Genomic DNA, 288,358 nt, shown 5'->3' on the forward strand with positions numbered 1-288,358 from the left:
ATCCGATACTTCCCATCGGGTTTACTCTATGCCTTGGACCTTCTTAATGACGATGAAACACAGAAATTGCTTCGGAATTAAATACAAAAGGCACGATGCCGACTTAAGTACAAGAAGACAGACTCTTCTTACTATCTATGTTTTGAACCCTTCCTGTGAGACCAGTTTTAGATTCCGATGTTACACATCAGGTTTACTGTATTCCTTGGACCTCCTTATTCACGGTAAAATACAGAAATTTCATCGGAATTAAATACAAAAGGCACAATGCCGACTTATGTACAAGAAGACTGACTCTTCTTACTGTCTATGTTTTGAACCTTTCCTGTAAGACCAGTTTTAGATTCCGATGCTGCACTTCAGGTTTACCGTATCCCTTGGACCTTCTTATGGACGATGAAATACAGTAATTGCATCGGAATTAAATAGAAAAGGTACAAAGCTGACTGAAGTACAAGAAGACTGACTCTACTTACTGTCTATGCATTGAAACTTTTCTCTGAGACCAGTTTAGATCCGATGCTTGACTTCAGGATTACTGTATCCCTTGGATCTTCTTATTCACGATGAAACACAGAAAATGAATCGGCATTAAATACAAAATTCGCAATGCCGACTTAAGTACAAGAAGACTGACTTTTCTTACTGGTTATGATTTGAAACTTTCCTGTGAGACAAGTTTTACATTCCGATGCTTCACCTCGGGTTTACTGTATCCCTTGGACCTCCTCATTGACGATGAAACACAAAAAATTGCTTCGGGATTAAATAAAAAAGGCACAATGAGGACTTCAGTACAAGAATACTGGCTCTTCGTACAGTCTATGCTTTGAACCTTTCCTGTGAGACCAGTTTTAGATTCCGATGCTTCACTTCAGGTCTACTGTAACCCTTGGACCATTTTATTGACGATGAAACACAGAAATTGCATCGAACTTAAATACAGTAGGCAAAATGCCGACTTAAGTACAAGAAGACTGACTCCTCATACTGTCTATGGCTTGAACCTTTAGTGTGAGTCCAGTTTTAGATTCCGATGCTTCACTTCGGTTTTACTGTATTCCTTGTACCTTCTTGTTGACGAAGAAACACAGAAATTGCATCGGAATTAAATACAAAAGCCACAATGCCGACTTTAGTACAAGAGGACTGATACTTCTTACATTCTATGATTTGAACCTTTCCTGTGAGACAAGTTTTAGATTCCGATGCTTCACTTCAGGTTTACTATATCCCTTGGACCTTCTTATTGACGATGAAACACAGAAATTGCCTCGGGATTAAATACAAAAGGCACAATACCGACTTAAGTACAAGAAGACTGACTCTTCTTACTGTCTATGCATTGAACCTTTCCTGTGAGATCAGTTTTAGATTCCGAAGCTTCACTTCAGGTTTACTGTATCCCTTGGACCTTCTTATTGACGAGGAAACATAGAAATTGCATCGGTATGAAATAGAAAATGCACAATGCCGGCTTAAGTACAAGAAGACTGACTCTCCTTACTGTCTAAGTTTTGATCCTTTCCTGTGAGACAAGTCTTCGATTCCGATGATTCATTTCTGGTTTACTGTATCCCTTGAGCCATGTAATTGACGATGAAACACAGAAATTGCATCGGTATTAACTAAAAAAGGCACAATGCCGACTTAAGTACAAGAGGACTGACTCTTCTTACATTTTATGATTTGAACCTTTCCTGTGACACCTGTTTTAGATTGCAATGCTTCACTTCATGTGTACTGTATCCCTTGGACCTTCTTATAAACGATGAAACACAGAAATTACATCGGAATTAAATACAAAAGGCACAACGCCGACTTAAGTACAAGAAGACCGACTCTTCTTACTGTCTATGTTTTGGACCTGTCCTGTGAGACAAGTTTAATAATCCGATACTTCCCATCGGGTTTACTCTATGCCTTGGACCTTCTTAATGACGATGAAACACAGAAATTGCTTCGGAATTAAATACAAAAGGCACGATGCCGACTTAAGTACAAGAAGACAGACTCTTCTTACTATCTATGTTTTGAACCCTTCCTGTGAGACCAGTTTTAGATTCCGATGTTACACATCAGGTTTACTGTATTCCTTGGACCTCCTTATTCACGGTAAAATACAGAAATTGCATCGGAATTAAATGCAAAAGGTACAAAGCTGACTGAAGTACATGATGACTGACTCTACATACTGTCTATGCTTTGAACCTTTCCTGTAAGACCAGTTTAGATTCCGATGCTACACTTCAGGATTACTGTACCCCTTGGATATTCTTATTCACGATGAAACACAGAAAATGCATAGGCATTATATACAAAAGCCACAATGCCGACAAAAATACAAGAAGACTGACTCTTTTTACTGGTTATGATTTGAAACTTTCATGTTAGACAAGTTTTACATTCCGATGCTTCACTTCAGGGTTACTGTATCCCTTGGACTCTTTTATTGACGATTAAATACAGAAATTGCATTGGGATTAAATAAATAAGGCACAATGCCGACTTCGGTACAAGCAAATTGACTCTTCTTACTGTCTATGCTTTGAACCTTTCCTGTGAGACCAGTTTTAGATTCCGATGCTTCACTTCAGTTTTACTGTATCCCTTGGACCATCTTATTGGCGATGAAACACAGAAATTGCATCGATATTAAATACAATAGGCACATTGCCGACTTAAGTACAAGAAGACTGACTCATCATACTGCCTATGTTTTGATCCTTTCCTGTGAGACCAGTTTCAGAATCATATGCTTCACTTCAGGTTTACTGTATGCCTTAAACGTTCTTATTGACGATCAAACACAGAAATTGCATCGGAATTAAATACAATATGCACAATGCCGACTTAAGTACAAGAAGACTGACTCCTCATACTGTCTATGTTTTGAACCTTTCCTGTGAGACCAGTTTAAATTCCGATCCTTCACTTCAGGTTTACTGTATTCCATGGACCTTCTTGTTGACGATGAAACACAGAAATTGCATCGGAATTAAATACAAAGGGCACAATGCCGAATTTAGTACAAGAGGACTGACTCTTCTTATATTCTATGATTTGAACCTTTCCTGTGAGACCAGTTTTAGATTCCGATGCTTCACTTCAGGTTTACTGTATCCCTTGGACCTTCTTATTGACGAGGAAACACAGAAATTGCATCGGAATTAAATAGAAAAGGCACAATGCCGAATTAAGTATAGGAAGACTGACTCTTCTTACTGTCTAAGTTTCGATCCTATCCTGTGAGACATGTTTTAGATTCCGATGATTCACTTCTGGTTTACTGTATCCCTTGGACCATCTTATAGACGATGAAACACAGAAATTGCATCGATATTAAATACAATAGGCACAATGCCGACTTAAGTACAAGAAGACTGACTCCTCATACTGTGTATGTTTTGAACCTTTCCTGTGAGACCAGTTTTAGATTCCGATGCTTCACTTCAGGATTACTGTATTCCTTGTACCTTCTTGTTGACGAAGAAACACAGAAATTGCATCGGAATTAAATACAAAATCCACATAGCCGACTTTAGTACAAGAGGACTGACTCTTCTTACATTCTATGATTTGAACCTTTCCAGTGAGACAAGTTTTAGATTCCGATGCTTCACTTCAGGTTTACTGTATCCCTTGGACTTTCTTATTGACGATGAAACGCAGAAATTGCCTCGGGATTAAATACAAAAGTCACAATGCGGACTTAAGTACGAGAAGACTGACTCTTCTTACTGTCTATGCATTGAACCTTTCCTGTGATATCAGTTTTAGATTCCGAAGCTTCACTTCAGTTTTACTGTATCCCTTGGACCTTCTTATTGACGAGGAAACATAGAAATTGCATCGGTATGAAATAGATAAGGCACAATGACGAATTAAGTATAGGAAGACTGACTCTTCTTACTGTCTAAGTTTCGATCCTATCCTGTGAGACATGTTTTAGATTCCGATGATTCACTTCTGGTTTACTGTATCCCTTGGACCATCTTATAGACGATGAAACACAGAAATTGCATCGATATTAAATACAATAGGCACAATGCCGACTTAAGTACAAGAAGACTGACTCCTCATACTGTCTATGTTTTGAACCTTTCCTGTGAGACCAGTTTTAGATTCCGATGCTTCACTTCAGGATTACTGTATTCCTTGTACCTTCTTGTTGACGAAGAAACACAGAAATTGCATCGGAATTAAATACAAAATCCACAATGCCGACTTTAGTACAAGAGGACTGACTCTTCTTACATTCTATGATTTGAACCTTTCCTGTGAGACAAGTTTTAGATTCCGATGCTTCACTTCAGGTTTACTGTATCCCTTGGACTTTCTTATTGACGATGAAACGCAGAAATTGCCTCGGGATTAAATACAAAAGTCACAATGCGGACTTAAGTACGAGAAGACTGACTCTTCTTACTGTCTATGCATTGAACCTTTCCTGTGATATCAGTTTTAGATTCCGAAGCTTCACTTCCGTTTTACTGTATCCCTTGGACCTTCTTATTGACGAGGAAACATAGAAATTGCATCGGTATGAAATAGATAAGGCACAATGACGACTTAAATACAAGAAGACTGACTCTCCTTACTGTCAAAGTTTCGATCCTTTCCTGTGAGACAAGTCTTCGATTCCGATGATTCACTTCTGGTTTACTGTATCCCTTGAGCCATGTAATTGACGACGAAACACAGAAATTGCATCGGTATTAAATATAAAAGGCACAATGCCGACTTAGGTACAAGGAGACTGACTCTTCTTACTATGTTTTTAACCTTTCCTGTGAGACCAGTTTTAGATTTCGATGCTTCACTTCAGGTTTACTCTATCCCTCGGACCTACTTGTTGCCGATAAAACACAGAAATTGCATCGGAATTAACTAAAAAAGGCACGATGACGACTTTAGAACAAGAAGACTGACTCTTCGTACTGTCTATGATTTGAACCTTTCCTGTGAGACAAGTTATATATTCCGATGACTCACTTCAGGATCACTGTATCCCTTAGATCGTCTTATTCACGATGAAACACAGAAAATGAATCGGAATGAAATGCAAAGGGCACAATGCCGACATAAGTACAAGAAGACTGACTCTTCTTACTGGTTATGATTTGAAACTTTCCTGTGAGACAAGTTTTACATTCCGATGCTTCACTTCAGGTCTACTGTATCCCTTGGACTTTCTTATTGACGATGAAACGCAGAAATTGCCTCGGGATTAAATACAAAAGTCACAATGCGGACTTAAGTACGAGAAGACTGACTCTTCTTACTGTCTATGCTTTGAACCTTTCCTGTGAGACCAGTTTTAGATGCCGATGCTTCACTTCAGGTTTACTGTATCCCTTGGACCATCTTATTGGCGATGAAACACAGAAAATGCATCGATATTAAATAGAATAGGCACAATGCCGACTTACGTACAAGAAGACTGACTTATCATACAGTCTATGTTTTGAACCTTTCCTGTGAGACCAGTTTCAGATTCAGAAGCTTCACTTCAGGTTTACTGTATGTCTTGGACGTTCTTAATGACGATGAAACACAGAAATTGCATCGGAATTAAATACAAACGGCACATTGCCGACTTAAGTACAATAGGACCGACTCTTCTTACATCCTATGATTTGAACCATTCCTGTGCGACCAGTTTCATATTCCGATGCTTCACTTAAGGTTTACTGTATTCATTGGGCCTTCTTATTGACGATGAATCAATGAAATTGCTTCGGAATTAAATACAAAAGTTACAATGCTGACAGAATTACAAGAAGACTGACTCTACTTACTGACAATGTTTTGAACCTTTCCTGTGAGACCAGTTTTAGAGTCCAATGCTTCACATCAGGTTTACTATATCCCTTGGACCTGCTCATTGCCGATGAAACACAGAAATTGCACCGGAATTAACTATAGAAGGCACAATGTCGACTTACGTACAAGGAGACTGACTCTTCTTACTGTCTATGTATTGAACCTTTCCTGTGAGACCACTTTTAGATTCCGATGTTTCACGTCTGGTTTACTGTAACCCTTGGACCTTCTTATTGACGATGAAACACAGAAATTGCTTCGGAATTAAATACAAAAGGCACAATGCCGACTTAAGTACAAGAAGACCGACTCTTCTTACTGTCTATGTATTGAACCTTTCCTGTGAGACCAGTTTTACATTCCGATGCTTCACTTCAGGTTTACTGTATCCCTTGGACCTTCTTATTGACGAAGAAACACAGAATTTGCATCGGAATTAAATACAATAGGCTAATGCCGAATTACATACAAGAAGAGTGACTCTTCTTACTGTCTATGTTTGAACCTTTCCTGTGAGACCAATTTTAGATTCAGATGCTTCACTTCAGGTTTACTGTAACCCTTGGGCCGTCTTATTGACGATGAAACACAGAAATTGCATCGGAATTAAATACAAACGGCACATTGCCGACTTAAGTACAATAGGACCGACTCTTCTTACATCCTATGATTTGAACCTTTCCTGTGAGACCAGTTTTACATTCCGATGCTTCACTTCAGGTTTACTGTATCCCTTGGACATTCTTCTTGACGATGAAACACAGCAATTACAGCGGAATTAAATACAAAAGGCACAAAGCCGACTTATGTACAAGAGGACTGACTCTTCTTACATTATATGATTTGAACCTTTCCTGTGAGACAAGTTTTACATTCCGATGCTTCACTTCAGGTTTACTGTATCCCTTGGACATTCTTCTTGACGATGAAACACAGAAATTGCATCGGAATTAAATGGAAAAGGCACAATGCCGACTTAAGTACAAGAAGACTGACTCTTCTTCCTGGCTAAGATTTGATCCTTTCCTGTGAGACAAGTTTTAGATTCCGACGATTCACTTCTGGTTCACTGTATCCCTTGGGCCATCTATTTGACGATGCAACACAGAAATTGCATCGGAATTAACTAAAAAAGCACAATGCCGACTTAAGTACAGGAAGACTGACTCTTCTTACTGTCTATGTTTTGAACCTTTCCTGCGAGACTAGTTTCAGATTTAGATGCTTCACTTCAGGTTTACTATATCCCTTGGAACTTCTTATTGACGATGAAACACAGAAGTTGCATTGGAATTAAATACAAAAGTACAATGCCGACTTTAGTACAAGAGGACTGATTCATCTTACTGTCTATGATTTGATCCTTTCCTGTGAGACCATTTTTGGATTCCGATGTTTGCCTTCAGGTTTACTGTATGCCTTGGACCTTTCCTGTGAGACCAGATTTAGATTCCGATGCATCACTTCAGGTTTACTGTATCTCTTGGACCTTCTTATTCACTATGAAATACAGAAATTGCATCGGAATTAAATACAAAAGGTACATAGCTGACTGAAGTACAAGACGACTGACTCTACTTACTGTCTATGCTTTGAACCTTTCCTGTGAGACCAGTTTTAGATTCCGATGCTTCACTTCAGGATCACTGTATCCCTTGGATCTTCTTATTCACGATGAAACACAGAAAATGAATCGGAATTAAATACAAAAGGCACAATGCCGACTTAAGTACAAGAAGACTGACTCTTCTTACTGGTTATGATTTGAAACTTTCCTGTGAGACAAGTTTTACATTGCGATGCTTCACTTCAGGTTTACTGTAAACCTTGGATCTTCTTATTGACGATGAAACACAAAAATTGCATCGGGATTAAATAAAAAAAGCACAATGCCGACTTCAGTACAAGAAGACTGACTCTTCTTACTGTCTATGCTTTGAACCTTTCCTGTGAGACCAGTTTTAGATGCCGATGCTTCACTTCAGGTTTACTGTATCCCTTGGACCATCTTACTGACGATGAAACAATGAAATTGCTACGGAATTAAATACAAAAGGCACAATGCCGACTTAAGTACAAGAAGACTGACTCTTCTTACTGTCTATGTTTTGAACCTTTCCTGTGAGACCAGTTTCAGATTCAGATGTTTCACGTCTGGTTTACTGTATCCCTTGGACATTCTTATTGACGATGAAACACAGAAATTGCATCGGAATTAAATACAAAAGGCACAATGCCGACTTAAGTACAAGAAGACTGACTCTTCTTACTGTCTATGATTTGAACCATTCCTGTGAGACCAGTTTCAGATTTAGATGCTTCACTTCAGGTTTACTATATCCCTTGGACCTTCTTATTGACGATGAAACACAGAAGTTGCATTGGAATTAAATACAATAGGCACAATGGCGACTTAAGTACAAGAAGACTGACTCCTCATACTGTCTATGTTTTGAACCTTTCCTGTGAGACCAGTTTTAGATTCCGATGCTTCACTTCAGGTTTACTGTATCCCTTGGACCTTCTTATTGACGAGGATACACAGAAATTGCATAGGAATTAAATAGAAAATGCACAATGCCGACTTAAGTACAAGAAGATTGACTCTTCTTACTGTCTAAGTTTCGATCCTTTCCTGTGAGACAAGTTTTAGGTTACGATGATTCACTTTAGGTTTACTGTATCCCTTGGACCTTCATATTGACGATGAAACACATAAATTGCATCGTAATTAAATACAATAGGCACAATGCCGACTTAAGTACAAGAAGACTGACTCCTCATACTGACTATGTTTTGAACCTATCATGTGAGACCAGTTTTAGATTCCAATGGTTCACGTCAAGTTTACTATAGGCCTTGGACCTGCTTATTGCCGACGAAACACAGAAATTGCATCGGAATTAACATAAAAAGGCAAAATGCCGACTTACGTACAAGAAGACTGACTCTCCTTACTGTCTATTTATTGAACCTTTCCTGTGAGACCACTTTTAGATTCCGATGTTTCACGACTGATTTGCTGTATCCCTTGGACCTTCTTATTGACGATGAAACACAAAAATTGCATCGGGATTAAATAAAAAAGGCACAATGCCGACTTCACTACAAGAGGACTGACTCTTCTTACTGTCTATGCTTTGAAACTTTCCTGTGAGACCAGTTTTAGATGCCGATGCTTCACTTCAGGTTTACTGTATCCCTTGGACCATCTTATTGACGATGAAACACAGAAAATGCATCGATATTAAATACAATAGGCACAATGCCGACTTAAGTACAAGAAGACTGACTTATCATACAGTCTATGTTTTGAACCTATCCTGTGAGACCAATTTCAGATTCCGATGCTTCACTTCAGGTTTACGGTATCCATTGGGCCTTCTTATTGACGATGAAACAATGAAATTGCTTCGGAACTAAATACAAAAGGTACAATGCTGACTGAAGTACAAGAAGACTGACTCTTCTTACTGTCTATGTATTGAACCTTTCCTGTGAGACCACTTTTAGATTCCGATGTTTCACGTCTGGTTTACTGTATCCCTTTGACCTTCTTATTGACGAAGAAACACAGTAATTGCATCGGAATTAAATACAATAGGCTAATGCCGACTTACATACTAGAAGAGAGACTCTTCTTACTGTCTATGTTTGAACCTTTCCGGTGATATCAATTTTAGATTCAGATGCTTCACTTCAGGTTTACTGTAACCCTTGGGCCGTCTTATTGACGATGAAACACAGAAATTGCATCGGAATTAAATACAAACGGCACATTGCCGAATTAAGTACAATAGAACCGACTCTTCTTACATCCTATGATTTGAACCTTTCCTGTGAGACCAGTTTTACATTCCGATTCTTCACTTCAGGTTTACTGTATTCCTTGGACATTCTTCTTGACGATGAAACACAGAAATTACATCGGAATTAAATACAAAAGGCACAAAGCCGACTTATGTACAAGAGGACTGACTCTTCTTACATTATATGATTTGAACCTTTCCTTTGAGACAAGTTTTAGATTCCGATGCTTGACTTCAGGTTTACTGTATCCCTTGGACCTTCTTATAGACGATGAAACACAGAAATTGCATCGGAATTAAATAGAAAAGGCACAATGCCCACTTAAGTACAAGAAGACTGACTCTTCTTCCTGGCTAAGATTTGATCATTTCCTGTGAGACAAGTTTTAGATTCCGACGATTCACGTCTGGTTTACTGTATCCCTTGGGCCATCTATTTGACGATGCAACACAGAAATGGCATCGGAATTAACTAAAAAAGCACAATGCCGACTTACGTACAAGAAGACTGACTCTTCTTACTGTCTATGTAGTGAACCTTTCCTGTGAGACCAGTTTTAGATTCCGATGTTTCACGTCTGGTTTACTGTATCCCTTGGACATTCTTATTGACGATGAAACACAGAAGTTGCATTGGAATTAAATCCAAAAGGCACAATGCAGGCTTTAGTACAAGAGGACTGATTCTTCTTACTGTCTATGTTTTGATCCTTTCCTGTGAGACCATTTTTGGATTCCGATGCTTGACTTCAGGTTTACTGTATGCCTTGGACCTTTCCTGTGAGACCAGATTTGGATTCCGATGCATCACTTCAGGTTTACTGTATCCCTTGGACCTTCTTATTCACTATGAAATACAGAAATTGCATCGGAATTAAATACAAAAGGTACATAGCTGACTGAAGTACAAGACGACTGACTCTACTTACTCTCTATGCTTTGAACCTTTCCTGTGAGACCAGTTTTAGATTCCGATGCTTCACTTCAGGATCACTGTATCCCTTGGATCTTCTTATTCACGATGAAACACAGAAAATGAATCGGAATTAAATACAACAGGCACAATGCCGACTTAAGTACAAGAAGACTGACTCTTCTTACTGGTTATGATTTGAAACTTTCCTGTGAGAAAAGTTTTACATTCCGATGCTTCACTTCAGGTTTACTGTATGCCTTGGATCTTCTTATTGACGATGAAACACAGAAATTGCATCGGAATTAAATACAAACGGCACATTGCCGACTTAAGTACAATAGGACCGACTCTTCTTACATCCTATGATTTGAACCATTCCTGTGAGACCAGTTTCAGATTCCGATGCTTCACTTCAGGTTTACTGTATCCATTGGGCCTTCTTATTGACGATGAAACAATGAAATTGCTTCGGATTTAAATACAAAAGGTACAATGCTGACTGAAGTACAAGAAGACTGACTCTACTTACTGTCTATGTTTTGAACCTTTCCTGTGAGACCAGTTTTAGAGTCCGATGCTTCACATCAGGTTTACTATATCCCTTCGACCTGCTTATTGCCGATGAAACAAAGAAATTGCATCGGAATTAAATACAAAAGGCACAATGCCGACTTAAGTACAAGAAGACTGACTCTTCTTACTGTCTATGTATTGAACCTTTCCTGTGAGACCAGTTTTACATTCCGATGCTTCACTTCAGGTTTACTGTATCCCTTGGACCTTCTTATTGACGAAGAAACACAGAAATTGCATCGGAATTAAATACAATAGGCACAATGCCGAGTTACATACAAGAAGAGTGACTCTTCTTACTTTCAATGTTTGAACCTTTCCTGTGAGACCAATTTTAGATTCAGATGCTGTACTTCAGGTTTACTGTAACACTTGGGCCGTCTTATTGACGATGAAACACAGAAATTGCATCGGAATTAAATACAAACGGCACATTGCCGACTTAAGTACAATAGGACCGACTCTTCTTACTTCCTATGATTTGAACCTTTCCTGTGAGACCAGTTTTACATTCCGATGCTTCATTTCAGGTTTACTGTATCCCTTGGACATTCTTCTTGACGATGAAACACAGAAATTACATCGGAATTAAATACAAAAGGCACAAAGCCGACTTATGTACAAGAGGACTGACTCTTCTTACATTATATGATTTGAACCTTTCCTGTGAGACAAGTTTTAGATTCCGATGCTTGACTTCAGGTTTACTGTATTCCTTGGACCTTCTTATAGACGATGAATCACAGAAATTGCATCTTAATTAAATAGAAAAGGCACAATGCCGACTTAAGTACAAGAAGACTGACTCTTCTTCCTGGCTAAGATTTGATCCTTTCCTGTGAGAAAAGTTTTAGATTCCGACGATTCACTTCAGGTTTACTGTATCCCATGGGCCATCTATTTGACTATGAAACACAGAAATTGCATCGGAATTAACTAAAAAAGCACAATGCCGACTTACGTACAAGACTGACTCTTCTTACTGTCTATGTATTGAACCTTTCCTGTGAGACCAGTTTTAGATTCCGATGTTTCACGTCTGGTTTACTGTATCCCTTGGACATTCTTATTGACGATGAAACACAGAAATTGCATCGGAATTAAATACAAAAGGCACAATGCCGACTTAAGTACATGAAGACTGACTCTTCTTCCTGGCTAAGATTTGATCCTTTCCTGTGAGACCAGTTTCAGATTTAGATGCTTCACTTCAGGTTTACTATATCCCTTGGACCTTCTTGTTGACGATGAAACACAGAAGTTGCATTGGAATTAAATACAATAGGGACAATGGCGACTTAAGTACAAGAAGACTAACTCCTCATACCGTCTATGTTTTGAACCTTTCCTGTGAGACCAGTTTTAGATTCCGATGCTTCACTTCAGGTTTACTGTATCGCTTGTACCTCCTTATTGACGAGGAAACACATAAATTGCATAGGAATTAAATAGAAAATGCACAATACCGACTTAAGTACAAGAAGACTGACTCTTCTTACTGTCAAAGTTTCGATCCTTTCCTGTGAGACAAGTTTTAGGTTACGATGATTCTCTTTAGGTTTACTGTATCCCTTCGACCTTCATATTGAAGATGAAACACATAAATTGCATCGTAATTAAAAACAATAGGCACAATGCCGACTTATGTACAAGAAGACTGACTCCTCATACTGACTATGTTTTGAACCTATCATGTGAATCCAGTTTTAGATTCCAATGCTTCACGTCAAGTTTACTATAGCCCTTGGACCTGCTTATTGCCGACGAAACACAGAAATTGCATCGGAATTAACTTAAAAAGGCAAAATGCCGACTTACGTACAAGAAGACTGACTCTTCTTACTGTCTATCTATTGAACCTTTCCTGTGAGACCACTTTTAGATACCGATGTTTGACGTCTGATTTACTGTATCCCTTGGACCTTCTTATTGACGATGAAACACAGAAATTGCATTGGAATTAAATACAAAAGGCACAATGCCGACTTTAGTACAAGAGGACTGATTCTTCTTACTGTCTATGTTTGATCCTTTCCTGTGAGACCATTTTTGGATTCCGGTGCTTGACTTCAGGTTTACTGTATGCCTTGGACCTTTCCTGTGAGACCAGATTTAGATTCCGATGCATCACTTCAGGTTTACTGTATCCCTTGGACCTTCTTATTCACTATGAAATACAGAAATTGCATCGGAATTAAATACAAAAGGTACATAGCTGACTGAAGTACAAGAAGACTGACTCTTCTTACTGGTTATGATTTGAAACTTTCCTGTGAGACAAATTTTACATCCCGATGCTTCACTTCAGGTTTACTGTATCCCTTGAATCTTCTTATTGACGATGAAACACAAAAATTGCATCGGGATTAAATAAAAAAGGCACAATGCCGACTTCAGTACAAGAAGACTGACTCTTCTTACCGTCTATGCTTTGAACCTTTCCTGTGAGACCAGTTTTAGATGCTGATGCTTCACTTCAGGTTTACTGTATCCCTTGGACCATCTTATTGACGATGAAACACAGAAATTGTATCGATATTAAATACAATAAGCACAATGCCGACTTAAGTACAAGAAGACTGACTCATCATTCAGTCTATGTTTTGAACCTTTCCTGTGAGACCAGTTTCAGATTCAGATGCTTCACTTCAGGTTTACTGTATGCCTTGGACTTTCTTAATGACGATGAAACACAGAAATTGCATCGGAATTAAATACAAACGGCACATTGCCGACTTAAGTACAATAGGACCGACTCTTCTTTCATCCTATGATTTGAACCTTTCCTGTGAGACCAGTTTTACATTCCGATGCTGCATTTCCGGTTTACTGTATCCCTTGGACATTCTTCTTGACGATGAAGCACAGAAATTACATCGGAATTAAATACAAAAGGCACAAAGCCGACATATGTACAAGAGGACTGACTCTTCTAACATTATATGATTTGAACCTTTCCAGTGAGACAAGTTTTAGATTCCGATGCTTGACTTCAGGTTTACTGTAACCCTTGGACCTTCTTATAGACGATAAAACACAGAAATTGCATCGGAATTAAATAGAAAAGGCACAATGCCGACTTAAGTACAAGAAGACAGACTCTTCTTACTGTCTATGATTTGAACCTTTCCTGTGAGACCAGTTTCAGATTTAGATGCTTCACATCAGGTTTACTATATCCCTTGGACCCTCTTATTGACGATGAAACACAGAAGTTGCATTGGAATTAAATACAATAGGCACAATGCCGACTTACATACAAGAAGAGTGACTCTTCTTACTCTCTATGTTTGAACCTTTCCTGTGAGACCAATTTTAGATTCAGATGCTTCACTTCAGGTTTACTGTAACGCTTGAACCGTTTTATTGACGATGAAACACAATAATTGCATCGGAATTAAATACAAACGGCACATTGCCGACTTAAGTACAATTGGACCGACTCTTCTTTCATCCTATGATTTGAACCTTTCCTGTGAGACCAGTTTTACATTCCGATGCTTCATTTCAGGTTTACTGTATCCCTTGGACATTCTTCTTGACGATGAAACACAGAAATTACATCGGAATTAAATACAAAAGGCACAAAGCAGACATATGTACAAGAGGACTGACTCTTCTAACATTATATGATTTGAACCTTTCCTGTGAGACAAGTTTTAGATTCCGATGCTTGACTTCAGGTTTACTGTATCCCTTGGACCTTCTTATAGACGATAAAACACAGAAATTGCATCGGAATCAAATAGAAAAGGCACAATGCCGACTTAAGTACAAGAAGACTGACTCTTCTTCCTGGCTAAGATATGATCCTTTCCTGTGAGACAAGTTTTAGATTCCGACGATTCACTTCAGGTTTACTGTATCCCTTGGGTCATGTATTTGACTATGAAACACAGAAATTGCATCGGAATTAACTAAAAAAGCACAATGCCGACTTACGTACAAGAAGACTGACTCTTCTTACTGTCTATGTATTGAACCTTTCCTGTGAGACCACTTTTAGATTCCGATGTTTCACGTCTGGTTTACTGTATCCCTTGGACCTTCTTATTGACGATGAAAAACAGAAATTGCATTGGAATTAAATACAAAAGGCACAATGCCGACTTTAGTACAAGAGGACTGATTCTTCTTACTGTCTATGTTTTGATCCTTTCCTGTGAGACGATTTTTGGATTCCGATGCTTGACTTCAGGTTTACTGTATGCCTTGGACCTTTCCTGTGAGACCAGATTTGGATTCCGATGCTTCACTTCAGGTTTACTGTATCCCTTGGACCTTCTTATTCACTATGAAATACAGAAATTGCATCGGAATTAAATACAAGAGGTACATAGCTGACTGAAGTATTTGACGACTGACTCTACTTACTGTCTATGCTTTGAACCTTTCCTGTCAGACCAGTTTTAGATTCCGATGCTTCTCTTCAGGATCACTGTATCCCTTGGATCTTCTTATTCACGATGAAACACAGAAATTGAATCGGAATGAAATACAAAAGGCACAATGCCGACTTAAGTACAAGGAGACTGACTCTTCTTACTGGTTATGATTTGAAACTTTCATGTGAGACCTGTTTCAGATTTAGATGCTTCACTTCAGGTTTACTGTATCCCTTGGACCATCTTATTGACGATGAAACACAGAAATTGCATCGATATTAAATACAATAGGCGCAATGCCGACTTAAGTACAAGAAGACTGACTCTTCTTACTGTCTAAGTTCTGAACCTTAACTGTGAGACCAGTTTCAGATTTAAATGCTTCACTTCAGATTTACTATATCCCTTGGAACTTCTTATTGACGATGAAACATGGAAGTTGCATTGGAATTAAATACAATAGGCACAATGGCGACTTAAGTACAAGAAGACTGACTCCTCATACTGACTATGATTTGAACCTATCATGTGAGACCAGTTTTAGATTACAATGCTTCACGTCAAGTTTACTATAGCCCTTGGACCTTCTTATTGCCGACGAAACACAGAAATTGCATCGGAATTAACTTAAAAAGGCAAAATGCCGTCTTACGTACAAGAAGACTGACTCTTCTTACTGTCAATTTATTGAACCTTTCCTGTGAGACCACTTTTAGATTCCGATGTTTCACGTCTGATTTACTGTATCCCTTGGACCTTCTTATTGACGATGAAACACAGAAGTTGCATTGGAATTAAATACAAAAAGCAGAATGCCGACTTTAGTACAAGAGGACTGATTCTTCTTACTGTCTATGTTTTGATCCTTTCCTGTAAGAGCATTTTTGGATTCCGATGCTTGACTTCAGGTTTACTGTATGCCTTGAACCTTTCCTGTGAGACCAGATTTGGATTCCGATGCATCACTTCAGGTTTACTGTATCCCTTGGACCTTCATATTCACTATGAAATACAGAAATTGCATCGGAATTAAATACAAAAGGTACATAGCTGACTGAAGTACAAGATGTTTGACTCTACTTACTGTCTATGCTTTGAACCTTTCCTGTGAGACCAGTTTTAGATTCCGATGCTTCACTTCAGGATCACTGTATCCCTTGGATCTTCTTATTCACGATGAAACACAGAAAATGAATCGGAATGAAATACAAAAGGCACAATGCCGACTTAAGTACAAGGAGACTGACTCTTCTTACTGGTTATGATTTGAAACTTTCATGTGAGACCAGTTTCAGATTTAGATGCTTCACTTCAGGTTTACTGTATCCCTTGGACCATCTTATTGACGATGAAACACAGAAATTGCATCGATATTAAATACAATAGGCGCAATGCCGACTTAAGTACAAGAAGACTGACTCTTCTTACTGTCTAAGTTTTGAACCTTAACTGTGAGACCAGTTTCAGATTTAAATGCTTCACTTCAGATTTACTATATCCCTTGGAACTTCTTATTGACGATGAAACATGGAAGTTGCATTGGAATTAAATACAATAGGCACAATGGCGACTTAAGTACAAGAAGACTGACTCCTCATACTGACTATGATTTGAACCTATCATGTGAGACCAGTTTTAGATTACAATGCTTCACGTCAAGTTTACTATAGCCCTTGGACCTGCTTATTGCCGACGAAACACAGAAATTGCATCGGAATTAACTTAAAAAGGCAAAATGCCGTCTTACGTACAAGAAGACTGACTCTTCTTACTGTCTATTTATTGAACCTTTCCTGTGAGACCACTTTTAGATTCCGATGTTTCACGTCTGATTTACTGTATCCCTTGGACCTTCTTATTGACGATGAAACACAGAAGTTGCATTGGAATTAAATACAAAAGGCAGAATGCCGACTTTAGTACAAGAGGACTGATTCTTCTTACTGTCTATGTTTTGATCCTTTCCTGTAGAGCATTTTTGGATTCCGATGCTTGACTTCAGGTTTACTGTATGCCTTGAACCTTTCCTGTGAGACCAGATTTGGATTCCGATGCATCACTTCAGGTTTACTGTATCCCTTGGACCTTCATATTCACTATGAAATACAGAAATTGCATCGGAATTAAATACAAAAGGTACATAGCTGACTGAAGTACAAGATGACTGACTCTACTTACTGTCTATGCTTTGAACCCTTCCTGTGAGACCAGTTTTAGATTCCGATGCTTCACTTCAGGATCACTGTATCCCTTGGATCTTCTTATTCACGATGAAACACAGAAAATGAATCGGAATTAAATACAAAAGGCACAATGCCGACTTAAGTACAAGAAGACTGACTCTTCTTACTGGTTATGATTTGAAACTTTCCTGTGAGACAAGTTTTACATTCCGATGCTTCACTTCAGGTTTACTGTATCCCTTGGATCTTCTTATTGACGATGAAACACAAAAATTGCATCGGGATTAAATAAAAAAGGCACAATGCCGACTTCAGTACAAGAAGACTGACTCTTCTTACTGTCTATGCTTTGAACCTTTCCTGTGAGACCAGTTTTAGATGCCGATGCTTCACTTCAGGTTTACTGTATCCCTTGGACCATCTTATTGACGATGAAACACAGAAATTGCATCGATATTAAATACAATAGGCACAATGCCGACTTACATATAAGAAGAGTGACTCTTCTTACTTTCTATGTTTGAACTTTTCCTATGAGACCAATTTTAGATTCAGATGATTCACTTCAGGTTTACTGTAACCCTTGGGCCGTCTTATTGACGATGAAACACAGAAATTGCTTCGGAATTAAATACAAACGGCACATTGCCGACTTAAGTTCAATAGGACCGACTCTGCCTACATCCTATGATTTGAACCTTTCCTGTGAGACCAGTTTTACATTCCGATGCTTCATTTCAGGTTTACTGTATACCTTGGACATTCTTCTCGACGATGAAACACAGAAATTACATCGGAATTAAATACAAAAGGCACAAAGCCGACTTATGTACAAGAGGACTGACTCTTCTTACATTATATGATTTTAACATTTCCTGAGAGACAAGTTTTAGATTCCGATGCTTGACTTCAGGTTTACTGTATCACTAGGACCTTCTTATGGACGATGAAACACAGAAATTGCATCGGAATTAAATAGAAAAGGCACAATGCCGACTTAAGTACAAGAAGACTGACTCTTCTTCCTGGATAAGATTTGATCCTTTCCTGTGAGACAAGTTTTAGATTCCGACGATTCACTTCAGGTTTACTGTATCCCTTGGGCCATCTATTTGACTATGAAACACAGAAATTGCATCGGAATTAACTAAAAAAGCACAATGCCTACTTACGTACAAGAAGACTGACTCTTCTTACTGTCTATGTATTGAACCTTTCCTGTGAGACCAGTTTTAGATTCCGATGTTTCACGTCTGGTTTACTGTATCCCTTTGACATTCTTATTGACGATGAAACACAGAAATTGCATCGGAATTAAATACAAACGTCACAATGCCGACTTAAGTACAAGAAGACTGACTCTTCTTACTGTCTATGTTTTGAGCCTTTCCTGTGAGACCAGTTTCAGATTTAGATGCTTCACTTCAGGTTTACTATATCCCTTGGACCTTCTTGTTGACGATGAAACACAGAAGTTGCATTGGAATTAAATACAATAGGCACAATGGCGACTTAAGTACAAGAAGACTGACTCCTCATACTGTCTATGTTTTGAACCTTTCCTGTGATACCAGTTTTAGATTCCGATGCTTCACTTCAGGTTTACTGTATCCCTTGGACCTTCTTATTGACGAGGAAACACAGAAATTGCATAGGAATTAAATAGAAAATGCACAATACCGACTTAAGTACAAGAAGACTGACTCTTCTAACTAAGTTTCGATCCTTCCCTGTGAGACAAGTTTTAGGTTACGATGATTCACTTTAGGTTTACTGTATCCCTTGGACCTTCATATTGACGATGAAACACATAAATTGCATCGTAATTAAATACAAGAGGCACAATGCCGACTTAAGTACAAGAAGACTGACTCCTCATACTGACTATGTTTTGAACCTATCATGTGAGACCAGTTATAGATTCCAATACTTCACGGGAAGTTTACTATAGCCCTTGGACCTGCTTATTGCCGACGAAACACAGAAATTGCATCGGAATTAACTTAAGAAGGCAAAATGCCGACTTACGTACAAGAAGACTGACTCTTCTTACTGTCTATTTATTGAACCTTTCGTGTGAGACCACTTTTAGATTCCGATGTTTCACGTCTGATTTACTGTATCCCTTGGACCTTCTTATTGACGATGAAACACAGAAATTGCATTGGAATTAAATACAAAAGGCACAATGCCGACTTTAGTACAAGAGGACTGATTCATCTTACTGTCTATGTTTTGATCCTTTCCTGTGAGACCGTTTTTGGATTCGGATGCTTGACTTCAGGTTTACTGAATGCCTTGGACCTTTCCTGTGAGACCAGATTTAGATTCCAATGCATCACTTCAGGTTTACTGTATCCCTTGGACCTTCTTATTCACTATGAAATACAGAAATTGCATCGGAATTAAATACAAAAGGTACATAGCTGACTGAAGTACAAGACGACTGACTCTACTTACTGTCTATGCTTTGAACCTTTCCTAGGAGACCAGTTTTAGATTCCGATGCTTCACTTCAGGATCACTGTATCCCTTGTATCTTCTTATTCACGATGAAACACAGAAAATGAATCGGAATTAAATACAAAAGGCACAATGCCGACTTAAGTACAAGAAGACTGACTCTTCTTACTGGTTATGATTTGAAACTTTCCTGTGAGACAAGTTTTACATTCCGATGCTTCACTTCAAGTTTACTGTATCCCTTGAATCATCTTATTGACGATGAAACACAAAAATTGCATCGGGATTAAATAAAAAAGGCACAATGCCGACTTCAGTACAAGAAGACTGACTCTTCTTGCTGTCTATGCTTTGAACCTTTCCTGTGAAACCAGTTTTAGATGCCGATGCTTCACTTCAGTTTTACTGTATCCCTTGGACCATCTTATTGACGATGAAACACAGAAATTGCATCGATATTAAATACAATAAGCACAATGCCGACTTAAGTACAAGAAGACTGACTCTTCATACAGTCTATGTTTTGAACCTTTCCTGTGAGACCAGTTTCAGATTCAGATGCTTCACTTCAGGTTTACTGTATGCCTTGGACGTTCTTAATGACGATGAAACACAGAAATTGCATCGGAATTAAATACAAACGGCACATTGCCGACTTAAGTACAATAGGACCGACTCTCCTTACATCCTATGATTTGAACCATTCCTGTGAGACCAGTTTCAGATTCCGATGCTTCACTTCAGATTTACTGTATCCATTGGGCCTTCTTATTGACGATGAAACAATGAAATTGCTTCGGAATTAAATACAAAAGGTAGAATGCTGACTGAAGTACAAGAAGACTGACTCTACTTACTGTCTATGTTTTGAACCTTTCCAGTGAGACCCGTTTTAGAGTCCGATGCTTCACATCAGGTTTACTATATCCCTTGGACCTGCTTATTGCCGATGAAACAAGGAAATTGCATCGGAATTAAATACAAAAGGCACAATGCCGACTTAAGTACAAGAAGACTGACTTTTCTTACTGTCTATGTATTGAAACTTTCCTGTGAGACCAGTTTTACATTCCGATGCTTCACTTCAGGTTTACTGTATCCCTTGGACCTTCTTATTGACGATAAAACACAGAAATTGCATCGGAATCAAATAGAAAAGGCACAATGCCGACTTAAGTACAAGAAGACTGACTCTTCTTCCTGGCTAAGATATGATCCTTTCCTGTGAGACAAGTTTTAGATTCCGACGATTCACTTCAGGTTTACTGTATCCCTTGGGTCATGTATTTGACTATGAAACACAGAAATTGCATCGGAATTAACTAAAAAAGCACAATGCCGACTTACGTACAAGAAGACTGACTCTTCTTACTGTCTATGTATTGAACCTTTCCTGTGAGACCACTTTTAGATTCCGATGTTTCACGTCTGGTTTACTGTATCCCTTGGACCTTCTTATTGACGATGAAACACAGAAATTGCATTGGAATTAAATACAAAAGGCACAATGCCGACTTTAGTAAAAGAGGACTGATTCTTCTTACTGTCTATGTTTTGATCCTTTCCTGTGAGACGATTTTTGGATTCCGATGCTTGACTTCAGGTTTACTGTATGCCTTGGACCTTTCCTGTGAGACCAGATTTGGATTCCGATGCTTCACTTCAGGTTTACTGTATCCCTTGGACCTTCTTATTCACTATGAAATACAGAAATTGCATCGGAATTAAATACAAAAGGTACATAGCTGACTGAAGTACATGACGACTGACTCTACTTACTGTCTATGCTTTGAACCTTTCCTGTGAGACCAGTTTCAGATTCCGATGCTTCTCTTCAGGATCACTGTATCCCTTGGATCTTCTTATTCACGATGAAACACAGAAAATGAATCGGAATGAAATACAAAAGGCACAATGCCGACTTAAGTACAAGAAGACTGACTCTTCTTACTGGTTATGATTTGAAACTTTCATGTGAGACCAGTTTCAGATTTAGATGCTTCACTTCAGGTTTACTGTATCCCTTGGACCATCTTATTGACGATGAAACACAGAAATTGCATCGATATTAAATACAATAGGCGCAATGCCGACTTAAGTACAAGAAGACTGACTCTTCTTACTGTCTAAGTTTTGAACCTTAACTGTGAGACCAGTTTCAGATTTAAATGCTTCACTTCAGATTTACTATATCCCTTGGAACTTCTTATTGACGATGAAACATGGAAGTTGCAATGGAATTAAATACAATAGGCACAATGGCGACTTAAGTACAAGAAGACTGACTCCTCATACTGACTATGATTTGAACCTATCATGTGAGACCAGTTTTAGATTACAATGCTTCACGTCAAGTTTACTATAGCCCTTGGACCTGCCTATTGGCGACGAAACACAGAAATTGCATCGGAATTAACTTAAAATGGCACAATGCCGACTTACGTACAAGAAGACTGACTCTTCTTACTGTCAATTTATTGAACCTTTCCTGTGAGACCATTTTTAGATTCCGATGTTTCACGTCTGGTTTACTGTATCCCTTGGACCTTCTTATTGACGATGAAACACAGAAATTGCATTGGAATTAAATACAAAAGGCACAATGCCGACTTTAGTACAAGAGGACTGATTCTTCTTACTGTCTATGTTTTGATCCTTTCCTGTGAGACCATTTTTGGATTCCGATGCTTGACTTCAGGTTTACTGTATGCCTTGGACCTTTCCTGTGAGCCCAGATTTAGATTCCGATGCTTCACTTCAGGTTTACTGAATCCCTTGGATCTTCTTATTCACGATGAAACACAGAAAATGAATCGGAATTAAATACAAAAGGCACAATGCCGACTTAAGTACAAGAAGACTGATTCTTCTTACTGTCTATATTTTGAACCTTTCCTGTGAGACCAGTTTCAGATTTAGATGCTTCACTTCAGATTTACTATATCCCCTGGAACTTCTTATTGACGATGAAACATAGAAGTTGCATTGGAATTAAATACAATAGGCACAATGGCGACTTAAGTACAAGAAGACTGACTCCTCATACTGTCTATGTTTTGAACCTTTCCTGTGAGACCAGTTATAGATTCCGACGCTTCACTTCAAGTATACTGTATCCCTTGGACCCTCTTATTGATGAGGAAACACAGAAATTGCATAGGAATTAAATAGAAAATGCACAATGCCGACTTAAGTACAAGAACACTGACTCTTCTTCCTGGCTAAGATATGATCCTTTCCTGTGAGACAAGTTTTAGATTCCGACGATTCACTTCAGGTTTACTGTATCCCTTGGGTCATGTATTTGACTATGAAACACAGAAATTGCATCGGAATTAACTAAAAAAGCACAATGCCGACTTACGTACAAGAAGACTGACTCTTCTTACTGTCTAAGTTTTGAACCTTAACTGTGAGACCAGTTTCAGATTTAAATGCTTCACTTCAGATTTACTATATCCCTTGGAACTTCTTATTGACGATGAAACATGGAAGTTGCATTGGAATTAAATACAATAGGCACAATGGCGACTTAAGTACAAGAAGACTGACTCCTCATACTGACTATGATTTGAACCTATCATGTGAGACCAGTTTTAGATTACAATGCTTCACGTCAAGTTTACTATAGCCCTTGGACCTGCCTATTGCCGACGAAACACAGAAATTGCATCGGAATTAACTTAAAATGGCACAATGCCGACTTACGTACAAGAAGACTGACTCTTCTTACTGTCAATTTATTGAACCTTTCCTGTGAGACCATTTTTAGATTCCGATGTTTCACGTCTGGTTTACTGTATCCCTTGGACCTTTCCTGTGAGCCCAGATTTAGATTCCGATGCTTCACTTCAGGTTTACTGAATCCCTTGGATCTTCTTATTCACGATGACACACAGAAAATGAATCGGAATTAAATACAAAAGGCACAATGCCGACTTAAGTACAAGAAGACTGATTCTTCTTACTGTCTATGTTTTGAACCTTTCCTGTGAGACCAGTTTCAGATTTAGATGCTTCACTTCAGATTTACTATATCCCCTGGAACTTCTTATTGACGATGAAACATAGAAGTTGCATTGGAATTAAATACAATAGGCACAATGGCGACTTAAGTACAAGAAGACTGACTCCTCATACTGTCTATGTTTTGAACCTTTCCTGTGAGACCAGTTATAGATTCCGACGCTTCACTTCAAGTATACTGTATCCCTTGGACCCTCTTATTGACGAGGAAACACAGAAATTCCATAGGAATTAAATAGAAAATGCACAATGCCGACTTAAGTACAAGAACACTGACTCTTCTTACTGTCTAAGTTTCGATCCTTTCCTGTGAGACAAGTTTTAGGTTACGATGATTCACTTTAGGTTTACTGTATCCCTTGGACCTTCATATTGACGATGAAACACATAATTTGCATCGTAATTAAATACAATAGGCACAATGCCGACTTAAGTACAAGAAGACTGACTCCTCATACTGACTATGTTTTGAACCAATCATGTGAGACCAGTTTTAGATTCCAATGCTTCACGTCAAGTTTACTATAGCCCTTGGACCTGCTTATTGCCGACGAAACACAGAAATTGCATCGGAATTAACTTAAAAAGGCAAAATGCCTACTTACGTACAAGAAGACTGACTCTTCTTACTGTCCATTTATTGAACCTTTCCTGTGAGACCACTTTTAGATTCCGTTGTTTCTTGTCTGATTTACTGTACCCCTTGGACCTTCTTATTGACGATGAAACACAGAAATTGCATTGGAATTAAATACAAAAGGCACAATGCCGACTTTAGTACAAGAGGACTGATTCTTCTTACTGTCTATGTTATGATCCTTTCCTGTGAGACCATTTTTGGATTCCGATGCTTGACTTCAGGTTTAGTGTATGCCTTGGACCTTTCCTGTGAGACCAGATTTAGATTCCGATGCATCACTTCAGGTTTACTGTATCCCTCGGACCTTCTTATTCACTATGAAATACGGAAATTGCATCGGAATTAAATACAAAAGGTACATAGCTGACTGAAGTACAAGACGACTGACTCTACTTACTGTCTATGCTTTGAACCTTTCCTGTGAGACCAGTTTTAGATTCCGATGCTTCACTTCAGGATCACTCTATCCCTTGGATCTTCTTATTCACGATGAAACACAGAAAATGAATCGGAATTAAATACAAAAGGCACAATGCCGACTTAAGTACAAGAAGACTGACTCTTCTTACTGGTTATGATTTGAAACTTTCCTGTGAGACAAGTTTTACATTCCGATGCTTCACTTCAGGTTTACTGTATCCCTTGGATCTTCTTATTGACGATGAAACACAAAAATTGCATCGGGATTAAATAAAAAAGGCACAATGCCGACTTCAGTACATGAAGACTGACTCTTCTTACTGTCTATGCTTTGAACCTTTCCTGTGAGAACAGTTTTAGATGCCGATGCTTCACTTCAGGTTTACTGTATCCCTACGACCATCTTATTGACGATGAAACACAGAAATTGCATCGATATTAAATACAATAAGCACAATGCCGACTTAAGAACAAGAAGACTGACTCATCATACAGTCTATGTTTTGAACCTTTCCTGTGAGACCAGTTTCAGATTCAGATGCTTCACTTCAGATTTACTGTATCCATTGGGCCTTCTTATTGACGATGAAACATTGAAATTGCTTCGGAATTAAATACAAAAGGCACAAAGCGGACTTATATACAAGAGGACTGACTCTTCTAACATTACATGATTTGAACCTTTCCTGTGAGACAAGTTTCAGATTCCGATGCATGACTTCAGGTTTACTGTATCCCTTGGACCTTCTTATAGACGATAAAACACAGAAATTGCATCGGAATTAAATAGAAAAGGCACAATGCCGACTTAAGTACAAGAAGACTGACCCTTCTTCCTGGCTAAGATTTGATCCTTTCCTGTGAGACAAGTTTTAGATTCCGACGATTCACTTCAGGTTTACTGTATCCTTTGGGCCATCTATTTGACTATGTAACACAGAAATTGCATCAGAATTAACTAAAAAAGCACAATGCCGACTTACGTACAAGAAGACTGACTCATCTTACTGTCTATGTGTTGAACCTTTCCTGTGAGACCAGTTTTAGATTCCGATGTTTCACGTCTGGTTTACTGTATCCCTTGGACATTCTTATTGACGATGAAACACAGAAATTGCATCGGAATTAAATACAAAAGGCACAATGCCGACTTAAGTACAAGAATACTGACTCTTCTTACTGTCTATGTTTTGAACCTTTCCTGTGAGACCAGTTTCAGATTTAGATGCTTCACTTCAGGTTTACTATATCCCTTGGACCCTCTTATTGACGATGAAACACAGAAGTTACATTGGAATTAAATACAATATGCACAATGGTGACTTAAGTACAAGAAGACTGACTCCTCATACTGTCTATGCATTGAACCTTTCCTGTGTGACCAGTTTCAGATTCCGAAGCTTCACTTCCGGTTTTCTGTATCCCTTGGACCTTCTTATTGACGAGGAAACACAGAAATTGCATCGGTATTACATATATAAGGCTCAATGCCGACCTAAGTACAAGAAAACTGACTCTTCTTACTGTCTATGATTTGATCCATCATGTGACAGTAGTTATAGATTCCGATGCTTCATTTCAGGTTTACTGTATCCCTTGGACCTTCTTATTGACGATGAAACATAGAAATTGCATCGGAATTAAAAACAATAGGCACAATGCCGAATGAAGTAAACGAAGACTGACTCCTCATACTGTCTATGTTTTGATCCGTTCCTGTGAGACCAGTTTTAGTTTCCAATGCTTTACTTCAGCATTACTGTACCCCTTGGACCTTCTTGTTGACGATGGAACACAGATATATCACCGGCACTAAATAAAAAGGCACAATGCCGACTTTAGTACTAGAGGACTGACTCTTCTTACTGTCTATGTTTTGATCCTTTCCTGTGTGACCATTTTTGGATTCCGATGCTTCACTTCAGGTTTACTGCATCTCTTCGACCTATCCTGTGAGACCAGATTTAGATTCCTATGCTTCACTTCAGGGTTACTGTATCCCTTGGACCTTCTTGTTAACGATGAATCACAGAATTTGCCTAGGGATTAAATACAAAAGGCACAACGCCGACTCAAGTACTACAAGGCTAAATCTTCTTACTGTCTATGCTTGAACCTTTCCTGCGGGACCAGTTGTAGATTCCGATGCTTCACTACAGGTTTACTGTATCCCTTGGACCTTCTTGTTGACGATGAAACACAGATATTGCATCGGAATTAAATAAAAAAAGCACAATGCCGACTTAAGTAGAAGAGGACTTACTCTACTTACTGTCTATGTTTGAATCTTTCCTGTGAGACCACTTTTGGATTCCGATGCTTCACGTCATGTTCACTCTATCCCTTTGACCTTCGTATTGACGATGAAACACAGAAATTGCATGGGAATTAAATACAAAAGGCACAATGCCGACTTTAGTAAAAGAAGTCTGACTCTTCTTAATATCTATGATTTGAACCATTCCTGTGACACTAGTTATAGATTCCGATGCTTCACTCCAGGTTTACACTATCCCTTGGACATTCTTATTGACGATGAAACACAGAAATTGCATCAGAATTAAATAGAAAATGCACAGTGATGACTTAAGTACAAGAAGACTGACTCTTCTTACTGACTATGTTTTGAACCATTCCTGTGACACTAGTTATAGATTCCGATGCATAACGTCAGGTTTACTGTATCCCTTGGACCTTCTTATTGACGATGAAACACAGAAATTGCATCGGAATTAAATACATAAGGCACAATGCCGAATTAAGTACAAGAAGTCTGACTCTTCTTACTGTCTATGTTTTGAACCATTCCTGTGACACTAGATATACTCCGATGCTTCATTTCAGGTCTACTATATCATTTGGACCTTCTTATTGACAATGAAACACAGAAATTGCATCGGAATTAAATACAAAAGGCACAATTCCGACTTAAGTTCAAGAAGACTGACTCTTCTTACTGTCTATGTTTTGAACCATTCCTGTGACACTAGTTATTGATTCCGATGCTTCACTCCAGGTTTACTGTATCCCTTGGTCCTTCTTATTGACGATGAAACACAGAAATTGCATCGGAATTAAATACAAAAAAGCACAATGCCGACTTAAGTACAAGAAGACTGACTCCTCTGACTGACTATGTTTTGAACCATTCCTGTGACACTAGTTAGAGATTCCGATTCTCCTCTTCATGATTACTGTATCCCTCTGACCTTCATATTGACGATGAAACACAGGAATTGCATCGGAATTAAATACAAAAGGCACAATGCCGAATTAAGTACAAGAAAACTGACCCTTCTTACTATCTATTTTCGAACCATTGCTGTGACATTAGTTATAGACTCCGATGCTTCACTCCAGGTTTACTGTATTCCTTGGACCTTCTTATTGACGATGAAACACAGAAATTGCTTCGGAATTAAATACAAAAGGCACATTGCCGACTTAAATAAAAGAAGTCTGACTCTTCTTAATATCTATGATTTGAACCATTCCTGTGACACTAGTTATAGATTCCGATGCTTCACTCCAGGTTTACTGTATCCCTTGGACTTCTTATTGACGATGAAACACAGAAATTTTTATCAGAATTAAATACAAAATGCACAGTGATGACTTAAGTACAAGAAGACTGACTCTTCTTACTGACTATGTTTTGAACCATTCCTGTGACACTAGTTATAGATTCCGATGCTTCACTCCAGGTTTACTGTATCCCTTTGACCTTCTTATTGACGATGAAACACAGAAAATGCATCGGAATTAAATAGAAAAGGCACAATGCCGACTTAAGTACAAGAATACTGACTCATCTTACTGTCTATGTTTTGAACCGTCCCTGTGACACTAATTATAGATTCCGATGCTCCACTCCAGGTTTACTGTATCCCATGGACCTTCTCATTGACGATGAAACACAGAAATTGCATCGGAATTACATAGAAAATGCACAATGCCGACTTAAGTACAAGAAGACTGACTCTTCTTACAGACTATATTTTGAACCATTCCTGTGACACTAGTTATAGATTCCAATGCTTCACTTCAGGTTTACTGTATCCCTCTGACCTTCTTATTGACGATGAAGCACAGAAATTGCATTGGAATTAAATACAAAAGGCACAATGCCGAATTAAGTACAAGAAGACTGACTCTTCTAACTGTCTATGTTTTGAACCATTCCTGTGACACTAGTTATAGACTCCGATGCTTCACTTCAGGTTTACTGCATCATTTGGACCTTCTTATTGACGATGAAACACAGAAATTGCATCGGTATTAAATACAAAAATCAGAATTCCGACTTAAGTACAAGCAGACTGACTCTTCTTACTGTCTATGTTTGAACCATCCCTGTGACACTAGTTATAGATTCCGATGCTTCACTCCAGGTTTACTGTGTCCCTTGGACCTCCTTATTGACGATGAAACACAGAAATTGCATCGGAATTAAATACAATAGGCACAATACTGACTTAAGTACAAGAAGACTGACTCTTCCTACTGCCTATGTTTTGAACCATTCCTGTGACAGTAGTTATAGATTCCGATGCTTCACTTCAGGTTTACTGTATCCCTTGGACTTTCATATTGACGATGAAACACAGAAATTGCATCGGAATTGAATACAGAAGGCACAATACCGACATAAGTACAAGAAGACTGACTCTTCTTATTGACTATGTTTTGAACCATTCCTGTGACACTAGTCATAGATTCCGATGCTTAAGTTCAGGATTACCGTATCCCTCTGACCTTCTTATTGACGATGAAACACAGAAATTGCATCGGAATTAAATAGATAAGGCACAATGCCGACTTAAGTAGAGGAATACTGAAACATCTTACAGTCTATGTTTTGAACCGTCCCTGTGACACTAGTTATAGATTCCGATGCTTCACTCCAGGTTTACTGTATCCCTTGCACGTTCGTATTGACGATGAAACACAGAAATTGCATCGGAATTAAATACAAAATGCACAATGCCGACTTAAGTACAAGAAGACTGAGTCTTCTAACTGACTATCTTTTGAACCATTCCTGTGAAACTAGTAATAGATTCCGATGCTTCACTTCAGGTTTTCTGTATCCCTCTGACCTTCTTATTGACGACGAAACACAGAAATTGCATCGGAATGAAATACATAAGGCACAATGCCGAATTAAGTACAAGAAGACAGACTATTCTTACTGTCTATGTTTTGAACCATTCCTGTGACACTATATATACTCCGATGCTTCATTTCAGGTCTACTATATCATTTGGACCTTCTTATTGACGATGAAACACAGAAATTGCATCGGAATTAAATACAAAAGGCACAATTCCGACTTAAGTTCAAGAAGACTGACTCTTCTTACTGTCTATGTTTTGAACCATTCCTGTGACACTAGTTATAGATTCCGATGCTTCACTCCAGGTTTACTGTATCCCTTGGACCTTCTTATTGACGATGAAACACAGAAATTGCATCGGAATTAAATACAAAAGGCACAATGCCGACTTAAGTACAAGAAGACTGACTTTTCTTACTGTCATTGTTTTGAACCATTCCTGTGACACTAGTTATAGATTCCGGTGCTTCACGCCAGGTTTACTGTATCCCTTGGTCCTTCTTATTGACGATGAAACACAGAAAATGCATCGGAATTAAATACAAAAGGCACAATGCCGGCTTAAGTACAAGAAGACTGACTCTTCTTACTGACTATGTTTGAACCATTCCTCTGACACTAGTTATAAATTCCGATGCTTCACTTCAGGTTTACTGTATCCCTTGGTCCTTCTTATTGACGATGAAACACAGAAATTGCATCGGAATTAAATACAAAAGGCACAATGCAGAATTAAGTACAAGAAGACTGACTCTTCGTACTGTCTATGATTTGAACCATTCCTGTGACATTAGTTATAGATTCCGATGCTTCACTCCAGGTTTACTGTATCCCTTGGACCCTCTTATTGACGATGAAACACAAAAATTGTATCGGAATTAAATACATACGGCACAATGCCGACTTAAGTACAAGAAGACTGACTCTTCTTACTGTCTATGTCCTGAACCATTCCTGTGACACTAGTTATAGATTCCGGTGCTTCACTCCAGGTTTACTGTATTCCTTGGACCTTCTTATAGACGATGAAACACAGAAATTGCATCGGAATTAAATACAAAAAAGCACAATGCCGACTTAAGTACAAGAAGACTGACTCCTCTGACTGACTATGTTTTGAACCATTCCTGTGACACTAGTTATAGATTCCGATTCTCCACTTCATGATTACTGTATCCCTCTGACCTTCTTATTGACGATGAAACACAGGAATTGCATCGGAATTAAATACAAAAGGCACAATGCCGAATTAAGTACAAGAAAACTGACCCTTCTTACTATCTATTTTCGAACCATTGCTGTGACATTAGTTATAGACTCCGATTCTTCACTCCAGGTTTACTGTATTCCTTGGACCTTCTTATTGACGATGAAACACAGAAATTGCTTCGGAATTAAATACAAAAGGCACATTGCCGACTTAAATAAAAGAAGTCTGACTCTTCTTAATATCTATGATTTGAACCATTCCTGTGACACTAGTTATAGATTCCGATGCTTCACTCCAGGTTTACTGTATCCCTTGGACCTTCTTATTGACGATGAAACACAGAAATTTTTATCAGAATTAAATACAAAATGCACAGTGATGACTTAAGTACAAGAAGACTGACTCTTCTTACTGACTATGTTTTGAACCATTCCTGTGACACTACTTATAGATTCCGATGCTTCACTTCAGGTTTACTGTATCCCTTCGACCTTCTTATTGACGATGAAACACAGAAAATGCATCGGAATTAAATAGAAAAGGCACAATGCCGACTTAAGTACAAGAATACTGACTCATCTTACTGTCTATGTTTTGAACCGTCCCTGTGACACTAATTATAGATTCTGATGCTTCACTCCAGGTTTACTGTATCCCATGGACCTTCTCATTGACGATGACACACAGAAATTGCATCGGAATTACATAGAAAATGCACAATGCCGACTTAAGTACAAGAAGACTGACTCTTCCTACAGACTATATTTTGAACCATTCCTGTGACACTAGTAATAGATTCCAATGCTTCACTTCAGGTTTACTGTATCCCTCTGACCTTCTTATTGACGATGAAGCACAGAAATTGCATCGGGATTAAATACAAAAGGCACATTGCCGACTTAAATAAAAGAAGTCTGACTCTTCTTAATATCTATGTTTTGAACCATTCCTGTGACACTAGTTATAGACTCCGATGCTTCACTTCAGGTTTACTGCATCATTTGGACCTTCTTATTGACGATGAAACACAGAAATTGCATCGGTATTAAATACAAAAATCAGAATGCCGACTTAAGTACAAGCAGACTGACTCTTCTTATTGACTATGTTTTGAACCATTCCTGTGACACTAGTCATAGATTCCGATGCTTAACTTCAGGATTACTGTATCCCTCTGACCTTCTTATTGACGATGAAACACAGAAATTCCATCGGAATTAAAAACAAAAGACACAATGCCGTCTTGAGTACAAGAAGACTGACTCTTCTTACTGTCTATGTTATGAACCATCCCTGTGACACTAGTTGTAGATTCCGATGTTTTACTCCAGGTTTACTGTATCCCTTGGACCTTCTCATTGACGATGAAACACAGATATTGCATCGGAATGGAATAAAATACAAAAGGCACAATGCCGACTTAAGTACAAGAAGACCGACTCGTCTTACTGACTATGTATTGAACTATTCTTGTGACACTAGTTATAGATTCCGATGCTTCACTCCAGGTTTACTGTATCCCTTGGACCGTCTTGTTGACGATGAAACTCAGAAATTAAATCGGAATTAAATACAAAAGGCACCATGGCGACTTAAGTTCAAGAAAACTGACTCTTCTTACTGTCTATGTTTTGGAATATTCCTGTGACTCTAGTTAAAGATTCCGATGCTTCACTTCATGTATACTGTATCCCTCTGACCTTCTTATTGACGGTGAAACACAGAAATTGCATCGGAATTAAATACAAAAGGCACAATGCCGACTTAAGAACAAGAAGACTGACACTTCTTACTGTCTAAGTTTTCAACTATTCCTGTACACTAGTTACAGATTCCGATGCTTCAATTAAGGTCTACTGTATCCTTGGACCTTCTTATTGACGATGAAACACAGAAATTGCATCGGTATTAAAAACAAAAGGCACAATGCCGACATAAGTACAAGAAGACTGACTCTTCTTACTGTCTATGTTTAAAACCATTCCTGTGACACTAGTTATAGATTCCGATGCTTCACTCCAGGTTTACTGTATCCCTTGGACCATCTTATTGACGATGACACACAGAAATTGCATCGGAATTAAATACAAAATGCACAATGCCGACTTAAGTACAAGAAGACTGACTCTTCTTACTGACTATGTTTTGAACCATTCCTGTGACACAACTTATAGATTCCGATGCTTCACTTCAGCTTTACTGTATCCCTTGTACCTTCTTATTGACGATGAAACACAGAAATTGCATCGGGATTAAATAGAAAAGGCACAATGCCGACTTAAGTAGAAGAAGACTGACTCTTCTTAATATCTATGATTTGAACCATTCCTGTGACACTAGTTGTAGATTCCGATGCTTCACTCCAGGTTTACTGTATCCCTTGGACCTTCTTATTGACGATGAAACACAGAAATTGCATCGGAATTAAATAGATAAGGCACAATGCCGACTTAAGTACAAGAATACTGACTCTTCATACTGTCTATGTTTTGAACAGTCCCTGTGACACTAGTTATAAATTCGGATGCTTCACTTCAGGTTTACTGTATCCCTTGCACGTTCTTATTGACGATGAAACACAGAAATTGCATCGGAATTAAATACATAAGGCACAATGCCGAATTAAGTACAAGAAGACTGACTCTTCTTACTGTCTATGTTTTGAACCATTCCTGTGACACTAGTTATAGACTCCGATGCTTCATTTCAGGTTTACTGTATCATTTGGACCTTCTTATTGACGATGAAACACAGAAATTGCATCGTAATTAAATACAAAAGGCACAATGCCGACTTAAGTACAAAAAGACTGACTTTTCTTACTGTCAATGTTTTGAATCATTTCTGTGACACTAGTTATAGATTCCGGTGCTCACTCCTGGTTTACTGTATCCCTTGGTCCTTCTTATTGACGATGAAACACAGAAATTGCATCGGAATTAAATACAAAAGCACAATGCCCACTTTGGTACAAGAAGACTGACTCTTCTTACTGACTATGTTTGAACTATTCCTCTGACACTAGTTATAAATTCCGATGCTTCACTTCAGGTTTACTGTATCCCTTGGACCTTCTTATTGACGATGAGACACAGAAATTGCATCGGAATTAAATACAAAAGGCCCAATGCAGAATTAAGTACAAGAAGACTGACTCTTCTTACTGTCTATGATTTGAACCATTCCTGTGACACTAGTTATAGATTCCGATGCTTCACTCCAGGTGTTCTGTATCCCTTGGACCCTCTTATTGACGATGAAACTCAGAAATTGAATCGGAATTAAATACATAAGGCACAATGCCGAATTAAGTACAAGAAGACTGACTCTTCTTACTCTCTATGTTTTGAACCATTCCTGTGACACTAGTTACAGATTCCGATGCTTCACTTCAGGTTTACTGTAACCCTTGGACCTTCTTATTGACGATGAAACACAGAAATTGCATCGGAATTAAATAGATAAGGCACAATGCCGACTTAAGTACAAGAATACTGACAATTCTTACTGTCTATGCTTTGAACCGTCCCTGTGACACTAGTTATAGATTCGGATGCTTCACTTCAGGTTTACTGTATCCCTTGCACGTTCTTATTGACGATAAAACACAGAAATTGCATCGGAATTAAATACAAAATGCACAATGCCGACTTAAGTACAAGAAGACTGACTCTTTTTACTGACTGTGTTTTGAACCATTCCTGTGACACTAGTTATTGATTCCGATGCTACACTTCAGGTTTACTGTATCCCTCTGACCTTCTTATTGACGATGAAACACAGAAATTGCATCGGAATTAAATCCATAAGGCACAATGCCGAATTAAGTACAAGAAGACTGACTCTTCTTACTGTCTATGTTTTGAACCATTCCTGTGACACTAGTTATAGATTCCGATGCTTCATTTCAGGTTTACTGTATCATTTGGACCTTCTTATTGACGATGAAACACAGAAATTGCATCGGAATTAAATACAAAAGGCACAATGCCGACTTAAGTACAAGAAGACTGATTTTTCTTACTGTCTATGTTTTGAACCATTCCTGTGACACTACTTATAGATTCCGATGCTTCACTTCAGCTTTACTGTATCCCTTCGACCTTCTTATTGACGAAACACAGAAATTGCATCGGGATTAAATAGAAAAGGCACAATGCCGACTTAAGTACAAGAAGACTGACTCATCTTAATATGTATGATTTGAACCATTCCAGTGACACTAGTTACAGATTCCGATGCTTCACTTCAGGTTTACTGTATCCCTTGGACCTTCTTATTGACGATGAAACACAGAAATTGCATCGGAATTAAATAGATTAGGCACGATGCCGACTTAAGTACAAGAATACTGACTCTTCTTACTGTCTATGTTTTGAACAGTCCCTGTGACACTAGTTATAAATTCGGATGCTTCACTTCAGGTTTACTGTATCCCTTGCACGTTCTTATTGACGATGAAACACAGAAATTGCATCGGAATTAAATACATAAGGCACAATGCCGAATTAAGTACAAGAAGACTGACTCTTCTTACTGTCTATGTTTTGAACCATTCCTGTGACACTAGTTATAGACTCCGATGCTTCATTTCAGGTATACTGTATCATTTGGACCTTCTTATTGACGATGAAACACAGAAATTGCATCGTAATTAAATACAAAAGGCACAATGCCGACTTAAGTACAAAAAGACTGACTTTTCTTACTGTCTATGTCTTGAATCATTTCTGTGACACTAGTTATAGATTCCGGTGCTCACTCCAGGTTTACTGTATCCCTTGGTCCTTCTTATTGACGATGAAACACAGAAATTGCATCGGAATTAAATACAAAAGCACAATTCCCCCTTAGGTACAAGAAGACTGACTCTTCTTACTGACTATGTTTGAACCATTCCTCTGACACTAGTTATAAATTCCGATGCTTCACTTCAGGTTTACTGTATCCCTTGGACATTCTTATTGACGATGAGACACAGAAATTGCATCGGAATTATATACAAAAGGCCCAATGCAGAATTAAGTACAAGAAGACTGACTCTTCTTACTGTCTATGATTTGAACCATTCCTGTGACACTAGTTATAGATTCCGATGCTTCACTCCAGGTTTTCTGTATCCCTTGGACCCTCTTATTGACGATGAAACTCAGAAATTGCATCGGAATTAAATACATAAGGCACAATGCCGACTTAAGTACAAGAAGACTGACACTTCATAATGTCTATGTTTTGAACCATTCCTGTGACACTAGTTACAGATTCCGATGCTTCATTTCAGGTTTACTGTATCATTTGGACCTTCTTATTGACGATGAAACACAGAAATTGCATCGGAATTAAATACAAAAGGCACAATGCCGACTTAAGTACAAGAAGACTGACTTTTCTTACTGTCTATGTTTAAAACCATTCCTGTGACACTAGTTATAGATTCCGATGCTTCACTCCAGGTTTACTGCGTCCCTTGGTCCTTCTTATTGACGATGAAACACAGAAATTGCATCGGAATTAAATACAAAAGGCACAATGCCGACTTAAGTACAAGAAGACTGACTCGTCTTACTGACTATATATTGAACCATTCTTGTGACACTAGTTATAGATTCCGATGCTTCACTCCAGGTTTACTGTATCCCTTGGACCTTCTTGTTGACGATGAAACTCAGAAATTGAATCGGAATTAAATACAAAAGGCACAATGGCGACTTAAGTTCAAGAAAACTGACTCTTCTTACTGTCTACGTTTTGGAACATTCCTGTGACTCTAGTTAAAGATTCCGATGCTTCACTTCATGTATACTGTATCCCTCTGACCTTCTTATTGACGGTGAAACACAGAAATTGCATCGGAATTAAATACAAAAGGCACAATGCCGACTTAAGTACAAGAAGACTGACACTTCTTACTGTCTATGTTTCAACTATTCCTGTGACACTAGTTATAGATTCCGATGCTTCACTCCAGGTTTACTGTATCCCTTGGACCATCTTATTGACGATGACACACAGAAATTGCATCGGAATTAAATACAAAATGCACAATGCCGACTTAAGTACAAGAAGACTGACTCTTCTTACTGACTATGTTTTGAACCATTCCTGTGACACAACTTATAGATTCCGATGCTTCACTTCAGCTTTACTGTATCCCTTGGACCTTCTTATTGACGATGAAACACAAAAATTGCATCGGGATTAAATAGAAAAGGCACAATGCCGACTTAAGTACAAGAAGACTGACTCTTCTTAATATCTATCATTTGAACCATTCCTGTGACACTAGTTATAGATTCCGATGCTTCACTCCAGGTTTACTGTATCCCTTGGACCTTCTTATTGACGATGAAACACAGAAATTGCATCAGAATTAAATACAAAATGCACAGTGATGACTTAAGTACAAGAAGACTGACTCTTTTAACTGACTATGTTTTGAACCATTCCTGTGACACTATTTATTGATTCCGATGCTACACTTCAGGTTTACTGTATCCCTCTGACCTTCTTATTGACGATGAAACACAGAAATTGCATCGGAATTAAATACATAAGGCACAATTCCGAATTAAGTACAAGAAGACTGACTCTTCTTACTGTCTATGTTTTGAACCATTCCTGTGACACTAGTTACAGATTCCGATGCTTCACTTCAGGTTTACTGTATCCCTTGGACCTTCTTATTGACGATGAAACACAGAAATTGCATCGGAATTAAATAGATAAGGCACAATGCCGACTTAAGTACAAGAATACTGACACATCTTACTGTCTATGCTTTGAACCGTCCCTGTGACACTAGTTATAGATTCGGATGCTTCACTTCAGGTTTACTGTATCCCTTGCACGTTCTTATTGACGATGAAACACAGAAATTGCATCGGAATTAAATACAAAATGCACAATGCCGACTTAAGTACAAGAAGACTGACTCTTTTTACTGACTATGTTTTGAACCATTCCTGTGACACTAGTTATTGATTCCGATGCTACACTTCAGGTTTACTGTATCCCTCTGACCTTCTAATTGACGATGAAACACAGAAATTGCATCGGAATTAAGTAGATAAGGCACAATGCCGAATTAAGTACAAGAAGACTGACTCTTCTTACTGTCTATGTTTTGAACCATGCCTGTGACACTAGTTATAGTTTCCGATGCTTCATTTCAGGTTTACTGTATCATCTGGACCTTCTTATTGACGATGAAACACAGAAATTGCATCGGAATTAAATACAAAAGGCACAAGGCCGACTTAAGTACAAGAAGACTGACTTTTCTTACTGTCTATGTTTTGAACCATTCCTGTGACACTACTTATAGATTCCGATGCTTCACTTCAGGTTTACTGTATCCCTTGGACCTTCTTATTGACGATGAAGCACAGAAATTGCATCAGAATTAAATACAAAATGCACAGTGATGACTTAAGTACAAGAAGACTGACTCTTCTTACTGACTATGATTTGAACCATTCCAGTGACGCTAGTTACAGATTCCGATGCTTCACTTCAGGTTTACTGTATCCCTTGGACCTTCTTATTGACGATGAAACACAGAAATTGCATCGGAATTAAATAGATAAGGCACAATGCCGACTTAAGTACAAGAATACTGACACATCTTATTGTCTATGTTTTGAACAGTCCCTGTGACACTAGTTATAGATTCGCATGCTTCACTTCAGGTTTACTGATCCCTTGGTCCTTCTTATTGACGATGAAACACAGAAAATGCATCGGAATTAAATACAAAAGCACAATGCCCACTTAGGTACAAGAAGATTGACTCTTCTTACTGACTATGTTTGAACCATTCCTCTGACACTAGTTATAAATTCCGATGCTTCACTTCAGGTTTACTGTATCCCTTGGACCTTCTTATTGACGATGAAACACAGATATTGCATCGGAATTAAATACAAAAGGCACAATGCCTACTTAAGTACAAGAAGACTGACTCGTCTTACTGACTATATATTGAACCATTCTTGTGACACTAGTTATAGATTCCGATGCTTCACTCCAAGTTTACTGTATCCCTTGGACCTTCTTGTTGACGATGAAACTCAGAAATTGAATCGCAATTAAATACAAAAGGCACAATGGCGACTTAAGTTCAAGCAAACTGTCTCTTCTTACTGTCTATATTTTGGAACATTCCTGTGACTCTAGTTAGAGATTCCGATGCATCACTTCATGTATACTGTATCCCTCTGACCTTCTTATTGACGATGAAACACAGAAATTGCATCGGAATTAAATACAAAAGGCACAATGCCGACTTAAGTACAAGAAGACTGGCACTTCTTACTGTCTATGTTTTCAACCATTCCTGTGACACTAGTTATAGATTCCGATGCTTCAATTAAGGTCTACTGTAACCGTGGACCTTCTTATTGACGATGAAACACAGAAATTGCATCGGAATTAAGTAGATAAGGCACAATGCCGACATAAGTACAAGAATACTGACACATCTTACTGTCTATGTTTTGAACCGTCCCTGTGACACTAGTTATAGATTCGGATGCTTCACTTCAGGTTTACTGTATCCCTTGCACGTTCTTATTGACGATGAAACACAGAAATTGCATCGGAATAAATACAAAATGCACAATGCCGACTTAAGTACAAGAAGACTGACTCTCTTTACTGACTATGTTTTGAACCATTACTGTGACACTAGTTATTGATTCAAATGCTACACTTCAGGTTTACTGTATCCCTCTGACCTTCTTATTGACGATGAAACACAGAAATTGCATCGGAATTAAATACATAAGGCACAATGCCGAATTAAGTACAAGAAGACTGACTCTTCTTACTGTCTATGTTTTGAACCATTCCTGTGACACTAGTTATAGACTCCGATGCTTCATTTCAGGTTTACTGTATCATTTGGACCTTCTTATTGACGATGAAACACAGAAATTGCATCGGAATTAAATACAAAAGGCACAATGCCGACTTAAGTACAAGAAGACTGACTTTTCTTACTGTCTATGTTTTGAACCATTTCTGTGACACTAGTTATAGATTCCGGTGCTCACTCCAGGTTTACTGTATCCCTTGGTCCTTCTTATTGACGATGAAACACAGAAATTGCATCGGAATTAAATACAAAAGCACAATGCCGACTTAGGTACAAGAAGACTGACTCTTCTTACTGTCTATGTTTTGAACCATTCCTGTGGCACTAGTTATAGATTCCGGTGCTTCACTCCAGGTTTACTGTATCCCTTGGACCTTCTTATAGACGATGAAACACAGAAATTGCATCGGAATTAAATACAAAAGGCACAATGCCGACTTAAGTACAAAAATACTGACTCATCTTACTGTCTATGTTTTGAACCGTCCCTGTGACACTAGTTATAGATTCCGATGATTCACTCCAGGTTTACTGTTTCCCTTGGACCTTCTTATTGACGATGAAACACAGAAATTGCATCGGAATTAAATACAAAATGCACAATGCCGACTTAAGTACAAGAAGACTGACTCCTCTGCCTGACTATGTTTTGAATCATTCCTGTGACACTAGTTATAGATTCCGATGCTCCACTTCAGGTTTACTGTATCCCTCTGACCTTCTTATTGACGACGAAACACAGAAATTGCATCGGAACTAATACAAAATGTACAACGCTGAATTAAGTACAAGAAATCTGACCCTTCTTACCTACTATATTCGAACCATTCCTGTGACACTAGTTATAGTCTCCGATGCTTCACTCCAGGTTTACTGTATTCCTTGGACCTTCTTATTGACGATGAAACACAGAAATTGCTTCGGAATTAAATACAAAAGGCACATTGCCGACTTAAGTAAAAGAAGTCTGGCTCTTCTTAATAACTACGATTTGAACCATTCCTGTGACACTACTTATAGATTCCGATGCTTCACTTCAGCTTTACTGTATCCCTTCGACCTTCTTATTGACGATGAAACCCAGAAATTGCATCGGGATTAAATAGAAAAGGCACAATGCCGACTTAAGTACAAGAAGACTGACTCATCTTAATATCTATGATTTGAACCATTCCTGTGACACTAGTTATAGATTCCGATGCTTCACTCCAGGTTTACTGTATGCCTTGGACCTTCTTATTGACGATGAAGCACAGAAATTGCATCAGAATTAAATACAAAATGCACAGTGATGACTTAAGTACAAGAAGACTGACTCTTCTTACTGACTATGATTTGAACCATTCCAGTGACGCAAGTTACAGATTCCGATGCTTCACTTCAGGTTTACTGTATCCCTTGGACCTTCTTATTGACGATGAAACACAGAAATTGCATCGGAATTAAATAGATAAGGCACAATGCCGACTTAAGTACAAGAATACTGACACATCTTACTGTCTATGTTTTGAACAGTCCCTGTGACACTAGTTTTAGATTCGGATGCTTCACTTCAGGTTTACTGTATCCCTTGCACGTTCTTATTGACGATGAAACACAGAAATTGCATCGGAATTAAATACATAAGGCACAATGCCGAATTAAGTACAAGAAGACTGACTCTTCTTACTGTCTATGTTTTGAACCATTCCTGTGACACTAGTTATTGACTCCGATGCTTCATTTCAGGTTTACTGTATCATTTGGACCTTCTTATTGACGATGAAACACAGAAATTGCATCGTAATTAAATACAAAAGGCACCATGCCGACTTAAGTACAAAAAGACTGACTTTTCTTACTGTCTATGTTTTGAACCATTTCTGTGACACTAGTTATAGATTCCGGTGCTCACTCCAGGTTTACTGTATCCCTTGGACCTTCTTATTGACGATGAAACACAGATATTGCATCGGAATTAAATACAAAAGGCACAATGCCTACTTAAGTACAAGAAGACTGACTCGTCTTACTGACTATATATTGAACCATTCTTGTGACACTAGTTATAGATTCCGATGCTTCACTCCAAGTTTACTGTATCCCTTGGACCTTCTTGTTGACGATGAAACTCAGAAATTGAATCGCAATTAAATACAAAAGGCACAATGGCGACTTAAGTTCAAGCAAACTGTCTCTTCTTACTGTCTATATTTTGGAACATTCCTGTGACTCTAGTTAGAGATTCCGATGCATCACTTCATGTATACTGTATCCCTCTGACCTTCTTATTGACGATGAAACACAGAAATTGCATCGGAATTAAATACAAATGGCACAATGCCGACTTAAGTACAAGAAGACTGGCACTTCTTACTGTCTATGTTTTCAACCATTCCTGTGACACTAGTTATAGATTCCGATGCTTCAATTAAGGTCTACTGTAACCGTGGACCTTCTTATTGACGATGAAACACAGAAATTGCATCGGAATTAAGTAGATAAGGCACAATGCCGACATAAGTACAAGAATACTGACACATCTTACTGTCTATGTTTTGAACCGTCCCTGTGACACTAGTTATAGATTCGGATGCTTCACTTCAGGTTTACTGTATCCCTTGCACGTTCTTATTGACGATGAAACACAGAAATTGCATCGGAATAAATACAAAATGCACAATGCCGACTTAAGTACAAGAAGACTGACTCTCTTTACTGACTATGCTTTGAACCATTACTGTGACACTAGTTATTGATTCAAATGCTACACTTCAGGTTTACTGTATCCCTCTGACCTTCTTATTGACGATGAAACACAGAAATTGCATCGGAATTAAATACATAAGGCACAATGCCGAATTAAGTACAAGAAGACTGACTCTTCTTACTGTCTATGTTTTGAACCATTCCTGTGACACTAGTTATAGACTCCGATGCTTCATTTCAGGTTTACTGTATCATTTGGACCTTCTTATTGACGATGAAACACAGAAATTGCATCGGAATTAAATACAAAAGGCACAATGCCGACTTAAGTACAAGAAGACTGACTTTTCTTACTGTCTATGTTTTGAACCATTTCTGTGACACTAGTTATAGATTCCGGTGCTCACTCCAGGTTTACTGTATCCCTTGGTCCTTCTTATTGACGATGAAACACAGAAATTGCATCGGAATTAAATACAAAAGCACAATGCCGACTTAGGTACAAGAAGACTGACTCTTCTTACTGTCTATGTTTTGAACCATTCCTGTGGCACTAGTTATAGATTCCGGTGCTTCACTCCAGGTTTACTGTATCCCTTGGACCTTCTTATAGACGATGAAACACAGAAATTGCATCGGAATTAAATACAAAAGGCACAATGCCGACTTAAGTACAAAAATACTGACTCATCTTACTGTCTATGTTTTGAACCGTCCCTGTGACACTAGTTATAGATTCCGATGATTCACTCCAGGTTTACTGTTTCCCTTGGACCTTCTTATTGACGATGAAACACAGAAATTGCATCGGAATTAAATACAAAATGCACAATGCCGACTTAAGTACAAGAAGACTGACTCCTCTGCCTGACTATGTTTTGAATCATTCCTGTGACACTAGTTATAGATTCCGATGCTCCACTTCAGGTTTACTGTATCCCTCTGACCTTCTTATTGACGACGAAACACAGAAATTGCATCGGAACTAATACAAAATGTACAACGCTGAATTAAGTACAAGAAATCTGACCCTTCTTACCTACTATATTCGAACCATTCCTGTGACACTAGTTATAGTCTCCGATGCTTCACTCCAGGTTTACTGTATTCCTTGGACCTTCTTATTGACGATGAAACACAGAAATTGCTTCGGAATTAAATACAAAAGGCACATTGCCGACTTAAGTAAAAGAAGTCTGGCTCTTCTTAATAACTATGATTTGAACCATTCCTGTGACACTACTTATAGATTCCGATGCTTCACTTCAGCTTTACTGTATCCCTTCGACCTTCTTATTGACGATGAAACCCAGAAATTGCATCGGGATTAAATAGAAAAGGCACAATGCCGACTTAAGTACAAGAAGACTGACTCATCTTAATATCTATGATTTGAACCATTCCTGTGACACTAGTTATAGATTCCGATGCTTCACTCCAGGTTTACTGTATGCCTTGGACCTTCTTATTGACGATGAAGCACAGAAATTGCATCAGAATTAAATACAAAATGCACAGTGATGACTTAAGTACAAGAAGACTGACTCTTCTTACTGACTATGATTTGAACCATTCCAGTGACGCAAGTTACAGATTCCGATGCTTCACTTCAGGTTTACTGTATCCCTTGGACCTTCTTATTGACGATGAAACACAGAAATTGCATCGGAATTAAATAGATAAGGCACAATGCCGACTTAAGTACAAGAATACTGACACATCTTACTGTCTATGTTTTGAACAGTCCCTGTGACACTAGTTTTAGATTCGGATGCTTCACTTCAGGTTTACTGTATCCCTTGCACGTTCTTATTGACGATGAAACACAGAAATTGCATCGGAATGAAATACATAAGGCACAATGGCGAATTAAGTACAAGAAGACTGACTCTTCTTACTGTCTATGTTTTGAACCATTCCTGTGACACTAGTTATAGACTCCGATGCTTCATTTCAGGTTTACTGTATCATTTGGACCTTCTTATTGACGATGAAACACAGAAATTGAATCGGAATAAAATACAAAAGCACAATGCCCACTTAGGTACAAGAAGACTGACTCTTCTTACTGACTATGTTTGAACCATTCCTCTGACACTAGTTATAAATTCCGATGCTTCACTTCAGGTTTATTGTATCCCTTGGACCTTCTTATTGACGATGAAACACAGATATTGCATCGGAATTAAATACAAAAGGCACAATGCCTACTTAAGTACAAGAAGACTGACTCGTCTTACTGACTATGTATTGAACCATTCTTGTGACACTAGTTATAGATTCCGATGCTTCACTCCAAGTTTACTGTATCCCTTGGACCTTCTTGTTGATGATGAAACTCAGAAATTGAATCGCAATTAAATACAAAAGGCACAATGGCGACTTAAGTTCAAGCAAACTGTCTCTTCTTACTGTCTATATTTTGGAACATTCCTGTGACTCTAGTTAAAGATTCCGATGCATCACTTCATGTATACTGTATCCCTCTGACCTTCTTATTGACGATGAAACACAGAAATTGCATCGGAATTAAATACAAAAGGCACAATGCCGACTTAAGTACAAGAAGACTGGCACTTCTTACTGTCTATGTTTTCAACCATTCCTGTGACACTAGTTATAGATTCCGATGCTTCAATTAAGGTCTACTGTAACCTTGGACCTTCTTATTGACGATGAAACACAGAAATTGCATCGGTATTATAAACAAAAGGCACAATGCCGACATAAGTACTAGAAGACTGACTCTTCTTACTGTCTATGTTTAAAACCATTCCTGTGACACTAGCTATAGATTCCGATGCTTCACTCCAGGTTTACTGTATCCCTTGGACCATCTTATTGACGATGACACACAGAAATTGCATCGGAATTAAATACAAAATGCACAATGCCGACTTAAGTACAAGAAGACTGACTCTTCTTCCTGAGTATGTTTTGAACCATTCCTGTGACACTACTTATAGATAACAATGCTTCACTTCAGCTTTACTGTATCCCTTGGACTTTCTTATTGACGATGAAACACAGAAATTGCATCGGGATTAAATAGAAAAGGCACAATGCCGAATTAAGTACAAGAAGACTGACTCTTCTTACTGTCTATGTTTTGAACCATTCCTGTGACACTAGTTACAGATTCCGATGCTTCACTCCAGGTTTACTGTATCCCTTGGACCTTCTTATTGACGATGAAACACAGAAATTGCATCAGAATTAAATACAAAATGCACAGTGATGACTTAAGTACAAGAAGACTGACTCTTCTTACTGACTATGTTTTGAACCATTCCTGTGACACTAGTTACAGATTCCGATGCTTCACTTCAGGTTTACTGTATCCCTTGGACCTTCTTATTGACGATGAAACACAGAAATTGCATCGGAATTAAGTAGATAAGGCACAATGCCGACTTAAGTACAAGAATACTGACACATCTTACTGTCTATGTTTTGAACCGTCCCTGTGACACTAGTTATAGATTCGGATGCTTCACTTCAGGTTTACTGTATCCCTTGCACGTTCTTATTGACGATGAAACACAGAAATTGCATCGGAATTAAATACAAAATGCACAATGCCGACTTAAGTACAAGAAGACTGACTCTTCTTCCTGAGTATGTTTTGAACCATTCCTGTGACACTACTTATAGATAACAATGCTTCACTTCAGCTTTACTGTATCCCTTGGACTTTCTTATTGACGATGAAACACAGAAATTGCATCGGGATTAAATAGAAAAGGCACAATGCCGAATTAAGTACAAGAAGACTGACTCTTCTTACTGTCTATGTTTTGAACCATTCCTGTGACACTAGTTATAGACTCCGATGCTTCATTTCAGGTTTACTGTATCATTTGGACCTTCTTATTGACGATGAAACACAGAAATTGCATCTGAATTAAATACAAAAGGCACAATGCCGACTTAAGTACAAGAAGACTGACTTTTCTTACTGTCTATGTTTTGAACCATTTCTGTGACACTACTTATAGATTCCGGTGCTCACTCCAGGTTTACTGTATCCCTTGGTCCTTCTTATTGACGATGAAACACAGAAATTGAATCGGAATTAAATACAAAAGCACAATGCCGACTTAGGTACAAGAAGACTGACTCTTCTTACTGACTATGTTTGAACCATTCCTCTGACACTAGTTATAAATTCCGATGCTTCACTTCAGGTTTACTGTTTCCCTTGGACCTTCTTATTGACGATGAGACACAGAAATTGCATCGGAATTAAATACAAAAGGCCCAATGCAGAATTAAGTACAAGAAGACTGACTCTTCTTACTGTCTATGATTTGAACCATTCCTGTGACACTAGTTATAGATTCCGATGCTTCACTCCAGGTGTTCAGTATCCCTTGGACCCTCTTATTGACGATGAAACACAGAAATTGCATCGGAATTAAATACATAAGGCACAATGCCGACTTAAGTACAAGAAGACTGACTCTTCTTACTGTCTATGTTTTGAACCATTCCTGTGGCACTAGTTATAGATTCCGGTGCTTCACTCCAGGTTTACTGTATCCCTTGAAACACAGAAATTGCATCGGAATTAAATACAAAAGGCACAATGCCGACTTAAGTACAAAAATACTGACTCATCTTACTGTCTATGTTTTGAACCGTCCCTGTGACACTAGTTATAGATTCCGATGATTCACTCCAGGTTTACTGTTTCCCTTGGACCTTCTTATTGACGATGAAACACAGAAATTGCATCGGAATTAAATACAAAATGCACAATGCCGACTTAAGTGCAAGAAGACTGACTCCTCTGCCTGACTATGTTTTGAATCATTCCTGTGACACTAGTTATAGATTCCGATGCTGCACTTCAGGTTTACTGTATCCCTCTGACCTTCTTATTGACGATGAAACACAGAAATTGCATCGGAACTAATACAAAATGCACAACGCTGAATTAAGTACAAGAATTGCTTTTGAATACATTATGGGAACAGCAGTGATCAATGTCTTGTAAATAATTACTATTAAAAACAGTCTTGATCACGATTTATTTTATAAGGTGACCGGTTTCGACCACTACTGTGGTCATATTCAGACCATTGGGTGGAAACCCCTTTCCGTTGGAGAATCACAGTAGTGGTCGAAACCGGTCACCTTATAAAATAAATCGTGATCAAGACTGTTTTTAATAGTAATTAAGTACAAGAAATCTGACCCTTCTTACCTACTATATTCGAACCATTCCTGTGACACTAGTTATAGTCTCCGATGCTTCACTCCAGGTTTACTGTATTCCTTGGACCTTCTTATTGACGATGAAACACAGAAATTGCTTCGGAATTAAATACAAAAGGCACATTGCCGACTTAAGTAAAAGAAGTCTGGCTCTTCTTAATATCTATGATTTGAACCATTCCTGTGACACTACTTATAGATTCCGATGCTTCACTTCAGCTTTACTGTATCCCTTCGACCTTCTTATTGACGATGAAACACAGAAATTGCATCGGGATTAAATAGAAAAGGCACAATGCCGACTTAAGTACAAGTACTCATCTTAATATCTATGATTTGAACCATTCCTGTGACACTAGTTATAGATTCCGATGCTTCACTCCAGGTTTACTGTATCCCTTGGACCTTCTTATTGACGATGAAGCACAGAAATTGCATCAGAATTAAATACAAAATGCACAGTGATGACTTAAGTACAAGAAGACTGACTCTTCTTACTGACTATGATTTGAACCATTCCAGTGACGCAAGTTACAGATTCCGATGCTTCACTTCAGGTTTACTGTATCCCTTGGACCTTCTTATTGAGGATGAAACACAGAAATTGCATCGGAATTAAATAGATAAGGCACAATGCCGACTTAAGTACAAGAATACTGACACATCTTACTGTCTATGTTTTGAACAGTCCCTGTGACACTAGTTTTAGATTCGGATGCTTCACTTCAGGTTTACTGTATACCTTGGACCTTCTTATAGACGATGAAACACAGAAATTGCATCGGAGTAAAATACAAAAGGCACAATGCCGACTTAAGTACAAAAATACTGACTCATCTTACTGTCTATGTTTTGAACCATTCCTGTGACACTAGTTATAGACTCCGATGCTTCATTTCAGGTTTACTGTATCATTTGGACCTTCTTATTGACGATGAAACACAGAAATTGCATCGTAATTAAATACAAAAGGCTCCATGCCGACTTAAGTACAAAAAGACTGACTTTTCTTACTGTCTATGTTTTGAACCATTTCTGTGACACTAGTTATAGATTCCGGTGCTCACTCCAGGTTTACTGTATCCCTTGGTCCTTCTTATTGACGATGAAACACAGAAATTGCATCGGAATTAAATACAAAAGCACAATGCCCACTTAGGTACACGAAGACTGACTCTTCTTACTGACTATGTTTGAACCATTCCTCTGACACTAGTTATAAATTCCGATGCTTCACTTCAGGTTTTCTGTATCCCTTGGACCTTCTTATTGACGATGAAACACAGATATTGCATCGGAATTAAATACTAAAGGCACAATGCCTACTTAAGTACAAGAAGACTGACTCGTCTTACTGACTATGTATTGAACCATTCTTGTGACACTAGTTATAGATTCCGATGCTTCACTCCAAGTTTACTGTATCCCTTGGACCTTCTTGTTGACGATGAAACTCAGAAATTGAATCGCAATTAAATACAAAAGGCACAATGGCGACTTAAGTTCAAGCAAACTGTCTCTTCTTACTGTCTATATTTTGGAACATTCCTGTGACTCTAGTTAAAGATTCCGATGCATCACTTCATGTATACTGTATCCCTCTGACCTTCTTATTGACGATGAAACACAGAAATTGCATCGGAATTAATTACAAAAGGCACAATGCCGACTTAAGTACAAGAAGACTGGCACTTCATACTGTCTATGTTTTCAACCATTCCTGTGACACTACTTATAGATTCCGATGCTTCAATTAAGGTCTACTGTAACCTTGGACCTTCTTATTGACGATGAAACACAGAAATTGCATCGGTATTAAAAACAAAAGGCACAATGCCGACTTAAGTACAAGAAGACTGACTCTTCTTACTGTCTATGTTTACAACCATTCCTGTGACACTAGCTATAGATTCCGATGTTTCACTCCAGGTTTACTGTATCCCTTGGACCATCTTATTGACGATGACACACAGAAATTGCATCGGAATTAAATACAAAATGCACAATGCCGACTTAAGTACAAGAAGACTGACTCTTCTTACTGAGTATGTTTTGAACCATTCCTGTGACACTACTTATAGATTCCAATGCTTCACTTCAGCTTTACTGTATCCCTTGGACTTTCTTATTGACGATGAAACACAGAAATTGCATCGGGATTAAACAGAAAAGGCACAATGCCGACTTAAGTACAAGAAGACTGACTCTTCTTAATATCTAAGATTTGAACCATTCCTGTGACACTAGTTCTAGATTCCGATGCTTCACTCCAGGTTTACTGTATCCCTTGGACCTTCTTATTGACGATGAAACACAGAAACTGCATCAGAATTAAGTAGATAAGGCACAATGCCGACTTAAGTACAAGAATACTGACACATCTTACTGTCTATGTTTTGAACCGTCCCTGTGACACTAGTTATAGATTCGGATGCTTCACTTCAGGTTTACTGTATCCCTTGCACGTTCTTATTGACGATGAAACACAGAAATTGCATCGGAATTAAGTAGATAAGGCACAATGCCGACTTAAGTACAAGAATACTGACACATCTTACTGTCTATGTTTTGAACCGTCCCTGTGACACTAGTTATAGATACGGATGCTTCACTTCAGGTTTACTGTATCCCTTGCACGTTCTTATTGACGATGAAACACAGAAATTGCATCGGAATTAAATACAAAATGCACAATGCCGACTTAAGTACTAGAAGACTGACTCTTTTTACTGACTATGTTTTGAACCATTACTGTGACACTAGTTATTGATTCAAATGCTACACTTCAGGTTTACTGTATCCCTCTGACCTTCTTATTGACGATGAAACACAGAAATTGCATCGGGATTAAATAGAAAAGGCACAATGCCGACTTAAGTACAAGAAGACTGACTCTTCTTAATATCTATGATTTGAACCATTCCTGTGGCACTAGTTATAGATTCCGGTGCTTCACTCCAGGTTTACTGTATCCCTTGGACCTTCTTATAGACGATGAAACACAGAAATTGCATCGGAATTAAATACAAAAGGCACAATGCCGACTTAAGTACAAAAATACTGACTCATCTTACTGTCTATGTTTTGAACCGTCCCTGTGACACTAGTTATAGATTCCGATGATTCACTCCAGGTTTACTGTTTCCCTTGGACCTTCTTATTGACGATGAAACACAGAAATTGCATCGGAATTAAATACAAAATGCACAATGCCGACTTAAGTACAAGAAGACTGACTCCTCTGCCTGACTATGTTTTGAATCATTCCTGTGACACTAGTTATAGATTCCGATGCTCCACTTCAGGTTTACTGTATCCCTCTGACCTTCTTATTGACGATGAAACACAGAAATTGCATCGGAACTAATACAAAATGCACTACGCTGAATTAAGTACAAGAAATCTGACCCTTCTTACCTACTATATTCGAACCATTCCTGTGACACTAGTTATAGTCTCCGATGCTTCACTCCAGGTTTACTGTATTCCTTGGACCTTCTTATTGACGATGAAACACAGAAATAGCTTCGGAATTAAATACAAAAGGCACATTGCCGACTTAAGTAAAAGAAGTCTGGCTCTTCTTAATATCTATGATTTGAACCATTCCTGTGACACTAGTTATAGATTCCGATGCTTCATTCCAGGTTTAGTGTATCACCTGGACATTCTAATTGACGATGAAACACAGAAATTGCATCAGAATTAAATAGAAAATGCACAGTGATGACTTGAGTACAAGAAGACTGACTCTTCTTACTGACTATGTTTGACCCATTCCTGTGACACTAGTTATAGATTCCGATGCTTCACATCAGGTTTACTGTATCCCTTGGACCTTCTTATTGACGATGAAACACAGAAATTGCATCGGAATTAAATAGAAAAGGCACAATGCCGACTTAAGTACAAGAATACCGACTCATCTTACTGTCTATGTTTTGAACCGTCCCTGTGACACTAGTTATAGATTCCGATACTTCACTCCAGGTTTACTGTATCCCTTGGACCTTCTTATTGACGATGAAACACAGAAATTGCATTAAAATTACATAGAAAATGCACAATGCCGACTTAAGTACAAGAAGACTGACTCTTCTTACTGAACCATTCCTGTGACACTAGTTATAGATTCCGATGCTACACTTCGTCTTTACTGTATCCCTATGACCTTCTTATTGACGATGAAACACAGAAATTGCATCGGTATTAAATACAAAAGGCACAATGCCGAATTAAGTAAAAGAAGACTGGCTCTTCTTACTGTCTATGTTTGAACCTCTCCTGTGACACTAGTTATAGACTCCGATGTTTCACTTCAGATTTACTGCATCTTTTGGACCTACTTGTTGACGATGAAACACAGAAATAGCATCGAAATTAAATATAAAAGGCACAATGCCGACTTAAGTACAAGCAGACTGACTCTTCTTACTGTCTATGTTTTGAACCATCCCTGTGACACTAGTTATAGATTCCGATGCTTCACTCCAGGTTTACTGCGTCCCTTGGTCCTTCTTATTGACGATGAAACACAGAAATTGCATCGGAATTAAATGCAATAGGCCCAATGCCGACTTAAGTACAAGAAGACTGACTCTTCCTACTGGCTATGTTTTGAACCATTCCTGTGAGAGTAGTTATAGATTCCGATGCTACACTTCAGGTTTACTGTATCCCTTGGACCTTCTTATTGACGATGAAACACAGAAATTGCATTGGAATTGAATACAAAAGGCACAATACCGGCTTAAGTACAAGAAGACTGACTCTTTTTACTGACTATGCTTTGAACCATTCCTGTGACACTAGTCATAGATTCCGATGCTTAACTTCAGGATTACTGTATCGCTCTGACCTTCTTATTGACGATGAAACACAGAAATTGCATCGGAATTAAATACAAAAGGCACAATGCCGTCTTAAGTACAAGAAGACTGACTTTTCTTACTGTCTATGTTTTGAAACATCCCTGTGACACTAGTTGTAGAATCCGATGTTTTACTCCAGGTTTACTTTATCCCTTGGTCCTTCTTATTGACGATGAAACACAGAAATTGCATCGGAATTAAATACAAAAGGCACAATGCCGAATTAAGTAAAAGAAGGATGACTCTTCTTACTGTCTATGTTGTTGAACCATTCCTGTGACACTAGTTATAGTTTCCGATGCTTCACACCATTTTTACTGTATCCCTTGGACTTTCTTATTGACGATGAAACACAGAAATTGCATCGGAATTAAATACAAAAGGCACAATGCCGACTTAAGTACAAGAAGACTGACTCTTCTTACTGTCTATGTTTTGAACCATTCCTTTGACACTAGTTATTGATTCCGGTGCTTCACTCCAGGTTTACTGTATCCCTTGGTCCTTCTTATTGACGATGAAACGCAGAAATTGCATCAGAATTAAATAGAAAACGCACAATGCCGACTTAAGTACATGAAGACTGACGCTTCTTACTGACTATGTTTTGAACGATTCCTATGAAACTAGTTATAGATTCCGATGCATCACTTCAGGTTTACTGTATCCCTTGGACCTTCTTATTGACGATGAAACACAGATATTGCATCGGAATTAAATACAAAAGGCACAATGCCGACTTAATTAATAGAAGACTGACTCTTCCTACTGTCTATGTTTTGACCGTTCCTGTGACACTAGTTATAGATTCCGATGCGTCACTTCAGGTTTACTGTATCCCTCTGACCTTCTTATTGACGATAAAACACAGATATTGCATCGGAATTAAATACAAAATTCACAATGCCGACTTAAGTACAAGACGACTGACTCTTCTTACTGACTATGTTTTGAAGCATTCTTGTGACACTAGTTAAAGATTGCGATGCTTCACTCCAGGTTTACTGTATCCCTTGGACCATCTTAATGACGATGAAACACAGAAATTGCATCGGAATTAAATACAAAAGGCACAATGCCGACTTAAGTTCAAGAGGACTGACACTTCTTACTGTCTATGATTTGAAACATTCCTGTGACTCTAGTTATAGATTCCGATGCTTCACTTCATGTTTACTGTATCCCTCTGACCTTCTTATTGACGATGAAACACAGAAATTGCATCGGAACTAATACAAAATGCACAACGCTGAATTAAGTACAAGAAATCTGACCCTTCTTACCTACTATTTTCGAACCATTCCTGTGACACTAGTTATAGTCTCTGATGCTTCACTCCAGGTTTACTGTATTCCTTGGACCTTCTTATTGACGATGAAACACAGAAATTGCTTCGGAATTAAATACAAAAGGCCCATTGCCGACTTAAGTAAAAGAAGTCTGGCTCTTCTTAATATCTATGATTTGAACCATTCCTGTGACACTAGTTATAGATTCCGATGCTTCACTCCAGGTTTAGTGTATCACCTGGACCTTCTAATTGACGATGAAACACAGAAATTGCATCAGAATTAAATAGAAAATGCACAGTGATGACTTGAGTACAAGAAGACTGACTCTTCTTACTGACTATGTTTGAACCATTCCTGTGACACAAGTTATAGATTCCGATGCTTCACATCAGGTTTACTGTATCCCTTGGACCTTCTTATTGTCGATGAAACACAGAAATTGCATCGGAATTAAATAGAAAAGGCACAATGCCGACTTAAGTACAAGAATACCGACTCATCTTACTGTCTATGTTTTGAACCGTACCTGTGACACTAGTTATAGATTCCGATACTTCACTCCAGGTTTACTGTATCCCTTGGACCTTCTTATTGACTATGAAACACAGAAATTGCATCGGAATTACATAGAAAATGCACAATGCCGACTTAAGTACAAGAAGACTGACTCTTCTCACTGAACCATTCCTGTGACACTAGTTATAGATTCCGATGCTACACTTCAGCTTTACTGTATCCCTATGACCTTCTTATTGACGATGAAACACAGAAATTGCATCGGTATTAAATACAAAAGGCACAATGCCGAATTAAGTAAAAGAAGACTGGCTCTTCTTACTGTCTATGTTTGAACCTCTCCTGTGACACTAGTTATGGACTCCGATGTTTCACTTCAGATTTACTGCATCTTTTGGACCTACTTGTTGACGATGAAACACAGAAATTGCATCGAAATTAAATACAAAAGGCACAATGCCGACTTAAGTACAAGCAGACTGACTCTTCTTACTGTCTATGTTTTGAACCATCCCTGTGACACTAGTTATAGATTCCGATGCTTCACTCCCGGTTTACTGCGTCCCTTGGTCCTTCTTATTGACGATGAAACACAGAAATTGCATCGGAATTAAATGCAATAGGCCCAATGCCGACTTAAGTACAAGAAGACTGACTCTTCCTACTGGCTATATTTTGAACCATTCCTGTGAGAGTAGTTATAGATTCCGATGCTACACTTCAGGTTTACTGTATCCCTTGGACCTTCTTATTGACGATGAAACACAGAAATTGCATTGGAATTGAATACAAGAGGCACAATACCGACTTAAGTACAAGAAGACTGACTCTTCTTACTGACTATGTTTTGAACCATTCCTGTGACACTAGTCATAGATTCCGATGCTTAACTTCAGGATTACTGTATCGCTCTGACCTTCTTACTGACGATGAAACACAGAAATTGCATCGGAATTAAATACAAAAGGCACAATGCCGTCTTAAGTACAAAAAGAATGACTTTTCTTACTGTCTATGTTTTGAACCATCCCTGTGACACTAGTTGTAGAATCCGATGTTTTACTCCCGGTTTACTTTATCCCTTGGTCCTTCTTATTGACGATGAAACACAGAAATTGCATCGGAATTAAATACAAAAGGCACAATGCCGAATTAAGTACAATAAGGATGACTCTTCTTACTGTCTATGTTTTTGAACCATTCCTGTGACACTAGTTGTAGTTTCCGATGCTTCACACCATTTTTACTGTATCCCTTGGACCTTCTTATTGACGATGAAACACAGAAATTGCATCGGAATTAAATACAAAAGGCACAATGCCGACTTAAGTACAAGAAGACTGACTCTTCTTACTGTCTATGTTTTGAACCATTCCTTTGACACTAGTTATTGATTCCGGTGCTTCACTCCAGGTTTACTGTATCCCTTGGTCCTTCTTATAGACGATGAAACGCAGAAATTGCATCAGAATTAAATAGAAAAGGCACAATGCCGACTTAAGTACAAGAAGACTAACGCTTCTTACTGACTATGATTTGAACGATTCCTATGAAACTAGTTATAGATTCCGATGCATCACTTCAGGTTTACTGTATCCCTTGGACCTTCTTATTGACGATGAAACACAAATATTGCATCGGAATTAAATACAAAAGGCACAATGACGACTTAATTAATAGAAGACTGACTCTTCCTACTGTCTATGTTTTGACCGTTCCTGTGACACTAGTTATAGATTCCGATGCGTCACTTCAGGTTTACTGTATTTCTCTGACCTTCTTATTGACGATAAAACACAGATATTGCATCGGAATTAAATACAAAATTCACAATGCCGACTTAAGTACAAGACGACTGATTCTTCTTACTGACTATGTTTTGAAGCATTCTTGTGACACTAGTTAAAGATTGCGATGCTTCACTCCAGGTTTACTGTATCCCTTGGACCATCTTAATGACGATGAAACACAGAAATTGCATCGGAATTAAATACAAAAGGCACAATGCCGACTTAAGTTCAAGAAGACTGACACTTCTTACTGTCTATGTTTTGAAACATTCCTGTGACTCTAGTTATAGATTCCGATTCTTCACTTCATGTTTACTGTATCCCTCTGACCTTCTTATTGACGATGAAACACAGAAATTGCATCGGAATTAAATACAAAAGGCACAATGCCGTCTTAAGTACAAGAAGACTGACTTTTCTTACTGTCTATGTTTTGAAACATCCCTGTGACACTAGTTGTAGAATCCGATGTTTTACTCCAGGTTTACTTTATCCCTTGGTCCTTCTTATTGACGATGAAACACAGAAATTGCATCGGAATTAAATACAAAAGGCACAATGCCGAATTAAGTAAAAGAAGGATGACTCTTCTTACTGTCTATGTTGTTGAACCATTCCTGTGACACTAGTTATAGTTTCCGATGCTTCACACCATTTTTACTGTATCCCTTGGACTTTCTTATTGACGATGAAACACAGAAATTGCATCGGAATTAAATACAAAAGGCACAATGCCGACTTAAGTACAAGAAGACTGACTCTTCTTACTGTCTATGTTTTGAACCATTCCTTTGACACTAGTTATTGATTCCGGTGCTTCACTCCAGGTTTACTGTATCCCTTGGTCCTTCTTATTGACGATGAAACGCAGAAATTGCATCAGAATTAAATAGAAAACGCACAATGCCGACTTAAGTACATGAAGACTGACGCTTCTTACTGACTATGTTTTGAACGATTCCTATGAAACTAGTTATAGATTCCGATGCATCACTTCAGGTTTACTGTATCCCTTGGACCTTCTTATTGACGATGAAACACAGATATTGCATCGGAATTAAATACAAAAGGCACAATGCCGACTTAATTAATAGAAGACTGACTCTTCCTACTGTCTATGTTTTGACCGTTCCTGTGACACTAGTTATAGATTCCGATGCGTCACTTCAGGTTTACTGTATCCCTCTGACCTTCTTATTGACGATAAAACACAGATATTGCATCGGAATTAAATACAAAATTCACAATGCCGACTTAAGTACAAGACGACTGACTCTTCTTACTGACTATGTTTTGAAGCATTCTTGTGACACTAGTTAAAGATTGCGATGCTTCACTCCAGGTTTACTGTATCCCTTGGACCATCTTAATGACGATGAAACACAGAAATTGCATCGGAATTAAATACAAAAGGCACAATGCCGACTTAAGTTCAAGAGGACTGACACTTCTTACTGTCTATGATTTGAAACATTCCTGTGACTCTAGTTATAGATTCCGATGCTTCACTTCATGTTTACTGTATCCCTCTGACCTTCTTATTGACGATGAAACACAGAAATTGCATCGGAACTAATACAAAATGCACAACGCTGAATTAAGTACAAGAAATCTGACCCTTCTTACCTACTATTTTCGAACCATTCCTGTGACACTAGTTATAGTCTCTGATGCTTCACTCCAGGTTTACTGTATTCCTTGGACCTTCTTATTGACGATGAAACACAGAAATTGCTTCGGAATTAAATACAAAAGGCCCATTGCCGACTTAAGTAAAAGAAGTCTGGCTCTTCTTAATATCTATGATTTGAACCATTCCTGTGACACTAGTTATAGATTCCGATGCTTCACTCCAGGTTTAGTGTATCACCTGGACCTTCTAATTGACGATGAAACACAGAAATTGCATCAGAATTAAATAGAAAATGCACAGTGATGACTTGAGTACAAGAAGACTGACTCTTCTTACTGACTATGTTTGAACCATTCCTGTGACACAAGTTATAGATTCCGATGCTTCACATCAGGTTTACTGTATCCCTTGGACCTTCTTATTGTCGATGAAACACAGAAATTGCATCGGAATTAAATAGAAAAGGCACAATGCCGACTTAAGTACAAGAATACCGACTCATCTTACTGTCTATGTTTTGAACCGTACCTGTGACACTAGTTATAGATTCCGATACTTCACTCCAGGTTTACTGTATCCCTTGGACCTTCTTATTGACTATGAAACACAGAAATTGCATCGGAATTACATAGAAAATGCACAATGCCGACTTAAGTACAAGAAGACTGACTCTTCTCCCTGAACCATTCCTGTGACACTAGTTATAGATTCCGATGCTACACTTCAGCTTTACTGTATCCCTATGACCTTCTTATTGACGATGAAACACAGAAATTGCATCGGTATTAAATACAAAAGGCACAATGCCGAATTAAGTAAAAGAAGACTGGCTCTTCTTACTGTCTATGTTTGAACCTCTCCTGTGACACTAGTTATGGACTCCGATGTTTCACTTCAGATTTACTGCATCTTTTGGACCTACTTGTTGACGATGAAACACAGAAATTGCATCGAAATTAAATACAAAAGGCACAATGCCGACTTAAGTACAAGCAGACTGACTCTTCTTACTGTCTATGTTTTGAACCATCCCTGTGACACTAGTTATAGATTCCGATGATTCACTCCAGGTTTACTGTTTCCCTTGGACCTTCTTATTGACGATGAAACACAGAAATTGCATCGGAATTAAATACAAAATGCACAATGCCGACTTAAGTACAAGAAGACTGACTCCTCTGCCTGACTATGTTTTGAATCATTCCTGTGACACTAGTTATAGATTCCGATGCTGCACTTCAGGTTTACTGTATCCCTCTGACCTTCTTATTGACGATGAAACACAGAAATTGCATCGGAACTAATACAAAATGCACAACGCTGAATTAAGTACAAGAATTGCTTTTGAATACATTATGGGAACAGCAGTGATCAATGTCTTGTAAATAATTACTATTAAAAACAGTCTTGATCACGATTTATTTTATAAGGTGACCGGTTTCGACCACTACTGTGGTCATATTCAGACCATTGTGTGGAAACCCCTTTCCGTTGGAGAATCACAGTAGTGGTCGAAACCGGTCACCTTATAAAATAAATCGTGATCAAGACTGTTTTTAATAGTAATTAAGTACAAGAAATCTGACCCTTCTTACCTACTATATTCGAACCATTCCTGTGACACTAGTTATAGTCTCCGATGCTTCACTCCAGGTTTACTGTATTCCTTGGACCTTCTTATTGACGATGAAACACAGAAATTGCTTCGGAATTAAATACAAAAGGCACATTGCCGACTTAAGTAAAAGAAGTCTGGCTCTTCTTAATATCTATGATTTGAACCATTCCTGTGACACTACTTATAGATTCCGATGCTTCACTACAGCTTTACTGTATCCCTTCGACCTTCTTATTGACGATGAAACACAGAAATTGCATCGGGATTAAATAGAAAAGGCACAATGCCGACTTAAGTACAAGTACTCATCTTAATATCTATGATTTGAACCATTCCTGTGACACTAGTTATAGATTCCGATGCTTCACTCCAGGTTTACTGTATCCCTTGGACCTTCTTATTGACGATGAAGCACAGAAATTGCATCAGAATTAAATACAAAATGCACAGTGATGACTTAAGTACAAGAAGACTGACTCTTCTTACTGACTATGATTTGAACCATTCCAGTGACGCAAGTTACAGATTCCGATGCTTCACTTCAGGTTTACTGTATCCCTTGGACCTTCTTATTGAGGATGAAACACAGAAATTGCATCGGAATTAAATAGATAAGGCACAATGCCGACTTAAGTACAAGAATACTGACACATCTTACTGTCTATGTTTTGAACAGTCCCTGTGACACTAGTTTTAGATTCGGATGCTTCACTTCAGGTTTACTGTATACCTTGGACCTTCTTATAGACGATGAAACACAGAAATTGCATCGGAGTAAAATACAAAAGGCACAATGCCGACTTAAGTACAAAAATACTGACTCATCTTACTGTCTATGTTTTGAACCATTCCTGTGACACTAGTTATAGACTCCGATGCTTCATTTCAGGTTTACTGTATCATTTGGACCTTCTTATTGACGATGAAACACAGAAATTGCATCGTAATTAAATACAAAAGGCTCCATGCCGACTTAAGTACAAAAAGACTGACTTTTCTTACTGTCTATGTTTTGAACCATTTCTGTGACACTAGTTATAGATTCCGGTGCTCACTCCAGGTTTACTGTATCCCTTGGTCCTTCTTATTGACGATGAAACACAGAAATTGCATCGGAATTAAATACAAAAGCACAATGCCCACTTAGGTACACGAAGACTGACTCTTCTTACTGACTATGTTTGAACCATTCCTCTGACACTAGTTATAAATTCCGATGCTTCACTTCAGGTTTACTGTATCCCTTGGACCTTCTTATTGACGATGAAACACAGATATTGCATCGGAATTAAATACTAAAGGCACAATGCCTACTTAAGTACAAGAAGACTGACTCGTCTTACTGACTATGTATTGAACCATTCTTGTGACACTAGTTATAGATTCCGATGCTTCACTCCAAGTTTACTGTATCCCTTGGACCTTCTTGTTGACGATGAAACTCAGAAATTGAATCGCAATTAAATACAAAAGGCACAATGGCGACTTAAGTTCAAGCAAACTGTCTCTTCTTACTGTCTATATTTTGGAACATTCCTGTGACTCTAGTTAAAGATTCCGATGCATCACTTCATGTATACTGTATCCCTCTGACCTTCTTATTGACGATGAAACACAGAAATTGCATCGGAATTAATTACAAAAGGCACAATGCCGACTTAAGTACAAGAAGACTGGCACTTCATACTGTCTATGTTTTCAACCATTCCTGTGACACTACTTATAGATTCCGATGCTTCAATTAAGGTCTACTGTAACCTTGGACCTTCTTATTGACGATGAAACACAGAAATTGCATCGGTATTAAAAACAAAAGGCACAATGCCGACTTAAGTACAAGAAGACTGACTCTTCTTACTGTCTATGTTTACAACCATTCCTGTGACACTAGCTATAGATTCCGATGTTTCACTCCAGGTTTACTGTATCCCTTGGACCATCTTATTGACGATGACACACAGAAATTGCATCGGAATTAAATACAAAATGCACAATGCCGACTTAAGTACAAGAAGACTGACTCTTCTTACTGAGTATGTTTTGAACCATTCCTGTGACACTACTTATAGATTCCAATGCTTCACTTCAGCTTTACTGTATCCCTTGGACTTTCTTATTGACGATGAAACACAGAAATTGCATCGGGATTAAACAGAAAAGGCACAATGCCGACTTAAGTACAAGAAGACTGACTCTTCTTAATATCTAAGATTTGAACCATTCCTGTGACACTAGTTCTAGATTCCGATGCTTCACTCCAGGTTTACTGTATCCCTTGGACCTTCTTATTGACGATGAAACACAGAAACTGCATCAGAATTAAGTAGATAAGGCACAATGCCGACTTAAGTACAAGAATACTGACACATCTTACTGTCTATGTTTTGAACCGTCCCTGTGACACTAGTTATAGATTCGGATGCTTCACTTCAGGTTTACTGTATCCCTTGCACGTTCTTATTGACGATGAAACACAGAAATTGCATCGGAATTAAGTAGATAAGGCACAATGCCGACTTAAGTACAAGAATACTGACACATCTTACTGTCTATGTTTTGAACCGTCCCTGTGACACTAGTTATAGATACGGATGCTTCACTTCAGGTTTACTGTATCCCTTGCACGTTCTTATTGACGATGAAACACAGAAATTGCATCGGAATTAAATACAAAATGCACAATGCCGACTTAAGTACTAGAAGACTGACTCTTTTTACTGACTATGTTTTGAACCATTACTGTGACACTAGTTATTGATTCAAATGCTACACTTCAGGTTTACTGTATCCCTCTGACCTTCTTATTGACGATGAAACACAGAAATTGCATCGGGATTAAATAGAAAAGGCACAATGCCGACTTAAGTACAAGAAGACTGACTCTTCTTAATATCTATGATTTGAACCATTCCTGTGGCACTAGTTATAGATTCCGGTGCTTCACTCCAGGTTTACTGTATCCCTTGGACCTTCTTATAGACGATGAAACACAGAAATTGCATCGGAATTAAATACAAAAGGCACAATGCCGACTTAAGTACAAAAATACTGACTCATCTTACTGTCTATGTTTTGAACCGTCCCTGTGACACTAGTTATAGATTCCGATGATTCACTCCAGGTTTACTGTTTCCCTTGGACCTTCTTATTGACGATGAAACACAGAAATTGCATCGGAATTAAATACAAAATGCACAATGCCGACTTAAGTACAAGAAGACTGACTCCTCTGCCTGACTATGTTTTGAATCATTCCTGTGACACTAGTTATAGATTCCGATGCTCCACTTCAGGATTACTGTATCCCTCTGACCTTCTTATTGACGATGAAACACAGAAATTGCATCGGAACTAATACAAAATGCACTACGCTGAATTAAGTACAAGAAATCTGACCCTTCTTACCTACTATATTCGAACCATTCCTGTGACACTAGTTATAGTCTCCGATGCTTCACTCCAGGTTTACTGTATTCCTTGGACCTTCTTATTGACGATGAAACACAGAAATAGCTTCGGAATTAAATACAAAAGGCACATTGCCGACTTAAGTAAAAGAAGTCTGGCTCTTCTTAATATCTATGATTTGAACCATTCCTGTGACACTAGTTATAGATTCCGATGCTTCACTCCAGGTTTAGTGTATCACCTGGACATTCTAATTGACGATGAAACACAGAAATTGCATCAGAATTAAATAGAAAATGCACAGTGATGACTTGAGTACAAGAAGACTGACTCTTCTTACTGACTATGTTTGACCCATTCCTGTGACACTAGTTATAGATTCCGATGCTTCACATCAGGTTTACTGTATCCCTTGGACCTTCTTATTGACGATGAAACACAGAAATTGCATCGGAATTAAATAGAAAAGGCACAATGCCGACTTAAGTACAAGAATACCGACTCATCTTACTGTCTATGTTTTGAACCGTCCCTGTGACACTAGTTATAGATTCCGATACTTCACTCCAGGTTTACTGTATCCCTTGGACCTTCTTATTGACGATGAAACACAGAAATTGCATTAAAATTACATAGAAAATGCACAATGCCGACTTAAGTACAAGAAGACTGACTCTTCTTACTGAACCATTCCTGTGACACTAGTTATAGATTCCGATGCTACACTTCAGCTTTACTGTATCCCTATGACCTTCTTATTGACGATGAAACACAGAAATTGCATCGGTATTAAATACAAAAGGCACAATGCCGAATTAAGTAAAAGAAGACTGGCTCTTCTTACTGTCTATGTTTGAACCTCTCCTGTGACACTAGTTATAGACTCCGATGTTTCACTTCAGATTTACTGCATCTTTTGGACCTACTTGTTGACGATGAAACACAGAAATAGCATCGAAATTAAATACAAAAGGCACAATGCCGACTTAAGTACAAGCAGACTGACTCTTCTTACTGTCTATGTTTTGAACCATCCCTGTGACACTAGTTATAGATTCCGATGCTTCACTCCAGGTTTACTGCGTCCCTTGGTCCTTCTTATTGACGATGAAACACAGAAATTGCATCGGAATTAAATGCAATAGGCCCAATGCCGACTTAAGTACAAGAAGACTGACTCTTCCTACTGGCTATGTTTTGAACCATTCCTGTGAGAGTAGTTATAGATTCCGATGCTACACTTCAGGTTTACTGTATCCCTTGGACCTTCTTATTGACGATGAAACACAGAAATTGCATTGGAATTGAATACAAAAGGCACAATACCGACTTAAGTACAAGAAGACTGACTCTTTTTACTGACTATGCTTTGAACCATTCCTGTGACACTAGTCATAGATTCCGATGCTTAACTTCAGGATTACTGTATCGCTCTGACCTTCTTATTGACGATGAAACACAGAAATTGCATCGGAATTAAATACAAAAGGCACAATGCCGTCTTAAGTACAAGAAGACTGACTTTTCTTACTGCCTATGTTTTGAAACATCCCTGTGACACTAGTTGTAGAATCCGATGTTTTACTCCAGGTTTACTTTATCCCTTGGTCCTTCTTATTGACGATGAAACACAGAAATTGCATCGGAATTAAATACAAAAGGCACAATGCCGAATTAAGTAAAAGAAGGATGACTCTTCTTACTGTCTATGTTGTTGAACCATTCCTGTGACACTAGTTATAGTTTCCGATGCTTCACACCATTTTTACTGTATCCCTTGGACTTTCTTATTGACGATGAAACACAGAAATTGCATCGGAATTAAATACAAAAGGCACAATGCCGACTTAAGTACAAGAAGACTGACTCTTCTTACTGTCTATGTTTTGAACCATTCCTTTGACACTAGTTATTGATTCCGGTGCTTCACTCCAGGTTTACTGTATCCCTTGGTCCTTCTTATTGACGATGAAACGCAGAAATTGCATCAGAATTAAATAGAAAACGCACAATGCCGACTTAAGTACATGAAGACTGACGCTTCTTACTGACTATGTTTTGAACGATTCCTATGAAACTAGTTATAGATTCCGATGCATCACTTCAGGTTTACTGTATCCCTTGGACCTTCTTATTGACGATGAAACACAGATATTGCATCGGAATTAAATACAAAAGGCACAATGCCGACTTAATTAATAGAAGACTGACTCTTCCTACTGTCTATGTTTTGACCGTTCCTGTGACACTAGTTATAGATTCCGATGCGTCACTTCAGGTTTACTGTATCCCTCTGACCTTCTTATTGACGATAAAACACAGATATTGCATCGGAATTAAATACAAAATTCACAATGCCGACTTAAGTACAAGACGACTGACTCTTCTTACTGACTATGTTTTGAAGCATTCTTGTGACACTAGTTAAAGATTGCGATGCTTCACTCCAGGTTTACTGTATCCCTTGGACCATCTTAATGACGATGAAACACAGAAATTGCATCGGAATTAAATACAAAAGGCACAATGCCGACTTAAGTTCAAGAGGACTGACACTTCTTACTGTCTATGATTTGAAACATTCCTGTGACTCTAGTTATAGATTCCGATGCTTCACTTCATGTTTACTGTATCCCTCTGACCTTCTTATTGACGATGAAACACAGAAATTGCATCGGAACTAATACAAAATGCACAACGCTGAATTAAGTACAAGAAATCTGACCCTTCTTACCTACTATTTTCGAACCATTCCTGTGACACTAGTTATAGTCTCTGATGCTTCACTCCAGGTTTACTGTATTCCTTGGACCTTCTTATTGACGATGAAACACAGAAATTGCTTCGGAATTAAATACAAAAGGCCCATTGCCGACTTAAGTAAAAGAAGTCTGGCTCTTCTTAATATCTATGATTTGAACCATTCCTGTGACACTAGTTATAGATTCCGATGCTTCACTCCAGGTTTAGTGTATCACCTGGACCTTCTAATTGACGATGAAACACAGAAATTGCATCAGAATTAAATAGAAAATGCACAGTGATGACTTGAGTACAAGAAGACTGACTCTTCTTACTGACTATGTTTGAACCATTCCTGTGACACAAGTTATAGATTCCGATGCTTCACATCAGGTTTACTGTATCCCTTGGACCTTCTTATTGTCGATGAAACACAGAAATTGCATCGGAATTAAATAGAAAAGGCACAATGCCGACTTAAGTACAAGAATACCGACTCATCTTACTGTCTATGTTTTGAACCGTACCTGTGACACTAGTTATAGATTCCGATACTTCACTCCAGGTTTACTGTATCCCTTGGACCTTCTTATTGACTATGAAACACAGAAATTGCATCGGAATTACATAGAAAATGCACAATGCCGACTTAAGTACAAGAAGACTGACTCTTCTCACTGAACCATTCCTGTGACACTAGTTATAGATTCCGATGCTACACTTCAGCTTTACTGTATCCCTATGACCTTCTTATTGACGATGAAACACAGAAATTGCATCGGTATTAAATACAAAAGGCACAATGCCGAATTAAGTAAAAGAAGACTGGCTCTTCTTACTGTCTATGTTTGAACCTCTCCTGTGACACTAGTTATGGACTCCGATGTTTCACTTCAGATTTACTGCATCTTTTGGACCTACTTGTTGACGATGAAACACAGAAATTGCATCGAAATTAAATACAAAAGGCACAATGCCGACTTAAGTACAAGCAGACTGACTCTTCTTACTGTCTATGTTTTGAACCATCCCTGTGACACTAGTTATAGATTCCGATGCTTCACTCCCGGTTTACTGCGTCCCTTGGTCCTTCTTATTGACGATGAAACACAGAAATTGCATCGGAATTAAATGCAATAGGCCCAATGCCGACTTAAGTACAAGAAGACTGACTCTTCCTACTGGCTATATTTTGAACCATTCCTGTGAGAGTAGTTATAGATTCCGATGCTACACTTCAGGTTTACTGTATCCCTTGGACCTTCTTATTGACGATGAAACACAGAAATTGCATTGGAATTGAATACAAGAGGCACAATACCGACTTAAGTACAAGAAGACTGACTCTTCTTACTGACTATGTTTTGAACCATTCCTGTGACACTAGTCATAGATTCCGATGCTTAACTTCAGGATTACTGTATCGCTCTGACCTTCTTACTGACGATGAAACACAGAAATTGCATCGGAATTAAATACAAAAGGCACAATGCCGTCTTAAGTACAAAAAGAATGACTTTTCTTACTGTCTATGTTTTGAACCATCCCTGTGACACTAGTTGTAGAATCCGATGTTTTACTCCCGGTTTACTTTATCCCTTGGTCCTTCTTATTGACGATGAAACACAGAAATTGCATCGGAATTAAATACAAAAGGCACAATGCCGAATTAAGTACAATAAGGATGACTCTTCTTACTGTCTATGTTTTTGAACCATTCCTGTGACACTAGTTGTAGTTTCCGATGCTTCACACCATTTTTACTGTATCCCTTGGACCTTCTTATTGACGATGAAACACAGAAATTGCATCGGAATTAAATACAAAAGGCACAATGCCGACTTAAGTACAAGAAGACTGACTCTTCTTACTGTCTATGTTTTGAACCATTCCTTTGACACTAGTTATTGATTCCGGTGCTTCACTCCAGGTTTACTGTATCCCTTGGTCCTTCTTATAGACGATGAAACGCAGAAATTGCATCAGAATTAAATAGAAAAGGCACAATGCCGACTTAAGTACAAGAAGACTAACGCTTCTTACTGACTATGATTTGAACGATTCCTATGAAACTAGTTATAGATTCCGATGCATCACTTCAGGTTTACTGTATCCCTTGGACCTTCTTATTGACGATGAAACACAAATATTGCATCGGAATTAAATACAAAAGGCACAATGACGACTTAATTAATAGAAGACTGACTCTTCCTACTGTCTATGTTTTGACCGTTCCTGTGACACTAGTTATAGATTCCGATGCGTCACTTCAGGTTTACTGTATTTCTCTGACCTTCTTATTGACGATAAAACACAGATATTGCATCGGAATTAAATACAAAATTCACAATGCCGACTTAAGTACAAGACGACTGATTCTTCTTACTGACTATGTTTTGAAGCATTCTTGTGACACTAGTTAAAGATTGCGATGCTTCACTCCAGGTTTACTGTATCCCTTGGACCATCTTAATGACGATGAAACACAGAAATTGCATCGGAATTAAATACAAAAGGCACAATGCCGACTTAAGTTCAAGAAGACTGACACTTCTTACTGTCTATGTTTTGAAACATTCCTGTGACTCTAGTTATAGATTCCGATTCTTCACTTCATGTTTACTGTATCCCTCTGACCTTCTTATTGACGATGAAACACAGAAATTGCATCGGAATTAAATACAAAAGGCACAATGCCGTCTTAAGTACAAGAAGACTGACTTTTCTTACTGTCTATGTTTTGAAACATCCCTGTGACACTAGTTGTAGAATCCGATGTTTTACTCCAGGTTTACTTTATCCCTTGGTCCTTCTTATTGACGATGAAACACAGAAATTGCATCGGAATTAAATACAAAAGGCACAATGCCGAATTAAGTAAAAGAAGGATGACTCTTCTTACTGTCTATGTTGTTGAACCATTCCTGTGACACTAGTTATAGTTTCCGATGCTTCACACCATTTTTACTGTATCCCTTGGACTTTCTTATTGACGATGAAACACAGAAATTGCATCGGAATTAAATACAAAAGGCACAATGCCGACTTAAGTACAAGAAGACTGACTCTTCTTACTGTCTATGTTTTGAACCATTCCTTTGACACTAGTTATTGATTCCGGTGCTTCACTCCAGGTTTACTGTATCCCTTGGTCCTTCTTATTGACGATGAAACGCAGAAATTGCATCAGAATTAAATAGAAAACGCACAATGCCGACTTAAGTACATGAAGACTGACGCTTCTTACTGACTATGTTTTGAACGATTCCTATGAAACTAGTTATAGATTCCGATGCATCACTTCAGGTTTACTGTATCCCTTGGACCTTCTTATTGACGATGAAACACAGATATTGCATCGGAATTAAATACAATAGGCACAATGCCGACTTAATTAATAGAAGACTGACTCTTCCTACTGTCTATGTTTTGACCGTTCCTGTGACACTAGTTATAGATTCCGATGCGTCACTTCAGGTTTACTGTATCCCTCTGACCTTCTTATTGACGATAAAACACAGATATTGCATCGGAATTAAATACAAAATTCACAATGCCGACTTAAGTACAAGACGACTGACTCTTCTTACTGACTATGTTTTGAAGCATTCTTGTGACACTAGTTAAAGATTGCGATGCTTCACTCCAGGTTTACTGTATCCCTTGGACCATCTTAATGACGATGAAACACAGAAATTGCATCGGAATTAAATACAAAAGGCACAATGCCGACTTAAGTTCAAGAGGACTGACACTTCTTACTGTCTATGATTTGAAACATTCCTGTGACTCTAGTTATAGATTCCGATGCTTCACTTCATGTTTACTGTATTCCTCTGACCTTCTTATTGACGATGAAACACAGAAATTGCATCGGAACTAATACAAAATGCACAACGCTGAATTAAGTACAAGAAATCTGACCCTTCTTACCTACTATTTTCGAACCATTCCTGTGACACTAGTTATAGTCTCTGATGCTTCACTCCAGGTTTACTGTATTCCTTGGACCTTCTTATTGACGATGAAACACAGAAATTGCTTCGGAATTAAATACAAAAGGCCCATTGCCGACTTAAGTAAAAGAAGTCTGGCTCTTCTTAATATCTATGATTTGAACCATTCCTGTGACACTAGTTATAGATTCCGATGCTTCACTCCAGGTTTAGTGTATCACCTGGACCTTCTAATTGACGATGAAACACAGAAATTGCATCAGAATTAAATAGAAAATGCACAGTGATGACTTGAGTACAAGAAGACTGACTCTTCTTACTGACTATGTTTGAACCATTCCTGTGACACAAGTTATAGATTCCGATGCTTCACATCAGGTTTACTGTATCCCTTGGACCTTCTTATTGTCGATGAAACACAGAAATTGCATCGGAATTAAATAGAAAAGGCACAATGCCGACTTAAGTACAAGAATACCGACTCATCTTACTGTCTATGTTTTGAACCGTACCTGTGACACTAGTTATAGATTCCGATACTTCACTCCAGGTTTACTGTATCCCTTGGACCTTCTTATTGACTATGAAACACAGAAATTGCATCGGAATTACATAGAAAATGCACAATGCCGACTTAAGTACAAGAAGACTGACTCTTCTCCCTGAACCATTCCTGTGACACTAGTTATAGATTCCGATGCTACACTTCAGCTTTACTGTATCCCTATGACCTTCTTATTGACGATGAAACACAGAAATTGCATCGGTATTAAATACAAAAGGCACAATGCCGAATTAAGTAAAAGAAGACTGGCTCTTCTTACTGTCTATGTTTGAACCTCTCCTGTGACACTAGTTATGGACTCCGATGTTTCACTTCAGATTTACTGCATCTTTTGGACCTACTTGTTGACGATGAAACACAGAAATTGCATCGAAATTAAATACAAAAGGCACAATGCCGACTTAAGTACAAGCAGACTGACTCTTCTTACTGTCTATGTTTTGAACCATCCCTGTGACACTAGTTATAGATTCCGATGCTTCACTCCAGGTTTACTGCGTCCCTTGGTCCTTCTTATTGACGATGAAACACAGAAATTGCATCGGAATTAAATGCAATAGGCCCAATGCCGACTTAAGTACAAGAAGACTGACTCTTCCTACTGGCTATATTTTGAACCATTCCTGTGAGAGTAGTTATAGATTCCGATGCTACACTTCAGGTTTACTGTATCCCGTGGACCTTCTTATTGACGATGAAACACAGAAATTGCATTGGAATTGAATACAAGAGGCACAATACCGACTTAAGTACAAGAAGACTGACTCTTCTTACTGACTATGTTTGAACCATTCCTGTGACACTAGTCATAGATTCCGATGCTTAACTTCAGGATTACTGTATCGCTCTGACCTTCTTATTGACGATGAAACACAGAAATTGCATCGGAATTAAATACAAAAGGCACAATGCCGTCTTAAGTACAAAAAGAATGACTTTTCTTACTGTCTATGTTTTGAACCATCCCTGTGACACTAGTTGTAGAATCCGATGTTTTACTCCCGGTTTACTTTATCCCTTGGTCCTTCTTATTGACGATGAAACACAGAAATTGCATCGGAATTAAATACAAAAGGCACAATGCCGAATTAAGTACAAGAAGGATGACTCTTCTTACTGTCTATGTTTTTGAACCATTCCTGTGACACTAGTTATAGTTTCCGATGCTTCACACCATTTTTACTGTATCCCTTGGACCTTCTTATTGACGATGAAACACAGAAATTGCATCGGAATTAAATACAAAAGGCACAATGCCGACTTAAGTACAAGAAGACTGACTCTTCTTACTGTCTATGTTTTGAACCATTCCTTTGACACTAGTTATTGATTCCGGTGCTTCACTCCAGGTTTACTGTATCCCTTGGTCCTTCTTATAGACGATGAAACGCAGAAATTGCATCAGAATTAAATAGAAAAGGCACAATGCCGACTTAAGTACAAGAAGACTAACGCTTCTTACTGACTATGATTTGAACGATTCCTATGAAACTAGTTATAGATTCCGATGCATCACTTCAGGTTTACTGTATCCCTTGGACCTTCTTATTGACGATGAAACACAAATATTGCATCGGAATTAAATACAAAAGGCACAATGACGACTTAATTAATAGAAGACTGACTCTTCCTACTGTCTATGTTTTGACCGTTCCTGTGACACTAGTTATAGATTCCGATGCGTCACTTCAGGTTTACTGTATTTCTCTGACCTTCTTATTGACGATAAAACACAGATATTGCATCGGAATTAAATACAAAATTCACAATGCCGACTTAAGTACAAGACGACTGATTCTTCTTACTGACTATGTTTTGAAGCATTCTTGTGACACTAGTTAAAGATTGCGATGCTTCACTCCAGGTTTACTGTATCCCTTGGACCATCTTAATGACGATGAAACACAGAAATTGCATCGGAATTAAATACAAAAGGCACAATGCCGACTTAAGTTCAAGAAGACTGACACTTCTTACTGTCTATGTTTTGAAACATTCCTGTGACTCTAGTTATAGATTCCGATTCTTCACTTCATGTTTACTGTATCCCTCTGACCTTCTTATTGACGATGAAACACAGAAATTGCATCGGAATTAAATACAAAAGGCACAATGCCGACTTAAGTACAAGAAGACTGACTCTTCTTACTGTCTATGTTTTGAATCATTCCTGTGACACTAGTTATAGATTCCGATGCTTCAATTCAGGTCTACTGTATCCCTTGGACCTTCTTATTGACGATGAAACACAGAAATTGCATCGGAATTAAATACAAAAGGCATAATGCCGTCATAAGTACAAGAAGACTGACTCTTCTTACTGTCTATGTTTAAAACCATTCCTGTGACACTAGTTATAGATTCCGATGCTTCACTCCAGGTTTACAGTATCCCTTGGACCATCTTATTGACGATAACACACAGAAATTGCATCGGAATTAAATACAAAATGCACAATGCCGACTTAAGTACAATAAGACTGACTCTTCTTACTGACTATGTTTTGAACCATTCCTGTGACACTACTTATAGATTCTGATGCTTCACTTCGGGTTTACTGTATCCCTTGGACCTTCTTATTGACGATGAAACACAGAAATTGCATCGGAATTAAATAGAAAAGGCACAATGCCGACTTAAGTACAAGAAGACTGACTCTTCTTACTGTCTATGTTTTGAACCATTCCTGTGACACTAGTTATAGATTCCGATGCTTCACTTCAGGATTACTGTATCCCTTGGACCTTCTTATTGACGATGAAACACAGAAATTGCGTCGGAATTAAATACAACAGGCACAATGCCGACTTAAGTACAAGAAGACTGACTCTTCTTACTGTCTATGATTTGAACCATTCCTGTGACGCTAGTTATAGATTCCGGTGCTTCACTCCAGGTTTACTGTTTCCCTTGGTCCTTCTTATTGACGATGAAACACAGAAATTGCATCGGAATTAAATACAAAAGGCACAATGCCGACTTAAGTACAAGAAGACTGACGCTTCATACTGACTAAGTTTGAACCATTCCTGTGACACTAGTTATAAATTCAATTGCTTCACTTCAGGTTTACTGTATCCCTTGGACCTTCTTATTGACGATGAAACACAGAAATTGCATCGGAATTAAATACAAAAGGCACAATCCAGAATTAAGTACCTGAAGACTGACTCTTCTTACTGTCTATAATTTGAACCATTCCTATAACACTAGTTATAGATTCCGATGGTTCACTCCAGGTTTACTGTATCCCTTGGACCTTCTTATTGACGATGAAACACAGAAATAGCATCGAAATTAAATACAAAAGGCACAATGCCGACTTAAGTACAAGAAGACTGACTCTTCTTACTGTCTATGCTTTGTCCCATTCCTGTGACACTAGTTATAGATTCCGGTTCTTCACTCCAGGTTTACTGTATCCCTTGGACCTTCTTATTGACGATGAAACACAGAAATTGCATCGGAATTAAATACAAATAGCACAATGCCGACTTAAGTGCAAGAATACTGACTCATCTTACTGTCTATGTTTTGAACCGTCAATGTGACACTAGTTATAGATACCGATGTTTCACTCCAGGTTTACTGTATCCCTTGGACCTTCTTATTGTCGATGAAACACAGAAATTGCATCGGAATTAAATACAAAAGGCGCAATGCCGACTTAAGTAAAAGAACTCTGACTCTTCTTAATATCTATGATTTGAACCACTCCTGTGACACTAGTTATAGATTCCGATGCTTTACTCCAGGTTTACTGTATTCCTTGGACCTTCTTATTGACGATAAAACACAGAAATTGCATCAGAATTAAATAGAAAATGCACAGTGATGACTTAAGTACAAGAAGACTGACTCTTCTTACTGACTATGTTTTGAACCATTCCTGTGAAACTAGTTATAGATTCCGATGCTTCACTTCAGGTTTACTGTATCCCTTGGACTTTCTTATTGACGATGAAACACAGATATTGTATCAGAATTAAATAGAAAACGCACAATGCCGACTTAAGTACAAGAAGACTTACTCTACTTACTGTCTATGTTTTGAACCATTCCTGTGACACTAGTTATAGATTCCGATGCTTCACTCCAGGTGTTCTGTATCCCTTGGACCCTCTTATTGACGATGAAACTCAGAAATTGCATCGGAATTAAATACATAAGGCACAATGCCGACTTAAGTACAAGAAGACTGACTCTTCTTGCTGTCTATGTTTTGAACCATTCCTGTGGCACTAGTTATAGATTCCGGTGCTTCACTCCAGGTTTACTGTATCCCTTGGACCTTCTTATAGACGATGAAACACAGAAATTGCATCGGAATTAAATACAAAATGCACAATGCCGACTTAAGTACAAGAAGACTGACTCCTCTGCCTGACTATGTTTTGAATCATTCCTGTGACACTAGTTATAGATTCCGATGCTCCACTTCAGGTTTACTGTATCCCTTTGACCTTCTCATTGACGATGAAACACAGAAATTGCATCGGAACTAATACAAAATGCACAACGCTGAATTAAGTACAAGAAATCTGACCCTTCTTACCTACTATTTTCGAACCATTCCTGTGACACTAGTTATAGTCTCTGATGCTTCACTCCATGTTTACTGTATTCCTTGGACCTTCTTATTGACGATGAAACACAGAAATTGCTTCGGAATTAAATACAAAAGGCACATTGCCGACTTAAGTAAAAGAAGTCTGGCTCTTCTTAATATCTATGATTTGAACCATTCCTGTGACACTAGTTATAGATTCCGATGCTTCACTCCAGGTTTAGTGTATCACCTGGACCTTCTAATTGACGATGAAACACAGAAATTGCATCAGAATTAAATAGAAAATGCACAGTGATGACTTGAGTACAAGAAGACTGACTCTTCTTACTGACTATGTTTGAACCATTCCTGCGACACAAGTTATAGATTCCGATGCTTCACATCAGGTTTACTGTATCCCTTGGACCTTCTTATTGACGATGAAACACAGAAATTGCATCGGAATTAAATAGAAAAGGCACAATGCCGACTTAAGTACAAGAATACCGACTCATCTTACTGTCTATGTTTTGAACCGTACCTGTGACACTAGTTATAGATTCCGATACTTCACTCCAGGTTTACTGTATCCCTTGGACCTTCTTATTGACGATGAAACACAGAAATTGCATCGGAATTACATAGAAAATGCACAATGCCGACTTAAGTACAAGAAGACTGACTCTTCTCACTGAACCATTCCTGTGACACTAGTTATAGATTCCGATGCTACACTTCAGCTTTACTGTATCCCTATGACTTTCTTATTGACGATGAAACACAGAAATTGCATCGGTATTAAATACAAAAGGCACAATGCCGAATTAAGTAAAAGAAGACTGGCTCTTCTTACTGTCTATGTTTGAACCTCTCCTGTGACACTAGTTATGAACTCCGATGTTTCACTTCAGATTTACTGCATCTTTTGGACCTACTTGTTGACGATGAAACACAGAAATTGCATCGAAATTAAATACAAAAGGCACAATGCCGACTTAAGTACAAGCAGACTGACTCTTCTTACTGTCTATGTTTTGAACCATCCCTGTGACACTAGTTATAGATTCCGATGCTTCACTCCAGGTTTACTGCGTCCCTTGGTCCTTCTTATTGACGATGAAACACAGAAATTGCATCGGAATTAAATGCAATAGGCCCAATGCCGACTTAAGTACAAGAAGACTGACTCTTCCTACTGGCTATATTTTGAACCATTCCTGTGAGAGTAGTTATAGATTCCGATGCTACACTCAGGTTTACTGTATCCCTTGGACCTTCTTATTGACGATGAAACACAGAAATTGCATCGGAATTAAATACAAAAGGCACAATGCCGACTTAAGTACAAAAATACTGACTCATCTTACTGTCTATGTTTTGAACCGTCCCTGTGACACTAGTTATAGATTCCGATGATTCACTCCAGGTTTACTGTTTCCCTTGGACCTTCTTATTGACGATGAAACACAGAAATTGCATCGGAATTAAATACAAAATGCACAATGCCGACTTAAGTACAAGAAGACTGACTCCTCTGCCTGACTATGTTTTGAATCATTCCTGTGACACTAGTTATAGATTCCGATGCTCCACTTCAGGTTTACTGTATCCCCCTGACCTTCTTATTGACGATAAAACACAGATATTGCATCGGAATTAAATACAAAATTTACAATGCCGACTTAAGTACAAGACGACTGACTCTTCTTACTGACTATGTTTTGAAGCATTCTTGTGACACTAGTTAAAGATTGCGATGCTTCACTCCAGGTTTACTGTATCCCTTGGACCATCTTAATGACGATGAAACACAGAAATTGCATCGGAATTAAATACAAAAGGCACAATGCCGACTTAAGTTCAAGAAGACTGACACTTCTTACTGTCTATGTTTTGAAACATTCCTGTGACACTAGTTATAGATTCCGATGCTTCACTTCATGTTTACTGTATCCCTCTGACCTTCTTATTGACGATGAAACACAGAAATTGCATCGGAATTAAATACAAAAGGCACAATGCCGACTTAAGTACAAGAAGACTGACTCTTCTTACTGTCGATGTTTTGAATCATTCCTGTGACACTAGTTATAGATTCCGATGCTTCAATTCAGGTCTACTGTATCCCTTGGACCTTCTTATTGACGATGAAACACAGAAATTGCATCGGAATTAAATACAAAAGGCACAATGCCGTCATAAGTACAAGAAGACTGACTCTTCTTACTGTCTATGTTTAAAACCATTCCTGTGACACTAGTTATAGATTCCGATGCTTCACTCCATGTTTACTGTATCCCTTGGACCATCTTATTGACGATAACACACAGAAATTGCATCGGAATTAAATACAAAATACACAATGCCGACTTAAGTACAAGAAGACTGACTCTTCTTACCGACTATGTTTTGAACCATTCCTGTGACACTACTTATAGATTCTGATGCTTCACTTCGGGTTTACTGTATCCCTTGGACCTTCTTATTGACGATGAAACACAGAAATTGCATCGGAATTAAATAGAAAAGGCACAATGCCGACTTAAGTACAAGAAGACTGACTCTTCTTACTGTCTATGTTTTGAACCATTCCTGTGACACTAGTTATAGATTCCGATGCTTCACTTCAGGTTTACTGTATCCCTTGGACCTTCTTATTGACGATGAAACACAGAAATTGCGTCGGAATTAAATACAACAGGCACAATGCCGACTTAAGTACAAGAAGACTGACTCTTCTTACTGTCTATGTTTTGAACCATTCCTGTGACGCTAGTTATAGATTCCGGTGCTTCACTCCAGGTTTACTGTTTCCCTTGGTCCTTCTTATTGACGATGAAACACAGAAATTGCATCGGAATTAAATACAAAAGGCACAATGCCGACTTAAGTACAAGAAGACTGACGCTTCATACTGACTAAGTTTGAACCATTCCTGTGACACTAGTTATAAATTCAATTGCTTCACTTCAGGTTTACTGTATCCCTTGGACCTTCTTATTGACGATGAAACACAGAAATTGCATCGGAATTAAATACAAAAGGCACAATCCAGAATTAAGGACCTGAAGACTGACTCTTCTTACTGTCTATAATTTGAACCATTCCTATAACACTAGTTATAGATTCCGATGCTTCACTCCAGGTTTACTGTATCCCTTGGACCTTCTTATTGACGATGAAACACAGAAATTGCATCGAAATTAAATACAAAAGTCACAATGCCGACTAAAGTAAAAGAAGTCTGGCTCTTCTTAATATCTATGATTTGAACCATTCCTGTGCCACTAGTTATAGATTCCGATGCTTCACTCCAGGTTTAGTGTATCACCTGGACCTTCTAATTGACGATGAATCACAGAAATTGCATCAGAATTAAATAGAAAATGCACAGTGATGACTTGAGTACAAGAAGACTGACTCTTCTTACTGACTATGTTTGAACCATTCCTGTGACACAAGTTATAGATTCCGATGCTTCACATCAGGTTTACTGTATCCCTTGGACCTTCTTATTGACGATGAAACACAGAAATTGCATCGGAATTAAATAGTAAAGGCACAATGCCGACTTAAGTACAAGAATACCGACTCATCTTACTGTCTATGTTTTGAACCGTACCTGTGACACTAGTTATAGATTCCGATGCTTCACTCCAGGTTTACTGCGTCCCTTGGTCCTTCTTATTGACGATGAAACACAGAAATTGCATCGGAATTAAATGCAATAGGCCCAATGCCGACTTAAGTACAAGAAGACTGACTCTTCCTACTGGCTATATTTTGAACCATTCCTGTGAGAGTAGTTATAGATTCCGATGCTACACTTCAGGTTTACTGTATCCCTTGGACCTTCTTATTGACGATGAAACACCGAAATTGCATCGGAATTAAATACAAAAGGCACAATGCCGACTTAAGTACAAAAATACTGACTCATCTTACTGTCTATGTTTTGAACCGTCCCTGTGACACTAGTTATATATTCCGATGATTAACTCCAGGTTTACTGTTTCCCTTGGACCTTCTTATTGACGATGAAACACAGAAATTGCATCGGAATTAAATACAAAATGCACAATGCCGACTTAAGTACAAGAAGACTGACTCCTCTGCCTGACTATGTTTTGAATCATTCCTGTGACACTAGTTATAGATTCCGATGCTCCACTTCAGGTTTACTGTATCCCTCTGACCTTCTTATTGACGATGAAACACAGAAATTGCATCGGAACTAATACAAAATGCACAACGCTGAATTAAGTACAAGAAATCTGACCCTTCTTACCTACTATTTTCGAACCATTCCTGTGACACTAGTTATAGTCTCTGATGCTTCACTCCATGTTTACTGTATTCCTTGGACCTTCTTATTGACGATGAAACACAGAAATTGCTTCGGAATTAAATACAAAAGGCACATTGCCGACTTAAGTAAAAGAAGTCTGGCTCTTCTTAATATCTATGATTTGAACCATTCCTGTGACACTAGTTACAGATTCCGATGCTTCACTCCAGGTTTAGTGTATCACCTGGACCTTCTAATTGACGATGAAACACAGAAATTGCATCAGAATTAAATAGAAAATGCACAGTGATGACTTGAGTACAAGAAGAATGACTCTTCTTACTGACTATGTTTGAACCATTCCTGTGACACAAGTTATAGATTCCGATGCTTCACATCAGGTTTACTGTATCCCTTGGACCTTCTTATTGACGATGAAACACAGAAATTGCATCGGAATTAAATAGAAAAGGCACAATGCCGACTTAAGTATAAGAATACCGACTCATCTTACTGTCTATGTTTTGAACCGTACTTGTGACACTAGTTATAGATTCCGATACTTCACTCCAGGTTTACTGTATCCCTTGGACCTTCTTATTGACGATGAAACACAGAAATTGCATCGGAATTACATACAAAATGCACAATGCCGACTTAAGTACAAGAAGACTGACTCTTCTCACTGAACCATTCCTGTGACACTAGTTATAGATTCCGATGCTACACTTCAGCTTTACTGTATCCCTATGACCTTCTTATTGACGATGAAACACAGAAATTGCATCGGTATTAAATACAAAAGGCACAATGCCGAATTAAGTAAAAGAAGACTGGCTCTTCTTACTGTCTATGTTTGAACCTCTCCTGTGACACTAGTTATGGACTCCGATGTTTCACTTCAGATTTACTGCATCTTTTGGACCTACTTGTTGACGATGAAACACAGAAATTGCATCGAAATTAAATACAAAAGGCACAATGCCGACTTAAGTACAAGCAGACTGACTCTTCTTACTGTCTATGTTTTGAACCATCCCTGTGACACTAGTTATAGATTCCGATGCTTCACTCCAGGTTTACTGCGTCCCTTGGACCTTCTTATTGACGATGAAACACAGAAATTGCATTGGAATTGAATACAAAAGGCACAATACCGACTTAAGTACAAGAAGACTGACTCTTCTTACTGAGTATGTTTGAACCATTCCTGTGACACTAGTTATAAATTCCTATGTTTCACTTCAGGATTACTGTATCCCTTGGACCTTCTTATTGAAGATGAAACACAGAAATTGCATCGTAATTAAATACAAAAGGCACAATGCCGAATTAAGTACAAGAAGGATGACTCTTCTTACTGTCTATGCTTTTGAACCATTCCTGTGACACTAGTTATAGTTTCCGATGTTTCACACCATTTTTACTGTATCCCTTGGACCTTCTTATTGACGATGAAACACAGAAATTGCATCGGAATTAAATACAAAAGGCACAATGCCGACTTAAGTACAAGAAGACTGACTCTTCTTACTGACTATGTTTTGAACCATTCCTGTGACACTACTTATAGATTCTGATGCTTCACTTCGGGTTTACTGTATCCCTTGGACCTTCTTATTGACGATGAAACACAGAAATTGCATCGGAATTAAATAGAAACGGCACAATGCCGACTTAAGTACAAGAAGACTGACTCTTCTTACTGTCTATGTTTTGAACCATTCCTGTGACACTAGTTATAGATTCCGATGCTTCACTTCAGGTTTACTGTATCCCTTGGACCTTCTTATTGACGATGAAACACAGAAATTGCGTCGGAATTAAATACAACAGGCACAATGCCGACTTAAGTACAAGAAGACTGACTCTTCTTACTGTCTATGTTTTGAACCATTCCTGTGACGCTAGTTATAGATTCCGGTGCTTCACTCCAGGTTTACTGTTTCCCTTGGTCCTTCTTATTGACGATGAAACACAGAAATTGCATCGGAATTAAATACAAAAGGCACAATGCCGACTTAAGTACAAGAAGACTGACGCTTCATACTGACTATGTTTTAACCATTCCTGTGACACTAGTTATAAATTCAATTGCTTCACTTCAGGTTTACTGTATCCCTTGGACCTTCTTATTGACGATGAAACACAGAAATTGCATCGGAATTAAATACAAAATGCACAATCCAGAATTAAGTACCTGAAGACTGACTCTTCTTACTGTCTATGTTTAAAACCATTCCTGTGACACTAGTTATAGATTCCGATGCTTCACTCCAGGTTTACTGTATCCCTTGGACCTTCTTATTGACGATGAAAAACAGAAATTGCATCGAAATTAAATACAAAAGGCACAATGCCGACTTAAGTACAAGGAGACTGACTCTTCTTACTGTCTATGCTTTGTCCCATTCCTGTGACACTAGTTATAGATTCCGGTTCTTCACTCCAGGTTTACTGTATCCCTTGGACCTTCTTATTGACGATGAAACACAGAAATTGCATCGGAATTAAATACAAATAGCACAATGCCGACTTAAGTGCAAGAATACTGACTCATCTTACTGTCTATGTTTTGAACCGTCAATGTGACACTAGTTATAGATACCGATGTTTCACTCCAGGTTTACTGTATCCCTTGGACCTTCTTATTGTCGATAAAATACAGAAATTGCATCGGAATTAAATACAAAAGGCGCAATGCCGACTTAAGTAAAAGAACTCTGACTCTTCTTAATATCTATGATTTGAACCACTCCTGTGACACTAGTTATAGATTCCGATGCTTTACTCCAGGTTTACTGTATCCCTTGGACCTTCTTATTGACGATAAAACACAGAAATTGCATCAGAATTAAATAGAAAATGCACAGTGATGACTTAAGTACAAGAAGACTGACTCTTCTTACTGACTATGTTTTGAACCATTCCTGTGAAACTAGTTATAGATTCCGATGCTTCACTTCAGGTTTACTGTATCCCTTGGACCTTCTTATTGACGATGAAACACAGATATTGTATCAGAATTAAATAGAAAACGCACAATGCCGACTTAAGTACAAGAAGACTTACTCTACTTACTGTCTATGTTTTGAACCATTCCTGTGACACTAGATATAGATTCCGATGCTTCACTTCAGGTTTACTGTATCCCTCTGACCTTCCTATTGACGATGAAACATAGAAATTTCACCCGAATTAAATACGAAAGGCACAATGCCGACTTAAGTACAAGAAGACTCACTCTTACTACTGTCTATGTTTTGACCATTCCTGTGACACTAGTTATAGATTCCGATGCTTCACTTTAGGTTTACCGTATCCCTCTGACCTTCTTATTGACGATGAAACACAGAAATTGCATAGGAATTAAATACAAAAGGCACAATGCCGACTTAACTACAAGAAGACTTACTCTTCTTACTGTCTATGTTTTGAACCATTCCTGTGATACTAGTTATAGATTCCGATGTTTTACTCCAGGTTTACTGTATCCCTTGGTCCTTCTTATTGACGATTAAACACAGAAATTGCATCGGATTTAAATACAAAAGGCACAATGCCGACTTAACTACAAGAAGACTTACTCTTCTTACTGTCTATGTTTTGAACCATTCCTGTGATACTAGTTATAGATTCCGATGCTTCACTCCCGGTTTACTGTATCCCTTGGACCTTCTTATTGACGATGAAACACAGAAATTGCTTCGGAATTAAATAGAAAATGCACAGTGATGATTTATGTACAAGAAGACTGACTCTTCTTACTGACTATGTTTGAACCATTCCTGTGACACTAGTTATAGATTCCGATGCTTCACTTCAGGTTTACTGTATTCCTTGGACCTTCTCATTGACGATGAAACACAGAAAATGCATCGGAATTAAATAGAAAAGGCACAATGCCGACTTAAGTACAAGAATACAGACTCATCTTACTGTCTATATTTTGAACCGTCCCTGTGACACTAGTTATAGATCCCGATGCTTCACTCCAGGTTTACTGTATCCCTTGGACCTTCTTATTGACGATGAAACACAGAAATTGCATCGGAAATACATAGAAAATGCACAATGCCGACATAAGCACAAGAAGACTGACTCTTCTTACTGACTATGTTTTGAACCATTCCTGTGACACTAGTTATAGATTCCGATGCTTCACTTCAGGTTTACTGTATCCCACTGACCTTCTCATTGACGATGAAACACAGAAATTGCATCGGAATTAAATACAAAAGGCACAATGCCGAATTAAGTACATGAAGACTGGCTCTTCTTACTGTCTATGTTTTGAACCATTCCTGTGACACTAGTTATAGACTCCGATGCTTCACTTCAGATTTACTGCATCATTTGGACCTACTTGTTGACGATGAAACACAGAAATTGAATCGGAATTAAATACAAAAGGCACAATGCCGACTTAAGTACAAGCAGAATGACTCTTCTTACTGTCAATGTTTTGAACCATCCCTGTGACACTAGTTATAGATTCCGATGCTTCACTCCACGTTTACTGTGTCCCTTGGACCTTCTTACTGACGATGAAACACAGAATTTGAATCGGAATTAAATACAATAGGCACAATGCCGACTTAAGTACAAGAAGACTGACTCTTCCTACTGGCTATGAGTTGAACCATTCCTGTGAGAGTAGTTATAGATTCCGATGCTTCACTTCAGGTTTACTGTATCCCTTGGACCTTCTTATTGACGATGAAACACAGAAATTGCATCGCAATTGTATACAAAAGGCACAATACCGACTTAAGTACAAGAAGACTGACTCTTCTTACTGTCTATGTTTTGAATCATTCCTGTGACACTAGTTATAGATTCCGATGCTCCACTTCAGGTTTACTGTATCCCTTGGACCTTCTTATTGACGATGAAACACAGAAATTGCATCGGAATTAAATACAGAAGGCACAATGCCGAATTAAGGACAAGACGACTGACTATTCTTACTGTCTATGTTTTGAATCATTCCTGTGACACTAGTTATAGATTCCGATGCTCCACTTCAGGTTTACTGTATCACTCTGACCTTCTTATTGACGATGAAACACAGAAATTGCATCGGAATTAAATACAAAAGGCACAATGCCGACTTAAGTACAAGAAGACTGACTCTTCCTACTGTCTATGTTTTGAACCATTCCTGTGACACTAGTTATAGATTCCGGTGCTTCACTCCAGGTTTACTTTATTCCTTGGACCTTGTTATTGACGATGAAACACAGAAATTGCATCAGAGTTAAATAGAAAAGTCATAATGCCGACTTAAGTACAAAAAGACTGACGCTTCTTACTGACTATGTTTTGAAACATTCCTGTGAACCTAGTTATAGATTCCGATGCTTCACTTCAGGTTTACTGTATCCCTTGGACCCTCTTATTGACGATGAAACACAGATATTGCATCGGAATTAAATAGAAAAGGCACAATGCCGACTTAAGTACAAGAAGACTGACCCTTCTTACTGTCTATGTTTTGAACCATTCCTGTGACACTAGTTATAGATTCCGATGCTTCACTTCATGTTTACTGTATCCCTCTGACCTTCCTATTGACGATGAAACACAGAAATTTCATCCGAATTAAATACAAAATTCACAATGCCGACTTAAGTACAAGAAGACTGACTCTTCCTACTGTCTATGTTTTGACCGTTCCTGTGACACTAGTTATAGATTCCGATGCTTCACATCAGGTTTACTGTATACCTCTTACCTTCCTATTGACGATGAAACACAGATATTGCATCGGAATTAAATACAAATGGCACAATGCCGACTTAAGTGCAAGACGACTGACTCTTCTTACTGACTATGCTTTGAACCATTCTTGTGACACTAGTTACAGATTCCGATGCTTCACTCCAGGTTTACTGTATCCCTTGGACCTTCTTATTGACGATGAAACACAGAAATTGCATCGGAATTAAATACAAAAGGCACAATGCCGACTTAAGTTCAAGAAGACTGACTCTTCTTACTGTCTATGTTTAAATCCATTCCTGTGACACTAGTTATAGATTCCGATGCTTCACTCCAGGATTTCTGCATCCTTTGGACCATCTTATTGACGATAACACACAGAAATTGCATCGGAATTAAATACAAAATGCACAATGCCGACTTAAGTACAAGAAGACTGACTCTTCTTACTGACTATGTTTTGAACCAATCCTGTGACACTACTTATAGATTCCGATGTTTCACTGCAGGTTTACTGAATCCCTTGGACGTTCTTATTGACGATGAAACACAGAAATTGCATCGGGATTAAATAGAAGAGGCACAATGCCGACTTAAGTACAAGAAGACTGACTCTTCTTACTGTCTATGTTTTGAACCATTCCTGTGACACTAGTTATAGATTCCGATGCTTCACATCAGGTTTACTGTATCCCTTGGACCTTCTTATTGACGATGAAACACAGAAATTGGATCGGAATTAAATACAAAAGGCACAATGCCGACTTTAGTACAAGAAGACTGACTCTTCTTACTGTCTATGTTTTGAACCATAACTGTGACGCGAGTTATAGATTCCGGTGCTTCACTCCACGTTTACTGTATCCCCTGGTCCATCTTATTGACGATGAAACACAGAAATTGCATCGGAATTAAATACAAAAGGCACAACGCCGACTTAAGTACAAGAAGACTGACTCTTCATACTGACTATGTTTGAACCATTCCTGTGACACTAGTTATAAATTCCGATGCTTCACTTCAGGTTTACTGTATCCCTTGGACCTTCTTATTGACGATGAAACACAGAAATTGCATCGGAATTAAATACAAAAGGCACAATGCAGAATTAAGTACAAGAGGACTGACTCTTCTTACTGTTTATGATTTGAACCATTCCTGTGACACTAGTTATAGATTCCCATGCTTCACTCCAGGTTTACTGTATCCCTTGCACCTTCTTATTGACAATGAAACACATAAATTGCATCGGAATTAAATAAAAAAGGCACAATGCCGACTTAAGTGCAAGAAGACTGACCCTTCTTATTGTCTATGGTTTGAACCATTCCTGTGACACTAGATATAGATGACGATGCTTCACTTCAGGTTTACTGTATCCTTCCGACCTTCCTATTGATGATGAAACACAGAAATTTCATCCGAATTAAATACAAAAGGCACAATGCCGACTTAAATACAAGAAGACTGACTCTTCCTACTGTCTATGTTTTGACCATTCCTGTGACACTAGTTATAGATTCCGATGCTTCACTTCAGGTTTACTGTATCCCTCTGACCCTCTTATTGACGTTGAAACTCAGATTTTGCATCGGAATTAAATACAGAAGGCACAATGCCGACTTAAGTACAAGAAGACTGACTCTTCTTACTGACTATGTTTTGAACCATTTTTATGACACTAGTTATAGATTCCGATGCTTCACTCCAGGTTTACTGTATCCCTTGGACCTTCTTAATGACGATGAAACACAGAAATTGCATCGGAATTAAATACAAAAGGCACAATGCCGACTTAAGCTCAAGAAGACTGACTCCTCTTACTGTATATGTTTTGGAACATTCCTGTAACTCTAGTTATAGATTCCGATGCTTCACTCCAGGTTTACTGTATCCCTTGGACCTTCTTAATGACGATGAAACACGGAAATTGCATCGGAATTAAATACAAAAGACACAATACCGACATAAGTACAAGAAGACTGACGCTTCTTACTGTCTATGTTTTGAACCATTCCTGTGACACTAGTTATAGACTCCGATGCTTCACTTCAGGTTTACTGCATCATTTGGACCTTCTTATTGACGATGAAATACAGAAATTGCATCGGTATTAAATACAAAAATCACAATGCCGACTTAAGTACAAGCAGACTGACTCTTCTTACTATCTATGATTTGAACCATCCCTGTGACACTAGTTATAGATTTCGATGCTTCACTCCAGGTTTACTGTGTCCCTTGGACCTTCTTATTGACGATGAAACACAGAAATTGCATCGGAATTAAATACAATAGGCACAATACCGACTTAAGTACAAGAAGACTGACTCTTCCTACTGCCTATGTTTTGAACCATTCCTGTGACAGTAGTTATAGATTCCGATGCTTCACTTCAGGTTTACTGTATCCCTTGGACCTTCTTATTGACGATGAAACACAGAAAATGCTTCGGAATTAAATACAAAAGGCACAATGCCGTCATAAGTACAAGAAGACTGACTCTTCTTACTGTCTATGTTGAAATCCATTCCTGTGACACTAGTTATAGATTCTGATGCTTCACTAAAGGATTTCTGTATCCTTTGGACCATCTTATTGACGATGACACACAGAAATTGCATCGGAATTAAATACAAAATGCACAATGCCGACTTAAGTACAAGAAGACTGACTCTTCTTACTGACTATGTTTGAACCATTCCTGTGACACTACTTATAGATTCCGATGCTTCACTTCAGGTTTACTGAATCCCTTGGACCTTCTTATTGACGATGAAACACAGAAATTGCATCGGGATTAAATAGAAGAGGCACAATGCCGACTTAAGTACATGAAGACTGACTCTTCTTACTGTCAATGTTTTGAACCATTCCTGTGACACTAGTTATAGATTCAGATGCTTCACTTCAGGTTTACTGTATCCCTTGAACCTTCTTATTGACGATGAAAGACAGAAATTGCATCGGAATTAAATACAAAAGGCACAACGCCGACTTAAGTACAAGAAGACTGACTCCTCTGACTGAGTATGTATTGAAACATTCCTGTGACACTACTTATAGATTCCGATGCTTCACTTCAGGTTTACTGAATCCCTTGGACCTTCTTATTGACGATGAAACACAGAAATTGCATCGGGACTAAATGGAAGAGGCACAATGCCGACTTAAGTACATGAAGACTGACTCTTCTTACTGTCAATGTTTTGAACCATTCCTGTGACACTAGTTATAGATTCAGATGCTTCACTTCAGGTTTACTGTATCCCTTGAACCTTCTTATTGACGATGAAAGACAGAAATTGCATCGGAATTAAATACAAAAGGCACAACGCCGACTTAAGTACAAGAAGACTGACTCCTCTGACCGAGTATGTATTGAAACATTCCTGTGACACTACTTATAGATTCCGATGCTTCACTTCAGGTTTACTGAATCCCTTGGACCTTCTTATTGACGATGAAACACAGAAATTGCATCGGGACTAAATAGAAGAGGCACAATGCCGACTTAAGTACATGAAGACTGACTCTTCTTACTGTCAATGTTTTGAACCATTCCTGTGACACTAGTTATAGACTCCGATGCTTCACTCCAGGTTTACTGTATTCCTTGGACCTTCTTATTGACGATGAAACACAGAAATTGCTTCGGAATTAAATACGAAAGGCACATTGCCGACTTATGTAAACGAAGTCTGACTCTTCATAATATCTATGATTTGAACCATTCCTGTGACACTAGTTATAGATTCCGATGCTTCACTCCAGGTTTACTGTATCCCTTGGACCTTCTTATTGACGATGAAACACAGAAATTGCATCAGAATTAAATAGAAAATGCACAGTGATGATTTCTGTACAAGAAGTCTGACCCTTCTTACTGACTATGTTTGAACCATTCCTGTGACACTAGTTATAGATTCCGATGCCTCACTTCAGGTTTACTGTATCCCTTGGACCTTCTCATTGACGATGAAACACAGAAATTGCATCGGAATTAAATAGAAAAGGCACAATGCCGACTTAAGTACAAAAATACTGACTCATCTTACTGTCTATGTTTTGAACCGTCCCTGTGACACTAGTTATAGATCCCGATGCTTCACTCCAGGTTTACTGTATCCCTTGGACCTTCTTATTGGCGATGAAACACAGAAATTGCATCGGAATTACATAGAAAATGCACAATGCCGACATAAGTACAAGAAGACTGTCTCTTCTTACTGACTATGTTTTGAACCATTCCTGTGACACTAGTTATAGATTCCGATGCTTCACTTCAGGTTTACTGTATCCCTCTGACCTTCTCATTGACGATGAAACACAGAAATAGCATCGGAATTAAATACAAAAGGCACTATGCCGAATTAAGTACAAGAAGACTCGCTCTTCTTACTGTCTATGTTTTGAACCATTCCTGTGACACTAGTTATAGACTCCGATGCTTCACTTCAGATTTACTGCATCATTTGGACCTACTTGTTGACGATGAAACACAGAAATTGCATCGGAATTAAATACAAAAGGCACAATGCCCACTTAAGTACAAGCAGACTGACTCTTCTTACTGTCAATGTTTTGAACCATCCCTGTGACACTAGTTATAGATTCCGATGCTTCACTCCAGGTTTACTGTGTCCCTTGGACCTTCTTATTGACGATGAAACACAGAATTTGCATCGGAATTAAATACAATAGGCACAATGCCGACTTAAGTACAAGAAGACTGACTCTTCCTACTGGCTATGTTTTGAACCTTTCCTGTGAGAGTAGTTATAGATTCCGATGCTTCACTTCAAGTTTACTGTATCCGTTGGACCTTCTTATTGACGATGAAACTCAGAAATTGCATCGGAATTGAATACAAAAGTCACAATACCGACTTAAGTACAAGAAGACTGACTCTTCTTACTGACTATGTTTTGAACCACTCCTGTGACACTAGTCATAGATTCCGGTGCTTAACTTCAGAATTACTGTATCCCTCTGACATTCTTATTGACGATGAAACACAGAAATAGCATCGGAATTAAATACAAAAGGCACAATGCCGACTTAAGTGAAAGAAGACTGACTCTTCTTACTGTCTATATTTGAACCACCCCTGTGACATTAGTTATTGATTCCGATGTTTTACTCCAGGTTTACTTTATCGCTTGGTCCTTCTTATTGACGATGAAACACAGAAATTGCATCGGAATTAAATACAAAAGGCACAATGCCGACTTAAGTACAAGAAGACTGACTCTTCTTACTGATTATGTTTGAACCATTCCTGTGAGAATAGTATAAATTCCGATGTTTCTCTTCAGGTTTACTGTATCCCTTGGACCTTCTTATTGACGATGAAACACAGAAATTGCATCGGAATTAAATACAAAAGGCACAATGCCGAATTAAGTACAAGAAGACTGACTCTTCTTTCAGTCTATGTTTTGAATCATTCCTGTGACACTAGTTATAGATTCCGATGCTCCACTTCAGGTTTACTGTATCCCTCTGACCTTCTTATTGACGATGAAACACAGAAATTGCATCGGAATTAAATACAAAAGGCACAATACCGACTTAAGTACAAGAAGACTGACTCTTCCTCCTGTCTATGTTTTGAACCATTCCTGTGACACTAGTTATAGATTCTGGTGCTTCACTCCAGGTTTACTGTATTCCTTGGACCTTCTTATTGACGATGAAACACAGAAATTGCATCAGAAATAAATAGAAAAGGCATAATGCCGACTTAAGTGCAAAAAGACTGACGCTTCATACTGTCTATGTTTTGAACCATTCCTGTCACACTAGTTATAGATTCCGATGCTTCACTTCAGGTTTACTGTATCCCTCTGTCCTTCCTATTGACGATGAAACACAGAAATTTCATCCGAATGAAATACAAAAGGCACAATGCTGACTTAAGTACAAGAAGACTGACTCTTCCTACTGTCTATGTTTTGACCGTTACTGTGACACTAGTTATAGATTCCGATGCTTCACATCAGGTTTACTGTATCCCTCTGACCTTCCTATTGACGATGAAACACAGATATTGCATCGGAATTAAATACAAAAGGCACAATGCCGACTTAAGTACAAGACGACTGACTCTTCTTACTGACTATGTTTTGAACCATTCTTGTGACACTAGTTATAGATTCCGATGGTTCACTCCAGGTTTCCTGTATCCCTGGGACCTTCTTATTGACGATGAAACACAGAAATTGCATCGGAATTAAGCACAAAAGGCACAATGCCGACTTAAGTTCAAGAAGACTGACTCTTCGTACTGTCTATGTTTTGAAAGATTCCTGTGACTCTAGTTATGGATTCCGATGCTTCACTTCATGTTTACTTTATCCCTGTGACCTTCTTATTGACGATGAAACACAGAAATTGCATCGGAATTAAATACAAAAGGCACAATGCCGGCTTAAGTACAAGAAGACTGACTCTTCTTACTCTCTATGTTTTGAACCATTCCTGTGACACTAGTTATAGATTCCGATCTTTCAATTCAGGTCTACTGTATCCCTTGGACCTTCTTATTGACGATGAAACACAGAAATTGCTTCGGAATTAAATACAAAAGGCACAATGCCGTCATAAGTACAAGAAGACTGACTCTTCTTACTGTCTATGTTGAAATCCATTCCTGTGACACTAGTTATAGATTCCGATGCTTCAATTCAGGTCTACTGTATCCCTCTGACCTTCTTATTGACGATGAAACACAGAAATTGCATCGGAATTAAATACAAAAGGCACAATGCCGGCTTAAGTACAAGAAGACTGACTCTTCTTACTCTCTATGTTTTGAACCATTCCTGTGACACTAGTTATAGATTCCGATGCTTCACTCCAGGTTTACTGTATCCCTTGGACCTTCTTATTGACGATGAAACACAGAAATCGCATCGGAATTACATAGAAAATGCACAATGCCGACTTAAGTACAAGAAGACTGACTCTTCTTACTGACTATGTTTTGAACCATTCCTGCGACACTAGTTATTGATTCCGATGCTTCACTTCAGGTTTACTGTATCCCTCTGACCTTCTCATTGACGATGAAACACAGAAATTGCATCGGAATTAAATACAAAAGGCACAATGCCGAATTAAGTACAAGAAGACTGGCTCTTCTTACTGTCTATGTTTTGAACCATTCCTGTGACACTAGTTATAGACTCCGATGCTTCACTTCAGATTTACTGAATCATTTGGACCTACTTGTTGACGATGAAACACAGAAATTGAATCGTAAATACAAAAGGCACAATGCCGACTTAAGTACAAGCAGAATGACTCTTCTTACTGTCAATGTTTTGAACCTTCCCTGTGACACTAGTTATAGATTCCGATGCTTCACTCCACGTTTACTGTGTCCCTTTGACCTTCTTACTGACGATGAAGCACAGAATTTGAATCGGAATTAAATACAATAGGCACAATGCCGACTTAAGTACAAGGAGTCTGACTCTTTCTACTGGCTATGATTTGAACCATTCCTGTGAGAGTAGTTATAGATTCCGATGCTTCACTTCAGGTTTACTGTATCCCTTTTACCTTCTTATTGACGATGAAACACAGAAATTGCATCGCAATTGAATACAAAAGGCATAATACCGACTTAAGTACAAGAAGACTGACTCTTCTTACTGACTATGTTTTGAACCACTCCTGTGACACTAGTCATAGATTCCGATGCTTAACTTCAGGATTACTGTATCCCTCTGACCTTCTTATTGACGATGAAACACAGAAATAGCATCGGAATTAAATACAAAAGGCACAATGCCGACTTAAGTAAAAGAAGACTGACTCTTCTTACTGTCTATGTTTTGAACCATCCCTGTGACACTAGTTATAGATTCCGATGTTTTACTCCAGGTTTACTTTACCCATTGGTCCTATTTATTGACGATGAAACACAGAAATTGCATCGGAATTAAATACAAAAGGCACAATGCCGACTTAAGTACAAGAAGACTGACTCTTCTTACTGAGTATGTTTGAAGCATTCCTGTGAGAATAGTATAAATTCCAATGTTTCTCTTCAGGTTTACTGCATCCCTTGGACCTTCTTATTGACGATGAAACACAGAAATTGCATCGGAATTAAATACAAAAGGCACAATGCCGACTTAAGTACAAGACGACTGACTCTTCTTACTGACTATGATTTGAACCATTCTTGTGACACTAGTTATAGATTCCGATGGTTCACTCCAGGTTTCCTGTATCCCTGGGACCTTCTTATTGACGATGAAACACAGAAATTGCATCGGAATTAAGCACAAAAGGCACAATGCCGACTTAAGTTCAAGAAGACTGACTCTTCGTACTGTCTATGTTTTGAAAGATTCCTGTGACTCTAGTTATGGATTCCGATGCTTCACTTCATGTTTACTTTATCCCTCTGACCTTCTTATTGACGATGAAACACAGAAATTGCATCGGAATTAAATACAAGAGGCACAATGCCGGCTTAAGTACAAGAAGACTGACTCTTCTTACTCTCTATGTTTTGAACCGTTCCTGTGACACTAGTTATAGATTCCGATGCTTCAATTCAGGTCTACTGTATCCCTTGGACCTTCTTATTGACGATGAAACACAGAAATTGCTTCGGAATTAAATACAAAAGGCACAATGCCGTCATAAGTACAAGAAGACTGACTCTTCTTACTGTCTATGTTGAAATCCATTCCTGTGACACTAGTTATAGATTCCGATGCTTCAATTCAGGTCTACTGTATCCCTCTGACCTTCTTATTGACGATGAAACACAGAAATTGCATAGGAATTAAATACAAAAGGCACAATGCCGGCTTAAGTACAAGAAGACTGACTCTTCTTACTCTCTATGTTTTGAACCATTCCTGTGACACTAGTTATAGATTCCGATGCTTCACTCCAGGTTTACTGTATCCCTTGGACCTTCTTATTGACGATGAAACACAGAAATCGCATCGGAATTACATAGAAAATGCACAATGCCGACTTAAGTACAAGAAGACTGACTCTTCTTACTGACTATGTTTTGAACCATTCCTGTGACACTAGTTATAGATTCCGATGCTTCACTTCAGGTTTACTGTATCCCTCTGACCTTCTCATTGACGATGAAACACAGAAATTGCATCGGAATTAAATACAAAAGGCACAATGCCGAATTAAGTACAAGAAGACTGGCTCTTCTTACTGTCTATGTTTTGAACCATTCCTGTGACACTAGTTATAGACTCCGATGCTTCCCTTCAGATTTACTGAATCATTTGGACCTACTTGTTGACGATGAAACGCAGAAATTGAATCGGAATTAAATACAAAAGGCACAATGCCGACTTAAGTACAAGCAGAATGACTCTTCTTACTGTCAATGTTTTGAACCATCCCTGTGACACTAGTTATAGATTCCGATGCTTCACTCCACGTTTACTGTGTCCCTTTGACCTTCTTACTGACGATGAAGCACAGATTTTGAATCGGAATTAAGTACAATAGGCACAATGCCGACTTAAGTACAAGGAGTCTGACTCTTTCTACTGGCTATGATTTGAACCATTCCTGTGAGAGTAGTTATAGATTCCGATGCTTCACTTCAGGTTTACTGTATCCCTTTTACCTTCTTATTGACGATGAAACACAGAAATTGCATCGCAATTGAATACAAAAGGCATAATACCGACTTAAGTACAAGAAGACTGACTCTTCTTACTGACTATGTTTTGAACCACTCCTGTGACACTAGTTATAGATTCCGGTGCTTCACTCCAGGTTTACTGTATTCCTTGGACCTTGTTATTGACGATGAAACACAGAAATTGCATCAGAATTAAATAGAAAAGGCATAATGCCGACTTAAGTACAAAAAGACTGACGCTTCTTACTGACTATGTTTTGAAACATTCCTGTGAAACTAGTTATAGATTCCGATGCTTCACTTCAGGTTTACTGTATCCCTTGGACCTTCTTATTGACGATGAAACACAGATATTGCATCGGAATTAAATAGAAAAGGCACAATGCCGACTTAAGTACAAGAAGACTGACCCTTCTTACTGTCTATGTTTTGAACCATTCCTGTGACACTAGTTATAGATTCCGATGCTTCACTTCAGGTTTACTGTATCCCTCTGACCTTCCTATTGACGATGAAACACAGAAATTTCATCCGAATTAAATACAAAATTCACAGTGCCGACTTAAGTACAAGAAGACTGACTCTTCCTACTGTCTATGTTTTGACCGTTCCTGTGACACTAGTTATAGATTCCGATGCTTCACATCAGGTTTACTGTATACCTCTGACCTTCCTATTGACGATGAAACACAGATATTGCATCGGAATTAAATACAAAAAGCACAATGCCGACTTAAGTGCAAGACGACTGACTCTTCTTACTGACTATGCTTTGAACCATTCTTGTGACACTAGTTATAGATTCCGATGCTTCACTCCAGGTTTACTGTATCCCTTGGACCTTCTTATTTACGATGAAACACAGAAATTGCATCGGAATTAAATACAAAAGGCACAATGCCGACTTAAGTTCAAGAAGACTGACTCTTCTTACTGTCTATGTTTTGAAAGATTCCTGTGACTCTAGTTATAAATTCCGATGCTTCACTTCATGTTTACTGTATCCCTCTGACCTTCTTATTGACGATGAAACACAGAAATTGCATCGGAATTAAATACAAAAGGCACAATGTCGGCTTAAGTACAAGAAGACTGACTCTTCTAACTGTCTATGTTTTGAACCATTCCTGTGACACTAGTTATAGATTCCGATGCTTCAATTCAGGTCTACTGTATCCCTTGGACCTTCTTATTGACGATGAAACACAGAAATTGCTTCCGAATTAAATACAAAAGGCACAATGCCGTCATAAGTACAAGAAGACTGACTCTTCTTACTGTCTATGTTTAAATCCATTCCTGTGACACTAGTTATAGATTCCGATGCTTCACTCCAGGATTTCTGTATCCTTTGGACCATCTTATTGCCGATGACACACAGAAATTGCATCGGAATTAAATACAAAAGGCACAATGCCGACTTAAGTACAAGAAGACTGACTCTTCTTACTGTCTATGTTTTGAACCATTCCTGTGACGCTAGTTATAGATTCCGGTGATTCACTCCAGGTTTACTGTATACCTTGGTCCTTCTTATTAACGATGAACCACAGAAATTACATCGGAATTAAATACAAAAGGCACAACGTCGACTTAAGTACAAGAAGACTGACTCTTCATACTGACTATGTTTGAACCATTTCTGTGACACTAGTTACAAATTCCGATGCTTCACTTCAGGTTTACTGTATCCCTTGGACCTTCTTATTGACGATGAAACACAGAAATTGCATCGGAATTAAATACAAAAGGCACAATGCAGAATTAAGTACAAGAGGACTGACTCTTCTTACTGTCTATGATTTGAACCATTCCTGTGACACTAGTTATAGATTCCGATGCTTCACTCCAGGTTTACTGTATCCCTTGGACCTTCTTATTGACGATGAAACACAGAAATCGCATCGGAATTACATAGAAAATGCACAATGCCGACTTAAGTACAAGAAGACTGACTCTTCTTACTGACTATGTTTTGAACCATTCCTGTGACACTAGTTATAGATTCCGATGCTTCACTTCAGGTTTACTGTATCCCTCTGACCTTCTCATTGACGATGAACCACAGAAATTGCATCGGAATTAAATACAAAAGGCACAATGCCGAATTAAGTACAAGAAGACTGGCTCTTCTTACTGTCTATGTTTTGAACCATTCCTGTGACACTAGTTATAGACTCCGATGCTTCACTTCAGATATACTGCATCATTTGGACCTACTTGTTGACGATGAAACACAGAAATTGAATCGGAATTAAATACAAAAGGCACAATGCCGACTTAAGTACAAGCAGAATGACTGTTCTTACTGTCAATGTTTTGAACCATCCCTGTGACACTAGTTATAGATTCCGATGCTTCACTCCACGTTTACTGTGTCCCTTGGACCTTCTTACTGACGATGAAACTCAGAATTTGAATCGGAATTAAATACAATAGGCACAATGCCGACTTAAGTACAAGAAGACTGACTCTTTCTACTGGCTATGATTTGAACCATTCCTGTGAGAGTAGTTATAGATTCCGATGCTTCACGTCAGGTTTACTGTATCCCTTTTACCTTCTTATTGACGATGAAACACAGAAATTGCATCGCAATTGAATACAAAAGGCACAATACCGACTTAAGTACAAGAAGACTGACTCTTCTTACTGACTATGTTTTGAACCACTCCTGTGACACTAGTCATAGATTCCGATGCTTAACTTCTGGATTACTGTATCCCTCTGACCTTCTTATTGATGATGAAACACTGAAATAGCATCGGAATTAAATGCAAAAGGCACAATGCCGACTTAAGTAATAGAAGACCGACTCTTCTTACTGGCTATGTTTTGAACCATCCCTGTGACACTAGTTATAGATTCCGATGTTTTACTCCAGGTTTACTTTACCCATTGGTCCTACTTATTGACGATGAAACACAGAAATTGCATCGGAATTAAATACAAAAGGCACAATGCCGACTTAAGTACAAGAAGACTGACTCTTCCTACTGAGTATGTTTGAAGCATTCCTGTGAGAATGGTATAAATTCCGATGTTTCACTTCAGGTTTACTGTATCCCTTGGACCTTCTTATTGACGATGAAACACAGAAATTGCATCGGAATTAAATACAAAAGGCACAATGCCGAATTAAGTACAAGAAGACTGACTCTTCTTACTGTCTACGTTTTGGATCATTCCTGTGACACTAGTTATAGATTCCGATGCTCCACTTCAGGTTTACTGTATCCCTCTGACCTTCTTATTGACGATGAAACACAGAAATTTCATCGGAATTAAATACAAAAGGCACAATGCCGACTTAAGTACAAGAAGACTGACTCTTCCTACTGTCTATGTTTTGAACCATTCCTGTGACACTAGTTATAGATTCCGGTGCTTCACTCCAGGTTTACTGTATTCCTTGGACCTTGTTATTGACGATGAAACACAGAAATTGCATCAGAATTAAATAGAAAAGGCATAATGCCGACTTAAGTACAAAAAGACTGACGCTTCTTACTGACTATGTTTTAAAACATTCCTGTGAACCTAGTTATAGATTCCGATGCTTCACTTCAGGTTTACTGTATCCCTTGGACCTTCTTATTGACGATGAAACACAGATATTGCATCGGAATTAAATAGAAAAGGCACAATGCCGACTTAAGTACAGGAAGACTGACCCTTCTTACTGTCTATGTTTTGAACCATTCCTGTGACACTAGTTATAGATTCCGATGCTTCACTTCAGGTTTCCTGTATCCCTCTGACCTTCCTATTGACGATGAAACACAGAAATTTCATCCGAATTAAATACAAAATTCACAATGCCGACTTAAGTACAAGAAGACTGACTCTTCCTACTGTCTATGTTTTGACCGTTCCTGTGACACTAGTTATAGATTCCGATGCTTCACATCAGGTTTACTGTATACCTCTGACCTTCCTATTGACGATGAAACACAGATATTGCATCGGAATTAAATACAAAAGGCACAATGCCGACTTAAGTGCAAGACGACTGACTCTTCTTACTGACTATGCTTTGAACCATTCTTATGACACTAGTTATGGATTCCGATGCTTCACTTCATGTTTACTTTATCCCTCTGACCTTCTTATTGACGATGAAACACAGAAATTGCATCGGAATTAAATACAAAAGGCACAATGCCGGCGTAAGTACAAGAAGACTGACTCTTCTTACTCTCTATGTTTTGAACCATTCCTGTGACACTAGTTATAGATTCCGATGCTTCAATTCAGGTCTACTGTATCCCTTGGACCTTCTTATTGACGATGAAACACAGAAATTGCTTCGGAATTAAATACAAAAGGCACAATGCCGTCATAAGTACAAGAAGACTGACTCTTCTTACTGTCTATGTTGAAATCCATTCCTGTGACACTAGTTATAGATTCCGATGCTTCAATTCAGGTCTACTGTATCCCTCTGACCTTCTTATTGACGATGAAACACAGAAATTGCATCGGAATTAAATACAAAAGGCACAATGCCGGCTTAAGTACAACAAGACTGACTCTTCTTACTCTCTATGTTTTGAACCATTCCTGTGACACTAGTTATAGATTCCGATGCTTCACTCCAGGTTTACTGTATCCCTTGGACCTTCTTATTGACGATGAAACACAGAAATCGCATCGGAATTACATAGAAAATGCACAATGCCGACTTAAGTACAAGAAGACTGACTCTTCTTACTGACTATGTTTTGAACCATTCCTGTGACACTAGTTATAGATTCCGATGCTTCACTTCAGGTTTACTGTATCCCTCTGACCTTCTCATTGACGATGAAACACAGAAATTGCATCGGAATTAAATACAAAAGGCACAATGCCGAATTAAGTACAAAAAGACTGGCTCTTCTTACTGTCTATGTTTTGAACCATTCCTGTGACACTAGTTATAGACTCCGATGCTTCACTTCATATTTACTGAATCATTTGGACCTACTTGTTGACGATGAAACACAGAAATTGAATCGGAATTAAATACAAAAGGCACAATGCCGACTTAAGTACAAGCAGAATGACTCTTCTTACTGTCAATGTTTTGAACCATCCCTGTGACACTAGTTATAGATTCCGATGCTTCACTCCACGTTTACTGTGTCCCTTTGACCTTCTTACTGACGATGAAGCACAGAATTTGAATCGGAATTAAATACAATAGGCACAATGCCGACTTAAGTACAAGGAGACTGACTCTTTCTACTGGCTATGATTTGAACCATTCCTGTGAGAGTAGTCATAGATTCCGATGCTTAACTTCAGGATTACTGTATCCCTCTGACCTTCTTATTGACGATGAAACACAGAAATAGCATCGGAATTAAATACAAAAGGCACAATGCCGACTTAAGTAAAAGAAGACTGACTCTTCTTACTGTCTATGTTTTGAACCATCCCTGTGACACTAGTTATAGATTCCGATGTTTTACTCCAGGTTTACTTTACCCATTGGTCCTACTTATTGACGATGAAACACAGAAATTGCATCGGAATTAAATACAAAAGGCACAATGCCGACTTAAGTACAAGAAGACTGACTCTTCTTACTGAGTATGTTTGAAGCATTCCTGTGAGAATAGTATAAATTCCAATGTTTCTCTTCAGGTTTACTGCATCCCTTGGACCTTCTTATTGACGATGAAACACAGAAATTGCATCGGAATTAAATACAAAAGGCACAATGCCGAATTAAGTACAAGAAGACTGACTCTTCTTACTGTCTATGTTTTGAATCATTCCTGTGACACTAGTTATAGATTCCGATGCTCCACTTCAGGTTTACTGTATCCCTCTGACCTTCTTATTGACGATGAAACACAGAAATTGCATCGGAATTAAATACAAAAGGCACAATGCCGACTTAAGTACAAGAAGACTGACTCTTCCTACTGTCTATGTCTTGAACCATTCCTGTGACACTAGTTATAGATTCCGGTGCTTCACTCCAGGTTTACTGTATTCCTTGGACCTTGTTATTGACGATGAAACACAGAAATTGCATCAGAATTAAATAGAAAAGGCATAATGCCGACTTAAGTACAAAAAGACTGACGCTTCTTACTGACTATGTTTTGAAACATTCCTGTGAAACTAGTTATAGATTCCGATGCTTCACTTCAGGTTTACTGTATCCCTTGGACCTTCTTATTGACGATGAAACACAGATATTGCATCGGAATTAAATAGAAAAGGCACAATGCCGACTTAAGTACAAGAAGACTGACCCATCTTACTGTCTATGTTTTGAACCATTCCTGTGACACTAGTTATAGATTCCGATGCTTCACTTCAGGTTTACTGTATCCCTCTGACCTTCCTATTGACGATGAAACACAGAAATTTCATCCGAATTAAATACAAAATTCACAATGCCGACTTAAGTACAAGAAGACTGACCCTCCTTACTGTCTATGTTTTGAACCATTCCTGTGATACTAGTTATAGATTCCGATGCTTCACTTCAGGTTTATTGTATCCCTCTGACCTTCCTATTGACGATGAAACACAGAAATTTCATCCGAATTAAATACAAAATTCACAATGCCGACTTATGTACAAGAAGACTGACTCTTCCTACTGTCTATGCTTTGACCGTTCCTGTGACACTAGTTATAGATTCCGATGCTTCACATCAGGTTTACTGTATACCTCTGACCTTCCTATTGACGATGAAACACAGATATTGCATCGGAATTAAATACAAAATTCACAATGCCGACTTAAGTACAAGAAGACTGACTCTTCTTACTGACTATGTTTTGAACCAATCCTGTGACACTACTTATAGATTCCGATGTTTCACTTCAGGTTTACTGAATCCCTTGGACGTTCTTATTGACGATGAAACACAGAAATTGCATCGGGATTAAATAGAAGAGGCACAATGCCGACTTAAGTACAAGAAGACTGACTCTTCTTACTGTCTATGTTTTGAAATATTCCGGTGAACTAGTTATAGATTCCGATGCTTCACTTCAGGTTTACTGTATCCCTTGGACCTTCTTATTGACGAGGAAACACAGAAATAGGATCGGAATTAAATACAAAAGGCACAATGCCGACTTTAGTACAAGAAGACTGACTCTTCTTACTGTATTGAACCATACCTGTGACGCGAGTTATAGATTCCGGTGCTTCACTCCACGTTTACTGTATACCTTGGTCCATCTTATTGACGATGAAACACAGAAATTGCATCGGAATTAAATACAAAAGGCACAACGCCGACTTAAGTACAAGAAGACTGACTCTTCATACTGAGTATGTTTGAACCATTCCTGTGACACTAGTTATAAATTCCGATGCTTCACTTCAGGTTAACTGTATCCCTTGGACCTTCTTATTGGCGATGAAACACAGAAATTGCATCGGAATTAAATACAAAAGGCACAATGCAGAATTAAGTACAAGAGGACTGACTCTTTTTACTGTCTATGATTTGAACCATTCCTGTGACACTAGTTATAGATTCCGGTGTTTCACTCCACGTTTACTGTATCCCTTGGACCTTCTTAATGACGATGAAACACAGAAATTGCATCGGAATTAAATACAAAAGGCACAACGCCGACTTAAGTACAAGAAGACTGACTCTTCATACTGAGTATGTTTGAACCATTCCTGTGACACTAGTTATAAATTCCGATGCTTCACTTCAGGTTAACTGTATCCCTTGGACCTTCTTATTGGCGATGAAACACAGAAATTGCATCGGAATTAAATACAAAAGGCACAATGCAGAATTAAGTACAAGAGGACTGACTCTTTTTACTGTCTATGATTTGAACCATTCCTGTGACACTAGTTATAGATTCCGGTGTTTCACTCCACGTTTACTGTATCCCTTGGACCTTCTTAATGACGATGAAACACAGAAATTGCATCGGAATTAAATACAAAAGACACAATGCCGACATAAGTACAAGAAGACTGACGCTTCTTACTGTCTATGTTTTGAACCATTCCTGTGACACTAGTTATAGACTCCGATGCTTCACTTCAGTTTTACTGCATCATTTGGACCTTCTTATTGACGATGAAACACAGAAATTGCATCGGTATTAAATACAAAAATCACAATGCCGACTTAAGTACAAGCAGACTGACTCTTCTTACTGTCTTTGATTTGAACCATCCCTGTGACACTAGTTATAGATTCCGATGCTTCACTTCAGGTTTACTGTATCCCTTGGACCTTCTTATTGACGAGGAAACACAGAAATAGGATCGGAATTAAATACAAAAGGCACAATGCCGACTTTAGTACAAGAAGACTGACTCTTCTTACTGTATTGAACCATACCTGTGACGCGAGTTATAGATTCCGGTGCTTCACTCCACGTTTACTGTATACCTTGGTCCATCTTATTGACGATGAAACACAGAAATAGCATCGGAATTAAATACAAAAGGCACAATGCCGACTTAAGTAAAAGAAGACTGACTCTTCTTACTGTCTATGTTTTGAACCATCCCTGTGACACTAGTTATAGATTCCGATGTTTTACTCCAGGTTTACTTTACCCATTGGTCCTACTTATTGACGATGAAACACAGAAATTGCATCGGAATTAAATACAAAAGGCACAATGCCGACTTAAGTACAAGAAGACTGACTCTTCTTACTGAGTATGTTTGAAGCATTCCTGTGAGAATAGTATAAATTCCAATGTTTCTCTTCAGGTTTACTGCATCCCTTGGACCTTCTTATTGACGATGAAACACAGAAATTGCATCGGAATTAAATACAAAAGGCACAATGCCGAATTAAGTACAAGAAGACTGACTCTTCTTACTGTCTATGTTTTTAATCATTCCTGTGACACTAGTTATAGATTCCGATGCTCCACTTCAGGTTTACTGTATCCCTCTGACCTTCTTATTGACGATGAAACACAGAAATTGCATCGGAATTAAATACAAAAGGCACAATGCCGACTTAAGTACAAGAAGACTGACTCTTCCTACTGTCTATGTTTTGAACCATTCCTGTGACACTAGTTATAGATTCCGGTGCTTCACTCCAGGTTTACTGTATTCCTTGGACCTTGTTATTGACGATGAAACACAGAAATTGCATCAGAATTAAATAGAAAAGGCATAATGCCGACTTAAGTACAAAAAGACTGACGCTTCTTACTGACTATGTTTTGAAACATTCCTGTGAAACTAGTTATAGATTCCGATGCTTCACTTCAGGTTTACTGTATCCCTTGGACCTTCTTATTGACGATGAAACACAGATATTGCATCGGAATTAAATAGAAAAGGCACAATGCCGACTTAAGTACAAGAAGACTGACCCATCTTACTGTCTATGTTTTGAACCATTCCTGTGACACTAGTTATAGATTCCGATGCTTCACTTCAGGTTTACTGTATCCCTCTGACCTTCCTATTGACGATGAAACACAGAAATTTCATCCGAATTAAATACAAAATTCACAATGCCGACTTAAGTACAAGAAGACTGACCCTCCTTACTGTCTATGTTTTGAACCATTCCTGTGACACTAGTTATAGATTCCGATGCTTCACTTCAGGTTTATTGTATCCCTCTGACCTTCCTATTGACGATGAAACACAGAAATTTCATCCGAATTAAATACAAAATTCACAATGCCGACTTATGTACAAGAAGACTGACTCTTCCTACTGTCTATGCTTTGACCGTTCCTGTGACACTAGTTATAGATTCCGATGCTTCACATCAGGTTTACTGTATACCTCTGACCTTCCTATTGACGATGAAACACAGATATTGCATCGGAATTAAATACAAAATTCACAATGCCGACTTAAGTACAAGAAGACTGACTCTTCTTACTGACTATGTTTTGAACCAATCCTGTGACACTACTTATAGATTCCAATGTTTCACTTCAGGTTTACTGAATCCCTTGGACGTTCTTATTGACGATGAAACACAGAAATTGCATCGGGATTAAATAGAAGAGGCACAATGCCGACTTAAGTACAAGAAGACTGACTCTTCTTACTGTCTATGTTTTGAAATATTCCGGTGAACTAGTTATAGATTCCGATGCTTCACTTCAGGTTTACTGTATCCCTTGGACCTTCTTATTGACGAGGAAACACAGAAATAGGATCGGAATTAAATACAAAAGGCACAATGCCGACTTTAGTACAAGAAGACTGACTCTTCTTACTGTATTGAACCATACCTGTGACGCGAGTTATAGATTCCGGTGCTTCACTCCACGTTTACTGTATACCTTGGTCCATCTTATTGACGATGAAACACAGAAATTGCATCGGAATTAAATACAAAAGGCACAACGCCGACTTAAGTACAAGAAGACTGACTCTTCATACTGAGTATGTTTGAACCATTCCTGTGACACTAGTTATAAATTCCGATGCTTCACTTCAGGTTAACTGTATCCCTTGGACCTTCTTATTGGCGATGAAACACAGAAATTGCATCGGAATTAAATACAAAAGGCACAATGCAGAATTAAGTACAAGAGGACTGACTCTTTTTACTGTCTATGATTTGAACCATTCCTGTGACACTAGTTATAGATTCCGGTGTTTCACTCCACGTTTACTGTATCCCTTGGACCTTCTTAATGACGATGAAACACAGAAATTGCATCGGAATTAAATACAAAAGGCACAACGCCGACTTAAGTACAAGAAGACTGACTCTTCATACTGAGTATGTTTGAACCATTCCTGTGACACTAGTTATAAATTCCGATGCTTCACTTCAGGTTAACTGTATCCCTTGGACCTTCTTATTGGCGATGAAACACAGAAATTGCATCGGAATTAAATACCTAAGGCACAATGCAGAATTAAGTACAAGAGGACTGACTCTTTTTACTGTCTATGATTTGAACCATTCCTGTGACACTAGTTATAGATTCCGGTGTTTCACTCCACGTTTACTGTATCCCTTGGACCTTCTTAATGACGATGAAACACAGAAATTGCATCGGAATTAAATACAAAAGACACAATGCCGACATAAGTACAAGAAGACTGACGCTTCTTACTGTCTATGTTTTGAACCATTCCTGTGACACTAGTTATAGACTCCGATGCTTCACTTCAGTTTTACTGCATCATTTGGACCTTCTTATTGACGATGAAACACAGAAATTGCATCGGTATTAAATACAAAAATCACAATGCCGACTTAAGTACAAGCAGACTGACTCTTCTTACTGTCTATGATTTGAACCATCCCTGTGACACTAGTTATAGATTCCGATGCTTCACTTCAGGTTTACTGCATCATTTGGACCTTCTTATTGACGAGGAAACACAGAAATAGGATCGGAATTAAATACAAAAGGCACAATGCGGACTTTAGTACAAGAAGACTGACTCTTCTTACTGTATTGAACCATACCTGTGACGCGAGTTATTGATTCCGGTGCTTCACTCCACGTTTACTGTATCCCTTGGTCCATCTTATTGACGATGAAGCACAGAAATTGCATCGCAATTGAATACTATAGGCACAATACCGACATAAGTACAAGAAGACTGACTCTTCTTACTGACTATGTTTTGAACCACTCCTGTGACACTAGTCATAGATTCCGATGCTTAACTTCAGGATTACTGTATCCCTCTGACCTTCTTATTGACGATGAAACACAGAAATAGCATCGGAATTAAATACAAAAGGCACAATGCCGACTTAAGTACAAGAAGACTGACTCTTCTTACTGTCTATGCTTTGAACCATCCCTGTGACACTAGTTATAGATTCCGATGTTTTACTCCAGGATTACTTTACCCATTGGTCGTTCTTATTGACGATGAAACACAGAAATTGCATCGGAATTAAATACAAAAGGCACAATGCTGACTTAAGTACAAGAAGACTGACTCTTCTTACTGAGTATGTTTGAACCATTCCTGTGAGAATAGTATAAATTCCGATGTTTCACTTCAGGTTTACTGTATCCCTCGGACCATCTTATTGACGTTGAAACACAGAAATTGCATCGGAATTAAATACAAAAGGCACAATGCCGACTAGAGTACAAGAAGACTGACTCTTCCTACTGTCTATGTTTTGAACCATTCCTGTGACACTAGTTATAGATTCCGGTGCTTCACTCCAGGTTTACTGTATTCCTTGGACCTTGTTATTGACGATGAAACACAGAAATTGCATCAGAATTAAATAGAAAAGGCATAATGCCGACTAAAGTACAAAAAGACTGACGCTTCTTACTGACTATGTTTTGAAACATTCCTGTGAAACTAGTTATAGATTCCGATGCTTCACTTCAGGTTTACTGTATCCCTTGGACCTTCTTACTGACGATGAAACACAGATATTGCATCGGAATTAATTAGAAAAGGCACAATGCCGACTTAAGTAAAAGAAGACTGACCCTCCTTACTGTCTATGTTTGAACCATTCCTGTGACACTAGTTATAGATTCCGATGCTTCACTTCAGGTTTAATGTATCCCTCTGACCTTCCTATTGACGATGAAACACAGAAATTTCATCCGAATTAAATACAAAATTCACAATGCCGATTTAAGTTCAAGAAGACTGACGCTTCTTACTGTCTATGATTTGAAAGATACCTGTGACTCTAGTTATAAATTCCGATGCTTCACTTCATGTTTACTGTATCCCTCTGACCTTCTTATTGACGATGAAACACAGAAATTGCATCGGAATTAAATACAAAAGGCACAATGCCGGCTTAAGAACAAGAAGACTGACTCTTCTTACTGTCTATGTTTTGATCCATTCCTGTGACACTGGTTATAGATTCCGATGCTACACTTCAGGTTTACTGTATCCCTCTGACCTTCTTATTGACGATGAAACACAGAAATTGCATCGGAATTAAATACTTAAGGCACAATGCCGAATTAAGTACAAGAAGACTGACTCTTCTTACTGTCTATGTTTTGAACCATTCCTGTGACACTAGTTATAGACTCCGATGCTTCATTTCAAGTTTACTGTATCATTTGGACCTTCTTATTGACGATGAAACACAGAAATGGCATCGGAATTAAATACAAAATGCACAATGCCGACTTAAGTACAAGAAGACTGACTCTTCTTACTGACTATGTTTTGAACCAATCCTGTGACACTACTTATAGATTCCGATGTTTCACTTCAGGTTTACTGAATCCCTTGGACGTTCTTATTGACGATGAAACACAGAAATTGCATCGGGATTAAATAGAAGAGGCACAATGCCGACTTAAGTACAAGAAGACTGACTCTTCTTACTGTCTATGTTTTGAAATATTCCGGTGAACTAGTTATAGATTCCGATGCTTCACTTCAGGTTTACTGTATCCCTTGGACCTTCTTATTGACGAGGAAACACAGAAATTGGATCGGAATTAAATACAAAAGGCACAATGCCGACTTTAGTACAAGAAGACTGACTCTTCCTACTGTCTATGCTTTGACCGTTCCTGTGACACTAGTTATAGATTCCGATGCTTCACATCAGGTTTACTGTATCCCTCTGACCTTCCTATTGACGATGAAACACAGATATTGCATCGGAATTAAATACAAAATTCACAATGCCGACTTATGTACAAGAAGACTGACTCTTCTTACTGACTATGTTTTGAACCAATCCTGTGACACTACTTATAGATTCCGATGTTTCACTTCAGGTTTACTGAATCCCTTGGACGTTCTTATTGACGATGAAACACAGAAATTGCATCGGGATTCAATAGAAGAGGCCCAATGCCGACTTAAGTACAAGAAGACTGACTCTTCTTACTGTCTATGTTTTGAAATATTCCGGTGAACTAGTTATAGATTCCGATGCTTCACTTCAGGTTTACTGTATCCCTTGGACCTTCTTATTGACGAGGAAACACAGAAATAGGATCGGAATTAAATACAAAAGGCACAATGCCGACTTTAGTACAAGAAGACTGACTCTTCTTACTGTATTGAACCATACCTGTGACGCGAGTTATAGATTCCGGTGCTTCACTCCACGTTTACTGTATACCTTGGTCCATCTTATTGACGATGAAACACAGAAATTGCATCGGAATTAAATACAAAAGGCACAACGCCGACTTAAGTACAAGAAGACTGACTCTTCATACTGACTATGTTTGAACCATTCCTGTGACACTAGTTATAAATTCCGATGCTTCACTTCAGGTTAACTGTATCCCTTGGACCTTCTTATTGGCGATGAAACACAGAAATTGCATCGGAATTAAATACAAAAGGCACAATGCAGAATTAAGTACAAGAGGACTGACTCTTTTTACTGTCTATGATTTGAACCATTCCTGTGACACTAGTTATAGATTCCAGTGTTTCACTCCACGTTTACTGTATCCCTTGGACCTTCTTAATGACGATGAAACACAGAAATTGCATCGGAATTAAATACAAAAGGCACAATGCCGACTTAAGATCAAGAAGACTGACTCTTCTTACTGTATATGTTTGGAACATTCCTGTAACTCTAGTTATAGATTCCGATGCTTCACTCCAGGTTTACTGTATCCCTTGGACCTTCTTAATGACGATGAAACACAGAAATTGCATCGGAATTAAATACAAAAGACACAATGCCGACATAAGTACAAGAAGACTGACGCTTCTTACTGTCTATGTTTTGAACCATTCCTGTGACACTTGTTATAGACTCCGATGCTTCACTTCAGTTTTACTGCATCATTTGGACCTTCTTATTGACGATGAAACACAGAAATTGCATCGGTATTAAATACAAAAATCACAATGCCGACTTAAGTACAAGCAGACTGACTCTTCTTACTGTCTATGATTTGAACCATCCCTGTGACACTAGTTATAGATTCCGATGCTTCACTTCAGGTTTACTGCATCATTTGGACCTTCTTATTGACGAGGAAACACAGAAATAGGATCGGAATTAAATACAAAAGGCACAATGCCGACTTTAGTACAAGAAGACTGACTCTTCTTACTGTATTGAACCATACCTGTGACGCGAGTTATTGATTCCGGTGCTTCACTCCACGTTTACTGTATCCCTTGGTCCATCTTATTGACGATGAAGCACAGAAATTGCATCGCAATTGAATACTATAGGCACAATACGGACTTAAGTACAAGAAGACTGACTCTTCTTACTGACTATGTTTTGAACCACTCCTGTGACACTAGTCATAGATTCCGATGCTTAACTTCAGGATTACTGTATCCCTCTGACCTTCTTATTGACGATGAAACACAGAAATAGCATCGGAATTAAATACAAAAGGCACAATGCCGACTTAAGTACAAGAAGACTGACTCTTCTTACTGTCTATGCTTTGAACCATCCCTGTGACACTAGTTATAGATTCCGATGTTTTACTCCAGGATTACTTTACCCATTGGTCGTTCTTATTGACGATGAAACACAGAAATGGCATCGGAATTAAATACAAAAGGCACAATGCCGACTTAAGTACAAGAAGACTGACTCTTCTTACTGAGTATGTTTGAACCATTCCTGTGAGAATAGTATAAATTCCGATGTTTCACTTCAGGTTTACTGTATCCCTCGGACCTTCTTATTGACGTTGAAACACAGAAATTGCATCGGAATTAAATACAAAAGGCACAATGCCGACATAAGTACAAGAAGACTGACTCTTCCTACTGTCTATGTTTTGAACCATTCCTGTGACACTAGTTATAGATTCCGATGCTACACTTCAGGTTTACTGTATCCCTCTGACCTTCTTATTGACGATGAAACACAGAAATTGCATCGGAATTAAATACTTAAGGCACAATGCCGAATTAAGTACAAGAAGACTGAATCTTCTTACTGTCTATGTTTTGAACCATTCCTGTGACACTAGTAATAGACTCCGATGCTTCATTTCAGGTTTACTGTATCATTTGGACCTTCTTATTGACGATGAAACACAGAAATTGCATCGGAATTAAATACAAAATGCACAATGCCGACTTAAGTACAAGAAGACTGACTCTTCTTACTGACTATGTTTTGAACCAATCCTGTGACACTACTTATAGATTCCGATGTTTCACTTCAGGTTTACTGAATCCCTTGGACGTTCTTATTGACGATGAAACACAGAAATTGCATCGGGATTAAATAGAAGAGGCTCAATGCCGACTTAAGTACAAGAAGACTGACTCTTCTTACTGTCTATGTTTTGAAATATTCCGGTGAACTAGTTATAGATTCCGATGCTTCACTTCAGGTTTACTGTATCCCTGGGACCTTCTTATTGACGAGGAAACACAGAAATTGGATCGGAATTAAATACAAAAGGCACAATGCCGACTTTAGTACAAGAAGACTGACTCTTCTTACTGTCTATGTTTTGAACCATACCTGTGACGCGAGTTATAGATTCCGGTGCTTCACTCCACGTTTACTGTATCCCTTGGTCCATCTTATTGACGATGAAACACAGAAATTGCATCGGAATTAAACACAAAAGGCATAACGCCGACTTAAGTACAAGAAGACTGACTCTTCATACTGACTATGTTTGAACCATTCCTGTGACACTAGTTATAAATTCCGATGCTTCACTTCAGGTTAACTGTATCCCTTGGACCTTCTTATTGGCGATGAAACACAGAAATTGCATCGGAATTAAATACAAAAGGCACAATGCAGAATTCAGTACAAGAGGACAGACTCTTTTTACTGTCTATGATTTGAACCATTCCTGTGACACTAGTTATAGATTCCGATGCTTCACTCCAGGTTTACTGTATCCCTTGCACCTTGTTATTGACGATGAAACTCAGAAATTGCATCGGAATTAAATAAAAAAGGCACAATGCCGACTTAAGTACAAGAAGACTGACTCTTCTTACTGACTATGCTTTGAACCATTCTTGTGACACTAGTTATAGATTCCGATGCTTCACTCCAGGTTTACTGTATCCCTTGGACCTTCTTAATGACGATGAAACACAGAAATTGCATCGGATTTAAATACAAAAGGCACAATGCCGACTTAAGATCAAGAAGACTGACTCTTCTTACTGTATATGTTTTGGAACATTCCTTTAACTCTAGTTATAGATTCCGATGCTTCACTCCAGGTTTACTGTATCCCTTGGACCTTCTTAATGACGATGAACCACAGAAATTGCATCGGAATTAAATACAAACGACACAATGCCGACATAAGTACAAGAAGACTGACGCTTCTTACTGTCTATGTTTTGAACCATTCCTGTGACACTAGTTACAGACTCCGATGCTTCACTTCAGGTTTACTGCATCATTTGGACCTTCTTATTGACGATGAAACACAGATATTACATCGGTATCAAATACAAAAATCACAATGCCGACTTAAGTACAAGCACTTACTGTCTTTGTTTTGAACCATCCCTGTGACACTAGTTATAGATTCCGATGCTTCACTCCAGGTTTACTGTGTCCCTTGGACCTTCTTATTGACGATGAAACACAGAAATTGCATCGGAATTAAATACAATAGGCACAATACCGACTTAAGTACAAGAAGACTGACTCTTCCTACTGCCTATGTTTTGAACCATTCCTGTGACAGTAGTTATAGATTCCGATGCTTCACTTCAGGTTTACTGTATCCCTTGGACCTTCTTATTGATGATGAAACACAGAAATTGCATCAGAATTGAAAACAAATGGCACAATGCCGACTTAAGTACAAGAAGACTGACTCTTCTTATTGACTATGTTTTGAACCATTCCTGTGACACTAGTTATAGTTTCCGATGCTTAACTTCAGGATTACTGTATCCCTCTGACCTTCTTATTGACGATGAAACACAGAAATTGCATCGGAATTAAATACAAAAGACACAATGCCGACATAAGTACAGGAAGACTGACTCTTCTTACTGTCTATGTTTTGAACCATCCCTGTGACACTAGTTATAGATTCCGATGTTTTACTCCAGGTTTACTGTATCCCTTGGTCCTTCTTATTTACGATGAAACACAGAAATTGCATCGGAATTAAATACAAAAGTCACAATGCCGACTTAAGTACAAGAAAACTGACTCTTCTTACTGACTATGTTTGAACTTTCCCGTGACATTAGTTATAAATTCCGATGTTTCACTTCAGGTTTACTGTATGCCTTGCACCTTCTTATTGACGATGAAACACAGAAATTGCATCGGAAAAAAATACAAAAATCACAATGCCGACATAAGTACAAGAAGACTGACTCTTCTTACTGTCTATGTTTTGAACCATTCCTGTGACACTAGTTATAGATTCCGATGCTTCACACCATTTTTACTGTATCCCTTTGACCTTCTTATTGACGATGAAACACAGCAATTGCATCGGAATTAAATACAAAAGGTACAATGCCGACTTAAGTACAAGAAGACTGACTCTTCTTACTGTCTATGTTTTGAACCATTCCTGTGACACTAGTTATAGATTCCGGTGCTTCACTCCAGGTTTACTGTATTCTTTGGACCTTCTTATTGACGATGAAACACTGAAATTGCATCAGAATTAAATAGAAAAAGCACAATGCCGACTTAAGCACAAGAAGACTGACCCTTCTCATTGTCTATGTTTTGAACCATTCCTGTGACACTAGTTATAGATTCCGATGCTTCACTTCAGGTTTACTGTATCCCTCTGACATTCCTATTGACGATGAAACACAGAAATTTCATCCGAATTAAATACAAAAGGCATAATGCCATCTTAAGTACAAGAAGACTGACTCTTTCTACTGTCTATGTTTTGAACGTTCCTGTGACACTAGTTATAGATTCCGATGCTTCACTTCAGGTTTACTGTATCCCTGTGACCTTCTTATTGACGATGAAACACAGAAATTGCATCGGATTTAAATACAAAAGGCACAATGCCGACCTAAGTACAAGAAGACTGACTCTTCTTACTGTCTATGTTTTGAAACATTCCTGTGACACTAGTTATGGATTCCGGTGCTTCTCTCCAGGTTTACTGTATCCCTTGGATCTTCTTATTGACGATGAAACACAGAAATTGCATCAGAATTAAATAGAAAAGGCACAATTCCGACTTAAGTACAAGAAGACTGAGGGTTCTTACTGACTATGCTTTGAACCACTCCTGTGAAACTAGATATAGATTCCGATGCTTCACTTCTGGTTTACTGTATACCTCTGACCTTCCTATTGACGATGAAACACAGAAATTTCATCCGAATTAAATACAAAAGGCACAATGCCGACTTAAGTGAAAGAAGACTGACTCTTCTTACTGGCTATGTTTTGAACCATCCCTGTGACACTAGTTATAGATTCCGATGTTTTACTCCAGGTTTACTCTATCCCTTGGTCCTTCTTATTGACGATGAAACACAGAAATTGCATCGGAATTAAATACAAAAGGCACAATGCCGACTTAAGTACAAGAAGACTGACTCTTCTTACTGAGTATGTTTGAACCATTCCTGTGAGAATAGTATAAATTCCGATGTTTCACTTCAGGTTTACTGTATCCCTTCGACCTTCTTATTGACGATGAAACACAGAAATTGCATCGCAATTAAATACAAAAGGCACAATGCCGAATTAAGTACAAGAAGACTGACTCTTCTTACTGTCTATGTTTTGAATCATTCCTGTGACACTAGTTATAGATTCCGATGCTCCACTTCAGGTTTACTGTATCCCTCTGACCTTCTTATTGACGATGAAACACAGAAATTGCATCGGAATTAAATACAAAAGGCACATTACCGACTTAAGTCCAAGAAGACTGACTCTTCCTACTGTCTATGTTTTGAACCATTCCTGTGACACTAGTTATAGATTCTGGTGCTTCACTCCAGGTTTACTGTATTCCTTGGACCTTCTTATTGACGATGTAACACAGAAATTGCATCAGAAATAAATAGAAAAGGCATAATGCCGACTTAAGTACAAAAAGACTGACGCTTCTTACTGTCTATGTTTTGAACCATTCCTGTGACACTAGTTATAGATTCCGATGCTTCACCTCAGGTTTACTGTATCCCTCTGACCTTCCTATTGACGATGAAACACAGAAATTTCATCCGAATTAAATACAAAAGGCACAATGCCGACTTAAGTACAAGAAGACTGACTCTTCCTACTGTCTACGTTTTGACCGTTCCTGTGACACTAGTTATAGATTCCGATGCTTCACATCTGGTTTACTGTATACCTCTTACCTTCCTATTGACGATGAAACACAGATATTGCATCGGAATTAAATACAAAAGGCACAATGCCGACTTAAGTACAAGACGACTGACTCTTCTTACTGACTATGTTTTGAACCATTCTTGTGACACTAGTTATAGATTCCGATGGTTCACTCCAGGTTTCCTGTATCCCTTGGACCTTCTTATTGACGATGAAACACAGAAATTGCATCGGAATTAAATACAAAAGGCACAATGCCGACTTAAGTTCAAGAAGACTGACTCTTCTTACTGTCTATGCTTTGAAAGATTCCTGTGCCTCTAGTTATAGATTCCGATGCTTCACTTCATGTTTACTTTATCCCTCTGACCTTCTTATTGACGATGAAACACAGAAATTGCATCGGAATTAAATACAAAAGGCACAATGCCGGCGTAAGTACAAGAAGACTGACTCTTCTTACTGTCTATGTTTTGAACCATTCCTGTGACACTAGTTATAGATTCCGATGCTTCAATTCAGGTCTACTGTATCCCTTGGACCTTCTTATTGACGATGAAACACAGAAATTGCTTCAGAATTAAATACAAAAGGCACAATGCTTTCATAAGTACAAGAAGACTGACTCTTCTTACTGTCTATGTTGAAATCCATTCCTGTGACACTAGTTATAGATTCCGATGCTTCACTCAAGGATTTCTGTATCCTTTGGACCATCTTATTGACGATGACACACATGAATTGCATCGGAATTAAATACAAAATGCACAATGCCGACTTAAATACAAGAATACTGACTCTTCTTACTGACTATGTTTTGAACCATTCCTGTGACACTACTTATAGATTCCGATGCTTCACTTCAGGTTTACTGAATCCCTTGGACCTTCTTATTGACGATGAAACACAGTAATTGCATCGGGATTAAATAGAAGAGGCACAATGCCGACTTAAGTACATGAAGACTGACTCTTCTTACTGTCAATGTTTTGAACCATTCCTGTGACACTAGTTATAGGTTCAGATGCTTCACTTCAGGTTTACTGTATCCCTTGAACCTTCTTATTGACGATGAAACACAGAAATTGCATCGGAATTAAATACAAAAGGCACAATGCCGACTTAAGTACAAGAAGACTGACTCTTCTTACTGTCTATGTTTTGAACCATTCCTGTGACGCTAGTTATAGATTCCGGTGCTTCACTCCAGGTTTACTGTATCCCTTGGTCCTTCTTATTAACGATGAAACTCAGAAATTGCATCGGAATTAAATACAAAAGGCACAACGCCGACATAAGTACAAGAAGACTGACTCTTCATACTGAATATGTTTGAACCATTCCTGTGACACTAGTTATAAATTCCGATGCTTCACTTCAGGTTTACTGTATCCCTTGGACCTTCTTATTGACGATGAAACACAGAAATTGATCGGAATTAAATTCAAAAGGCACAATGCAGAATTAAGTACAAGAGGACTGACTCTTCTTACTGTCTATGATATGAACCATTCCTGTGACACTAGTTATAGATTCCGATGCTTCACTCCAGGTTTACTGTATCCCTTGGACCTTCTTATTGACGATGAAACACAGAAATCGCATCGGAATTACATAGAAAATGCACAATGCCGACTTAAGTACAAGAAGACTGACTCTTCTTACTGACTATGTTTTGAACCATTCCTGTGACAGTAGTTATAGATTCCGATGCTTCACTTCAGGTTTACTGTATCCCTCTGACCTTCTCATTGACGATGAAACACAGAAATTGCATCGGAATTAAACACAAAAGGCACAATGCCGAATTAAGTACAAGAAGACTGGCTCTTCTTACTGTCTATATTTTGAACCATTCCTGTGACACTAGTTATAGACTCCGAAGCTTCACTTCAGATTTACTGCATCATTTGGACCTACTTGTTCACGATGAAACACAGAAATTGCATCGGAATTAAATACAAAAGGCACAATGCCGACTTAAGTACAAGCAGAATGACTCTTCTTACTGTCAATGATTTGAACCATCCCTGTGATACTAGTTATAGATTCCGATGCTTCACTCCAGGTTTACTGTGTCCCTTGGACCTTCCTATTGACGATGAAACACAGAATTTGCATCGGAATTAAATACAATAGGCACAATGCCGACTTAAGTACAAGAAGAATGACTCTTCTTACTGACTATGTTTGGAACCACTCCTGTGACACTAGTCATTGATTCCGATGCTTAACTTCAGGATTACTGTATCCCTCTGACCTTCTTATTGACGATGAAACACAGAAATAGCATCGGAATTAAATACAAAAGGCACAATGCCGACTTAAGTACAAGAAGACTGACTCTTCTTACTGTCTATTTTTTGAACCATCCCTGTGACACTAGTTGTAGATTCCGATGTTTTACTCCATGTTTACTTTACCCATTGGTCCATCTTATTGACGATGAAACACAGAAATTGCATCGGAATTAAATACAAAAGGCACAATGCCGACTTAAGTACAAGAAGACTGACTATTCCTACTGTCTATGTTTTGAACCATTCCTGTGACACTAGTTATAGATTCCGGTGCTTCACTCCAGGTTTACTGTATTCCTTGGACCTTGTTGTTGACGATGAAACACAGAAATTGCATCAGAATTAAATAGAAAAGGCATAATGCCGACTTAAGTACAAAAAGACTGACGCTTCTTGCTGACTATGTTTTGAAACATTCCTGTGAAACTAGTTATAGATTCCGATGCTTCACTTCAGGTTTACTGTATCCCTCTGACCTTCCTATTGACGATGAAACACAGAAATTTCATCCGAATTAAATACAAAATTCACAATGCCGACTTAAGTACAAGAAGACTGACTCTTCCTACTGTCTATGTTTTGACCGTTCCTGTGACACTAGTTATAGATTCCGATGCTTCACATCAGGTTTACTGTATACGTCTGACCTTCCTATTGACGATGAAACACAGAAATCGCATCGGAATTACATAGAAAATGCACAATGCCGACTTAAGTACAAGAAGACTGACTCTTCTTACTGACTATGTTTTGAACCATTCCTGTGACAGTAGTTATAGATTCCGATGCTTCACTTCAGGTTTACTGTATCCTTCTGACCTTCTCATTGACGATGAAACACAGAAATTGCATCGGAATTAAATACAAAAGGCACAATGCCGAATTAAGTACAAGAAGACTGGCTCTTCTTACTGTCTATATTTTGAACCATTCCTGTGACACTAGTTATAGACTCCGAAGCTTCACTTCCGATTTACTGCATCATTTGGACCTACTTGTTGACGATGAAACACAGAAATTGCATCGGAATTAAATACAAAAGGCACAATGCCGACTTAAGTACAAGCAGAATGACTCTTCTTACTGTCAATGTTTTGAACCATCCCTGTGACACTAGTTATAGATTCCGATGCTTCACTCCAGGTTTACTGGGTCCCTTGGACCTTCCTATTGACGATGAAACACAGAATTTGCATCGGAATTAAATACAATAGGCACAATGCCGACTTAAGTACAAGAAGAATGACTCTTCTTACTGACTATGTTTGGAACCACTCCTGTGACACTAGTCATTGATTCCGATGCTTAACTTCAGGATTACTGTATCCCTCTGACCTTCTTATTGACGATGAAACACAGAAATAGCATCGGAATTAAATACAAAAGGCACAATGCCGACTTAAGTACAAGAAGACTGACTCTTCTTACTGTCTATTTTTTGAACCATCCCTGTGACACTAGTTGTAGATTCCGATGTTTTACTCCATGTTTACTTTACCCATTGGTCCTTCTTATTGACGATGAAGCACAGAAATTGCATCGAAATTAAATACAACAGGCACAATGCCAGCTTAAGTACAAGAAGACTGACTCTTCTTACTGTCTATGTTTTGAACCATTCCTGTGACACTAGTTATAGATTCCGATGCTTCAATTCAGGTCTACTGTATCCCTTGGACCTTCTTATTGACGATGAAACACAGAAATTGCTTCGGAATTAAATACAAAAGGCACAATGCCGTCATAAGTACAAGAAGATTGACTCTTCTTACTGTCTATGTTTAAATCCATTCCTGTGACACTAGTTATAGATTCCGATGCTACACTCCAGGATTTCTGTATCCTTTGGACCATCTTATTGACGATGACACACAGAAATTGCATCGGAATTAAATACAAAATGCACAATGCCGACTTAAGTACAAGAAGACTGACTCTTCTTACTGACTATGATTTGAACCAATCCTGTGACACTACTTATAGATTCCGATGTTTCACTTCAGGTTTACTGAATCCCTTGGACGTTCTTATTGACGATGAAACACAGAAATTGCATCGGGATTAAATAGAAGAGGCACAATGCCGACTTAAGTACAAGAAGACTGACTCTTCTTACTGTCTATGCTTTGAACCATTCCTGTGACACTAGTTATAGATTCCGATGCTTCACTTCAGGTTTATTGTATCCCTTGGACCTTCTTATTGACGATGAAACACAGAAATTGGATCGAAATTATATACAAAAGGCACAATGCCGACTTTAGTACAAGAAGACTGACTGTTCTTACTGTCTATGTTTTGAACCATACCTGTGACGCGAGTTATAGATTCCGGTGCTTCACTCCAGGTTTACCGTATCCCTTGGTCCATCTTATTGACGATGAAACACAGAAATTGCATCGGAATTAAATACAATAGGCACAACGCCGACTAAGTACAAGAAGACTGACTCTTCATACTGACTATGTTTGAACCATTCCTGTGACACTAGTTATAAATTCCGATGCTTCACTTCAGGTTTACTGTATCAATTGGACCTTCTTATTTACGATGAAACACAGAAATTGCATCGGAATTAAATACAAAAGGCACAATGCAGAATTAAGTACAAGAGGACTGACTCTTCTTACTGTCTATGATTTGAATAATTCCTGTGACACTAGTTATAGATTCCGATGCTTCACTCCAGGTTTACTGTATCCCTTGCACCTTCTTATTGACGATGAAACACAGAAATTGCATCGGAATTAAATAAAAAAGGCACAATGCCGACTTAAGTACAAGAAGACTGACTCTTCTTAATGTCTATGGTTTGAACCATTCCTGTGATACTAGATATAGATGACGATGCTTCACTTCAGGTTTACTGTATCCTTGTGACCTTCCTATTGATGATGAAACACAGAAATTTCATCCGAATTAAATACAAAAGGCACAATGCCGACTTAAATACAAGAAGACTGACTCTTCCTACTGTCTATGTTTTGACCACTCCTGTGAAACTAGTTATAGATTCCGATGCTTCACTTCAGGATTACTGTATCCCTCTGACCTTCTTATTGACGATGAAACTCAGATTTTGCATCGGAATTAAATACAGAAGGCACAATGCCGACTTAAGTACAAGAAGACTGACTCTTCTTACTGACTATGTTTTGAACCATTCTTGTGACACTAGTTATAGATTCCGATGCTTCACTCCAGGTTTACTGTATCCCTTGGACCTTCTTAATGACGATCAAACACAGAAATTGTATCGGAATTAAATACAAAAGGCACAATGCCGACTTAAGATCAAGAAGACTGACTCTACTTACTGTATATGTTTTGGAACATTCCTGTGACTCTAGTTATTGATTCCGATGCTTCACTCCAGGTTTACTGTATCCCTTGGACCTTCTTAATGACGATGAAACACAGAAATTGCATCGGAATTAAATACAAAAGGCACAATGCCGGCTTAAGTACAAGAAGACTGACTCTTCTTACTGTCTATGTTTTGAACCATTCCTGTGACACTAGTTATTGATTCAGATGCTTCAATTCAGGTCTACTGTATCCCTTGGACCTTCTTATTGACGATGAAACACAGAAATTGCTTCGGAATTAAATACAAAAGGCACAATGCCGTCATAAGTACAAGAAGAATGACTCTTCTTACTGTCTATGTTTAAATCCATTCCTGTGACACTAGTTATAGATTCCGATGCTACACTCCAGGATTTCTGTATCCTTTGGACCATCTTATTGACGATGACACACTGAAATTGCATCGGAATTAAATACAAAATGCACAATGCCGACTTAAGTACAAGAAGACTGACTCTTCTTACTGACTATGTTTTGAACCAATCCTGTGACACTACTTATAGATTCCGATGTTTCACTTCAGGTTTACTGAATCCCTTGGACGTTCTTATTGACGATGAAACACAGAAATTGCATCGGGATTAAATAGAAGAGGCACAATGCCGACTTAAGTACAAGAAGACTGACTCTTCTTACTGTCTATGTTTTGAACCATTCCTGTGACACTAGTTATAGATTCCGAAGCTTCACTTCAGGTTTACTGGATCCCTTGGACCTTCGTATTGACGATGAAACACAGAAATTGCATCAGAATTGAATAGAAAACGCACAGTGATGACTTAAGTACAAGAAGACTGACGCTTCATACTGTCTATGTTTTGAACCATTCCTGTGACACTAGTTATAGACACCGATGCTTCACTTCAGGTTTACTGCATCATTTGGACCTTCTTATTGACGATGAAACACAGAAATTGCATCGGTATTAAATACAAAAATCACAATGCCGACTTAAGTACAAGCAGACTGACTCTTCTTACTGTCTATGTTTTGAACCATCCCATTGACACTAGTTATAGATTCCGATGCTTCACTCCAGGTTTACTGTGTCCCTTGGACCTTCTTATTGACGATGAAACACAGAAATTGCATCGGAATTAAATAGAATAGGCACAATACCGACTTAAGTACAAGAAGACTGACTCTTCCTACTGCCTATGCTTTGAACCATTCCTGTGACAGTAGTTATAGATTCCGATGCTTCACTTCAGGTTTACTGTATCCCTTGGACCTTCTTATTGACGATGAAACACAGAAATTGCATCGGAATTAAATACAAAAGACACAATGCCGACATAAGTACAAGAAGACTGACTCTTCTTACTGTCTATGTTTTGAACCATCCCTGTGACACTAGTTATAGATTCCGATGTTTTACTACAGGTTTACTGTATCCCTTGGTCCTTCTTATTTACGATGAAACACAGAAATTAAATCGGAATTAAATACAAAAGTCACAATGCCGACTTAAGTGCAAGAAAACTGACTCTTCTTACTGACTATGTTTGAACTTTCCTGTGACATTAGTTATAAATTCCGATGTTTCACTTCAGGTTTACTGTATGCCTTGGACCTTCTTATTGACGATGAAACACAGAAATTGCATCGGAAAAAAATACAAAAATCACAATGCCGACATAAGTACAAGAAGACTGACTCTTCTTACTGCCTATGTTTTGAACCATTCCTGTGACACTAGTTATAGATTCCGATGCTTCACACCATTTTTACTTTATCCCTTTGACCTTCTTATTGACGATGAAACACAGAAATTGCATCGGAATTAAATACAAAAGGTACAATGCCGACTTAAGTACAAGAAGACTGACTCTTCTTACTGTCTATGTTTTGAACCATTCCTGTGACACTAGTTATAGATTCCGGTGCTTCACTCCAGGTTTACTGTATTCTTTGGACCTTCTTATTGACGATGAAACACTGAAATTGTATCGGAATTAAATACAAAAGGCACAATGCCGACTTAAGTTCAAGAAGACTGACTCTTCTTACGGTCTATGTTTTGGAACCTTGCTGTGACTCTAGTTAAAGATTCCGATGCTTCACTTCATGTTTACTGTATCCCTCTGACCTTGTTATTGACGATGAAACACAGAAATTGCATCGGAAATAAATACAAAAGGCACAATGCCGACTTAAGTACAAAAAGACTGACTCTTCTTACTGTCTAAATTTTGAACCATTCCTGTGACACTAGTTATAGATTCCGATGCTTCAATTCAGGTCTACTGTATCCCTTGGACATTTTTATTGACGATGAAACACAGTAATTGCATCGGAATTAAATACAAAGGGCACAATGCCGACATAAGTACAAGAAGACTGACTCATCTTACTGTCTATGTTTAATACCATTCCTGTAACACTAGTTATAGATTCCGATGCTTCACTCCAGGTTTACTATATTCCTTGGACCTTCGTATTGACGATGAAACACAGAAATTGCATCAGCATTAAATAGAAAATGCACAGTGATGACTTAAGTACAAGAAGACTGACTCTTCTTACTGACTATGTTTTGAACCATTCCTGTTACACTAGTTATAGATTCCGATGCTTCACTTCAGGTTTACTGTATCCCTTGGACCTTCTTATTGACGATGAAACACTGAAATTGCATCGGAATTAAATAGATAAGGCACAATGCCGACTTAAGTACAAGAATACTGACACATCTTACTGTCTATGATTTGAACCGTCCCTGTGACACTAGTTATAGATTCGGATGCTTCACTCCAGGTTTACTGTATCCTTTGCACGTTCTTATTGACGATGAAACACAGAAATTGCATCGGAATTAAATACAAAATGCACAATGCCGACTTAAGTACAAGAAGACTGACTCTTCTTACTGACTATGTTTTGCACCATTCCTGTGACACTAGTTATAGATTCCGATGCTACACTTCAGGTTCACTGTATCCCTCTGACCTTCTTATTGACGATGAAACACAGAAATTGCATCGGAATTAAATACTTAAGGCACAATGCCGAATTAAGTACAAGAAGACTGACTCTTCTTACTGTCTATGCTTTGAACCATTTCTGTGACACTAGTTATAGCCTCCGATGCTTCATTTCAGGTTTACTGTATCATTTGGACCTTCTTATTGACGATGAAACACAGAAATTGCATCGGAATTAAATACAAAAGGCACAATGCCGACTTAAGTACAAGAAGAGTGACTCTTCTTACTGTCTATGTTTTGAGCTACTTCTGTGACACTAGTTATAGATTCCGATGCTTCACTCCAGGTTTACTGTATCCCTTGGACCTTCTTATTGACGATGAAACACAGAAATTGCATCGGAATTAAATATAAAAGGCACAATGCCGACTTAAGTACAAGAAGACTGATTTTTCTTACTGTCTATGTCTTGAACCATTTCTGTGACACTAGTTATAGATTCCGGTGCTCACTCCAGGTTTACTGTATCCCTTGGTCCTTCCTATTGACGATGAAACACAGAAATTGCATCGGAATTAAATACAAAAGGCACAATGCCGACTTAAGTACAAGAAGACTGACTCTTCTTAATATCTATGATTTGAACTATTCCTGTGACACTAGTTATAGATTCCGATGCTTCACTCCAAGTTTACTGTATCCCTTGGACCTTCTTATTGACGATGGAACACAGAAATTGCATCAGAATTAAATAAAAAATGCACAGTGATGACTTAAGTACAAGAAGACAGACTCTTCTTACTGACTATGTTTGAACCATTCCTTTGACACTAGTTATAGATTCCGATGCTTCACTTCAGGTTTACTGTATCCCTTGGACCTTCTAATTGACGATGAAACACAGAAATTGCATCGGAATTGAATTCAAAAGGCATAATACCGAATTAAGTACAAGAAGACTGGGTCTTCTTACTGTCTATGTTTTGAACCACTCCTGTGTCACTAGTTATAGTCTCGGATGCTTCACTTCAGATTTACTGCGTCATTTGGACCTACTTGTTGACGATGAAACACAGAAATTGCATCGGAATTAAATACAAAAAGCACAATGCCGACTTAAGTACAAGCTGACTGACTCTTCTTACTGTCTATGTTTTGAACCATCCCTGTGACACTAGTTATAGACTCCGATGCTTCACTCCAGGTTTACGGTGTCCCTTGGACCTTCTTATTGACGATGAAACACAGAAATTGCATCGGAATTAAATACAATAGGCACATTGCCGACTTAAGTACAAGAAGACTGACTCTTCCTACTGGCTATGTTTTGAACCATATCTGTGAGAGTAGTTATAGATTCCGATGCTTCACTTCAGGTTTACTGTATACCTTGCACCTTCTTATTGACGATGAAACACAGAAATTGCATCGGAATTGAATTCAAAAGGCATAATACCGACTTAAGTACAAGAAGACTGACTCTTCTTACTGACTATGTTTTGAACCATTCCTGTGACACTAGTTATAGATTCCGATGCTTCACCTCAGGTTTACTGTATCCCTTGGACCTTCTTATTGACGATGAAACACAGAAATTGCATCGGAATTAAATAGATAAGGCACAATGCCGACTTAAGTACAAGAATACTGACACATCTCACTGTCTATGTTTTGAACCGTCCCTGGGACACTAGTTATAGATTCGGATGCTTCACTCCATGTTTACTGTATCCCTTGCACGTTCTTATTGACGATGAAACACAGAAATTGCATCGGAATTAAATACAAAATGCACAATGCCGACTTAAGTACAAGAAGACTGACTCTTCTTACTGACTATGTTTTGAACCATTCCTGTGACACTAGTTATAGATTCCGATGCTACACTTCAGGTTTACTGTATCCCTCTGACCTTCTTATTGATGATGAAACACAGAAATTGCATCGGAATTAAATACTTAAGGCACAATGATGAATTAAGTACAAGAAGACTGACTCTTCTTACTGTCTATGTTTTGAACCATTCCTGTGACACTAGTAATAGACTCCGATGCTTCATTTCAGGTTTACTGTATCATTTGGACCTTCTTATTGACGATGAAACACAGAAATTGCATCGGAATTAAATACAAAAGGCACAATGCCGACTTAAGTACAAGAAGACTGACTCTTCTTACTGTCTATGTTTTGAGCCATTTCTGTGACACTAGTTATAGATTCCGATGCTTCACTCCAGGTTTACTGTATCCCTTGGACCTTCTTATTGACGATGAAACACAGAAATTGTATCGGAATTAAATACAAAAGGCACAATGCCGACTTAAGTACAAGAAGACTGATTTTTCTTACTGTCTATGTTTTGAACCCTTTCTGTGACACTAGTTATAGATTCCGGTGCTCACTCCAGGTTTACTGTATCCCTTGGTCCTTCTTATTTACGATGAAACACAGAAATTGCATCGGAATTAAATACAAAAGGCACAATGCCGACTTAAGTACAAAAAGACTGACTCCTCTGACTGACTATGTTTGAATCATTCCTGTGACACTAGTTACAGATTCCGATACTCCACTTCAGGTTTACTGTATCACCCTGACCTTCTTATTGACGATGAAACACAGAAATTGCATCGGAATTAAATACAAAAGGCACAATGCCGAATTAAGTACAAGAAAACTGACCCTTCTTACTGTCTATATTCGAACCATTCCTGTGACTCTAGTTGTAGACTCCGATGCATCACTCCAGGTTTACTGTATTCCTTGGACCTTCTTATTGACGATGAAACACAGAAATTGCTTCGGAATTAAATACAAAAGACACATTGCCGACTTTAGTAAAAGAAGTCTGACTCTTCTTAATATCTATGATTTGAACAATTCCTGTGACACTAGTTATAGATTCCGATGCTTCACTCCAGGTTTACTGTATCCCTTGGACCTTCTTATTGACGATGGAACACAGAAATTGCATCGGAATTACATAGAAAATGCACAATGCCGACTTAAGTACAAGAAGACTGACTCATCTTACTGACTATGTTTTGAACCATTCCTGTGACACTACTTATAGATTCCGATGCTTCACTTCAGGTTTACTGTATCCCGTGGACCTTCTTATTGACGATGAAACACAGAAATTTCATCGGAATTAAATACAAAATGCACAATGCCGACTTAAGTACAAGAATACTGACGCTTCCTACTGTCTATGTTTTGACCGTTACTGTGACACTAGTTATTGATTCCGATTCTTCACTTCAGGTTTACTGTATCCCGTGGACCTTCTTATTGACGATGAAACACAGAAATTTCATCGGAATTAAATACAAAATGCACAATGCCGACTTAAGATCAAGAAGACTGACTCTTCTTACTGTCTATGTTTTGAAACATTCCTGTGACTCTAGTTATAGATTCCGATGCTTCTCTTCATGTTTACTATATCCCTCTGACCTTCTTATTGACGATGAAACACAGAAATTGCATCGGAATTAAATAGAAAAGGCACAATGCCGACTTAAGTACAAGAAGACTGATGCTTCTTACTGACTATGTTTTGAACCATTCCTGTGAATCTAGTTATAGATTCCGATGCTTCACTTCAGGTTTACTGTATCCCTTGGACCTTCTTATTGACAATGAAACACAGATATTGCATCGGAATTAAATAGAAAAAGGCACAATGCCGACTTAAGTACAAGAAGACTTATTCTTCTTACTGTCTATGTTTTAAACCATTCCTGTGACACTAGATATAGATTCTGATGCTTCACTTCAGGTTTACTGTATCTCTCTGACCTTCCTATTGACGATGAAACACAGAAATTTCATCCGAATTAAATACAAAAGGCACAATGCCGACATAAGTACAAGAAGACTGACTCTTCCTACTGTCTACGTTTTGACCATTCCTGTGACACTAGTTATAGATTCCGGTGCTTCACTTCAGGTTTACTGTATCCCTTGGACCTTCTTGTTGACGATGAAACACAGAAATTGCATCAGAATTAAATAAAAATGGCACAGTGCCAACTTAAGTACTAGAAGGCTGACGCTTCTTACTGACTATGTTTTGAACCATTCCTGTGAAACTAGTTATAGATTCCGATGCTTCACTTCAGGTTTACTGTATCCCTTGGACCTTCTTATTGACGATGAAACACAGATATTGCATCGGAATTAAATAGTAAAGGCTCAATGCCGACTTAAGTACAAGAAGACTGACCCTTCTTACTGTCTATGTTTTGAACCATTCCTGTGACACTAGTTATAGATTCCGATGCTTCACTTCAGGTTTACTGTATCCCTCTGACTTTCCTATTGACGATGAGACACAGAAATTTCATCCGAATTATATACAAAAGGCACAATGCCGACTTAAGTACAAGAAGACTGACTCTTCCTACTGTCTATGTTTTGGCCATTCCTGTGACACTAGTTATAGATTCCGATGCCTCACTTCAGGTTTACTGTATCCCTTGGACCTTCTTATTGACGATGTAACACAGATATTGCATCGGAATTACATAGAAAAGGCACAATGCCGACTTAAGTACAAGAAGACTGACCCTTCTTACTGTCTATGTTTCGAGCCATTCCTGTGACACTAGTTATAGATTCCGATGCTTCACTTCAGGCTTACTGTATCCTTCTGACCTTCCTATTGACGATGAAACACAGAAATTTCATCCGAATTAAATACAAAAGGCACAATGCCGACTTAAGTACAAGAAGACTGACTCTTCCTACTCTCTATGTTTTGACCGTTCCTGTGACACTAGTTATAGATTCCGATGCTTAACTTCAGGATTACTGTATCCCTCTGACCTTCTTATTGACGATAAAACACAGAAATTGAATCGGAATTAAATACAAAAGACACAATGCCGACTTAAGTAGAAGACGACTGACTCTTCTTACTGACTATGTTTTGAACCATTCCTGTGACACTAGTCATAGATTCCGATGCTTAACTTCAGGATTACTGTATCCCTCTGACCTTCTTATTGACGATGAAACACAGAAATTGCATCGGAATTAAATACAAAAGACACAATGCCGACATATGTACAAGAAGACTGACCTTTCTTACTGTCTATGTTTTGAACCATCCCTGTGACACTAGTTATAGATTCCGATGTTTTACTCCAGGTTTACTGTATCCCTTGGTCCTACTTATTTACGATGAAACACAGAAATTGCATCGGAATTAAATACAAAAGTCACAATGCCGACTTAAGTACAAGAAAACTGACTCTTCTTACTGACTATGTTTGAACTTTCCTGTGACATTAGTTATAAATTCCGATGTTTCACTTCAGGTTTACTGTATGCCTTGGACCTTCTTATTGACGATGAAACACAGAAATTGCATCGGAAAAAAAAACAAAAATCACAATGCCGACATAAACACAAGAAGACTGACTCTTCTTACTGTCTATGTTTTGAACCATTCCTGTGACACTAGTTATAGATTCCGATGCTTCACACCATTTTTACTGTATCCCTTTGACCTTCTTATTGACGATGAAACACAGAAATTGCATCGGAATTAAATACAAAGGGTACAATGCCGACTTAAGTACAAGAAGACTGACTCTTCTTTCTGTCTATGTTTTGAACCATTCCTGTGACACTAGTTATAGATTCCGGTGCTTCACTCCAGGTTTACTGTATTCTTTGGACGTTCTTATTGACGATGAAACACTGAAATTGCATCAGAATTAAATAGAAAAAGCACAATGCCGACTTAAGTACAAGAAGACTGACCCTTCGCACTGTCTATGTTTTGAACCATTCCTGTGACACTAGTTATAGATTCCGATGCTTCACTTCAGGTTTACTGTATCCCTCTGACCTTCCTTTTGACGATGAAACACAGAAATTTCATCCGAATTAAATACAAAAGGCACAATGCCGTCTTAAGTACAAGAAGACTGTCTCTTCCTACTGACTATGTTTTGAACGTTCCTGTGACACTAGTTATAGATTCCGATGCTTCACTTCAGGTTTACTGTATCCCTCTGACCTTCTTAATGACGATGAAACACAGATATTGCCTCGGAATTAAATACAAAAGGCACAATGCCGACTTAAGTACAAGAACACTGACTCTTCTTAATATCTATGATTTGAACCATTCCTGTGACACTAGTAATAGATTCCGATGCTTCACTCCAGGTTTACTGGATCCCTTGGACCTTCGTATTGACGATGAAACACAGAAATTGCATCAGAATTAAATAGAAAATGCACAGTGATGACTTAAGTACAAGAAGACTGACTCTTCTTACTGACTATGTTTTGAACCATTCCTGTGACACTAGTTATAGATTCCGATGCTTCACTTCAGGTTTACTGTATCCCTTGGACCTTTTTATTGACGATGAAACACAGAATTTGCATCGGAATTAAATACAAAAGGCACAATGCCGACTTAAGTACAAGAATACTGACACATCTTACTGTCTATGTTTTGAACCGTCCCTGTGACACTAGTTATAGATTCGGATGCTTCACACCAGGTTTACTGTATCCCTTGCACGTTCTTATTGACGACGAAACACAGAAATTGCATCGGAATTAAATACTTAAGGCACAATGCCGAATTAAGTACAAGAAGACTGACTCTTCTTACTGTCTATGTTTTGAACCATTCCTGTGACACTAGTTATAGACTCCGATGCTTCATTTCAGGTTTACTGTATCATTTGGACCTTCTTATTGAATATGAAACACAGAAATTGCATCGGAATTAAATACAAAAGGCACAATGCCGACTTAAGTACAAGAAGACTGACTCTTCTTACTGTCTATGTTTTGAGCCATTTCTGTGACACTAGTTATAGATTCCGATGCTTCACTCCAGGTTTACTGTATCCCTTGGACCTTCTTATTGACGATGAAACACAGAAACTGCATCGGAATTAAATACAAAAGGCACAATGCCGACTTAAGTACAAGAAGACTGATTTTTCTTACTGTCTATGTTTTGAACCATTTCTGTGACACTAGTTACAGATTCCGGTGCTCACTCCAGGTTTACTGTATCCCTTGGTCCTCCTTATTGACGATGAACCACAGAAATTGCATCGGAATCAAATACAAAAGGCACAATGCCGACTTAAGTACAAGAAGACTGACTCCTCTGACTGACTATGTTTGAATCATTCCTGTGACACTAGTTACAGACTCCGATACTCCACTTCAGGTTTACTGTATCCCCCAGACCTTCTTGTTGACGATGAAACACAGTAATTGCATCGGAATTAAATACAAAAGGCACAATGCCGAATTAAGTACAAGAAAACTGACCCTTCTTACTGTCTATTTTCGAACCATTCCTGTGACACTAGTTATAGACTCCGATGCTTCACTCCAGGTTTACTGTTTTCCTTGGACCTTCTTATTGACGATGTAACACAGAAATTGCTTCGGAATTAAATACAAAAGGCACATGGCAGACTTAAGTAAAAGAAGTCTGACTCTTCTTAATATCTATGATTTGAACCATTCCTGTGACACTAGTTATAGATTCCGATGCTTCACTTTAGGTTTACTGTATCCCTTGGACCTTCTAATTGACGATGGAACACAGAAATTGCATCAGAATTAAATAAAAAATGCACAGTGATGACTTAAGTACAAGAAGACTGACTCTTCTTACTGGCTATGTTTGAACCATTCCTGTGACACTAGTTATAGATTCCGATGCTTCACTTCAGGTTTACTGTATCCCTTGGACCTTCTTATTGACATTGAAACACAGAAATTGCATCGGAGTTACATAGAAAATGCACAATGCCGACTTAAGTACAAGAAGACTGACTCATCTTAATGACTATGTTTTGAACCATTCCTGTGACACTAGTTATAGATTCCGATGTTTCACTTCAGGTTTACTGTATACCTCTGACCTTCTTATTGACGATGAAACACAGAAATTGCATCGGTATTAAATACAAAAGGCACAATGACGAATTAAGTACAAGAAGACTGGCTCTTCTTACTGCCTATGTTTTGAACCATTCCTGTGTCACTAGTTATAGACTGCGATGCTTCACTTCACATTTACTGCATCATTTGGACCTATTTGTTGACGATGAAACACAGAAATTGCATCGGAATTAAATACAAAAGGCACAATGCCGACTTAAGTACAAGCTGACTGACTCCTCTTACTGTCTATGTTTTGAACCATCCCTGTGACACTAGTTATAGACTCCGATGCTTCACTCCAGGTTTACTAAGTCCCTTGGACCTTCTTATTGACGATGAAACACAGAAATTGCATCGGAATTAAATACAATAGGCACATTGCCGACTTAAGTACAAGAAGACTGACTCTTCCTACTGGCTATGTTTTGAACCATATCTGTGAGAGTAGTTATAGATTCCGATGCTTCACTTCAGGTTTACTGTATACCTTGCACCTTCTTATTGACGATGAAACACAGAAATTGCATCAGAATTGAATTCAAAAGGCACAATACCGACTTAAGTACAAGAAGACTGACTCTACTTACTGACTATGTTTTGAACCATTCCTGTGACACTAGTTATAGATTCCGATGCTTCACTTCAGGTTTACTGTATCCCTTGGACCTTCTTATTGACGATGAAGCAGAGAATTTGCATCGGAATTAAATAGATAAGGCACAATGCCGACTTAAGTACAAGAATACTGACACATCTTACTGTCTATGTTTTGAACCGTCCCTGTGACACTAGTTATAGATTCGGATGCTTCACTCCAGGTTCACTGTATCCCTTGCACGTTCTTATTGACGATGAAACACAGAAATTGCATCGGAATAAAATACAAAATGCACAATGCCGACTTAAGTACAAGAAGACTGACTCTTGTTACTGACTATGTTTTGAACCATTCCTGTGACACTAGTTATAGATTCCGATGCTACACTTCAGGTTTACTGTATCCCTCTGACCTTCTTATTGACGATGAAACACAGAAATTGCATCGGAATTAAATACTTAAGGCACAATGCCGAATTAAGTACAAGAAGACTGACTCTTCTAACTGTCTATATTTTGAACCATTCCTGTGACACTAGTTATAGACTCCGATGCTTCATTTCAGGTTTACTGTATCATTTAAACCTTCTTATTGACGATGAAACACAGAAATTGCATCTGAATTAAATACAAAAGGCACAATGCCGACTTAAGTACAAGAAGAGTGACTCTTCTTACTGTCTACGTTTTGAGCCATTTCTGTGACACTAGTTATAGATTCCGATGCTTCACTCCAGGTTTACTGTATCCCTTGGACCTTCTTATTGACGATGAAACACAGAAATTGCATCGGAATTAAATACAAAAGGCACAATGCCGTCTTAAGTACAAGAAGACTGATTTTTCTTACTGTCTATGTTTTGAACCATTTCTGTGACACTAGTTATAGATTCCGGTGCTCACTCCAGGTTTACTGTATCCCTTGGTCCTTCTTATTGACGATTAAACACAGAAATTGCATCGGAATTAAATACAAAAGGCACAATGACGACTTAAGAACAAGGAGACTGACTCCTCTGACTGACTATGTTTGAATCATTCCTGTGACACTAGTAACAGATTCCGATACTGCACTTCAGTTTTACTGTATCCCCCTGACCTTCTTATTGACGATGAAACACAGAAATTGCATCGGAATTAAATACAAAAGGCTGAATGCCGAATTAAGTACAAGAAAACTGACCCTTCTTACTGTCTATTTTCGAACCATTCCTGTGACACTAGTTATAGAATCCGAAGCTTCACTCCAGGTTTACTGTATTCCTTGGACCTTCTTATTGACGATGAAACACAGAAATTGCTTCGGAATTAAATACAAAAGGCACATTGCCGACTTAAGTAAAAGAAGTCTGACTCTTCTTAATATCTATGATTTGAACTATTCCTGTGACACTAGTTATAGATTCCGATGCTTCACTCCAGGTTTACTGTATCCCTTGGACCTTCTTATTGACGATGGAACACAGAAATTGCATCAGAATTAAATAAAAAATGCACAGTGATGACTTAAGTACAAGAAGACTGACTCTTCTTACTGGCTATGTTTGAACCATTCCTGTGACACTAGTTATAGATTCCGATGCTTCACTTCAGGTTTACTGTATCCCTTGGACCTTCTTATTGACATTGAAACACAGAAATTGCATCGGAGTTACATAGAAAATGCACAATGCCGACTTAAGTACAAGAAGACTGACTCATCTTAATGACTATGTTTTGAACCATTCCTGTGACACTAGTTATAGATTCCGATGCTTCACTTCAGGTTTACTGTATACCTCTGACCTTCTTATTGACGATGAAACACAGAAATTGCATCGGTATTAAATACAAAAGGCACAATGACGAATTAAGTACAAGAAGACTGGCTCTTCTTACTGCCTATGTTTTGAACCATTCCTGTGTCACTAGTTATAGACTGCGATGCTTCACTTCACATTTACTGCATCATTTGGACCTACTTGTTGACGATGAAACACAGAAATTGCATCGGAATTAAATACAAAAGGCACAATGCCGACTTAAGTACAAGCTGACTGACTCCTCTTACTGTCTATGTTTTGAACCATCCCTGTGACACTAGTTATAGACTCCGATGCTTCACTCCAGGTTTACTAAGTCCCTTGGACCTTCTTATTGACGATGAAACACAGAAATTGCATCGGAATTAAATACAATAGGCACATTGCCGACTTAAGTACAAGAAGACTGACTCTTCCTACTGGCTATGTTTTGAACCATATCTGTGAGAGTAGTTATAGATTCCGATGCTTCACTTCAGGTTTACTGTATACCTTGCACCTTCTTATTGACGATGAAACACAGAAATTGCATCAGAATTGAATTCAAAAGGCACAATACCGACTTAAGTACAAGAAGACTGACTCTACTTACTGACTATGTTTTGAACCATTCCTGTGACACTAGTTATAGATTCCGATGCTTCACTTCAGGTTTACTGTATCCCTTGGACCTTCTTATTGACGATGAAGCAGAGAATTTGCATCGGAATTAAATAGATAAGGCACAATGCCGACTTAAGTACAAGAATACTGACACATCTTACTGTCTATGTTTTGAACCGTCCCTGTGACACTAGTTATAGATTCGGATGCTTCACTCCAGGTTCACTGTATCCCTTGCACGTTCTTATTGACGATGAAACACAGAAATTGCATCGGAATTAAATACAAAATGCACAATGCCGACTTAAGTACAAGAAGACTGACTCTTGTTACTGACTATGTTTTGAACCATTCCTGTGACACTAGTTATAGATTCCGATGCTACACTTCAGGTTTACTGTATCCCTCTGACCTTCTTATTGACGATGAAACACAGAAATTGCATCGGAATTAAATACTTAAGGCACAATGCCGAATTAAGTACAAGAAGACTGACTCTTCTAACTGTCTATGTTTTGAACCATTCCTGTGACACTAGTTATAGACTCCGATGCTTCATTTCAGGTTTACTGTATCATTTAAACCTTCTTATTGACGATGAAACACAGAAATTGCATCTGAATTAAATACAAAAGGCACAATGCCGACTTAAGTACAAGAAGAGTGACTCTTCTTACTGTCTACGTTTTGAGCCATTTCTGTGACACTAGTTATAGATTCCGATGCTTCACTCCAGGTTTACTGTATCCCTTGGACCTTCTTATTGACGATGAAACACAGAAATTGCATCGGAATTAAATACAAAAGGCACAATGCCGTCTTAAGTACAAGAAGACTGATTTTTCTTACTGTCTATGTTTGGAACCATTTCTGTGACACTAGTTATAGATTCCGGTGCTCACTCCAGGTTTACTGTATCCCTTGGTCCTTCTTATTGACGATTAAACACAGAAATTGCATCGGAATTAAATACAAAAGGCACAATGACGACTTAAGAACAAGGAGACTGACTCCTCTGACTGACTATGTTTGAATCATTCCTGTGACACTAGTAACAGATTCCGATACTGCACTTCAGTTTTACTGTATCCCCCTGACCTTCTTATTGACGATGAAACACAGAAATTGCATCGGAATTAAATACAAAAGGCTGAATGCCGAATTAAGTACAAGAAAACTGACCCTTCTTACTGTCTATTTTCGAACCATTCCTGTGACACTAGTTATAGAATCCGAAGCTTCACTCCAGGTTTACTGTATTCCTTGGACCTTCTTATTGACGATGAAACACAGAAATTGCTTCGGAATTAAATACAAAAGGCACATTGCCGACTTAAGTAAAAGAAGTCTGACTCTTCTTAATATCTATGATTTGAACTATACCTGTGACACTAGTTATAGATTCCGATGCTTCACTCCAGGTTTACTGTATCCCTTGGACCTTCTTATTGACGATGGAACACAGAAATTGCATCAGAATTAAATAAAAAATGCTCAGTGATGACTTAAGTACAAGAAGACTCACTCTTCTTACTGACTATGTTTGAACCATTCCTGTGACACTAGTTATAGATTCCGATGCTTCACTTCAGGTTTACTGTATCCCTTGGACCTTCTTATTGACGATGAAACACAGAAATTGCATCGGAATTACATAGAAAATGCACAATGCCGACTTAAGTACAAGAAGACTGACTCATCTTACTGACTATGATTTGAACCATTCCTATGACACTAGTTATAGATTCCGATGCTTCACTCCAGGTTTACTGTATCCCTTGGACCTCCTTATTGACGATGAAAGACAGAAATTGCATCGGAATTAAATACAAAAGGCACAATGCCGACTTAAGTACAAGAAGACTTACTCTTCTTACTGTCTATGATTTGAACCATTCCTGTGACACTAGTTATAGATTCCGATGCTTCACTCCAGGTTTACTGTATCCCTTGGACCTTCTTAATGACGATGAAACACAGAAATTGCATCAGAATTAAATAGAAAAGGCACAATGCCGACTTAAGTAAAAGAAGACTGACGCTTCTTACTGACTATGTTTTGAACAATTCCTGTGAAACTAGTTATAGATTCCGATGCTTCACTTCAGGTTTACTGTATCCCGTGGACCTTCTTATTGACGATGAAACACAGAAATTTCATCGGAATTAAATACAAAATGCACAATGCCGACTTAAGTACAAGAAGACTGACGCTTCCTACTGTCTATGTTTTGACCGTTCCTGTGACACTAGTTATAGATTCCGATGCTTCACTTCAGGTTTACTGTATCCCTCTGACCTTCTTATTGACGATGAAACACAGAAATTGCATCGGAATTATATACAAAAGGCACAATGCCGACTTAAGTACAAGACGACTGACTCTTCTTACTGACTATGTTTTGATCCATTCTTGTGACACTAGTTATAGATTCCGATGCTTCACTCCAGGTTTACTGTATCCCTTGGACCTTCTTATTGACGATGAAACACAGAAATTGCATCGGAATTATATACAAAAGGCACAATGCCGACTTAAGTACAAGACGACTGACTCTTCTTACTGACTATGTTTTGATCCATTCTTGTGACACTAGTTATAGATTCCGATGCTTCACTTCAGGTTTACTGTATCCCTTGGACCTTCTTATTGACAATGAAACACAGATATTGAATCGGAATTAAATAGAAAAGGCACAAAGCCGACTTAAGTACAAGAAGACTTATTCTTCTTACTGTCTATGTTTTGAAACATTCCTGTGACACTAGATATAGATTCCGATGCTTCACTTCAGGTTTACTGTATCCCTCTGACCTTCCTATTGACGATGAAACACAGAAATTTCATCCAAATTAAATACAAAAGGCACAATGCCAACTTAAGTACAAGAAGACTGACTCTTCCTACTCTCTATGTTTTGACCGTTCCTGTGATACTAGTTATGGATTCCGATGCTTCACTTCAGGTTTACTGTATCCCTCTGACCTTCTTATTGACGATTAAACACAGATATTGCATCGGAATTAAATACAAAAGGCACAATGCCGACTTAAGTACAAGAGGACTGACTCTTCTTACTGACTATGATTTGAACCATTCCTTTGACACTAGTTATAGATTCCGATGCTTCACTCCAGGTTTACTGTATCCCTTGGACCTTCTTATTGACGATGAAACACAGAAATTGCATCGGAATTAAATACAAAAGGCACAATGCCGACTTAAGTTCAAGTAGACTGACTCTTCTTACTGTCTATGTTTTGAAACATTCCTGTGACTCTAGTTACAGATTCCGATGCTTCACTTCATGTTTACTGTATCCCTCTGACCTTCTTATTGACGATGAAACACAGAAATTGCATCGGAATTAAATACAAAAGGCGCAATGCCGAATTAAGTACAAGAAGACTGACCTTTCTTACTGTCTATTTTTGAACCATTCATGTGACACTAGTTATAGACTCCGAAGCTTCACTCAAGGTTTACTGTATTCCTTGGCCTTCTTATTGACGATGAAACTCAGAAATTGCTTCGGAATTAAATACAAATGGCGCAATGCCGACTTAAGTACAAGAAGACTGACTCTTTCTACTGTCTATGTTTTGACCATTCCTGTGACACTAGTTATAGATTCCGATGCTTCACTTCAGGTTTACTGTATCCCTTGGACCTTCAAGTTGACGATGAAACACAGAAATTGCATCAGAATTAAATAGAAAAGGCACAATGCCGACTTAAGTACAAGAAGACTGACCCTTCTTACTGTCAATGTTTTGAACCATTCCTGTGACACTAGTTATAGATTCCGATGCTTCACTTCAGGTTTACTGAATCCCTCTGACCTACCTATTGACGATGAAACACAGATATTTCATCCGAATAAAATACAAAAGGCACAATGCCGACTTATGTACAAGAAGACTGACTCTTCCTACTGTCTATGTTTTGACCATTCCTGTGACACTAGTTATAGATTCCGATGCTTCACTTCAGGTTTACTGTATCCCTTGGACCTTCTTATTGACGATGAAACACAGAAATTGCATCGGGATTAAATAGAAAAGGCACAAATTCCAAATTAAGTACAAGAAGACTGACTCTTCTTATTGACTATGTTTTGAACCATTCCTGTGACACTAGTTATAGATTCCGATGCTTCACTTCAGGTTTTCTGTATCCCTTTGACATTCTTATTGACGATGAAACTCAGAAATTGCATCGGAATTAAATACAAAAGAAACAATGCCAACTTAAGTACAAGAAGACTGACTCTTCTTACTGTCTATGTTTTGAACCATTCCTGTGACGCTAGTTATAGATTCCGGTGCTTCACTCCAGGTTTACTGTATCCCTTGGTCCTTCTTATTGACGATGAAACACAGAAATTGCATCGGAATTAAATACAAAAGGCACAATGCCGACTTAAGTACAAGAAGACTGACTCTTCATACTGACTATGTTTGAACCATTCCTGTGACACTAGTTCTAAATTCCGATGCTTCACTTCAGGTTTACTGTATCCCTTGGACCTTCTTATTGACGATGAAACACAGAAATTGCATCGGAATTAAATACAAAATGCACAATGCAGAATTAAGTACAAGAAGACTTATCTTTCTTACTGTCTATTTTTGAACCATTCCTGTGACACTAGTTATAGACTCCGAAGCTTCACTCCAGGTTTACTGGATTCCTTGTACCTTCTTATTGACGATAAAACACAGAAATTGCATCTGAATTAAATAGAAAATGCACAGTGATGACTTATGTACAAGATGACTGACTCTTCTTACTGACTATGTTTTTAACCATTCCTGTGAATCTAGCTATAGATTCCGATGCTTCACTTCAGGTTTACTATATCCCTTGGACCTTCTTATTGACAATGAAACACAGATATTGCATCGGAATTAAATAGAAAAGGCACAATGCCGACTTAAGTACAAGAAGACTTATTCTTCTTACTGTCTATGTTTTGAACCATTCCTGTGACACTAGATATAGATTCCGATGCTTCACTTCAGGTTTACTGTATCCCTCTGACCTTCCTATTGACGATGAAAAACAGAAATTTCATCCGAATTAAATACAAAAGGCACAATGCCGACTTAAGTACAAGAAAACTGACTCTTCCTACTGTCTACGTTTTGACCATTCCTGTGACACTAGTTATAGATTCCGATGCTTCACTTCAGGTTTACTGTATCCCTTGGACCGTCTTGTTGGCGATGAAACACAGAAATTGCATCAGAATTAAATAGAAAAGGCACAATGCCGACTTAAGTACAAGAAGACTGACGCTTCATACAGACTATGTTTTGAATCATTCCTGTGAAACTAGTTATAGATTCCGATGCTTCACTTCAGGTTTACTGTATCCCTTGGACCTTCTTATTGACGATGAAACACAGATATTGCATCGGAATTAAATAGAAAAGGCACAATGCCGACTTAAGTACAAGAAGACTGACCCTTCTTACTGTCTATGTTTTGAACCATTCCTGTGACACTAGTTATAGATTCCGATGCTTCACTTCAGGTTTACTGTATCCCTCTGACTTTCCTATTGACGATGAAACACAGAAATTTCATCCGAATTAAATACAAAAGGCACAATGCCGACTTAAGTACAAGAAGACTGACGCTTCTTACTGACTATGTTTTGAATCATTCCTGTGAAACTAGTTATAGATTCCGATGCTTCACTTCATGTTTACTGTATCCCTCTGACCTTGTTATTGACAATGAAACACAGATATTGCATCGGAATTAAATAGAAAAGGCACAATGCCGACTTAAGTACAAGAAGACTTATTCTTCTTACTGTCTATGTTTTGAACCATTCCTGTGACACTAGATATAGATTCCGATGCTTCACTTCAGGTTTACTGTATCCCTCTGACCTTCCTATTGACGATGAAAAACAGAAATTTCATCCGAATTAAATACAAAAGGCACAATGCCGACTTAAGTACAAGAAGACTGACTCATCCTACTGTCTATGTTTTGGCCATTCCTGTGACACTAGTTATAGATTCCGATGCTTCACTTCAGGTTTACTGTATCCCTTGGACCTTCTTATTGACGATGAAACACAGAAATTGCATCAGAATTAAATAGAAAAAGGCACAATGCCGACATAAGTACAAGAAGACTGACGCTTCTGACTGACTATGTTTTGAACCATTCCTGTAAAACTAGTTATAGATTCCGATGCTTCACTCCAGGTTTACTGTATTCCTTGGACCTTCTTATTGACGATGAAACACAGAAATTGCTTCGGAAATAAATACAAAAGCGCAATGCCGACTGAATTAAAAGAAGTCTGACTCTTCTTAATATCTATGATTTGAACCATTCCTGTGACACTAGTTATAGATTCCGATGCTTTACTCCAGGTTTACTGTATCCCTTGAACCTTCTTATTGACGATAAAACACAGAAATTGCATCAGAATTAAATAGAAAATGCCCAGTGATGACTTAAGTACAAGAAGACTGACTCTTCTTACTGACTATGTTTTGAACCATTCCTGTGAATCTAGTTATAGATTCCGATGCTTCACTTCAGGTTTACTGTATGCCTTGGACCTTCTTATTGACGATGAAACACAGAAATTGCATCGGGATTAAATAGTAAAGGCACAAATTCCGACTAAAGTACAAGAAGACTGACTCTTCTTATTGACTATGTTTTGAACCATTCCTGTGACACTAGTTATAGATTCCGATGCTTCACTTCAGGTTTTCTGTATCCCTTTGACTTTCTTATTGACGATGAAACTCAGAAATTGCATCGGAATTAAATACAAAAGGCACAATGCCAACTTAAGTACAAGAAGACTGACTCTTCTTACTGTCTATGTTTTGAACCATTCCTGTGACGCTAGTTATAGATTCCGGTGCTTCACTCCAGGTTTACTGTATCCCTTGGTCCTTCTTATTGACGATGAAACACAGAAATTGCATCGGAATTAAATACAAAAGGCACAATGCCGACTTAAGTACAAGAAGACTGACTCTTCATACTGACTAAGTTTGAACCATTCCGGTGACACTAGTTATAAATTCCGAAGCTTCACTTCAGGTTTACTGTATCGCTTGGAACTTCTTATTGACGATGAAACACAGAAATTGCATCGGAATTAAATACAAAAGGCACAATGCAGAATTAAGTACAAGAAGACTGACATTTCTTACTGTCTATTTTTTAACCATTCCTGTGACACTAGTTATAGACTCCGAAGCTTCACTCCAGGTTTACTGTATTCCTTGGACCTTCTTATTGACGATGAAACACAGAAATTGCTTCGGAAATAAATACAAAAGCGCAATGCCGACTTAAGTAAAAGAAGTCTGACTCTTCTTAATATCTATGATTTGAACCATTCCTGTGACACTAGTTATAGATTCCGATGTTTTACTCCAGGTTTACTGTATCCCTTGAACCTTCTTATTGACGATAAAACACAGAAATTGCATCAGAATTAAATAGAAAATCCACAGTGATAAATTAAGTACAAGAAGACTGACACTTCTTACTGACTATGTTTTGAACCATTCCTGTGAATCTAGTTATAGATTCCGATGCTTCACTTCAGGTTTACTGTATCCCTTGGACCTTCTTATTGACAATGAAACACAGATATTGCATCGGAATTAAATAGAAAAGGCACAATGCCGACTTAAGTACAAGAAGACTTATTCTTCTTACTGTCTATGTTTTGAACCATTCCTGTGACACTAGATATAGATTCCGATGCTTCACTTCAGGCTTACTGTATCCCTCTGACCTTCCTATTGATGATGAAACACAGAAATTTCATCCGAATTAAATACAAAAGGCACAATGCCGACTTAAGTACAAGAAGACTGACTCTTCCTACTGTCTACGTTTTGACCATTCCTGTGACACTAGTTATAGATTCCGATGCTTCACTTCAGGTTTACTGCATCTCTTGGACCTTCTTGTTGACGATGAAACACAGAAATTGCATCAGAATTAAATAGAAAAGGCACAATGCCGACTTAAGTACAAGAAGACTGACGCTTCTTACTGACTATGTTTTGAACCATTCCTGTGAAACTAGTTATAGATTCCGATGCTTCACTTCAGGTTTACTGTATCCCTTGGACCTTCTTATTGACGATGAAACACAGATATTGCATCGGAATTAAATAGAAAAGGCACAATGCCGACTTAAGTACAAGAAGACTGACCCTTCTTACTGTCTATGTTTCGAACCATTCCTGTGACACTAGTTATAGATTCCGATGCTTCACTTCAGGCTTACTGCATCCCTCTGACTTTCCTATTGACGATGAAACACAGAAATTTCATCCGAATGAAATACAAAAGGCACAATGCCGACTTAAGTACAAGAAGACTGACTCTTCTACTCTCTATGTTTTGACCGTTCCTGTGACACTAGTTATAGATTCCGACGCTTCACTTCAGGTTTACTGTATCCCTCTGACCTTCTTATTGACGATGAAACACAGATATTGCATCGGAATTAAATACAAAAGGCACAATGCCGACTTAAGTACAAGACGACTGACTCTTCTTACTGACTATGCTTTGAACCATTCTTGTGACACTAGTTATAGATTCCGATGCTTCACTCCAGGTTTACTGTATCCCTTGGATCTTCTTATTGACGATGAAACACAGAAATTGCATCGGAATTAAATACAAAGGGCACAATGCCGACTTAAGTTCAAGAAGACTGACTCTTCTTACTGTCTATGTTTTGAAACATTCCTGTGACTCTCGTTATAGATTCCGATGCTTCACTTCATGTTTACTGTATCCCTCTGACCTTCTTATTGACGATGGAACACAGAAATTGCATCGGAATTAAATACAAAAGGCACAATGCCGAATTAAGTACAGGAAGACTGACCTTTCTTACTGTCTATTTTTGAACCATTCCTGTGACACTAATTATAGACTCCGAAGTTTCACTCCAGGTTTACTGTATTCCTTGGACCTTCTTATTGACGATGAAACACAGAAATTGCTTCGGAATTAAATACAAAAGGCGCAATGCCGACTTAAGTAAAAGAAGTCTGACTCTTCTTAATATCTATGATTTGAACCATTCCTGTGACACTAGTTATAGATTCCGATGCTTTACTCCAGGTTTACTGTATCGCTTGGACCTTCTTATTGACGATAAAACACAGAAATTGCATCTGAATTAAATAGAAAATGACAGTGATGACTTATGTACAAGATGACTGACTCTTCTTACTGACTATGTTTTTAACCATTCCTGTGAATCTAGTTATCGATTCCGATGCTTCACTTCAGGTTTACTGTATCCCTTGGACCATCTTATTGACAATGAAATACAGATTTTGCATCGGAATTAAATAGAAAAGGCACAATGCCGACTTAAGTACAAGAAGACTTACTCATCTTAGTGCCTATGTTTTGAACCATTCCTGTGACACTAGATATAGATTCCGATGCTTCACTTCAGGTTTACTGTATCCCTCTGACCTTCCTATTGACGATGAAACACAGAAATTTCATCTGAATTAAATACAAAAGGCACAATGCCGACTTAAGTACAAGAAGACTGACTCTTCCTACTGTCTATGTTTTGACCATTCCTGTGACACTAGTAATAGATTCCGATGCTTCACTTCAGGTTTACTGTATCCCTTGGACCTTCTTGTTGACGATGAAACACAGATATTGCATCAGAATTAAATAGAAAAGGCACAATGCCGACTTAAGTACAAGAAGACTGACGCTTCTTACTGACTGTGTTTTGAACCATTCCTGTGAAACTAGTTATAAATTCCGATGCTTCACTTCAGGTTTACTGTATCCCTTGGACCTTCTTATTGACGATGAAACACAGATATTGCATCGGAATTAAATAGAAAAGGCACAATGCCGACTTAAGTACAAGAAGACTGACCCTTCTTACTGTCTATGTTTTGAACCATTCCTGTGACACTAGTTATAGATTCCGATGCTTCACTTCAGGTTTACTGTATCCCTCTGACCTTCCTATTGACGATGAAACACAGAAATTTCATCCGAATTAAATACAAAAGGCACAATGCCGACTTAAGTACAAGAAGACGGACACTTCCTACTGTCTATGTTTTGACCATTCCTGTGACACTAGTTATAAATTCCGAAGCTTCACTTCAGGTTTACTGTATCGCTTGGACCTTCTTATTGACGATGAAACACAGAAATTGCATCGGAATTAAATACAAAAGGCACAATGCAGAATTAGGTACAAGAAGACTGACATTTCTTACTGTCTATTTTTGAACCATTCCTGTGACACTAGTTATAGACTCCGAAGCTTCACTCCAGGTTTACTGTATTCCTTGGACCTTCTTATTGACGATGAAACACAGAAATTGCTTCGGAAATAAATACAAAAGCGCAAAGCCGACTTAAGTAAAAGAAGTCTGACTCTTCTTAATATCTATGATTTGAACCATTCCTGTGACACTAGTTATAGATTCCGATGCTTTACTCCAGGTTTACTGTATCCCTTGAACCTTCTTATTGACGATAAAACACAGAAATTGCATCAGAATTAAATAGAAAATGCCCAGTGATGACTTAAGTACAAGAAGACTGGCTCTTCTTACTGACTATGTTTTGAACCATTCCTGTGAATCTAGTTATAGATTCCGATGCTTCACTTCAGGTTTACTGTATCCCTTGGACCTTCTTATAGACAATGAAACACAGATATTGCATCGGAATTAAATAGAAAAGGCACAATGCCGACTTAAGTACAAGAAGACTTATTCTTCTTACTGTCTAAGTTTTGAACCATTCCTGTGACACTAGATATAGATTCCGATGCTTCACTTCAGGTTTACTGTATACCTCTGACCTTCCTATTGATGATGAAACACAGAATTTTCATCCGAATTAAATACAAAAGGCACAATGCCGACTTAAGTACAAGAAGACTTATTCTTCTTACTGTCTATGTTTTGAACCATTCCTGTGACACTAGATATAGATTCCGATGCTTCACTTCAGGTTTACTGTATCCCTCTGACCGTCCTATTGACGATGAAACTCAGAAATTTCATCCGAATTAAATACAAAAGGCACAATGCCGACTTAAGTACAAGAAGACTGACTCTTCCTACTGTCTATGTTTTGACCATTCCTGTGACACTAGTTATAGATTCCGAACCTTCACTTCAGGTTTACTGTATCCCTTGGACCTTCTTGTTGACGATGAAACACAGAAATTGCATCAGAATTAAATAGAAAAGGCACAATGCCGACTTAAGTACAAGAAGACTGACGCTTCTTACCTACTATGTTTTGAACCATTCCTGTGAAACTAGTTATAGATTCCGATGCTTCACTTCAGGTTTACTGTATCCCTTGGACCTTCTTATTGACGATGAAACACAGATATTGCATCGGAATTAAATAGAAAAGGCACAATGCCGACTTAAGTACAAGAAGACTGACCCTTCTTACTGTCTATGTTTTGAACCATTCCTGTGACACTAGTTATAGATTCCGATGCTTCCCTTCAGGTTTACTGTATCCCTCTGACCTTCCTATTGACGATGAAACACAGAAATTTCATCCGAATTAAATACAAAAGGCACAATGCCGACTTAAGTACAAGAAGACTGACTCTTCCTACTGTCTATGTTTTGACCATTCCTGTGACACTAGTTATAGATTCCGATGCTTCACTTCAGGTTTACTGTATCCCTTGGACCTTCTTATTGACGATGAAACACAGAAATTGCATCGGGATTAAATAGTAAAGGCACAAATTCCGACCTAAGTACAAGAAGACTGACTCTTCTTATTGACTATGTTTTGAACCATTCCTGTGACACTAGTTATAGATTCCGATGCTTCACTTCAGGTTTTCTGTATCCCTTTGACTTTCTTATTGACGATGAAACTCAGAAATTGCATCGGAATTAAATACAAAAGGCACCATGCCAACTTAAGTACAAGAAGACTGACTCTTCTTACTGTCTATGTTTTGAACCATTCCTGTGACGCTAGTTATAGATTCCGGTGCTTCACTCCAGGTTTACTGTATCCCTTGGTCCTTCTTATTGACGATGAAACACAGAAATTGCATCGGAATTAAATACAAAAGGCACAATGCCGACTTAAGTACAAGAAGACTGACTCTTCATACTGACTATGTTTGAACCATTCCGGTGACACTAGTTATAAATTCCGAAGCTTCACTTCAGGTTTACTGTATCGCTTGGACCTTCTTATTGACGATGAAACACAGAAATTGCATCGGAATTAAATACAAAAGGCACAATGCAGAATTAAGTACAAGAAGACTGACATTTCTTACTGTCTATTTTTGAACCATTCCTGTGACACTAGTTATAGACTCCGAAGCTTCACTCCAGGTTTACTGTATTCCTTTGACCTTCTTATTGACGATGAAACACAGAAATTGCTTCGGAAATAAATACAAAAGCGCAATGCCGACTTAAGTAAAAGAAGTCTGACTCTTCTTAATATCTATGATTTGAACCATTCCTGTGACACTAGTTATAGATTCCGATGCTTTACTCCAGGTTTACTGTATACCTTGAACCTTCTTATTGACGATAAAACACAGAAATTGCATCAGAATTAAATAGAAAATGCACAGTGATGACTTAAGTACAAGAAGACTGACTCTTCTTACTGACTATGTTTTGAACCATTCCTGTGAATCTAGTTATAGATTCCGATGCTTCACTTCAGGTTTACTGTATCCCTTGGACCTTCTTATTGACAATGAAACACAGATGTTGCATCGGAATTAAATAGAAAAGGCACAATGCCGACTTAAGTACAAGAAGACTTATTCTTCTTACTGTCTATGTTTTGAACCATTCCTGTGACACTAGATATAGATTCCGATGCTTCACTTCAGGTTTACTGTATCCCTCTGACCTTCCTATAGATGATGAAACACAGAAATTTCATCCGAATTAAATACAAAAGGCACTATGCCGACTTAAGTACAAGAAGACTGACTCTTCCTACTGTCTACGTTTTGACCATTCCTGTGACACTAGTTATAGATTCCGATGCTTCACTTCAGGTTTACTGTATCCCTTGGACCTTCTTGTTGACGATGAAACACAGAAATTGCATCAGAATTAAATAGGAAAGGCACAATGCCGACTTAAGTACAAGAAGACTGACGCTTCTTACTGACTATGTTTTGACCCATTCCTGTGAAACTAGTTATAGATTCCGATGCTTCACTTCAGGTTTACTGTATCCCTTGGACCTTCTTATTGACGATGAAACACTGATATTGCATCGGAATTAAATAGAAAAGGCACAATGCCGACTTAAGTACAAGAAGACTGACCCTTCTTACTGTCTATGTTTCGAACCATTCCTGTGACACTAGTTATAGATTCCGATGCTTCACTTCAGGCTTACTGCATCCCTCTGACCTTCCTATTGACGATGAAACACAGAAATTTCATCCGAATTAAATACAAAAGGCACAATGCCGACTTAAGTACAAGAAGACTGACTCTTCCTACTCTCTATGTTTTGACCGTTCCTGTGACACTAGTTATAGATTCCGACGCTTCACTTCAGGTTTACTGTATCCCTCTGACCTTCTTATTGACGATGAAACACAGATATTGCATCGGAATTAAATACAAAAGGCACAATGCCGACTTAAGTACAAGACGACTGACTCTTCTTACTGACTATGCTTTGAACCATTCTTGTGACACTAGTTATAGATTCCGATGCTTCACTCCAGGTTTACTGAATCCCTTGGACCTTCTTATTGACGATGAAACACAGAAATTGCATCGGAATTAAATACAAAAGGCACAATGCTGACTTAAGTTCAAGAAGACTGACTCTTCTTACTGTCTATGTTCTGAAACATTCCTGTGACTCTCGTTATAGATTCCGATGCTTCACTTCATGTTTACTGTATCCCTCTGACCTTCTTATTGACGATGGAACACAGAAATTGCATCGGAATTATATACAAAAGGCACAATGCCGAATTAAGTACAAGAAGACTGACCTCTCTTACTGTCTATTTTTGAACCATTCCTGTGACACTAATTATAGACTCCGCAGCTTCACTCCAGGTTTACTGTATTCCTTGGACCTTCTTATTGACGATGAAACACAGAAATTGCTTCGGAATTAAATACCAAAGGCGCAATGCCGACTTAAGTAAAAGAAGTCTGACTCTTCTTAATATCTATGATCTGGACCATTCCTGTGACACTAGTTATAGATTCCGATGCTTTACTCCAGGTTTACTGTATCCCTTGGACCTTCTTATTGACGATGAAACACAGAAATTGCATCAGAATTAAATAGAAAAGGCACAATGCCGACTTAAGTACAAGAAGACTGACGCTTCTTACTGACTATGTTTTGAACCATTCCTGTGAAACTAGTTATAAATTCCGATGCTTCACTTCAGGTTTACTGTATCCCTTGGACCTTCTTATTGACGATGAAACACAGATATTGCATCGGAATTAAATAGAAAAGGCACAATGCCGACTTAAGTACAAGAAGACTGACCCTTCTTACTGTCTATGTTTTGAACCATTCCTTTGACACTAGTTATAGATTCCGATGCTTCACTTCAGGTTTACTGTATCCCTCTGACCTTCCTATTGACGATGAAACACAGAAATTTCATCCGAATTAAATACTAAAGGCACAATGCCGACTTAAGTACAAGAAGACTGACTCTTCCTACTGTCTATGTTTTGACCATTCCTGTGTCACTAGTTATAGATTCCGATACTTCACTTCAGGTTTACTGTATCCCTTGGACTTTCTTATTGACGATGAAACACAGAAATTGCATCAGAATTAAATAGAAAAGGCACAATGCCGACATAAGTACAAGAAGACTGACGCTTCTTACTGACTATCGTTTGAACCATTCCTGTGAAACTAGTTATAGATTCCGATGCTTCACTTCTGGTTTACTGTATCCCTTGGACCTTCTTATTGACGATGAAACACAGATATTGCATCGGATAAAAATTGAAAAGGCACAATGCCGACTTAAGTACAAGAAGACGGACCCTTCTTACTGTCTATGTTTTGAACCATTCCTGTGACACTAGTTATAGATTCCGATGCTTCACTTCAGGTTTAATGTATCCCTCTGACCTTCCTGTTGACGATGAAACACATAAATTTCATCCGAATTAAATACAATAGGCACAATGCCGACTTAAGAACAAGAAGACTGACTCTTCCTACTCTCTATGTTTTGACCGTTCCTGTGACACTAGTTATAGATTCCGATGCTTCACTTCAGGTTTACTGTATCCCTCTGACCTTCTTATTGACGATGAAACACAGATATTGCATCGGAATAAAATACAAAAGGCACAATGCCGACTTAAGTACAAGACGACTGACTCTTCTTACTGACTATGTTTTGAACCATTCTTGTGACACTAGTTATAGATTCCGATGCTTCACTCCAGGTTTACTGTATCCCTTGGACCTTCTTATTGACGATGAAACACAGAAATTGCACCGGAATTAAATACAAAAGGCACAATGCCGACTTAAGTTCAAGAAGACTGACTCTTCTTACTGTCTATGTTTTGAAACATTCCTGTGACTCTAGTTATAGATTCCGATGCTTCACTTAATGTTTACTGTATCCCTCTGACCTTTTTATTGACGATGAAACACAGATATTGCATCGGAATTAAATCCAAAAGACACAATGCCGACTTAAGTACAAGAAGACTGACTCTTCTTACTGACTATGTTTTGAACCATTCCTGTGAATCTAGTTATAGATTCCGATGCTTCACTTCAGGTTTACTGTATCCCTTGGACCTTCTTATTGACAATGAAACACAGATATTGCATCGGAATTAAATAGAAAAGGCACAATGCCGACTTAAGTACAAGAAGACTTATTCTTCTTACTGTCTATGTTTTGAACCATTCCTGTGACACTAGATATAGATTCCGATGCTCCACTTCAGGTTTACTGTATCCCTCTGACCTTCCTATTGACGATGAAACACAGAAATTTCATCCGAATTAAATGCAAAAGGCACAATGCCGACTTAAGTACAAGAAGACTGACTCTTCCTTCTGTCTACGTTTTGACCATTCCTGTGACACTAGTTATAGATTCCGATGCTTCACTTCAGGTTTACTGTATCCCTTGGACCTTCTTGTTGACGATGAAACACAGAAATTGCATCAGAATTAAATAGAAAAGGCACAATGCCGACTTAAGTACAAGAAGACTGACGCTTCTTACTGACTATGTTTTGAACCATTCCTGTAAAACTAGTTATAGATTCCGATGCTTCACTTCAGGTTTACTGTATCCCTTGGACCTTCTTATTGACGATGAAACACAGATATTGCATCGGAATTAAATAGAAAAGGCACAATGCCGACTTAAGTACAAGAAGACTGACCCTTCTTACTGTCTATGTTTCGAACCATTCCTGTGACACTAGTTATAGATTCCGATGCTTCACTTCAGGCTTACTGTATCCCTCTGACCTTCCTATTGACGATGAAACACAGAAATTTCATCCGAATTAAATACAAAAGGCACAATGCCGACTTAAGTACAAGAAGACTGACTCTTCCTACTCTCTATGTTTTGACTGTTCCTGTGACACTAGTTATAGATTCCGACGCTTCACTTCAGGTTTACTGTATCCCTCTGACCATCTTATTGACGATGAAACACAGATATTGCATCGGAATTAAATACAAAAGGCACAATGCCGACTTAAGTACAAGACGACTGACTCTTCTTACTGACTATGCTTTGAACCATTCTTGTGACACTAGTTATAGATTCCGATGCTTCACTCCAGGTTTACTGTTTCCCTTGGACCTTCTTATTGACGATGAAACACAGAAATTGCATCGGAATTAAATACAAAATTCACAATGCCGACTTAAGTTCAAGAAGACTGACTCTTCTTACTGTCTATGTTTTGAAACATTCCTGTGACTCTCGTTATAGATTCCGATGCTTCACTTCATGTTTACTGTATCCCTCTGACCTTCGTATTGACGATGGAACACAGAAATTGCATCGGAATTAAATACAAAAGGCACAATGAAGAATTAAGTACAAGAAGACTGACCTTTCTTACTGTCTATTTTTGAACCATTCCTGTGACACTAGTTATGGACTCCGAAGTTTCACTCCAGGTTTACTGTATTCCTTGGACCTTCTTATTGACGATGAAACACAGAAATTGCTTCGGAATTAAATACAAAAGGCGCAATGCCGACTTAAGTAAAATAAGTCTGACTCTTCTTAATATCTATGATTTGAACCATTCCTGTGACACTAGTTATAGATTCCGATGCTTTACTCCAGGTTTACTGTATCCCTTGGACCTTCTTATTGACGATAAAACACAGAAATTGCATCTGAAATAAATAGAAAATGACAGTGATGACTTATGTACAAGATGACTGACTCTTCTTACTGACTATGTTTTTAACCATTCCTGTGAATGTAGTTATTGATTCCGATGCTTCACTTCAGGTTTACTGTATCCCTTGGGCCATCTTATTAACAATGAAATACAGATATTGCATCGGAATTAAATAGAAAAGGCGCAATGCCGACTTAAGTACAAGAAGACATACTCATCTTACTGCCTATGTTTTGAACCATTCCTGTGACACTAGATATAGATTCCGATGCTTCACTTCAGGTTTACTGTATCCCTCTGACCTTCCAATTGACGATGAAACACAGAAATTTGATCCGAATTAAATACAAAAGGCACAATGCCGACTTAAGTACAAGAAGACTGACTCTTCCTACTGTCTATGTTTTGACCATTCCTGTGACACTAGTAATAGATTCCGATGCTTCACTTCAGGTTTACTGTATCCCTTGGACCTTCTTGTTGACGATGAAACACAGAAATTGCATCAGAATTAAATAGAAAAGGCACAATGCCGACTTAAGTACAAGAAGACTGACTCTTCTGTCTGACTATGTTTTGAACCATTCCTGTGATACTAGTTATAGATTCCGATGCTCCACTTCAGGTTCACTGTATCCCTCTGACCTTCTTATTGACGATGACACACAGAAATTGCATCGGAATTAAATACAAAAGGCACAATGCCGACTTAAGTTCAAGAAGACTGACTCTTTTTACTGTCTATGTTTTGGAACATTCCTGTGACTCTAGTTACAGATTCCGATGCTTCACTTCAGTTTTACTGTATCCCTTGGACCTTCTTATTGACGATGAAATAAGATATTGCATCGGAATTAAATAGAAAAGGCACAATGCCGAGTTAAGTACAGAAAGACTGACTCTTCCAACTGTCTATGTTTTGACCATTCCTGTGACACTAGTTATAGATTCCGATGCTTCACTTCAGGTTTACTGTATCCCTCTGACATTCGTATTGACGATGAAAAACACATATTGCATCGGAATTAAATACAAAATGCACAATGCCGACTTAAGTACAAGAAGACTGACTCTTCTTACTGACTATGCTTTGAACCATTCTTGTGACACTAGTTATAGATTCCGATGCTTCACTTTAGGTTTACTGTATCCCTTGGACCTTCTTAATGACGATGAAACACATATATTGCATCGGAATTAAATACCAAAGGCACAATGCCGACTTAAGTTCAAGAAGACTGACTCTTCTTACTGTCTATGTTTTGGAACATTCCTGTGACTCTAGTTATAGATTCCGATGCTTCACTTCAGGTTTACTGTATCCCTCTGACCTTCTTATTGACGATGAAACACAGAAATTGCATCGGAATTAAATACAATAGGCACAATGCCGTCTTAAGTACAAGAAGACTGACTCTTCCTACTGCCTATGTTTTGAACCATTCCTGTGACACTAGTTATGGATTCCGATGCTTCACTTTAGGTTTACCGTACCCCTTGGACCTTCTTATTGACGATGAAACACAGAAATTGCATCTGAATTAAATACAAAAGGCACAATACCGACAAAAGTACAAGAAGACTGACTCTTCTTACTGATTATGTTTTGAACCATTCCTGTGACACTAGTCATAGATTATGATGCTTAACTTCAGGATTACTGTATCCCTCGGACCTTTTTATTGACGATGAAACACAGAAATTGCATAGGAATTAAATAGCAAAGGCACAATGCCGACTTAAGTACAAGAAGACTGACTCTTATTACTGTCTATGTTTTGATCCATCCCTGTGACACTAGTTATAGATTCCGATGTTTACTCCAGGTTTACTGAAACCCTTGGTCCTTCTTATTGACGATGAAACACAGAAATTGCATCGGAATTAAATACAAAAGGCATAATGCTGACTTAAGTACAAGAAGACTGACTCTTCCTACTGACTATGTTTGAACCATTCCTGTGACACTAGCTATAAATTCCGATGTTTCACTTCAGGTTTACTGTATCCCTTGGACCTTCTTATTGATGATAAAACACAGAAATTGCATCTGAATTAAATAGAAAATTCACAGTGATGACTTATGTACAAGATGACTGACTCTTCTTACTGACTATGTTTTGAACCATTCCTGTGAATCTAGTTATAGATTCCGATGCTTCACTTCAGGTTTACTGTATCCCTTGGACCATCTTATTGACAATGTACAGATATTGCATCGAAATTAAATAGATAAGGCATAATGCCGACTTAAGTACAAGAAGACTTACTCTTCTTACTGTCTATGTTTTGAACCATTCCTGTGACAATAGATATAGATTCCGATGCTTCACTTCAGGTTTACTGTATCCCTCTGACCTTCCTATTGACGATGAAACACAGAAATTTCATCCGAATTAAATACAAAAGGCACAATGCCGACTTAAGCACAAGAAGACTGACTCTTCCTACTGTCTATTTTTTGACCATTCCTGTGACACTAGTTATAGATTTCTATGCTACACTTCAGGTTTACTGTATCCCTTGGACCTTCTTGTTGACGATGAAACACAGAAATTGCATCAGAATTAAATAGAAAAGGCACAATGCCGACTTAAGTACAAGAAGACTGACGCTTCTTACTGACTATGTTTTGAACCATTCCTGTGAAACTAGTTATAGATTCCGATGCTTCACTTCAGGTTTACTGTATCCCTTGGACCTTCTTATTGACGATGAAACACAGATATTGCATCGGAATTAAATAGAAAAGGCACAATGCCGACTTAAGTACAAGAAGACTGACCCTTCTTACTGTCTATGTTTTGAACCATTCCTGTGACACTAGTTATAGATTCCGATGCTTCACTTCAGGTTTACTGTATCCCTCTGACCTTCCTATTGACGATGAAACACAGAAATTTCATCCGAATTAAATACAAAAGGCACAATGCCGACTTAAGTACAAGAAGACTGACTCTTCCTACTGTCTATGTTTTGACCATTCCTGTGACAGTAGTTATAGATTCCGATGCTTCACTTCTGGTTTACTGTATCCCTTGGACCTTCTTATTGACGATGAAACACAGATATTGCATCGAAATTAAATAGATAAGGCACAATGCCGGCTTAAGTACAAGAAGACTTACTCTTCTTACTGCCTATGATTTGAACCAATCCTGTGACACTAGATATAGATTCCGATGCTTCACTTCAGGTTTACTGTATCCCTCTGACCTTCCTGTTGACGATGAAACACAGAAATTTCATCCGAATTAAATACAAAAGGCACAATGTCGACTTAAGCACAAGAAGACTGACTCTTCCTACTGTCTATGTTTTGACCATTCCTGTGACACTAGTTATAGATTTCGATGCTTCACTTCAGGTTTACTGTATCCCTTGGACCTTCTTGTTGACGATGAAACACAGAAATTGCATCAGAATTAAATAGAAAAGGCACAATGCCGACTTAAGTACAAGAAGACTGACGCTTCTTACTGACTATGTTTTGAACCATTCCTGTGAAACTAGTTATAGATTCCGATGCTTCACTTCAGGTTTACTGTATCCCTTGGACCTTCTTATTGACGATGAAACACAGATATTGCATCGGAATTAAATAGAAAAGGCACAATGCCGACTTAAGTACAAGAAGACTGACCCTTCTTACTGTCTATGTTTTGAACCATTCCTGTGACACTAGTTATAGATTCCGATGCTTCACTTCAGGTTTACTGTATCCCTCTGACCTTCCTATTGACGATGAAACACAGAAATTTCATCCGAATTAAATACAAAAGGCACAATGCTGACTTAAGTACAAGAAGACTGACTCTTCCTACTGTCTATGTTTTGACCATTCCTGTGACAGTAGTTATAGATTCCAATGCTTCACTTCTGGTTTACTGTATCCCTTGGACCTTCTTATTGACGATGAAACACAGAAATTGCATCAGAATTAAATAGAAAAGGCACACTGCCGACATAAGTACAAGAAGACTGACGCTTCTTACTGACTATCGTTTGAACCATTCCTGTGAAACTAGTTATAGATTCCGATGCTTCACTTCAGGTTTACTGTATACCTTGGACCTTCTTATTGACGATGAAACACAGATATTGCATCGGAATTAAATAGAAAAGGCACAATGCCGACTTAAGTACAAGAAGACTTACCCTTCTTACTGTCTATGTTTTGAACCATTCCTGTGACACTAGTTATAGATTCCGATGCTTCACTTCAGGTTTATTGTATCCCTTGGACATTCTTATTGACGATGAAACACATAAATTTCATCCGAATTAAATTCAAAAGGCCCAATGCCGACTTAAGTACAAGAAGACTGACTTTTCCTACTCTCTATGTTTTGACCGTTCCTGTGACACTAGTTATAGATTCCGATGCTTCACTTCATGTTTTCTGTATCCCTTTGACCTTCTTATTGACGATGGAACTCAGAAATTGCATCGGAATTAAATACAAAAGGCACAATGCCGACTTAAGTACAAGAAGACTGACTCTTCTTACTGTCTATGCTTTGAACCATTCCTGTGACGCTAGTTATAGATTCCGGTGCTTCACTCCAGGTTTACTGTATCCCTTGGTCCTTCTTATTGACGATGAAACACAGAAATTGCGTCGGAATTAAATACAAAAGGCACAATGCCGACATAAGTACAAGAATACTGACTCTTCATACTGACTATGTTTGAACCATTCCTGTGACACTAGTTATAAATTCCGATACTTCACTTCAGGTTTACTGTATCCCTTGGACCTTCTTATTGACGATGAAACACAGATATTGCATCGGAATTAAATACAAAAGGCACAATGCAGGATTAAGTACAAGAAGACTGACTCTTCTTACTGTCTATGTTTTGAACCATTCCTGTGACACTAGTTATAGATTCCGGTTCTTCACTCCAGGTTTACTGTATCCCTTGGAACTTCTTATTGACGATGAAACACAGAAATTGCATCGGAATTATATACAAATGGCACAATGCCGACTTAAGTGCAAGAATACTGACTCATCTTACTGTCTATTTTTTGAACCGTCCTTCTGACACTAGTTATGGATTCCGATGCTTCACTCCAGGTTTACTGTATCCCTTGGACCTTCTTATTGACGATGAAACACAGAAATTGCATCGGAATTAAATACAAAAGGCAGAATGCCGACTTAAGTACAAGAAGACTGACTCTTCTGTCTGACTATGTTTTGAACCATTCCTGTGACACTAGTTATAGATTCCGATGCTCCACTTCAGGTTCACTGTATCCCTCTGACCTTCTTATTGACGATGACACACAGAAATTGCACCGGAATTAAATACAAAAGGCACAATGCCGACTTAAGTTCAAGTAGACTGACTCTTTTTACTGTCTATGTTTTGGAACATTCCTTTGACTCTAGTTACAGATTCCGATGCTTCACTTCAGGTTTACTGTATCCCTCTGACCTTCTTATTGACGATGAAACACAGAAATTGCTTCGGAATTAAATACAAAAGGCGCAATGCCGACTTAAGTAAAAGAAGTCTGACTCTTCTTAATATCTATGATTTGAACCATTCCTGTGACACTAGTTATAGATACCGATGCTTTACTCCAGGTTTACTGTATCCCATGGAGCTTCTTATTGACGATAAAACACAGAAATTGCATCAGAATTAAATAGAAAATGCACAGTGATGACTTAAGTACAAGAAGACTGCCTCTTCTAACTGACAATGTTTTGAACCATTCCTGTGAAACTAGTTATAGATTCCGATGCTTTACTTCAGGTTTACTGTATCCCTTGGACCTTCTTATTGACGATGAAATAAGATATTGCATCGGAATTAAATAGAAAAGGCACAATGCCGAGTTAAGTACAAAAAGACTGACTCTTCCAACTGTCTATGTTTTGACCATTCTTGTGACACTAGTTATAGATTCCGATGCTTCACTTCAGGTTTACTGTATCCCTCTGACATTCGTATTGACGATGAAAAACACATATTGCATCGGAATTAAATACAAAAGGCACAATGCCGACTTAAGTACAAGAAGACTGACTCTTCTTACTGACTATGCTTTGAACCATTCTTGTGACACTAGTTATAGATTCCGATGCTTCACTTTAGGTTTACTGTATCCCTTGGACCTTCTTAATGACGATGAAACACAGATATTGCATCGGAATTAAATACCAAAGGCACAATGCCGGCTTAAGTCCAAGAAGAAGACTGACTCTTTTTACTGTCTATGTTTTGGAACATTCCTGTGACTCTAGTTATAGATTCCGATGCTTCACTTCAGGTTTACTGTATCCCTCTGACCTTCTTATTGACGATGAAACACAGAAATTGCATCCTAATTAACTACAATAGGCACAATGCCAACTTAAGTACAAGAAGACTGACTCTTCCTACTGCATTTGTTTTGAACCAGTCCTGTGACACTAGTTATAGATTCCGATGCTTCACTTTAGGTTTACCGTATCCCTTGGACCTTCTTATTGACGATGAAACACAGAAATTGCATCGGATTTAAATACAAAAGGCACAATGCCGACTTAAGTACAATAAGACTGACTCTTCTTACAGTCTATGTTTTGAACCATTCCTGTGACACTAGTTATAGATTCCGATGCTTCATTCCAGGTTTACGGTATCCCTTTGATCTTCTTATTGACGATGAAACACAGTAATTGCATCAGAATTAAATAGAAAAGGCACAATGCCGACTTAAGTACAAGAAGACTGAGGCTTCTTACTGATATGTTTTGAACCATACCTGTGAAACTAGTTATAGATTCAGATGCCTCATTTCAGGTTTACTGTATCCCTTGGACCTTCTTATTGACGATGAAACACAGATATCGCATCGGAATTAAATGGAAAAGGCACAATGCCGACTTAAGTACAAGAAGACTGACTCTTCTTACTGTCTATGTTTTGAACCATTCCTGTGAAACTAGTTATAGATACCGATTCTTCACTTCAGGTTTCCTGTATCCCTTGGACCTTCTTATTGACGATGAAACACAGATATTGCATCGGAATTAAATAGAAAAGGCACAATGCCGACTTAAGTACAAGAAGACTGACTCTTCTTACTGTCTATGTTTTGAACCATTCCTGTGAAACTAGTTATAGATACCGATTCTTCACTTCAGGTTTCCTGTATCCCTTGGACCTTCTTATTGACGATGAAACACAGATATTGCATCGGAATTAAATAGAAAAGGCACAATGCCGACTTAAGTACAAGAAGACTGACTCTTCTTACTGTCTATGTTTTGAACCATTCCTGTGACACTAGATATAGATTCCGATGCTTCACGTCAGGTTTACTGTATCCCTCTGACCTTCCTATTGACGATGAAACACAGAAATTTCATCCGAATTAAATACAAAAGGCACAATGCCGACTTAAGTACAAGAAAACTGACTCTTCCTACTGTCTATGTTTTGATCATTCCTGTGACACTAGTTATAGATTCCGATGCTTCACTTCAGGTTTACTGTATCCCTCTGACCTTCTTATTGACAATGAAACACAGATTTTGCATCGGAATTAAATACAAAAGGCACAATGCCGACTTAAGTACAAGAAGACTGACTCTTCCTACTGCCTATGTTTTGAACCATTCCTGTGACACTAGTTATAGATTCCGATGCTTGACTTTAGGTTTACCGTATCCCTTGGACCTTCTTATTGACGATGAAACACAGAAATTGCATCGGTATTAAATACAAAAGGCACAATACCGACTTAAGTTCAAGAAGACTGACTCTTCTTACTGACTATGTTTTTAACCATTCCTGTGACACTAGTCATAGATTCCGATGCTTAACTTCAGGATTACTGTATCCCTCTGACCTTCTTATTGAAGATGAAACACAGAAATTGCATAGGAATTAAATAGCAAAGGCACAATGCCGACTTATTTAGAAGATGACTGACTCTTCTTACTGTCTATGTTTTGATCCATCCCTGTGACACTAGTTATATATTCCGATGTTTTACTCCAGGTTTACTGTAACTCTTGGTCCTTCTTATTGACGATGAAACATAGAAATTGCATCGGAATTAAATACAAAAGGCATAATGCTGACTTAAGTACAAGAACACTGACTCTTCTTACTGACTATGTTTGAACCATTCCTGTGACACTAGTTATAAATTCCGATGTTTCACTTCAGGTTTACTGTATTCCTTGGACCTTCTTATTGATGATGAAACATAGAAATTGCATCTGAATTAAATACAAAAGGCACAATACCAACTGAAGTACAAGAAGACTGACTCTTCTTACTGTCTATGTTTTGAACCATTCCTGTGACACTAGTTATAGATTCCGATGCTTCACTCCAGTTTTACTGTATCCCTTGGACCTTCTTATTGACGATGAAACACAGAAATTGCATCGGATTTAAATACAAAAGGCACAATGCCGACTTAAGTACAATAAGACTGACTCTTCTTACTGTCTATGTTTTGAACCATTCCTGTGACACTACTTATAGATTCCGGTGCTTCACTCCAGGTTTACTGTATCCCTTTGATCTTCTTATTGACGATGAAACACAGTAATTGCATCAGAATTAAATAGAAAAGGCACAACGCCGACTTAAGTACAAGAAGACTGAGGCTTCTTACTGACTATGTTTTGAACCATGCCTGTGACACTAGTTATAGATTCAGATGCTTCATTTCAGGTTTACTGTATCCCTCTGACCTTCGTATTGACGATGAAACACAGATGTTGCATCGGAATTAAATGGAAAAGGCACAATGCCGACTTAAGTACAAGAAGACTGACTCTTCTTACTGACTATGTTTTGAACCATTCTTGTGACACTAGTTATAGATTCCGATGCTTCACTTTAGGTTTACTGTATCCCTTGGACCTTCTTAATGACGATGAAACAAAGATATTGCATCGGAATTAAATACCAAAGGCACAATGCCGACTTAAGTTCAAGAAGACTAACTCTTTTTACTGTCTATGTTTTGGAACATTCCTGTGACTCTAGTTATAGATTCCGATGCTTCACTTCAGGTTTACTGTATCCCTCTGACCTTCTTATTGACGATGAAACACAGAAATTGTATCGGAATTAACTACAATAGGCACAATGCCAACTTAAGTACAAGAAGACTGACTCTTCCTACTGCATATGTTTTGAACCATTCCTGTGACACTAGTTACAGATTCCGATGCTTCACTTTAGGTTTACCGTATCCCTTGGACCTTCTTATTGACGATGAAACACAGAAATTGCATCGGATTTAAATACAAAAGGCACAATGCCGACTTAAGTACAATAAGACTGACTCTTCTTACTGTCTATGTTTTGAACCATTCCTTTGACACTAGTTATAGATTCCGGTGCTTCACACCAGGTTTACTGTATCCCTTGGACCTTCTTATTGACGATGAAACACAGATATCGCATCGGAATTAAATGGAAAAGGCACAATGCCGACTTAAGTACAAGAAGACTGACTCTTCTTACTGTCTATGTTTTGAACCATTCCTGTGACACTAGATATAGATTCCGATGCTTCACGTCAGGTTTACTGTATCCCTCTGACCTTCCTATTGACGATGAAACACAGAAATTTCATCCGAATTAAATACAAAAGGCACAATGCCGACTTAAGTACAAGAAAACTGACTCTTCCTACTGTCTATGTTTTGATCATTCCTGTGACACTAGTTAGAGATTCCGATGCTTCACTTCAGGTTTACTGTATCCCTCTGACCTTCTTATTGACAATGAAACACAGATTTTGCATTGGAATTAAATGCAAAAGGCACAATGCCGACTTAAGTACAAGAAGACTGACTCTTCCTACTGCCTATGTTTTGAACCATTCCTGTGACACTAGTTATAGATTCCGATGCTTGACTTTAGGTTTACCGTATCCCTTGGACCTTCTTATTGACGATGAAACACAGAAATTGCATCGGTATTAAATACAAAAGGCACAATACCGACTTAAGTTCAAGAAGACTGACTCTTCTTACTGACTATGTTTTTAACCATTCCTGTGACACTTGTCATAGATTCCGATGCTTAACTTCAGGATTACTGTATCCCTCTGACCTTCTTATTGACGATGAAACACAGAAATTGCATCGGAATTAAATACAAAAGGCACAATGCCGACTTATTTAGAAGATGACTGACTCTTCTTACTGTCTATCTTTTGATCCATCCCTGTGACACTAGTTATATATTCCGATGTTTTACTCCAGGTTTACTGTAACTCTTGGTCCTTCTTATTGACGATGAAACACAGAAATTGCATCGGAATTAAATACAAAAAGCATAATGCTGACTTAAGTACAAGAACACTGACTCTTCTTACTGACTATGTTTGAACCATTCCTGTGACACTAGTTATAAATTCCGATGTTTCACTTCAGGTTTACTGTATTCCTTGGACCTTCTTATTGATGATGAAACATAGAAATTGCATCTGAATTAAATACAAAAGGCACAATGACAACTTAAGTACAAGAAGACTGACTCTTCTTACTGTCTATGTTTTGAACCATTCCTGTGACACTAGTTATAGATTCCGGTGCTTCACTCCGGGTTTACTGTATCCCTTTGATCTTCTTATTGACGATGAAACACAGTAATTGCAACAGAATTAAATAGAAAAGGCACAATGCCGACTTAAGTACAAGAAGACTGAGGCTTCTTACTGACTATGTTTTGAACCATTCCTGTGAAACTAGTTATAGATTCAGACGCTTCATTTCAGGTTTACTGTATCCCTTGGACCTTCTTATTGGCGATGAAAAACAGATATCGCATCGGAATTAAATGGAAAAGGCACAATGCCGACTTAAGTTCAAGAAGACTGACTCTTCTTACTGTCTATGTTTTGAACCATTCCTGTGAAACTAGTTATAGATACCGATGCTTCACTTCAGGTTTACTGTATCCCTTGGACCTTCTTATTGACGATGAAACACAGATATTGCATCGGAATTAAATAGAAAAGGCACAATGCCGACTTAAGTACAAGAAGACTGACTCTTCTTACTGACCATGTTTGAACCATTCCTGTGACACTAGTTATAGATTCCGATGCTTCACTTCAGGTTTACTGTACCCCTTGGACCTTCTTATTGACGATGAAATACAGAAATTGCATCGGAATTAAATACAAAAGGCACAATACCGACTTAAGTACAAGAAGACTGACTCTCCTTACTGACTATGTTTTGAACCATTCCTGTGACAATAGTCACAGATTCCGATGCTTAACTTCGGATTTACTGTATCCCTCTGACCTTCTTATTAACGATGAAACACAGACATTGCATCGGAATTAAATACAAAGGGCACAATGCCGACTTAAGTACAAGAAGACTGACTCCTCTTACTGTCTATGTTTTGAACCATCCCTGTGACACTAGTTATAGATTCCGATGTTTTACTCCAGGTTTACTGTATCCCTTGGTTCTTCTTATTGACGATGAAACACAGAAATTTCATCGGAATCAAATACAAAAGGCACAATGCCGATTTAAGTACAAGAAGACCGACTCTTCGTACTGACTAAGTTTGAACTATTCCGGTGACACTAGTGATAAATTCTGATGTTTCACTTCAGGTTTACTGTATCCCTTGTACTTTCTTATTGACGATGAATCACAGAAATTGCATCGGAATTAAATAAAAAAGGCACAATGCCGAATTAAGTACAAGAAGACTGACTCTTCTTTCTGTCTATGTTTTGAACCATTCCTGTGACACTAGTTATAGATTCCGATGCTTCACTTCAGGTTTACTGTATCCCTCTGACGTTCCTATTGACCATGAAACACAGAAATTTCATCCGAATTAAATACAAAAGGCACAATTCCGACGTAAGTACAAGAAGACTGACTCTTCCTACTGCCTATGTTTTGAACCATTCCTGTGACACTAGTTATAGATTCCGATGCTTCACTTTAGGTTTACCGTATCACTTGGACCTTCTTATTGACGATGAAACACAGAAATTGCGTCGGAATTAAATACAAAAGGCACAATACCGACTTCAGTACAAGATGATTGACTCTTCTTACTGTCGATGTTTTGAACCATTCCTGTGAAACTAGTTATAGATTCCGATGCTTCACTTCAGGTTTACTGTATCCCTCTGACCTTCCTATTGACGATGAAACACAGAAATTTCATCCGATTTAAATACAAAAGCACAGTGCCGACTTAAGTACTAGAAGACTGACTCTTCCTACTCTCTATGTTTTGACCATTCCTGTGTCACTATTTATAGATTCCGATGCTTCACTTCAGGTTTACTGTATCCCTCTGACCTTCGTATTGACGATGAAACACAGATATTGCATCGGAATTAAAAACAAAAGGCACAATGCCGACTTAAGTAGAAGAAGACTGACTCTTCTTACTGACTATGCTTTGAACCATTCTTGTGACACTAGTTATAGATTTCGATGCTTCACTCCAGGTTTACTGTATCCCTTGGACCTTCTTACTGACGATGAAACACAGAAATTGCATCGGAATTAAATACAAAAGGCACAATGCCGACTTAAGTTCAAGAAGACTGACTCTTCTTACTGTCTATGTTTCGGAAGATTCCTGTGACTCTAGTTATAGATTACGATGCTTCACTTCAGGTTTACTGTATCCCTCTGACCTTCTTATTGACGATGAAACACAGAAATTGCATCGGAATTATATACAAACGGCACAATGCCGACTTAAGTACAAGAAGACTTACTGTTCTTACTGTCTATGTTTTGAACCATTCCTGTGAAACTAGTTATAGATTCCGATACTTCAATTCAGGTCTACTGTATCCCTTGGACCTTCTTATTGACGATGAAACACAGAAATTGCATCGGGATTAAATAGAAAAGGCACAATGCCGACTTAAGTACAAGAAGACTTACTCTTCTTACTGTCTATGTTTTGAACCATTCCTGTCACACTACTTATAGATTCCGATTCTTCACTTCAGTTTTACTGTATCCCTTGGACCTTCTTATTGAGGTTGAAACACAGAAATTGCATCGGAATTAAATACAAAAGGCACAATACCGACTTAAGTACAAGAAGACTGACTCTTCTTACTGTCTATGTTTTTGGACCATTCCTGTGACACTAGTTATAGATTCCGATGCTTCACTTCAGGTTTACTGTATCCCTTTGACCTTCTTATTGACGATGAAACACAGAAATTGCATCGGAATTAAATACAAAAGGCATAATGCCAACTTAAGTACAAGAAGACTGCCTCTTCCTGCTGTCAATTATTGAACCATTCCTGTGACACTAGTTATAGAATCGGATTCCTCACTTCAGGTTTACTGTATCCCTCTGACTTTCTTATTGACGAGGAAACACAGAAATTGCATCGGAATTAAATACAAAAGGCACAATGCCGAATTAAGTACAAGAAGACTGACTCTTTTTACAGTCTATGTTTTGAACCATTCCTGTGACACTAGTTATAGACTCCGATGCTTCACTCCAGGTTTACTGCATCATTTGGACCTTCTTATTAACGATGAAGCAACAGAAATTGCATCAGAATTAAATAGAAAAGGCACAATGCCGACATAAGTACAAGAAGACTGACGCTTCTTACAGACTATGCTTTGAACCATTCATGTGAAACTAGTTACATATTCCGATACTTCACTTCATGTTTACTGTCTCCCTTGGACCTTCTTATTGACGATGAAACCCAGATATTGCTTCGGAATTAAATAGAAAAGACACAATGCCGACTTAAGTACAAGAAGACTGACTCTTCCTACTGTCAATGTTTTGAACCATTCCTGTGACACTAGTTATAGATTCCGATGCTTCACTTTAGGTTTACCGTATCACTTGGACCTTCTTATTGACGATGAAACACAGAAATTCCGTCGGAATTAAATACAAAAGGCACAATACCGACTTCAGTACAAGAAGATTGACTCTTCTTACTGTCTATGTTTTGAACCATTCCTGTGAAACTAGTTATAGATTCCGATGCTTCACTTCAGGTTTACTGTATCCCTCTGACCTTCCTATTGACGATGAAACACAGAAATTTCATCCGATTTAAATACAAAAGCACAGTGCCGACTTAAGTACAAGAAGACTCACTCTTCTTACTGTCTATGTTTTGAACCATTCCTGTGACACTAGTTATAGATTGCGATGCTTCACTTCAGGTTTACTGTATCCCTCTGACCTTCCTATTGACGATGAAACACAGAAATTTCATTCGAATTAAATACAAAAGCACAGTGCCGACTTAAGTACAAGAAGACTGACTCTTCCTACTGTCTATGTTTTGACCATTCCTGTGACACTATTTATAAATTCCGATGCTTCACTTCAGGTTTACTGTATCCCTCTGACCTTCGTATTGACGATGAAACGCAGATATTGCATCGGAATTAAATACAAAAGGCACAATGCCGACTTAAGTACAAGAAGACTGACTCTTCTTACTGACTATGTTTTGAACCATTCTTGTGACACTAGTTATAGATTCCGATGCTTCACTCCAGGTTTACTGTATACCTTGGACCTTCTTATTGACGATGAAACACAGAAATTGCATCGGAATTAAATACAAAAGTCACAATGACGACTTAAGTCCAAGAAGACTGACTCTTCTTACTGTCTATGATTCGGAACACTCCTGTGACTCTAGTTATAGATTCCGACACTTCACTTCAGGTTTACTCTATCCCTCTGACCATCTTATTGACGATGCAACACAGAAATTGCATCGGAATTAAATACAAAAGGCACAATGCCGACTTAAGTACAAGAAGACTGACTCTTCTTACTGTCTATGTTTTGAACCATTCCTGTGACACTAGTTATAGATTCCTATACTTCAATTCAGGTCTACTGTATCCCTTGGACCTTCTTATTGACGTTGAAACACAGAAATTGCATCGGAATTAAATACAAAAGGCACAATGCCGACATAAGTACAAGAAGACTGACTCTTCTTACTGTCTGAGTTTAAAACCATTCCTGTGTCCCTAGTTATAGATTCCGATGCTTCACTCCAGGTTTACTGTATCCCTTAAACCATCTTATTGACGATGACACACAGAAATTGCATCGGAATTAAATACAAAATGCACAATGCCGACTTAAGTACAAGAAGACTGACTCTTCTTATTGTCTATGTTTTGAACCATTCCTGTGACACTAGTTATAGATTCCGATGCTTCACTTCAGTTTTACTGTATCCCTTGGACCTTCTTATTGACGATGAAACACAGAAATTGCATCGGAATTAAATACAAAAGGCATAATGCCAACTTAAGTACAAGAAGACTGACTCTTCCTACTGTCAATGATTGAACCATTCCTGTGACACTACTTATAGAATCCGATGCCTCATTTCAGGTTTGCTGTATCCCTCTGACCTTCTTATTGACGAAGAAACACAGAAATTGCATCGGAATTAAATACAAAAGGCACAATGCCGAATTAAGTACACGAAGGCTGACTCTTCTTACTGTCTATGTTTTGAACCATTCCTGTGACACTAGTTATAGACTCCGATGTTTCACATCAGGTTTACTGCATCATTTGGACCTTCTTATTGATGATGAAAAACAGAAATTGCATCGGAATTAAATACAAAAGGCACAATGCCGACTTAAGTAAAAGAAGACTGACTCTTCTTACTGTCTATGTTTTGAACCATCCCTGTGACACTAGTTATAGATTCCGATGCTTCACTCCAGGTTTACTGTGTCCCTTGGACCTTCTTATTGACGATGAAACACAGAAATTGCATCGGAATTAAATACAATATGCACAATGCCGAATTAAGTACAAGAAGACTGACTCTTCCAACTGCCTATGTTTTAACCATTCCTGTGACACTAGTTATTGATTCCGATGCTTCACTTCAGATTTACTGTATCCCTTGGACCTTCTTATTGACGATGAAATACAGAAATTGCATCGGAATTAAATACAAAACCACAATACCGACTTAAGTACAAGAAGACTGACTCTTCTTACTGACTATGATTTGAACCATTCCTGTGACACTAGTCACAGATTCCGATGCTTAACTTCAGGATTACTGTATCCCTCTGACCTTCTTATTAACGATGAAACACAGATATTGCATCGGAATTAAATACAAAAGGCACAATGCCGACTTAAGTACAAGAAGACTGACTCCTCTTACTCTCTATGTTTTGGACCATCCCTGTGACACTAGTTATAGATTCCGATGTTTTACTCCAGGTTTACTGTATCCCTTGGTCCTTCTTATTGACGATGAAACACAGAAATTGGATCGGAATTAAATACAAGAGGCACAATGCCGATTTAAGTACAAGAAGACTGACTCTTCATACTGTCTATGTTTGAACCAGTCCTGTGACACTAGTTATAAATTCCGATGTTTCACTTCAGGTTTACTGTATCCCTTGGACTTTCTTATTGACGATGAAACACAGAAATTGCATCGGAATTAAATACAAAAGGCACAATGCCGAATTAAGTACAAGAAGACTGACACTTCTTACTGTCTATGTTTTGAACCATTCCTGTGACACTAGTAATAGATTGCGGAGCTTCACTCCATGTTTACTGTATCCCTTGGACCTTCTTATTGACGATGAAACACAGAAATTGCATCAGAGTTAAATAGAAAAGGCACAATGCCGACATAAGTACAAGGAGACTGACGCTTCTTACTGACTATGCTTTTTAACCATTCCTGTGAAAGTAGTTATAGATTCCGATGCTTCACTTCAGGTTTACTGTATACCTTGGACCTTCGTATTGACGATGAAACACAGAAATTGCATCGGAATTAAATCCAAATGGCACAATGCCGACTTAAGTACAAGAAGACTGACTCTTCCAACAGTCCATGTTTTCAACCATTCCTGTGACACTAGTTATAGATTCCGATGCTTCACTTCAGGTTTACTGTATACCTTGGACCTTCGTATTGACGATGAAACACAGAAATTGCATCGGATTTAAATAGAAAAGGCACAATGCCGACTTAAGTACAAGACGACTGACTTTTCTTACTGTCTATGTTTTGAACCATTCCTGTGACACTAGTTATACATTTCGGTGCTTCACTCCAGGTTTACTGTATCCCTTGTATCTTCTTATTGACGATGAAACACAGAAATTGCATCAGAATTAAATAGAAAAGGCACAATGCCGACTTAAGTACAAGAAGACTGAGGCTCCTTACTGACTATGATTTGAACCATTCCTGTAAAACTAGATATAGATTCCGATGCTTCACTTCAGGTTTACTGTATCCCTTGGACGTTCTTATTGACGATGAAACACAGATATTGCATCGGAATTAAATAGAAAAGGCACAATGCCGACTTAAGTCTAAGAAGACTCACTCTTCTTACTGTCTATGTTTTGAACCATTCCTGTGATACTAGTTATAGATTCCGATACTTCAATTCAGGTCTACTGTATCCCTTGGACCTTCTTATTGACGTTGAAACAGAGAAATTGCATCGGAATTAAATACAAAAGGCACAATGCCGACATAAGTACAAGAAGACTGACTCTTCTTACTGTCTAAGTTTAAAACCATTCCTGTGACACTAGTTATAGATTCCGATGCCTCACTTCAGGTTTACTGTATCCCTTAAACCATCTAATTGACGATGACACACAGAAATTACATCGGAATTAAATACAAAAAGCACAATGCCGACTTAAGTACAAGAAGACTGACTCTTCTTACTGACTATGTTTTGAACCATTCTTGTGACACTAGTTATAGATTCCGATGCTTCACTCCAGGTTTACTGTGTCCCTTGGACCTTCTTATTGCCGATGACACATAGAAATTGCATCGGAATTAAATACAATATGCACAATGCCGACTTAAGTACAAGACGACTGACTCTTCCTGCTGCCTATGTTTTGAACCATTCCTGTGACACTAGTTATAGATTCCGATGCTTCACTTCAGGTTTACTGTATCCCTTGGACCTTCTTATAGACGATGAAATACAGAAATTGCATCGGAATTAAATACAAAAGGCACAATACGGACTTAAGTACAAGAAGACTGACTCTTCTTACTGACTATGTTTTGAACCATTCCTGTGACACATAGTCACAGATTCCGATGCTTAACTTCAGGATTACTGTATCCCTCTGACCTTCTTATTAACGATGAAACACAGATATTGCATCGGAATTAAATACAAAAGGCACAATGCCGACCTAAGTACAAGAAGACTGACTCCTCTTACTCTCTATGTTTTGAACCATCCCTGTGACACTAGTTATAGATTCCGATGTTTTACTCCAGGTTTACTGTATCCCTTGGTCCTTCTTATTGACGATGAAACACAGAAATTGCATCGGAATTAAATACAAGAGGCACAATGCCGAATTAAGTACAAGAAGACTGACTCTTCTTACTGTCTATGTTTTGAACCATTCCTGTGACACTAGTTATAGATTGCGGTGCTTCACTCCACGTTTACTGTATCCCTTGGACCTTCTTATTGACGATGAAACACAGAAATTGCATCAGAATTAAATAGAAAAGGCACAATGCCGACATAAGTACAAGGAGACTGACGCTTCTTACTGACTATATTTGAACCATTCCTGTGAAACTAGTTATAGATTCCGATGCTTCACTTCAGGTTTACTGTATCATTTGGACCTTCTTATTGACGATGAAACACAGATATTGCATCGGAATTAAATAGAAAAGGCACATTGCCGACTTAAGTACAAGAAGACTGACTCTTCCTACGGTCAATGTTTTGAACCATTCCTGTGACACTAGTTATAGATTCCGATGCTTCACTTCAGGTTTACTGTATCCCTCTGACCCTCTTATTGACGATGAAACACAGAAATTGCATCGGAATTAAATACAAAAGGCACAATGCCGACTTAAGTACAAGAAGACTGCCTCTTCTTAATGTCTATGTTTTGAACCATTCCTGTGACACTAGTTATAGTTTCCGATGCTTCACTTCAGGTTTACTGTATCCCTTGGACCTTCTTATTGACAATGAAACACAGAAATTGCATCGGAATTAAACACAAAAGGCACAATGTCGTCTTAAGTACAAAAAGACTGACTCTTCTTACTGACTATGTTTTGAACCATTCCTGTGACAATTGTTATAGATTCCGATGCTCACTTCAGGTTTACCGTATCCCTCTGACCTTCTTATTGACGATGAAACACAGAAATTGGATCGGAATTAAATACAAAAGGCACAATGCCAACTTAAGTACAAGAAGAAGTGACTCTTCCTACTGTCAATGTTTTGAACCATTCCTGTGACACTAGTTATACATCCCGATGCTTCACTTCAGGTTTACTGTATCCCTTGGACCTTCTTATTGACGATGAAACACAGAAATTGCATTGGAATTAAATACAAATGGCACAATGCCGACTTTAGTACAAAAAGACTGACTCTTCCTACAGTCTATGTTTTCAACCATTCCTGTGACACTAGTTATAGATTCCGATGCTTCACTTCAGGTTTGCTGTATCCCTTGGACCTTCGTATTGACGATGAAACACAGAAATTGCATCGGAATTAAATAGAAAAGGCACAATGCCGACTTATCTACATGAAGACCGACTCTTCCTAATGACTATGTTTTGAACCATTCCTGTGACACTAGTTATAGATTCCGATGCTTCACTCCAGGTTTACTGTATCCCTTGGACCTTCTTATTGACGATGAAACACAGAAATTGCATCGGAATTAAATACAAAAGGAACAATACCGACTTAAGTACAAGAAGACTGGCACTTCTTACTGTCTATGCTTTGAACCATTCCTGTGACACTAGTTATAGATTCCGATGCTTCACTTCAGGTTTACTGTATCCCTTTGACCTTCTTATTGACGATGAAACACAGAAATTGCATCGGAATTAAATACAAAAGGCACAATGCCAACTTAAGTACAAGATGAAGTGACTCTTCCTACTGTCAATGTTTTGAACCATTCCTGTGACACTAGTTATAGATTCCGATGCTTCACTTCAGGTTTACTGTATCCCTCTGACCTTCTTATTGACGATGAAACACAGAAATTGCATCGGAATTAAATACAAAAGGCACAATGCCGACTTAAGTACAAGAAGACTGACTCTTCTTAATGTCTATGTTTTGAACAATTCCTGTGACACTAGGTATAAATTCCGATGCTTCACTTCAGGTTTACTGTATCCCTTGGACCTTCTTATTGACGATGAAACACAGAAATTGCATCGGAATTAAACACAAAAGGCACAATGTCGTCATAAGTACAAAAAGACTGACTTTTCTTACAGATTATGTTATGAACCATTCCTGTGACACTAGTTATAGATTCTGATGCTCACTTCAGGTTTACTGTATCCCTCTGACCTTCTTATTGACGATGAAACACAGAAATTGCATCGGAATTAAATACAAAAGGCACAATGCCGTGTTAAGTACAAGAACACTGACTCTTTTTACTGACTATGTTTTGAACCATTCCTGTGACACTAGTTATTGATTCGGATGCTTCACTTCAGGTTTACTGTATCCCTCTGACTATCTTATTGACGATGAAACACAGAAATTGCATAGGAATTAAATAGAAAAGGCACAATGCCGACTTAAGTACAAGACGACTGACTTTTCTTACTGTCAATGTTTTGAACCATTCCTGTGACACTAGTTATAGATTCCGATGCTTCACTTCAGGTTTACTGTATACCTTGGACCTTCTTATTGACGACGAAACACAGAAATTGCATCGGAATTAAATACAAAAGGCACAATGCCGACTTAAGGACAAGAAGACTAACTCATCTTAATGTCTTTGTTTTGAACCATTCCTGTGACACTAGTTATAGATTCCGATGCTTCACTTCAGGTTTACTGTATCCCTTGGACCTTCTTATTGACGATGAAACACAGAAATTGCATCGGAATTAAATACAAAAGGCACAATGCCGTCTTAAGTACATGTGGACCGACTCTTCTTACTGACTATGTTTTGAATCATTCCTGTGACACTAGTTATAGATTCCGATGCTTCACGAGAGTTTTACTGTATTCCTTGGACCTTCTTATTGACAATGAAACACAGAAATTGCATCGGAATTAAATACAAAAGGCACAATGCCGACTTAAGGACAAGAAGACTGACTCTTCTTACTGACTATGTTTTGGACGATTCGTGTGACACTAGCTATTGATTCCGATGCTTCACTTCAGGTTTACTGTATCCCTCTAACCTTCTTAATGACGATGAAACACAGAAATTGCATCGGAATTAAATACAAAAGGCACAATGCCGACTTAAGTACAAGAAGACTGACTCTTCATACTGTCTATGTTTTGAACCATTCCATTGACACTAGTTATAGATTCCGATGCTTCACTCCAGGTTTACTGTATCCCTTGGACCTTCTTATTGACGATGAAACACAGAAATTGCATCGGAATTAAATAGAAAAGGCACAATGCCGACTTAAGTACAAGAAGACTGACTCTTCTTACTGACTATGTTTTGAACAATTCCTGTGACACTAGTTATAGATTCCGATGCTTCACCTCAGGTTTACTGTATCCCTTGGACCTTCTTATAGACGATGAAACACAGAAATTGCATCGGAATTAAATACAAAAGGCAAAATGCCGACTTAATGACAAGAAGATTGACTCTTCTTACTGACTTTGTTTTGAACCATTCCTGTGACACTAGTTATAGATTTCGATGCATCACTTCAGGTTTATTGTATCCCTCTGACGTTCTTATTGACGATGAAACACAGAAATTGCATCGGAATTAAATAGAAAAGGCACAATGTCGACTTAAGTCCAAGAAGACAGACTCTTCTTACTGTCTATGTTTTGAACCATTCCTGTGACACTAGTTATAGATTCCGATGCTTCACTCCCGGTTCACTGTATCCCTTGGACCTTCTTATTGACGATGAAATACAGAAATTGCATCGGAATTAAATACAAAAGGCACAATGCCAACTTAAGTACAAGATGAAGTGACTCTTCTTACTGTCAATGTTATGAACCATTCCATTGACACTAGTTATAGATTCCGATGCTTCACTCCAGGTTTACTCTATCCCTCTAACCTTCTTAATGACGATGAAACACAGAAATTGCATCGGAATTAAACACAAAAGGCACAATGTCGTCTTAAGTACAAAAAGACTGACTCTTCTTACTGACTATGTTTTGAACCTCTCCTGTGACACTAGTTATAGATTCCGATGCTCACTTCAGCTTTACTGTATCCCTCTGACCTTCTTATTGACGATGAAACACAGAAATTGCATCGGAATTAAATACAAAAGGCACAATGCCGACTTAAGTACAAGAACAGTGACTCTTTTTAGTGACTATGTTTTGAACCATTCCTGTGACACTAGTTATAGATTCGGATGCTTCACTTCAGGTTTCTGTATCCCTCTGACCATCTTATTGACGGTGAAACACAGAAATTGCATCGGATTTAAATAGAAAAGGCACAATGCCGACTTAAGTACAAGACGACTGACTTTTCTTACTGTCAATGTGTTGAACCATTCCTGTGACACTAGGTATAGATTCCGATGCTTCACTTCAGGTTTACTGTATCCCTTGGACCTTCTGATTGACGATGAAACACAGAAATTGCATCGGAATTAAACACAAAAGGCACAATGTCGTCTTAAGTACAAAAAGACTGACTCTTGTTACTGACTATGTTTTGAACCATTCCTGTGACACTAGTTATAGATTCCGATGCTCACTTCAGGTTTACTGTATCCCTCTGACCTTCTGATTGACGATGAAACACAGATATTGCATCGGAATTAAATACAAAAGGCACAATGCCGACATAAGTACAAGAAGACTGACTCTTCTTAATGTCTATGTTTTGATCCATTCCTGTGACAATAGGTATAGATTCCGATGCTTCACTTCAGGTTTACTGTATCCCTTGGACCTTCTTATTGACGATGAATCACAGAAATGCCATCAGAATTAAACACAATAGGCACAATGTCGTCTTAAGTACAAAAAGACTGACTCTTCTTACTGACTATGTTTTGAACCATTCCTGTGACACTAGTTCTAGATTCCGAAGCTCACTTTAAGTTTACTGTATCCCACTGACCTTCTTATTGACGATGAAAAACAGAAATTGCATGGGAATTAAATACAAAAGTCACAATGCCGACTTAAGTACAAGAACACTGACTCTTTTTACTGTCTATGTTTTGAACCATCCCTGTGACACTAGTTATAGATTCCGATGTTTTACTCCTGGTTTGCTGTATCCCTTGGTCCTTCTTATTGACGATGAAACACAGAAATTGCATCGGAATTAAATACAAAAGGCACAATGCCGATTTAAGTACAAGAGGACTGACTCTTCTTACTGACTATGTATGATCCATTCCTGTGACACTAGTTATAAATTCCGATGTTTCACTTCACGTTTACTGTATCCCTTGGACTTTCTTATTGACGATGAAACACAGAAATTGCATCGGAATTAAATACAAAATGCACAATGCTGAATTAAGTACAAGAAGACTGACTCTTCTTACTGTCTATTGTTTGAACCATTCCTGTGACAATAGTTATACATTCCGATGCTTCACTTCAGGTTTACTGTATCCCTTGGACCTTCTTATTGACGATGAAACTCAGAAATTGCATCGGAATTAAATACAAAAGGCACAATGCCGACTTAAGTACAAGAAGACTGACTCTTCTTACTGTCTATGATTTGAACCATTCATGTGACACTAGTTATAGATTCCGATGCTTCACTCCACGTTTACTGTATCCCTTGGACCTTCTTATTGACGATGAAACACAGAAATTGCATCAGAATTAAATAGAAAAGGCACAATGCCGACATAAGTACAAGAAGACTGACGCTGCTTACTGACTATGCTTTGAACCATTCCTGTGTAACTAGTTATAGATTCAGATGCTTCACTTCAGGTTTACTGTATCCCTTGGACCTTCTTATTGACGATGAAACACAGATATTGCGTCGGAATTAAATAGATAAGTCACAATGCCGACTTAAGTACAAGAAGACTGACTCTACCTGCTGTCAATGTTTTGAACCATGCCAGTGACACTAGTTATAGATTCCTATGCTTCACTTCAGGTTTACTGTATCCCTCGGGCCCTCTTATTGACGATGAAACGCAGAAATTGCATCGGAATTAAATACAAAAGGCACAATGCCGACTTAAGTACAAGAAGACTGACTCTTCTTAATGTCTATGTTTTGAACCATTCCTGTGACACTAGTTATAGTTTCCGATGCTTCACTTCAGGTTTACTGTATCCCTTGGACCTTCTTATTGACATTGAAACAAAGAAATTGCATCGGAATTAAACACAAAAGGTACAATGTCGTCTTAAGTACAAAAAGACTGACTCTTCTTACTGACTATGTTTTGAACCATTCCTGAGACACTAGTTATAGATTCCGATGCTCACTTCAGGTTTACAGTATCCCTCTGACCTTCTTATTGCCGATGAAACACAGAAATTGCATCGGAATTAAATACAAAAGGTACAATGCCGACTTAAGTACAAGAACACTGACTCTTTTTACTGACTATGTTTTGAACCATTCCTGTGACACTAGTTATAGATTCGGATGCTTCACTTCAGGTTTCTGTATCCCTCTGACCATCTTATTGACGGTGAAACACAGAAATTGCATCGGATTTAAATAGAAAAGGCACAATGCCGACTTAAGTACAAGACGACTGACTTTTCTTACTGTCAATGTTTTGGACCATTCCTGTGACACTAGGTATAGATTCCGATGCTTCACTTCAGGTTTACTGTATCTCTTGGTCCTTCTTATTGACGAAGAAACACAGAAATTGCATCGGAATTAAACACAAAAGGCACAATGTCGTCTTAAGTACAAAAAGACTGACTCTTGATACTGACTATGTTTTGAACCATTCCTGTGACAGTAGTTATAGATTCCGATGCTCACTTCAGGTTTACTGTATCCCTCTGACCTTCTTATTGACGATGAAACACAGAAATTGCATCGGAATTAAATACAAAAGGCACAATGCCGACTTAAGTACAAGAACACGAACACTTTTTACTGACTATGTTTTGAACCATTCCTGTGACACTAGTTACAGTTTCGGATGCTTCACTTCAAGTTTACTGTATCCCTCTGACCATCTTATTGACGATGAAACACTGAAATTGCATCGGAATTAAATACAAAAGGCACAATGCCGACTTAAGTACAAGAAGACTGACTCTTCTTAATGTCTATGTTTTGAACCATTCCTGTGACACTAGGTATAGCTTCCGATGTTTTACTCCTGGTTTGCTGTATCCCTTGGTCCTTCTTATTGACGATGAAACACAGAAATTGCATCGGAATTAAATGCAAAAGGCACAATGCCGATTTAAGTACAAGAGGACTGACTCTTCTTACTGACTATGTATGAACCATTATTGTGACACTAGTTATTGATTCCGATGTTTCACTTCAGGTTTACTGTATCCCTTGGACTTTCTTATTGACGATGAAACACAGAAATTGCATTGGAATTAAATACAAAATGCACAATGCCGAATTAAGTACAAGAAGACTGACTCTACTTACTGTCTATTGTTTTAACCATTCCTGTGACAATAGTTATACATTCCGATGCTTCACTTCAGGTTTACTGTATCCCTTGGACCTTCTTATTCACGATGAAACTCAGAAATTGCATCGGAATTAATTACAAAAGGCACAATGCCGACTTAAGTACAAGAAGACTGACTCTTCTTACTGTCTATGATTTGAACCATTCATGTGACACTAGTTATAGATTCCGATGCTTCACTCCACGTTTACTGTATCCCTTGGACCTTGTTATTGACGATGAAACACAGAAATTGCATCAGAATTAAATAGAAAAGGCACAATGCCGACATAAGTACAAGAAGACAGACGCTGTTTACTGACTATGCTTTGAACCATTCCTGTGACACTAGTTATAGATTCGGATGCTTCACTTCAGGTTTACTGAACCCCTCTGGCCCTCTTATTGACGATGAAACGCAGAAATTGCATCGGAATTAAATACAAAAGGCACAATGCCGACTTAAGTACAAGAAGACTGACTCTTCTTCATGTCTATGCTTTGAACCATTCCTGTGACACTAGTTATAGTTTCCGATGCTTCATTTCAGGTTTACTGTATCCCTTGGACCTTCTTATTGACAATGAAACAAAGAAATTGCATCGGAATTAAACACAAAAGGTACAATGTCGTCTTAAGTACAAAAAGACTGACTCTTCTTACTGACTATGTTTTGAACCATTCCTGTGACACTAGTTATAGATTCCGATGCTCACTTCAGGGTTACTGTAACCCTCTGAACTTCTTATTGACGATGAAACACAGAAATTGCATCGGAATTAAATACAAAATCACAATGCCAACTTAAGTACAAGAACACTGACTCTTTTTACTGACTATGATATGTACCATTCCTGTGACACTACTTATAGATTCGGATGCTTCAATTCAGGTTTACTGTATCCGTCTGACCTTCTTATTGGCGATGAAACACAGAAATTGCATCGGAATTAAATACAAAAGGCACAATGCCGACTTAAGTACAAGAGGACTGACTCTTCTTACTGACTATGTTCTGGACCATTCCTGTGACACTAGCTATAGATTCCGATGCTTCACTTCAGGTTTACTGTATCCCTCTGACCTTCTTATTGACGATGAAACACAGAAATTGCATCGGAATTAAATAAAAAAGGCACAATGCCGACTTAAGTACAAGAAGACTGACTCTTGCTACTGTCTATGTTTTGAACCATTCCTGTGACACTAGTTATAGATTCCGATGCTAAACTCCAGGTTTACTGTATCCCTTGGACCTTCTTATTGATGATGAAACACAGAAATTGCATCGGAATTAAATACAAAAGGCACAATGCCGACTTAAGGACAAGAAGACTGACTCTTCGTACTGGCTTTGTTTTGAACCATTCCTGTGACACTAGTTATAGATTCCGATGCTTCCCTTCAGGTTTACTGTATCCCTTGGACCTTCTTATTGACGATGAAACACAGAAATTGCATCGGAATTAAATACAAAAGGCACAATGCCGACTTAAGTACATGAAGACTGACTCTTCTTTCTGACTATGCTTTGAACCATTCCTGTGACACTAGTTATAGATTCCGATGCTTCACGTGAGTTTTACTGTATCCCTTGGACCTTCTTATTGACGATGAAACACAGAAATTGCATCGGAATTATATACAAAAGGCACAATGCCGACTTAATTACAAGAAGACTGACTCTTCTTACTGACTATGTTTTTGACCATTCGTGTGACACTATCTATAGATTACGATGCTTCACTTCAGGTTTACTGTATCCCTCTGACCTTCGTATTGACGATGAAACACAGAAAATGCATCGGAATTAAATACAAAAGGCACAATGCCGACTTAAGTTCAAGAAGACTGACTCTTCTTACTGTCTATGTTTTGAACCATTCCATTGACACCAGTTATAGATTCCGATGCTTCACTCCAGGTTAACTGTATCCCTTGGACTTAGTTATTGACGATGAAACACAGAAATTGCATCGGAATTAAATAGAAAAAGCACAATGCCGACTTAAGTACAATAAGACTGACTCTTCTTACTGACTAAGTTTTGAACAATTCCTGTGACACTAGTTATTGATTCCGATGCTTCACCTCAGGTTTACTGTATCCCTTGGACCTTCTTATTCACGATGAAACACAGAAATTGCATCGGAATTAACTACAAATGGCAAAATGCCGACTTAAATACACGAAGACTGACTCTTCTTACTGTCTATGTTTTGAACCATTCCTCTGACACTAGTCATAGATTCCGATGCTTCACTTCAGGTTTACTGTATCACTTGGACCTTCATGTTGACGATGAAACTCAGAAATTGCATCGGAATTAAATACAAAAGGCACAATGTCGACTTAAGAACAAGAAGACTGACTCTTCTTACTGTCTATATTTTGAACCATTCCTCTGACACTAGTCATAGATTCCGATGCTTCACTTCAGGTTTACTGTATCCCTTGGACCTTCTTATTGACGTTGAAACAGAGAAATTGCATCGGAATTAAATACAAAAGGCACAATGCCGACATAAGTACAAGAAGACTGACTCTTCTTACTGTCTAAGTTTAAAACCATTCCTGTGACACTAGTTATTGATTCCGATGCCTCACTTCAGGTTTACTGTATCCCTTAAACCATCTAATTGACGATGACACACAGAAATTACATCGGAATTAAATAAAAAAAGCACAATGCCGACTTAAGTACAAGAAGACTGACTCTTCTTACTGACTATGTTTTGAACCATTCTTGTGATACTAGTTATAGATTCCGATGCTTCACTCCAGGTTTACTGTGTCCCTTGGACCTTCTTATTGCCGATGACACACAGAAATTGCATCGGAATTAAATACAATATGCACAATGCCGACTTAAGTACAAGACGACTGACTCTTCCTGCTGCCTATGTTTTGAACCATTCCTGTGACACTAGTTATAGATTCCGATGCTTCACTTCAGGTTTACTGTATCCCTTGGACCTTCTTATTGACGATGAAATACAGAAATTGCATCGGAATTAAATACAAAAGGCACAATACGGACTTAAGTACAAGAAGACTGACTCTTCTTACTGACTATGTTTTGAACCATTCCTGTGACACATAGTCACAGATTCCGATGCTTAACTTCAGGATTACTGTATCCCTCTGACCTTCTTATTAACGATGAAACACAGATATTGCATCGGAATTAAATACAAAAGGCACAATGCCGACCTAAGTACAAGAAGACTGACTCCTCTTACTCTCTATGTTTTGAACCATCCCTGTGACACTAGTTATAGATTCCGATGTTTTACTCCAGGTTTACTGTATCCCTTGGTCCTTCTTATTGACGATGAAACACAGAAATTGCATCGGAATTAAATACAAGAGGCACAATGCCGAATTAAGTACAAGAAGACTGACTCTTCTTACTGTCTATGTTTTGAACCATTCCTGTGACACTAGTTATAGATTGCGGTGCTTCACTCCACGTTTACTGTATCCCTTGGACCTTCTTATTGACGATGAAACACAGAAATTGCATCAGAATTAAATAGAAAAGGCACAATGCCGACATAAGTACAAGGAGACTGACGCTTCTTACTGACTATGCTTTGAACCATTCCTGTGAAACTAGTTATAGATTCCGATGCTTCACTTCAGGTTTACTGTATCATTTGGACCTTCTTATTGACGATGAAACACAGATATTGCATCGGAATTAAATAGAAAAGGCACATTGCCGACTTAAGTACAAGAAGACTGACTCTTCCTACGGTCAATGTTTTGAACCATTCCTGTGACACTAGTTATAGATTCCGATGCTTCACTTCAGGTTTACTGTATCCCTCTGACCCTCTTATTGACGATGAAACACAGAAATTGCATCGGAATTAAATACAAAAGGCACAATGCCGACTTAAGTACAAGAAGACTGCCTCTTCTTAATGTCTATGTTTTGAACCATTCCTGTGACACTAGTTATAGTTTCCGATGCTTCACTTCAGGTTTACTGTATCCCTTGGACCTTCTTATTGACAATGAAACACAGAAATTGCATCGGAATTAAACACAAAAGGCACAATGTCGTCTTAAGTACAAAACGACTGACTCTTCTTACTGACTATGTTTTGAACCATTCCTGTGACAATTGTTATAGATTCCGATGCTCACTTCAGGTTTACCGTATCCCTCTGACCTTCTTATTGACGATGAAACACAGAAATTGGATCGGAATTAAATACAAAAGGCACAATGCCAACTTAAGTACAAGAAGAAGTGACTCTTCCTACTGTCAATGTTTTGAACCATTCCTGTGACACTAGTTATACATCCCGATGCTTCACTTCAGGTTTACTGTATCCCTTGGACCTTCTTATTGACGATGAAACACAGAAATTGCATTGGAATTAAATACAAATGGCACAATGCCGACTTTAGTACAAAAAGACTGACTCTTCCTACAGTCTATGTTTTCAACCATTCCTGTGACACTAGTTATAGATTCCGATGCTTCACTTCAGGTTTGCTGTATCCCTTGGACCTTCGTATTGACGATTAAACACAGAAATTGCATCGGAATTAAATAGAAAAGGCACAATGCCGACTTATCTACATGAAGACCGACTCTTCCTAATGACTATGTTTTGAACCATTCCTGTGACACTAGTTATAGATTCCGATGCTTCACTCCAGGTTTACTGTATCCCTTGGACCTTCTTATTGACGATGAAACACAGAAATTGCATCGGAATTAAATACAAAAGGAACAATACCGACTTAAGTACAAGAAGACTGGCACTTCTTACTGTCTATGCTTTGAACCATTCCTGTGACACTAGTTATAGATTCCGATGCTTCACTTCAGGTTTACTGTATCCCTTTGACCTTCTTATTGACGATGAAACACAGAAATTGCATCGGAATTAAATACAAAAGGCACAATGCCAACTTAAGTACAAGATGAAGTGACTCTTCCTACTGTCAATGTTTTGAACCATTCCTGTGACACTAGTTATAGATTCCGATGCTTCACTTCAGGTTTACTGTATCCCTCTGACCTTCTTATTGACGATGAAACACAGAAATTGCATCGGAATTAAATACAAAAGGCACAATGCCGACTTAAGTACAAGAAGACTGACTCTTCTTAATGTCTATGTTTTGAACAATTCCTGTGACACTAGGTATAAATTCCGATGCTTCACTTCAGGTTTACTGTATCCCTTGGACCTTCTTATTGACGATGAAACACAGAAATTGCATCGGAATTAAACACAAAAGGCACAATGTCGTCATAAGTACAAAAAGACTGACTCTTCTTACAGATTATGTTATGAACCATTCCTGTGACACTAGTTATAGATTCTGATGCTCACTTCAGGTTTACTGTATCCCTCTGACCTTCTTATTGACGATGAAACACAGAAATTGCATCGGAATTAAATACAAAAGGCACAATGCCGTGTTAAGTACAAGAACACTGACTCTTTTTACTGACTATGTTTTGAACCATTCCTGTGACACTAGTTATAGATTCGGATGCTTCACTTCAGGTTTACTGTATCCCTCTGACTATCTTATTGACGATGAAACACAGAAATTGCATAGGAATTAAATAGAAAAGGCACAATGCCGACTTAAGTACAAGACGACTGACTTTTCTTACTGTCAATGTTTTGAACCATTCCTGTGACACTAGTTATAGATTCCGATGCTTCACTTCAGGTTTACTGTATACCTTGGACCTTCTTATTGACGACGAAACACAGAAATTGCATCGGAATTAAATACAAAAGGCACAATGCCGACTTAAGGACAAGAAGACTAACTCATCTTAATGTCTTTGTTTTGAACCATTCCTGTGACACTAGTTATAGATTCCGATGCTTCACTTCAGGTTTACTGTATCCCTTGGACCTTCTTATTGACGATGAAACACAGAAATTGCATCGGAATTAAATACAAAAGGCACAATGCCGTCTTAAGTACATGAGGACCGACTCTTCTTACTGACTATGTTTTGAATCATTCCTGTGACACTAGTTATAGATTCCGATGCTTCACGAGAGTTTTACTGTATTCCTTGGACCTTCTTATTGACAATGAAACACAGAAATTGCATCGGAATTAAATACAAAAGGCACAATGCCGACTTAAGGACAAGAAGACTGACTCTTCTTACTGACTATGTTTTGGACCATTCGTGTGACACTAGCTATTGATTCCGATGCTTCACTTCAGGTTTACTGTATCCCTCTAACCTTCTTAATGACGATGAAACACAGAAATTGCATCGGAATTAAATACAAAAGGCACAATGCCGACTTAAGTACAAGAAGACTGACTCTTCATACTGTCTATGTTTTGAACCATTCCATTGACACTAGTTATAGATTCCGATGCTTCACTCCAGGTTTACTGTATCCCTTGGACCTTGTTATTGACGATGAAACACAGAAATTGCATCGGAATTAAATAGAAAAGGCACAATGCCGACTTAAGTACAAGAAGACTGACTCTTCTTACTGACTATGTTTTGAACAATTCCTGTGACACTAGTTATAGATTCCGATGCTTCACCTCAGGTTTACTGTATCCCTTGGACCATCTTATTGACGATGAAACACAGAAATTGCATCGGAATTAAATACAAAAGGCAAAATGCCGACTTAATGACAAGAAGATTGACTCTTCTTACTGACTTTGTTTTGAACCATTCCTGTGACACTAGTTATAGATTTCGATGCATCACTTCAGGTTTATTGTATCCCTCTGACGTTCTTATTGACGATGAAACACAGAAATTGCATCGGAATTAAATAGAAAAGGCACAATGTCGACTTAAGTCCAAGAAGACAGACTCTTCTTACTGTCTATGTTTTGAACCATTCCTGTGACACTAGTTATAGATTCCGATGCTTCACTCCCGGTTCACTGTATCCCTTGGACCTTCTTATTGACGATGAAATACAGAAATTGCATCGGAATTAAATACAAAAGGCACAATGCCAACTTAAGTACAAGATGAAGTGACTCTTCTTACTGTCAATGTTATGAACCATTCCTGTGACACTAGTTATAGATTCCGATGCCTCACTTCAGGTTTACTGTATCCCTCTGACCTTCGTATTGACGATGAAACACAGAAACTGCATCGGAATTAAATACAAAAGGCACAATGCCGACTTAAGTACAAGAAGACTGACTCTTCTTAATGTCTATGTTTTGAACCATTCCTGTGACACTAGGTATAGATTCCGATGCTTCACTTCAGGTTTACTGTATCCCTTAGACCTTCTTATTGACGATGAAACACAGAAATTGCATCGGAATTAAACACAAAAGGCACAATGTCGTCTTAAGTACAAAAAGACTGACTCTTCTTACTGACTATGTTTTGAACCTCTCCTGTGACACTAGTTATAGATTCCGATGCTCACTTCAGCTTTACTGTATCCCTCTGACCTTCTTATTGACGATGAAACACAGAAATTGCATCGGAATTAAATACAAAAGGCACAATGCCGACTTAAGTACAAGAACAGTGACTCTTTTTAGTGACTATGTTTTGAACCATTCCTGTGACACTAGTTATAGATTCGGATGCTTCACTTCAGGTTTCTGTATCCCTCTGACCATCTTATTGACGGTGAAACACAGAAATTGCATCGGATTTAAATAGAAAAGGCACAATGCCGACTTAAGTACAAGACGACTGACTTTTCTTACTGTCAATGTGTTGAACCATTCCTGTGACACTAGGTATAGATTCCGATGCTTCACTTCAGGTTTACTGTATCCCTTGGACCTTCTGATTGACGATGAAACACAGAAATTGCATCGGAATTAAACACAAAAGGCACAATGTCGTCTTAAGTACAAAAAGACTGACTCTTGTTACTGACTATGTTTTGAACCATTCCTGTGACACTAGTTATAGATTCCGATGCTCACTTCAGGTTTACTGTATCCCTCTGACCTTCTGATTGACGATGAAACACAGATATTGCATCGGAATTAAATACAAAAGGCACAATGCCGACATAAGTACAAGAAGACTGACTCTTCTTAATGTCTATGTTTTGAACCATTCCTGTGACAATAGGTATAGATTCCGATGCTTCACTTCAGGTTTACTGTATCCCTTGGACCTTCTTATTGACGATGAATCACAGAAATGCCATCAGAATTAAACACAATAGGCACAATGTCGTCTTAAGTACAAAAAGACTGACTCTTCTTACTGACTATGTTTTGAACCATTCCTGTGACACTAGTTCTAGATTCCGAAGCTCACTTTAAGTTTACTGTATCCCACTGACCTTCTTATTGACGATGAAAAACAGAAATTGCATGGGAATTAAAAACAAAAGGCACAATGCCGACTTAAGTACAAGAACACTGACTCTTTTTACTGTCTATGTTTTGAACCATCCCTGAGACACTAGTTATAGATTCCGATGTTTTACTCCTGGTTTGCTGTATCCCTTGGTCCTTCTTATTGACGATGAAACACAGAAATTGCATCGGAATTAAATACAAAAGGCACAATGCCGATTTAAGTACAAGAGGACTGACTCTTCTTACTGACTATGTATGATCCATTCCTGTGACACTAGTTATAAATTCCGATGTTTCACTTCACGTTTACTGTATCCCTTAGACTTTCTTATTGACGATGAAACACAGAAATTGCATCGGAATTAAATACAAAATGCACAATGCTGAATTAAGTACAAGAGGACTGACTCTTCTTACTGTCTATTGTTTGAACCATTCCTGTGACAATAGTTATACATTCCGATGCTTCACTTCAGGTTTACTGTATCCCTTGGACCTTCTTATTGACGATGAAACTCAGAAATTGCATCGGAATTAAATACAAAAGGCACAATGCCGACATAAGTACAAGAAGACTGACTCTTCTTACTGTCTATGATTTGAACCATTCATGTGACACTAGTTATAGATTCCGATGCTTCACTCCACGTTTACTGTATCCCTTGGACCTTCTTATTGACGATGAAACACAGAAATTGCATGAGAATTAAATAGAAAAGGCACAATGCCGACATAAGTACAAGAAGACTGACGCTGCTTACTGACTATGCTTTGAACCATTCCTGTGTAACTAGTTATAGATTCAGATGCTTCACTTCAGGTTTACTGTATCCCTTGGACCTTCTTATTGACGATGAAACACAGATATTGCGTCGGAATTAAATAGATAAGTCACAATGCCGACTTAAGTACAAGAAGACTGACTCTACCTGCTGTCAATGTTTTGAACCATGCCAGTGACACTAGTTATAGATTCCTATGCTTCACTTCAGGTTTACTGTATCCCTCGGACCCTCTTATTGACGATGAAACGCAGAAATTGCATCGGAATTAAATACAAAAGGCACAATGCCGACTTAAGTACAAGAAGACTGACTCTTCTTAATGTCTATGTTTTGAACCATTCCTGTGACACTAGTTATAGTTTCCGATGCTTCACTTCAGGTTTACTGTATCCCTTGGACCTTCTTATTGACATTGAAACAAAGAAATTGCATCGGAATTAAACACAAAAGGTACAATGTCGTCTTAAGTACAAAAAGACTGACTCTTCTTACTGACTATGTTTTGAACCATTCCTGAGACACTAGTTATAGATTCCGATGCTCACTTCAGGTTTACAGTATCCCTCTGACCTTCTTATTGCCGATGAAACACAGAAATTGCATCGGAATTAAATACAAAAGGTACAATGCCGACTTAAGTACAAGAACACTGACTCTTTTTACTGACTATGTTTTGAACCATTCCTGTGACACTAGTTATAGATTCGGATGCTTCACTTCAGGTTTCTGTATCCCTCTGACCATCTTATTGACGGTGAAACACAGAAATTGCATCGGATTTAAATAGAAAAGGCACAATGCCGACTTAAGTACAAGACGACTGACTTTTCTTACTGTCAATGTTTTGGACCATTCCTGTGACACTAGGTATAGATTCCGATGCTTCACTTCAGGTTTACTGTATCTCTTGGACCTTCTTATTGACGAAGAAACACAGAAATTGCATCGGAATTAAACACAAAAGGCACAATGTCGTCTTAAGTACAAAAAGACTGACTCTTGATACTGACTATGTTTTGAACCATTCCTGTGACACTAGTTATAGATTCCGATGCTCACTTCAGGTTTACTGTATCCCTCTGACCTTCTTATTGACGATGAAACACAGAAATTGCATCGGAATTAAATACAAAAGGCACAATGCCGACTTAAGTACAAGAACACGAACACTTTTTACTGACTATGTTTTGAACCATTCCTGTGACACTAGTTACAGTTTCGGATGCTTCACTTCAAGTTTACTGTATCCCTCTGACCATCTTATTGACGATGAAACACTGAAATTGCATCGGAATTAAATACAAAAGGCACAATGCCGACTTAAGTACAAGAAGACTGACTCTTCTTAATGTCTATGTTTTGAACCATTCCTGTGACACTAGGTATAGATTCCGATGTTTTACTCCTGGTTTGCTGTATCCCTTGGTCCTTCTTATTGACGATGAAACACAGAAATTGCATCGGAATTAAATGCAAAAGGCACAATGCCGATTTAAGTACAAGAGGACTGACTCTTCTTACTGACTATGTATGAACCATTAATGTGACACTAGTTATTGATTCCGATGTTTCACTTCAGGTTTACTGTATCCATTGGACTTTCTTATTGACGATGAAACACAGAAATTGCATTGGAATTAAATACAAAATGCACAATGCCGAATTAAGTACAAGAAGACTGACTCTACTTACTGTCTATTGTTTGAACCATTCCTGTGACAATAGTTATACATTCCGATGCTTCACTTCAGGTTTACTGTATCCCTTGGACCTTCTTATTCACGATGAAACTCAGAAATTGCATCGGAATTAATTACAAAAGGCACAATGCCGACTTAAGTACAAGAAGACTGACTCTTCTTACTGTCTATGATTTGAACCATTCATGTGACACTAGTTATAGATTCCGATGCTTCACTCCACGTTTACTGTATCCCTTGGACCTTCTTATTGACGATGAAACACAGAAATTGCATCAGAATTAAATAGAAAAGGCACAATGCCGACATAAGTACAAGAAGACAGACGCTGTTTACTGACTATGCTTTGAACCATTCCTGTGACACTAGTTATAGATTCGGATGCTTCACTTCAGGTTTACTGAACCCCTCTGACCCTCTTATTGACGATGAAACGCAGAAATTGCATCGGAATTAAATACAAAAGGCACAATGCCGACTTAAGTACAAGAAGACTGACTCTTCTTAATGTCTATGCTTTGAACCATTCCTGTGACACTAGTTATAGTTTCCGATGCTTCAATTCAGGTTTACTGTATCCGTCTGACCTTCTTATTGGCGATGAAACACAGAAATTGCATCGGAATTAAATACAAAAGGCACAATGCCGACTTAAGTACAAGAAGACTGACTCTTCTTACTGACTATGTTCTGGACCATTCCTGTGACACTAGCTATAGATTCCGATGCTTCACTTCAGGTTTACTGTATCCCTCTGACCTTCTTATTGACGATGAAACACAGAAATTGCATCGGAATTAAATAAAAAAGGCACAATGCAGACTTAAGTACAAGAAGACTGACTCTTGCTACTGTCTATGTTTTGAACCATTCCTGTGACACTAGTTATAGATTCCGATGCTAAACTCCAGGTTTACTGTATCCCTTGGACCTTCTTATTGATGATGAAACACAGAAATTGCATCGGAATTAAATACAAAAGGCACAATGCCGACTTAAGGACAAGAAGACTGACTCTTCGTACTGGCTTTGTTTTGAACCATTCCTGTGACACTAGTTATAGATTCCGATGCTTCCCTTCAGGTTTACTGTATCCCTTGGACCTTCTTATTGACGATGAAACACAGAAATTGCATCGGAATTAAATACAAAAGGCACAATGCCGACTTAAGTACATGAAGACTGACTCTTCTTTCTGACTATGCTTTGAACCATTCCTGTGACACTAGTTACAGATTCCGATGCTTCACGTGAGTTTTACTGTATCCCTTGGACCTTCTTATTGACGATGAAACACAGAAATTGCATCGGAATTATATACAAAAGGCACAATGCCGACTTAATTACAAGAAGACTGACTCTTCTTACTGACTATGTTTTTGACCATTCGTGTGACACTATCTATAGATTACGATGCTTCACTTCAGGTTTACTGTATCCCTCTGACCTTCGTATTGACGATGAAACACAGAAAATGCATCGGAATTAAATACAAAAGGCACAATGCCGACTTAAGTTCAAGAAGACTGACTCTTCTTACTGTCTATGTTTTGAACCATTCCATTGACACCAGTTATAGATTCCGATGCTTCACTCCAGGTTAACTGTATCCCTTGGACTTTGTTATTGACGATGAAACACAGAAATTGCATCGGAATTAAATAGAAAAAGCACAATGCCGACTTAAGTACAATAAGACTGACTCTTCTTACTGACTAAGTTTTGAACAATTCCTGTGACACTAGTTATTGATTCCGATGCTTCACCTCAGGTTTACTGTATCCCTTGGACCTTCTTATTCACGATGAAACACAGAAATTGCATCGGAATTAACTACAAATGGCAAAATGCCGACTTAAGTACACGAAGACTGACTCTTCTTACTGTCTATGTTTTGAACCATTCCTCTGACACTAGTCATAGATTCCGATGCTTCACTTCTGGTTTACTGTATCACTTGGACCTTCATGTTGACGATGAAACTCAGAAATTGCATCGGAATTAAATACAAAAGGCACAATGTCGACTTAAGAACAAGAAGACTGACTCTTCTTACTGTCTATATTTTGAACCATTCCTCTGACACTAGTCATAGATTCCGATGCTTCACTTCAGGTTTACTGTATCACTTGGACCTTCATATTGACGATGAAACACAGAAATTGCATCGGAATTAAATGCAAAAGGCACAATGCCAAATTATGTACAAGAAGAAGCGACTCTTCCTATTGTCAATGTTTTGAACCATTCCTGTGACACTAGTTATAGATTCCGATGCTTCACTTCAGGTTTACTGTATGCCTCTGACCTTCTTATTGACAATGAAAAACAGACATTGCATCGGAATTAAATACAAAAGGCACAGTGCCGACTTAAGTACAAGAACACTGACTCTTTTTACTGTCTATGTTTTGAACCATCCCTGTGACACTAGTTATAGAATCCGATGTTTACTCCTGGTTTACTGTATCCCTTGGTCCTTCTTATTGACGATGAAACACAGAAATTGCATCGGAATTGAATACAAAGGGCACAATGCCGAATTAAGTACAAGAAGACTGACTGTTCTTACTGTCTATGGTTTGAACCATTCCTGTGACACTAGTTATACATTCCGATGCTTCACTTCAGGTTTACTGTATCCCTTGGACCTTCTTATTGACGATGAAACTCAGAAATTGCATCGGAATTAAATACAAAAGGCACAATGCCGACATAAGTACTAAAAGACTGACTCTTCTTACTGTCTATGATTTGAACCATTCATGTGACGCTAGTTATAGATTCCGGTGCTTCACTCCATGTTTACTGTATCCCTTGGACCTTCTTATTGACGATGAAACACAGAAATTGCATCAGAATTAAATAGAAAAGGCACAATGCCAACATAAGTACAAGAAGGCTGACGCTTCTTACTGACTATGCTTTGAACCATTCCTGTGAAACTAGTTATAGATTCCGATGCTTCACTTCAGGTTTACTGTATCCCTTGGACCTTCTTATTGACGATGAAACACAGATATTGCGTTGGAATTAAATAGATAAGGCACAATGCCGACTTAAGTACAAGAAGACTGACTCTTCCTACTGTCAATGTTTTGAACCATTCCTGTGACACTAGTTATAGATTCCAATTCTTCACTTCAGGTTTACTGTATCCCTCTGACCGTCGTATTGACGATGAAACACAGAAATTGCATCGGAATTAAAAACAAAATCACAATGCCGACTTAAGTACAAGAACACTGACTCTTTTTACTGACTATTATTTGTACCATTCCTGTGACACTAGTTATAGATTCGGATGCTTCACTTCAGGTTTACTGTATCCCTCTGACCTTCTTATTGACGATGAAACACAGAAATTGCATCGGAATTAAATAGAAAAGGCACAATGCCGACTTAAGTACAAGACGACTGACTTTTCTTACTGTCAATGGTTTGAACCATTTCTGTGACACTAGTTATAGATTCCGATGCTTCACTTCAGGTTTACTGTATCCCTTGGACCTTCTTATTGACGATGAAACACAGAAATTGCATCGGAATTAAATACAAAAGGCACAATGCCGGCTTAAGTACAAGATGACTGACTGTTCTAAATGACTATGTTCTGTACCATTCCTGTGACACTAGCTATAGATTCCGATGCTTCACTTCAGGTTTACTGTATCCCTCTGACCTTCTTATTGACGATGAAACACAGAAATAGCATCGGAATTAAATAAAAAAGGCACAATGCCGCCTTAAGTACAAGAAGACTAACTGTTGCTGCTGTCTATGTTTTGAACCATTCCTGTGACACTAGTTATAGATTCCGATGCTTCACTTCAGGTTTACTGTATCCCTTGGACCTTCTTATTGACAATGAAACACAGAAATTGCATCGGAATTAAACACAAAAGGCACAATGTCGTCTTAAGTACAAAAAGACAGACTCTTCTTACTGACTATGTTTTGAACCATTCCTGTGACACTAGTTATAGATTCCAATTCTTCACTTCAGGTTTACTGTATCCCTCTGACCTTCTTATTGACGATGAAACACAGAAATTGCATCGGAATTAAATACAAAATCACAATGCCGACATAAGTACAAGAACACTGACTCGTTTTACTGACTATGATTTCTACCATTCCTGTGACACTAGTTATAGATTCGGATGCTTCACTTCAGGTTTACTGTATCCCTCTGACCTTCTTATTGACGATGAAACACAGAAATTGCATCGTAATTAAATAGAAAAGGCACAATGCCGACTTAAGTACAAGACGACTGACTTTTCTTACTGTCAATGTTATGAACCATTCCTGTGACACTAGTTATGGATTCCGATGCTTCACTTCAGGTTTACTGTATCCCTTGGACCTTCTTATTGACGATGAAACACAGAAATTGCATCGGAATTAAATACAAAAGGCACAATACCGACTTAAGTACAAGAAGACTGCCGCTTCTTACTGACTATGTTCTGGACCATTCCTGTGACACTAGCTATAGATTCCGATGCTTCACTTCAGGTTTACTGTATCCCTCTGACCTTCTTATTGACGATGAAACACAGAAATTGCATCGTAATTAAATAAAAAAGGCACAATGCCGACTTAAGTACAAGAAGACTGACTCTTGCTACTGTCTATGATTTGAACCATTCCTGTGACACTAGTTATAGATTCCGATGCTAAACTCCAGGTTTACTGTATCCCTTGGACCTTCTTATTGATGATGAAACACAGAAATTGCATCGGAATTAAATACAAAAGGCACAATGCCGACTTACGGACAAGAAGACTGACTCTTCTTCCTGACTTTGTTTTGAACCATTCCTGTGACACTAGTTATAGATTCAGATGCTTCACTTCAGGTTTACTGTATCCCTTGGACCTTCTTATTGACGATGAAACACAGAAATTGCATAGGAATTAAATACAAAAGGCACAATGCCGACTTAAGTACAAGAAGACTGACTCTTCTTACTGTCTATGGTTTGAACCATTCCTGTGACACTAGTTATACATTCCGATGCTTCACTTCAGGTTTACTGTATCCCTTGGACCTTCTTATTGACGATGAAACTCAGAAATTGCATCGGAATTAAATACAAAAGGCACAATGCCGACATAAGTACTAAAAGACTGGCTCTTCTTACTGTCTATGATTTGAAACATTCATGTGACGCTAGTTATAGATTCCGGTGCTTCACTCCACGTTTACTGTATCCTTGGACCTTCTTATTGACGATGAAACACAGAAATTGCATCAGAATTAAATAGAAAAGGCACAATGCCGACATAAGTACAAGAAGACTGACGCTTCTTACTGACCATGCTTTGAACCATTCCTGTGAAACTAGTTATGGATTCCGATGCTTCACTTCAGGTTTAGTGTATCCCTTGGACCTTCTTATTGACGATGAAACACAGATATTGCGTCGGAATTAAATAGATAAGGCACAATGCCGACTTAAGTACAAGAAGACTGACTCCTCCTACTGTCAATGTTTTGAACCATTCCTGTGACACTAGTTATAGATTCCAATTCTTCACTTCAGGTTTACTGTATCCCTCTGACCTTCTTATTGACGATGAAACACAGAAATTGCATCGGAATTAAATAGAAAAGGCACAATGCCGACTTAAGTACAAGACGACTGACTTTTCTTACTGTCAATGGTTTGAACCATTCCTGTGACACTAGTTATAGATTCCGATGCTTCACTTCAGGTTTACTGTATCCCTTGGACCTTCTTATTGACGATGAAACACAGAAATTGCATCGGAATTAAATACAAAAGGCACAATGCCGACTTAAGTACAAGAAGACTGACTCTTCTTAATGACTATGTTCTGGACCATTCCTGTGACAATAGCTATAGATTCCGATGCTTCACTTCAGGTTTACTGTATCCCTCTGACCTTCTTATTGACGATGAAACACAGAAATTGCATCGGAATTAAATAAAAAAGGCACAATGCTGACTTAAGTACAAGAAGACTAACTCTTGCTGCTGTCTATGTTTTGAACCATTCCTGTGACACTAGTTATAGATTCCGATGCTTCACTTCAGGTTTACTGTATCCCTTGGACCTTCTTATTGACAATGAAACACAGAAATTGCATCGGAATTAAACACAAAAGGCACAATGTCGTCTTAAGTACAAAAAGACTGACTCTTCTTACTGACTATGTTTTGAACCATTCATGTGACACTAGTTATAGATTCCAATTCTTCACTTCAGGTTTACTGTATCCCTCTGACCTTCTTATTGACGATGAAACACAGAAATTGCATCGGAATTAAATAAAAAAGGCACAATGCCGACTTAAGTACAAGAAGACTGACTCTTGCTACTGTCTATGTTTTGAACCATTCCTGTGACACTAGTTATAGATTCCGATGCTATACTCCAGGTTTACTGTATCCCTTGGACCTTCTTATTGATGATGAAACACAGAAATTGCATCGGAATTAAATACAAAAGGCACAATGCCGACTTAAGGACAAGAAGACTGACTCTTCTTCCTGACTTTGTTTTGAACCATTCCTGTGACACTAGTTATAGATTCAGATGCTTCACTTCAGGTTTACTGTATCCCTTGGACCATCATATTGACGATGAAACACCGAAATTGCATCGGAATTAAAATCAAAAGGCACAATGCCGACTTAAGTACATGAAGACCGTCTCTTCTTACTGACTATGTTTCGAACCATTCCTGTGACACTAGTTATAGATTCGGATGCTTCACGTGAGTTTTACTATATCCCTTGGACCCTCTTATTGACGACCAAACACAGAAATTGCATCGGAATTAAATACAAAAGGCACAATGCCGACTTAATTACAAGAAGACTGACTCTTCTTACTGACTATGTTTTGGACCATTCGTATGACACTAGCTATAGATTCCGATGCTTCACTTCAGGTTTGCTGTATCCCTCTGACCTACTTATTGACGATGAAACACAGAAATTGCATGGGAATTAAATAAAAAAGGCACAATGCCGACTTAAGTACAAGAAGACTGACTCTTGCTACTGTCTATGTTTTGAACCATTCCTGTGACACTAGTTATAGATTCCGATGCTAAACTCTAGGTTTACTGTATCCCTTGAACCTTCTTATTGATGAGGAAACACAGAAATTGCATCGGAAATAAATACAAAAGGCACAATGCCGACTTAAGGACAAGAAGACTGACTCTTCTTACTGACTTTGTTTTGAACCATTCCTGTGACACTAGTTATAGATTCCGATGCTTCACTTCAGGTTTACTGTATCCCTTGGACATTCTTATTGACGATGAAACCCAGAAATTACATCGGAATTAAATACAAAAGGCACAATGACGACTTAAGTACATGAAGACCGACTCTTCTTACTGACCATGTTTTGAACCATTCCTGTGACACTAGTTATAGATTCCGATGCTTCACGTGAGTTTTACTGTATCCCTTGGACCTACTTATTGACGATGAAACACAGAAATTGCATCGGAATTAAATACAAAAGGCACAATGCCGACTTAATTACAAGAAGACTGACTCTTCTTACTGACTATGTTTTGGACCATTCGTGTGACACTAGCTATAGATTCCGATGCTTCACCTCAGGTTTGCTGTATCCCTCTGACCTTCGTATTGAAGATGAAACACAGAAATTGCATCGGAATTAAATACTAAAGGCACAATGCCGACTTAAGTTCAAGAAGATTGACTCTTCATACTTTCCATGTTTTGAACCATTCCATTGACACTAGTTATAGGTTCCGATGCTTCACTCCAGGTTTACTGTATCACTTGGACCTTGTTATTGACGATGAAGCACAGAAATTGCATCCGAATTAAATAGAAAAGGCACAATGCCGACTTAAGTACAAGAAGACTGACTCTTCTTAGTGACTATGTTTTGAACAATTCCTGTGACACTAGTTATAGATTTCGATGCTTCACCTCAGGTTTACTGTATCCCTTGGCCCTTCTTATTGACGATGAAACACAGAAATTGCATCGGAATTAAATACAAAAGGCAAAATGCCGTCTTAAGTACACGAAGACTGACTATTCTTACTGTCTATGTTTTGAACCATTCCTGTGACACTAGTCATAGATTCCGATGCTTCACTTCAGGTTACTGTATCACTTGGACCTTCTTATTGACGATGAAACACAGAAATTGCATCGGAATTAAATACAAAAGGCACAATACCGACTTAAGAACAAGAATACTGACTCTTCTTACTGACTTAGATTTGAACCATTCCTGTGACATTTGTTATAGATTTCGATGTTTCACTTCAGGTTTATTGTATCCCTCTGTCGTTCTAATTGACGATGAAACACAGAAATTGAATCGGAATTAAATAGAAAAGGCACAATGTCGAGTTAAGTACAAGATGACTGACTCTTCTTACTGTCTATGTTTTGAACCATTCCTATGACACTAGTTATAGATTCCGATGCTTCACGTGAGTTTTACTGTTTCCCTTGGACGTTCTTATTGACGATGAAACACAGAAATTGCAACAGAATTAAATAGAAAAGGCACAATGCCGACATAAGTACAAGAAGACTGACGTTTCTTACTGACTATGCTTTGAACCATTCCTGTGAAACTAGTAATAGATTCCGATGCTTCACTTCAGATTTACTGTATCCCATGGACCTTCTTATTGACGATGAAACACAGATATTGCGTCGGAATTAAATAGATAAGGCACAATGCCGACTTAAGTACAAGAAGACTGAGTCTTCCTACTGTCAATGCTTTGAACCATTCCTGTGACACTAGTTATAGTTTCCGATGCTTCACTTCAGGTTTACTGTATCCCTCTGACCTTCTTATTGACGATGAAACACAGAAATTGCATCGGAATTAAACACAAAAGGCACAATGTCGTCTTAAGTACAAAAAGACTGACTCTTCTTACTGACTATGTTTTGAACCATTCCTGTGACACTAGTTATAGATTCCGATGCTCACTTCAGGTTTACTGTATCCCTCTGACCATCTTATTGACGATGAAACACAGAAATTGCATCGGAATTAAATAGAAAAGGCACAATGCCGACTTAAGTACAAGACGACTGACTTTTCTTACTGTCAATGTTTTGAACCATTCCTGTGACACTAGTTATAGATTCCGATGCTTCACTTCAGGTTTACTGTATCCCTTGGACCTTCTTATTGACGATGAAACACAGAAATTGCATCGGAATTAAATACAAAAGGCACAATGCCGACTTAAGTACAAGAAGATTGACACTTCCTACGGTCTATGTTTCGAACCATTCCTGTGACACTAGTTATTGATTCCGATGCTTCACTCCAGGTTCACTGAATCCCTTGGACCTTCTTATTGACGATGAAACACAGAAATTGCATCGGAATTAAACACAAAAGGCACAATGTCGTCTTAAGTACAAAAAGACTGACTCTTCTTACTGACTATGTTTTGAACCATTCCTGTGACACTAGTTACAGATTCCGATGCTCACTTCAGGTTTACTGTATGCCTCTGACCTTCTTATTGACGATGAAACACAGAAATTGCATCGGAATTAAATACAAAAGGCACAATGCCGACTTAAGTACAAGAGCACTGACTCTTTTTACTGACTATGTTTTGAACCATTCCTGTGACACTAGTTATAGATTCGGATGCTTCACTTCAGGTTTACTGTATCCCTCTGACCATCTTATTGACGATGAAACACAGAAATTGCATCGGAATTAAATAGAAAAGGCACAATGCCGACTTAAGTACAAGACGACTGACTTTTCTTACTGTCAATGTTTTGAACCATTCCTGTGACACTAGTTATAGATTCCGATGCTTCACTTCAGGTTTACTGTATCCCTTGGACCTTCTTATTGACGATGAAACACAGAAATTGCATCGGAATTAAATACAAAAGGCACAATGCCGACTTAAGTACAAGAAGATTGACAGTTCCTACGGTCTATGTTTCGAACCATTCCTGTGACACTAGTTATAGATTCCGATGCTTCACTTCAAGTTTACTGTATCCCTTGGACCTTCGTATTGACGATGAATAACAGAAATTGCATCGGAATTAAATAGAAAAGGCACAATGCCGACTTCAGTACATGAAGACCGACTCTTCCTACTGACTATGTTTTGAACCATTCCTGTGACACTAGTTATAGATTCCGATGCTTCACTCCAGGTTTACTGTATCCCTTGGACCTTCTTACTGTTGATGAAACACAGATATTGCATAGGAATTAAATACAAAAGGCACAATGCCGACTTAAGTACAAGAAGACCGACTCTTCTTACAGACTATGTTTTGAACCATTCCTGTGACACTAGTTATAGATTCCGATGCTTCACGTGATTTTTACTGTATCCCTTGGACCTTCTTATTGACGGTGAAACACAGAAATTACATCGGAATTAAACACAAAAGGCACAATGCCGACTTAAGGACAAGAAGACTGACTCTTCTTACTGACTATAATTTGGACCATTCGTGTGACACTAGCTATAGATTCCGATGCTTCACTTCAGGTTTACTGTATCCCTCTGACCTTCTTATTGACGATGAAACTCAGAAATTGCATCGGAATTAAATACAAAAGGCACAAAGCCGACTAAAGTACAAGAAAACTGACTCTTCTTACTGTCTATGTTTTGAACCATTCCTGTGACAGTAGTTATAGATTCCGATGCTTCACTTCAGGTTTACTGTATCCCTTGGACCTTGTTATTGACGATGAAACACAGAAATTGCATCGGAATTAAATAGAAAAGGCACGAAGCCGACTAAAGTACAAGAAAACTGACTCTTCTTACTGTCTATGTTTTGAACCATTCCTGTGACACTAGTTATTGATTCCGATGCTTCACTCCAGTTTTACTGTATCCCTTGGACCTTGTTATTGACGATGAAACACAGAAATTGCATCGGAATTAAATAGAAAAGGCACAATGCCGACTTAAGTACAAGAGGACTGACTCTTCTTACTGACTATGTTTTGAAAATTCCTGTGACACTAGTTATAGATTCCGATGCTTCACCTCAGGTTTACTGTATCCCTTGGACCTTCTTATTGACGATGAAACACAGAAATTGCATCGGAATTAAATACAAAAGGCAAAATGCCGACTTAAGTACACGAAGACTGACTCTTCTTACTGTGTATGTTTTGAACCATTCCCGTGACACTTGTCATAGATTCCGATGCTTTACTTCAGGATTACTGTATCCCTTGGACCTTCTTATTGACGATGAAACACAGAAATTGCATCGGAATTAAATACAAAAGGCACAATGCCGACTTAAGTACAAGAAGACTGACTCTTCCTACTGTCTATGCTTCGAACCATTCCTGTGACACTAGTTATAGATTCCGATGCTTCACTTCAAGTTTACTGTATCCCTTGGACCTTCGTATTGACGATGAAACACAGAAATTGCATCGGAATGAAATAGAAAAGGCACAATGCCGACTTAAGTACATGATGACCGACTCTTCCTCCTGACTATGTTTTGTACCATTCCTGTGACACTAGTTATAGATTCCGATGCATCACTCCAGGTTTACTGTATCCCTTGGACCTTCTTAATGATGATGAAACACAGAAATTGCATCGGAATTAAATACAAAAGGCACAATGCCGACTTAAGTACATGAAGACCGACTCTTCTTACTGACTATGTTTTGAACCATTCCTGTGACACTAGTTATAGATTCCGATGCTTCACGTGAGTTTTACTGTATCCCTTGGACCTTCTTATTGACTATGAAACACAGAAATTGCATCGGAATAAAATACAAAAGGCACAATGCCGACTTAAGGACAAGAAGACTGACTCTTCTTACTGACTATAATTTGGACCATTCGTGTGACACTGGCTATAGATTCCGATGCTTCACTTCTGGTTTACTGTATCCCTTGGACCTTCTTATTGACGATGAAACTCAGAAATTGCATCGGAATTAAATACAAAAGGCACAAAGAAGACTAAAGTACAAGAAAACTGACTCTTCTTACTGTCTATGTTTTGAACCATTCCTGTGACAGTAGTTATAGATTCCGATGCTTCACTTCAGGTTTACTGTATCCCTTGGTCCTTTTTATTGACGATGAAACACAGAAATTGCATCGGAATTAAATAGAAAAGTCACAAAGCCGACTAAAGTACAAGAAAACTGACTCTTCTTACTGTCTATGTTTTGAACCACTCCTGTGACACTAGTTATTGATTCCGATGCTTCACTCCAGGTTCACTGAATCCCTTGGACCTTGTTATTGACGATGAAACACAGAAATTGCATCGGAATTTAATAGAAAAGGCACAATGCCGACTTAAGTACAAGAAGACTGACTCTTCTTACTGACTATGTTTTGAACAATTCCTGTGACACTAGTTATAGATTCCGATGCTTCACCTCAGGTTTACTGTATCCCTTGGACCCTCTTATTGACGATGAAACACAGATATTGCATCGGAATTAAATACAAAAGGCAAAATGCCGACTTAAGTACACGAAGACTGACTCTTCTTACTGTCTATGTTTTGAACCATTCCCGTGACACTTGCCATACATTCCGATGCTACACTTCAGGATTACTGTATCACTTGGACCTTCTTATTGATGATGAAACACAGAAATTGCATCGGAATTAAATACAAAAGTCACAATGCCGACTTAAGGACAAAAAGACTGACTCTTCTTACTGACTTTGTTTTGAACCATTCCTGTGACACTAGTTATAGTTTTCGATGCTTCCCTTCAGGTTTATTGTATCCCTCTGACGTTCTTATTGACGATGAAACACAGAAATTGCATCGGAATTAAATAGAAAAGGCACAATGTCGACTTAAGTACAAGAAGACTGACTCTTCTTACTGTCTATGTTTTGAACCATTCCTGTGACACTAGTTATAGATTCCGATGCTTCACTCCAGGTTCACTGTATCCCTTGGACCTTCTTATTGACGATGAAACACAGAAATTGCATCGGAATTAAATACAAAATTCACAATACCGACATAAGTACAAGAAGACTGACTCTTCTTACTGTCTACGTGTGGAACCATTCCTGTGACACTAGTTATAGATTCCGATGCTTCACTTCAGGTTTTCTGTATCCTTTTGACCTTCTTATTGACGATGAAACACAGAAATTGCATCGGAATGAAATAGAAAAGGCACAATGCCGACTAAAGTACAAGAAGACTGACTCTTCTTACTGTCTATGTTTTGAACCATTCATTGACACTAGTTATAGATTCCGATGCTTCACTCCCAATTTACTGTATACCTTGGACCTTGTTATTGACGATGAAACACAGAAATTGCATCGGAATTAAATTGAAAAGGCACAATGCCGACTTAAGTACAAGAAGACTGACTCTTCTTATTGACTATGTTTTGAACAATTCCTGTGACACTAGTTATAGATTCCGATGCTTCACCTCAGGTTTACTGTATCCCTTGGACCTTCGTATTGACGATGAAACACAGAAATTGCATCGGGATTAAATACAAAAGGCAAAATGCCGACTTAAGTACACGAAGACTGACTCTTCTTACTGTGTATGTTTTGAACCATTCCCGTGACACTTGTCATAGATTCCGATGCATTACTTCAGGACTACTGTATCCCTTGGACCTTCTTATTGACGATGAAACACAGAAATTGCATCGGAATTAAATACAAAAGGCACAATGCCGACTTAAGTACAAGAAGACTGAATCTTCCTACTGTCTATGCTTCGAACCATTCCTGTGACACTAGTTATAGATTCCGATGCTTCACTTCAAGTTTACTGTATCCCTTGGACCTTCGTATTGACGATGAAACACAGAAATTGCATCGGAATGAAATAGAAAAGGCACAATGCCGACTTAAGTACATGATGACCGACTCTTCCTCCTGACTATGTTTTGTACCATTCCTGTGACACTAGTTATAGATTCCGATGCATCACTCCAGGTTTACTGTATCCCTTGGACCTTCTTATTGATGATGAAACACAGAAATTGCATCGGAATTAAATACAAAAGGCACAATGCCGACTTAAGTACATGAAGACCGACTCTTCTTACTGACTATGTTTTGAACCATTCCTGTGACACTATTTATAGATTCCGATGCTTCACGTGAGTTTTACTGTATCCCTTGGACCTTCTTATTGACTATGAAACACAGAAATTGCATCGGAATAAAATACAAAAGGCACAATGCCGACTTAAGGACAAGAAGACTGACTCTTCTTACTGACTATAATTTGGACCATTCGTGTGACACTGGCTATAGATTCCGATGCTTCACTTCTGGTTTACTGTATCCCTCTGACCTTCTTATTGACGATGAAACTCAGAAATTGCATCGGAATTAAATACAAAAGGCACAAAGAAGACTAAAGTACAAGAAAACTGACTCTTCTTACTGTCTATGTTTTGAACCATTCCTGTGACACTAGTTATAGATTCCGATGCTTCACGTGAGTTTTACTGTATCCATTGGACCTTCTTATTGACTATGAAACACAGAAATTGCATCGGAATAAAATACAAAAGGCACAATGCCGACTTAAGGACAAGAAGACTGACTCTTCTTACTGACTATAATTTGGATCATTCGTGTGACACTGGCTATAGATTCCGATGCTTCACTTCTGGTTTACGGTATCCCTCTGACCTTCTTATTGACGATGAAACTCAGAAATTGCATCGGAATTAAATACAAAAGGCACAAAGAAGACTAAAGTACAAGAAAACTGACTCTTCTTACTGACTATGTTTTGTACAATTCCTGTGACACTAGTTATAGATTCCGATGCTTCACCTCAGGTTTACTGTATCCCTTGGACCCTCTTATTGACGATGAAACACAGATATTGCATCGGAATTAAATACAAAAGGCAAAATGCCGACTTAAGTACACGAAGACTGACTCTTCTTACTGTCTATGTTTTGAACCATTCCCGTGACACTTGCCATACATTCCGATGCTACACTTCAGGATTACTGTATCACTTGGACCTTCTTATTGACGATGAAACACAGAAATTGCATCGGAATTAAATACAAAAGTCACAATGCCGACTTAAGGACAAAAAGACTGACTCTTCTTACTGACTTTGTTTTGAACCATTCCTGTGACACTAGTTATAGATTTCGATGCTTCCCTTCAGGTTTATTGTATCCCTCTGACGTTCTTATTGACGATGAAACACAGAAATTGCATCGGAATTAAATAGAAAAGGCACAATGTCGACTTAAGTACAAGAAGACTGACTCTTCTTACTGTCTATGTTTTGAACCATTCCTGTGACACTAGTTATAGATTCTGATGCTTCACTCCAGGTTCACTGTATCCCTTGGACCTTCTTATTGACGATGAAACACAGAAATTGCATCGGAATTAAATACAAAATTCACAATACCGACATAAGTACAAGAAGACTGACTCTTCTTACTGTCTACGTGTGGAACCATTCCTGTGACACTAGTTATAGATTCCGATGCTTCACTTCAGGTTTTCTGTATCCTTTTGACCTTCTTATTGACGATGAAACACAGAAATTGCATCGGAATGAAATAGAAAAGGCACAATGCCGACTAAAGTACAAGAAGACTGACTCTTCTTACTGTCTATGTTTTGAACAATTCATTGACACTAGTTATAGATTCCGATGCTTCACTCCCAATTTACTGTATACCTTGGACCTTGTTATTGACGATGAAACACAGAAATTGCATCGGAATTAAATAGAAAAGGCACAATGCCGACTTAAGTACAAGAAGACTGACTCTTCTTACTGACTATGTTTTGAACAATTCCTGTGACACTAGTTATAGATTCCGATGCTTCACCTCAGGTTTACTGTATCCCTTGGACCTTCGTATTGACGATGAAACACAGAAATTGCATCGGGATTAAATACAAAAGGCAAAATGCCGACTTAAGTACAAGAAGACTGACTCTTCCTACTGTGTATGCTTCGAACCATTCCTGTGACACTAGTTATAGATTCCGATGCTTCACTTCAAGTTTACTGTATCCCTTGGACCTTCGTATTGACGATGAAACACAGACATTGCATCGGAATGAAATAGAAAAGGCACAATGCCGACTTAAGTACATGATAACCGACTCTTCCTCCTGACTATGATTTGAACCATTCCTGTGACACTAGTTATAGATTCCGATGCTTCACTCCAGGTTTACTGAATCCCTTGGACCTTCTTATTGATGATGAAACACAGAATTTGCATCGGAATTAAATACAAAAGGCACAATGCCGACTTAAGTACATGAAGACCGACTCTTCTTACTGACTATGTTTTGAACCATTCCTGTGACACTAGTTATAGATTCCGATGCTTCACGTGAGTTTTACTGTATCCCTTGGACCTTCTTATTGACTATGAAACATAGAAATTGCATCGGAATAAAATACAAAAGGCACAATGCCGACTTAAGGACAAGAAGACTGACTCTTCTTACTGACTATAATTTGGACCATTCATGTGACACTGGCTATAGATTCCGATGCTTCACTTCTGGTTTACTGTATCCCTCTGACCTTCTTATTGACGATGAAACTCAGAAATTGCATCGGAATTAAATACAAAAGGCACAAAGCCGACTAAAGTACAAGAAAACTGACTCTTCTTACTGTCTATGTTTTGAACCATTCCTGTGACAGTAGTTATAGATTCCGATGCTTCACTTCAGGTTTACTGTATCCCTTGGTCCTTTTTATTGACGATGAAACACAGAAATTGCATCGGAATTAAATAGAAAAGGCACAAAGCCGACTAAAGTACAAGAAAACTGACTCTTCTTACTGTCTATGTTTTGAACTACTCCTGTGACACAAGTTATTGATTCCGATGCTTCACTCCAGGTTCACTGAATCCCTTGGACCTTGTTATTGACGATGAAACACAGAAATTGCATCGGAATTAAATAGAAAAGGCACAATGCCGACTTAAGTACAAGAAGACTGACTCTTCTTACTGACTATGTTTTGAACAATTCCTGTGACACTAGTTATAGATTCCGATGCTTCACCTCAGGTTTACTGTATCCCTTGGACCCTCTTATTGACGATGAAACACAGATATTGCATCGGAATTAAATACAAAAGGCAAAATGCCGACTTAAGTACACGAAGACTGACTCTTCTTACTGACTTCGTTTTGAACCATTCCTGTGACACTAGTTATAGATTTCGATGCTTCACTTCAGGTTTATTGTATCCCTCTGACGTTCTTATTGACGATGAAGCACAGAAATTGCATCGGAATTAAATAGAAAAGGCACAATGTCGACTTAAGTACAAGAAGGCTGACTCTTCTTACTGTCTATGTTTTGAACCATTCCTGTGACACTAGTTATATATTCCGATGCTTCACTCCAGGTTCACTGTATCCCTTGGACCTTCTTATTGACGATGAAACACAGAAATTGCATCGGAATTAAATACAAAATTCACAATACCGACATAAGTACAAGAAGACTGACTCTTCTTACTGTCTACGTGTGGAACCATTCCTGTGACACTAGTTATAGATTCCGATGCTTCACTTCAGGTTTTCTGTATCCTTTTGACCTTCTTATTGACGATGAAACACAGAAATTGCATCGGAATGAAATAGAAAAGGCACAATGCCGACTAAAGTACAAGAAGACTGACTCTTCTTACTGTCTATGTTTTGAACCATTCCTGTGACACTAGTTATAGATTCCGATGCTTCACTCCCAATTTACTGTATCCCTTGGACCTTGTTATTGACGATGAAACACAGAAATTGCATCGGAATTAAATAGAAAAGGCACAATGCCGACTTAAGTACAAGAAGACTGACTCTTCTTACAGACTATGTTTTGAACAATTCCTGTGACACTAGTTATAGATTCCGATGCTTCACCTCAGGTTTACTGTATCCCTTGGACCTTCGTATTGACGATGAAACACAGAAATTGCATCGGGATTAAATACAAAAGGCAAAATGCCGACTTAAGTACACGAAGACTGACTCTTCTTACTGTCTATGTTTTGAACCATTCCTGTGACACTAGTTATGGATTCCGATGCTTCACTTCAGGTTTACTGTATCCCTTTGACCTTATTATTGATGATGAAACACAGAAATTGCATCGGAATTAAATACAAAAGGCACAATTCCAACTTAAGTACAAGAAGAAGTTACTCTTCCAATTGTCAATGCTTTGAACCATTCCTGTGACACTAGTTATAGATTCCGATGCTTCACTGCAGGTTCACCGTATCCCTTGGACCTTCTTATTGACGATGATACACAGAAAATGCATCGGAATTAAATACAAAAGGCACAATACCGACTTAAGTACAAGAAGACTGACTCTTCTTACTGTCTATGTTTTGAACCATTCCTGTGACACTAGTTATGGTTTCCGATGCTTCACTTCAGGTTTACTGTATCCCTTTGACCTTCTTATTGATGATGAAACACAGAAATTGCATCGGAATTAAATACAAAAGGCACAATTCCAACTTAAGTACAAGAAGAAGTGACTCTTCCAATTGTCAATGCTTTGAACCATTCCTGTGACACTAGTTATAGATTCCGATGCTTCACTTCAGGTTTACTGTATCCCTCTGACCTTCTTATTGACGATGAAACACAGAAATTGCATCGGAATTAAATACAAAAGGCACAATGCCGACTTAAGTACAAGAAGACTGACTCTTCTTAATGTCTATGTTTTGAACCATTCCTGTGACACTAGGTATAGATTCCGATGCTTAACTTCAGGTTTACTGTATCCCTTGGACCTTCTTATTGACGATGAAAGACAGAAATTGCATCGGAATTAAACACAAAAGGCACAATGTCGTCTTAAGTACAAAAAGACTGACTCTTCTAACTGACTATGTTTTGAACCATTCCTGTGACACTAGTTATAGATTCCGATGCTCACTTCAGGTTTACTGTATCCCTCTGACCTTCTTATTGACGATGAAACACAGAAATTGCATCGGAATTAAATACAAAAGGCACAATGCCGACTTAAGTACAAGAACACTGACTCTTTTTACTGACTATGTTTTGAACCATTCCTGTGACAATAGTTATAGATTCGGATGCTTCACTTCAGTTTTACTGTATCCCTCTGACCATCTTATTGACGATGAAACACAGAAATTGCATCGGAATTAAATAGAAAAGGCACAATGCCGACTTAAGTACAAGACGACTGACTTTTCTTACTGTCAATGTTTTGAACTATTCCTGTGACACTAGTTATAGATTCCGATGCTTCACTTCAGGTTTACTTTATCCCTTGGACCTTCTTATTGACGATGAAATACAGAAATTGCATCGGAATTAAATACAAAAGGCACAATGCCGACTTAAGTACAAGAAGACTGACTCTTCCTACTGTCTATGTTTTGAACCATTCCTGTGACATTAGTTAAAGATTCCGATGCTTCACTTCAGGTTTACTGTATGCCTTGGACCTTCGTATTGACGATGAAACACAAAATTGCATCGGAATTAAATAGAAAAGGCACATCCCGACTTAGGTACATGTAGACCCACTCTTCCTACTGACTATGATTTGAACCATTCCTGTGACACTAGTTATAGATTCCGATGCTTCACTCCAGGTTTACTGTATCCCTTGGACCTTCTTATTGATGATGAAACACAGTAATTGCATCGGAATTAAATACAAAAGGCTGAATGCCGACTTAAGGACAAGAAGACTGACTCTTCTTACTGACTTTGTTTTGAACCATTCCTGTGACACTAGTTATAGATTCCGCTGCCTCACTTCAGGTTTACTGTATTACTTGGACCTTCTTATTGACGATGAAACACAGAAGATGCATCGGAATTAAATACAAAAGGCACAATGCCGAGTTAAGTACATGAAGACCGACTCTTCTTACTGACTATGATTTGAACCAATCCTGTGACACTAGTTATAGATTCCGATGCTTCACGTGAGTTTTACTGTATCCCTTGGACCTTCGTATTGACGTTGAAACACAGAAATTGCATCGGAATTAAATACAAAAGGCAAAATGCCGACTTAAGGACAAGAAGACTGACTCTTCATACTGACTATGTTTTGGACCATTCGTGTGAAACTAGCTATAGATTCCGATGCTTCACTTCAGGTTTACTGTATCCCTCTGACCTTCTTATTGACGATGAAACACAGAAATTGCATCGGAATTAAATACAAAAGGCACAATACCGACCAAAGTGCAAGAAGAGTGACTCATCTTACTGTCTATGTTTTGAACCATTCCATTGACACTAGTTATAGATTCCGATGCTTCACTCCAGGTTTACTGTATACCTTGGACATTGTTATTTACGATGAAACACAGAAATTGCATCGGAATTAAATAGAAAAGGCACAATGCCGACTTAAGTACAAGAAGACTGACTCTTCTTACTGACTATGTTTTGAACAATTCCTGTTACACTAGATATAGATTCCGATGCTTCATGTCAGGTCTATTGTATCCCTTGGACCTTCTTATTGACGATGAAACACAGAAACTGCATCGGAATTAAATACAAAAGGCACAATGGCGACTTAAGTACACGAAGACTGACCCCTCTTACTGTCTATGTTTCAACGCATTCCTGTGACACTAGTTATAGATTCCGATGCTTCACTCAAAGTTTACTGTATCCCTTGGACCTTCTTATCGACGATGAAACACAGAAATTGCATCGGAATTAAATACAAAAGGCACAATGCCGACTTAAGGAAAAGAAAACTAACTCTTCTTACTGACTTTGTTTGAAGCATTCCTGTGACTCTAGTTATAGATTTCGATGCTTCACTTCAGATTTATTGTATCCCTCTGACCTTCTTATTGCCGATGAAACACAGAAATTGCATCGGAATGAAATGGAAAAGGCACAATGTCGACTTAAGTACAAGAAGACTGACTCTTCTTAGTGTCTATGTTTTGAACCATTCAATTGACACTAGTTATAGATTCCGATGCTTCACTCCCAATTTACTGTATCCCTTGGACCTTGTTATTGACGATGAAACACAGAAATTGCATCGGAATTAAATACGAAAGGCACAATGCCGACTTAAGTACAAGAAGACTGACTCTTCTTACTGACTATGTTTTGAACAATTCCTGTGACATTAGTTATAGATTCCGATGCTTCACCTCAGGTTTACTGTATCCCTTGGACCTTCGTATTGACGATGAAACACAGAAATTGCATCGGGATTAAATACAAAAGGCAAAATGCCGACTTAAGTACACGAAGACTGACTCTTCTTACTGACTATGTTTTGAACCATTCCTGTGACACTAGTCATCGATTCCGATGCTTCACTTCAGGATTACTGTATCACTTGGACCTTCTTATTGACGATGAAACACAGAAATTGCATCGGAATTAAATACAAAAGGCACAATACCGACTTAAGTACAAGAAGACTGACTCTTCTTACTGTCTATGTTTTGAACCATTCCTGTGACACTAGTTATGGATTCCGATGCTTCACTTCAGGTTTACTGTATCCCTTTGACCTTCTTATTGATGATGAAACACAGAAATTGCATCGGAATTAAATACAAAAGGCACAATTCCAACTTAAGTACAAGAAGAAGTGACTCTTCCAATTGTCAATGCTTTGAACCATTCCTGTGACACTAGTTATAGATTCCGATGCTTCACTGCAGGTTCACTGTATACCTTGGACCTTCTTATTGACGATGAAACACAGAGAATGCATCGGAATTAAATACAAAAGGCACAATACCGACTTAAGTACAAGAAGACTGACTCTTCTTACTGTCTATGTTTTGAACCATTCCTGTGACACTAGTTATGGATTCCGATGCTTCACTTCAGGTTTACTGTATCCCTTTGACCTTCTTATTGATGATGAAACACAGAAATTGCATCGGAATTAAATACAAAAGGCACAATTCCAACTTAAGTACAAGAAGAAGTGACTCTTCCAATTGTCAATGCTTTGAACCATTCCTGTGACACTAGGTATAGATTCCGATGCTTAACTTCAGGTTTACTGTATCCCTTGGACCTTCTTATTGACGATGAAAGACAGAAATTGCATCGGAATTAAACACAAAAGGCACAATGTAGTCTTAAGTACAAAAAGACTGACTCTTCTAACTGACTATGTTTTGAACCATTCCTGTGACACTAGTTATAGATTCCGATGCTCACTTCAGGTTTACTGTATCCCTCTGACCTTCTTATTGACGATGAAACACAGAAATTGCATCGGAATTAAATACAAAAGGCACAATGCCGACTTAAGTACAAGAACACTGACTCTTTTTACTGACTATGTTTTGAACCATTCCTGTGACAATAGTTATAGATTCGGATGCTTCACTTCAGGTTTACTGTATAACTCTGACCATCTTATTGACGATGAAACACAGAAATTGCATCGGAATTAAATAGAAAAGGCACAATGCCGACTTAAGTACAAGACGACTGACTTTTCTTACTGTCAATGTTTTGAACCATTCCTGTGACACTAGTTATAGATTCCGATGCTTCACTTCAGGTTTACTTTATCCCTTGGACCTTCTTATTGACGATGAAATACAGAAATTGCATCGGAATTAAATACAAAAGGCACAATGCCGACTTAAGTACAAGAAGACTGACTCTTCCTACTGTCTATGTTTTGAACCATTCCTGTGACATTAGTTATAGATTCCGATGCTTCACTTCAGGTTTACTGTATCCCTTGGACCTTCGTATTGACGATGAAACACAAAATTGCATCGGAATTAAATAGAAAAGGCACATCCCGACTTAGGTACATGTAGACCCACTCTTCCTACTGACTATGATTTGAACCATTCCTGTGACACTAGTTATAGATTCCGATGCTTCACTCCAGGTTTACTGTATCCCTTGGACCTTCTTATTGATGATGAAACACAGTAATTGCATCGGAATTAAATACAAAAGTCTGAATGCCGACTTAAGGACAAGAAGACTGACTCTTCTTACTGACTTTGTTTTGAACCATTCCTGTGACACTAGTTATAGATTCCGCTGCCTCACTTCAGGTTTACTGTATTACTTGGACCTTCTTATTGACGATGAAACACAGAAGATGCATCGGAATTAAATACAAAAGGCGCAATGCCGAGTTAAGTACATGAAGACCGACTCTTCTTACTGACTATGATTTGAACCAATCCTGTGACACTAGTTATAGATTCCGATGCTTCACGTGAGTTTTACTGTATCCCTTGGACCTTCGTATTGACGTTGAAACAAAGAAATTGCATCGGAATTAAATACAAAAGGCAAAATGCCCACTTAAGGACAAGAAAACTGACTCTTCTTACTGACTATGTTTTGGACCATTCGTGTGAAACTAGCTATAGATTCCGATGCTTCACTTCAGGTTTACTGTATTCCTCTGACCTTCTTATTGACGATGAAACACAGAAATTGCATCGGAATTAAATACAAAAGGCACAATACCGACCAAAGTGCAAGAAGAGTGACTCATCTTACTGTCTATGTTTTGAACCATTCCATTGACACTAGTTATAGATTCCGATGCTTCACTCCAGGTTTACTGTATACCTTGGACATTGTTATTTACGATGAAACACAGAAATTGCATCGGAATTAAATAGAAAAGGCACAATGCCGACTTAAGTACAAGAAGACTGACTCTTCTTACTGACTATGTTTTGAACAATTCCTGTTACACTAGATATAGATTCCGATGCTTCATGTCAGGTCTATTGTATCCCTTGGACCTTCTTATTGACGATGAAACACAGAAACTGTATCGGAATTAAATACAAAAGGCACAATGGCGACTTAAGTACACGAAGACTGACCCCTCTTACTGTCTATGTTTCAACGCATTCCTGTGACACTAGTTATAGATTCCGATGCTTCACTCAAAGTTTACTGTATCCCTTGGACCTTCTTATCGACGATGAAACACAGAAATTGCATCGGAATTAAATACAAAAGGCACAATGCCGACTTAAGGAAAAGAAAACTAACTCTTCTTACTGACTTTGTTTGAACCATTCCTGTGACACTAGTTATAGATTTCGATGCTTCACTTCAGATTTATTGTATCCCTCTGACCTTCTTATTGCCGATGAAACACAGAAATTGCATCGGAATTAAATAGAAAAGGCACAATGTCGACTTAAGTACAAGAAGACTGACTCTTCTTACTGTCTATGTTTTGAACCATTCCTGTGACACTAGTTATAGATTCCGATGCTCACTTCAGGTTTACTGTATCCCTCTGACTTTCTTATTGACGATGAAACACAGAAATTGCATCGGAATTAAATACAAAAGGCACAATGCCGACTTAAGTACAAGAGCACTGACTCTTTTTACTGACTATGTTTTGAACCATTCCTGTGACACAAGTTATAGATTCGTATGCTTCACTTCAGGTTTACTGTATCCTCTCAGACCATCTTATTGATGATGAAACACAGAAATTGCATCGGAATTAAATAGAAAAGGCACAATGCCGACTTAAGTACAAGACGACTGACTTTTCTTATTGTCAATGTTTTGAACCATTCCTGTGACACTAGTTATAGATTCCGATGCTTCACTTCAGGTTTACTGTATCCCTTGGACCTTCTTATTGACGATGAAACACAGAAATTGCATCGGAATTAAATACAAAAGGCACTATGCCGACTTAAGTACAAGAAGACTGACACATCCTACTGTCTATGTTTCGAACCATTCCTGTGACACTAGTTATAGATTCCGATGCTTCACTTCAAGTTTACTGTATCCCTAGGACCTTCGTATTGACGATGAAACACAGAAATTGCATCGGAATTAAATAGAAAAGGCACAATGCCGACTTAAGTACATGAAGACCGACCTTCCTACTGACTATGCTTTGAACCATTCCTGTGACACTAGTTATAGATTCCGATGCTTCACTCCAGGGTTACTGTATCCCTTGGACCTTCTTATTGATGATGAAACACAGAAATTGCATCGGAATTAAATACAAAAGGCACAATGCCGACTTAAGTACATGAAGACCGACTCTTCTTGCTGACTATCTTTTGAACCATTCCTGTGACACTAGTTATAGATTCCGATGCTTCACGTGATTTTTACTGTATCCCTTGGATCTTCTTATTGACGATGAAACACAGAAATTGCATCGGAATTAAATACAAAAGGCAAAATGCCGACTAAAGTACACGAAGACTGACTCTTCTTACTGTCTATGTTTTGAACCATTCCCGTGACACTTGTCATAGATTCCGATGCTTTACTTCAGGATTACTGTATCCCTTGGACCTTCTTAATGACGGTGAAACACAGAAATTGAATCGGAATTAAATACAAAAGGCACAATGCCGACTTAAGTACAAGAAGACTGACTCTTCCTACTGTCTAAGATTCGAACCATTACTGTGACACTAGTTATAGATTCCGATGCTTCACTTCAAGTTTACTGTACCCCTTGGACCTTCGTATTGACGATGAAACACAGAAATTGCATCGGAATGAAATAGAAAAGGCACAATGCCGACTTAAGTACATGATGACCGACTCTTCCTACTCACTATGTTTGAACCATTCCTGTGACACTAGTTATAGATTCCGATGCTTCACTCCCGGTTTACTGTATCCCTTGGACCTTCTTATTGATGATGAAACACAGAAATTGCATCGGAATTAAATACAAAAGGCACAATGCTGACTTAAGTACATGAAGACCGACTCTTCTTACTGACTATGTTTTGAACCACTCCTGTGACACTAGTTATTGATTCCGATGCTTCACTCCAGGTTCACTGTATCCCTTGGACCTTGTTATTGACGATGAAACACAGAAATTGCATCGGAATTAAATAGAAAAGGCACAATGCCGACTTAAGTACAAGAAGACTGACTCTTCATACTGACTATGTTTTGAACAATTCCTGTGACACTAGTTATAGATTCCGATGCTTCACCTCAGGTTTACTGTATCCCTTGGACCTTCTTATTGACGAAGAAACACAGAAAATGCATCGGTATTAAATACAAAAGGCAAAATGCCGACTTAAGTACACGAAGACTGACTCTTCTTACTGTCTATGTTTTGAACCATTCCCGTGACACTTGTCATAGATTCCGATGCTTCACTTCAGGATAACTGTATCACTTGGACCTTCTTATTGACGATGAAACACAGAAATTGCATCGGAATTAAATACAAAAGGCACAATGCCGACTTAAGGACAAGAAGACTGACTCTTCTTACTGACTTTGTTTTGAACCATTCCTGTGACACTAGTTATAGATTTCGATGCTTCACTTCAGGTTTATTGTATCCCTCTGACGTTCTTATTGACGATGAAACACAGAAATTGCATCGGAATTAAATAGAAAAGGCACAATGTCGACTTAAGTACAAGAAGACTGACTCTTCTTTCTGTCTATGTTTTGAACCATTCCTGTGACACTAGTTATAGATTCCGATGCTTCACTCCAGGTCCACTGTATCCCTTGGACCTTCTTATTGACGATGAAACACAGAAATTGCATCGGAATTAAATAGAAAAGGCACAATACCGACATAAGTACAAGAAGACTGACTCTTCTTACTGTCTACATTTGGAACCATTCCTGTGACACTAGTTATAGATTCCGATGCTTCACTTCAGGTTTACTGTATCCCTTTGACCTTCTTATTGACGATGAAACACAGAAATTGCATCGGAATTAAACACAAAAGGCACAATGTCGTCTTAAGTACAAAAAGACAGACTCTTCTTACTGACTATGTTTTGAACCATTCCTGTGACACTAGTTATAGATTCCGATGCTCACTTCAGGTTTACTGTACCCCACTGACCTTCTTATTGACGATGAAACACAGAAATCGCATCGGAATTAGATACAAAATGCACAATTCCGACTTAAGTACAAGAACACTGACTCTTTTTACTGCCTATGTTTTGAACCAATCCTGTGACACTAGTTATATATTCGGATACTTCACTTCAGGTTTACTGTATCCCTCTGACCATCTTATTGACGATGAAACACAGAAATTGCATCGGAATTAAATAGAAAAGGCACAATGCCGACTTAAGTACAAGACGACTGACTTTTCTTACTGTCAATGTTTTGAACCATTCCTGTGACACTAGGTATAGATTCCGATGCTTCACTTCAGGTTTACTGTATCCCTTGGACCTTCTCATTGACGACGAAACACAGAAATTGCATCGGAATTAAACACAAAAGGCACAATGTCGTCTTAAGTACAAAAAAACTGACTCTTCTTACTGACTATGTTTTGAACCATTCCTGTGACACTAGTTACAGATTCCGATGCTCACTTCAGGTTTACTGTATCCCTCTGACCTTCTTATTGACGATAAAACACAGAAATTGCATCGGAATTAAAAAAAAAAGGCACAATGCCGACTTAAGTACAAGAACACTGACTCTTTTTACTGACTATGATTTGAACCATTCCTGTGACACTAGTTATAGAATCGGATGCTTCACTTCAGGTTTACTGTATCCCTCTGACCATCTTATTGACGATGAAACACAGAAATTGCATCGGAATTAAATAGAAAAGGCGAAATGCCGACTTAAGTACAAGACGACTGACTTGTCTTACTGTCAATGTTTTGAACCATTCCTGTGACACTAGTTATAGATTCCGATGCTTCACTTCAGGTTTACTGTATCCCTTGGACCTTCGTATTGTCGATGAAACACAGAAATTGCATCGGAATTAAATAGAAAAGGCACAATGCCGACTTAAGTACATGAAGACCGACTCTTCCTACTGACTATGTTTTGAACCATTCCTGTGACACTAGTTACAGATTCCGATGCTTCACTCCAGGTTTACTGTATCCCTTGGACCTTCTTATTGAAGATGAAACACAGAAATTGCATCGGAATTAAATTCAAATGGCAGAAAGCCGACTTAAGTACATGAAGACCGACTCTTCCTACTGACTATGTTTTGAACCATTCCTGTGACACTAGTTATAGATTCCGATGCTTCACTTCAGGTTTACTGTATCCCTTGGACCTTCGTATTGTCGATGAAACACAGAAATTGCATCGGAATTAAATAGAAAAGGCACAATGCCGACTTAAGTACATGAAGACCGACTCTTCCTACTGACTATGTTTTGAACCATTCCTGTGACACTAGTTACAGATTCTGATGCTTCACTCCAGGTTTACTGTATCCCTTGGACCTTCTTATTGACGATGAAACACAGAAATTGCATCGGAATTAAACACAAAAGGCACAATGTCGTCTTAAGTACAAAAAGACTGACTCTTCTTACTGACTATGTTTTGAACCATTCCTGTGGCACTAGTTATAGATTCCGATGCTCACTTCAGGTTTACTGTATCCCTCTGACCTTCTTATTGACGATGAAACACAGAAATTGCATCGGAATTAACTACAAAAGGCACAATGGCGACTAAAGTACAAGAACACTGACTCTTTTTACTGACTATGATTTGAACCATTCCTGTGACACTAGTTATAGATTCGGATGCTTCACTTCAGGTTTACTGTATCCCTCTGACCATCTTATTGACGATGAAACACAGAAATTGCGTCGGAATTAAATAGAAAAGGCACAATGCCGACTTAAGTACAAGACGACTGACTTTTCTTACTGTCAATGTTTTGAACCATTCCTGTGACACTAGTTATAGATTCCGATGCTTCACTTCAGGTCTACTGTATCCCTTGGACCTTCTTATTGACGATGAAACACAGGAATTGCATCGTAATTAAATACAAAAGGCACAATGCCGACTTAAGTACAAGAAGACTGACTCTTCCTACTGTCTATGTTTTGAACCATTCCTGTGACACTAGTTATAGATTCCGATGCTTCACTTCAGGTTTACTGTATCCCTTGGACCTTCGAATTGACGATGAAACACAGAAATTGCATCGGAATTAAATAGAAAAGGCACAATGCCGACTTAAGTAAATGAAGACCGACTCTTCCTACTGACTATGTTTTGAACCATTCCTGTGACACTAGTTATAGATTCCGATGCTTCACTCCAGGTTTACTGTATCCCTTGGACCTTCTTATTGAAGATGAAACACAGGAATTGCATCGGAATTAAATACAAATGGCACAATGCCGACTTAAGTACAAGAAGACTGACTCTTCCTACTGTCTGTGTTTTGAACCATTCCTGTGTCACTAGTTATAGATTCCGATGCTTCACTTCAGGTTTACTGTATCCCTTGGACCTTCTTATTGACGACGAAACACAGAAATTGCATCGGAATTAAACACAAAAGGCACTATGTCGTCTTAAGTACCAAAAGACTGACTCTTCTTACTGACTATGTTTTGAACCATTCCTGTGACACTAGTTATAGATTCCGATGCTCACTTCAGGTTTACTGTATCCCTCTGACCTTCTTATTGACGATGAAACACAGAAATTGCATCGGAATTAAATACAAAAGGCACAATGCCGACATAAGTACAAGAACACTGACTCTTTTTACTGACTATGATTTGAACCATTCCTGTGACACTAGTTATAGATTCGGATGCTTCACTTCAGGTTTACTGTATCCCTCTGACCATCTTATTGACGATGAAACACAGAAATTGCTTCGGAATTAAATAGAAAAGGCACAATGCCGACTTAAGTACAAGACGACTGACTTTTCTTACTGTCAATGTTTTGAACCATTCCTGTGACACTAGTTATAGATTCCGATGCTTCACTTCAGGTCTACTGTATCCCTTGGACCTTCTTATTGACGATGAAACACAGGAATTGCATCGTAATTAAATACAAAAGGCACAATGCCGACTTAAGTACAAGAAGACTGACTCTTCCAATTGTCAATGTTTTGAACCATTCCTGTGACACTAGTTATAGATTCCGATGCTTCACTTCAGGTTTACTGTATCCCTTGGACCTTCTCATTGACGATGAAACACAGAAATTGCATCCGAATTAAACACAAAAGGCACAATGTCGTCTTAAGTACAAAAAGACTGACTCTTCTCACTGACTATGTTTTGAACCATTCCTGTGACACTAGTTATAGATTCCGATGCTCACTTCAGGTTTACTGTATCCCTCTGACCTTCTTATTGACGATGAAACACAGAAATCGCATCGGAATTAGATACAAAATGCACAATTCCGACTTAAGTACAAGAACACTGACTCTTTTTACTGCCTATGTTTTGAACCAATCCTGTGACACTAGTTATATATTCGGATACTTCACTTCAGGTTTACTGTATCCCTCTGACCATCTTATTGACGATGAAACACAGAAATTGCATCGGAATTAAATAGAAAAGGCACAATGCCGACTTAAGTACAAGACGACTGACTTTTCTTACTGTCAATGTTTTGAACCATTCCTGTGACACTAGGTATAGATTCCGATGCTTCACTTCAGGTTTACTGTATCCCTTGGACCTTCTCATTGACGACGAAACACAGAAATTGCATCGGAATTAAACACAAAAGGCACAATGTCGTCTTAAGTACAAAAAAACTGACTCTTCTTACTGACTATGTTTTGAACCATTCCTGTGACACTAGTTACAGATTCCGATGCTCACTTCAGGTTTACTGTATCCCTCTGACCTTCTTATTGACGATAAAACACAGAAATTGCATCGGAATTAAAAAAAAAAGGCACAATGCCGACTTAAGTACAAGAACACTGACTCTTTTTACTGACTATGATTTGAACCATTCCTGTGACACTAGTTATAGAATCGGATGCTTCACTTCAGGTTTACTGTATCCCTCTGACCATCTTATTGACGATGAAACACAGAAATTGCATCGGAATTAAATAGAAAAGGCGAAATGCCGACTTAAGTACAAGACGACTGACTTGTCTTACTGTCAATGTTTTGAACCATTCCTGTGACACTAGTTATAGATTCCGATGCTTCACTTCAGGTTTACTGTATCCCTTGGACCTTCGTATTGTCGATGAAACACAGAAATTGCATCGGAATTAAATAGAAAAGGCACAATGCCGACTTAAGTACATGAAGACCGACTCTTCCTACTGACTATGTTTTGAACCATTCCTGTGACACTAGTTACAGATTCCGATGCTTCACTCCAGGTTTACTGTATCCCTTGGACCTTCTTATTGAAGATGAAACACAGAAATTGCATCGGAATTAAATTCAAATGGCAGAAAGCCGACTTAAGTACATGAAGACCGACTCTTCCTACTGACTATGTTTTGAACCATTCCTGTGACACTAGTTATAGATTCCGATGCTTCACTTCAGGTTTACTGTATCCCTTGGACCTTCGTATTGTCGATGAAACACAGAAATTGCATCGGAATTAAATAGAAAAGGCACAATGCCGACTTAAGTACATGAAGACCGACTCTTCCTACTGACTATGTTTTGAACCATTCCTGTGACACTAGTTACAGATTCTGATGCTTCACTCCAGGTTTACTGTATCCCTTGGACCTTCTTATTGACGATGAAACACAGAAATTGCATCGGAATTAAACACAAAAGGCACAATGTCGTCTTAAGTACAAAAAGACTGACTCTTCTTACTGACTATGTTTTGAACCATTCCTGTGGCACTAGTTATAGATTCCGATGCTCACTTCAGGTTTACTGTATCCCTCTGACCTTCTTATTGACGATGAAACACAGAAATTGCATCGGAATTAACTACAAAAGGCACAATGGCGACTAAAGTACAAGAACACTGACTCTTTTTACTGACTATGATTTGAACCATTCCTGTGACACTAGTTATAGATTCGGATGCTTCACTTCAGGTTTACTGTATCCCTCTGACCATCTTATTGACGATGAAACACAGAAATTGCGTCGGAATTAAATAGAAAAGGCACAATGCCGACTTAAGTACAGGACGACTGACTTTTCTTACTGTCAATGTTTTGAACCATTCCTGTGACACTAGTTATAGATTCCGATGCTTCACTTCAGGTCTACTGTATCCCTTGGACCTTCTTATTGACGATGAAACACAGGAATTGCATCGTAATTAAATACAAAAGGCACAATGCCGACTTAAGTACAAGAAGACTGACTCTTCCTACTGTCTATGTTTTGAACCATTCCTGTGACACTAGTTATAGATTCCGATGCTTCACTTCAGGTTTACTGTATCCCTTGGACCTTCGAATTGACGATGAAACACAGAAATTGCATCGGAATTAAATAGAAAAGGCACAATGCCGACTTAAGTAAATGAAGACCGACTCTTCCTACTGACTATGTTTTGAACCATTCCTGTGACACTAGTTATAGATTCCAATGCTTCACTCCAGGTTTACTGTATCCCTTGGACCTTCTTATTGAAGATGAAACACAGGAATTGCATCGGAATTAAATACAAATGGCACAATGCCGACTTAAGTACAAGAAGACTGACTCTTCCTACTGTCTGTGTTTTGAACCATTCCTGTGTCACTAGTTATAGATTCCGATGCTTCACTTCAGGTTTACTGTATCCCTTGGACCTTCTTATTGACGACGAAACACAGAAATTGCATCGGAATTAAACACAAAAGGCACTATGTCGTCTTAAGTACCAAAAGACTGACTCTTCTTACTGACTATGTTTTGAACCATTCCTGTGACACTAGTTATAGATTCCGATGCTCACTTCAGGTTTACTGTATCCCTCTGACCTTCTTATTGACGATGAAACACAGAAATTGCATCGGAATTAAATACAAAAGGCACAATGCCGACATAAGTACAAGAACACTGACTCTTTTTACTGACTATGATTTGAACCATTCCTGTGACACTAGTTATAGATTCGGATGCTTCACTTCAGGTTTACTGTATCCCTCTGACCATCTTATTGACGATGAAACACAGAAATTGCTTCGGAATTAAATAGAAAAGGCACAATGCCGACTTAAGTACAAGACGACTGACTTTTCTTACTGTCAATGTTATGAACCATTCCTGTGACACTAGTTATAGATTCCGATGCTTCACTTCAGGTCTACTGTATCCCTTGGACCTTCTTATTGACGATGAAACACAGGAATTGCATCGTAATTAAATACAAAAGGCACAATGCCGACTTAAGTACAAGAAGACTGACTCTTCCAATTGTCAATGTTTTGAACCATTCCTGTGACACTAGTTATAGATTCCGATGCTTCACTTCAGGTTTACTGTATCCCTCTGACCTTCTTATTGACGATGAAACACAGAAATTGCATCGGAATTAAATACAAAAGGCACAATGCCGACTTAAGTACAAGAAGACTGACTCCTCTTAATGTCTATGTTTTGAACCATTCCTGTGACACTAGGTATAGATTCCGATGCTTAACTTCAGGTTTACTGTATCCCTTGGACCTTCTCATTGACGATGAAACACAGAAATTGCATCCGAATTAAACACAAAAGGCACAATGTCGTCTTAAGTACAAAAAGACTGACTCTTCTCACTGACTATGTTTTGAACCATTCCTGTGACACTAGTTATAGATTCCGATGCTCACTTCAGGTTTACTGTATCCCTCTGACCTTCTTATTGACGATGAAACACAGAAATTGCATCGGAATTAAATACAAAAGGCACAATGCCGACTTAAGTACAAGAACACTGACTCTTTATACTGACTATGTTTTGAACCATTCCTGTGACAATAGTTATAGATTCGGATGCTTCACTTCAGGTTTACTGTATCCCTCTGACCATCTTATTGACGATGAAACACAGAAATTGCATCGGAAATAAATAGAAAAGGCCCAATGCCGACTTAAGTACAAGACGACTGACTTTTCTTACTGTCAATGTTTTGACCATTCCTGTGACACTAGTTATAGATTCCGATGCTTCACTTCAGGTTTTCTGTATCCCTTGGACCTTCTTATTGACGATGAAATACAGAAATTGCATCGGAATGAAATACAAAAGGTACAATGCCGACTTAAGTACAAGAAGACTGACTCTTCCTACTGTCTATGTTTTGAACCATTCCTGTGACACTAGTTATTGACTCCGATGCTTCACTTCAGGTTTACTGTATCCCTTGGACCTTCGTATTGACGATGAAACACAAAATTGCACCGGAATTAAATAGAAAAGGCACATCCCGACTTAGGTACATGTAGACCCACTCTTCCTACTGACTATGATTTGAACCATTCCTGTGACAGTAGTTATAGATTCCGATGCTTCACTCCAGGTTTACTGTATCCCTTGGACCTTCTTATTGACAATGAACTCAGAAATGGCATCGGAATTAAATACAAAAGGCACAATGCCGACTTAAGGAAACTGACTCTTCTTACTGACTATGTTTTGAACCATTCCTGTGACACTAGCTATAGATTCCGATGTTTCACTTCAGGTTTACTGTATCCCTCTGACCTTCTTATTGACGATGAAACACAGAAATTGCATCGGAATTAAATACAAAAGGCACAATGCCGACTTAAGTACAAGAAGACTGACTCTTGTTACTGTCTATGTTTTGAACCATTCCTGTGACACTAGTTATAGATTTCGATGCTACACTCCAGGTTTACTGTATCCCTTGGACCATCTTATTGATGATGAAACACAGAAATTGCATCGGAATTAAATACAAAAGGCACCATGCCGACTTAAGGACATGAAGACTGACTCTTCTTACTGACTTTGTTTTGAACCATTCCTGTGACACTAGTTCTAGATTCCGATGCCTGACTTCAGGTTTACTGTATCCCTTGGACCTTCTTATTGACGATGACACACAGAAATTGCATCGGAATTAAATACAAAAGGCACAATGCCGACTTGAGTACAAGAAGACTGACTCTTCCTACTGTCCATGTTTTGAACCATTCCTGTGTCACTAGTTATAGATTCCGATGCTTCACTTCAGGTTTACTGTATCCCTTGGACCATCTTATTGACGACGAAACACAGAAATTGCATCGGAATTAAACACAAAAGGCACAATATCGTCTTAAGTACAAAAAGACTGACTCTTCTTACTGACTATGTTTTGAACCATTCCTGTGACACTAGTTATAGATTCCGATGCTCACTTCAGGTTTACTGTATCCCTCTGACCTTCTTATTGACGATGAAACACAGAAATTGCATAGGAATTAAATACAAATGGCACAATGCCAATTAAGTACAAGAACACTGACTCTTTTTACTGACTATGATTTGAACCATTCCTGTGACACTAGTTACAGATTCGGATGCTTCACTTCAGGTTTACTGTATCCCTCTGACCATCTTAGTGACGATGAAACACAGAAATTGCATCGGAATTAAATAGAAAAGGCACAATGCCGACTTAAGTACAAGACGACTGACTTTTCTTACAGTCAATGTTTTGAACCATTCCTGTGACACTAGTTATAGATTCCGATGCTTCACTTCAGGTCTACTGTATCCCTTGGACCTTCTTATTGACGATGAAACAGAGGAATTGCATCGTAATTAAATACAAAAGGCACAATGCCGACTTAAGTACAAGAAGACTGACTCTTCCTACTGTCTATGTTTTGAACCATTCCTGTGACACTAGTTATAGATTCCGATGCTTCACTTCAGGTTTACTGTATCCCTTGGACCTTCGAATAGACGATGAAACACAGAAATTACATCGGAATTAAATAGAAAAGGCACAATGCCGACTTAAGTACATGAAGACCGACTCTTCCTACTGACTATGTTTTGAACCATTCCTGTGACACTAGTTATAGATTCCGATGCTTCACTCCAGGTTTACTGTATCCCTTGGACCTTCTTATTGAAGATGAAACACAGATATTGCATCGGAATTAAATACAAATGGCACAATGCCGACTTAAGTACATGATGACCGTCTCTTCTTACAGACTATGTTTTGAATCATTCCTGTGACACTAGTTATAGATTCCGATGCTTCACGTGAGTTTTACTGTATCCCTCTGACCTTCTTATTGACAATGAAACTCAGAAATTGCATCGGAATTAAATACAAAAGGCACAATGCCGACTTAAGTACAAGAAGACTGACTCTTCTTACTGTCTATGTTTTGAACCATTCCATTGACACTAGTTATAGATTCCGATGCTTCACTCCCAATTTACTGTATCCCTTGGACCTTGTTATTGACGATGAAACACAGAAATTGCATCGGAATTAAATAGAAAAGGCACAATGCCGACTTAAGTACAAGAAGACTGACTCTTCTTACTGACTATGTTTTCAACAATTCCTGTGACACTAGTTATAGATTCCGATGCTTCACCTCAGGTTTACTGTATCCCTTGGACCTTCGTATTGACGATGAACCACAGAAATTGCATCGGAATTAAATACAAAAGGCAAAATGCCGACATAAGTACACGAAGACTGACTCTTCTTACTGACTATGTTTTGAACCATTCCTGTGATAGATTCCGATGCTTCAATTCGGGATTACTGTATCACTTGGACCTTCTTATTGACGATGAAACACAGAAATTGCAATGGAATTAAATACAAAAGGCACAATGCCGACTTAAGGACAAGAAGACTGACTCTTCTTACTGACTTTGTTTTGAACCATTCCTGTGACACTAGTTATAGATTTCGATGCTTCACTTGAGGTTTATTGTATCCCTCTGACGTTCTTTTTGACGATGAAACACAGAAATTGCATAGGAATTAAATACAAAAGGCACAATACCGACTTAAGTACATGAAGACTGACTCTTCTGACTGTCTATGTTTTGAACAATTCCTGTGACACTAGTTATGGATTCCGATGCTTCACTACAGGTTTACTGTATCCCTTTGACCTTCTTATTGACGATGAAACACAGAAATTGCAACGGAATTAAATACAAAAGGCACAATTCCAACTTAAGTACAAGAAGAAGTGACTCTTCCAATTGTCAATGTTTTGAACCATTCCTGTGACCCTAGTTATAGATTCCGATGCTTCACTTCAGGTTTACTGTATCCCTCTGACCTTCTTATTGACGATGAAACACAGAAATTGCATCGGAATTAAATACAAAAGGCACAATGCCGACTTAAGTACAAGAAGACTGACTCTTCTTAATGTCTATGTTTTGAACCAATCCTGTGACACTAGGTATAGATTCCGATGCTTCACTTCAGGTTTAATGTATACCTTGGACCTTCTTATTGACGATGAAACACAGAAATTGCATCGGAATTAAACACAAAAGGCACAATGTCGTCTTAAGTACAAAAAGACTGACTCTTTTTACTGACTATGTTTTGAACCATTCCTGTGACAATAGTTATAGATTCGGATGCTTCACTTCAGGTTTACTGTATCCCTCTGACCATCTTATTGACGATGAAACACAGAAATTGCATCGGAATTAAATAGAAAAGGCACAATGCCGAGTTAAGTACAAGACGACTGACTTTTCTTACTGTCAATGTTTTGACCATTCCTGTGACACTAGTTATAGATTCCGATGCTTCACTTCAGGTTTACTGTATCCCTTGGACCTTCTTATTGACGATGAAATACAGAAATTGCATCGGAATAAAATACAAAAGGCACAATGCCGACTTAAGTACAAGAAGACTGACTCTTCCTACTGTCTATGTTTTGAACCATTCCTGTGACACTAGTTATAGACTCCGATGCTTCACTTCAGGTTTACTGTATCCCTTGGACCTTCGTATTGACGATGAAACACAAAATTGCACCGGAATTAAATAGAAAAGGCACATCCCGACTTAGGTACATGTAGACCCACTCTTCCTACTGACTATGATTTGAACCATTCCTGTGACAGTAGTTATAGATTCCGATGCTTCACACCAGGTTTACTGTATCCCTTGGACCTTCTTATTGACAATGAACTCAGAAATGGCATCGGAATTAAATACAAAAGGCACAATGCCGACTTAAGGAAACTGACTCTTCTTACTGACTATGTTTTGAACCATTCCTGTGACACTAGCTATAGATTCCGATGTTTCACTTCAGGTTTACTGTATCCCTCTCACCTTCTTATTGACGATGAAACACAGAAATTGCATCGGAATTAAATAAAAAATGCACAATGCCGACTTAAGTACAAGAAGACTGACTCTTGTTACTGTCTATGTTTTGAACCATTCCTGTGACACTAGTTATAGCTTTCGATGCTACACTCCAGGTTTACTGTATCCCTTGGACCATCTTATTGATGATGAAACACAGAAATTGCATCGGAATTAAATACAAAAGGCACCATGCTGACTTAAGGACATGAAGACTGACTCTTCTTACTGACTTTGCTTTGAACCATTCCTGTGACACTAGTTCTAGATTCCGATGCCTGACTTCAGGTTTACTGTATCCCTTGGACCTTCTTATTGACGACGAAACACAGAAATTGCATCGGAATTAAACACAAAAGGCACAATGTCGTCTTAAGTACAAAAAGACTGACTCTTCTTACTGACTATGTTTTGAACCATTCCTGTGACACTAGTTATAGATTCCGATGCTCACTTCAGGTTTACTGTATCCCTCTGACCTTCTTATTGACGATGAAACACAGAAATTGCATCGGAATTAAATACAAAAGGCACAATGCCAATTAAGTACAAGAACACTGCCCCTTTTTACTGACTATGATTTGAACCATTCCTGTGACACTAGTTACAGATTCGGATGCTTCACTTCAGGTTTACTGTATCCCTCTGACCATCTTAGTGACGATGAAACACAGAAATTGCATCGGAATTAAATAGAAAAGGCACAATGCCGACTTAAGTACAAGACGACTGACTTTTCTTACTGTCAATGTTTTGAACCATTCCTGTGACACTAGTTATAGATTCCGATGCTTCACTTCAGGTCTACTGTATCCCTTGGAATTTCTTATTGACGATGACACAGAGGAATTGCATCGTAATTAAATACAAAAGGCACAATGCCGACATAAGTACAAGAAGACTGACTCTTCCTACTGTCTATGTTTTGAACCATTCCTGTGACACTAGTTATAGATTCCGATGCTTCACTTCAGGTTTACTGTATCCCTTGGACCTTCGAATAGACGATGAAACACAGAAATTACATCGGAATTAAATAGAAAAGGCACAATGCCGACTTAAGTACATGAAGACCGACTCTTCCTACTGACTATGTTTTGAACCATTCCTGTGACACTAGTTATAGATTCCGATGCTTCACTCCAGGTTTACTGTATCCCTTGGACCTTCTTATTGAAGATGAAACACAGAAATTGCATCGGAATTAAATACAAATGGCACAATGCCGACTTAAGTACATGATGACCGTCTCTTCTTACTGACTATGTTTTGAATCATTCCTGTGACACTAGTTATAGATTCCGATGCTTCACGTGAGTTTTACTGTATCCCTCTGACCTTCTTATTGACAATGAAACTCAGAAATTGCATCGGAATTAAATACAAAAGGCACAATGCCGACTTAAGTACAAGAAGACTGACTCTTCTTACTGTCTATGTTTTGAACCATTCCATTGACACTAGTTATAGATTCCGATGCTTCACTCCCAATTTACTGTATCCCTTGGACCTTGTTATTGACGATGAAACACAGAAATTGCATCGGAATTAAATAGAAAAGGCACAATGCCGACTTAAGTACAAGAAAACTGACTCTTCTTACTGACTATGTTTTGAACAATTCCTGTGACACTAGTTATAGATTCCGATGCTTCACCTCAGGTTTACTGTATCCCTTGGACCTTCGTATTGACGATGAAACACAGAAATTGCATCGGAATTAAATACAAAAGGCAAAATGCCGACTTAAGTACACGAAGACTGACTCTTCTTACTGACTATGTTTTGAACAATTCCTGTGATAGATTCCGATGCTTCAATTCAGGATTACTGTATCACTTGGACCTTCTTATTGACGATGAAACACAGAAATTGCAACGGAATTAAATACAAAAGGCACAATGCCGACTTAAGGACAAGAAGACTGACTCTTCTTACTGACTTTGTTTTGAACCATTCCTGTGACACTAGTTATAGATTTCGATGCTTCACTTTATTGTATCCCTCTGACGTTCTTTTTGACGATGAAACACAGAAATTGCATCGGAATTAAATAGAAAAGGCACAATGTCGACTTAAGTACAAGAAGACTGACTCATCTTACTGTCTATGTTTTGAACCATTCCTGTGACACTAGTTATAGATTCCGATGCTTCACTCCAGGTTCACTGTATCCCTTGGACCTTCTTATTGACGATGAAACACAGAAATTGCATAGGAATTAAATACAAAAGGCACAATACCGACTTAAGTACATGAAGACTGACTCTTCTGACTGTCTATGTTTTGAACAATTCCTGTGACACTAGTTATGGATTCCGATGCTTCACTACAGGTTTACTGTATCCCTTTGACCTTCTTATTGACGATGAAACACAGAAATAGCAACGGAATTAAATACAAAAGGCACAATTCCAACTTAAGTACAAGAAGAAGTGACTCTTCCAATTGTCAATGTTTTGAACCATTCCTGTGACCCTAGTTATAGATTCCGATGCTTCACTTCAGGTTTACTGTATCCCTCTGACCTTCTTATTGACGATGAAACACAGAAATTGCATCGGAATTAAATACAAAAGGCACAATGCCGACTTAAGTACAAGAAGACTGACTCTTCTTAATGTCTATGTTTTGAACCATTCCTGCGACACTAGGTATAGATTCCGATGCTTCACTTCAGGTTTAATGTATCCCTTGGACCTTCTTATTGACGATGAAACACAGAAATTGCATCGGAATTAAACACAAAAGGCACAATGTCGTCTTAAGTACAAAAAGACTGACTCTTCTTACTGACTATGTTTTGAACCATTCCTGTGACACTAGTTATAGATTCCAATGCTCACTTCAGGTTTACTGTATCCCTCTGACCTTCTTATTGACGATGAAACACAGAAATTGCATCGGAATTAAATACAAAAGGCACAATGCCGACTTAAGTACAAGAACACTGACTCTTTTTACTGACTATGTTTTGAACCATTCCTGTGACAATAGTTATAGATTCGGATGCTTCACTTCAGGTTTACTGTATCCCTCTGACCATCTTATTGGCGATGAAACACAGAAATTGCATCGGAATTAAATAGAAAATGCACAATGCAGAGTTAAGTACAAGACGACTGACTTTTCTTACTGTCAATGTTTTGACCATTCCTGTGACACTAGTTATAGATTCCGATGCTTCACTTCAGGTTTACTGTATCCCTTGGACCTTCTTATTGACGATGAAATACAGAAATTCATCGGAATTAAATACAAAAGGCACAATGCCGACTTAAGTACAAGAAGACTGACTCATCCTACTGTCTATGTTTTGAACCATTCCTGTGACACTAGTTATAGACTCCGATGCTTCACTTCAGGTTTACTGTATCCCTTGGACCTTCGTATTGACGATGAAACACAAAATTGCATCGGAATTAAATAGAAAAGGCACATCCCGAGTTAGGTACATGTAGACCCACTCTTCCTACTGACTATGATTTGAACCATTCCTGTGACAGTAGTTATAGATTCCGATGCTTCACTCCAGGTTTACTGTATCCCTTGGACCTTCTTATTGACGATGAAACACAGAAATGGCATCGGAATTAAATACAAAAGGCACAATGCCGACTTAAGTACAAGAAGACTGACACTTCTTACTGACTATGTTTTGAACCATTCCTGTGACACTAGCTATAGATTCCGATGCTTCACTTCAGGTTTACTGTATCCCTCTGACCTTCTTATTGATGATGAAACACAGAAATTGCATCGGAATTAAATAAAAAATGCACAATGCCGACTAAAGTACAAGAAGACTGACTCTTGTTACTGTCTATGTTTTGAACCATTCCTGTGACACTAGTTATAGATTCCGATGCTACACTCCAGGTTTACTGTATCCCTTGGACCTTCTTATTGATGATGAAACACAGAAATTGCATCGGAATTAAATACAAAAGGCACAATGCCGACTTAAGGACAAGAAGACTGACTCTTCTTACTGACTTTGTTTTGAACCATTCCTGTGACACTAGTTATAGATTCCGATGCCTCACTTCAGGTTTACTGTATCCCTTGGACCTTCTTATTGACGATGAAACACAGAAATTGCATCGGAATTAAATACAAAAGGCACAATGCCGACTTAAGTACATGAAGACCGACTCTTCTTACTGACTATGATTTCAACCAATCCTGTGACACTAGTTGTAGATTCCGATGCTTCACGTGATTTTTACTGTATCCCTTGGACCTTCGTATTGACGATGAAACACAGAAATTGCATCGGAATTAAATACAAAAGGCACAATGCCGACTTAAGGACAAGAAGACTGACTCTTCTTACTGACTATGTTTTGGACCATTCGTGTGAAACTAGCTATAGATTCCGATGCTCACTTCAGGTTTACTGTATCCCTCTGACCTTCTTATTGACGATGAAACACAGAAATTGCATCGGAATTAAATACAAAAGGCACAATGCCGACTTAAGTACAAGAACACTGACTCTTTTTACTGACTATGATTTGAACCATTCCTGTGACACTAGTTATAGATTCGGATGCTTCACTTCAGGTTTACTGTATCCCTCTGACCATCTTAGTGACGATGAAACACAGAAATTGCATCGGAATTAAATGGAAAAGGCACAATGCCGACTTAAGTACAAGACGACTGACTTTTCTTACTGTCAATGTTTTGAACCATTCCTGTGACACTAGTTATAGATTCCGATGCTTCACTTCAGGTCTACTGTATCCCTTGGACCTTCTTATTGACGATGAAACACAGGAATTGCATCGTAATTAAATACAAAAGGCACAATGCCGACTTAAGTACAAGAAGACTGCCTCTTCCTACTGTCTATGTTTTGAACCATTCCTGTGACACTAGTTATAGATTCCGATGCTTCACTTCATGTTTACTGTATCCCTTGGACCTTCGAATAGACGACGAAACACAGAAATTACATCGGAATTAAATAGAAAAGGCACAATGCCGACTTAAGTACATGCAGACCGACTCTTCCTACTGACTATGTTTTGAACCATTCCTGTGACACTAGTTAAAGATTCCGATGCTTCACTCCAGGTTTACTGTATCCCTTGGACCTTCTTATTGAAGATGAAACACAGAAATTGCATCGGAATTAAATACAAATGGCACAATGCCGACTTAAGTACATGATGACCGTCTCTTCTTACTGACTATGTTTTGAATCATTCCTGTGACACTAGTTATAGATTCCGATGCTTCACGTGAGTTTTACTGTATCCCTCTGACCTTCTTATTGACAATGAAACTCAGAAATTGCATCGGAATTAAATACAAAAGGCACAATGCCGATTTAAGTACAAGAACACTGACTCTTTTTACTGACTATGATTTGAACCATTCCTGTGACACTAGTTATAGATTCGGATGCTTCACTTCAGGTTTACTGTATCCCTCTGACCATCTTAGTGACGATGAAACACAGAAATTGCATCGGAATTAAATGGAAAAGGCACAATGCCGACTTAAGTACAAGACGACTGACTTTTCTTACTGTCAATGTTTTGAACCATTCCTGTGACACTAGTTATAGATTCCGATGCTTCACTTCAGGTCTACTGTATCCCTTGGACCTTCTTATTGACGATGAAATACAGAAATTCATCGGAATTAAATACAAAAGGCACAATGCCGACTTAAGTACAAGAAGACTGACTCATCCTACTGTCTATGTTTTGAACCATTCCTGTGACACTAGTTATAGATTCCGATGCTTCACTTCAGGTTTACTGTATCCCTTGGACCTTCTTATTGACGATGAAATACAGAAATTCATCGGAATTAAATACAAAAGGCACAATGCCGACTTAAGTACAAGAAGACTGACTCATCCTACTGTCTATGTTTTGAACCATTCCTGTGACACTAGTTATAGACTCCGATGCTTCACTTCAGGTTTACTGTATCCCTTGGACCTTCGTATTGACGATGAAACACAAAATTGCATCGGAATTAAATAGAAAAGGCACATCCCGAGTTAGGTACATGTAGACCCACTCTTCCTACTGACTATGATTTGAACCATTCCTGTGACAGTAGTTATAGATTCCGATGCTTCACTCCAGGTTTACTGTATCCCTTGGACCTTCTTATTGACGAAGAAACACAGAAATGGCATCGGAATTAAATACAAAAGGCACAATGCCGACTTAAGGACAAGAAGACTGACACTTCTTACTGACTATGTTTTGAACCATTCCTGTGACACTAGCTATAGATTCCGATGCTTCACTTCAGGTTTACTGTATCCCTCTGACCTTCTTATTGATGATGAAACACAGAAATTGCATCGGAATTAAATAAAAAATGCACAATGCCGACTAAAGTACAAGAAGACTGACTCTTGTTACTGTCTATGTTTTGAACCATTCCTGTGACACTAGTTATAGATTCCGATGCTACACTCCAGGTTTACTGTATCCCTTGGACCTTCTTATTGATGATGAAACACAGAAATTGCATCGGAATTAAATACAAAAGGCACAATGCCGACTTAAGGACAAGAAGACTGACTCTTCTTACTGACTTTGTTTTGAACCATTCCTGTGACACTAGTTATAGATTCCGATGCCTCACTTCAGGTTTACTGTATCCCTTGGACCTTCTTATTGACGATGAAACACAGAAATTGCATCGGAATTAAATACAAAAGGCACAATGCCGACTTAAGTACATGAAGACCGACTCTTCTTACTGACTATGATTTCAACCAATCCTGTGACACTAGTTGTAGATTCCGATGCTTCACGTGATTTTTACTGTATCCCTTGGACCTTCGTATTGACGATGAAACACAGAAATTGCATCGGAATTAAATACAAAAGGCACAATGCCGACTTAAGGACAAGAAGACTGACTCTTCTTACTGACTATGTTTTGGACCATTCGTGTGAAACTAGCTATAGATTCCGATGCTCACTTCAGGTTTACTGTATCCCTCTGACCTTCTTATTGACGATGAAACACAGAAATTGCATCGGAATTAAATACAAAAGGCACAATGCCGACTTAAGTACAAGAACACTGACTCTTTTTACTGACTATGATTTGAACCATTCCTGTGACACTAGTTATAGATTCGGATGCTTCACTTCAGGTTTACTGTATCCCTCTGACCATCTTAGTGACGATGAAACACAGAAATTGCATCGGAATTAAATGGAAAAGGCACAATGCCGACTTAAGTACAAGACGACTGACTTTTCTTACTGTCAATGTTTTGAACCATTCCTGTGACACTAGTTATAGATTCCGATGCTTCACTTCAGGTCTACTGTATCCCTTGGACCTTCTTATTGACGATGAAACACAGGAATTGCATCGTAATTAAATACAAAAGGCACAATGCCGACTTAAGTACAAGAAGACTGCCTCTTCCTACTGTCTATGTTTTGAACCATTCCTGTGACACTAGTTATAGATTCCGATGCTTCACTTCATGTTTACTGTATCCCTTGGACCTTCGAATAGACGACGAAACACAGAAATTACATCGGAATTAAATAGAAAAGGCACAATGCCGACTTAAGTACATGCAGACCGACTCTTCCTACTGACTATGTTTTGAACCATTCCTGTGACACTAGTTAAAGATTCCGATGCTTCACTCCAGGTTTACTGTATCCCTTGGACCTTCTTATTGAAGATGAAACACAGAAATTGCATCGGAATTAAATACAAATGGCACAATGCCGACTTAAGTACATGATGACCGTCTCTTCTTACTGACTATGTTTTGAATCATTCCTGTGACACTAGTTATAGATTCCGATGCTTCACGTGAGTTTTACTGTATCCCTCTGACCTTCTTATTGACAATGAAACTCAGAAATTGCATCGGAATTAAATACAAAAGGCACAATGCCGATTTAAGTACAAGAAGACTGACTCTTCTTACTGTCTATGTTTTGAACCATTCCATTGACACTAGTTATAGATTCCGATGCTTCACTCCCAATTTACTGTATCCCTTGGACCTTGTTATTGACGATGAAACACAGAAATTGCATCGGAATTAAATACAAAAGGCACAATGCCGACTTAAGGACAAGAAGACTGACTCTTCTTACTGACTTTGTTTTGAACCATTCCTGTGACAGTAGTTATAGATTTCGATGCTTCACTTCAGGATTATTGTATCCCTCTGACGTTCTTTTTGACGATGAAACACAGAAATTGCATCGGAATTAAATAGAAAAGGCACAATGTCAACTTAGGTACAAGAAGACTGACTCATCTTACTGTCTATGTTTTGAACCATTCCTGTGACACTAGTTATAGATTCCGATGCTTCACTCCAGGTTCACTGTATCCCTTGGACCTTCTTATTGACGATGAAACACAGAAATTGCATAGGAATTAAATATAAAAGCAACAATACCGACTTAAGTACAAGAAGACTGACTCTTCTTACTGTCTATGTTTTGAACAATTCCTGTGACACTAGTTATGGATTCTGATGCTTCACTACAGGTTTACTGTATCCCTTTGACCTTCTTATTGACGATGAAACACAGAAATTGCAACGGAATTAAATACAAAAGGCACAATTCCAACTTAAGTACAAGAAGAAGTGACTCTTCCAATTGTCAATGTTTTGAACTATTCCTGTGACCCTAGTTATAGATTCCGATGCTTCACTTCAGGTTTACTGTATCCCTCTGACCTTCTTATAGACGATGAAACACAGAAATTGCATCGGAATTAAATACAAAAGGCACAATGCCGACTTAAGTACAAGAAGACTGACTCTTCTTAATGTCTATGTTTTGAACCATTCCTGTGACACTAGGTATAGATTCCGATGCTTCACTTCAGGTTTAATGTATCCCTTGGACCTTCTTATTGACGATGAAACACAGAAATTGCATCGGAATTAAACACAAAAGGCACAATGTCGTCTTAAGTACAAAAAGACTGACTCTTCTTACTGACTATGTTTTGAACCATTCCTGTGACACTAGTTATAGATTCCGATGCTCACTTCAGGTTTACTGTATCCCTCTGACCTTCTTATTGACGATGAAACACAGAAATTGCATCGGAATTAAATACAAAAGGCACAATGCCGACTTATGTACAAGAACACTGACTCTTTTTACTGACTATGTTTTGAACCATTCCTGTGACAATAGTTATAGATTCGGATGCTTCACTTCAGGTTTACTGTATCCCTCTGACCATCTTATTGACGATGAAACACAGAAATTGCATCGGAATTAAATAGAAAAGGCACAATGCCGAGTTAAGTACAAGACGACTGACTTTTCTTACTGTCAATGTTTTGACCATTCCTGTGACACTAGTTATAGATTCCGATGCTTCACTTCAGGTTTACTGTATCCCTTGGACCTTCTTATTGACGTTGAAATACAGAAATTGCATCGGAATTAAATACAAAAGGCACAATGCCGACTTAAGTACAAGAAGACTGACTCTTCCTACTGTCTATGTTTTGAACCATTCCTGTGACACTAGTTATAGACTCCGATGCTTCACTTCAGGTTAACTGTATCCCTTGGACCTTCGTATTGACGATGAAACACAAAATTGCATCGGAATTAAATAGAAAAGGCGCATCCCGAGTTAGGTACATGTAGACCCACTCTTCCTACTGACTATGATTTGAACCATTCCTGTGACAGTAGTTATAGATTCCGATGCTTCACCCCAGGTTTACTGTATCCCTTGGACCTTCTTATTGACGATGAAACACAGAAATGGCATCGGAATTAAATACAAAAGGCACAATGCCGACTTAAGGACAAGTAGACTGACTCTTCTTACTGACTTTGTTTTGAACCATTCCTGTGACACTAGTTATAGATTTCGATGCTTCACTTCAGGATTATTGTATCCCTCTGACGTTCTTTTTGACGATGAAACACAGAAATTGCATCGGAATTAAATAGAAAAGGCACAATGTCAACTTAAGTACAAGAAGACTGACTCATCTTACTGTCTATGTTTTGAACCATTCCTGTGACACTAGTTATAGATTCCGATGCTTCACTCCAGGTTCACTGTATCCCTTGGACCTTCTTATTGACGATGAAACACAGAAATTGCATAGGAATTAAATATAAAAGGCACAATACCGACTTAAGTACAAGAAGACTGACTCTTCTTACTGTCTATGTTTTGAACAATTCCTGTGACACTAGTTATGGATTCCGATGCTTCACTACAGGTTTACTGTATCCCTTTGACCGTCTTATTGATGATGAAACACAGAAATTGCAACGGAATGAAATACAAAAGGCACAATTCCAACTTAAGTACAAGAAGAAGTGACTCTTCCAATTGTCAATGTTTTGAACCATTCCTGTGACCCTAGTTATAGATTCCGATGCTTCACTTCAGGTTTACTGTATCCCTCTGACCTTCTTATTGACGATGAAACACAGAAATTGCATCGGAATTAAATACAAAAGGCACAATGCCGACTTAAGTACAAGAAGACTGACTCTTCTTAATGTCTATGTTTTGGACCATTCCTGTGACACTAGGTATAGATTCCGATGCTTCACTTCAGGTTTAATGTATCCCTTGGACCTTCTTATTGACGATGAAACACAGAAATTGCACCGGAATTAAACACAAAAGGCACAATGTCGTCTTAAGTACAAAAAGACTGACTCTTCTTACTGACTATGTTTTGAACCATTCCTGTGACACTAGTTATAGATTCCGATGCTCACTTCAGGTTTACTGTATCCCTCTGACCTTCTTATTGACGATGAAACACAGAAATTGCATCGGAATTAAATACAAAAGGCACAATGCCGACTTAAGTACAAGAACACTGACTCTTTTTACTGACTATGTTTTGAACCATTCCTGTGACAATAGTTATAGATTCGGATGCTTCACTTCAGGTTTACTGTATCCCTCTGACCATCTTATTGACGATGAAACACAGAAATTGCATCGGAATTAAATAGAAAAGGCACAATGCCGAGTTAAGTACAAGACGACTGACTTTTCTTACTGTCAATGTTTTGACCATTCCTGTGACACTAGTTATAGATTCCGATGCTTCACTTCAGGTTTACTGTATCCCTTGGACCTTCTTATTGACGTTGAAATACAGAAATTGCATCGGAATTAAATACAAAAGGCACAATGCCGACTTAAGTACAAGAAGACTGACTCTTCCTACTGTCTATGTTTTGAACCATTCCTGTGACACTAGTTATAGACTCCGATGCTTCACTTCAGGTTTACTGTATCCCTTGGACCTTCGTATTGACGATGAAACACAAAATTGCATCGGAATTAAATAGAAAAGGCACATCCCGAGTTAGGTACATGTAGACCCACTCTTCCTACTGACTATGATTTGAACCATTCCTGTGACAGTAGTTATAGATTCCGATGCTTCACTCCAGGTTTACTGTATCCCTTGGACCTTCTAATTGACGATGAAACACAGAAATGGCATCGGAATTAAATACAAAAGGCACAATGCCGACTTAAGGACAAGAAGACTGACTCTTCCTACTGACTATGTTTTGAACCATTCCTGTGACACTAGCTATAGATTCCGATGCTTCACTTCAGGTTTACGGTATCCCTCTGACCTTCGTATTGATGATGAAACACAGAAATTGCATCGGAATTAAATAAATAATGCACAATGCCGACTTAAGTACAAGAAGACTGACTCTTGTTACTGTCTATGTTTTGAACCATTCCTGTGACACTAGTTATAGATTCCGATGCTACACTCCAGGTTTACTGTATCCCTTGGACCTTCTTATTGATGATGAAACACAGAAATTGCATCGGAATTAAATACAAAAGGCACAATGCCGACTTAAGGACAAGAAGACTGACTCTTCTTACTGACTTTGTTTTGAACCATTCCTGTGACACTAGTTATAGATTCCGATGCCTCACTTCAGGTTTACTGTATCCCTTGGACCTTCTTATTGACGATGAAACACAGAAATTGCATCGGAATTAAATACAAAAGGCACAATGCCGACTTAAGTACATGAAGACCGACTCTTCTTACTGACTATGATTTGAACCAATCCTGTGACACTAGTTATAGATTCCGATGCTTCACGTGATTTTTACTGTATCCCTTGGACCTTCGTATTGACGATGAAACACAGAAATTGCATCGGAATTAAATACAAAAGGCACAATGCCGACTCAAGGACAAGAAGACTGACTCTTCTTACTGACTATGTTTTGGACCATTCGTGTGAAACTAGCTATAGATTCTGATGCTTCACTTCAGGTTTACTGTATCCCTCTGACCTTCTTATTGACGATGAAACACAGAAATTGCATCGGAATTAAATACAAAAGGCACAATACTGACCAAAGTACAAGAAGAGTGACTCTTCTTACTGTCTATGTTTTGAACCATTCCATTGACACTAGTTATAGATTCCGATGCTTCACTCCAGGTTAACTGTATACCTTGGACCTTGTTATTTACGATGAAACACAGAAACTGCATCGGAATTAAATAGAAAAGGCACAATGCCGACTTAAATACAAGAAGACTGACTCTTCTTACTGTCTATGTTTTGAACAATTCCTGTGACACTAGATATAGATTCCGATGCTTCATGTCAGATCTATTGTATCCCTTGGACCTTCTTATTGACGATGAAACACAGAAATTGCATCGGAATTAAATACAAAAGGCACAATGGCGACTTAAGTACACGAAGACTGACCCCTCTTACTGTCTATGTTTTAACGCATTCCTGTGACACTAGTTATAGATTCCGATGCTTCACTCAAGGTTTACTGTATCCCTTGGACCTTCTTATTGACGATGAAACACAGAAATGGCATCGGAATTAAATACAAAAGGCACAATGCCGACTTAAGGACAAGAAGACTGACTCTTCTTACTGACTTTGTTTTGAACCATTACTGTGACACTAGTTATAGATTCGGATGCTTCACTTCAGGTTTACTGTATCCCTCTGACCTTCTTATTGACGATCAAACACAGAAATTGCATCGGAATTTAATAGAAAAGGCACAATGCCGACTTAAGTACAAGACGACTGACTTTTCTTACTGTCTATGTTTTGAACCATTCCTATGACACTAGTTATAGATTCCGATGCTTCACTTCAGGTTTACTGTATCCCTTGGACCTTCTTATTGACGATGTAACACAGAAATTGCATCGGAATTAATTACAAAAGGCACAAAGCCGACTTAAGTACAAGAAGACCGACTCTTCCTACTGACTATGTTTTGAACCATTCCTGTGACACTAGTTATAGATTCCGTTGCTTCACTCCAGGTTTACTGTATCCCTTGGACCTTCTTATTGACAATGAAACACAGTAATGGCATCGGAATTAAATACAAAAGGCACAATGACGACTTAAGTAGAAGAAGACTGACTCTTCTTTCTGACTATGCTTTGAACCATTCCTGTGACACTAGTTATAGATTCCGCTGCTTCACTTCAGGTTTACTGTATCCCTTGGACCATCTTATTGTCGATGAAACACAGAAATTGCATCGGAATTAAATCCAAAAGGCAAAATGGCGACTTAATTACACGAAGACTGACTCATCTTACTGTCTATACTTTGAACCATTCCTGTGACACTAGTTATATATTCCGATGCTACACTCCAGGTTTACTATTTGCCTTGGACCTTCTTATTGACGATGAAACACAGAAATTGCATCGGAATTAAATACAAAAGGCACAATGCCGACTTATGGACAAGAAGACTGACTCTTCTTACTGACTTTCTTTTGAACCATTCCTGTGACACTAGATATAGATTACGATGCTTCATGTCAGGTCTGCTGTATCCCTTGGACCTTCTTATTGACGATGAAACACAGAAATTGCATTGGAATTAAATACAAAAGGCACAATGCCGACTTAAGTTCAAGAAGACTGACTCTTCTTACTGTCTATGATTTGGACCATTCCTGTGACTCTAGTTATAGATTCCGACGCTTCACTCCAGGTTTACTGTATCCCTGGGACCTTCTTATTGACGATGACACACAGAAATTGCATCGGAATTAAATACAAAATGCACAATGCCGACTTAAGTACAAGGAGACTGACTCTTCCAACTGACTATGATTTGAACCATTCCTGTGACACTACTTATAGACTCCGAAGCTTCACTTCCTGTTACTGTATCCCTTGGACCTTCGTATTGACGATGAAACACAGAAATTGCATCGGAATTAAATACAAAAGGCACAATGCCGACTTAAGTACAAGAAGCCTGACTCTTCCTACTGTCTATGTTTTGAACCATTCCTGTGACACTAGTTATAGACTCCGATGCTTCACTTCAGGTTTACTGTATCCCTTGGACCTTCGTATTGCCGATGAAACACAAAATTGCAGCGGAATTATATAGAAAAGGCACATCCCGACATGGGTACATGTAGACCCACTCTTCCTACTGACTATGATTTGAACCATTGCTGTGACAGTAGTTATAGATTCCGATGCCTCACTTCAGGTTTACTGTATCCCTTGGACATTCTTATTGACGATGAAACACAGAAATTGCATCGGAATTAAATACAAAAGGCACAATGCCGACCTAAGTACATGAAGACCGACTCTTCCTACTGACTATGTTTTGAACCAATCCTGTGACACTATTTATAGATTCCGTTGCTTCACTCCAGGTTTACTGTATCCCTTGGACCTTCTTATTGACAATGAAACACAGATATTGCATCGGAATTAAATACAAAAGGCACAATGATGACTTATGTAGAAGAAGACTGACTCTTCTTACTGACTACGCTTTGAACCATTCCGGTGACACTAGTTATAGATTCCGATGCTTCACTTCAGGTTTACTGTATCCCTTGGACCTTCTTATTGACGATGAAACACAGAAATTGCATCGGAATTAAATACAGAAGACACAATGCTGACTTAAGTACAAGAAGACTGACTCTTCTTACTGTCTATATTTTGAACCATTCCTATGACACTAGTCATAGATTCCGATTCTTCACTTCAGGTTTACTGTATCACTTGGACCTTCTTATTGACGATGAAACACAGAAATTGCATCGGAATTAGATACAAAAGGCACAATGCCGACTTAAGGACAAGAAGACTGACTCTTCGTACTGACTTTGTTTTGACCCATTCCTGTGGCACTAGTTATAGATTCCGATGCTTCACTTCCCGTTTACTGTATCCCTTTTACCTTCTTATTGACGATGAAACACAGATATTGCATCGGAATTAAATACAAAAGCAAAATGCCAACTTTAGTACACGAAGACTGACTCTTCTTACTGTCTTTGTTTTGAACCATTCCTGTGACACTAGTCATAGATTCCGATGCTTCACTTCAGGTTTACTGTATCACTTAGACCTTCTTATTGACGAAGAAACACAGAAATTGCATCGGAATTAAATACAAAAGGCACAATGCCAACTTCAGGACAAGAAGACTGACACTTCTTACTGACTTTGTTTTAAACCATTCCTGTGACACTACTTATAGATTTCGATGCTTCACTTCAGGTTTATTGGATTCCTCTGTTCTTCTTATTGACGATGAAACACAGAAATTGCATCGGAATTAAATAGAAAAGGCACAATGTCGACTTAAGTACAAGAAGACTGACTCTTCTTACTGTCTATGTTTTGAATGATTCCTGTGACACTAGTTATAGATACCGTTCCTTCACTCCAGGTTTACTGTATCCCTTGGACCTTCTTTTTGACGATGAAATACAGAAATTGCATCGAAATTAAATAGAAAAGGCACAATGCCGACTTAAGTACCTGAAGACTGACTCTATCTTACTGAGTATGCTTTGAACCATTCCTGTGACACTAGTTATAGATTTCGATGCTTCACTTAACGTTTATTGTATCCCTCTGACCGTCTTATTGACGATGAAACACAGAAATTGCATCGGAACTAAATAGAAAAGGCACAATGTCGACTTAGGTACAAGAAGACTGACTCTTCTTATTGTCTATGTTTTGAACCATTCCTGTGACACTTGTTATAGATTCCGATACTTCACTCCAGGTTTACTGTATCCCTTGGACCTATTTATTGACGATGAAACACAGAAATAGCATACGAATTAAATAGAAAAGGAACAATGCCGACTTAAGTACAAGAAGACTGACTCTTCGTACTGACTATGTTTTGAACCATTCCTGTGACACTAGTTATAGATTCCGATGCTTCACTTCAGGTTTACTGTATTTCTTGGACCTTCCCATTGACGATAAAACACAGAAATTGCATCGGAATTAAATACAAAAGGCACAATGCCGAATTAAATACAAGAAGACTGACTCTTCCTACTGTCTATGTTTTGAACCATTCCTGTGACACAAGTTTTGGTTTCCGATGCTTCACTTCAGGTTTACTGTATCCCTCTTACCCTCTTATTGACGATGAAACACAGAAATTGCATCGGAATTAAATACAAAAGGCACAATGCCACCTTAAGGACAAGAAGACTGACTCTTTTTACTGACTATCTTTTGAACCATTCCTGTGACACTAGTTATAGATTCGGATGCTTCACTTCAGGTTTACTGTATCCCTCTGACCTTCTTATTGAAGATGAAACACAGAAATTGCATCGGAATTAAATAGAAATGGCACAATGCCGACTTAAATACAAGAAGACTGACACTTCTTACTGACTATGTTTTGAACCATTCCTGTGACACTAGTTATAGATTCCGATGCTTCACTTCAGGTTTACTGTATCCCCTGGAGCTTCATATTGACGATGAAACACAGAAATTGCATCGGAATTAAATCCAAAAGGCAAAATGCCGACTTAAGTACACCGACTCTACTTACTCTCTATGTTTTGAACTATTTCTGTGACACTAGTTATATACACCCATGCTCACTTCAGGTTTACTGTATCCCTCTGACGTTCTTATTGACGATGAAACACAGAAATTGCATCGGAATTATATACAAAAGGCGCAATGCCGACTTAAGTAAAAGAACACTGACTCTTTTTACTGACTATGTTTTGAACCATTTACGTGACACTAGTTATAGATTCAAATGCGTCACTTCAGGTTTACTGTATCCCTCTGACCTTCTTATTGAAGATGAAACACAGAAATTGCATCGGAATTAAATACAAAATCCACAATGCCGACTTAAGTACAAGAAGACTGACTCATCTTACTGACTTTTTTTGAACCATTCCTGTGACACTAGTTATAGATTCCGATGCTTCACTTCAGGTTTACTGTATCCCTTGCACCTTCTTATTGACGATGAAACACGGAAATTGCATCGCAATTAAATACAAAAGGCACAATGCCGCCTTAAGTACACGAAGACTGTCTGTTCTTACTGTCTATGTTTTGACCCATTCCTGTGGCACTAGTTATAGATTCCGATGCTTCACTCCAGGTTTACTGTATCCCATGGACCTTCTTACTGACGATGAAACACAGAAATTGCATCGGAATTAAACACAAAAAAATGCACAATGTTGACATAAGTACAAAAAGACTGACTTTTCTTACAGACTATGTTTTGAACCATTCCTGTGACACTAGTTATAGATTCCGATGCTCACTTCAGGTTTACTGTATCCCTCTGACGTTCTTATTGACAATAAAACACAGAAACTGCATCGGAATTGTATACAAAAAGCTCAATACCGACGTAAGTACAAGAACACTGACTCGTTTTACTGTCTATGTTTTGAACCATTCCTGTGACACTAGTTATAGATTCGGAGGCTTCACTTCAGGTTTACTGTATCCCTCTGACCTTCTCATTGAAGATGAAACACAAAAATTGCATCGGATTTAAATAGAAAAGGCACAATACCGACTTAAGTACAAGAAGACTGACTCTTCCTACTGTCTATGTTTTGAACCATTCCTGTGACACTAGTTTTGGATTACGATGCTTCATTTCAGGTTTACTGCATCCCTCTTACCTTCTTATTGACGATGAAACACAGAAATTGCATCGGAATTAAATGCAAAAGGGACAATGCCGACTTAACTACAAGAAGACTGACTCTTCCTACTGTCTATGATTTGAACCATTCCTGTGACACTAATTATTGATTCCGATGATTCTCTTCAGGTTTACTGTATCCCTCTGACCTTAATGCCGATGATACACAGAAATTGCATCGGAATTAAATACAAAAGGCACAATGCCGACTTCAGTACAAGAGAACTGACTCTTCTTGCTGACTATGTTTTACACCATTCCTGTGACACTAGTTATAGATTCCGATGCTTCACTTCAGGTTTACTGTCTCCCTTGTACCTTCTTATTGACGATGAAACACAGATATTGCATCGGAATTATATACAAAAGTAAAAATGCTAACTTAAGTACACGAAGACTGACTCTTTCTACTGTCTTTGTTTTGAACCATTCCTGTGACACTAATCATAGATTCCGATGCTTCACTTCAGGTTTACTGTATCACTTGGACCTTCTTATTGACGAAGAAACACAGAAATTGCATCGGAATTAAATACAAAAAGCACAATGCCGACTTAAGGACAAGAAGACTGACACTTCTTACTGACTTTGTTTTAAACCATTCCTGTGACACTACTTATAGATTCCGATGCTTCACTTCAGGTTTATTGGATCCCTCTGGCCTTCTTATTGACGATGAAACACAGAAATTGCATCGGAATTAAATAGAAAAGGCACAATGCCGACTTAAGTACATGAAGACTGACTCTTCATACTGAGTATGCTTTGAACCATTCCTGTGACACTAGTTATAGATTCCGATGCTTCACTTCAGGTTTACTGTATACCTTGGACGTTCCTATTGACGATGAAACACAGAAATTGCATCGGAATTAAATACAAAAGGCACAATGCCGACTTAAGTACAAGAAGACTGACTCTTCCTACTGTCTATGTTTTGAACCATTAATGTGACACTAGTTTTGGATTCCGATGCTTCACTTCAGGTTTACTGTATCCCTCTTACCTTCATATTGACAATGAAACACAGAAATAGCATCGGAATTAAATACAAAAGGCACAATGCCGACTTAAGTACAAGAAGACATGCTCTTGCTATTGTCTATGCTTTGAACCAATCCTGTGACACTAGTTATAGATTCCGATGCTTCTCTTCAGGTTTGCTGTATCCCTCTGACCTTAATGCCGATGAAACACAGAAATTGCATCGGAATTAAATACAAAAGGCACAATGCCGACTTAAGATCAAGAAAACTGACTCTTCTTACTGTCTATGTTTTGGACAATTCCTGTGACTCTAGTTATAGATTCCGATGCTTCACTTCAGGTTTACTGTATCCCTCTGACCTTCGTATTGACGAAGAAACACAGAAAATGCATCGGAATTAAATACAAATGGCACAATGCCGACTTAAGTACAAGAAGACTGACTCTTCTTACTGTCTATGTTTAAAACCACTCCTGTGACACTAGCTATAGATTCGGATGCTTCACTTCAGGTTCACTGTATCCCTCTGACCTTCTTATTGACGATGAAACACAGAAATTGCATCGGAATTAAATAGAAAACTCACAATGACGACTTAAGTACAAGAAGACTGACTCTTCTTACTGTCTATGTTTTGAACCATTTCTGTGACACTAGTTATAGATTCCGATGCTTCACTTCAGGTTTACTGTATCCCTTGGATCTTCTTGTTGACGATGAAACACAGAAATTGCATCGGAATTAAATACAATAAGCACAATACCGACTTAAGTACAAGAGGACTGACTCTTCTTACTGTCTATGTTTTGAACCATTCCCGTGACACTAGTTATGGATTCGGATGCTTCACTTCAGGTATACTGTATCCCTCTGATCTTCTTATTGACGATGACACACAGAAATTGCATCGGAATTAAATACAAAAGGCACAATGCCGACTTAAGGACAAGAAGACTGACTCTTCTTACTGACTTTGTTTTGACCCATTCCTGTGACTCTAGTTATAGATATCGATGCTTCACTTCAGGTTTACTGTATCCCTTGGACCTTCTTATTGACGATGAAACACAGACATTGCATCGGAATTAAACACAAAAGGCACAATGTCGACTTAAGTACAAAAAGACTGACTCTTCTTACTGACTATGTTTTGAACCATTCTTGTGACACTAGTTATAGATTCCGAAGCTCACTTTAGGTTTACTTTATCCCTTAGACCTTATTTTTGACGATGAAACACAGAAATTGCATCGGAATTAAATACAAAAAGCACAATACCGACTTAAGTACAAGAAGACTGACTCTTCCTACTGTCAATGATTTGAACCATTCCTGTGACACTAGTTATAGATTCCGATGCTCACTTCAGGTTTACTGTATCCCTCTGACGTTTTTATTGACGATGAAACACAGAAATTGAACCGGAATTATATACAAAAGGCTCAATGCCGATTTAAGTACAAGAACACTGACTCTTTTTACTGACTATGTTTTGAACCATTCCTGTGACACTAGTTATAGATTCAAATGCGTCACTTCAGGTTTACTGTATCCCTCTGACCATCTTATTGAAGATGAAACACAGAAATTGCATCGGAATTAAATACAAAAGGCACAATGCCGACTTAAGGACAAGAAGACTGACTCTTCTTACTGACTTCTTTTGAACCATTCCTGTGACACTAGTTATAGATTCCGATGCTTCACTTCAGGTTTACTGTATCCCTTGGACCTTCTTATTGACGATGAAACACAGAAATTGCATCGGAATTAAATACAAAAGGCACAATGCCGACTTAACTTCAAGAAGACTGACTCTTCCTACTGTCTATGTTTTGAACCATTCCTGTGACACTAATTATTGATTCCGATGATTCTCTTCAGGTTTACTGTATCCCTCTGACCTTAATGCCGATGAAACACTTAAATTGCATCGGATTTAAATACAAAATGTACAATGCCGACTTAAGTACAAGAAAACTGACTATTCTTGCTGACTATGTTTTAAACCACTCCTGTGACACTAGTTATAGATTCCGATGCTTCACTTCAGGTTTATTGGATCCCTGTGACCTTCGTATTGACGATGAAACACAGAAATTGCATCGGAATTAAACACAAATGGCACAATGCCGACTTAAGTACAAGAAGACTGACACTTCTTACTGTCTATGTTTAAAACTACTCCTGTGACACTAGTCATAGATTCGGATGCTTCACTTCAGGTTCACTGTATCCCTCTGACCTTCTTATTGACGATGAAACACAGAAATTGCATCGGAATTAAATAGAAAATTGACAATGCCGACTTAAGTACATGAAGACTGTTTCTTCTTACTGTATATGTTTTGAACCATCTCTGTGACATTAGTTATAGATTCCGTTGCTTCACTTCAGGTTTACTGTATCTCTTGGATCTTCTTGTTGACGATGAAACACAGAAATTGCATCGGAATTAAATACAAAAAGCACAATACCGACTTAAGTACAAGAGGACTGACTCTTCTTACTGTCTATGTTTTGAACCATTCCCGTGACACTAGTTATAGATTCGGATGCTTCACTTCAGCTTTACTGTATCCCTTTGACCTTCTTATTGACGATGAATCACAGAGATTGCATCGGAATTAAATACAAAAGGCACAATGCCAACTTAAGTACAAGAAGACTGACTCTTCCTACTGTCAATGTTTTGAACCATTCCTGTGATACTATTTATAGATTCCGATGCTTCACTTCAGGTATACTGTATCCCTCTGATCTTCTTATTGACGATGACACACAGAAATTGCATCGGAATTAAATACAAAAGGCACAATGCCGACTTAAGGACATGAAGACTGACTCTTCTTACTGACTTTGTTTTGCCCCAATCCTGTGACACTAGTTATAGATATCGATGCTTCACTTCAGGTTAACTGTATCCCTTGGACCTTCTTATTGACGATGGAACACAGAAATTGCATCGGAATTAAACACAAAAGGCACAATGTCGACTTAAGTACAAAAAGACAGACTCTTCTTACTGACTATGTTTTGAACCATTCCTGTGACACTAGTTATAGATTCCGATGCTTCACTTCAGGTTTACTGTATCACTTGGACCTTCTAATTGACGATGAAACACAGAAATTGCATCGGAATTAAATACAAAATGCACAATGCCGACTTAAGTACACGAAGACTGTCTGTTCTTACTGTCTATGTTTTGATCCATTCCTGTGGCACTAGTTATAGATTCCGATGCTTCACTCCAGGTTTACTGTATCCCTTGGACCTTCTTATTGGCGATGAACCACAGAAATTGCATCGGAATTAAACACAATAGGCACAATGTCGACTTAAGTACAAAAAGACTGACTTTTCTTACTGACTATGTTTTGAACCATTCCTGTGACACTAGTTATAGATTCCGATGCTCACTTCAGATTTACTGTATGCCTCTGACGTTCTTATTGACGATAAAACACAGAAATTGCATCGGAATTATATACAAAAGACTCAATGCCGACTTAAGTACAAGAACACTGACTCTTTTTCCTGACTATGTTTTGAACCATTCCTGTGACACTAGTTATAGATTCGGATGCTTCACTTCAGGTTTACTGTATCCCTCTGACCTTCTTAATGAAGATGAAACACAGAAATTGCATCGGAATTAAATAGAAAAGGCACAATGCCGACTTAAGGACAAGAAGACTGACTCTTCTTACTGACTTTGTTTTGACCCATTCCTGTGACACTAGTTATAGATATCGATGCTTCACTTCAGGTTTACTGTATCCCTTGGACCTTCTTATTGACGATGAAACACAGAAATTGCATCGGAATTAAACACAAAAGGCACAATGTCGACTTAAGTACAAAAAGACTGACTCTTCTTACTGACTATGTTTTGAACCATTCTTGTGACACTAGTTTTAGATTCCGAAGCTCACTTTAGGTTTACTTTATCGCTTAGACCTTATTTTTGACGATGAAACACAGAAATTGCATCGGAATTAAATACAAAAAGCACAATACCGACTTAAGTACAAGAAGACTGACTCTTCCTACTGTCAATGATTTGAACCATTCCTGTGACACTAGTTATAGATTCCGATGCTCACTTCAGGTTTACTGTATCCCTCTGACGTTCTTATTGACGATGAAACACAGAAATTGAACCGGAATTATATACAAAAGGCTCAATGCCGATTTAAGTACAAGAACACTGACTCTTTTTACTGACTATGTTTTGAACCATTCCTGTGATACTAGTTATAGATTCAAATGCGTCACTTCAGGTTTACTGTATCCCTCTGACCTTCTTATTGAAGATGAAACACAGAAATTGCATCGGAATTGAATACAAAAGGCACAATGCCGACTTAAGGACAAGAAGACTGACTCTTCTTACTGACTTCTTTTGAACCATTCCTGTGACACTAGTTATAGATTCCGATGCTTCACTTCAGGTTTACTGTATCCCTTGGACCTTCTTATTGACGATGAAACACAGAAATTGCATCGGAATTAAATACAAAAGGCACAATGCCGACTTAACGACAAGAAGACTGACTCTTCCTACTGTCTATGTTTTGAACCATTCCTGTGACACTAATTATTGATTCCGATGATTCTCTTCAGGTTTACTGTATCCCTCTGACCTTAATGCCGATGAAACACTTAAATTGCATCGGATTTAAATACAAAATGCACAATGCCGACTTAAGTACAAGAAAACTGACTATTCTTGCTGACTATGTTTTAAACCACTCCTGTGACACTAGTTATAGATTCCGATGCTTCACTTCAGGTTTATTGTATCCCTGTGACCTTCGTATTGACGATGAAACACAGAAATTGCATCGGAATTAAACACAAATGGCACAATGCCGACTTAAGTACAAGAAGACTGACACTTCTTACTGTCTATGTTTAAAACTACTCCTGTGACACTAGTCATAGATTCGAATGCTTCACTTCAGGTTCACTGTATCCCTCTGACCTTCTTATTGACGATGAAACACAGAAATTGCATCGGAATTAAATAGAAAATTGACAATGCCGACTGAAGTACATGAAGCTGACTCTTCTTACTGTATACGTTTTGAACCATTTCTGTGACACTAGTTATAGATTCCGTTGCTTCACTTCAGGTTTACTGTATCTCTTGGATCTTCTTGTTGACGATGAAACACAGAAATTGCATCGGAATTAAATACAAAAAGCACAATACCGACTTAAGTACAAGAGGACTGACTCTTCTTACTGTCTATGTTTTGAACCATTCCCGTGACACTAGTTATAGATTCGGATGCTTCACTTCAGCTTTACTGTATCCCTTTGACCTTCTTATTGACGATGAATCACAGAGATTGCATCGGAATTAAATACAAAAGGCACAATGCCAACTAAAGTACAAGAAGACTGACTCTTCCTACTGTCAATGTTTTGAACCATTCCTGTGATACTATTTATAGATTCCGATGCTTCACTTCAGGAATACTGTATCCCTCTGATCTTCTTATTGACGATGACACACAGAAATTGCATCGGAATTAAATACAAAAGGCACAATGCCGACTTAAGGACATGAAGACTGACTCTTCTTACTGACTTTGTTTTGCCCCAATCCTGTGACACTAGTTATAGATATCGATGCTTCACTTCAGGTTAACTGTATCCCTTGGACCTTCTTATTGACGATGGAACACAGAAATTGCATCGGAATTAAACACAAAAGGCACAATGTCGACTTAAGTACAAAAAGACAGACTCTTCTTACTGACTATGTTTTGAACCATTCTTGTGACACTAGTCATAGATTCCGATGCTTCACTTCAGGTTTACTGTATCACTTGGACCTTCTTATTGAAGATGAAACACAGAAATTGCGTCGGAATTAAATACAAAAGGCACAATGCCGACTTAAGGACAAGAAGACTGACTCTTCTTACTGACTTCTTTTGAACCATTCCTGTGACACTAGTTATAGATTCCGATGCTTCACTTCAGGTTTACCGTATCACTTGGACCTTCTAATTGACGATGAAACACAGAAATTGCATCGGAATTAAATACAAAATGCACAATGCCGACTTAAGTACACGAAGACTGTCTGTTCTTACTGTCTATGTTTTGATCCATTCCTGTGGCACTAGTTATAGATTCCGATGCTTCACTCCAGGTTTACTGTATCCCTTGGACCTTCTTATTGGCGATGAACCACAGAAATTGCATCGGAATTAAACACAATAGGCACAATGTCGACTTAAGTACAAAAAGACTGACTTTTCTTACTGACTATGTTTTGAACCATTCCTGTGACACTAGTTATAGATTCCGATGCTCACTTCAGATTTACTGTATGCCTCTGACGTTCTTATTGACGATAAAACACAGAAATTGCATCGGAATTATATACAAAAGACTCAATGCCGACTTAAGTACTAGAACACTGACTCTTTTTCCTGACTATGTTTTGAACCATTCCTGTGACACTAGTTATAGATTCGGATGCTTCACTTCAGGTTTACTGTATCCCTCTGACCTTCTTATTGAAGATGAAACACAGAAATTGCATCGGAATTAAATAGAAAAGGCACAATACCGACTTAAGTACAAGAAGACTGACTATTCCTACTGTCTATGTTTTGAACCATTCCTGTGACACTTGTTTTGGATTCCGATGTTTCACTTCAGGTATACTGCATCCCTCTTACCTTCTTATTGACGATGAAACACAGAAATTGCATCGGAAATAATACAAAAGGCACAATGCCGACTTAACTACAAGAAGACTGACTCTTCCTATTGTCTATGTGTTGAACCATTCCTGTGACACTAGTTATTGATTCCGATGCTTCTTTTCACGTTTACTGTATCCCTTTGACCTTAATGCCGATGAAACACAGATATTGCATCGGAATTAAATACAAAAGGCACAATGCCGACTTAAGTACAAGAAAATTGACTCTTCTTGCTGACTATGTTTTGAACCATTCCTGTGACACTAGTTATTGATTCCGATGCTTCTTTTCACGTTTACTGTATCCCTTTGACCTTAATGCCGATGAAACACAGAAATTGCATCGGAATTAAATACAAAAGGCATATTGCTGACTTAAGTACAAGAAGACTAACTCTTCTTACAGTCTATGTTTTGAACCATTCCTGTGACACTAGTTATAGATTCCGATGCTTCAATTCAGGTCTACTGTATCCCTTGGACCTTCTTATTGACGATGAAACACAGAAATTGCATTGGAATTAAATAGAAAAGGCACAATGCCGACTTAAGTACAAGAAGACTGACTCTTCTTTCTGTCTATGTTTAAAACCATTCCTGTGACACTAGTTATAGATTCCGGTGCTACACTCCAGGTTTACTGTATCCCTTGGACCTTCTTATAGACGATGAAACACAGAAAATGCATCGGAATCAAACACAAATGGCACAATGTCGACTTAAGTACAAAAAGACTGACTCTTCTTACTGACTATGTTTTGAACCATTCCTGTGACACTAGTTATAGATTCCGATGCTCACTTTAGGTTTACTGTATCCCTCTGACTTTCTTATTGACGATGAAACACAGAAATTGCATCGGAAATGAATACAAAAGCACAATGCCGACTTTAGTACAAGAACACTGACTCTTTTTACTGACTATGTTTTGAACCATTCCTGTGACACTACTTATAGATTCCGATGCTCACTTCACGTTTACTGTATCCCTCTGACCTTCTTATTGACGATGAAACACAGAAATTGCATCGGAATTAAACACAAATGGTTCAATGCCGACTTAAGTACAAGAACACTGACTCTTTTTACTGACTATGTTTTGAACCATTCCTCTGTCGCTAGTTATAGATTCGGATGCTTCACTTCAGGTTTACTGTAACCCTCTGACCTTCTTATTGACGATGTAACACAGAAATTGCATCGGAATTAAATAGAAAAGGCACAATGCCGAATAAAGTACAAGACGACTGACTTTTCTTACTGTCTATGCTTTGTACCATTCCTGTGACACTAGTTACAGATTCCGATGCTTCACTTCAGGTTTACTGTATCCATTGGACCTTCTTATTGACGATGAAACACAGAAATTGAATCGGCATTAAATACAAAAGGCACAATGCCGACTTAAGTACAAGAAGACTGACTCTTCCTACTGTCTCTTTTGAATCATTCCTGTGACACTAGTTATAGATTCCGATGATTCACTTCAGGTTTACTGTATCCCTCTGACCTTCTTATTGTCGATGAAACACAGAAATTGCGTGGGAATTAAATACAAAAGGCACAATGCCGACTTAAGTTCTAGAAGACTGACTCTTCTTACTGTCTAGGTTTTGGACCATTCCTGTGACTCTAGTTACAGATTCCGATGCTTCAATTCACGTTTACTGTATCCCTCTGAAATTCTTATTGACGATGAAACACAGAAATTGCATTGGAATTAAATAGAAAAGGCACAATGCCGACTTAAGAACAAGAAGGCTGACTCTTCTTACTGTCTATGTTTAAAACCATTCCTGTGACACTAGTTATAGATTCCGATGCTACACTCCAGGTTTACTGTATCCCTTGGACCTTCTTATTGACAATGACACACAGAAATTGCATCGGAATTAAATACAAAAGGCACAATGCCGACTTAAGTAAAAGACGACTGACTCTTCTTACTGACTATGTTTAGAACCATTCCTGTGACACTACTTATAGATTCCGATGCTTCCCTTCAGGTTTACTGTATCCCTTGGACCTTCTTATTGACGATGAAACACAGAAATAGCATCGGAATTAAATAGAAAAGGAACAATGCCGACTTAAGTACAAGCAGACTGACTCTTCTTACTGTCTGTGTTTTGAACCATTCCTGTGACACTGGTTATAGATTCCGATGCTTCACTTCAGGTTTACTGTATCCCTTTTACCTTCTTATTGACGATGAAACACAGATATTGCATCGGAATTAAATACAAAAGGCACAATGCCAACTTAAGTACAAGAAGACTGACTATTCCTACTGTCTATGTTTTGAACCATTCCTGTGACACTAGTTTTGGATTCCGATGCTTCACTTCAGGTATACTGCATCCCTCTTACCTTCTTATTGACGATGAAACACAGAAATTGCATCGGAAATAATACAAAAGGCACAATGCCGACTTAACTACAAGAAGACTGACTCTTCCTATTGTCTATGTGTTGAACCATTCCTGTGACACTAGCTATTGATTCCGATGCTTCTTTTCACGTTTTCTGTATCCCTTTGACCTTAATGCCGATGAAACACAGAAATTTCATCGGAATTAAATACAAAAGGCACAATGCCGACTTAAGTACAAGAAAACTGACTCTTCTTGCTGACTATGTTTTGAACCATTCCTGTGACACTAGTTATTGATTCCGATGCTTCTTTTCACGTTTACTGTATCCCTTTGACCTTAATGCCGATGAAACACAGAAATTGTATCGGAATTAAATACAAAAGGCATATTGCTGACTTAAGTACAAGAAGACTAACTCTTCTTACTGTCTATGTTTTGAACCATTCCTGTGACACTAGTTATAGATTGCGGTGCTACACTCCAGGTTTACTGTATGCCTTGGACCTTCTTATAGACGATGAAACACAGAAATTGCATCGGAATCAAACACAAAAGGCACAATGTCGACTTAAGTACAAAAAGACTGAGTCTTCTTACTGACTATGTTTTGAACCATTCCTGTGACACTAGTTATAGATTCCGATGCTCACTTTAGGTTTACTGTATCCCTCTGACTTTCTTATTGACGATGAAACACAGAAATTGCATCGGAAATGAATACAAAAGGCACAATGCCGACTTTAGTACAAGAACACTGACTCTTTTTACTGACTATGTTTTGAACCATTCCTGTGACACTACTTATAGATTCCGATGCTCACTTCACGTTTACTGTATCCATCTGACCTTCTTATTGACGATGAAACACAGAAATTGCATCGGAATTAAACACAAAAGGTTCAATGCCGACTTAAGTACAAGAACACTGACTATTTTTACTGACTATGTTTTGAACCATTCCTCTGTCACTAGTTATAGATTCGGATGCTTCACTTCAGGTTTACTGTAACCCTCTGACCTTCTTATTGACGATGTAACACAGAAATTGCATCGGAATTAAATAGAAAAGGCACAATGTCGTCTCAAGTACAAAAAGACTGACTTTTCTTACTGACTATGTTTTGAACCATTCCTGTGACACTAGTTATAGATTCCGATGCTCACTTCAGATTTACTGTATCCCTCTGACTTTCTTATTGACGATGAAACACAGAAATTGCATCGGAAATGAATACAAAAGGAACAATGCCGACTTTAGTACAAGAACACTGACTCTTTTTACTGACTATGTTTTGAACCATTCCTGTGACACTACTTATAGATTCCGATGCTCACTTCACGTTTACTGTATCCATCTGACCTTCTTATTGACGATGAAACACAGAAATTGCATCGGAATTAAACACAAAAGGTTCAATGCCGACTTAAGTACAAGAACACTGACTCTTTTTACTGACTATGTTTTGAACCATTCCTCTGTCACTAGTTATAGATTCGGATGCTTCACTTCAGGTTTACTGTATCCCTCTGACCTTCTTATTGACGATGAAACACAGAAAATGCGTCGGAATTAAATACAAAAGGCACAATGCCGACTTAAGTTCTAGAAGACTGACTCTTCTTACTGTCTAGGTTTTGGACCATTCCTGTGACTCTAGTTACAGATTCCGATGTTTCACTTCACGTTTACTGTATCCCTCTGAAATTCTTATTGACGATGAAACACAGAAATTGCATTGGAATTAAATAGAAAAGGCACAATGCCGACTTAAGTACAAGAAGGCTGACTCTTCTTACTGTCTATGTTTAAAACCATTCCTGTGACACTAGTTATAGATTCCGATGCTACACTCCAGGTTTACTGTATCCCTTGGACCTTCTTATTGACAATGACACACAGAAATTGCATCGGAATTAAATACAAAAATCACAATGCCGACTTAAGTACAAGAAGACTGACTCTTCTTACTGACTATGTTTAGAACCATTCCTGTGACACTACTTATAGATTCCGATGCTTCCCTTCAGGTTTACTGTATCCCTTGGACCTTCTTATTGACGATGAAACACAGAAATTGCATCGGAATTAAATAGAAAAGGAACAATGCCGACTTAAGTACAAGCAGACTGACTCTTCTTACTGTCTGTGTTTTGAACCATTCCTTTGACACTGGTTATAGATTCCGATGCTTCACTTCAGGTTTACTGTATCCCTTTTATCTTCTTATTGACGATGAAACACAGAAATTGCATCGGAATTAAATACAAAAATCACAATACCAACTTAAGTACAAGAAGACTGACTCATCTTACTGTCTATGTTTTGAACCATTCCTGTGACATTTGTTATAGATTCCGATGCTTCACTTCAGGTTTACTGTATCCCTTTGACCTTCTTATTGACGATGAAACACAGAAATTGCATCGGAATTAAATACAAAAGGCACAATGCCAACTTAAGTACAAGAAGCCTGAATCTTCCTTCTGTCAATGTTTTGAACCATTCCTGTTACACTAGTTATAGATTCCGATGCTTCACTTCAGGTTTACTGTATCCCTGTGATCTTCTTATTGACGATGAAACACAGAAATTGCATCGGAATTAAATGGAAAAGGTTCAATGCCGACTTAAGTACAAGAACACTGACTCTTTTTACTGACTATATTTTGAACCATTCCTCTGACACTAGTTTAAGATTCGGATGCTTCACTTCAGGTTTACTGTATCCCTCTGACCTTCTTATTGACGATGTAACACATAAATTGCGTCGGAATTAAATACAAAAGGCACAATGCCGACTTAAGTACAAGAAGACTGACTCTTCTTACTGACTTCGTTTTGACTCATTCCTGTGACACTAGTTATAGATATCGATGCTTCACTTCAGGTTTACTGTATCCCATGGACCTTCTTATAGACGATGAAACACAGAAATTGCATCGGAATTAAACACAAAAGGCACAATGTCGACTTAAGTACAAAAAGACTGACTCTTCTTACTGACTATGTTTTGAACCATTCCTGTGACACTAGTTATAGATTCCGATGCTCACTTTAGGTTTACTGTATCCCTCTGACCTTCTTATTGACGATGAAAGAGAGAAATTGCATCGGAATTAAATACAAAAGGCACAATGCCGACTTTAGTGCAAGAACACTGACTCATTTTACTGACTATGTTTTGAACCATTCCTGTGACACTAGTTATAGATTCCGATGCTCGCTTCAGGTATACTGTATCCCTCTGACCTTCTTATTGACGATGAAACACAGAAATTTTATCGGAATTAAATACAAAAGGCTCAATGCCGGCTTCAGTACAAGAACACTGACTCTTTTTACTGACTATGTTTTGAACCATTCCTGTGACACTACTTATAGATTCCGATGCTCACTTCACGTTTACTGTATCCCTCTGACCTTCTTATTGACGATGAAACACAGAAATTGCATCGGAATTAAATACAAAAGGTTCAATGCCGACTTAAGTACAAGAACACTGACTCCTTTTACTGACTATATTTTGAACCATTCCTCTGACACTAGTTATAGATTCGGATGCTTCACTTCAGGTTTACTGTATCCCTCTGACCTTCTTATTGACGATGTAACACATAAATTGCGTCGGAATTAAAGAGAAAAGGCACAATGCCGACTTAAGTACAAGACGACTGACTTTTCTTACTGTCTATGTTTTGTACATTCCTGTGACACTAGTTATAGATTCCGATGCTTCACTTCAGGTTTACTGTTTCCCTTCGACCTACTTATTGACGATGAAACACAGAAATGGCATCGGCATTAAATACAAAAGGCACAATGCCGACTTAAGTACAAGAAGACTGACTCTTCCTACTGTCTCTGCTTTGAACCATTCCTGTGACACTAGTTATAGATTCCGATGATTCACTTCAGGTTTACTGTATCCCTCTGACTTTCTTATTGACGATGAAACACAGAAATTGCATCGGAAATGAATACAAAAGGCACAATGCCGACTTTAGTACAAGAACACTGACTCTTTTTACTGACTATGTTTTGAACCATTCCTGTGACACTACTTATAGATTCCGATGCTCACTTCACGTTTACTGTATCCATCTGACCTTCTTATTGACGATGAAACACAGAAATTGCATCGGAATTAAACACAAAAGGTTCAATGCCGACTTAAGTACAAGAACACTGACTATTTTTACTGACTATGTTTTGAACCATTCCTCTGTCACTAGTTATAGATTCGGATGCTTCACTTCAGGTTTACTGTAACCCTCTGACCTTCTTATTGACGATGTAACACAGAAATTGCATCGGAATTAAATAGAAAAGGCACAATGTCGTCTTAAGTACAAAAAGACTGACTTTTCTTACTGACTATGTTTTGAACCATTCCTGTGACACTAGTTATAGATTCCGATGCTCACTTCAGATTTACTGTATCCCTCTGACTTTCTTATTGACGATGAAACACAGAAATTGCATCGGAAATGAATACAAAAGGCACAATGCCGACTTTAGTACAAGAACACTGACTCTTTTTACTGACTATGTTTTGAACCATTCCTGTGACACTACTTATAGATTCCGATGCTCACTTCACGTTTACTGTATCCATCTGACCTTCTTATTGACGATGAAACACAGAAATTGCATCGGAATTAAACACAAAAGGTTCAATGCCGACTTAAGTACAAGAACACTGACTCTTTTTACTGACTATGTTTTGAACCATTCCTCTGTCACTAGTTATAGATTCGGATGCTTCACTTCAGGTTTACTGTATCCCTCTGACCTTCTTATTGACGATGAAACACAGAAAATGCGTCGGAATTAAATACAAAAGGCACAATGCCGACTTAAGTTCTAGAAGACTGACTCTTCTTACTGTCTAGGTTTTGGACCATTCCTGTGACTCTAGTTACAGATTCCGATGTTTCACTTCACGTTTACTGTATCCCTCTGAAATTCTTATTGACGATGAAACACAGAAATTGCATTGGAATTAAATAGAAAAGGCACAATGCCGACTTAAGTACAAGAAGGCTGACTCTTCTTACTGTCTATGTTTAAAACCATTCCTGTGACACTAGTTATAGATTCCGATGCTACACTCCAGGTTTACTGTATCCCTTGGACCTTCTTATTGACAATGACACACAGAAATTGCATCGGAATTAAATACAAAAATCACAATGCCGACTTAAGTACAAGAAGACTGACTCTTCTTACTGACTATGTTTAGAACCATTCCTGTGACACTACTTATAGATTCCGATGCTTCCCTTCAGGTTTACTGTATCCCTTGGACCTTCTTATTGACGATGAAACACAGAAATTGCATCGGAATTAAATAGAAAAGGAACAATGCCGACTTAAGTACAAGCAGACTGACTCTTCTTACTGTCTGTGTTTTGAACCATTCCTTTGACACTGGTTATAGATTCCGATGCTTCACTTCAGGTTTACTGTATCCCTTTTATCTTCTTATTGACGATGAAACACAGAAATTGCATCGGAATTAAATACAAAAATCACAATACCAACTTAAGTACAAGAAGACTGACTCATCTTACTGTCTATGTTTTGAACCATTCCTGTGACATTTGTTATAGATTCCGATGCTTCACTTCAGGTTTACTGTATCCCTTTGACCTTCTTATAGACGATGAAACACAGAAATTGCATCGGAATTAAATACAAAAGGCACAATGCCAACTTAAGTACAAGAAGCCTGAATCTTCCTTCTGTCAATGTTTTGAACCATTCCTGTTACACTAGTTATAGATTCCGATGCTTCACTTCAGGTTTACTGTATCCCTGTGATCTTCTTATTGACGATGAAACACAGAAATTGCATCGGAATTAAATGGAAAAGGTTCAATGCCGACTTAAGTACAAGAACACTGACTCTTTTTACTGACTATATTTTGAACCATTCCTCTGACACTAGTTTAAGATTCGGATGCTTCACTTCAGGTTTACTGTATCCCTCTGACCTTCTTATTGACGATGTAACACATAAATTGCGTCGGAATTAAATACAAAAGGCACAATACCGACTTAAGTACAAGAAGACTGACTCTTCTTACTGACTTCGTTTTGACTCATTCCTGTGACACTAGTTATAGATATCGATGCTTCACTTCAGGTTTACTGTATCCCATGGACCTTCTTATAGACGATGAAACACAGAAATTGCATCGGAATTAAACACAAAAGGCACAATGTCGACTTAAGTACAAAAAGACTGACTCTTCTTACTGACTATGTTTTGAACCATTCCTGTGACACTAGTTATAGATTCCGATGCTCACTTTAGGTTTACTGTATCCCTCTGACCTTCTTATTGACGATGAAAGAGAGAAATTGCATCGGAATTAAATACAAAAGGCACAATGCCGACTTTAGTGCAAGAACACTGACTCATTTTACTGACTATGTTTTGAACCATTCCTGTGACACTAGTTATAGATTCCGATGCTCGCTTCAGGTATACTGTATCCCTCTGACCTTCTTATTGACGATGAAACACAGAAATTTTATCGGAATTAAATACAAAAGGCTCAATGCCGGCTTCAGTACAAGAACACTGACTCTTTTTACTGACTATGTTTTGAACCATTCCTGTGACACTACTTATAGATTCCGATGCTCACTTCACGTTTACTGTATCCCTCTGACCTTCTTATTGACGATGAAACACAGAAATTGCATCGGAATTAAATACAAAAGGTTCAATGCCGACTTAAGTACAAGAACACTGACTCCTTTTACTGACTATATTTTGAACCATTCCTCTGACACTAGTTATAGATTCGGATGCTTCACTTCAGGTTTACTGTATCCCTCTGACCTTCTTATTGACGATGTAACACATAAATTGCGTCGGAATTAAATAGAAAAGGCACAATGCCGACTTAAGTACAAGACGACTGACTTTTCTTACTGTCTATGTTTTGTACATTCCTGTGACACTAGTTATAGATTCCGATGCTTCACTTCAGGTTTACTGTTTCCCTTCGACCTACTTATTGACGATGAAACACAGAAATTGCATCGGCATTAAATACAAAAGGCACAATGCCGACTTAAGTACAAGAAGACTGACTCTTCCTACTGTCTCTGCTTTGAACCATTCCTGTGACACTAGTTATAGATTCCGATGATTCACTTCAGGTTTACTGTATCCCTCTGACCTTCTTATTGAAGATGAAACACAGAAATTGCGTCGGAATTAAATACAAAAGGCACAATGCCGACTTAAGTTCAAGAAGACTGACTCTTTTTACTGTCTATGTTTTGGACCATTCCTGTGACTCTAGTTATAGATTCTGATGCTTCACTTCAGGTTTACTGTATCCCTCTGAAATTCTTATTGACGATGAAACACAGAAATTGCATTGGAATTAAATAGAAGAGGCACAATGCCGACTTAAGTACAAGAAGGCTTACTCTTCTAACTGTCTATGTTTAAAACCAATCCTGTGACACTAGTTATAGATTCCGATGCTACACTCCAGATTTACTGTATCCCTTGGACCTTCTTATTGACAATGACACACAGAAATTGCATCGGAATTAAATACAAAAGGCACAATGCCGATTTAAGTTCAAGAAGACTGACTCTTCTTACTGTCCATGTTTTGAACCATTCCTGTGACATTAGTTATAGATTCCGATGCTTCACTTCAGGTTTACTGTATCCCTTTGACCTTCTTATTGACGATGAAACACAGAAATTGCATCGGAATGAAATACAAAATGCACAATGCCAACTTAAGTACAAGAAGACTGACTCATCCTACTGTCAATGTTTTGAACCATTCCTATGACACTAGTTATAGATTCCCATGCTTCACTTCAGGTTTATTGTATCCCTGTGATCTTCTTATTGACGATGAAACACAGAAATTGCAACGGAATCAAATACAAAAGGCACAATGCCTACTTAAGGACAAGAAGACTGACTCTTCTTACTGACTTTGCTTTGACCCATTCCTGTAACACTAGTTATAGATATCGATGCTTCACTTCAGGTTTACTGTATCCCATGGACCTTCTTATAGACGATGAAACACAGAAATTGCATCGGAATTAAACACAAAAGGCACAATGTCGACTTAAGTACAAAAAGACTGACTCTTCTTACTGACTATGCTTTGAACCATTCCTGTGACACTAGTTATAGATTCCGATGCTCACTTTAGGTTTACTGTATCCCTCTGACCTTCTTATTGACAATGAAACAGAGAAATTGCATCGGAATTAAATACAAAAGGCACAATGCCGACTTTAGTGCAAGAACACTGACTCTTTTTACTGACTATGGTTTGAACCATTCCTGTGACACTAGTTATAGATTCCGACGCTCACTTCAGGTTTACTGTATCCCTCTGACCTTCTTATTGACGATGAAACACAAAAATTTTATCGGAATTAAATACAAAAGGCTCAATGCCTACTTAAGTGCAAGAACACTGACTCTTTTTACTGACTATGTTTTGAACCATTCCTGTAACACTAGTTATAGATTCGGATGCTTCACTTCAGGTTTACTGTATCCCTCTGACCTTCTTATTGACGATGTAACACAGAAATTGTATCGGAATTAAATAGAAAAGGCACAATGCCGACTTAAGTACAAGACGACTGACCGTTCTTACTGTCTATGCTTTGTACCATTCCTGTGACACTAGTTATAGATTCCGATGCTTCACTTCAGGTTTACTGTATCCCATTGACCTTCTTATTGACGATGAAACACAGAAATTGTATCGGAATTAAATACAAAAGGCACAAAGCCGACTTAAGTACATGAAGACCGACTCTTCCTACTGAGTATGGTTTGAACAATTCCTGTGACACTAGTTATAGATTCCGATGCTTCACTCCAGGTTTACTGTATCCCTTGGACCTTCTTATTGACGATGAAACACAGAAATGGCATCGGAATTAAATACAAAAGGCACAATGCCGACTTAAGTACGAGAAGACATACACTTCTTACTGTCTATGTTTTGAACCATTCCATAGACACTAGTTATAGATTACGATGCTTCACTCCAGGTTTACTGTATCCCTTGGACCTTGTTATTGACGATGAAACACAGATATTGCATCGGAATTAAATACAAAGGCACAATGCCGACTTAAGTACAAGAAGACTGACTCTTCTTACTGTCTACGTTTGAACCATTCCTGTGACACTAGCTATAGATTCGGATGCTTCACTTCAGGTTCACTGTATCCCTCTGACCTTCGTATTGACGATGAAACACAGAAATTGCATCGGAATTAAAAAGAAAAGGCACAATGCCGACTTAAGTACAAGACGACTGAATTTTCTAACTGTCTATGTTTAGAACCATTCCTGTGACACTAGTTATAGATTCCGATGCTTCACTCCAGGTTTACTGTATCCCTTGGACCTTCTTATTGACGATGAAACACAGAGATTGCATCGGAATTAAATACAAAAGGCACAATGCCGACTTAAGGACAAGAAGACTAACTCTTCGTACTGACTTTGTTGTGAACCATTCCTGTGACACTAGTTATAGATTCCGATGCTTCACTTCAGGTTAACTGTATCCCTTGGAAAATCTTATTGCCGGCGAAACACAGAAATTGCATCGGAATTAAAAAGAAAAGGCACAATGCCGACTTAAGTACAAGACGACTGACTTTTCTAACTGTCTATGTTTAGAACCATTCCTGTGACACTAGTTATACATTCCGATGCCTCAGTCCAGGTTTACTGTATCCCTTAGACCTTGTTATTCACGATGAAACAAAGAAATTGCATCGGAATTAAACACAAAAGGCACAATGTCGACTTAAGTACAAAAAGACTGACTCTTCTTACTGACTATGCTTTGAACCATTCCTGTGACACTAGTTATAGATTCCGATGCTCACTTTAGGTTTACTCTATCCCTCTGACCTTCTTATTGACGATGAAACACAGAAGTTGCATCGGAATTAAATACAATAGGCACAATGCTGACTTAAGTACAAGAACACTGACTGTTTTTACTGACTATGTTTTGAACCAATCCTGTGACACTCGTTATAGATTCGGATGCTTCACTTCAGGTTTACTGTATCCCTCTGACCTTCTTATTGACGATGAAACACAGAAACTGCAACGGAATTAAATACAAAAGGCAAAATGCCGACTTAAGTACACGAAGACTGTCTCTTCTTACTGTCTATGTTTTGAACCATTCCTGTGACACTAGTTATAGATTCCGATGCATCACTTGAGGTTTACTGTATCCCTTGGACCTTCTTATTGACGATGAAACACAGAAATTGCATCGGAATTCAATACAACAGGCACAATGCCGACGTAAGTACATGAAGACCGACTCTTCTTATTGACTACGTTTTGAACCATTCCTGTGACACTAGTTATAGATTCCGATGCTTCACTTGAGGTTTACTGTATCCCTTGGAAATTCTTATTGACGATGAAACACAGAAATTGAATCGGAATTAAATACAAAAGCAAAATGCCGACTTAAGTACACAATAACTGACTCTTCTTACTGTCTATGTTTTGAACCATTCCTGTGACACTAGTTATAGATTCCGAAGCTCACTTTAGGTTTACTGTATCCCTCTGACCTTCTTATTGACGATGAAACACAGAAGTTGCATCGGAATTAAATACAATAGGCACAATGCTGACTTAAGTACAAGAACACTGACTGTTTTTACTGACTATGCTTTGAACCAATCCTGTGACACTAGTTATAGATTCGGATGCTTCACTTCAGGTTTACTGTATCCCTCTGACCTTCTTATTGACGATGAAACACAGAAACTGCAACGGAATTAAATACAAAAGGCAAAATGCCGACTTAAGTACACGAAGACTGTCTCTTCTTACTGTCTATGTTTTGAACCAATCCTGTGACAATAGTTATAGATTCCGATGCTTCACTCTAGGGTTACTGTATCACTTGGACAATCTTATTGACGATGAAACACAGAAATTGCATCGGAATTAAACACAAATGGCACAATGCCGACTTAAGTACAAGAAGACTGACTCTTCTTACTGACTATGATTTGAACCATTCCTGTGACACTAGTTATCGATTCCGATGCTTCACCTAAGTTTTACTGTATCCCTTGGACCGTCTTATTGACGATGAAACACAGAAACTGCAACGGAATTAAATACAAAAGGCAAAATGCCGACTTTTGTACACGAAGACTGTCTCTTCTTACTGTCTATGTTTTGAACCATTCCTGTGACACTAGTTATAGATTCAGATGCTTCACTCCAGGTTTACTGTATTCCTTGGACAATCTTATTGACGATGAAACACAGAAATTGCATCGGAATTAAATACAAAAGGCACAATGTCGACTTAAGTACAAAAAGACTGGCTCTTCTTACCGACTATGTTCTGAAGCATTCCTGTGACACAAGTTATAGATTGCGATGCTCACTTCACGGTTACTGTATCCCTCTGACCATCTTAATGACGATAAAACACAGAAATTGCTTCGGAATTAAATAGAAAAGGCACAATGCCGACTTAAGTACAAGAACACTGACTCTTTTTACTGACTGTATTTTGAACCATTCCTGTGACACTGGTTATAGATTCCGATGTTCACTTTAGGTATACTGTATCCCTCTGACCTCCTTATTGACGATGAAACACAGAAATTGCACCGGAATTAGGTACAAAATGCACAATGCCGACTTAAGTACAAGAGCACTGACTCTTTTTACTGACTATGTTTTGAACCATTCCTGTGACACTAGTTATAGATTCGGATGCTTCACTTCATGTTTACTGTATCCCTTGGACCTTCTTATTGACGATGAAACACAGAAATTGCATCGGAATCAAATTCAAAAGGCACAATGCCTACATAAGGACAAGAAAACTGACTCTTCTTACTGACTTTGTTTTGACCCATTCTTGGACACTAGTTATAGATATCGATGCTTCACTTCAGGTTTACTCAATCCCACGGACGTTCTTATAGACGATGAAACACAGAAATTGCATCGGAATTAAACACAAAAGGCACAAAGTCGACTTAAGTACAAAAAGACTGACTCTTCTTACTGACTATGCTTTGAACCATTCCTGTGACACTAGTTATAGATTCCGATGCTCACTTTAGTTTTACTGTATCCCTCTGACCTTCTTATTGACGATGAAACACAGAAGTTGCATCGGAATTAAATACAATAGGCACAATGCTGACTTAAGTACAAGAACACTGACTGTTTTTACTGACTATATTTTGAACCAATCCTGTGACACTAGTTATAGATTCGGATGCTTCACTTCAGGTTTACTGTATCCCTCTGACCTTCTTATTGACGATGAAACACAGAAACTGCAACGGAATTAAATACAAAAGGCAAAATGCCGACTTAAGTACACGAAGACTGTCTCTTCTTACTGTCTATGTTTTGAACCATTCCTGTGACACTAGTTATAGATTCCGATGCATCACTTGAGGTTTACTGTATCCCTTGGACCTTCTTATTGACGATGAAACACAGAAATTGCATCGGAATTCAATACAACAGGCACAATGCCGACGTAAGTACATGAAGACCGACTCTTCTTATTGACTACGTTTTGAACCATTCCTGTGACACTAGTTATAGATTCCGATGCTTCACTTGAGGTTTACTGTATCCCTTGGAAATTCTTATTGACGATGAAACACAGAAATTGAATCGGAATTAAATACAAAAGCAAAATGCCGACTTAAGTACACAATAACTGACTCTTCTTACTGTCTATGTTTTGAACCATTCCTGTGACACTAGTTATAGATTCCGAAGCTCACTTTAGGTTTACTGTATCCCTCTGACCTTCTTATTGACGATGAAACACAGAAGTTGCATCGGAATTAAATACAATAGGCACAATGCTGACTTAAGTACAAGAACACTGACTGTTTTTACTGACTATGTTTTGAACCAATCCTGTGACACTAGTTATAGATTCGGATGCTTCTCTTCAGGTTTACTGTATCCCTCTGACCTTCTTATTGACGATGAAACACAGAAACTGCAACGGAATTAAATACAATACGCAAAATGCCGACTTAAGTACACGAAGACTGTCTCTTCTTACTGTCTATGTTTTGAACCATTCCTGTGACACTAGTTATAGATTCCGATGCTTCACTCCAGGGTTACTGTATCACTTGGACAATCTTATTGACGATGAAACACAGAAATTGCATCGGAATTAAACACAAATGGCACAATGCCGACTTAAGTACAAGAAGACTGACTCTTCTTACTGACTATGATTTGAACCATTCCTGTGACACTAGTTATCGATTCCGATGCTTCACCTAAGTTTTACTGTATCCCTTGGACCGTCTTATTGACGATGAGCCACAGAAACTGCAACGGAATTAAATACAAAAGGCAAAATGCCGACTTTTGTACACGAAGACTGTCTCTTCTTACTGTCTATGTTTTGAAGCATTCCTGTGACACTAGTTATAGATTGCGATGCTCACTTCACGTTTACTGTATCCCTCTGACCATCTTAATGACGATAAAACACAGAAATTGCTTCGGAATTAAATAGAAAAGGCACAATGCCGACTTAAGTACAAGAACACTGACTCTTTTTACTGACTGTATTTTGAACCATTCCTGTGACACTGGTTATAGATTCCGATGCTCACTTTAGGTATACTGTATCCCTCTGACCTCCTTATTGATGATGAAACACAGAAATTGCACCGGAATTAAATACAAAATGCACAATGCCGACTTAAGTACAAGAACACTGACTCTTTTTACTGACTATGTTTTGAACCATTCCTGTGACACTAGTTATAGATTCGGATGCTTCACTTCATGTTTACTGTATCCCTTGGACCTTCTTATTGACGATGAAACACAGAAATTGTATCGGAATTAAATACAAAAGGCACAAAGCCAACTTAAGTACAAGAAGACTGACTCATCCTACTGTCAATGTTTTGAACCATTCCTGTGACACTAGTTATAGATTCCGATGCTTCACTTCAGGTTTACGGTATCCCAGTGATCTTCTTATTGACGATGAAACACAGAAATTGCATCGGAATCAAATTCAAAAGGCACAATGCCTACATAAGGACAAGAAAACTGACTCTACTTACTGACTTTGTTTTGACCCATTCTTGGACACTAGTTATAGATATCGATGCTTCACTTCAGGTTTACTCAATCCCACGGACGTTCTTATAGACGATGAAACACAGAAATTGCATCGGAATTAAACACAAAAGGCACAATGTCGACTTAAGTACAAAAAGTCTGACTCTTCTTACTGACTATGCTTTGAACCATTCCTCTGACACTAGTTATAGATTCCGATGCTTCACTTCAGGTTTACTGTTTCCCTTCGACCTACTTATTGACGATGAAACACAGAAATTGCTTCGGCATTAAATACAAAAGGCACAATGCCGACTTAAGTACAAGAAGACTGACTCTTCCTACTGTCTCTGCTTTGAACCATTCCTGTGATACTAGTTATAGATTCCGATGATTCACTTCAGGTTTACTGTATCCCTCTGACCTTCTTATTGAAGATGAAACACAGAAATTGCGTCGGAATTAAATACAAAAGGCACAATGCCGACTTAAGTTCAAGAAGACTGACGTTTTTTACTGTCTATGTTTTGGACCATTCCTGTGACTCTAGTTATAGATTCTGATGCTTCACTTCAGGTTTACTGTATCCCTCTGAAATTCTTATTGACGATGAAACACAGAAATTGCATTGGAATTAAATAGAAGAGGCACAATGCCGACTTAAGTACAAGAAGGCTTACTCTTATGACTGTCTATGTTTAAAACCAATCCTGTGACACTAGTTATAGATTCCGATGCTACACTCCAGGTTTACTGTATCCCTTGGACCTTCTTATTGACAATGACACACAGAAATTGCATCGGAATTAAATACAAAAGGCACAATGCCGATTTAAGTTCAAGAAGACTGACTCTTCTTACTGTCTATGTTTTGAACCATTCCTGTGACATTAGTTATAGATTCCGATGCTTCACTTCAGGCTTACTGTATCCCTTTGACCTTCTTATTGACGATGAAACACAGAAATTGCATCGGAATGAAATACAAAATGCACAATGCCAACTTAAGTACAAGAAGACTGACTCATCCTACTGTCAATGTTTTGAACCATTCCTATGACACTAGTTATAGATTCCCATGCTTCATTTCAGGTTTATTGTATCCCTGTGATCTTCTTATTGACGATGAAACACAGAAATTGCAACGGAATTAAATACAAAAGGCACAATGCCTACTTAAGAACAAGAAGACTGACTCTTCTTACAGACTTTGCTTTGACCCATTCCTGTAACACTAGTTATAGATATCGATTCTTCACTTCAGGTTTACTGTATCCCATGGACCTTCTTATTGACGATGAAACACAGAAATTGCATCGGAATTAAACACAAAAGGCACAATGTCGACTTAAGTACAAAAAGACTGACTCTTCTTACTGACTATGCTTTGAACCATTCCTGTGACACTAGTTATAGATTCCGATGCTCACTTTAGGTTTACTGTATCCCTCTGACCTTCTTATTGACAATGAAACAGAGAAATTGCATCGGAATTAAATACAAAAGGCACAATGCCAACTTTAGTGCAAGAACACTGACTCTTTTTACTGACTATGGTTTGAACCATTCCTGTGACACTAGTTATAGATTCCGACGCTCACTTCAGGTTCACTGTATCCCTCTGACCTTCTTATTGACGATGAAACACAGAAATTGCATCGGAATTAAAAAGAAAAGGCACAATGCCGACTTAAGTACAAGACGACTGAATTTTCTAACTGTCTATGTTTAGAACCATTCCTGTGACACTAGTTATAGATTCCGATGCTTCACTCCAGGTTTACTGTATCCCTTGGACCTTCTTATTGACGATGAAACACAGAGATTGCATCGGAATTAAATACAAAAAGCACAATGCCGACTTAAGGACAAGAAGACTGACTCTTCGTACTGACTTTGTTGTGAACCATTCCTGTGACACTAGTTATAGATTCCGATGCTTCACTACAGGTTAACTGTATCCCTTGGAAAATCTTATTGCCGACGAAACACAGAAATTGCATCGGAATTAAAAAGAAATGGCACAATGCCGACTTAAGTACAAGACGACTGACTTTTCTAACTGTCTATGTTTAAAACCATTCATGTGACACTAGTTATAGATTCCGATGCTTCAGTCCAGGTTTACTGTATCCCTTAGACCTTGTTATTCACGATTAAACAAAGAAATTGCATCGGAATTAAACACAAAAGGCACAATGTCGACTTAAGTACAAAAAGACTGACTCTTCTTACTGACTATGCTTTGAACCATTCCTGTGACACTAGTTATAGATTCCGATGCTCACTTTAGGTTTACTGTATCCCTCTGACCTTCTTATTGACGATTAAACACAGAAGTTGCATCGGAATTAAATACAATAGGCACAATGCTGACTTAAGTACAAGAACACTGACTGTTTTTACTGACTATGTTTTGAACCAATCCTGTGACACTAGTTATAGATTCGGATGCTTCACTTCAGGTTTACTGTATCCCTCTGACCATCTTATTGACGATGAAACACAGAAACTGCAACGGAATTAAATACAAAAGGCAAAATGCCGACTTAAGTACACGAAGACTGTCTCTTCTTACTGTCTATGTTTTGAACCATTCCTGTGACACTAGTTATAGATTCCGATGCTTCACTCTAGGGTTACTGTATCACTTGGACAATCTTATTGACGATGAAACACAGAAATTGCATCGGAATTAAACACAAATGGCACAATGCCGACTTAAGTACAAGAAGACTGACTCTTCTTACTGACTATGATTTGAACCATTCCTGTGACACTAGTTATCGATTCCGATGCTTCACCTAAGTTTTACTGTATCCCTTGGACCGTCTTATTGACGATGAAACACAGAAACTGCAACGGAATTAAATACAAAAGGCAAAATGCCGACTTTTGTACACGAAGACTGTCTCTTCTTACTGTCTATGTTTTGAACCATTCCTGTGACACTAGTTATAGATTCCGATGCTTCACTCCAGGTTTACTGTATTCCTTGGACAATCTTATTGACGATGAAACACAGAAATTACATCGGAATTAAATACAAAAGGCACAATGTCGACTTAAGTACAAAAAGACTGGCTCTTCTTACCGACTATGTTTTGAAGCATTCCTGTGACACTAGTTATAGATTGCGATGCTCACTTCACGTTTACTGTATCCCTCTGACCATCTTAATGACGATAAAACACAGAAATTGCTTCGGAATTAAATAGAAAAGGCACAATGCCGACTTAAGTACAAGAACACTGACTCTTTTTACTGACTGTATTTTGAACCATTCTTGTGACACTGGTTATAGATTCCGATGTTCACTTTAGGTATACTGTATCCCTCTGACCTCCTTATTGACGATGAAACACAGAAATTGCACCGGAAATAAATACAAAATGCACAATGCCGACTTAAGTACAAGAACACTGACTCTTTTTACTGACTATGTTTTGAACCATTCCTGTGACACTAGTTATAGATTCGGATGCTTCACTTCATGTTTACTGTATCCCTTGGACCTTCTTATTGACGATGAAACACAGAAATTGTATCGGAATTAAATAAAAAAGGCACAAAGCCAACTTAAGTACAAGAAGACTGACTCATCCTACTGTCAATGTTTTGAACCATTCCTGTGACACTAGTTATAGATTCCGATGCTTCACTTCAGGTTTACTGTATCCCAGTGATCTTCTTATTGACGATGAAACACAGAAATTGCATCGGAATCAAATTCAAAAGGCACAATGCCTACATAAGGACAAGAAAACTGACTCTTCTTACTGACTTTGTTTTGACCCATTCTTGGACACTAGTTATAGATATCGATGCTTCACTTCAGGTTTACTCAATCCCACGGACGTTCTTATAGACGATGAAACACAGAAATTGCATCGGAATTAAACACAAAAGGCACAATGTCGACTTAAGTACAAAAAGACTGACTCTTCTTACTGACTATGCTTTGAACCATTCCTCTGACACTAGTTATAGATTCCGATGCTCACTTCAGGTTTACTGTATCCCTCTGACCTTCTTATTGACGATGAAACACAAAAATTATATCGGAATTAAATACAAAAGGCTCAATGCCGACTTAAGTACAAGAACACTGACTCTTTTTACTGACTATGATTTGAACCTTTCCTGTGACACTAGTTATAGATTCGGATGCTTCACTTCAGGTTTACTGTATCCCTCTGACCTTCTTATTGACGATGTAACATAGAAATTGTATCGGAATTAAATAGAAAAGGCACAATGACGACTTAAGTACAAGACGACTGACCTTTCTTACTGTCTATGTTTTGTACCATTCCTGTGACACTAGTTATAGATTCCGATGCTTCACTTACGGTTTACTGTATCCCTTGGACCTTCTTATTGTCGATGAAACACAGAAATTGCATCGGCATTAAATACAAAATGCACAATGCCGACTTAAGTACAAGAAGACTGACCCTTCCTACTGTCTATGTTTTGAACCATTCCTGTGACACTAGTTATAGATTCCGATGCTGCAATTCAGGTTTACTGTATCCCATTGACCTTCGTATAGACGATGAAACACAGAAATTGTATCGGAATTCAATACAAAAGGCACAAAGCCGACTTAAGTACATGAAGACCGACTCTTCCTACTGAGTATGGTTTGAACAATTCCTGTGACACTAGTTATAGATTCGGATGCTTCACTTCAGGTTCGCTGTATCCCTCTGACCTTCTTATTGACGATGAAACACAGAAATTGCATCGGAATTAAATACAAAAGGCACAATGCCGACTTAAGGACAAGAAGACTGACTCTTCGTACTGACTTTGCTTTGAACCATTCCTGTGACACTAGTTATAGATTCCGATGCTTCACTTCATGTTAACTGTATCCCTTGGAAAATCTTATTGCCGACGAAACACAGAAATTGCATCGGAATTAAATACAAAAGGCACAATGCCAACTTAAGTACATGAAGACCGACTGTTCTTACTGACTATGTTTTGAACCATTCCTGTGACACTAGTTATAGATTCCGATGCATCACTTGAGGTTTACTGTATCCCTTGGACCTTCGTATTGACGATGAAACACAGAAATTGCATCTGAATTCAATACAACAGGCACAATGCCGACATAAGTACATGAAGACCGACTCCTCCTACTGACTATGTTGTGAACCATTCCTGTGACACTAGTTTTAGATTCCGATGCTTCGCTCCAGGTTTACTATATCCCTTGGACCTTCTTATTGACGTTGAAACACAGAAATTGCATCGGAATTAAACACAAAAGGCACAATGTCGACTTAAGTACAAAACGGCTGAGACATCTTACTGACTATGTTTTGAACCATTCCTGTGACACTAGCTATAGATTCCGATGCTCACTTCAGGTTTACTGTATCACTCTGACGTTCTTATTGACGATGAAACACAGAAATTGCATCGGAATTAAATACAAAAGGCACAATGCCAACTTAAGTACAAGAAGACTGACTCTTCTTACTGTCTATGTTTGACCCATTCCTGTGACACTAGTTTTAGATTCCGATGCTTCACTCCAGGTTTACTGTTTCCCTTGGACCTACATTTTGACGATGAATCACAGATATTGCATAGGAATTAAATACAAAAGGCACAATGCCGTCTTTAGGACAAGAAGACAGACTCTTCTTACTGACTATGTTTTGAACCATTCCTGTGCCACTAGCTACAGATTCCGATCCTTCACTTGAGGTTTACTGTATCCCTCTGACCTTCGTATTGACGATGAAACTTTGAAATTGCATCGGAATGGAATACAAAAGGCACAATGCCGACTTAAGTACAAGAAGACCGACTTTTCTTACTGTCTATTTTTGAACCATTCCATTGACCCTAGTTATGGATTCCGATGCTTCACTCCAGGTTTACTGTATCCCTTGGACCTTGTTATTCACGATGAAACAGAGAAATTGCATCGGAATGAAATAGAAAAGGCACAATGCCGACTTAAGTACATGAAGACCGACTCTCCCTACTGAGTATGGTTTGAACAATTCCTGTGACACTAGTTACAGATTCCGATGCTTCACTCCAGGTTTACTGTATCCCTTGGACCTTCTTATTGACGATGAAACACAGAAATGGCATCGGAATTAAATACAAAAGGCACAATGCCGACTTAAGTACAAGAAGACATACACGTCTTACTGTCTATGATTTGAACCATTCCATAGACACTAGTTATAGATTACGATGCTTCACCCCAGGTTTACTGTATCCCTTGGACCTTGTTATTGACGATGAAACACAGAAATTGCATCGGAATTAAATAAAAAAGGCACAATGCCGACTTAAGTACAAGAAGTCTGACTCTTCTTACTGTCTACGTTGGAACCATTCCTGTGACACTAGCTATAGATTCGGATGCTTCACTTCAGGTTCACTGTATCCCTCTGACCTTCTTATTGACGATGAAACACAGAAATTGCATCGGAATTAAAAAGAAAAGGCACAATGCCGACTTAAGTACAAGACGACTGACTTTTCTAACTGTCTATGTTTAGAACCATTCCTGTGACACTACTTATAGATTCCGATGCTTCAGTCCAGGTTTACTGTATCCCTTGGACCTTGTTATTCACGATGAAACAAAGAAATTGCATCGGAAATAAACACAAAAGGCACAATGTCGACTTAAGTACAAAAAGACTGACTCTTCTTACTGACTATGCTTTGAACCATTCCTGTGACACTAGTTATAGATTCCGATGCTCACTTTAGGTTTACTGTATCCCTCTGACCTTCTTATTGACAATGAAACAGAGAAATTGCATCGGAATTAAATACAAAAGGCACAATGCCGACTTTAGTGCAAGAACACTGACTCTTTTTACTGACTATGGTTTGAACCATTCCTGTGACACTAGTTATAGATTCCGATGCTCACTTCAGGTTTACTGTATCCCTCTGACCTTCTTATTGACGATGAAACACAGAAATTTTATCGGAATTAAATACAAAAGGCTCAATGCCGACTTAAGTACAAGAACACTGACTCTTTTTACTGACTATGTTTTGAACCACTCCTGTGACACTAGTTATAGATTCGGATGCTTCACTTCAGGTTTACTGTATACCTCTGACCTTCCTATTGACGATGTAACACAGAAATTGTATCGGAATTAAATAGAAAAGGCACAATGCCGACTTAAGTACAAGACGACTGACCTTTCTTACTGTCTATGTTTTGTACCATTCCTGTGACACTAGTTATAGATTCCGATGCTTCACTTCAGGTTTACTGTATCCCTTGGACCTTCTTATTGACGATGAAACACAGAAATTGCATCGGCATTAAATACAAAATGCACAATGCCGACTTAAGTACAAGAAGACTGACTCTTCCTACTGTCTATGTTTTGAACCATTCCTGTGACACTAGTTATAGATTCCGATGCTTCACTTCAGGTTTACTGTATCCCATTGACCTTCTTATTGACGATGAAACACAGAAATTGTATCGGAATTAAATACAAAAGGCACAAAGAGGACTTAAGTACATGAGGACCGACTCTTCCTACTGAGTATGGTTTGAACAATTCCTGTGACACTAGTTATAGATTCCGATGCTTCACTCCAGGTTTACTGTATCCCTTGGACCTTCTTATTGACGATGAAACACAGAAATGGCATCGGAATTAAATACAAAAGGCACAATGCCGACTTAAGTACAAGAAGACATACACTTCTTACTGTCTATGTTTTGAACCATTATATAGACACTAGTTATAGATTACGATGCTTTACTCCAGGTTTACTGTATCCCTTGGACCTTGTTATTGACGATGAAACACAGAAATTGCATCGGAATTAAATAGAAAAGGCACAATGCCGACTTAAGTACAAGAAGACTGACTCTTCTTACTGTCTACGTTTGAACCATTCCTTTGACACTAGCTATAGTTTCGGATGCTTCACTTCATTTTCACTTTATCCCTCTGACCTTCTTATTGACGATGAAACACAGAAATTACATCGGAATTAAAAAGAAAAGGCACAATGCCGACTTAAGTACAAGACGACTGACTTTTCTAACTGTCTATGTTTAGAACCATTCCTGTGACACTAGTTATAGATTCCGATGCTTCACTCCAGGTTTACTGTATCCCTTGGAACTTCTTATTGACGATGAAACACAGAGATTGCATCGGAATTTAATACAAAAGGCACAATGCCGACTTAAGGACAAAAAGACTGACTCATCGTACTGACTTTGTTTTGAACCATTCCTGTGACACTAGTTATAGATTCCGATGCTTCACTTCAGGTTAACTGTATCCCTTGGAAAATCTTATTGCCGACGAAACACAGAAATTGCATCGGAATTAAATACAAAAGGCACAATGCCAACTTAAGTACATGAAGACCGACTCTTCTTACTGACTATGTTTTGAACCATTGCTGTGACACTAGTTATAGATTCCGATGCATCACTTGAGGTTTACTGTATCCCTTGGACCTTCTTATTGACGATGAAACACAGAAATTGCATCGGAATTCAATACAACAGGCACAATGCCGACATAAGTACATGAAGACCGACTCTTCTTATTGACTATGTTTTGAACCATTCCTGTGACACTAGTTATAGATTCCGATGCTTCACTTGAGGTTTACTGTATCCCTTGGAAATTCTTATTGACGATGAAACACAGAAATTGAATCGGAATTAAATACAAAAGGTTAAATGCCGACTTAAGTACACGAAGACTGTCTCTTCTTACTGTCTATGTTTTGAACCATTCCTGTGACACTAGTTATAGATTCCGATGCTTCACTCCAGGTTTACTGTATCACTTGGACAATCTTATTGACGATGAAACACAGAAATTGCATCGGAATTAAACCCAAATGGTACAATGCCGACTTAAGTACAAGAAGACTGACTCTTCGTACTGACTATGATTTGAACCATTCCTGTGACACTAGTTATCGATTCCGATGCTTCACCTAAGGTTTACTGTATCCCTTGGACCGTCTTATTGACGATGATACACAGAAACTGCAACGGAATTAAATACAAAAGGCAAAATGCCGACTTAAGTACACGAAGACTGTCTCTTCTTACTGTCTATGTTTTGAACCATTCCTGTGACACTAGTTATAGATTCCGATGCTTCACTCCAGGTTTACTGTATCCCTTGGACAATCTTATTGACGATGAAACACAAAAATTGCATCGGAATTAAACACAAAAGGCACAATGTCGACTTAAGTACAAAAAGACTGACTCTTCTTACCGACTATGTTTTGAACCATTCCTGTGACACTAGTTATAGATTCCGATGTTCCCTTCAGGTTTACTGTATCCCTCTGACCATCTTAATGACGATAAAACACAGAAATTGCTTCGGAATTAAATAGAAAAGGCACAATGCCGACTTAAGTACAAGAACACTGACTCTTTTTACTGACTGTATTTTGAACCATTCCTGTGATACTGGTTATAGATTCCGATGCTCACTTTAGGTATACTGTATCCCTCTGACTTTCTTATTGACGATGAAACACAGAAATTGCACCGGAATTAAATACAAAAGGCACAATGCCGACTTAAGTACAAGAACACTGACTCTTTTTACTGACTATGTATTGAACCATTCCTGTGACACTAGTTATAGATTCGGATGCTTCACTTCATGTTAACTGTATCCCTTGGACCTTCTTATTGACGATGAAACACAGAAATTACATCGGAATTAAATACAAAAGGCACAATGCCGACTTAAGTACATGAAGACCGACTCTTCCTACTGACTATGTTGTGAACCATTCCTGTGACACTAGTTATAGATTCCGATGCTTCACTCCAGGTTTACTATATCCCTTGGACCTTCTTATTGACGATGAAACACAAAAATTGCATCGGAATTAAATAGAAAAGGCACAATGCCGACTTAAGTACAAGAAGACTGCCTCTTCTTACTGACTATGCTTTCAACAATTCCTGTGACACTCGTTATAGATTCCGATGCTTCACTTCAGGTTTACTGTATCCCTTGGACCTTCTTATTGACGATGAAACACAGAAATTGCATCGGAATTGAATCCAAAAGGCACAATGCCGACTTAAGTACAAGAAGACTGACTCTTCTTACTGTCTACGTTTGAACCATTCCTTTGACACTAGCTATAGTTTCGGATGCTTCACTTCAGGTTCACTTTATCCCTCTGACCTTCTTATTGACGATGAAACACAGAAATTGCATCGGAATTAAAAAGAAAAAGCACAATGCCGACTTAAGTACAAGACGACTGACTTTTCTAACTGTCTATGTTTAGAACCATTCCTGTGACACTAGTTATAGATTCCGATGCTTCACTCCAGGTTTACTGTATCCCTTGGACCTTCTTATTGACGATGAAACACAGAGATTGCATCGGAATTTAATACAAAAGGCACAATGCCGACTGAGGGACAAGAAGACTGACTCTTCGTACTGACTTTGTTTTGAACCATTCCTGTGACACTAGTTATGGATTCCGATGCTTCACTTCAGGTTAACTGTATCCCTTGGAAAATCTTATTGCCGACGAAACACAGAAATTGCATCGGAATTAAATACAAAAGGCACAATGCCAACTTAAGTACATGAAGACCGACTCTTCTTACTGACTATGTTTTGAACCATTCCTGTGACACTAGTTATAGATTCCGATGCATCACTTGAGGTTTACTGTATCCCTTGGACCTTCTTATTGACGATGAAACACAGAAATTGCATCGGAATTCAATACAATAGGCACAATGCCGACATAAGTACATGAAGACCGACTCTTCTTATTGACTATGTTTTGAACCATTCCTGTGACACTAGTTATAGATTCCGATGCTTCACTTGAGGTTTACTGTATCCCTTGGAAATTCTTATTGACGATGAAACACAGAAATTGAATCGGAATTAAATATAAAAGCAAAATGCCGACTTAAGTACACAAAAACTGACTCTTCTTACTGTCTATGTTTTGAACCATTCCTGTGACACTAGTTATAGATTCCGATGCTCACTTTAGGTTTACTGCATCCCTCTGACCTTCTTATTGACGATGAAACACAGAAGTTGCATCGGAATTAAATACTAAAGGCACAATGCTGACTTAAGTACAAGAACACTGACTGTTTTTACTGACTATATTTTGAAACATTCCTGTGACACTAGTTATAGATTCGGAAGCTTCACTTCAGGTTTACTGTATCCCTCTGACCTTCTTATTGACGATGAAACACAGAAACTGCAACGGAATTAAATACAAAAGGCAAAATGCCGACTTAAGTACACGAAGACTGTCTCTTCTTACTGTCTATGTTTTGAACCATTCCTGTGACACTAGTTATAGATTCCGATGCTTCACTCAAGGTTTACTGTATCACTTGGACAATCTTATTGACGATGAAACACAGAAATTGCATCGGAATTAAACACAAATGGTACAATGCCGACTTAAGTACAAGAAGACTGACTCTTCTTACTGACTATGATTTGAACCATTCCTGTGACACTAGTTATCGATTCCGATGCTTCACCTAAGGTTTACTGTATCCCTTGGACCGTCTTATTGACGATGATACACAGAAACTGCAACGGAATTAAATACAAAAGGCAAAATGCCGACTTAAGTACACGAAGACTGTCTCTTCTTACTGTCTATGTTTTGAACCATTCCTGTGACACTAGTTATAGATTCCGATGCTTCACTCCAGGTTTACTGTATCCCTTGGACAATCTTATTGACGATGAAACACAGAAATTGCTTCGGAATTAAATAGAAAAGGCACAATGCCGACTTAAGTACAAGAACACTGACTCTTTTTACTGACTGCATTTTGAACCATTCCTGTGACACTGGTTATAGATTCCGATGCTCACTTTAGGTATACTGTATCCCTCTGACTTTCTTATTGACGATGGAACACAGAAATTGCACCGGAATTAAATACAAAAGGCACAATGCCGACTTAAGTACAAGAACACTGACTCTTTTTACTGACTATGTTTTGAACCATTCCTGTGACACTAGTTATAGATTCGGATGCTTCACTTCATGTTAACTGTATCCCTTGGACCTTCTTATTGTCGATGAAACACAGAAATTACATCGGAATTAAATACAAAAGGCACAATGCCGACTTAAGTACATGAAGACCGACTCTTCCTACTGACTATGTTGTGAACCATTCCTGTGACACTAGTTATAGATTCCGATGCTTCACTCCAGGTTTACTATATCCCTTGGACCTTCTTATTGACGATGAAACACAAAAATTGCATCGGAATTAAATAGAAAATGCACAATGCCGACTTAAGTACAAGAAGACTGCCTCTTCTTACTGACTATGCTTTCAACAATTCCTGTGACACTCGTTATAGATTCCGATGCTTCACTTCAGGTTTACTGTATCCCTTGGACCTTCTTATTGACGACGAAAAACAGAAATTGCATCGGAATTAAATCCAAAAGGCAAAATGCCGACTTAAGTACACGAAGACTGACTCTTCTTAGTGACTTTGTTTTGAACCATTCCTGTGACACTAGTTATAGATTTCGATGCTTCACTTCAGGTTAACTGTAACCCTTGGACCATTTTATTGCCGACGAAACACAGAAATTGCATCGGAATTAAATACAAAAGGCACAATGCCAACTTAAGGACAAGAAGACTGACACTTCTTACCGACAATGTTTTGAACCATTCCTGTGACACTAGTTATAGATTCCGATGCTCACTTCAGGTTTACTGTATCCCTCTGACCATCTTAATGACGATAAAACACAGAAATTGCATCGGAATTAAACACAAAAGGCACAATGTCGACTTAAGTACAAAAAGGCTGACTCTTCTTACTGACTATGTTTTGAACCATTCCTGTGACACTAGCTATAGATTCCGATGCTCACTTCAGGTTTACTGTATAACTCTGACGTTCTTATTGACGTTGAAACACAGAAATTGCATCGGAATTTAATAAAAAAGGCACAATGCCGACTTAAGTACAAGAACACTGACTCTTTTTACTGACTATGTTATGAACCATTCCTGTGACACTAGTTATAGATTCCAATGCTTCACTCCAGGTTTACTGTATCCCATGGACCTTCTTATTGACGATGAAACACAGAAATGACATCGGAATTAAATACTAAAGGCACAATGCCGACCTAAGTACAAGATGACTGACTCTTCTTACTGTCTATGTGTTGAACCATTCCATTGACACTAGTTATAGATTACGATGCTTCACTCCAGGTACTGTACCCCTTGGACCTTGTTATTGACGATGAAACACAAAAATTGCATCGGAATTAAATAGAAAAGGCACAATGCCGACTTAAGTACAAGAAGACTGCCTCTTCTTACTGACTATGCTTTGAACAATTCCTGTGACACTCGTTATAGATTCCGATGCTTCACTTCAGGTTTACTGTATCCCTTGGACCTTCTTATTGACAATGAAACACAGAAATTGCATCGGAATTAAATCCAAAAGGCAAAATACCGACTTAAGTACACGAAGACTGACTCTTCTTACTGACTTTGTTTTGAACCATTCCTGTGACACTAGTTATAGATTTCAATGCTTCACTTCAGGTTAACTGTAACCCTTGGACCATTTTATTGCCGACGAAACACAGAAATTGCATCGGAATTAAATACAAAAGGCACAATGCCAACTTAAGGACAAGAAGACTGACCCTTCTTACTGACTTTGTTTTGAACCATTCCTGTGACACTAGTTATAGATTTCGATGCTTCACTTCTTGTTTATTGCATCCATCTGACCTTCTTATTGACGTTAAAACATAGAAATTGCATCGGAATTAAATCCGAAAGGCAAAATGCCGACTTAAGTACACGAAGACTGACTCTGCTTACTGTCTATGTTTAGAACCATTCCTGTGACACTTGTTATAGATTCCGATGCTACACTCCAGGTTTACTGTATCCCTTGGACCTTCTTATTGACGATGAAACACAGAAATTGCATCGGCTTTACATACAAAAGGCACAATGCCGACTTAACGACAAGAAGACTAACTCCTCTTACTGACTTTGCTTTGAACCATTCATGTGACACTAGTTATAGATTCCGATGCTTCACTTCAGGTTTACTGTATCCCTTAGACCTTCTTATTGACGATGAAACACAGAAATTGCATCGGAATTAAATACAAAAGGCACAATGCCGACTTAAGTACAAGAAGACTGACTCTTCTTACTGTCTATGTTTGACCCATTCCTGTGACACTAGTTTTAGATTCCGATGCTTCACTCCAGGTTTACTGTATCCCTTGGACCTTCTTTTTGACGATGAAACACAGAAATTGCATAGGAATTAAATACAAAAGGCACAATGCCGTCTTAAGGACAAGAAGACAGACTCTTCTTACTGACTATGTTTTGAACCATTCCTGTGCCACTAGCTACAGATTCCGATCCTTCACTTGAGGTTTACTGTATCCCTCTGACCTTCGTATTGACGATGAAACTCTGAAATTGCATCGGAATGGAATACAAAAGGCACAATGCCGACTTAAGTACAAGAAGACCGACTTTTCTTACTGTCTATTTTTGAACCATTCCATTGACACTAGTTATAGATTCCGATGCTTCACTCCAGGTTTACTGTATCCCTTGGACCTTGTTATTCACGATGAAACAGAGAAATTGCATCGGAATTAAATAGAAAAGGCACATTGCCGACTTGAGTACATGAAGACCGACTCTCCCTACTGAGTATGGTTTGAACAATTACTGTGACACTAGTCATAGATTCCGATGCCTCACTCCAGGTTTACTGTATCCCCTGGACCTTGTTATTGACGATGAAACATAGAAATTGCATCGGAATTAAATAGAAAAGGCACAATGCCGACTTAAGTACAAGAAGTCTACTCTTCATACTGTCTACGTTTGAACCATTCCTGTGACACTAGCTATAGATTCGGATGCTTCACTTCAGGTTCACTGTATCCCTCTGACCTTCTTATTGACGATGAAACACAGAAATTACATCGGAATTAAAAAGAAAAGGCACAATGCCGACTTAAGTACAAGACGACTGACTTTTCTAACTGTCTATGTTTAGAACCATTCCTGTGACACTAGTTATAGATTCCGATGCTTCACTCCAGGTTTACTGTATCCCTTGGACCTTCTTATTGACGATGAATCACAGAGATTGCATCGGAATTAAAAAGAAAAGGCACAATGCCGACTTAAGTACAAGACGACTGACTTTTCTAACTGTCTATGTTTAGAACCATTCCTGTGACACTAGTTATAGATTCCGATGCTTCAGTCCAGGTTTACTGTATCCCTTGGACCTAGTTATTCACGATGAAACACAGAAATTGCATCGGAATTAAACACAAAAGGCACAATGTCGACTTAAGTACAAAAAGGCTGACTCTTCTTACTGACTATGCTTTGAACCATTCCTGTGACACTAGTTATAGATTCCGATGCTCACTTTAGGTTTACTGTATCCCTCTGACCTTCTTATTGACAATGAAACAGAGAAATTGCATCGGAATTAAATACAAAAGGCACAATGCCGACTTTAGTGCAAGAACACTGACTCTTTTTACTGACTATGGTTTGAACCATTCCTGTGACACTAGTTATAGATTCCGATGCTCACTTCAGGTTTACTGTATACCTCTGACCTTCTTATTCACGATGAAACACAGAAATTTTATCGGAATTAAATACAAAAGGCTCAATGCCGACTTAAGTACAAGAACACTGACTCTTTTTACTGACTATGTTTTGAACCATTCCTGTGACACTAATTATAGATTCGGATGCTTCACTTCAGGTTTACTGTATCCCTCTGACCTTCCTATTGACGATGTAACACAGAAATTGTATCGGAATTAAATAGAAAAGGCACAATGCCGACTTAAGTACAAGACGACTGACCTTTCTTACTGTCTATGTTTTGTACCATTCCTGTGACACTAGTTATAGATTCCGATGCTTCACTTCAGGTTTACTGTATCCCTTGGACCTTTTTATTGACGATGAAAGACAGAAATTGCATCGGCATTAATTATAAAATGCACAATGCCGACTTAAGTACAAGAAGACTGACTCTTCCTACTGTCTATGTTTTGAACCATTCCTGTGACACTAGTTATAGATTCCGATGCTTCACTTCAGGTTTACTGTATCCCATTGACCTTCTTATTGACGATGAAACACAGAAATTGTATCGGAATTAAATACCAAAGGCACAAAGCCGACTTAAGTACATGAAGACCGACTCTTCCTACTGAGTATGGTTTGAACAATTCCTGTGACACTAGTTATAGATTCCGATGCTTCACTCCAGGTTTACTGTATCCCTTGGACCTTCTTATTGACGATGAAACTCAGAAATGGCATCGGAATTAAATACAAAAGGCACAATGCCCACTTAAGTACAAGAAGACATACACTTCTTACTGTCTATGTTTTGAACCATTATATAGACACTAGTTATAGATTACTATGCTTTACTCCAGGTTTACTTTATCCCTTGGACCTTTTTATTGACGATGAAACACAGAAATTGCATCGAAATTAAATAGAAAAGGCACAATGCCGACTTAAGTACTAGAACACTGACTCTTCTTACTGTCTACGTTTGAACCATTCCTGTGACACTAGCTATAGATTCGGATGCTTCACTTCAGGTTCACTGTATCCCTCTGACCTTCTTATTGACGATGAAACACAGAAATTGCATCGGAATTAAAAAGAAAAGGCACAATGCCGACTTAAGTACAAGACGACTGACTTTTCTAACTGTCTATGTTTAGAACCATTCCTGTGACACTAGTTATAGATTCCGATGCTTCACTCCAGGTTTACTGTATCCCTTGGACCTTCTTATTGACGATGAAACACAGAGATTGCATCGGAATTAAATACAAAAGGCGCAATGCTGACTTAAGGACAAGAAGACTGACTCTTCGTACTGACTTTGTTTTGAACCATTCCTGTGACACTAGTTATAGATTCCGATGCTTCACTTCAGGTTAACTGTATCCCTTGGAAAATCTTATTGCCGACGAAACACAGAAATTGCATCGGAATTAAATACAAAAGGCACAATGCCAACTTACGTACATGAAGACCGACTCTTCTTACTGACTATGTTTTGAACCATTCCTGTGACACTAGTTATAGATTCCGATGCATCACTTGAGGTTTTACTGTATCCCTTGGACCTTCTTATTGACGATGAAACACAGAAATTGCATCGGAATTAAATACAAAAGGCACAATGCCGACAGAAGTGCATGCAGACCGACTCTTCTTACAGACTATGTTTTGAACCATTCCTGTGACACTAGTTATAGATTCCGATGCTACACTCCAGCTTTACTGTGTCCCTTGGACCTTCTTATTGACGATGAAACACAGAAATTGCATTGGAATTAAATACAAAAGGCACAATGCCGACTTAAGTACAAGAAGACTGACTCTTCTTACTGTCTATGTTTGACCCATTCCTGTGACACTAGTTTTAGATTCCGATGCTTCACTCCAGGTTTACTGTACCCCTTGGACCTTCTTTTTGACGATGAAACACAGAAATTGCATAGGAATTAAATACAAAAGGCACAATGCCGTCTTAAGGACAAGAAGACAGACTCTTCTTACTGACTATGTTTTGAACCATTCCTGTGCCACTAGCTACAGATTCCGATCCTTCACTTGAGGTTTACTGTATCCCTCTGACCTTCGTATTGACGATGAAACTCTGAAATTGCATCGGAATGGAATACAAAAGGCACAATGCCGACTTAAGTACAAGAAGTCCGACTTTTCTTACTGTCTATTTTTGAACCATTCCTGTGACACTAGTTATAGATTTCGATGCTTCACTCCAGGATTACTGTATCCCTTGGACCTTCTTATTGACGATGAAACAGAGAAATTGCATCGGAATGAAATAGAAAAGGCACAATGCCGACTTAAGTACATGAAGACCGACTCTCCCTACTGAGTATGGTTTGAACAATTCCTGTGACACTAGTTATAGATTCCGATGCTTCACTTTAGGTTAACTGTATCCCTTGGACCTTCTTATTGACGATGAAACACAGAAATGGCATCGGAATTAAATACAAAAGGCACAATGCCGACTTCAGTACAAGAAGACATACACGTCTTACTGTCTATGATTTGAACCATTCCATAGACACTAGTTATAGATTACGATGCTTCAGTCCAGGTTTACTGTATCCCTTGGACCTTGTTATTCACGATGAAACAAAGAAATTGCATCGGTATTAAACACAAAAGGCACAATGTCGACTTAAGTACAAAAAGACTGACTCTTCTTACTGACTATGCGTTGAACCATTCCTGTGACACTAGTTATAGATTCCGATGCTCACTTTAGGTTTACTGTATCCCTCTGACCTTCTTATTGACTATGAAACAGAGAAATTGCATCGGAATTAAATACAAAAGGCACAATGCCGACTTTAGTGCAAGAACACTGACTCTTTTTACTGACTAAGGTTTGAGCCATTCCTGTGACACTAGTTATAGATTCCGATGCTCACTTCAGGTTTACTGTATCCCTCTGACCTTCTTATTGACGATGAAACACAGAAATTATATCGGAATTAAATACAAAAGGCTCAATGCCGACTTAAGTACAAGAACACTGACTCTTTTTACTGACTATGTTTTGAACCATTCCTGTGACACTAGTTATAGATTCGGATGCTTCACTTCAGGTTTACTGTATCCCTCTGACCTTCCTATTGACGATGTAACACAGAAATTGTATCGAAATAAAATAGAAAAGGCACAATGCCGACTTAAGTACAAGACGACTGACCTTTCTTACTGTCTATGTTTTGTACCATTCCTGTGACACTAGTTATAGATTCCGATGCTTCACTTCAGGTTTACTGTATCCCTTGGTCCTTCTTATTGACGATGAAACACAGAAATTGCATCAACATTAAATACATAATGCACAATGCCGACTTAAGTACAAGAAGACTGACTCTTCCTACTGTCTATGTTTTGAACCATTCCTGTGACACTAGTTATAGATTCCGATGCTTCACTTCAGGTTTACTGAATCCCATTGACCTTCTTATTGACGATGAAACACAGAAATTGTATCGGAATTAAATACAAAAGGCACAAAGCCGACTTAAGTACATGAAGACCGACTCTTCCTACTGAGTATGGTTTGAACAATTCCTGTGACACTAGTTATTGATTCCAATGCTTCACTTCAGGTTAACTGTATCCCTTGGAAAATCTTATTGCCGACGAAACACAGAAAATGCATCGGAATTAAATACAAAAGGCACAATGCCAACTTAAGTACATGAAGACCGACTCTTCTTACTGACTATGCTTTGAACTATTCCTGTGACACTAGTTATAGATTCCGATGCATC

Source organism: Schistocerca serialis, chromosome 10 (assembly GCF_023864345.2).
Source record: "Schistocerca serialis cubense isolate TAMUIC-IGC-003099 chromosome 10, iqSchSeri2.2, whole genome shotgun sequence".
NCBI classification, from domain to species: domain Eukaryota; kingdom Metazoa; phylum Arthropoda; class Insecta; order Orthoptera; family Acrididae; genus Schistocerca; species Schistocerca serialis.